Source organism: Aedes aegypti, chromosome 3 (genome assembly GCF_002204515.2).
Source record: "Aedes aegypti strain LVP_AGWG chromosome 3, AaegL5.0 Primary Assembly, whole genome shotgun sequence".
Taxonomy (NCBI): Eukaryota; Metazoa; Arthropoda; class Insecta; order Diptera; family Culicidae; genus Aedes; species Aedes aegypti.
The window spans coordinates 89,324,644-89,583,023 of NC_035109.1; the positions used below are offsets into that span (position 1 = coordinate 89,324,644).

At 36.9% G+C, this 258,380-nt stretch overlaps 5 protein-coding genes, 2 long non-coding RNA genes and 1 other non-coding gene across 14 annotated transcripts; 2 read left to right on the plus strand and 6 right to left on the minus strand.

Moving 5' to 3' along the window:
- Positions 1-4,190: 4,190 nt before the first annotated feature.
- On the minus strand, positions 4,191-31,253 carry LOC5566157 (growth hormone-regulated TBC protein 1-A). Of its 7 annotated transcripts, none has more exons than XM_021855943.1 (6): positions 31,017-31,253; positions 21,655-21,763; positions 16,774-17,069; positions 16,563-16,709; positions 16,253-16,435; positions 4,191-5,648 (listed from the first exon to the last, which is right to left on the minus strand). In XM_021855943.1, the coding sequence occupies exons 2-6, from the start codon at positions 21,672-21,674 to the stop codon at positions 5,293-5,295; spliced, it is 1,002 nt and encodes a 333-aa protein (XP_021711635.1). In that variant the 5' UTR covers positions 21,675-21,763; positions 31,017-31,253; the 3' UTR covers positions 4,191-5,292. The 7 variants fall into 7 exon arrangements, with proteins under 7 accessions (XP_021711635.1, XP_021711634.1, XP_021711639.1 ...); XM_021855942.1 differs by having other exon boundaries at positions 21,655-21,799; XM_021855947.1 differs by having other exon boundaries at positions 31,136-31,250.
- Positions 31,254-36,573: 5,320 nt separating this feature from the next.
- LOC5566154 (titin) lies at positions 36,574-69,788 on the minus strand. Its single transcript, XM_021849577.1, has 5 exons — positions 69,106-69,788; positions 60,586-61,763; positions 60,392-60,524; positions 47,273-49,432; positions 36,574-38,311 (listed from the first exon to the last, which is right to left on the minus strand). Exons 1-5 carry the CDS (start codon positions 69,229-69,231, stop codon positions 36,944-36,946), a joined length of 4,965 nt encoding a protein of 1,654 aa, XP_021705269.1. The 5' UTR covers positions 69,232-69,788; the 3' UTR covers positions 36,574-36,943.
- A 6,937-nt stretch (positions 69,789-76,725) lies between these two features.
- LOC5566156 (uncharacterized serine-rich protein C215.13) lies at positions 76,726-218,051 on the minus strand. Its single transcript, XM_021852572.1, has 8 exons — positions 217,816-218,051; positions 194,443-194,622; positions 182,543-182,952; positions 100,295-100,865; positions 89,458-90,517; positions 77,975-78,164; positions 77,675-77,911; positions 76,726-77,376 (listed from the first exon to the last, which is right to left on the minus strand). The coding sequence occupies exons 3-8, from the start codon at positions 182,628-182,630 to the stop codon at positions 77,327-77,329; spliced, it is 2,196 nt and encodes a 731-aa protein (XP_021708264.1). The 5' UTR covers positions 182,631-182,952; positions 194,443-194,622; positions 217,816-218,051; the 3' UTR covers positions 76,726-77,326.
- Positions 158,339-158,411, minus strand: Trnas-aga. The gene has a single exon. It is a non-coding gene; the product is annotated as a tRNA-Ser (tRNA).
- Positions 218,052-227,045: 8,994 nt separating the features above from the next.
- On the plus strand, positions 227,046-242,179 carry LOC5571468. The gene is made up of 2 exons (XR_002502051.1): positions 227,046-227,888; positions 242,000-242,179. It is a non-coding gene; the product is annotated as an uncharacterized LOC5571468 (long non-coding RNA).
- A 3,544-nt stretch (positions 242,180-245,723) lies between these two features.
- Positions 245,724-246,964, plus strand: LOC5566153 (MRN complex-interacting protein). The gene is made up of 2 exons (XM_001650485.2): positions 245,724-245,853; positions 245,919-246,964. Exons 1-2 carry the CDS (start codon positions 245,803-245,805, stop codon positions 246,855-246,857), a joined length of 990 nt encoding a protein of 329 aa, XP_001650535.2. The 5' UTR covers positions 245,724-245,802; the 3' UTR covers positions 246,858-246,964.
- Positions 246,854-247,784, minus strand: LOC5566174 (probable Golgi SNAP receptor complex member 2). Its single transcript, XM_001650484.2, has 2 exons — positions 247,491-247,784; positions 246,854-247,431 (listed from the first exon to the last, which is right to left on the minus strand). The coding sequence occupies exons 1-2, from the start codon at positions 247,622-247,624 to the stop codon at positions 246,930-246,932; spliced, it is 636 nt and encodes a 211-aa protein (XP_001650534.2). The 5' UTR covers positions 247,625-247,784; the 3' UTR covers positions 246,854-246,929.
- A 1,647-nt stretch (positions 247,785-249,431) lies between these two features.
- On the minus strand, positions 249,432-251,496 carry LOC110678975. Its single transcript, XR_002502103.1, has 2 exons — positions 251,293-251,496; positions 249,432-251,232 (listed from the first exon to the last, which is right to left on the minus strand). It is a non-coding gene; the product is annotated as an uncharacterized LOC110678975 (long non-coding RNA).
- Between the last annotated feature and the right edge of the window lie 6,884 nt (positions 251,497-258,380).

A 258,380-nucleotide genomic window follows, 5' to 3' on the forward strand; every position in this document is an offset into this window, starting at 1 on the left:
ATTGATTGTTTTTTTAAATTTAATTATTTATCAGTGTTTTCATATTATAGAAACATCTCCTGGAAGTACAAATGAGTTGGAACACTGAAATATCGTGATTATGACATCAAACTCTGCCTGAAATGTATATATTGCGAAGAATTAAAATAATCACTGTTTCAGTACACCTTTGGGGAAACTCAATAGGCTTCATGGCAATGGGGATGAGACTTTGAAGACAATTCTAGGGAAAAAATAGAAAATTTATGTAAACTTGACGATGAATATTGTGTTTACATATTTTTTCTCATAGCTCTTCAATTTTTTGGTATAATCTTTCTTTTAAGTGGGTTTATCATACTTGTGAAACATCTTAGATATCTTTTCATCTTGTTTGCATCGTATTTCATCAATATTCTTCAACTGTGAATGGTTTTGCAACCATATTATCAAAAACAAGTTATTTCAATTACAGTGACCCAATGTCACCCCCTCTATGGGGTGAGATTGGGTCATTTTTCATTCACTTGTGGTGCCGCTGTGAATAAATATTTTTCTTTAATGTTTTGAACAGTTGTTAATGTACCATCAAAGTACATACACACCAAATTTGAAGTTTATTGAAGTTAAATTACAATAGTTATTCAATTAATAATTCGTACACATCCCTTTTTGACACATTGTCACCCCCAACGACGGTAGCACTTACTTAATGAGAGGCCACCGACTCAGCGACGCCCTCATAAGTGCTACGGAGTTAGGGGGTTGGAAGAGGTATTAGGTCATCAGGATTCGCCCGAAAAGTCGGCGATGGACCCAGAACATTTGTTGTTTAACTGGTTTTAATTTAATCTCTTGAATGCCGGCAATCAAAAGATAGAAACGTTTTATTTATATTATGACATTGTTTTTGTCGATTTCGCGTTCAGCCTTAGTGATTCACTACTTATCAAATATTAAAGAAGCAGCACCGATCCTTCCAGGGTCATCGGATAGTTCAACGAAAAAAAAAAAAAAACGCGTAAAATACTTGGCGTTGCCAACTCCGCGACATTCTATTTGAATGTGGCAAATCGTTGGCGATCAATCATTCATTAGCGACCGGATCCGAGAAAATACTGTCTGGAATATTACAGACTTTTGAGGCCCCATTTTACAAAAAATCAGGAAGACATATACAATTTGAAATGAATTTGTAAGGTTTTGTAAATAATTTGCAAGGTTCTCCATATGCGACAGAAGTAATCCAGACTTTTCCAGACAAATTTTCAAAATCTTCCAGATTTTTTAAAAATCGACTTGACGTCCCTGGCCATAGGCACGATGTGCACGAATTTGTGTAAATTCTAAAATAAGTTTTCAATAAAAACATAACTTATACAAAACATGTTAGAACGAGGCTGTATTAGGGTTCCTAGTACCGACCCCTTTTGACGAGTACCGGTTCTACGGTACTGTAACTCTCAGTACCGGTAGTACCGGTAAAATACCGGTACTGGAAGATTTTTTTTGCAATATATATAAAACATACAGTGTTCGCTTATTCTTCATTGTTATGTATTATAATACTAACAAAATATGCCGATATGGACCACTCTCATTCAAATATGTCCATTGAACATCCAAGGTTGAACGTTTTATAGGAATTTCGAAAAGGTTGCAGATGTATTGTGTAATATTGTATGTTGTGCGGAAAATCGTTCAACATCAATAACTTATGGACTATTTTCAAATTATTAGTTTGTTTTTCATTCATAAAGTAGGATTTAAAAATGTAAAGCATGTTCTATGTTCAATGTTTAGCTGCCATAATTGTGCTTATTTTTATAACAAAACTTTCAGACATTACAGGGTGCATACGGATAGAATTGATGTTGCTCGAACTGTTGACCATGCATCGCGAATGATATTTCGCTTTGAATTTGACAGACTCGTAATTCACGAATTATCCAAAACAATTACTATCAGTTTTTGTGCTATAATTGAAGGACCTTCAAAGGCTCCAATATTCTGAAACCCTTCTCTATATTTGAATCTAGCTCTCTAGAAAGCTCGATATTCATCACTTCATTTGTATTCGATAATCGGTAAATCAAAAATCCCTTTGGTAATCATAGGACATGCTGAATTGAGTAGTGTTGGATCCGTTGAATCTGTTGCACGCTCCTTGTGGGCGAGCGACGGAATCCGGATCCATTGTGTCCGGTTCGCGTTGCGCGGAAGAAAAAACGAAATGCGCCGGTGAAAACAAAAAAAAACGCGTCAGTAGAGTTTGATACGTTGAACCCGTTGTATGGTCCTGTCGAGCGAGCAACGAAATCAGTATCGTGGCTGGTTTGGATAGTGCGGTCATTCGTGTATATGCTCACGTATTCATTTCGAATTATATATTTATAGTTTACCAAAACGAATCCTTTCCCATATCCAAACTCTCAGTGTTTTCTTGTGGAAGTGCAGAGGACTCCTCGGCTTCTGTAAAGCAAGTAACACGTCCACATTTCCCTCCCATTCCCAAATTGACCTGCATTCGGACGCAGCCGGCGCCGGTATTGTTTATTATAATAATAAGAGCACCAGTTTTTACACATTGAGGATGATACTGATCCCGAGTAGCGTCTGTTGGTTCCCTGTGTAAGTACAGCTGTTCTTGCAATAACGGAGTAGCAACTGCGGGCGGTCAATCATGCTCATGCTCATGCTCAATCTCTTTGGTAATCATAGGACATGCTGAATCATTTCCGTACAACAACTTTAACCTCAGTTTTTTTTTTAATTTTCCAAAACATGTTTTCAATGGAAACAAGATGCAATCAATGAGCGTGCTGAGAGTGCTGAAAAGGTGATAGTTAGAATAAGCCTTTATGTAATACGTTTCTTGATCGACCTAAGAAGTTCACCATCAACGAACTTTACCAAACTGACGTACCATTTGTTGTGAAGAAATTTATTAAATCAAACGATTTTTTGATTTTTCATCAGTACCGAAAATACCGGTACTCAATACTTTCCAGTACCGGTATTTCGGTACCAATAATTGGTCGGTAATACCGGTGTTTTCGGTACCGGTACTCCCGGTACCAAAACCCTAGGCTGTATGGTCATAGTCGGTCAAAGCTAAAAATAGACAACCAGTACATGGCATTTTTACAGTGTCATTTCAATATCGTCACCGCACGTGATTTTTATCAAAACTAGAATTTTAAAACTACAGTCGACTCTCTATAAATCGATATTCAAGGGACCATCGACTTATAGAATAAACCGACACAAATCAAAATCAAAGGAACAAATTTCTGTGTTTGCAATACGCATATAAACATTACTGTGAAAAAGAAATATTATTTTGTTGATAGTATTTTACAAACTAATATTTGACAACGTTTTTCAAAATGCTCGAATGTTTTTTTTTGTATTCATGTTTTTAAACTTTTATTACAACTTACATGTATTTATTCACCTCCAAACAAGAATTAGACCAAGTGTGCTCAAATAAGAATGATTTTTAAATAGATATCGAGTTATGAAGAGAAATTAACCTCTCACGTAACATCGACTAGTGGAGATATCGAGTTACAGAAATATCGACTTATGGAGAGTACGATGTATGGAAATTTGAAGGCACCGAAAAATCCATCGAGTTATAGAGTATATCGAGTTATAGAATATCGAGTAGTGGAGAGTCGACTGTAATTAAAATTATTTGAGCGATAATGTTTGAAAAATGAAGCTCCTAGAACCATAATTTATTGAACTGTCAGCAAAACATACAATTTGATGATTCAAATCAGACTTTAACACGCTTTTTGTACAAAACGCTTTCATACATATTGTCTTTTTCTACATTATGTCTTGGAAACGATTTTTCAAATTAAAATAATAAGATTTAGTATGGTGGCTCATATATTAACCTTATGGAACGATTAAATTGTATTGTGTTTCAATGTTTTCAAGACGATTTGCTTAGGTGGACCATACTGCCCCTATCGACTCTATGTAATGTAGCAAAGCAAGCTCGACAGCTATCATCGTACCACTTTATGCCCAAGGAAATTTCCATTACGAAAAGATCCTGGCCGACCGGTAATCGAACCAAGACACCTTTGATTGCCTACCTGATAAATTCAAATAATAAAAAGATAATTAATAAATAATAATTTTCGGCATTTAATTACGTATTATCATTGATAATTATTTATATTATTTCATAATAATTCATCCATCAAGGAGTATATTTTATTTGAGCTATAAGTAGTTTGCTTACAATAGTTTACACAACAAAAACAAACATGAATCACATTGTAAAATTACCCAACATATGCTTCGCAATGATGTGCACCTCTATATTCAACGATAATTTTTCAAAATATATTATTGTCCTAAGTAGCTGCTTAAACATATCAATTTGCTAACACGTCTAATGACTAAGTAGTAAGTAGGGTTTTCTATTATAAGGGTCTCACTTCAGTTAATGATACAATGAACAGTTTTGCTGAAACGTTTGTACCCCAGCCTATCTTTTGTGATGTCCCAAGCTATTGTTTTAACAATGACAGTACCAGCTGCGCGATAATTCTTCTGGCGATTTGAAAATTCTACGCACAAGACACTATGGCGATTTCGTGCAATCTACAACATTACGAATGATACTGACGTTACCTAAAACTGGAAAATCCTTTTGATTATTTTGAATGGAGCAGGCCTGTACAAATATTCGATATAAATACTTCTTGGGACGTTTTCTAACGCGTTGTTCTCACCGATATATCGCTATTTGACGAGCTTTCATATTATATTTACTTTCAAACGTTTAAAACCATATGAAATGCTGTACGTACTTATCTTTGTTTTATCAACTTGATAAGAGCACCAGAAAAAAATATGGAGCAACAAAACCTGTGGTAGTGACACGTATCTGATGTCAATTAATTACGATGAAGAACCAGCTAATCACAGCCGGTGAAAGCCAGTGAGTCGTCAACGTGAGCAAAATTTGCATATTTCGCTTATCTGGAAGTGTTCCATAAACCATATTCTCTAATTTTCCGGCACTCCTGTCGAAGCGGGTGAGCTGAGCAGAAACCGAGCTCATCTGGCAGCTTTTATTATCATTGCAAATGATGCTTCCCGGAAACTGATTCTAGTGCAAACTCAATTAGCATTTGCTATGCGAACTGAATTCTCAGGAAACATCGTTTGAAATGTGGAACGTTGAATCCTTGCTTACGAAGGCCACGCACTGAATAGGGGTACCCTTTTGGTTCCCGGTTACACCAAGTTCAGCCTATATCTCTTGAGGATATAGTCCTCCAGCCCCTAGGAATCTTTTTGTTTACTGGCTATCCTTTCTTCATAGATTTGCCTTCGAAGTCGATCGATTTCAGCTCGTTTCAACGTCCCTGGCAGCTTGAAGATACTTTTCACAAACCGATGACAATCCATAAGGATGGGATTCTTCTCGAGCGCTCGAAATAGGCCTATTAGCGTAGAAATATCATCCGTTGCAAGGATTTCCTGTCGCAGTTGTATCACGATGGTAATGCCCACTCGAAGCAGAATTTTGTTGCCCTCGCGAAACACACAGTCCCATATCCGAAGGGCGGTCTCTGTCGGGACCACTTCCGCGTAAAGGCAAATAAGCCACTTGGTGGCTATCACAGGCCATGGCAGTCCTGTTGAAGATATGAGAGGATTGGATGATATGCGTTTACTACACATACAGTGCACTATGGGCCAGAAATCAAAATTTCGCGACAAAAGTCCAAAAATCTTTTTTCAAGAAAATTAATTAGGCTGATACAAATATTAATTTTCTTTTATGTCACCCCCCCCCTTCAAAATTCCGAAAATTTTGAAGGGGAGAAAAAAAAAAGATTCATCATTTTTTTGACAAAAAATAGGTTTTTTCAATTTTTAAATTAAAAAACAGGTTAAATAATGATCCAGAGGTGGATTGCAAAAAGTTCAACAACTATCTTTAAAAATGAAAACTCAAAATAAAAACTTTTTTTTTATTTTTATTTTTTTGTTCCTTATTTATTTTTATCCCCCCCCTCGTACCTTCCAAGTCGTCTCGGACATAAAAGAAAATTAATATTTGTATCAGCCTTATTGTGATGAATTTCTCATTATTGGGAACATGTGTGATTGTATACCAACTATCATATTTGATTTATTACATTATTTCATTGTACTCTCTGGAGATCAATTTTGTTTAAAATGAAAAACTTGTATTTCAGCTTATTATTGGAAAATTTGGTTTGGGGGAAAAATGGCAAGAAAAATAATTCTGTGTTCATTTTTCGAAAGCAAATTGAGTGCATTTTACATATGTGATAAAAAAATAATGTTAATTTTAAATTTGACCATTGATTTTACAATGTACCAGTAATGATTACTACATTTTTACTAGTTCGTCTTAAAAGTTTAGTTATTCCACCCTATTCGGCTTGCAACCAGTTTGAGGTGAAAGCCTAGACTCCACTCTTTCTTGTGCTACCAAAAGTTTTTGCATATATTTGCGGATGGCCGAGATACAGCGGTTCAAGTACAAGCGATAATTTAGTCAATTTTTCAACCCTATATTTTAAACTTTGCTGTTTGTAATACAATCCAGCCAATTGAATAAGTTTGATTGGTATAAAAACAACTAAAGCTGTAATAATGCACTACTTTTGAGCAAGGCTCCGTTCATGAGCTAGGTGACATTCAGAAATCTGGGTAGAGTCGGTAGAAGAATTACAAAAAAAAATATATTTTTTGCAGTTTTCTTTGAGGCCATGTTACATATGGTATGATAAGACCATAATAGAGGAATCTGATTGAGGCTCTCATTATAACGACTGAAGCGTGGTTTCTGGACAACCTCTAGGTTAAGATTAAAGACTTTTGAAGAATAATGAAACGACTGAAATTTTTGTATGTCTATGTTTTTAAACAAATCGCAATGACATCAATTTAACATAGACATTTAGTAGAATTTAGCTAAAAAGAATCTACAAACCATGCTGATTATTTTTCAACCAGGAATGAATTATTGGTATAACATTTTGCAAAAGTTATTAAAATCAAGTAGAAACATCCATAACCTGCCTGTTTTTAAATTTGATGGTTCACTAAGAGTGAATTGATATTAGGGAACAATAGATAATGAAAGAATTAGGCAACACCATGTACTATCCTCCAATTGGTGATCAAAAGTGAGGTTAGGTTGCGAAAGTTTTTCAATTTGAAATGAATATTTACGATTTCCTGTGCCTTAAATTGCAAAAATCATGTCAGGTCAATGATTGTGGTGATTTTTCTTCCAAATTTATAACTAGAAATTTTGATTACGGTGCACAAATCGCTATTCTAGAAAATCGCTATCTACGCATTTTCGCTTTCCGTTAAATAACCAATACTACGTTGGAATATCACAAAACAAGAAAAATAATAAAAAGATTAAAAGAAAACAAAACTAAAAAGGCAGCACCAAATGACCCGGTCGCAGGCCATCAATAAAGGAAAAGTTAAAAAAATCGTTTGAATGCTATTAAATTACTGCCAGATATATTGGTAACTTAAGCGTAATATTGCCGGGAGAATGTTAGTAGCTTAAGCATATGAACTATTAAACTGTGCATAAACGAATCATCTAATTTCGGTGAAAGCAAATGAAGATTAAGAATTCTGTTTGATTTATTTAAATTTAAAATCAATCATATATGAGATCTACTAGATCTATTCATGATTATCATATAACAATTTCCTGCATGTATTTATATGATGGAGTCCAAAAGATGGTTTAAACCGGATGCTCTGATGTTTGAACACATCAAATAAGGCCATTTCAGTCAAATTATTTCTGGCCATGATGTTTCGAAAGTGATTTTGATTGAAACGCTTGAAGCGTGAATGTGAAATGCTAACCTTTTAAAACAATATAGCACCTACATATATAAAAAATATATAATTCATAGTAACTTGTTCTATTTTGAACAATGCCATTAGTCATAATTTGACTATGGCATTGGTTGTATGGCTTTGTTTTAGGTTATGTACAGTGAAAACAAGGTGTGAAAAACCTATACTGTAAAAAACCAAAAAGTATATTGAATAAACAGTTGTCAATGCATTCCAAACAACCATGACTTCATGATCGCATTTTTCAAGCATTTTCAACAATTCTGAGAAATTAATAGTGTACCTTCAGAATAGTTTGAAATGTATGAATCATATCTTTGAAAATGTACAATGGATTTTGTAATACGATGTATGAGCGAATTTGAATATGTAATGCCTTAATTAACATATTTCTCTAAATATTCATAATCCTTACAAATATTCTCAATTTGATTTAAAATGCATCTTAGTCGTCCCAAACACGTCTTTTATATGTTTTCTTAAGTTTGTTTTACTTTTAGGTTGGTGTTTGTTCATTTTGAAAGTGTTTGGAATTTTGTCGCAAAGTTTTGATTTCTGGCCCATAGTGCAGTGTCGGACAAAACTTTAAGACCACTTTACTAATTCGCTGAATTTATGTATTTTTAATGTATTGTTTTTGTGATTTTGCGTCTATTATTTCAACTTTATGTTATTTATTATTTCATGCAGAATATACGTTATCTTTTTTATGTACACTGCAAATTTACTGGTAAACGGTTTGATGATGGCGTAGAGTATGGTTTATGCGTTTTCTATGTTTTTAATTAAAACTTATACAAGATTCAAAAATTGACATTCATAAAATAGCTTCTTTTTTCAATTATAATTTGTAGCATGTTTTTGGCCAAGTGAGAATCAAACGAATGGATGAAATTGTAAACAAAATTCATATCTATTGGACTGAAACCATATCCACAATAAGCGATAATCTACCTTTGACCGTAAAAACAATTTTGAATCAGTTTAATTCAGCATATTGTTGTAAATTCCATTTCAAGAGCTCTTAAAATTAGTACTGGCTCAAACTCTTGCTTTAGATGGCTTCATTGCTCAATTGTTATCAAAAGAATTCATTATATGGGATTGTTACATTCAGATACTATTATTCTTTTTAAAATGGCTATATGGAATGCTCACCCAAGCTTAAATATGTGTTGCATGTCATACAGCCTACCAATGCATATATATTCATTTATATTGGAATACTTAAAGAGAATTTAAAAAAAAAAACAAATTTTCAAATTTAAAAGAAGATTGAAGAATAGAATTATTAGTAAAGTAGTATGATAATAAATCTTCGACGTGTAAATAAAAAAAACGAATTTAGTACTATACCATTTAATTACACTAAAGTTTGTATGCTTTGACATATACGAGTATTTCGACCTCAACTTACGAGACGGCCTTACTTCAGTGTCGTGTACTAAACTTCGATGTCAATTATTAAATTTAATTTGACATTTTACTACCAAATCTTATTCTAGAGTTCGATAAAAGAAGTAGTATTTCCGTCATCGCAACATATGCCTGATTTAAAATGAAAACAGTATATATTCAAGTAAAAATTATATGAATGCGCTCTACTCATTCAAGTTATGTTACATTTTTATCATAAAATCAAAAAACTGCAAAATGGGATCATATTTTGCGAAATGAAGTGGAGATATGGACATCATGGTGAGGTAATTTGTTGTACAACGAAGTTTTTAATTTCAATTCTTTCTAGATACAGGTTTGAATTTAACCTTTTCCTTTTGTTCAGAGCAAAAATTTCCTTTACTTTGATCAAAAATAACGGTTGGGTAACAAAATGTCGAATGCCAAAACGTCGAAAAGACAACAAAACGTCGAAAGACAAAATTTCGAATGCCAAAACGTCGAAATGACAAAATGTCAGGCAAATCTTGTTGAAATTGTTTAAGTATTTTCATTAATTCTTCAGATTATAAAACAATTCTTAAAGTTTATAATCAAAGTGTTAATTTTGTAATAAAACACTATCGTACTAAATTAGGTTTCCACTTACTCATGGATTGATGCGTGAATTGTACTTTCTTTGTAATGTTTAAAGATAAAACTATATAAATTCTCTACACACAAATAGAAGTTTATCAACGTACACGGGTAGAAATCTGAATCCAAAAACAAGATTATGACTCATGATATCATGATTCCAGCGTGTTTTCGTCTTATGAAAATACACCATGATTTGGACTCATGATATCATGAGTCAGATTGCCGTAACGCAACACACGCGTTAGGTTTTTGCAGCTGATTGCTCGGAATCATGATTCAAATGCCAAAACAGCTCAGTCACGCATCCGTTTATGATCGACAAAATAAAAAAAAATAAAATAGCATTCATTGAGATTCGAGCCAAGAACCTTCCGATTGTGAGCCACGTACTCTACCACTCAACCGCTTCGTCATCTTGAATTAAGAGTGATCGATACGAATGATGTTACGCTTGTGAGGAATCATGCTTATGACTCCAGGAACCATGATTTGTGATCCTGATATTATGACCTAATCAATTTATGAATTTCATGATTTGTAAATCATGGTGTGGGGACCAGATTTTTATCCGTGTACTTTATTTAGAATGCCGAATCTCGGGTAATTTTAACCGCACAGCCGAGTAATCGGCAAACATATTTTTGCTGGGATCTTAGGAAATTAAAGCCGCGTATCAGTAAATCATGCTTCATTGCTAAGCAACTGGACAATTTGTTTGACGGGGTTGATGGTCTGACGGCTACCGCTTCTGCTTCATATGCAGAAGGTCATGGGTTCAATCCCAGGTCCGTCCTTTTCCTCGTACTTTGTAGTTGTATCTTTCACTGGCTTCTATCGTCCACTCTCAATCTATCACACTCACACCCTATTCGTTCATAGCAAACGCTAGAACCAGAGACGGGCAACAAACCTTTTCCCTACGCTTCCACTCTATCTTCATTATAGCACTCTTTTCCTTACGCCTGATACAAAGGCAGTCTGCTAACCAAAGATACCTCTCTGCCATGCCTCTCCCTTAATCCATAAACTCCTGCGTAGACGCAGTGGTATATACGGTCTACTATGGGAGCCAGTTTAATGCATCATCAATACCTCCCCCTTTCCCGCATTGGACAGCATTTTGACGTGGCAGGCGTCATTGTTGCCTAAAAATAGAAGATCAGCAGCACTTATACACTGAGGGTGTCTGTTACCTTCAAGCAGTTATTTGGTTGGTTCCTTGTGTAAGTGCAACTGTTCTGGCGATACTGGAGTAGCAACCACGGGCGGCCAATCAAGCTCAAGCTCAAGCTTCGTTGCTAAGCAACTAGACAATTTGTTAGCTGAGTCTCGATTAAAATTGGAAATACAGATTCTAAGCCGAGCTCGTGAAAAAAATCTAAGTGTGATTAGTACATATTTTCAAAATTTGCTGAATATCCTGATGAAGACTATCTGTTTCCGAAAAGCAAATCAATAAATCGATTCAATTGTACTTTTCCGGAAAGAGAATGAGTAAACTTTTTAAAGAATAAAGAATTCACTTATTGTCAAAAATCCAGTTGCACATATGACGAAATTGGTGTCACTAGTTTGTTGAAAGAATGAGTTTGATTTATAAGAATAAATAAAACAATATTTTTCAACAAATAATTTAACCTGTAGCAATTACAATTTGCCTTCAAATAAGTGCTGCGATATAATTTAACTGTAAGATATTTAATAATTTAATAGAAGCATTTGAGCTTATTGGGCAAACATATCTTGTTTTAAATGAAAAAAAAATTCTCGATGATTGAAAATAAACTGATCAAACAAAACTGATACGCTTATTGACCATCATTGAATTCTGAGATAATTGTGACTTTCAATTGTGTTGTTTTGGTTCAAAATTTATTTAATTAGAGACAAGAAAAAGTTTTTGCTTGAAATATCTTGACACAAAATTTCATTAAATTGAAATATGATCATTTTTCAAACCGACTTTAATTTTTGAAAATCTTTTTTTTTTTTCAATGAGATTGTTTTAGTATTTTTAGTCAAAAATTTAGACAATTATCTACAATCATCCATACAACACTTTTTGCCATTTTTCGATTAAATTATTTTGAAAAAAAAAATCTGGTAGAAAAATTTGGCCCTATCCTAAAAATAGCCCAGATATTTTTTGGAAAAACTTAGTATGCAAAGTGGCTTTATTGCCATTAGGCATTGAAATCTGAGCGGGTGTTGCCAACATCTGTTAGAGTTGTCACGAAATGCGTCTGTAACGATGCAAAATTCTGTATGAAGCTTACAACACTACTCAAATAAAAGGAAGAGCAACTAAATATTTCAAACCCACAGCGAAGTACGGACTTGAAAAGCAAAGCACTCAAGTAAAATATCTTCTTTTACTAAAGCAATTTTGACAGTTGATCCAGTATGATCGAAATGTCACAATGCAACAAAATACAGTTTTTAACTAAGAGGAACTTATGTCCATGTAACAACATTATCTTCGACGCTAAGTGAACTCTGCCCATAACTGCATGTTTGTCACATTCGACATTCGACATTTTAATCTTGTGATCTGTGAGATTGTTCTAAAAAATTCGAAAAAAAATACCAAGTTATTTTGTCACATTGGCAATTGTAACCGCATAACAGTCACATTGAGATTATACATGAGCCTCATATTGCAGTAGCAACGAAATTTCTGTCAGAATTATTTTCTAACTATTCACCCAATATGCGATATGAGTTATACAAAATTTCACCCTTAAAAAAGCATTTTTGAATTCTTAGTAATTTTTTGAAATTTTGGTTTCCTCCCATTCTGCAATAAAATTCAAACTTGGTAACCCATTTACTCAATGCCTACTTTTGTCGAATGTTACAAATATGCAGTTATGGGCAGTACTGGTATGTTGCCAATCATTCAAGTTTAGTCATAGTGCTAATCTCTCAAATGAATAATCCCTACCGAGTATCTCTGATGTATTACAAGATAGCACAATAGGGAATTTCCAACAAAACAGGAATGAGCTCCAACAACTATCTAATGTTCATATATATTACCAAATATTTTTGAAAGCTAGAAACACTGGTCAAGTGAAATTAAAGAGAAAAATATCACAAATCTTATTTAATTAAATATTTAGATTAGTTTGAAAAGGTATTAGGTACTACTATAAGTTACATATATCAATTCAAAATTCTTAATGTAGCTGACAACACTGCTCAAATAAAAAGAATAACTAAATATGTTATAGCTATAGCAAGGTTGGAGAGGAAAATTGAAATACAACAAAATATTATAAGCTGACAGCACTGCTAAAATAGTATCAATCAAATCTTAATATTTCGAACCAGCTGTAAGTTAAAAAATCTGAAACTTCTGCAAAGTTGATCCCCTCCCCTCTCACACCAGTGTATGAAGTTCAGGAGAAGTGTAACACTGTCCAAGGAGGTAATAGTGGAAAAGGTGTGGACAAAAGTGCGTTCTTTTTTCTCAAATACCCTTTAAATCGATCAACCTTTTGCCCCATTTTGATCCTCTTTTTACAGAAGGGGGATTCAGAGCTATCTACAGTGCTTTTCAGGAAGTGTGTAGTGGCGTAAGTGGGATTCATTTGACACTATTCTTTCTTCCAATAGCATTCAATCGTAATTTAGGAGATATCTAACAGTGTCCGAAGGGGTATTAGGGGAGCAAAATCGCATTCCAGGATTTTCCAGGAGTGGTACCAGAAACATAAACGAATGTTACTCAAGAACGCAAAGTATTTTTTTGAAAACACAAATGAACAAACATGAGAAACATCTGAAACTCTGATAAATTCACGTGGGTTATATCTACGCATTAGTTCCCTAAGGAATCGTTATTTTCTTCAAAAAGAATCAAAACATCACTATGTACCAAAAGTTACAAAAAAAAACCAATGTTATCGGACACGATTTAAAACAAGGACTCTGAAAAATAATTTAAGATCGTTGTTTAAAATTTATAATTTGAACGTTTTGTTCTTCCGACGTTTTGTCTTTCGACATTTTCTCTCTCGACATTTTGTCCTGACCTGAATTCTCTATCTAGTAACTGATTTGATACATTGCACTTATTTATAATTTATCCAGACAGTGTTGCCAACTATTATAAGAGTTTTTCATTATTTAATATGTATGGCATTAAAGTTGCATGGTATCTCATTTTGCTAAACATTCTTTCAACATTCGAGTATGACGTCTTCCAATGGCATCATATCAAACTTAAAATAACTTATACGTATGCATACTTCTATACGCACATCGTTGCCAGGTATCAATATTGTTTTTATAATTGTTACTTTGATCAGTAGGTGTTAGCTTTCGATAATAGAAAGTCGTATTAGATTGTTGAACATTCAACAATGCTATCTTGTTCTGGTTCCAACTTATTGAAATTTATTTGAGTCTAATGGAACAGTGTTGCCATCTAACGACAGAAAGACAGATTAGCTTAAGAAGGTCTTCAAGTTTGTCCACAACTTTACGGTACATCATGACCACATCTAATTTGATACCTTGTACGTAACCTAGAATATTTCTTTTTATTATTTCTGGCGTTACGTCCCAACTGAGACAGAGCCTGATTCTCAGATTAGTGTTCTTATGAGGACTTCCACAATTATTATGTGTGTATATCGTGTGACAGGTACGAAGATACTCTATGCCCTGGGATGTCGAGAGAACTTCCTTTACGAAAAGATCCTCGACCGGTGGGACTCAAAAAAAATCCACGTTCCTCAGCTTGATCTTATTGAATAGCTACGCCTTTACTGTTACGGCTATCTGGCCCCTCAATTGAATATACACCCGATTCTGTTTTTGAACGGGGGATGCGTACCGTGCAAAAAAAGTTTTCAGTTCAAAATTTCAAAAACCGTGTAAAAAAAGTAACACCATTTCTCGACGTTTCATGCAAAACTAAGGTTTTGGCGGAAAAAAATGTATGGAAACTTGTTTTGCACGGCCGTGTAAAAAAAATCCGTGCAAAAACAGAATCGGGTGTATATAGATCGTTAATTTCGACTGTAAAAAAGTGGTTGTAAAACGAACCGTCGCACAGTGCGTTGCACGTATGGAGATGCGGGACAAAAATCAAAACTGGAAGATCAAGCCGTTTGAGCACCTTGGTATGGAATGGAAAGTTGTTTCTGGTCAAAAGAGCTACAATTTGCATAAATGACATATACTGTACGCATAATCACAAAACTGTCTCAAGCGCCAATTTCATTATTTGCCAAGAAAAGTATTGCAATTTGTACTGTTATTGCTTATAATGATGTAAGAAGTTATTTGCAAATATGTCTCTTCTCACTCGTAGCTGCAAAAGTGACTTATACGTCTTTGTGCGACAAAACTACATTTTTTTCAGTTTTTAATATTAAATTTGAATACAATCTTGGAAACCACATATAAAATATATTATTTTAAACATAAACTTGATCTGGTGTAATGTCTGGTTGAGCCAAGACCACAAAGCGTTGTAAAATTTTCGGATTTTTTACCACAAACAACTCATATTCATACTTGTGCTGGTTTAATTACCGTTTAGAACCCAATCTCCCACGAGATATTACAAAAGAGTGTACCTAAAAATAGTCAAAAATCTCGTAGAGTTGCAGCTGTATCTTTCAGACCTCTTAGAGGACACTCTAAGAGACATGCCTGTGCGTGATCTAGGGTGGAACTCGGCGGATTTTTTTTTGGAATCTGTAATCAAATTCACAGTTCGAACGAAACGTGTCAATTTCTGAGACATATAATATGTGCATTGGAGCGTGGAATATCATAGATATTTACATGATATGTCATGTAAAATTCAATTTCAATAACGGATGTTATCTATAGACACTTGTGAATACACTCTTAAAAATAATGAAAATTACTGTGGACATAATTCTAGTTGTGACTGAATGGCACATGATGTAAGTGATGGAACGACACAAAAACGTGGCCTTGAAGATGTATTTAACCAAAAATGTAATTTTACATGTTGAAGGACACGAAAACGATAGAAGTGTGAGCGACATTTCCAGAATCAGACATTAACGTATTTAAAATTCGACTCAAATTTACGTCATTTGGCTCGCTTCTTTTATGTGCATCCCAAAAGACGTAAATCACATGATTTTTTGGTACTGTGTACTTACTATCGCCGGAGAAAATAACTTGAAATTTGATTTTTGTATATGGAGCAACGCAATGTGCGTCGTAAAAAAATGTTTGTAAAAAGAGGTTAATCTATATAGCAATTCAGTTATTATGAAAAAAAATGGATGGGTCTAAAAGTTTTGTCCGTCATTGTGATTTAAGCATAACGTTGCTTTCTTACCTAAATCAGCGATGTGTTTATGCACATCCGGTACTCGTAGCCTAACCAGTTCGCTGAGAACGTCGATATCCGTAATGAGGTTTTCCATCTTTTTGGTGTGGTAGAGTGGGACGATGTTCTCAACCAGCACTTTGAGCAACCAAAACGTTGATTCTTCATTCTTCGTCACAATCAGTATCAGACCTGCGGGGGGAGAAATTAAATCAACATAAGCGTATGAACCTTTCATTGTACAAAACTTTTGCATTTTGATTTTCCGTCTTCGTCTGACGTCGTTGCCCTAGCCTTATAAAAGACGTCATTTACTCACCGGCAATGTAATTCAGTCCCTGGCAGTAGCCGACCGCTACGTTGTGATGTGCATACGATATCAGCACGTTGTATAGACCGAGCTTATACTGTTCGAAGTGGATGTTGTCCGGGAAGGTACGGGGAAGATCGATTTTGATTTGGTCCGCTGGTGAACATAATTAAATATAAATGAGTTTCCTATAGACAACAAACAACCAACCTCAACTCACAAATTTCCTGATCGTACTCGTACCGCAGCAAAGTCTGATAGAGACTGGGCTCTTGCTGCTGCATTCGATAGGCACCGGACGATTTCATCCACACTTCCTCCCGCAGGGGACCAGGAATGCCCTTGCGGACGAAGCGTTTCAACTTGCGAGGGTTCGATAGAATGTCCGCATCTTTGGCGAACTTTTGCCACTTCATGCTCCGCGTCGTCAGCACCGTGTAGTATCTGGACATTATGTTCTCGTACGACTGGTAGTCGAAGTCCGGTTCCCGCTTGAAGCCATACTCGTCGACGTCACTGCAATATGACGAAGGAAATTTTATTATTATTTACACAACATATTTTATTATAATATATTATTGTGCAGCAACTCTACCAAAACGAAGTACACGATTACAAACAAAGACAGAGGTAGGTAGATTATTAAGTGTAGGGGGAGATCCCCCAGTACCGGACACCTAAGCCGCTAAATTCATTATTTAAAAACTATTGATTTTATGCGGTCTTGATGCGCATTTATGATAAATTTTATCATTTTTGAAGCGTACAAAAATAAATTTGAAAATATAAATATGAATTTTGACATTGTACTTTTAAAATGCATTTTTGTACCAAATTGACCTATCATAAAAGGTGGCTCCCAATACCGGACACGATCTGGAAATGCCTCGAATTCTGTTAATGTGTATATCATTGAATGTTTTTACTCCAGGAATAGTATTTCATTGCCAATTCAATGCATTTGCAACATTCACAAGAGTAATTTGAGTTTTACTTAGTCTGCAAGTTAGCCATAAAAAAATCTCTTCCGTATTTGATGAAAAACATCACATTTTACGTGTTGTACTGAATTTTCATTCTTCTTATTTTTATTGCATCTTTGATACAATGATTGACGAAATCTATGAAAAATGAATGTATTTTGAGAAACTGGTGCGAAAATTACAAAAGTATCATATAACAAATGAAGCTGTCCGTAAGTGGGGAACAGGAAGTTCTAGACCAAAATTGTAGTTTGACCATATCTAGTTGAAATATAGTGCAAAATACACTCATACTTTCAAATTATGATAATATTCAATCATGCTTGCGTGATCCAAATTATTTTGCCATATTCAACAAAATTACCAATTAGGCTCAAATTTACGGCGATACGTCAAATTTTAAACAATTTTCAAACATCTTTACTTTTTTAAAAAGGTATGCAAATTTCAAGGATGTGGTATTCTACGCAAACGTTAATCTCCATTATAGCTTCCTTTTCTTCTAATACACCATCTTGATCGGAGCATGATTTCTCAATGTTTCGACTTTGTCCGGTATTGGGTGCTGTCCGGTACTGGGAGATCTCCTCCTATGTGATTGAAGTTGTTGAAACGATTTGATATAACGCCCGGTAGGCTTATGAAGAAACTCTTTGGTATTCAATTATAGATCATTGGAGATGAAATAATTTCAAATATTTGTTCAGAAATTGCAAATGCATTGCATTGCATTTGTTCATTCAGTTTAACAGTAGCGATGATAGATTATGCTATTAAAAGTTAATGAAATTTAGAATTCATACATATCTTAGAAGGTACCGGAACTCGAAACATTTTATCACTGGAAAAGCTGTACGGACAGTAACACAAAATTACGGAGATGTTTTAATATGCTAATTTCATCTAATCGGATTGTATCAATAGCAATTCTCGCTGAAACCAGGCCGCCATCGGCACCCATCGTTAGAATTCCAATTTTATGTCACTGATCGCTAGTTTTCGATAAAACTTAAGGGTGGTCCTTTCTGTTTTCTCAAATTGGTGGACCCCTCGTACGCCAGCTAGCTGAACAGTTTGCGAAAAAAGCCCATTTTTTGATAAATCTTGGGTATTTCTTCACGGGATATGTCTCATATTTCGCTTGGAACACATAGCAAACTTAGTGGCATCGTATAGAGAAAGGATATAGCTTTCATTTAAACTTGAAAAAATTTTGGCGGCCATTTTTAATTTGGCCGCCATCTTGAATTTTGTTAGAAAAATCGATTTTTCACCATTAGCGCACCGCTAGTTTTGAATTCTGAGATCAATATAAGAAAGCTGAGGAAAATTTGCGTAAGATCCCGAGGAGGAACAAATAACTCCGCAATAACTTATGCATACCATTTTTTGGTATCATACCAAAATTAGGTATTGTTCAGTTGTTAATACCTCAATTTGGTATTATAATGGTATTGAAAAAAATCTTTAAAACAATTAAGAATACCTCATTGAGGTATTAAACAGCTATTGAGGTCTGCTGGAGGTATTGAACTATAATTGAAAAATTTCATTTTTATATGAAAATCCATCAAGTATTATTGAGGTATTACAATACCTGATCTAGTTATCAGTTTGGTGTTCGTAGAATATGCTTGAGATATTATTTGAGGTATTTTACCTCTTATGCAGGGCTAATTCATACCTCATTCAGGTATGCAGTATTGGAAATTGTCTGTTATGGAATACCTCAATTTGGTATTCAGTAATTATTTTCTTCTGCTCGGGATAGGTTACAAAAACTAGGTGAGCAAAGGTATTTACCCTATCAAATGAACGATTTTCTAAATCATGTTATACGATTTTGACGTATATGGCGAGTGCAATCAATGCAAACATAATTTTTTGTACAACAAAGAAACAAGTTTTCAATTGTTGGTGTATTATTTGAGACAGATGAAGAATAAGAGTATTAATTTGAATGAAAAAATCTGGCGGCCAACTTGGATTTTGACGCCATCTTTAAGTAGTAGAATGAGTTTTCACCTTGTTAGCACTCTACATATTGAATTTCATTGCTACCGTTACACTTATTCTTCTTTTTCCTCACGTTACGTCCCTACTGGAACAGAGCCAGCCCTTCAGCTTAACTAGTTTTAAAAACAAATTATCAAATAGGATTTTTTAACGCTTATTTGCTACCTGAATGATTCTTCTGCATATCTTCGAGTTGTAAAATAGCATTATTTCTTTCATTTATTTAAAACCATTGATACAAATAAACAATCAGTTGAACAGCTGAGATAAGATAAGAAAGATAGAATCTGATTGTTTTTTTTTTAACGAAGGCCTTATAATTCAACATGATGAGCACTGAGATGGTAAAAAATCATGCAACTGCTAAAAAACCAAGATGACGTCGAAAGCCAAGATGGCCGCCAGTTTTTCTAACCTCTAAATTATACACCTGCCTTTCGGCATTCCGTCCACATTAGAACCTGCTTCTCATCATTCAATTTCGCTATTTTTCACATGCATATTGGGCGGTACTAAAAACGATACTTTATGACTTAGAAAATCAAGGATGTTTTTTGCTTCAAAATTTAAAACTTTCATTATAAATTAATGCACTTTTGTCAATGTTTTACGTTAGAACTACAGATATTACCACAAGGCTTATTGATGTCCCGACACGCAATCTATAAACTTGATACAATGAACAACAATGCATATGGTAAAAAAATGTTTGTTTAATACAATCAATGTTTTTTGACGGTTTTCATTTATTGAATTTATTTTTTTATTATTACTGAATTCAAAGATATGTCGAAGAATTATTCTGTTGTCAGAAATCGCATTAAAAAAGAAAATTCCTGTTTAATAACCTGGATTTATAACTAATAAAGCTGAGTATCAGGCTCGGTTCCAGTAGAATAGAAGAATGAAGAATAATAAGAAGAAGAGTATACGTAACCTTTTTTTATTGGTAGCCTCTAAATTCGACATGCTGAACGCTATTAAGGTGAAAAATTAATTCTACTACCTAAAATCAAGATGGCGTCAAAATCCAAGATGGCCGCCAGATTTTTTCACTAAAAATAATATTCTTATTCTTTACTCGACTCGAATAAAACCCCAAAGGTTGAAAACTTGTTTCTTTGTTGTACAAAAAATGATGTTTGTATCGATTGCACTCGCCATATACGTCAAAATCGTATAACATGATTTAGAAAATCGTTCATTTGATAGGGTAAATACCATTGCTCACTTAGTTTCTGTAGCCTATCTTACGCAATTTTTCCTCAGCTTTCTGATGGTGATTTCAGAATTCAAAACTAGCGGTGCGCTAATGGTGAAAAATCGATTTTTCTAACAAAATTCAGGATGGCGGACAAATTTAAAATGACCGCCAAAATTTTTTCAAGTTTAAATACGATGCTACTAAGTTTGCTATGTGTTCCAAGCGAAATATGAGACATATCTCGTGAAGAAATACCCAAGATTTATCAAAAAATGGGCTTTTTTCGCAAACTGTTCAGCTAGCTGGCGTACGAGGGGTCCACCAATTTGAGAAAACCTAAAGGACCACCCTTAAGTTTTATCGAAAACTAGCGATCAGTGACATAAAATTGGAATTCTAACGATGGGTGCCGATGGCGGCCTGGTTTCAGCGAGAATTGCTCCATGTTATACAGCGAACCACCTTGTTTATAAGGAACATGTACCACCTGTATTTCCGTTCGACACATCCAAATTAATCATATCAATTCCCATTCCCTACACCACCAAATATTTGCACCATATGCTTATCTGAAATGCTATCGCTAATATCTTTTATGTACCCGCTCAACAGCTGCAGTTATTTAGTCAGAGATACTCTATAGCCTCTAGCAAACCTAGTATAAACAACGTATGGTCCACAACAAAATTACATAAGATTATATCCACACTTAGCATTATTCTATGTCTCCAGAAACATTTGCTATCAATATGTATCCTACCAAGTAGCCTAATCATGATTATTCAAAAGACAACCCGTGAACATTAATGTTATCCCCCAAAAAGTCCAAGCCAATTTCATAAATAATAAAATTACTGCACAACAAGGGAATTCAAATTGAAAACCGGGCGTGACTCACCTGAATTTTGAAACTGCCATGCTGCTCTCGGATGATGTCTATTTGTTTCGGTAATGACGCGACAATTCTTCCACTTGTCCGAACTATGTATGACTCTGACCTGGGTGGACTGGAGAGAAGAGCACACCAACAGTGAATGACGCCACTGCTTGTGCGCTACCGGTTGATCGCTTTTGCAACTTTCACACGATAATTCCTGACGCTTACGGCGACGACGACGCCATCGAGTAACACGCTGCACTCATATTGTCAGTCACACCGGTTGACTGCACTAACAACAGTGATGCGAGGTACCGTGAACTGAGATTACATTGAGCACTTAATGTGAGCACTTCACTCATATGAAAAGAAAAGAACAATCTATTGGCTGGACCATCACAGAACGCTCTTATTCCGACACTTACAGTGGCCAATCATTCAAAGTTTATTGTATAAAGTGAACCTTTTGCAAGTCTACACTTATAGTGTTGGACCATTTAAAGTTTTTTAATAACAAAAATAAAAGTAAAACACCCCTTGTTTTGAAAATATAATATGTAACACATAAATAATTTATGAATAAGAGTTCATGCCGACACTCACAGTGACGAACCATTCATAGTTTGTTGAAAAATGACATTTACGTGCCACCGTACTATGTTAACCCTCTAATACCCAAATTTTTATTTTCGATTAAAGTATTATTTTTCGTTATCTAAAATCGTTTTAAACACGGTTTGGGCATTTATTTATTTTTATTCGCAAATTTTTAAATTTTGGTTTTTGATTTTTATAATTTTTATTTTTGAACATCCCTAACTTTTTTCATTTTTTCTTCAACTTTTCTAGTTGTTGATTTTTGGCAATAATAAATATTTAAATTGTTACGGTATTTTTAAATATATTAAATTTTCAATTTTTTTTCGGAGCGTATTTTATTTTCCGTGTAACTAACGGAAAAAACAGGTTTGAAATGATTTTAATACTACCAGGCTCTTCTTTTGTGATAGGTTAATCGTAGAAAAATATAAAAGGTACGATTTTTTATATTACACGTTAAATGAAGCCCAGGCATTTGTAGGTTATATAAGAATGCAATTTTTCGAACAATTTCTAAAAATACAAAAAAGTTTCAAAAGTCATAACAAACTTTTCTTATATGCGTGTTATGAGTCAAGGTATAAGCCAAAAATAAAATCATTTTGATTTCCGAGCTACGAAAAAATACACAAAATTCTAAAGTGTACCCCGTCTAAAGGCGGGGTTGGGTATTAGAGGGTTAAGGAAAGGCCAAGTGGACACTAAATTTTGACACATAGTTTTTAGACATTTTTGTTTCGTCTTTGTAAAAATCAAAATTTTACTCAAAAATAAGAACTGTTTTTGTGTGTATCACAAGAATCATATGTTAAACATGATGTACATATATTTTACAGAAAGATTTTCCCGTATAAACATTTTTGCAAAATTACCATCATGGCCAACATTTTAAACGGTTTTTGCCAATTAGCGTGATCATAAGTCAATGGTCGTTTTATTTTTTCGATGGCTGTAACATCAGAAAGAAGCTGAAAGACTACTAGTTTATCAATAGACCATTGCGTCATAATGTGTCCAACGCTACCTCAGTTGACGGTACCTCTTTTGCATTGGGCGCCATCGGCAGTACAGAGAGCACTACGCTAGTCGGCGGCGTCGTCGTCGTTCTTGATTCACTTTTTGTACACCATTCTAGTTTAAATTTAAACCTGGAGAGATACTTCTCGCCTTACGCATCAACTACCTACTGACCTCTACTATCGATGATCGTTTCACCCACTTAACATGGGCCCACCGAGACCCCCGGGTGGTTTCAATTTGGGAATTTTTCTATGCCATTGCGAGCACTGCGTTTTGTTCAAACACTATTGAGAAACACCTTCCATTCGCTCACTTCGCCGCACAGTCAGCGTCAATCTAATCTACCTACCCGTTTTCCGTACGGCACATGCAAACTCGAGAAGTCTTCTTTTCTTTGTCATTCTCCCCATTTTATCACACCCATGCATATAGTAGGGTGACCCATTTATATATGAAAAAAAAACTGTTAAGACCAATGCAGCGGATCATTTTTGTCATATTTGTTACTTATTTAAATGATATACTAGAGCAAATTTGAAAGTTTTGTTGTCTACAAGTCAAAAAGGAAATCGAAAGTTCCATTCAATTGTTAAAAATATTAGTTTGTTTGGTATCAGATGATGGAGGGGATCTTAGAAAACGTGTTTTTCATGGTCACAATAACATATTCTGCCAGGGTCATGGTTTTGAATGCATTTGCGTCTTATAAGTTTGATGTGCTTTTATTTATATTTTGTAAAAGTGTAATGAAAAATACAGAGGTCTATATGAGTTTTTTGGGAAAGAAGTTTGTTTCTTTGGTGAGAGACTACTTATATCAATCCTAGTTCATAGGTTTTAGCAGCCGCTTTTCACACTTCTATGCAGGTTCAACCACGGCTCTCCAGAACCAGCCTTTTATTCTAAAATATGTTAAAGTCTCTAGGATATATCCATTCTACAATTTAAGTAGAAACCAATTTCAATTTGACATGGGAGAATGTTCAAGACAATGCTCATCGTTTTAAAAACTTGCACCACAAATATATTGAACTCGATGACTGTATGTTAAAACTTGAATATATGCTTCCAATTTCTCTCTAGTAAAGAGAAAGTAACAAATACAAATCATGTTCAAAGAATAAAACGGTGTCTTAAGAGATTAGATAATAAAAAATAATGCATACAATTTGTGTTTTCTTTTTCCATATGAAAACATCTATAAACCATGTAATGACGACTTTCGATTTTTCTATATCCCATACTGTGTATGCAAAATATACTTTCAAAGAGTTCCACAGAGCTGAAAATACGGCCGAAGTCCACAAGTATCCCTCGAAGAGTCTAAATTCAGGGTTTTAACCTGTAATCAAATAGAAACTTTGTTCTAACCTATAGGAACTGTTGATCGAAATCCGATTTTTTGAAACGGTTTCTATAGGGCCCCAGAAAAAAGTTGCAAGATTCTTCCAAGAATTCATCCAGAGATGCCTACAGGTATTCTACTGCAGATTATTCCAAGAATTCCACCTCTACGAATTTTTCCCGGAGTTCCTCCAGATATTCTTCTGAAGATCGATTTTCCGAGCTTTTCATAGAAGATTCCTTCAGAAAATCCAAAGGGTGGAGCAAGAAGAAAAGCAAAGTTTTGAACATGATGCCAACAAATGTTGACAGATTTTTCGTCCCTAGAAGGTTATTTTATTTGGTATCTAAATGTTTCTGTAGTTCTCATCATTATTAAATTTTACTATGATAACTATTAGTTTAATGAAAAAACCGAATTTAGTACTATACCATTTAATTCCACTAGAGTTTGTATCCTTAGACAGATACGCGTATTTCGACCTCAACTGTAAGGCCGTCTTCAGTGTCGTGTACTAGACTCGACTTATCTGTCAAAGGATACAAACTCTAGTGTAATTAAATGGTATAGTACTAAATTCGTTTTTTTCATCTACTTATAGGTATTCTACTAAAACTAAACTCGAAGATTTATTATTAGTTCAATCTTATTCAAGCCATTTCAACGTACCCCGTATCTTGTATCGTATTCCTTCAGAGAGATTTCTCCAGAGATGCTTTCTCCTAAGAATACTTCACGAATTCCTTCAGAGATTCTTCAAGGCATTTTTCAAGGATTTATCCGACATATTTCCCAAGGGATTCTACTAGGATTCATTCCGGGACGTTCTGCTAGTATCTTCCAGTATTTTCTCCAGAATTTAGGTATTCCTCCAAAATTTCTCACGAGTTCAAGGATTTCTCTTTGGATTCCAACTGGAATCCTTTTCGAAATACCTAAAGGAACACGTCCAAATATTCCTCCAGCAATTTCCCATTAAACCCTAACAGCGACGCCTGCATGAATAATTAAAGTTTTCTCCACAGACAAACAGACGTCACACTCTCATCGATGTCCATCGACCACCTTTTTAACGGCCGATTCAAATATATGGTAGGTGGCCAATTCACCACCCGCAGCGCTCGCATCGTTTTTGTTCGTGTTTGACGTTTACACACTACCGCCATCTGTTGGCCCATCGGCCAAACACACCGATTTTAGCATTGGGCGTACATGTCCTCGTGACTATGATTTTGATCGGGATTTGTTCTAAGTGTTACGTCTGTTTGTCTGTGTTTTCTCCTTGGTTAGTTCTCTAGAAATTATTTCAGAATTACGTTCAAAAATTCCTCCAGTGATCCCTCCACAAATGGCATCAGGTGTTCCTCCAAGGATTCTTCCAGGGGTTTCGCTAAAAATTCTTCAAGCTATTTCTTTCTCCCACAATCCTTTCCATTTTTTCTTGGATTTCCACAAAAAAACCCTGTTTTTTTCCCAAAAAACTACTGAAAAGCTCCATCAGGGATTGGTCTTGGAATTAAACTAGGGGTTCCATTGCAAACCAATTCCTGTAGTCATACTTCTAGGGATTTCTCATGGAAATCCTCTTAACATTCCACCAAGGGATGGCTCTATATGTAATCTGCCAGAGATTGATCTACAAAAACCTTCAGAACCTTCCTCAACAAATCCCTGCTAAAGCTTGCCCAGTGACTCTTTCAGACATTCTGCAGATTTTTTTTTCAAATATTGCACCTGATGTTCCTTCAAGAGTTTCTCCAAGCATTGCTCTAGAAATTTCTCCAGTCTCAAGAGATTCGTCCAGTTCAAATTTCGGTGTTTTTTCGGGAAGCTTTCCAAAAAAATCTGAGATAACCTCAATAATTTTCCTGGCATTTTATTTCACTTTGTGACTGCTCCTTGAATTCTTTAAGGGATCTCTGCAGGAAGTCCTTCAAACATTCCTTTAGGGCTTCCCCCAGAAATTTAATTCTTCCAGGAATTCCTCCTGGAATTCTCCAAAAATTCCACCTGCGATTTCTCTTGAGGGATATTTCATTGAGGGATACTATCGATAATTTCTTAAGAACATGATGGAATTTCTAGAAAGACTATTCTAGAAATTCTGTCGAGAATTCTTCTAAAAACTTCTACTGAGATTCCATCAAAAACTCTTCTAGTGGTTCTTTAAGGAATTTTTCAAGAGGTAATTTATCCAAGAAAAGCTTTAATCTCTTTAAGGTTTTGTCCTTCAAAAAAAGCTTCAAGAATTCTACTATGATTTTTGCAATGTTCTTACAGAAATTCTGCTTCAGTAACGAATACTACAGTTCTTTTCAATAGATTCCTCTTAAATTTATTTAAAGGTATCTTCGAACGATTCATTTTAAAGATTGTTGATGGATTGTTATCTAATTGTCCTGATTTGGTAGTATCAGAATCCTTTATGGCAGGGCTGTGCATTTTCGAAAGCATTTTGTGAAACACGAAGGTTTGGTTGCGTCGTCTCGATGGTGACGAACAACTACGTCGCTTCGTTCTTCTTTCACCACTCATTCGTTTCGTTACCTGATTGAAAGCAGCGAACAAGAAAGGTGAAATGAAAGAGTAAGAACTGCGTTTCAGTAGATATCATTGAAATCTATCAAAATGTTTCAAATTGGATTTTACCTATTTTTTGTAATGTATATAACTTGTTAGGCAATAAATTAAGATAGAGAAAGTATGCGGGCCACCACGTCGTTCATTTGAATTAATCTGCTCCTAAAGTTAGAGACTACCGATTGAAAGACCAGCTCGCTGCGGTGAGGCTCTGAGGCTATATGACGCGCGACGCACAGGCAGCACGAAAGAAATGAAAGACTACGCTTGCTGCGATGAAAGGAAATGTTTGTCGAATTGAAACGAAAAAGTAGAGTTTCAGTCGAAAGGGAAGTTTGAGTCAGTCAGTTCGGGACTGAAAATGCTTTAAATTAATTGAAAATGGACGGCCCTGCTTTATGGTTATTCGAATATGATCTTTTTTGTAAAATCTTTGACACGGCGTCTATTGGAATCTCAATAAAAAATTGTAAAGCGTGTGAAATTATAATTTGTTGTGTATAAGTTTCTTTCGAAAATGATTCCGCGCCAGGTATGTTGGTTTCCATTCTAGGATTATTTATCTTTCGATAAACATTCGGTTCAAAATGGATTATTGAGAGCGTTTAAAAAGCACTGGCAATGACCATTGACCTTAAATGGATAATGTATCACTTGTTTTCAATACCGCTCCCAGAGGGCGCTGAAAGATTATTTTTAAATGTTTATTTCAAAAAGTTAGGAAAAGTCAAATAAAGGCTTCTTTAACGCGACGCTTGACCAATAATAACCCCAATGTTCGAGTGTTGCAAGAGTTTCTTTTTAAGATTTCTAGCTCAATTTAAAACTAATGTAATAAACGTCATACTGGTTCTAATGACATCTAAATAAGGGACTTTCACTCATAACATTATAGAAATCGATTTAGATTTAGAAAATTGATGGCTATTTGTTGTTTTAAGATGTGAAGAACATTCTGTGGTGTATAGTATGTGCGTAATAAAAATATGAAGAACAATTCATCTGAAGAAATGTCCAATGACTGAGGTGAGAATCGAACCCACACTCCATGACACGATGCACGTACTGCCTGACGGCGACGATGCCCAGCTACCCAGTCAACATTTTGGTTGGTATAACTTTTGTTATACATCATTCTATAAGAATCAATTCAATCGTATAGAATGCACGAAAAGGCTATATACGTACCAAAGTGGAGGCTATATGCGTACTTGGCACGAATTTTTCGGACTTTCTGCGATCAGATATACGATGTCACAAAATTTGGTTGAAAATAAAAAAAGAAGTTTCCAACGAATCTCGAACGCGGGACCTCTGGATCAGAGATCAGGTACCTAACCACTGTACCACCAAGGGTTACATATCTGATGGTGATTATTTGCCAATATTAATACATGTTTCATGTACAGCGACACATACTTTGTTGTTATTTGAGGCCCATCGTCAGCAGATAGACAAAGTTTGGGTGGCAATTTTTGCTAAGTTATTGCGATTTCATACGACGCTTTCTAGATTGATATATGATCTGTCAGTTTAAACAACATAACGTGATTCTATGTTGCACTATTTACGACATGTTTTGTTGTCAACTCAGATTGTCGTTTATGAATCGTATTGGGGATTTATATACAACTTGTATTGACATTTATAACGTTTAATATGGCATCTTGTGCGGTTCTGATTTTGAACGCATGAATATGTGATTTTGGATGCACATTCTTATACGATACGTGGTTTACTGGGTATTATGTGCAGTAGTTAGACTTTGTGAAAATGCCATATATATTCTATAGAATAACTAGAAACAAATTTACCAAATACATTTTATAAAAAATAATGCTTTTAGCCACTGTATGGTACACTACCAGTACATAAAACTTAAAAAAAATTAACAAGCTGTAGAATTGAAATCATTGGATGATGTATCCATCCTAAGTTTTGACGAACCAAAAGAAGAAGTGTATGGCTTGTTAAACGATGTTAAAAGTTACAATTGGGTGTACAAATCAACAGAAAGATAATATGCTACTTCAAAGTTTAATCTACACATACTGTTTGGTTAAAAGCCGTAGAATTTTTAAGTAACTGTGATGTATAATAGTCAGCGATTTTTTTAACCTCAAATACCTATAAATTTCTCCATTTTCTTAGCCTTTATAATAGAACACTTTTTTATTGTTAGACAGAAAACCAAAAAATATGCGCATTGAGTTATTTTTAATGGAGTACTGTTTATACCTGAGCAAAACGGAGCCAGATTAAATTGATTCTTCATATTCATAAATGTTTCTTAGTAAACTATGTTAGTTTTTGGAAATGCTGAAGTGATCTTGTTTTGTCCGTAACTATATTTGGTCGATTTTCTCCATACAAACTTTAAGCTCGTTGAGCCAGTGGCGTTACCAAGGGGGGGTTTTGGGGGTCAAAACCCCTCCCAGGGCCGAAAAATTATAAGGCTTGCCAAGTATATTTTTGAAATTCAACATTACACATTATACAACTACAGAGTAGTAGCTTAGTTAGACTCGTGTTATCACTAGGAATGTCTGTGGTTTTTCAAGTTAATTCTTCTAAGTTGTGTTTTTAACTCTTATACTCTTCAGGGAGTTAGATAAATATGAAATATTACTACAACAAGCTTATAAATAATCAAAATTACTAGCCTCTAAACGTGTTGTCTCAACAGTTTGTCAAACCTTCAAATATATTCATTGGTGCACCATGTAACTGTCAGAGCATACAAATTCCTTGATTTTTTAAGATTATTTGGCTGCCTGTGGAAGTATTGCGGCCTCACTAGTAATTTCAAAAATTTTGAGATTTTGTAGGTGTGGATCATGAATTAAAATTCTGAAAAACCTTTTTTTGTGGATAATTCATAAAAACAGGGTGCTCATCTAAAAATGTTGGAAATGTTGTTGTGACTCGGATTTGTCCATTAGAAATATGAACGCATTAGCATTCCACTACAAAAGTAAAACGATAGGATTCCAAATTCATCCAAAAACAAAATTTATTGACCATTTTGGAAACTTCAAGGTGTCATCACATATTTTGTCATAAAATCTTTACAATGAAAGCAGAACTCACTTTTTAACTTTGGACTCAATTAACTAGATTGTAATATGTGACAATTACAAAGTTTTACATGAGTTTTCCAATGCTGATCTACTTTCGACCTACTGCAACAATAGTGGCAATGATTTCTATAGCAAATTGCTGCGCCTAAAGATTATTCCTGAAACCATTTTCATTGTTGAAGAACTCGAAAACATGATACAACACAGCAGAAGAACCATTCACGGCATCACGCTAATAGAATGTAATATTGCTTAATTCATTTTACTATGCAAAAAACAAAGCATATATTAATTTTGAACTAGATGTTTTTTGTATTAAAAATATCTTCTGACAAAGTATTTTGAAATTGGCAAAACCCCCCCTAGAACTAAATCCTGGTTGCGCTACTGCGTTGAGCTCCCCCTAGAGAACTTAGACAGTAGCTTCTGGGGGCCCAAATGTACAAGTTTGGGCGGTGTAACTCAAGATGTTCTGTAGTTTAATCATTATGGGCCACCCTAATATACACGCTCGAATGCTTCACTTCATTCCAATCGTTCCTCCCCGCGGTAGTGTAGAGATATAGGGACCGACGACGAAGGTGTTTATAATCACTACCACTCAGTGCACGTAACTGCTGTTTTATTCCCGAGATTATTTAGAATAGTGGAATCCCAACTGTTTGACCATTTGTGCGCGATTTGCAGCAACTGCGAACACTTTCCAGCTAGTAAACCCGTCGATGGTGGATGAGTAAGTCGAACGACGAGACGATTACCTCCTCTATTCATTTGCTTTGCACACGGTCTAGTCTGGTAGAAGTCGCACCGTCCAAGACGATTTCAATGAAACTGGGTGGGTGTATTGTTCTTCTTTCTTAACTAGTTTTTCTCTAACCACTTAGCTGGTCAAATAGACCGTAAGACCACACCGTAGCACATCGTGGTATAGTAAACACATGATCAACTACTCAATCAATGGATGGTCTAATGGCACTGCAGATAATGTTCCTCGTACCGTACTGCAGGCCTCGAAACCCTGTGTGTGGGTGAACAAGGTATGATTCTTGGTATGATTTTTGTTTTGATTTTTCAATCTATCAATGCTTTCGTCGAAGAGGGTTATAGCGCAATAAAACAGCTGAAATCGTTCGCATGTGCCAGTACTTTTGGTTGTATATGAGTTGTATATGTGTGTCTTATAGAGGATGAACGTAGATTGAACAGTCATGCGCGGAACATTTCTGAAGGGTTCATGAAAACGTGTTTCTGACTGGGGTTGAAAGGTTTTAAACTGTTTTCCTCGAAAACATGAAAATTCTAAAAAATGTTTTGGATTATTGGCATTTTGAGCTTACTTGGATGAAAATTGAGACTGCACAAGCCCTTCAAAGTTTATATGGGAATTATTACGGGAAAAGCAAGCAATTCATTCAATCCGTCATAGTGTTTGCCCTTGTTCACTTGAGGAATAGAACTACGTTGATTCTAATACCGGGTACCCCCGTTGGTTTGACCACATTTAATCTGAACACTTTTTAATTTGTACCCCGCTAATTTGCACATCGTTCAGATTAAAAATGGTTCAAACGTCATTTAGCTCATGGAACGGAGTAAAATAAAATGAAACGATGTGGAACGGAACGCAGAATCAAAACAAAACAGTGAAAGAGGTAACCAGAAACACGGTTCTAGGGTGACTAGAAGTTCAAATTAAAAATGAACCTCGATGGTTTGCATGAGGTACCGTTCAAATTAGCGGGGGTACACGGTAGATACATTCGTCAGCTACCGAATTGCGAAGACCGTTTTCAAATCGGACGGCTCAGTAATAAGTTATTGATGTATATCCAATTGGAAATTCTTAAACAGTGTTCATTTATCTTCTGAACAGGCAACATTGCTGCATCTGGTTTTCGCACCAATAGTACAATAGAAAAATTAGTAAATATTAGGTTAATGCTTCTACTGATAGCACACACAAATCATGGCTACTATATTTCACTGCATATATTCAGTGATACCTGCAGAACAGGTCAATTATTATAGCCGAAGATTTTCAACTCATACTAAAATCGAAATCTAATTACTGAGGCGTCCGATTTGCATACGGTCTTCGACAAAGTCGTAGCTGACAAATGCATCTAACAGTAACAGCGTAGCCCTTAAGAACACATAGTAATTCCCATACAAACTTTGAAGGGCTTGTGCAGTCTTAGTTTTCATCTAAATAAGCTCAAATTTTGGGAGGACACTCAGAATTTAATCTAGAATTCAATAAGCGGTGTGGAGCAAAATAGATTTTTTGAACCACTCTAATACTTATAACTACTCAACGAAAAATGTACGTTAAGCGTTCCTTTAACATTACGGTTTTCACACGGCTGACCACTGAATCGTTACCCGTTCTGTGGCGTAGTTGGTTAACGCGCCCAGTCTAGCGTATTGGGAGTCGTGGGATCAAAGCCCACCAGAGCGATTCTATTATTTTTCAAACTTTACATCTCAACTTGTCCAAATTGACTATGTATTCAGTACTATTTTTCTACTATTGTTCCCTTTAGGGTGATCAAAGTATTTTGGACAGACCGTTACGCGTATATAATTTGGCCATTTACGGCAAAATCAAATGGAGGTGGCCAAATTATATACGCGTAACGCTCTGTCCAAAATACATAAAACACCCTACTATCGCACTATGGGCGAACAGGTGGCCAATAATCGAAAAAATGACTGTTTCTGATAGGTTTTTCTTGTAATTCATTACATAGTAAACACTTCTATTAAGGTGAAAATAAATCGAAGCCAAATCTCAAATTTTCAAGAGCACAAATTTGTAGAACCAAACATTTGTTTAAGCTGAAAACTTAATCGATTGGTCACTGCTAGTGGTGACCAATCGATGAAGTTTTCAGTTCAAACGGGTGTTCGGTTCTCCGGATTTGTGCTTTAAAGTTTAGCTTCGATTCATCTTCACTTTAAGACATTCCTGGAATATACGAGCAAGATCATTTATAGTTTCCTAGTTATAGTATGTCAAAGTAAGAGTTTCTAGGAAAAATTGAAAATTCAATGCAAACACAAGGTACACTTTGGGTTGAATTTACAGCTAAACCGTAATATTTTATACAGATATTTGTACGCTGTTCCAAAGCCTATTAAAAAAGCTATCTAAGAAAAATAAAATATAAATTCGTACTCAAGTTTGGGTTAATGTGAGGACTACACTGAAAAAAATATATTCAATTTTTTATCGAAACTTTAAAAATCCCATACAGTAATGTCCCGATTTTGTCAGCCCCATGCTGCATTTAGGGTTGACAAAATCGGGAAAATTATTTTCGAAAGATGTCAAGTTTTATTTTAACTTAAGGACTTAGTTTTATGATTTTGTTAAAATAAACATTGTTTTTTACTTCCGTTTCCTATTTACCGTAATGTATGTGTGTTTATTTATTTGTGACGATAACCTATTAGTTTTAAACTTTTTACAAGGTCAAGGAAGCGAGGTAACATTGATCAGTTTCTTGGATAATTATCACAAATTTCTAATTTCAAAATTTCGGTCTTAAGATGATTGTATAGACGTGGCCAAGATCATAATTGACTTTATGCACTCAATATTACCAGTATTGACGTGTATGCTCTGATTAAAATAAATAATAATTTTAGGCAGACAAAATCGGGCAAAAAAGATGCTAAAATTGGGGTAAATAAAATCGAGGGTAGACAAAATCGGGGGCTGAAAAAATCGGGTCAATACTGTACTTTTTCGTCTCAAGTTTTCCCAGGCTCAAATTTATTTCCAAGGGAACTATGAGATGTGAACAAAAAGATAGTGAACAATTTAGCTGCAGTTTTTTTCATCTAGTGCCTTTCGATTTTTTTGTGTTCTTAACAATTTTCCTTTAACAACAGCTAATGATATTTTCAGGGTATAATTGAATATCGCAATATAATTCATATCATCATAACTATGTAAAATCTATGATTTAAAATGGTTTTCGCAACGTTAATCGCACAAATGTCTTATAAAGCTATCGCACCCTTCTCTTTCCAGCTACAAGATCAAATGGAAACAGTTTTCGTATGAAAACAATCCGTGAGCGTGCGTGTGCAGGAAAGAGATTGACTTATATGCATCATAAGTAACAAAACTCATCATTTCACTATAGGCCCTTTTCAAACGTTGTAAAGAGACTCTTTTACGGCACTGACGAAAGACCGTCTTATACTTTCAACACTAAACCTCAGGGCAAATCAGGGGAAACAGATGATAAATTGACATTTACCCGCACATACAAAGTCTCACAATTCTTGAAGGTTTCCTTCTTCAAAATCAGGAAAATCAAATCAAACTTCTACTTCACTCATTAAAGTTTATAGCATAGCATAGCATAGCATAGACTGACTGTACATGTCAATGGTTGCTACTCCGTGATTGATCGGAACTGGTAAGAATTGCACTACTATCCAAATGAATAAGGGATGGGAGTTTCCGCTTACTCTCGAAGCGCAATTTTAGCAGATCTAATATTGTTGATCAATGACGGCGCCGGCCCAGTCCTTACAGTCAGTTGGGATGGGGAAGGAATGTTAGGGTGTAATGATTGTTGCTTCTAGAGACCGAGAATACCTCTGCATCTCCACAATCACCACGGGAAGGGTGTTTACTTATTAGTGAGGAAGGAAAAGATCTGGGAGTCACCTTTGGTCGGTGATGCGATCCATGGACAAGGGGGAAATATACGACTCATATTTAAAGCTAGTTTTGTATTTTTGCCTCGAGAAGTTATTGGTAGAAGATATAAAAAATACGTCAGCATCTATAATGCCGAACAATTCAAAAGAAGTTTTTATTAATAGCGAAAACTGAAAACTACATGTATATATTTTAAATTTTATGAAACAGGAATAATGCCGACACTTGTAGTGACGAACCATACATAGTTTGTCTGAAAATTAGAAATGAGTATAACTGTGCATTTTTTTCTTGAGATGGTAGAAGTTTTTAAAAAATACATCAACATTCCCAATGTCAAACAATTCAAAAGATATTTTAATAATGTCAGAAAGAGAAAAATATATGTATATTGTAGTAGAATTTCAGACTAAATCATTGTTGTTTGTTAAGAGTGTATTCCATTCCACATTCCGATTTAAGATTAGCGTGTTTTCAGTGTATTCCGTTTTCCGTGTTTCATGTTTTTTATTAAATTCCGTTTAGAGTGTAATTTCCTTCAACCTCTGTAAGATTGATGAATAAAGAAACCATTCCAGTTTTGTCGGGCAAACCTCGTGGACGTCATCCGAAGTATAATCCGAAATATAGACTGCCCTATAATATTGAAATTGCATAATGCCGACACTTATAGTGACGAACCATACAAAGTTTGTTTTAATATTACATAAAAGTTACGCTTTCAAGAAAAAATGTGTTATCATAAGCATGAAACGAACTCACCAGTTGGTAATCCATCCTCGACTGAACACAAATATCTCTTCGTACTCACACAGTGCGAACAGCGAAGCTTCTTGGCGTCCCGAAAACAAACCGTCCTGCTTGGGCTTTCCCAAACACCTACCCAGCAAGACGCGCGAAAACAGGAAACCAAGTTCTCCGGCGACGAACATACGCGCGAAACCGAGAGCAAACCTCTCCAACGACGCAAATATCGAACCGTCCTGCTTGGGCTTCACAAAGTACTACCTGCCTGGCAAATCGCACGCAAATCGAGGGAAAAAAACGAAATACCAAGCCGATTCGTTGGCTCGGACTTTTTCGAGGCACTGCCCGGCAAATCGAAGATAAAAATGACGAAACACTAAACTGACTCATTGGCTCGGGCTCTTTCAAGACGCTGCCCAGCAATTCGCGCGAAAATCGAGGAAAAGAGATGAAACTTTAAACTGACTCGTTGGCTCGGGCTCTTTCAAGGCACTGCTCGTTTTATATTTAGGCTATGTTAGGTTAAGTTAATTAAAAGCGTTTTTTTCTCTCTCATAATCAGGTGAAATCAACTCGCCCATAAGAATTCTGAACTGCTACGACAAATGTAATGAAATATGTTGTTAACAGGGTAAATCAGGACGATAGTGTAGCCTGACGCAGAACATCTAGATATAAGAAATTAATTTAATGTTTAAAATGATACTAATAAAGAAATTTAAATGAAAAGGCATTGAAGATATGTACCTACGCGCTTTGACGTAACACTCAGCTGCTATGAAGGAGCGTGCACACTTTTGTAACAACGGTTCAACTTGGGATATAATGAAAAATATTTATCTCAAAATAGATCCCAGGGCGTTATCGGTTTAAGTAACCAAGCAAAATACAGTTTGAATAATCTTTATTAAATGCTTTTGTATGCCTATGACTAACAGTGCTTAATTTGTTGCATCCTATGGAGAAAAGAAAACGCATTCTAATTTTCTATCCAACTTATCAATAATAGTCCTAGATAGTAATGATTTTGAGCTAAAACTTAACATTAATACAGTAAACGTAACTTACAATTCAATTTATTGATTGTAAGCGCATGCATAGAATTAAATTCAATTCCTACACAATAAGGCTTAAGTCTCAGTTGAGTATTCAATTCATTAGAGAACATTATTCCAATAAAATATTGCTTCAAAGGCACTTTTATTAAAATAGATATCTATCAAATATATGTAATGTGAGCGTGTGATTTATGCTTCTCTACTTCTGGGCTGTGTCCCGTCCCTTTGCATACCGGTGCACATCGAGGCGCACGTTCGGAACGGTCAGTTTGTTCTCCCCGCCCGAAGAAGAACTCATGTGAACGGACGAAATTCGCGATTCGCCGGAGAATAGCCCATTCGTAACATTCAGGCTGCCATCATTGGCGACAGCGATTTCCCGTGGGGTCCCGCCGGAGGACGATTTCGTGGCCACCGGAGTGGACGTTCGCTGAATGTTCTTATCCGTGGTTTGCGTGAGCAATTCCGGAGTGGAGGTGTTAATGTGGCTGATGTCCAGCAATGATCGTAACAGCATACTGCACGGACTGGACGAATCCGAGAGCGAGTTCGGATCGGAATGGGTCCGTATCATCAGTTCACGGGCAACGAACTCTTTAAGGTTCAAGGGTTTACCGGAGACTGTGTTCTGCGAATCGTTTGGGTCGTCCCGAAGAGATGGCAGTGGTTTGGATTTTCTGGCCGACAGGCGGCGGATGTCTTCGGCCGGTGAGAGGGACGAGCTGCTGGAGTGCTCTTGTAGGAGGGCTTGCTGGTTTTTCTTCAGCATACTTGAGGCCCAGCGCAGGCCAAGCTGATTGAGATCCCGTTCGAGGGATGCCGTTGTCTCCGAGACGGATTGGTCGGGGGTTTTGCGGGGATCGTTTTGATTCTGGTGCGATTTTATCGGGGATTTTTCTGGAAGAGGATGAAGAGCTAGTAACGAACCAGAATCCGGTGTCGAAAGGTTGGAATCGTCAAGAGAGTTGTCGAAAGATTTATCGATAATCTTTCTGAGCTTGAGCTCGGCCACCACGTCCGGGAGTGTGGTGCTGGAACTGGAGTTGCTTTCCAATTCGGGCTTTTTGTTGTTCGCATTCGCACTCTCTTCAGTAACGTTCATCTCCGGGGCCGGTACGGGAAAGTTTTGATAGCGAAGGTGGTCACTCTTGTCGGTGACTTCCAGCAGTTCGTGAAGGCGCGAGTAGCTGGTCTTCTCCGGATCGTATCGGGTGCCTTCCAGATTCTGCTCTCGGACGTATTGCTGGTAGTTGGGAAAATCTTCGTAGCCAAGGGCACGGGCGTGGTCCAGAAGTTTGTCGCGCACTTCAATGAGCAGTTGTTCGGCAGGATCGAGCTTTTCGCTAGGTACTACCGAGATGTTGATCTTGGAGGCAAGCGGAGTTTCGACTTCGGGAATGGTGGACAGCTCATGTGCTGCGATGGGTTCTTCTAATTGGGGACTGTATCGAATGACGGCCACCGGTGGCTTGGTTCGCTTTGCTAGGGGGATATCCTTTGGTTCTTGAGTAACGATGGTAGGGACCGGCTGAGTATTCGTTTCCGCATTATGCAGCCGTGGTGAAACCTGTAGAGCAATTAAAATTTAGTTGGAGAAACCTTGGGATTGAAAAAGTTACCTGGAGCCCCGAAAACTATTTAATTGCGTGTCGACTATACCTCAGCGATAGTTCAACCGATTTTCTAAATTCTTCCACCTATTATTCTTACCCTCAAGTTGGAAAACTATTCCTGGTGTTACAAGGGGGTTTTCAACAAGACTATTTTTGTTAGATTCTACATGTCGAAATATGAAAAACCCCACAGCCTTTCGGGTGATGGACCAGTGGTGTAGCCAGGAGGGGCTCAGAAAGAGTCGATTTTGTACGAATATAATATTATTGAGTCAATTGAAAATTGGTCAATTGAGCGATTGCAACAAGTCAGCTGCTCTTTGATCGTCGTTAGATAGAAATAGTTGGTTCGGCTTACTGCTACTAATGCTTGCCAATGAGAAATATTGTCTCATTGTCTCATGTAGATTTTGAACTTCATATGCCCAAAGGTGTTCGTATCTCTAGAGCAACTCCCATAGATCGTCCATCCCAATCTAGTCTTGATCGCTGCTGGCTAATTGGCTCGCGAGACTTTATAACCTTTCCTAGGCATGTGTGAGCCAGGCCGCATTAGCAGTCGTGGGCTGACATCTTCGCACGATTCCAAGGGCAAATCTTCCAGATGACGATACTTTTGTTGCATATCGGAAACTCAAAGAGTGCATGCGACTGCGTGCACTTTTACAAGCGGGTATTTTTAGAGGGATTCATTACGCCTGAAATGTTTATATTCGCTATTTGCGAAAGACTTTCCGTTCGATTTTCATATCCAATCCATCGCAAGCATAGTGACCTTTTCGCTCCTTGAACCCCTATTTCGTCAGCCAAACTCTGCTCCATCAATGTGAGCTCCGATTCATCATCTACGAAGGCGTAGATACACAAGGATTTTGTTTGTCCATGAAGAAGCACTGGAACAACATGTTAGTGAGATAGGTCTGAAATCACTAAGACAAGGCAGGACGTCCATTTTTGGTATAGGTAGAACTAATGTAGGTGTTTGCTATGGGTAACGAGCTTCCTATCCAGATTTAGTTCAAGAGTTCAAAAAAGATGGCCAAGGACACGCTGATTTACCCTTACAATACCAATGAAAAAGAGATTGCATCTTAACGGAAGTGTTTTCCAGTTATCTTACAGAATCTATATTTACACAGATATCGAAAGAGATCACCACAGAGGTCTCCACAGATATTATCAAGGAAGACTTCACAGAGCTATATACAGGGTTTTCACAGAGGTCTCCACAGAAGTTTCTACAGAGGTATGCGAAGGGGATTCAGCAAAACCCTTCTCATCCACAGTGGTGTACATACCACAGTGAAGTGAGTTTTGAAAATAACATTTTTCAGTTATTGTTATAAAAAATATGGGCTATGAACAAACAACCCTTATTATGAATCCTACATATATTTGTCTGCGATAGGTACTTGCATTATTTTTCTATAATCTAGAATCACTTTAATCTGAGAAACTTCATATAACAATTGCCGTAGGATTATACATGACTCTCGTGTTGCAGCTTCCGATTTAAGTATTATACCGTAAGGACGCCTTTCACCGCTCATTGAGTTATTTTGAAAAATATGAACAAATCATGGTTGTAAATGGCTGGGCATGGCGTACCATTGGTACCTCGCGTACCTGAAGGAATAAAATAGACCCCTTTGTGCAGTCCTTAGCCTCTTGCCCAGCAACTCCTATCCATACCTCCTCGCGGTACTGGCCGGGGTACGAGTAACCTTAGGGAAGATCGGGTAACCAACCCCCGGTGGGAACTTTGGTCGTATGCTGACAGGGAAGGGGGGGTTTGCTTTTGCTTTTGCTTCTGCAAACCTTGAGCGTCTGTACTCCATGTTAGGAGCGGCTCACAACAGCGTCTGTTCCCCATGTCAGGGGCGGCTGATCATCGTCCGAGTGCCGGAGAAGGATTCTAAGCTAAACTGCGCACTATGGTCCTCCGAACATTTAGGGGGAATGGTCCTCCGGAAATCTAGGGGGTTGGTGTCAGGCCTTGCAAGCCAGCCGTAAAAAAACCAAGCAACGAATAATCAACGAGAGAATACGAACCGGGACAATCGGCGAAGACCACAGCGACGTAAAGGGACTAGCGATTGGAAGCTCGATACGTGGAACTGTAAATCTCTCAACTTCATCGGGAGCACACGCATACTCGCCGACGTGCTGAAGTACCGTGGATTCGGCATCATAGCGTTGCAGGAAGTGTGTTGGAAGGGATCAATGGTGCGAACGTTTAGAGGTAACCATACCATCTACCAGAGCTGCGGCAATACACATGAGCTGGGAACAGCTTTTATAGTGATGAGTGATATGCAGAGGCGCGTGATCGGGTGGTGGCCGATCAATGAGAGAATGTGCAAGTTGAGGATCAAAGGCCGGTTCTTCAACTTCAGCATAATAAACGTGCACAGCCCTCACTCCGGAAGCACTGATGATGATAAAGACGCCTCCAAGAATATGGCCATTCGTAGCACCTACTTCCAGCACAGCCTTCCGTACCGATACACCTGGAGATCACCACAGCAGACAGAATCGCAAATCGACCACGTTCTGATTGATGGTCGGCACTTCTCCGACATTATCGACGTCAGGACCTATCGTGGCGCTAACATCGACTCCAACCACTATCTGGTGATGGTCAAACTGCGCCCAAAACTCTCCGTCGTTAACAACGTACGGTACCGACGGCCGCCCCGGTATGACCTAGAGCGGCTCAAGCAATCGGATGTCGCAGCGGCATACGCGCAGCAACTCGAGGCTGCATTACCGGAAGAGGGTGAGCTGGACGAAGCCCCTCTTGAGGACTGCTGGAGAACAGTAAAAGCAGCCATCAACGATGCAGCTGAGGGCAACGTCGGGTACGTGGGACGGAGTCGACGGAACGATTGGTTCGACGAGAAGTGCCAGGAGGTTTTGAAGGAGAAGAATGCAGCGCGGGTGGTCATGCTGCAGCAAGGGACCCGGCAGAACGTGGAACGTTATAAACGGAAACGGCAACAGCAGACCCGCCTCTTTCGGGAGAAAAAACGCCGCCTGGAGGAGACGGAGTGCGAGGAGATGGAACAGCTGTACCGGTCTCAGGAAACGCGTAGGTTCTATCAGAAGCTCAACGCATCCCGCAACGGCTTCGTGCCGCGAGCCGAGATGTGCAGGGATAAGGATGGGAGCATTCTGACGGACGAGCGTGAGGTGATCGAAAGGTGGAAGCAGCACTTCGACGAGCACCTGAATGGTGCTGAGAGCACAGGCAATGAAGGACGGGACAACGAAGGAAATGCCTTCGTCAGTACTGCGGAAGATGGAAACCAACCAGCCCCCACTTTGAGGGAGGTTAAGGATGCCATCCACCAGCTCAAGAACAATAAAGCTGCTTGTAAGGATGGTATCGGAGCTGAACTCATAAAGATGGGTCCGGAAAGGCTGGCCATTTGTTTGCACCGGCTGATAGGCACGAGACTGATAAGAGCGACGATGGAAGGTGTGCAAAATTGTGTGAAGGTTTCAGGCGAACACTCCAGTTCGTTTGGATCCCACCGGGGACTACGACAAGGTGATGGACTTTCGTGCCTGTTGTTCAATATTGCGCTAGAAGGTGTTATGCGGAGGGGCTTAACAGCCGGGGTACGATTTTTACAAGATCCAGTCAATTTGTTTGCTTCGCGGATGATATGGACATCGTCGGCCGAACATTTGAAAAGGTGGCAGACCTGTACACCCGCCTGAAACGCGAGGCAGCAAAAGTTGGACTGGTGGTGAATGCGGCCAAGACAAAGTACATGCTAGCTGGTGGGGCCGAGTGCGACAGGGCTTGCCTAGGTAGCAGTGTTACGATAGACGGGGATACGTTCGAGGTGGTCGACGAGTTCGTCTACCTTGGATCCTTGATGACGGCTGACAATAACGTTAGCCGTGAAATACGGAGGCGCATCATCAGTGGAAGTCGGGCCTACTATGGCCTCCAGAAGAAGCTGCGGTCAAAAAAGATTCACGCCCGCACCGAATGTACCATGTACAAAACGCTCATAAGGCCGGTAGTCCTCTACGGGCATGAAACGTGGACGATGCTCGAGGAGGACCTGCAAGCACTTGGAGTCTTCGAACGTCGGGTGCTTAGGACGATCTTCGGCGGTGTGCAGGAGAACGGTGTGTGGCGGCGAAGGATGAACCACGAGCTCGCCCAACTCTACGGCGAACCCAGTATCCAGAAGGTGGCCAAAGCTGGAAGGATACGATGGGCAGGGCATGTTGCAAGAATGCCGGACAGCAACCCTGCAAAGATGGTATTCGCTTCGGATCCGGTTGGTACAAGAAGGCGTGAAGCGCAGCGAGCTAGGTGGGCGGATCAAGTGCGTATCGATTTGGCGAGCGTGGGGCAGAACCGAGGATGGAGAGATGCTGTCACGAACCGAGTATTGTGGCGTGAAATTGTTGATTCAGTGTTATCTGTGTAGATGTTAACTAAATAAATGAATGAATGAACAAATCATCGCTATAAAAGTTATTAGCATGTATTGGTATACCAAAAAGGGTTGTATCAGAATGAAATGTATATGATTTCCATTTATTACGTAAGACATTTTTCGAGGTTTTTCAACCCCCACCCCCTCCCCCCATGGTAAGATTTTTTGTATGAAAATTAAAAATAATTTGTATGGCACGTAAGAAATCTCAGACCCCCCTCCCCCCATAAACCCTTACGTAATTAATGGACCGCCCCTTATCTTATATTTTTTTTCTAAAAAATAATTTTAGGCTGTTTAAGGCAATATGGCAGATCAAAAAATGCTTCTGAGCTGGTAATGTTATATATGTTGTCGTACTACAGTACAAAGATAACAACCAGCTAATGAAAGTAAATTGATTCCAACTAGTGCTGTGTATAGGGCCTCATACTTAGGATGAGCGGTGAATGGCCCTCTAAACCTGTATCATTAGCATGCACTACCCACCATAAGTATGGAATCGCGTATTGCAACACTCATACTGAATATTGCAGCACCTTGAAAAGTTTAGCATCACCTAAAATGAATATTATCTCGTGAATCTGAAGTGCTAGATCAATGTATTTTTGAGGTCATCTTAAAAAATACGTCTTTGAGCCCCTACGATTTTTTATTTATGTTGAAAACATTTTTATCACTGGATTTTGTGTGATGCTAAACTTAAAAGTGCTGCAATACTCAGTATTGCAACGATTCTATGCTTATGGTGGATAGTGTACATGTCATTTGGTACCATTATACATTTTTCACATTTCAACTTTTTTCCTACTAAAACAAATGGTTTATCCTGCGTCTAGCGCAAAAAGTTATAAAAAAGATCAAACGACTGATTTTTGACAGAATTTAACATGGTGAAAAGCTGTTAAATGAGCGGTGAATGGCATCCTTACGGCAACTAATGTATATTTATTGTATTGCTTTAGAAAAAAATCGAGAACTCTCGATTAATTTTTCAAATCGACGTAAGTAACTTTCATACGGTTTTTTGAAATTTAATTAAGAAGAATCACAACCTGTTTTCTAAAACTGTTTTAAAATGAATCACCCTTTTATCATTTTTTCGCCGTGTACATCGCTTGAATTTTGCATACAATCAGGTCGCGTTCAAAAATTAGGTAGTTTCTATTATTTACCACAAAAATGATTATAACAAAATGATAAGCCATTTCATTCAATTACTTTCGACGTTTTTCTACCAGTGTAAAATCGGCTCAAGTAGTGTTTTGTTTTGATTCGTGGTTAAGTCACTTTTGCCGTTTTCGTTTTTAGGAACTGGGTCGGTGATCAACACATAAACAAACCAATGTCAAGCAAATTGTAGTTCGGTCGAACCTGAATCGGGTTGGGGTTGAAACTGTGATTTAGAACGGGTTGCGCCAGTTCCAACCTAGGTTCAAAAACGAATTCGACATTTGTCTCTCCATACAACGGAGCGGTGAAAGTAGCGGTTGGGGTGCGAAAGTTGAAATTCTTACTTACGCCGTTTTGTAATTCCGGAATTAAACGTTCTAAAAGTGAAAAATCTTGTTGGGTAAGAGCGGAACGTGTGGAATTTCGTCTCCGAAACACGTAGGATCGATAAAGTAAGTTTGTTCACTTTTCTGACTTGAGACTATTTGAATAAGTTTTCGAGAACTAGGGTAGGTGTACCAATTATGGATGCAATATGTCAACAGTAGTAATAAAAATCAAGTTGTAAATGCGTTTCTAAAACGCAAGCATGACTTTTTGGTGTCAATTACTAGTTTAAAGCCTTGCGAATCTGTTGATTTAAACAGTTTTAGTACTAAATTGACTTTAAGCTTTTAAAAATGGATTTTAAAAAGCGTTGTCTTTGTACCAATTATGGCAATAGCGTTCCTAGCATTCGACATAAAAGTGTACCAATTATGGACTATCGAATATTTGCACGAAATGAACTCAAACGCCATGAAGAGCGAATGATAATGCAACGCTAATATGTAATGAAGATATCGCTCATAAAATTTTCCAAAAATTTTGGGGTAAATAGATGTTAAATCAATTTTTTGCAATGGGTTCATGGGAGAAAATTAATTTTTGAAAAAGAAGTCAAAATGTAGTGTAAATGCAAATTATGATACAAAACAGTATTAATGATCTCACATTACCTTTCCAGTGCCAATTTTTAGCGAAAAAAGAGGGAAAATTCAAAAATCGAGTGTCGCTGAAAACCCTTCTCTATCATGAAATTAGCATCTTCCGCTCGCGAACGTTTTCGAACGTGTGATTGAAAAATCTTAGTAATTGAGTACAAAACATGAAGATAATGCCTTACCGAACCGTCCCGTCGTGGAAGTCACCCGTAAATTAGTTTTAATTCTTTTATTTTACTGATCAAAAAATGTAAACAAACCGCCTCCAGAGTATTGCCATAATTGGGCTCTCATACACTCTTTGTACCAGTTATCGACATAGTGGAAATAACACGATTTCCAACTTAAAACAGTAGAATTGATTGCATACCAGCTAAATTTATTCATTTGTTCTCACTAGGTAACATACATTCATCGGTTGAAACAGTTTATCCGGATGAAAACATACATTTCGTAACGGAGGTCCCTTAGCCAACTGCTAAGAAGGTGACATATATGTGAGGCAAAATTTTCAAATGTTCATTTTTCTAAGATTATTGCACGAATGTTCTTTTCAAGGTTTAGTTACCATCAAAAACAAATAGTTTAATCATTCCTGTGAATATAAGCCATTATAGTCTAGTGAAACAATATGAAAAATCTCTTTTTGTTCCCACTATTGCCATAATTGGTACTTCTACCCTATAGGAACTTTTTTCAGACCGCACAAACTTTAGATAAGGTACCGCGGGGCAAGTAAATGGGGTAAGTGAAAACAATTGATATATTTTACTGAATATGTGAATTAACGTTTTAAACTCATGCGTAAACCTTTGAGGTCATTGAGAACATTACGATAGGTAAGAGATTTCTGAGATTTTTCAGCCATTATTGCATAATAGAGTGAAAAGTTGTTAACCTGTCAACTGTTACTCCGTAACAAGTTGGCGGCGTACAATCTTATTTTAACACTTCAGTCGTCGCGCTGTTGTATTTTGTACAACACAAGTGAAAAAACCTCGCTTTTCATACACAGCAGCAGCGTAGTGGTTCTGACGGTGGCAAAACGCGCGACGACTGGAAGGTTAATGTTTTCAGTGGAAAAAAGTTGCGGAAAATAATTTCCTGTACCACTTCTTAGTTGTCCTCTGTGACAGTTTCACACTGCAATAAAAAAAAGTTTTAGAATTAATTCGACGTAGACCTAAAAATAACTAAATTTAAACACCGTCAATTTTCTTATCAGGTGGGGCAAGTGAAAAGTTTATCATTAGAGATTGAATTTGTGTTTTCTCTTTAAGTAGCCATAAGTAAACATGGTTCGCAATTATCATAGAAAAACATAACGTGCTGATAATTCAAGAAACACTACACTCAAGCGTTAAAAGCTATTAGAAATCATAAAAATTTTCTAAAAGATGTTGCCAAACATTACAATATCAATATGTCTACTTCGGGCAGCCAATTAAAAGGAAGACGTTGACTGAAAAGTTGCAATATTAGAGAACACACGGAAATCTTGTGGAATGTCTATGTAAAGCTAGTTCAAAACATAAAAATGGGGAATAGGTCTATCCACATAAAAAAAAAACCCTAAATACGTTATTGAAGGATTCCGTTTGATTTCTCCCGAAGAGTTATCCGACGTCATATCCGACTTTCTCAAAAACAAATAACGAGCGGTGGAAATTCTACAGAGCAGAAATGCAATTGCTGTCCTATACTGTAAGAACTAACATTGGAAATGTTGCAGTTATAATGTTGTCGAATCATTTCAACTAACATAACTAAACAGAAGAAAATTGAAGTAAAAAGAATAACATTTTCTTTGTTTACATGTTACTTATGTTATTGTTCATTGGGAAGCCTTAACAAGTGTTGAAGCTAATAGAAATCGTAAATATAACTGTTTGTTTTTGAATTTATTGTTCAAAACGGTAAACTTTTCACTTGCCCCACTTTTGGGGCAAGTGAAAAGTAAGGAGACATTTTTCAAAAACTTTTTCTGTATTTTTTCTTCAATTTTTCATAAAAATAATTTTTAGCATGCTGCTTATATATGGTGGGAGTCAAGCTAAAAAATATACACAACCTCATTTGTTTCAATTTAAAGTCTCTAGAATTGGAAGAATCTCAACTATGCGAATTCCATTACCCACTTGCCCCACGGTACCTTACATGGAAGAATTTCAAAAATCACTAAGATATAGTCGAATGAAATTTCTGGTACAATTTATGCTTGATCCCGAAGCCCGCAGTGTTAATTGACACAAACGGGTGTCACTGTCTTACATTAAGTGATCCAATCAAAACTCACCTTCGGAATATCCTTGAGCAAGGGTTCAAACGCCACCGAACCAGTGGGTGCCATCTCGCGTGAGCTCAGCTCCTCGGACGACTCGAACTGTGGTGCCCCGGCGTTGGGCGGTCTTGCGTCCGGGCTGTCACGATAGTCTGATGATGTCACCGGTCGTGACATTGCTATGCCACTATCCTTGCTGAGTCCAATCTGTCTCGACTTGGTGAAAATGTTGTTGATCTCTTCGCTGACGGGATCCTCCTTGGCCGACTGCGGACTCGTTTCGGCAGCGGGCGCTTTCTGTTGCGATCGTGGCAAATCCAGATATTTGGTGGACGATTCCGGCTGCTCGCTGGATGACAAACTGTTTTCGATGAGCTTTTTCTTCTCCTCCCGGACCTTCTGGATCATGTCCGACAATTCGGAGATTCGCTTGCTACAGTTTTCCGCCAGATGCGAGTACTTTTCCAGCACTTCTTGTTCAGCACGGTCTGTTAGGTCGATTACTTCCACGTTTCCTTGCGGGGTCATGATTGTCGCCACCTTGGCGGGTGTCTTTTTAGGTGACTTAAGAATCGACTTGAGAGAACTGTCCCTGACTGGGGGTGATTGGCCGAGGGGAGGTGCCGCAATTTGCGGTTTTTCTCGTCGAACTTCCTTCTCCTTCCGACTGAGCGTTTTCATCCAAACGTCCTCCACTCGACTGATGTTATCATCGGCCGTTCCGCTCAGCTCCTGCTCTTTGAGGGTTTCGTCGATTTCCTGGAGGAAGTTATAGTTTTCGTCGATGAATCGTCTCAGCTTGTCCATTCGCACCTGATCGCGACTGGTTTGCTCTTCGACGCTGCTGGATTGATTGGCGCTGACGTTGGTAACGGAATCGTGCGGCGTGGAAACCGTCGTTGATGAACTGACCCCGAGTTGCTCGATTGAATGCCGGGACATACCCAACAATCGAACGATGTACTGCATGAGGTTGGGATTGAAATTTTGCCCTCGCTGCTGGGCTTGAGCAATTGGTGCTGGTCGAGCAGGAGGAGGGGTGGTCTTTTTTAGTTGATGCTTGGGCGCAGATTCCCGGCGTTGGGATTTTACAGGCTTCGGTGGCGGTGCTTGTTGTTGGGCCAATTGCTTCAAGAGCTGGCCGGCGCGATTGTCGATTTTTGATGGCAGTTGTCGATAAACGGTTGAGGTCGTTGAGCTGATTGGTGACGCTTCCATCGGTTCTGGAACTGTTCTCGGTGGTTCTGAGTGAACTTTTGGAACTTCAATGGGCTTTTCGGGGATTGCTTCCACCTTCTTTGGAGACTTGCCTCTAGTTTTCTGTGATTCTATAGGTCGATCAACGACATCCTTAGCTTTCTTCCTTTTCCTAGCTTCCGGGAGTATCTTCTTCGGTGTCTTCTTGACTTTCTTTTTAGATTTATCATTCACAGTTATAACAATTTTTACCGGTATTTCTGAACCCGATTGAATGCTATCATTCGATCCAGTTGAGCTGTTATCATGAGCCATTTGGACATCTGCACTTCCGGTACCGTTCGTTTCTATGTGAATCGGAACCTTTGACTTGGACTTTTCTTTCTCCAACCGATTCAACTTCTCCTTCAACTGCTTCTCCAACTCACGAATTTCCTTTTCCTTCTCGTGCAGTTGCTTTTGCTGGGCTTCAAGTTCCTGCTGTCGTTGTTGCAACTTCTTGATTCCGTTATCCGTTTGGGTTTTCGTCGATTTGATATTCACAATAGGCACCTTCAGTTCATGTTCGATTTCCTCCTCTTTCTTAAGCTCCTCCGTTAGTAGTCGTTTCTGTTCGTTCACCTTCTGCAGCAGTTCCTTCAGCTTAGCGACTTTATCAGCTTCCGGTAGGGGAATTCCCGCGCGCACGTTACTTTGATCGTAACCCAGCATGATAGTGCTGCAACTGTCTGAGCTGTTTGTTGCTTCCCGCAGGATGGAATCATCTCCGGGCACATGGACAGCATTCCCAATCCCCGCCGCAACGTTTACCTGTGAAGGTCTATTTGACAACTGAACTCCTCGGGGTGGATCCCGAACTATGGGACAAGTGATCAGCACTCGCTTCTTCAGTAAATCTTCCACGGCTTGATTCATTCGCTTCTGGCGGGCTTCCGTTTGCTGCCGCTGGCGGGTCTCGGTCATTAGTGGTTTTCTTGTCTACGAAGATAAAATTAAATTATGAAGAAATTAGATAAGATTTTTTTTCTAAAACTGTTTACTCTTCAACATTAGCGTAGAGAGTGGATGACCATTAAGCTTTCCCAGAATCCTGCAAATCCCTTCGCAGTTTATCTTATTTATCTCAATGATAGATTATTCCTCGCATACATTTTCATGCGAAGCGCTATTATTTTTCAACAGTATTTTGTCAAGTTTATAAATTATCCATGTTTGAATATCCATGGGGTATCCATTACTTGATGATTTTCATATAAACTTCAAACGACGTGTGCACAACCAATTTTTTCCCAAATCACCTCAAATTTTGGGAGAATGTTTTTCATCATAATTCTCATCGTTTAAGCATAGGGGAGCAAAAACTTCAAAATTTGCATCAGTCTAGTTACCATCCGTCCTGATTTAGCAGGACATGTCCTGATTTTAAAATTAATTTGAGGCGTCCTGATTTATTTTTCATATTCCATGTTTTGTCCTGCTTTTCCCGCTTGCCGAACACCATGAAATGTTATAGATAATACGAATTTAGAAAAGCATTTCTAACACCATAATGTAACAAGAAGTTTTAAATGGCATCTTTCACAAAATCCATGCTGAGTTTTGTGATTCAGAAATTGCCCCAGTTGCATAGGTACTTTTTCGTATGAACAAGACTAAACAAATTTAAATAATCATTTTCAGCGGAACACCCAACAGCTAATATTTAAACTTAGCGAAGAAATAAAGATTTTCACAAATATCTGCTAGTTTTGGCTATCCGATGCATTTAAAGTCACTGTTGGCCTTGAGTGTTCGGAATATGAGTCAAAACGGTATAATGTTTGGGATGAGTTTCGTACTGCATCAGAACAGCTGCAAATTCGACGTTTCTGATAATGCCAATAGAATAGAAAGAATTGAGCTCTAACCTAAATACATTTTCTGGTGTATTTTCATAGGATTCTATCATAATTAGAATCAAAGGCATCTCTGAAACTTCGATTACTAGTTTTAGCACAGATGGTATTGATCATGGGATCGTTTAACGTTTTCCTATCATCATGTAATGTTCTAATGAACTTAAATAAATTTCCGAGAAGGTTTTGAAAGGATTTCACTAGATTTTCCGAGAAATCCGACTAATAATTGTTGAGCTGGAATTTCGTTTAATGTAACTAATATGTTTTCATTTTATTTCAAGGAAAAATGTATTTTTCATTTGTTTTCAACAACAGAACACCGTCTTTGATTTTATTTTACAAACATTTATCTTTGAACAGTGGTTTGTAAAGAAAAACAGTAAAATTTATCCACAGGATGTTCACTACTTTTACATTACATGACTAAATATAATTAGAAAATAATCGGCATTTAAGACAAAACGACACTATCAGATAAGTTATGAAAATTGACAAATGTTCTGATTTTGAATCTTCAGGATATGGTCACCCTACACTCATATCTATGCCAGTCTCCTGAAAAAAAAAACTGTTTTTCCAAGAATGAGCTCATGTATTTTTCAGTAAATATGCTTTCTCAGCCTTACATGTATAGTTTAAGACTGACCGGATATTTTATCTATTTTTTAGTGGCCCAAAAGTGAGCAATTTTGGTATTATTGAAATCGATGAACATAATACCGTCCATCTTGTTTACTTCAAACAGCTGTTGCCGTAAGAATTTAAGGCCAACAGCATAATTTGCAAAAAAAAAAACAGTCCTTCAGTTAAATGATATCCGTTAAGGTGATTATAAATCGAAGCCACACCTAAAGAGCACAAGTCTTGAGAACCAAACAGCGCTCTGCGTTTAAAATTTATCCCATTGGCAAACAATTTGATTGATTTTCAACGCGAACTGTTGTCAGATTCTCCAGTCTTGTGCACTTGAAAATTCAAATTTTAGCTTCGTTTTTTAATCACCTTAAATATAAAAAAGGTATTATTCAATCTTATATTAATATTTTAGGAAACTATAAAATTATATTAGTTACCTTTTAAGAGGTTTGGAGAAATAAATCACCCGCTCCTGAAATGCTGACCGACTATAATCCATGATTCCAAACGTGCAAAAGTTTTTGGCTTTAAGGGGTCGGAATTTTCATATTGATCATATACCCTTATTCAATTATTCCAATACTTAAAACTTCATTTTCTAATTCTGATTCAAGCAGAGACGTCGCGTCCACATGTGGAACATGTGCACTGCACAGGTGAGAGCTCGTTCATCCTACCCTCCTGCAATATGTAATATTTTTAAAGTACAATTCGATAATTTTCTTAATAAAATTAAATTTATTTCTTTACAATTATCTCTCATTGATAGCTTGCAATGGAATTTTCATCTAGCTGTTAAATTTTTGCTATGCAAATTAAAAGAAAATGCTGTTTCGTGCGACGCACGATCTGCGACATATTTTTTTCTTCGCGCTCATCGCGATGCAGGCTACGCAACACTTCGTTCCACGCTACACTTCGTTGCTGTGACGTTGAAAACTAACGCGTGCACTCTCATCGGGAAACGCGCTGCTTTGTGTCGTACACGCAGTTCTGTCTATGTGGTAAAAAGCATTTTGAACTGCATATGCGAGTGTGTAAGTAGCCAAAGCGTAAACTCTGGCCGGTGCACAGTCTTGCTACATCAACCAACTCGATCAGTGCAAGCGTGCGGATGAGAGAGATAAGAGAAAAATCAATCTACGGGAGAGATATATTTCGCTTGTTTTTTTTTTACCCTACACGGTAAAAAATCAGCACGTTCGATTGAATAGATTGATCACTTGACTCAATTCAAAACACCAATCACCATGATTTGAAGGGTTTTAACTTTGGATTTGCTCTACTGTCTCTAGAACTAGACTCTGAAGTGAAAAGTCGTTGATTTTGAACATCATGTCTTTTGTATGAAAGCAATCATTGACAGCTCGTTGTAGAAAGAGATTGAGATCAATACAACCCTTTTCAACAGATGCGAGTTGGTGTCGAGGTAAGACACTAGACTTGCACTCCGAAGATTGGTGGTTCAAATCTGGGTCAGGCGGAAAGGTTTATTTTTACTTTTTTTTAAATTTCAAATCAAAACATGCAACGTTGAATTCAAGTGCTGTTACCTTGATTTTGTCAAGATTCAACAGTAGTGCGAAACCAAGTGCAGAACTATTGATAGCATGGTGCTTATTTTTTACCGTGTAGCGCCTTCAGCATTACCACGCTTGGGGTATGAAAGCACACGGAGAAATATTTTTACCTAATTTTTGTGTTTACTTTACCCAAAATTAAGTATATCGATTATAGTTTCAACCCAAAATCTCTCGGTTTTCTCTTTCTCCCACACGAATGTTGTCAAAAATAGAGAGAGCTGCATCTACCCAATGGGGGTACTTTGGCCCAATAAGCCAAATTTGGGTAAATGCAACTTTTCTTATGTTTGGGTCGAAAGAACTCAATTTTGCGTTAAATCAACCCAAAATTGAGTATATTTTTCTAATGGAATTAAAGCCGAACTACCTAGTGGGGACCTTGGAAATTTAGCCAAAATTGAGTTATTGGGCTCAACTACGGAATTGCGTTGAAACAACCCAAAATTGAGTTGAATTCCGTCTCCGTGCAGGTCAGGTGCGATTTTTCCGATTTTTTAGGCGGCTGTCGGTAGGAAGTTTTTTCAAGCTTGGCACTCAGTACTCGCGCTGCTATTTTCTGTACAATACTGGTTAAAAACATCGCTTTTAACATACAGTATTAGCGCGGTGGTACTTGCAAGCGATAGTCAATCAGATGACAATCTGAAAATTAACTCAAGAGCGGTTGTACCATCATCGCCAGCATTTTGACGCTTGTGGTGTGTTTTAAAAGCAAGCATGTTTCACTATGCGTGCACTCATGTACACGATGCTACAGATTTTTTGATTCTATGTAAAGATATGTAAGCTATGATTACAGCAATATTGCGCATATCTTGCACCACTGGACTCTCGCAGAAGTTTTTACAAGTGCGGAAACGCTAATTAAAGTGCGCAATTGCATCTAATAGGGTAGGTGTCTTCGGGGGACTTATTCCTCGCGCATCAAAGAATAAGTGTTCTGAAGACACCAATATGATTTGATGCTATCCCGCACTTTTATTCACACTTTCGCACTTATGAGACCGCACTTTGCAGTCCAGTGGTGAAAGAAATACCCGGTTGTACGACATTTCCCAGAAACCCATTCCCCAGAATAGGACATTCCCCAGAAATTCATTCCCCGGAATAGGACATTCCCCAGAAAAAAATATAAGAGATTTTTGGACTGTTAAAATCCAGGTAAATGGGAAATGGTAAATAAGGAACACAATTAACTGGAAAGTTTGAGGAAAACCAAATTTCAGTTTTCATAGGTTTCATAGGGGATAGATGTTGCTCAACTAATTAAAGTAGTTTGCTATAAAAGGAAATTATAAAAGACAAGGGACATTTTCAAGAGTATTTCTGTTTCACTATTCTTTATAATTACGAAGACAATGAACCTAAGAAGAACAGCTAATGCTCTAAAGAGGGGAGAATATGTTATGGAAGCAAAAAAACAAAAAAACTAATTCCACCAATTTACTTTGTGAATATTAAGAATATTACAGTAATACAAATCACCTTTTGAAAATATTATTACGAAGAACAGCCAATTTTAAAACAAGGCAGAATAACTATGAATACAAAACAAACAATTTTTCGAATAGCTTCAGTCAAGTTTAATCATAAAACATAGTGTGACATATGTAAGAGCAGTTTATCTTAAACAGTTTTGCTACTTTTCCTTGAAAGTCGAATCCACGCCAGTTTTCCAAATACTCAGTTTTCCCGAATAGCCCAGTTCCCTGAAAAGTTAAGCTCTCATAATTGTCATAACTTTTTGTGTTTCAAGATAATGAACGAACCGGTCATCTGACAGGCACCCTTCTTTACTTGATTGGCTTTTTTTCGAATTTAACCGTCCTTGGCATTTTTGGCAAGATGTGTTTAGTCTAGAATGACCTTATAATCTATCGAATATCCCTCCTGTTGGAGAACATGCAACGGTAGGTAGCCCTGAGTTAGACCAGTTTGCCGAACCCCCTTGTGTCGACCAATGTGCCGATACCACTGGTGTGCGTGTTTTGACGTTTCTTTTACCGAAATATTGTCACTCGGAGAAATGGCTTTCAGGTATTTAACTTTCGGGAAACAATCATGTTAAATTGCTTTTAAACAGCATTTTCCCAATCAGATTTTGGTTGGGTCTGGCCATGAATCACGTAGTCATTTATTTTGGATTTTTAAGACCCTCTCATTCCCGCTGCGTGATCTTCTGTCCATACAAACGTGTTGAAATTTATATGGGCCGTGGTCTTTGGCCAAAACCTTCCCACCCCCCATATGTGACCAAGTGGTTTATGGGCGGTTTTTAGATGGCTTGCCAGAGACAAGGGAAGTAAACACTCCTTTTAAAAGGTTTGTTTGGACTCAACTTGTATTCGCTTGAGATCCATAATAAAGATTTTAACGAAATAATATTTTGGGTGAATTGATGTCGATGTCCGGGTTTTGAAGTGTCTGGGAATTCGAATCAATTCGGTATGTACATTTTTCAACGACAAAATACTAAATAAATCCAAATTTATTTCCTCCCGCTCTTTAAAAATATGTAAAAATGATTCTGGGGAACGTCATTCTGGGAAATGTCCTACAACCGAAATACCCAATATTAGCTAGAATCCAGTGCATTATAAATCGTCACTGATGACCCGCATACCTAAAATTATTTTCGTACTCAATTTAACAATTTTACCATAATGATGACTAATCGTTAAAATTGAAAAATTGTTTGTTGAGTTGATAAATTAAACTAAACAACTCGATTAGTCTTAAATATTTTGAATCAACTGAAAGATTAGAAGAAAATTGTATTCGAAAACGACGGTCAGTAACCACTGGTTTATTAACTTAAAATAAAATGGTTTGAACTCAAGGTACCTAATAATGACAAACATAAAATTACACTAAATTATAAGTGCACAGGCTGATAATTAGACCACGCGATGCCTCTGGATTCATGTCAAACCGAATTGGAAAGGTAAATTTGGTTGGGTAGAAAACGTCATCTTGACATTACACCGAAAAAATATATTTTTACCTTTTTTACGCCTCTCGCGCCAAGGCCTCGAATCGAATCCCATCCCCGAGATAGTCAGTTACGACCTAATAATGCTATAGTTACTTCTTCCTTTGGAAAGGAAGTAAAGCTGATGGTCTCGAGATGAACTAGCCCAGGGTTAAACATCTCGTTAATAAAGATAGAAATGAAAAAATAAAAATAAAATTGACATAGGGTATCTCAGTTCATTCACTATTGGTTTGAAGATTGTTCAATTAATAGAGAAGATACTGCACCGATAGTTTTGAAACAACCATGTTGAAGTTACGTAAAGTGTCGTAAGAGGGTCCTGAAATGTTTAATAAAATCTTGTTTTCATTGAATAACTTGAAGGAGCATGTTACTGCAATTACATTAGCCTGTTTTCCGCTCAAATAACGGCTATATTATATTTACACCTTTTTTGACAGTAGCGATAGGAGTAGTACTGGCACTTTTAATCTGCCCTAAGCTACTTCCCAGCATTTGCTTTTATAAGCCTCTATTACGTTAAGCACACAGACGTTCCTAAGCAATGTTGTTCAAATGGTCACTGTGTACCCTAGCAGCAATTAGCCCTTACCGTAGTTTTGCAGTCTAGTAGTTCAGACAACTATCAAACTACAGTTAACTCTCCCTTACTCGATATTCCGTATCACGATATCGAGTTAGAGAACCACAGTAAAAGTTGGTTTTCATGGCTAGCTCGATGGTCCCTTGGATCGCAGCTGCATTGGTTTTCTGTTTTGTAACTCGATACCTCCGTAACTCGATTGTCCCTTCAATATCGAGTAAGGGAGAGATGACTGTATGATAAAGCCATAAATGCTACTAGAGTGGTTAAAGTGAAGAACGAAATAGTTTTATTAAATGGTCCTCATTCCCCATTTCATTTCATCATTCACTATCGACATTATCACGTATACCACCGATTATCACTCTTTCGTAATACACTTCAGATATTCTTTCCATTATATCACTTTTCACTATTACAACTACAAATTTCCATCAGAATTACCTCACACCATTTTCATATAAATTCATTATTTTTTTTCTCTTTAGTGATAGGGGTAGTACCGGGGCTTTTAATGTGCCCTAAGCGCCTGCCCAACATTTGCTTTTATAAGCCTCTATTCATATACATATACATATAAATTCTGAGTGTCCTCCCAAAATTTGAGCTCATTCGGATGAAAACTGAGATTGCACAAGCCATTTTATGCTTATATGGGAATTACTATGGGAAAAGCAAGCAATTCATTCAATCGATCATAGTGTTTGCCCATGTGCTCTTGGGGACTAGAACTACGTTGATACTGTGAGATACATTCATCAGCTACAACTTTGCCGAAGACCGTTTCTAAATCGGACGCCCCAGTAATTAGTTATTGATTTTTGAATGAGTTGCAAAACTTTGGCTATAATTATTGGACTGTTCTGCAGGCATCACTGGATATATGCAGTAAAACATAGTAGCCATGATTTGTGAGTGCTATTTTTCACGCCAGATGCAGCAATGTTGCCTGTTCAGAAGTTAAATGAGCACTGCTGAAGAATTTGTGACTGGATATAAATCAATAACTAATTACTGAGACGTCCGATTTGAAAACGGTCTTCGGCAAAGTTATAGCTGATGAATGTATCTCACAGTATCACGGTAGCTAAAATCCCCAAGAGCACATGGGCAAACACTATGACCGATTGAATGAATTGCTTGCCTTTCCCATATTAAATCTCATATAAACTTTAAATGGCTTGTGCAGTCTCATTTTTCATCCGAATGAGCTCAAATTGTAGGAGGACACTCAGAATTTGATCTAGAATCGAATACATATACATATACATTCATCACACAGACGTTCCTAAGCAATGTTGCTCAAATGGTCACTGTGTACCCTAGCAGCAATCAACCCTTGCCGTAGTTTTGCAGTCTAGTATTCCAGACAAGTATAAAACCATGATAAGACTTGAAATGCTACTAAAGTGGTTGAAGTGAAGAACGAAATAGTTTTATTGAAAGGTCCTCATTCCCCATTTAATTTCATCAGTCACTGTCACATAATTACCACACTTTTGCTGTCGTCACTTTTGTTTTTAACACTATCACTAATATCACCGATTATCACTCATTAACTTTCGTAATACACATCATATATGTATACTTTCCATTATATCACTTCACTTTCACAGCTACAATTTTTTATCAAAATTACATCTACTTTCATAATAATTCATTTTTGTTACCATTTGATTTACCATCTAACCATCATAGCTAAATAATTAAAAAATAATCAAACTACGAGTAGTAACAGTAGAAAAATAAAATCACTTTGATAAATTTTACTGCACTCACTGTCATTATGAACACTCTTATCATGAATGTGTTATGAACTAGGCAATGGTTTTTATATTCGGAGAAATGATAGCAAAACGTATTATAACCATCAATAATATAGTATCACAATCACTTTCAATGCAATTTTCCAATATTTTCATCACCACACACTTCTTCAAATATCATTATTAGCTCCATCACAATCACTAATTTTAAAACGACGAATGCAACGCACAATTCCATCAAACACCTATTCTTATGTTACATTATAAAACGATTGAACACACTTTGGCTTCGAAACTTAACAACCATTACTGATTAGTACAAATAATTCTACAGCTCATGTTGCAAAGATTGCGTTATTAAGGGGGCAGGATCGGTCATTGATTTCGGAATTTTCAAAAGCAGTTTTTTGGTTCAAAATCAAGAAAATTTACAGGAAAATGTGTTCACTGTATCCTGTTCTCCAACCGAAACACAATTGAATAATTTTTAGTTTTGAACAGAAAAACTGCTTGTCAAGTTTCGATGATGACGATGATTACGATGACGGAGCGTTGATCGTTAACGTGCACTTCTGAACGAAACATAGTAGACGAGTTTAACATTTCAAGTTTGTGGAAAACGAGGCAACTGACTGTACTGCCCTTCTAAGCCTACTTGTTGCATATTCTATGTAAACCGTGTTTTATAGACCGCGGAACAAATATGCGTAGAACGGCAGTGTACATGTCAATGGTTCCTACTGATTAAAGCGAAGTAGGCCGTCATTGAAATTTGTACGCATGATTGTTGCTAATTCATGTCGCGATTTCGAATCAAAGAAAATTAGTTGGTTTTGCACTGTCATAGCTGAAAAAGTATCAGCATACTTTATGCATGTTAGCGCGTACAGTGATACTTTTTCAAGTCAATATAAGCTATCAAGACTGAGTTTAATCATTTTGAAAAGCAAGCTGAAAAGTCATAATTGTTGCCATAACGAATGACGGGCTACTTAGCCTTAATGATTAATCGAAACTAGCAAGAATTGCACATCGATTCAAATGAATAAGGGATGCGACAACTTTCCGTTTATTCTCGAGGTCCCCTTTTTTACCAGAACTCATATTATTGATCAATAACGGTGCCGGCTATGTCCATACAGTCAGTTGGGATAGGGAAGGGTTGTTGGTATGCAATGATTGTTGCTTCTGGAAACCGAAAATACCCCTGCATATTCACAATCATCACATGAAGGGTCTTTATTAGTGAGGGAGAATAAAAATCCGAAAGTCACCTTTGATCAGTGATGCGATTCATTGATAAAGAAGAAAATGCGACATGATTAATCGTGATTCTGTCACTTGCTCCACGGAAGCATGAAAAATAATCAAAAGACTAGATGAACATGCATCGGAGCCAAACCACAAATTTTCAAGAGCACAAATCTAGAGAACCTGACAAGCGTTCGCGCTGAAAATTTGATCGATTGGTCAGTGACTAGTGACCAGTGCAGTGAGTTAAATATTCAGCACTATCGGTTCCCTGGTTCTCTAGATTTGTGCTTTCGAAAATTCGAGGATTTTCTTTGAAGCATCTTCACCTTCATCTTAACCCTTTCTCGCTCATGGTGTCTATAGAGCACCAAAACTTTAAAAATAACGAACAAAATTAAATTGTTTTTACGCTACTTCATAATTACACATCTCCTCTTTCACTCCAATGCCTTATTCTAGGGATGTCTACAAATTTAACATGTTTTTTAATTGGGAGATTCACTGCTCTCAGAAAATTATCGTTAGTCCATCGCTGTCCTGTTTGGTCTTGGAGCACATACCTCGTGTTCGCCTGGAACTACTGGGTTGGCCATCGTACGTATGGACTTGATTAACAATGTATTGATGTGCTGGAGAGGAACTTTCATTGTGCACCACTGAGACGTGTTTCCTGCCCAGCGCGATGTTTAGCACCTGTGTTTCCAGGTATAGTGTTTAGTTGACATGAGCAAAATGCTGGTCCTCGCTGTTATTCAGAAAGAATATGTTGAGAATGGTAGGGTGCGAATTCCGTTCGTCGAGGATCTTTTCGGTTTGGAAATTGCAAAAATTATCTATAGACAAAGGAAGCAGTCAAATAATAATTTAGAAATGCTCATAAAAGCCCTAGGCTGAGAAAAAAGCTTTGTCCCAGTTGGAACGTAACGTCACAAAGAGGAATAGCTTAAGAAAATAACCATCATCGTTTTACAAATTTTCAAAACCAGCTTTTTGCTTGAAATTGGAACAATATTCTGAAAAATCTATCATTGCATTAAACTTGCTTACTGCAATGCAATGACAGATTTTCATGAGAATTTCTTTAAATTTGAACGAAAAAAAATGGTTTTGAATTCTTGCTGGATGCATTCTTGAGCCTTGAAATGGAGACCTTTCTGCATTACAATGCCCTCCCTAATCCTTCCTACGCCAATGTTTTCATACTAGGTACCACGAAACTTACCACATCCTGGCCCTTGGCTTGAGACTCAGCTTTGATCAATTTGTCCAGTTCTAACTGAAGGTTCTCGTAGTCCTTTCGCATCTGTAGCTTCTCCAGCGCTGTCTGCGAGCGATCCGGCCCCGCTGGAATTTGTCTAAAAATAGGAAACCCTGGATATTCAATTTTCTAAATCTTAATCAAGCAAATGAAGTTACCTTCTCGCTTTCAGCATCTCCGCCTGCAGCCGCTCCAGTCGGCTGGCCTCCTGCATGGCATTCAGCTCCCCTTCCCTTGGTTTGTCATTGCGCTGCACAAACGCACTCGGTTGGTCGTATTCCTTCCGGTACTTGGTGTTGTAGTCGTAGTACTGCACCTTGGAGGAAGTGGCTCCGGCCGAATTGGAATCCGTCGTCGATCGCTTCGACGGACTTGGTTTGCCCTTGAGAGGAATGACCTTGGGCTGTTCGACCAGCTTTCGGACCGGTTTGCGTGGCGATTCCAAGATGGATCGATCCAGGGCTGTGCTCGTGGGAAAGGATAAAGTGTTCTCACTGAGGTCATCGAATTGCACATTTTTTTGGGAGCAGTATGTGGGGATGTCCTTCGTGATGGGTTCGTGTGGGTGTGCGTGTTGGTGTAACTTCTCTTCCCTGCGTCGTTTGACGAACTCCGATACCTGCGTGAAAGGTTTTATCGGTTGCTGTCGGATTGCGGACGCTTGCTGTTGAATTGTTTCTGGTGAGGTAAATGATGTTGGATTGCAGTAAAGTGTGTCTATTCGTTTGCTGGTTGTCGAATTGATAGTTGGAATGTTCTCTTTGTTCTTATCAATACCATGGAGTAGCTCTTCATCGGACGACAGGAAATCCGGTGACAACGGTCGGTCATGCATGCGTAGATCCGGCACCGAGTTTGCCTTCGAACCTTTCTTGAACTGCTCAAATGCACTCACAGTATTGGCGTAGGTACTACTATCATCCACCTGCACGGGGGCATCCTTTTTCTGCTCCGCGGGAGCCGAAACTTGCACCGCAACCGATTTGGTCGGAACATACTCTTTCTTTTTCTTCGACTTCCTAGCTTCTCGGTCCTGAATGTCCTTCGCTAGTTTTTGCTCCGCTTGCCGTCCCCTCTGAAGAGCTGCCGCCTGTTGGGTGGCCTTTTTCTCCTGGAACCAAACTTCACACTGCTCAGCCGCTTCCGCAGCTTTATGCGCCTCACCGACATCCTCCAAACAGTGTTGATAATCGGCCTGCAGCTTCGCTATGTGCCTCTGCTTCCAGTTCTTCAATTCCGCTTCCCTCAGTTTCTCCACATTGGCCAACTCTTTCTCCTTGGCAGTTTGGAAGTTTCGACGAACTTTCGCCGCCAGTTGCTTCGACTGCTGTCGGACCTACAATCAAAATTAAGTAAAATTCAAATCTTCGGTGCATCCAAACTCTATAGCTCTCGAAAACTTGGCCACTGTTTAAATGCAAGTCTCTGATTTGAGTCTGAAGTCACTTTTATTCCTTTTTCTGCTTGCGGCGAATCCTGTTGCGGAAGAGGCTCCAGATAAATCTTTAGAGATTCTAACGGGACTACTTTAAGACTTTTTCTACTATATATCAGCGTTTATATAAGAGATTTCATATGTAATACAGTCAAGAACTTTTGCAGGGATCCCTCCTAAAATCCTTTACCAATTTTCCCAGGAATTCTCCCAAAAAAACCTTCAGGGATTTTTCAAATGCTCAGAGGAATTCATCCAGAATTGAGCATTTTTCCCTTGAGCACTCTTACGCTACTACCACAAGTAATTTCTACAAGGATTACCTTGAAAGTTTTCCTAGGGACTATCCCAGGACAACAATGTGTGGGGTTGGACCATCTCCCCCCATTGCAGTGTGACATAATTTATGTATCAGTCTTTCCACCGATTTATTTAGTTGATACTCTGGGAGAAAGATTCATAGGACATCTTCCGAGAATATCTACAAAGGATTATTCCACAGTTTTTGATGATGATAGTTTTTTAACCATTTAAGATAAGATTCCAGATTTTTTTTCGGATTTCTCTAAGCAACGGTTTCTCCCAGGAATATCTTCAAGGATTATTAGTGCACTGAGGAAACGGAACGTATGAGGTACATAAGAATTTCTTATGGAATAACGACATAAGAAGTATTTTGTTCTTCATTCGAGAATCTTATAACATTCCACAACAGACTTATGAAATAACACTCATTACATAGACAGATATAATTCCATAAGAAACTCTTTTTGGATATCAAACGCATTGATCGTTGACATTCATAAGACAATCTAATGGAGTACGATTTTCTTAACAATTTCGTACGAAAATCTTATGGATTACGTGGAGAGATGCTAATAACAAAATATTCACGATTGAGATTCATAAGCGCGCGTATGACAATGATTAATAACACTTGTGAAAAACAGTCGACTTCCTATCAAAAACCACGTAAGAATTTCATACGAAATTCTTTTGGAATAAAGACATAAGAAGCATCTAATGAGACTCATAAGAAAAACTTGTGAACTTCCATCGATCATTGCGTTCATAATACAAATAGGTATAATATCATAAGATACTCTTATGAAGGATCATAGATATCAATTATGGAATTCTTTAGGACCATTATGTATTAAGAGAATCGCTCTTTGAATTTAGGAAAATAAAGATATTCATAAGATCTCTAATGATAACGACAAGAATTTCTTGTGAATATCGGACGTTTTGTGTTTCATAAGAATCTTATGAAAGAGAGAAAACCAGTCAAGAAATCAATTCACAAGCGTTCTCTTATGAAATTCGTACGCAATTTCTGGCTCAGTGTGGAAATAAGTGGCGAACTGACCAAGGACGAAAAGCCACTTGAACAGAGATTAACAATAATAATATTCATAGCGTTTTTTTTTTTAAATTTATATGCTTTCAAATAATTATCTTGGCTAGAAAATCCTCCAAGACTTTCTCAAGAGCCCAGGAGTTTTCAGGATTTTTTGCAACACTTTCGTCATATATCACTTAATGATTTCCCTCAGAAGTACCACTTTATTTTATTAATTATTTCTGCTCTTCTTCTTCATATTGGCATTAACGTCCTCACTAGGACAGAGCCTGCATCTCAGCTTAGTGATCTGATGAGCAGTTACAGAGTTAATCACTGAGAGCTTTGTTCGCCATAGTTGCCATTTTCGCATTCGTAAATCATGTGGCAGGTACGATTATACTCTATGCCCAAGGAAGTCAAGGAAATTTCCATTACGAAAAGATCCATGGCTTTGGCAAGGCTTTGCTTTGTAGACGCGGTCTCTAACCACTCGGCTAAGGAAGGCCCATATTTCTACTCTTATTATTTATTTGAACTTTTTCGCTAATTTCACATTAATTTGTCCATATAATCCAATTGCAAAATGTTGTTGTTGTTTTTTTGTCGGTAGCGATAGGGGTAGTACTGACACTCTTAATCTGCCCTAAGCTTCTTCCCAGCATTTGCTTTTATAAGCCTCTATTGCGTTCATCACACAGACGTTCCTAAGCAATGTTGCTCAAATGGTCACTGTGTACCCTAGCAGCAATCCGCCCTTACCGTAGTTTTGCAGTCTAGTAGTTTAGACTACTATCAAACTATGATAAGGCCTGAAATGCTACTAGAGTTGTTAAAGTGAAGAACGAAATAGTTTTATTAAAAGGTCCTCATTCCCCATTTCATTTCATCACTCACTATCGTCACTTTTATTTTCGACACTGTCACGTTCATCACCGATTATCACTTATCAACTTTCGTAATACACTTCAGGTATACTTTCCATTATATGACTTTTCACATCACACCATTTTCATATGAATTCATTGTTATTACCATTTACCATCTGTTAGCATTACTAAGTAATTAAAAGATATTCAATTTAAATGTTTCATTATTTTTGTTGCTGTAGAGTTATTACTATTCAAACTACAATTTAGCACTATCAACAAAGTTACAGTAAAACAAAATCACTTCGATCCATTCTTCTGCATTCGCTGTCATTATTAACACTTTTATCATGCATGTTTGAAGAACTAGGCAATAATGTTTATATTCAGAGAAATGATTGCAAAATGTATTATGGCCTTTATTAAATTAGTAGAGTTCACATCATTATACATCATCATTATTATATTTTTAACAAAACTATCAGAATCACGTCTAATTTCATTTTCAAATTTTCATCATCATAGATTTTATTATAAAATCACTATCAGCACCCTCACAATCACTAAATTTAATAACAACGAGTGTTACGCGCAGTTCCACCAAACACCCATTCTTATGTTGCATTATAAAACGATTGATCACACGTTAGCTTCGAAACTTAACAACCATTACTGATTAGTACAAAGGATGCTACAGCTCGTGGTAAACATATATTAACAGATCCTCCGCCTGAATGCAGCCGTTTCATGATAAATCATGAACCGTTAGAGGTGTGCCGAAGTATTGGGAAGGTGATATCACAGACAAACAGACGTCACACTCTCATCATTGGCCATCGACCACCTTTTTAACGGTCGGTTCAAAAATATGGTAGGTGGCCGATTCGCCACCCGCAGCGCTCGCATCGTTTTTGTTCGTGTTTGACGTTTGTACACTACCGCCATCTGTTGGCATATCGGCCAAACACACCGATTTTAGCATTGGGCGTATATGTCCTCGTGACTATGATTTTGATCGACATTTGTTCCAAGTGTTACGTCTGTTTGTCTGTGGTGATATGTTTCACAGACGGGTATTATTATGGTACACCTTCTACTTTGGCACCATCAAACCCTGTGATCGTGGCCAGGGCATTTAATCCAATTGCAAAATGTTGTTGAATACTAATTCTCGAAAAGTGGATATCAAACATAGTAGTTCACAAAAATGCGTTCCACGGCTGTCTTGGCGCCGATTGGTATTTGGCTCTGTGGTTCTCATTCGTATGTCTTCTATAACTACTCCGGCTCGCTTGAGTTGTTGTGAACGAGGAAAAAAAGGGGAAAAAACTCAATCACACCACATTTAATCGGCTTTTGGAAAGAAGCCTATGTGTCCCCCGGAACTACCTCATGGTATTACTTCGGGAAACGGGGGCTTCAAATTTTTAACGCCTCCATACTTTAAGCTCTCCGCATCTGTTTCTTGCTTTCTTAGGCTGACTCCCTCTCGCTCTCTTTGGTCCTCCTGTCTCCCCCCGGCGACGGAGGTTGTCCACTAGTTCCGGTGGGGGAAAACTGCCGCACTGTTGGGCCCCGTCTACCGGCGGATATCGCAGGGGAAATTTCACGCACAGTCTTCGTCTCCGGGTTGCAGAGGTGGTCCGACAGTTCCGGTTTGGGGATGACGTCCGCACTGTGGGTGCCCTACATACCCGAAGCTCCTCTTCATTCTTCGTCGGCTGGCTTGTCAGGTGCCGAGGTCGGTCCGACGATTCCGGTTGGGGGATAACTTTCGGTTCATCGGCGCCCCGACGACCCAAGGCCATACCGCACTAATTTCTTCTTCTTCTTCTTCTTTCTTCGTCAGACTGGCATTCAAGTGCCGAAGTCGGTCCGACGATTCCGGTTGGAGAATAGCTTCCGGTTCGTTGGCGCTCCGACGACCCGAAGCCAAGCACTGATCTTTACGCTTCATGTCGCTGCTCTACTCTCCACTTCCACTGTAGTGCCGACATTATCTGCGTTACTATCCTGTTCACCGCATTCCATTTATCCGCGTCGTTGCACATCCGTTGGATGACATTGTCAACGTTTACATCTTCACCAAGAATGGCTTTCATCTCCTCTCGTTCCAGGCCGAACCGCGGGCATGCAAAAAATATATGTTCCGCAGTTTCCTCCGTGTTGCTGCATTCGGGACATAATGCCGAACTTGTGTGACCGAATCTGTGCAGATATTGTCTGAAACAACCATGTCCAGACAAAAACTGCGTCAGGTGAAAATTTACTTTACCATATGGTCTTCTTATCCACATCGACAGACTTGGGATAAGACGATGTGTCCATCTGCCAGTCGTAGCTTGATCCCACTGATGTTGCCATTTTCTGATGGTGTCAGCACGTTCTCTTTCTCGGACTCTTCTTGTGTGGCGGTCCGTGTAGCACTCACGATCTTCCTCGAGAAGAAGGCTGATAGGCATCATCCCTGCTATCACACAGACTGCCTCCGATGAAATGGTGCGGTACGAACTTGAAACCCGCATAGCCATCAACCTATACGTACTGCTCAGACGCGATCGATTCCTTTCGGTCTTCAGTGCAGTCACCCATGCTGGACCTGCATATCTGATGATCGAAGTTGTGACGCTCGCTAGCAGCCGCTTCTTGCTGCTTTTAATCGCAGAGTCATTTGCCATGATCCGGGATAACGCCCCTATCGCCTTCGCTGCTTTTTCACATACATAGTCGATATGTTTGTTGAAGTTAAGTCGATCATCAATCATCACCCCCAGATGCTTAACTTCTCGCTTAGAGTCGATGATGCAATCACCAACCGTGATTTTTGCCTGCTGCACAACCTTACGATTGCTTATCATAACCACTTCAGTTTTGTGGTGAGCTATCGCCAGATTTTTGTCCCGCATCCAATCTTCTACAGTCTCGATCGTCTCGGTGGCGAGTACCTCCACCTCCTCTCTTGATTCACCGACTACCAATAGCACCACGTCGTCCGCGAAGCCAACAATCTTCACGCCCCTGGGAAGATTCAATTTCAAGACACCATCGTACATAATATTCCACAGAGTCGGGCCGAGAATAGAGCCCTGAGGAACGCCCGCCGTAATTTGAATATTTTTTACTCCTTGGTCTGTTTCGTATATCAGTAACCGGTTCTGAAAATAGCTCTTCAGAATCCGGCATATGTACTCAGGTATTCTCATGCTATGCAACGAATCGGCGATTGCTTTCCAGCTAACGCAGTTGAAAGCGTTCTTCACGTCTAGTGTGATCACCGCACAATAACGGTTTCCTCTCCTTTTCTGCTTCTGAGCTGCCTCCATGGTTTCCACAACAGTTTGGATGGCGTCCACAGTAGACCTTCCTTTCCGGAAGCCGAACTGCATATTCAACAGCCAGGGAGCAGATGTTTAGATACAATTATACAAACAACTCACCTTCAAAGTGAGAACATTTGAACGCCATATTATGAAACTTTTCCCATACAAAGTAGGGTCTCTAGAATTAGAATCAGAACGGTATTTGCTAGTGTGAAACTTTAAATAAAATTTTAAAGAATCCATGAAGATTTTGCTTTAGAAATTAGGGTGTCAATGCTAGTAACATACAAAATCATACGATTTTCGCAGAAAAATATACGTTTGGAAAACTGTTGTCCGAATGCCTATTATGGACCCTCCCGGGGTCCATAATAGGATTGTTTACAAATTTGACGTTGCGTATTATGGACCCTCCATTTGATTCCTATGTAATCCGGCTCGCTGCCGACGTGCCTATTATGGACCCACCTGGAAATGCGTATTATGGACCCTCTTGTGTGGTTTCATTTACAAAACTGTTCAAATATCTGTATTTTTGCGCCTCAAACCAAATATTTTGCCTGAAACTGCTGATCAACAATGCAATCAAAGTTGCTCCGGTGGATTTTCATAGGAATAAGGTTGCTTTGAGTGCAAATTTTATGTTTTTCTGAAGGGGGTCCATAATACGCAAAGGGTCCATAACCGGCATCGACTCCCTACTCGAAATTTTTTTTGGAGGCTGAAATGTTGGAGAAATTCGTAAAAGTTAATGAGATCTTGATCTAATTTATAGAGAAATTCCTGTAAGAGTTCTTCATACATTTCGTGAAAAGGGTATTCAAGCAACTCCTAAGATAAACTGGATGACTTAATGAGGACATACATGAAAAGGATCAAAAGAATAACTGAAAAGTTGAAGGAGTTGAATTCTCGTAGTGAATAGTTTCAATAATTTCTTCAAAAATACCGGAATCAACATTTAGATAATTTTCTTGGTAGAATTCCTGTAGGAAATTTTGGAACAATTACTAGGAAGAATTGATGGAAAGATCTGTGGGCAAAATCCTAGAATAGTATCTGGAAAAAAAAGTCAAGGTAATCCCTGAGGATAACTGGAGGTAGTTACGTTGAACTTTCTAGGACAAAGAGACTGGAACATCCCATGAAAAATTAGTGGAGGAATTTCCAGACAAGTTCTTAACAGAAACAATCTACCAAATCTTTAGATGCATTTCTGGAATCTCAGGAGAAATCACTAGAAGAATTCCTGTACCTTGTCCTCGAGGAATCTGAGGATTCCTGGGAATCGGGATATAACCTCGTGGAGTATAGACATTTGGAGTATGATTCCCTGTAAAAAGAAAAAGGGACAAATTCTGGAAAAATCCTCCAAGCATTTCTTGAAAAATCGCGTTTCTGGGAGAATTTACGGAGGCATCTGCAAAGATTTCTGGAGGAGTCCCTGAATATATGTCAGAAGTAAACTCTGGAAAAATCATTAGAATTCCTAAAACTTTGCCTTGATGAATCTGAGAAGAAATTCTTGAAGAACTGATTAAACAGGATTCACTGCAAACAGAATAAGGAAAAGAGTTACTATGAAGACCATTTCAATTAGAACAGTCTTTAGAGGCCTTGCATTAAAAATAGAGCGGCTTGTTTTAAAATAGTGACCACGTCTCTAAATACCTAGAGACCTACTACCAATCATAACTAAACTAACGACTCACCTGTTCCAATCGGGCTTTCCGCAGTTTGTCATTTTCGGCCTTACGAACGCTTTCCAAGTTGGCAAACGGATTCCCACCGGAAGAAGACGGAGCCTGCGAACTGTGCACCGTAATGTTGATGGACATCCTCTCCCTCCGCCAGCTACGGTGTGATCATCATCCTCGAGTTCCGCGTCGAAAACACGCTCGTTACAAAATATAAAATCACTGAAATCTTTCGGAAATTTTGACGACCACTTTCACGCACCGATGAGGCAAACAACCAACAGGCTATTTTTTTTTTATTTTAGCAGTTTCGTAACAACATTGCGTTCCTTTTCGTGTTGACCTTCTTCACCACTTGAGATACTTTTATGCTGCTTATGCTTTTTATGCTGGTCGGCGAATCGAAACGATCGAGGATGCGGGTTTGTTTGTAACGGAATGTTTCCATGACAATTCAAAGTATTTCACTTATAAGGTATGCATGTAGGAAGTTATGTAGCGCAACATCGCTACGCAATGTGGAATGTTTAAATACGCGTAATCATAATGTTACATTTTACTGCAAAACTTTAAAAACTAAGCACAAATGTTAGGCACCACTGACTTTCAAACTTGTTTATTTACCATACGACCAAATCACATCAAAGAAAATAATTTATTTCATTTTTCTCTTCTGAAATAAACAATCAATGACTCTGCCACACCTTCTTCGTTGAACTCATTGATAATGGCGTCGTTGAGGATGTCATGTTGCATCGCGCATCATTCCTAAATGCGATTTGCCACATGGGGTGCACGTTAAAATATTTCTACTCAGATCCCGCAATAAAAGGAAACCAACTCAATAGCACCAACTTGAACATGCCTATTGCTTCATTTCCTCATCAGCTTTGGGGTTGCATGTTATTTCAGTTAAAATTTCATGAATTTATGCAGTTTTCAAGGGGTGCTCATTCCACCCCATTGGCCAAACCGCCCCGACTACCCCTAAATGATACTTTAAAAAAGTATTCGAGTAAACGAAGGTACGGTGCTGCCATCTGGAAAAAGTTTGCTCGATGCGTGAAGCGTCGAAAATGTTACCCGGCAAGGTATAGGAAGCGAAATTTCAAATGCTCATATAAAATTAACTACAATAGTTATTTAAAATCTTTTCAGTATATGTTGATATACTTTTGATGGGCTACATTATAGGCATATAATTTTGAGTTTTATATTTTTTTCTCAATATGCTGCTGATTCAATAGTTGATCAATAGTCTAACCCCGTACACTTAACAGAATTTAATTAAAAAGTGTTTTGAATTTTTTAGAAGCATTTGAAAATTGACTTCCTATGCTTTGCCATGTAAAATAATCGGAGCTTCACGCATAGGGTCAACTGTGGTAATTACCTGCGTAGACGCGAATTATTTTGAAATTAAAAATGTTGATCAAATTTGACATCATTCACGTAAGGCAGTGGCGCAACCAAGGGGGGGTTTTGGGGGTCAAAGAGAGCCGAAAAAAAATTAAGGGTTGCCAAGTATCTTTTAGAAATTCAACACAGAGCAGTAACTTAGTTTGATTCGTAGGAAAACTAGGAATGTAAATGATTTTCACATTTATTTTGATCTATTTTTAAATTCATAAACTTTTCAGGGAGTTTTATAAAAACATCTGCGAATTTTCAAGCCTCTCTTTACGAAATTTTCAAGCCTCTTTTAAAAACAAACAGAAGGCGTTGTGTCCACAGTTTGCCAAACCTTCAGAACCTTTTCATTGCTGCAGCATCCGAAATATCAAAATTCTTATAGGGTAGATGTACCAATAGTGGAGGTGCTAAGCACGATTCCAAGGAACAATTGGTAGCTTTTAAGATACTTACGTGCTTAATACAAGCTGCATATCAGCAACCATTGCTGAACAAATTTTTAGTTGAATCATTAATTGAATAAAATTAATTTCCGCTTATAAAAAAGCTGTTATTCCACTTGCAGTTTGTTTTGAATAAGAGCTGAATAAACCTCCGAAAATGCAAATATAGTAGCTTTTGTTCTACAACACATAAGAAGTTTAACAATTGGCTGATTAAAAGCTTCTATAGGTTGTAGTCATCATTTTAGTAGAATATTGAACATTTGATTAACAACAAATCGTACAAAAGTTTCAGTGTCTAATACTTAAAATGTTGACCAGCATGATTAGTAAAACTTATTAACAATGTGAATAACAGTATCTGAGTATGCTCTTATTCAAGCAAAACATATTATGTCTTTTTATGTTATTTTCAAATGTTTCAAATGTTTTTCAAATCAAATCCAAGACGTGTATGCGATGGATGGATTAACGTAATGGACGTAATGGATCAACGAGGGTAAAGTTCGAATCACGTTGGATTAAAAATATCAAAATTTAAATTTTCCAAATGTAGTGATCATCATCTGCGACGTTATTGATATCGAAAAAAGTTATTAATCATAACATTTTTAATGATAATGGAAGTATAAATAATAATTTAACAATAGTTACATGAAAGTGGTTACCCAACTTACAGTCCAGTGTCACAAATAAACATATACATAGTTAATTATTGTTGAATAATAGTGATAGCTGAAAAAATGCCCTACAAAGAGCTGAGAAGCTGGTATTTAGATCCAAATTTAAGTCAATGTTCAACATTTTTCATTGGAATGAATAATAGTAGAATCAACACTTATTAAACTTCTCCGAAGAATCTCTGCCGACTTGTCAAGATTGTTTTACTAATTAGTTGAACAAGTCGTATGCAGACGACCTGAAAATATTTTTACGGATATGCTCCGTTGCCGACTGTTTATACCTACAACAGCAACTTGATAGTTTCGCCAGTTGGTGCTCGCTGAATGGAATGGTGGTTAACCCCACCAAGTGCTCCATCATCACGTTTTCTAGGAAAAAGCAACCAATCACGTTCGATTATAGTTTGCTTGGCACGAAAATTGAACGTGTGAATCACATTAAGGATTTGGGCGTGTTCCTTGATTCACAGTTAACGTATAAACAGCATATCTCGTATACCGTCAGTAAAGCATCAACGACTTTGGGATTCATCTTTAGAATCGCCAAGAATTTCTCCGACATATACTGTCTAAAATCACTCTATTGTTCTCTCGTGCGTTCCACGTTGGAATATGGTTCCGCTGTTTGGAGTCCTATTTATAATAATGGCGCAGAAAGGATCGAATCTGTTCAACGCCGATTTCTCCGATTCGCACTCCGTAAGCTACCTTGGAGAGATCCATTCCGCTTGCCGAGCTATGAGAGTCGATGCCGATTGATAGACTTGGACCTCCTCCGGAACAGAAGGGACACATTCAGAGCTCTAACAATTGCAGACGTTTTACTGGGTCGTATTGACTGTGGGACAATCCTGGAGCGAGTCCATCTAAATGCCCGTCCACGCTCCCTCCGGAACAGCGTCATGCTGAGATTGCCTCTAACTCGAACCAACTACGGACTTCACGGAGCACTTAGTGGGTTGCAGCGAGTGTTCAATAAAGTCGCATCATTGTTCGACTTCAATACCACCCGAGAGATGCTTCGCCGAAGGTTTTTAGCATTTTTTGACGAACGAAGAGTTTAATTTAAGTTTTATCTCTTGACTGTTTAGTGCTTTTGTTAAGTTTTTGTCCTCTGATTGTTTTATATATATTTTAGACATCATTGGGGCTACAATTTGCCTGTTGATGTGTTTCGAATAAATAAATAAAATAAATTTAAGTCATTTTTCCTTCTATTAAAGAGCCAATATTCCACCAAACAAATATAATTATGTAAACAGATGTACAGTAGACGAACTAACGTTTTGGTTGCTTCGCACTTCAGCTGTTTCCATATTTAACATGAACATGATTAAAAGCTGAATAGGTATTTTATAAAATCCTAATACAACATAGATATATCATCCGAGCAAGTCATTCAAAGAAGTCCAAAATAACGATTACTAAACACATTGTTCAGCAACAAAGAAGCCTTACAAAAGAGGTCACACCATAGCCAAATTTTTGAAAAATGGACACAATATCTAAAAATTGCGTTGTATTCCTAATGTATTGCAATGTTCAACTTACTAATATTATTATTATTTATCTTTATTTAAGTGGCTTTTCGCCCTTGGCGAATTCGTCACTAACTTACTAATATATAAAAACATGTTGGATGTAATAATAACTGATGCTTTCTCAATACAATATTCAATTATGTTTAGAAAATATTTTAAATCAGGCTTCTGACATAGGATTATTGATTGAAATATATTTTATATTTGTATAATGTTTAATAGATGGAAAAGGTACGACAAATAATTAAAATATTAACCTAGTAGAAATATTATACATTCAATAAATGAATTTTAGTATAGTTAGATGAACAATTCAATTAAAGTTTCAACAAATTAAAACTTATTATGAAATTCGATTAATCAGCTAAGTTTTTACTTTGTGAATAAACTTTATTTTTGACCAGCATTGAAATAATTTTTCTCACTGTGCGCTATAAATAGCCGACTGAGTTCAGCTCTCATCAGTACTGAACAGCAGCAGAAGTAATGCGCTTATTCAGTTGTTGATCAGCATAGCACGTGTTGATTAGTTATTGTTGAACAGAAGCTCAAGCATGATCAATAATCAGCTGCAAGAGGTTTATATTGGGCACTGGAAGGTTGATATATGAATTCAAGGATGGCGCAGATGGCAAAGTATACCGCTGACGATGGGAAGGTCTCGAGTTTAAATCCAGTAATCAGGTAATTATTAAAAGTGTGGTTATTAATTTATGGTAAAGGTATACACTGCATTTGATGTATACAGTGTTAGCTATTTTTAGTCATTTATTTGTTTTCAATCATATTTGTGGCAGTTGAATAAAAGCTGAGATGAATGCTTACAAAGCGATTTTGAAGTTGTAGTATAAAGTCAATATACAACGACACGCTTTATAACTTCTCCAAATTTGTGTGAACAACGCCTGAACAAAGGCTTCACTTGGAAATAATTAAAATGTTGTTAAACATGATGCTGAATTAAACTGCAATAATGTAGTTTGTTAAACTAGCGTTGTTAAATCATCAATCCTTATTAAGCTAAGTGAAACCTGAATAAACATCATTACAATATATGATTACAGTCACTAAATGATAAGAAGCTTAATAATTTCGCCAGATTTGCTTGAACAATGTGTGCGTAGCAGCTGCAAAGTAATATAATAAAGCAACTATTCAGTATGTAGTTGTGAAAAATTGCTTAATAAATGATTATAAAATAGGCTAATGTTTCTTGGGATTGAACTTCATGTAACCGCCTAAACTCAAGAAACGCAATTAATGTACTCGTTAATGTTGTAACGGGAAGTAACGGTCATTGACTTATGCGTAGTATGCACCTGAAACGTAAAGCGCTCAAGTAAAATTTCTCTTTTTTACCAAAGTAATTTTGACAGCTGATCCAGTATGAGCAAAGTGTCACTTTTACTTGCGGAATAATTGAGCGGCACATTTTTCCGTAAGGAAAAGTGACAGCTCCATTTGATTTGTACAGTAGGCGTTACCAACGTTATGAAATCAGCTCTACTTCTCAGCAGCGTACAGCTCAAGTAATTTCGGTAGCAGGATCATTCCTTGACCGTTTCTTGTCCTATCCTTTTGCACAGTACTTATGATCAGCGTACCGGCCATTAATGAGAAAAATGATTTCATCGCAGTAATCCACGGCATGTCGATGAAAAATAATACCTCCACTATTGGTACACTGTTCCTTTAGTTGCGGTATATTTTTAATTTGTGTTCCTATAGTTGCGGTACTCGTTGTTTTCATATGGGATCCTCCACTATAGGAACACTTTACCGCAACTATTGGTACAAGTAAAAAAAGTTTTAGCAATTTTAGTGATATTTCATCAGTTTTAAAGCAATTTGAACGCTCTTTTCAACTATTCCGTGTATGAACAAGCCAATACGTCGATTGGCAGTGTCGGTTCTGTGGCTAATGTAATAAAATCAGTGAAAACGGCACTACCGCAACTATAGGAACACCCACAACTAAGGGAACACTTACCCTAGTTGCTCAAGCATTTTGCCAAATTTGGCGACCTTTAGAGTATACCAATTCTTTGATCTTTGAAGATTATTAGAGAGGAGGAAAATTTTCGAATGCTCTTGAAGTATGTAGCTGCCGGTGGAATAATTTCGGACCCATTAGGAACTTATGACAATTTTGAGATTATGTAGGTGTTGATTGAGTGTTAAGGGTGATGAGGGTGTTCATTCAAAAAATGTTAGAAAAATATTACTCGGATTTGTCTATTAGAAATATGGATGCATTGGCGTTTCACTACAATAGTAAATGAATCTCGATTTTCAAAGGCATCCAAAAATTAAGGTTTAATAGTTGTTTTAAGGTGTTATCACATGTTTGGACATAATCGCCACAATGAAAGCAGAATTAATTTTTGACCTTTGCACTCGATTATCAGGATTGCCAATCCTGTAAGATCTGACAATTAGTTTTCAATGATTTTTATTGCAAATCTCTGCGCTTGAAGATTGTTGTCGAAGCCATTCTCCTTGTTGATAAACTCGAAAATATATTTAAGGGACTACACAGAAAGCTGTAGTCCAGCTGTATAGCATCACGCTAATTTATTGTAATGTTTTCTAATTTTATTTAAGTATGCAATTTCTAAAACATACTTTAATTCTTCAAATCGATTTTTTCATGAAAAAAATCTTCTTAAATATATTTTAAAATTTACAAAACCCTCCCTAGAACCAAATCCTGGTTGCGCTACTGACGTAAGGGTTAATCATAATCATTAATCATAATCACTAATCATAGAGTTTAATCATTAATCATATTCATCAATCATATAAAATTGAAATTTAATCGTTAATCATAATCATTTATCATACTTTGGCTTAACCATCAATCACAATCATTAATCATGACTTCAAAAAATTTAATCATTAATCATAATCATTAATCATGATAAACTTGAATTTAATCATTAATCACTTAATCAATCATTGCGACCCGTTAATCATTAACGCTCTTTGCTCTGATGGGGCATTCGTCTCTGTAAAAGTAAGACAAATGTTTATAAAGAAATTGTTATACTGGTCGATCGGGTCATACCTCACGCGCATCGTTTTTGGGTCCATCACAAATTTCATAAAGCCTGCGGGGGTGTTAGTTGTCCTGTCCTTACTTCTGAGAATCTAAATATGAGTACCAGTATACTGACAAATAAATATTTGAATCCATTAAGTATTTGTTGAGCGGTGAGGGAATTCGTTTTTTTGCTTTCACTCATTCCTTTACGGGTTAACTCATTGCCTTTTGAAAGAGCCATAGAGAGATATGGACATAACTCTTTTGAATGTTTTTAGAGGGTGACCACAAACTTTTGCAGGGTAGTGTAAGATTTAATTCACGATTTATGGAAAAAAAAATCTGCCAACTGAAACGATCCTATAGTTCGTATTCGGGATGATACAGAGGTCCTTAGCTGATTCATGTTGCCCCGCTTTTCCCAACCCTTCCATTTTTACCGATTTTTTAACAATTTGTCTACAAGTAGGATTCACGAATAGGGACAGTTCGGATTACACACACAAACATTATTTAACTTCAGGATATTCAAGTTTTCCTGATATTGATGAACTACTTTTTTATTTACAATAAAATTACACTCTATTTCCGCAGTAAGAGTCGCGTTTTGATAAAAACCTGTAAATAACATTCTCATTGTTCGCACTTACATTCTACACAACTTTTTCGTTTTGTTCTATACAGTGTACAATAATTATTAAATATATAGGTATTTGTTTCCATGGTTTGATCTGATGCAGCTTGTTTTTTCCACCTTCTTTACGTAAGGTGGTTGAAATGGTTAATGAGCCTACAATTACACTTTTTTTTATAGACACAATATATGCTCCCGCCTTTATTGCGATAGGATACTAAAACAATCCTAACAAAACTGCTTATGTGAGATACAACGGCCACAACACGGAATCGCGACCACGGAAAAAGAAATGCTCCACAGACATATACAACCACGTGTCCACCAATCCGGGGCCGGAAGCAAAATGAGTGTGTCCTAAAAGTTTGAAAATCTAAATTCACAATGACTACGGCAGCGTTTACGAGCGAAAGAATGCATTGCCCTCCATGAGCTTGGGCTGGCTGGGGATGGTCATGTTTCTAGGTGATGTGCAGGTTTTAGCTTTCCCAGATTTCTTCCCGTTGTTTGGCAGCGAGCAGTTTGCGTTCTAGAAAATAAAATGAATATATTTTTTTTGGAAAATACTTCTTTATATATTAAGGTTAAAGTTATTAAAAAGTTTAAATTTTTCCTTCTATAAGCAGGTGAATTCAAATCACATGTAGAAATTATAAACTGCTACTGTAAATGAAATGCAGTATGTTGTTAGCAAAATGTTAATAATGGCTCAATTGAGTTTTACCAAATAAGAATGATAGTGTATCCTAACACAGAGCACCTAGATATAAGAAGAGAATGTAATGCTTGAAATGATACTATTAAGGAAAAAAATAAAAGCGAGTTACCCTTGGCTTCCCGAAGCACGCGCTTCTCGTTTTCGCGCTCTTCGGGGGCAGTCTTCAGTCGGACCCCGAGGGCCGTCGTTACGAGTCGTCGGGCCAGGGCAGCGCAGGTTTCCGGTCGAGGTCGGTACGGTTGCAGCGAGCTGGAACACTTTCTGGCCTTGGAGCGAGACTCTACCGTGGCCTCGGCTAGGGGTTTCAGCTTCACAAACGTGTGACCATTGGCAAGAACTTCGGCCGCTGTACGGAGAAATAGCAATGGGTCAAAAGAGAACTCATAGTTAGATGTTAGATTATTCTTACCAATCTTGGAACTACTGAAAACGGCTAGAGCGTGTGTGTCATCAACCCATTTGATGTCAAACCCTGACTCTTTGTACTGCGAGAATAGCATCATGAGATCTTGTGTTCTAAACTCCACCGGGAAATTGGACACCTCCAACACGTGTGGAAATTCTTCCTCGTTTAGAGCGGCTTGTTTCGTTTGATACAGCTGTGAGAAAAGAACAGAGGCAGAAATGTAATAAAACAATTTCTAAAGACGTGGCCGCGACGTTTTGGAAAATTTGATTAGTATACATTCCGCATAATGGACATTGGGCCTACAGTAAATTAGAATAAAAAAGGCAATTCAAAAAACATTTGGTATAACCACATTGAACACTGATTGGCATAATGACCATATGGCAATGGTCATTTGCCATATCTAAGGTTCTCCATAGTTATGATCATTCTTTTCAAATAGAGTGTTACACCCGATTCTGTTTTTGCACGGATTTTTTTCCATACATTTTTTCCGCCAAAACCTTATTTTTGCATGAAACGTCGAGAAATGGTGTTACTTTTTTTTTGCACGGTTTTTGAAATTTTGAACTGATTTTTTTTTTGCACGGTACGCATCCCCCGTGCAAAAACAGAATCGGGTGTATTCATGTTATGTCAAATGATCAATATAACATATGGTCATTATGTAAAATGGCTCATGATCATTCGATTAATTATGCCAAATTACGGTTACCATACAAACTCTTCTAAGAATACATGTACTCTGTTTCATCTTAAAATGTTAAGTTCTATTCTTTTTTACTCAAATGTCGAGCAACTAAATCACTTGTTTGACAAACCAGATAAAAATAAAATATGGGTTTGAGAGCACACAGTTAAATTATTACTCTAAACATGTTGATATCTTCTATATTTTGGGGTTGATGTATGTAAGGTGAAAATTAAGAAGCCATATCTCCAATTTTCAAGAGTATAAATCCAGAGAACATTACAGTATTCTAATCTGAAAACTTCATGGATTGGTCACCACAAGTGCGTGACCATTCGATCAAGTTTTCAGCTTAAATGGTTGGCTGATTCTTTCGAATTTTGACAATGATGAAGATTCTTTTCAGATTTGGTCGGTGTTCAGACAGACTGGACCAGATGATATTGTGGCGTTCTAAAGATACGTTAAGAACTCTATCGATTCTAAATCTTTCGATGCCATTTTGGTACAGATTTATCATCAAACAGATAAGTTCCCTTATTACAGCAAATTATGCCAATATTTTCATATTCCGAACGCCTGGGGAACGTTTTCCTGAAACCATGAAAAAGCACTTGGTCCAGTTTGTCTGAATACCGACCATTTGATCTTTCAAATTTGAATTTAGAATATGAACTTAGAAGAAACAGTTCCAATGTTTTCACTAAATAAAACGAATATTGATCTACATTCGGCAAAAAATAGCAATGCCACATGCTAAAAATTCACGTGATATGTTTTCTTTTTGGGGGACATTGAATCGTGCATATTCTCGTGGTAGTTTTGTTATTTGTTAGGTAACACCAAGATGATTCATGGTGGAATTAAATTAAAATTTCATAAAATGTCACATCAGTTGGCATCGTACCTTCGTGCTGTGCAAAGTATTGGAAGTATTTTTAAAACTACCTAAAGCAATAAAACAGTACTTTCCAGTGCTAAAAAACAGTACTTTAAGTGCTATTTTTTCTACTATTGATCCCTTTACGATCCTTTTTTGGACCGGTGCCTTCGATTTTTCGTTGGACCCGTTGGCGAAAGCTAGCGGTGGTAATCCTTCCTGGACACCGTCTTGGGAAAATACCTCTTAGGAGGTCTCGTCTTCTTTCGTTTATTCACTAAACATGGTTGCAACTACAAACAAAAGGAAGGGTGAATCTCTGAATTCACAACTTTCTTCCAAAAAAGTGGGATTCAAAACTGTCTCACTAGACGTGGTAAGAATGGAAGAAAAGACGTTTCTCCGGAATGCGAACTTTCTTCCAAGGGTGAAATGGATAATGTTGATGCTCCAGACAAATTTTCCGAACACCAAATCCAAGCAATCTCTAGCCCAGGCTCTTTGATTCAAGTGAGGAAGCAAAGAGTGCCGCCTATCGTGGTCTTCTTCTTCTTGGCATTAACGTCGAACGTGGATTCGAACCCAGACACCTTCAGCATGGCTTGCTTTGTATGCCTATCGAGGTCAGTTGTTCCGAATTTGGGGGATTTAGGCAGGAGATGTTGAACTCCATTAGGGGAATCAAGGTCTTCATCCAAATCGCGAAGAAAGGAGACTACCGTGTTTTGCCGGAAACTCTTAAAGATTATGAACTTCTTCTCAAACATCTTGAAGAGAAGAAGCACAATGTTTTTACTTATGATGACAAAACTGAACGTTTGTTCAAAGTCGTCTTGAAAGGTTTCTCAAGTGACTAAAAGTCACATGAAGAGATCAAAAATGGAATAAATGATTTACTTGGATTTTCCCCAGTTCAAGTAATCATTATGAAAAAGAGAACCCAATCTGGCATTATTCGGAAAGGGTTTTCTCAAGAATATTATTTAGTTCACTTTAACAAAAAAGATCTAAATAATATTGAAGCTTTAGAAAAAGCTAGAATTATGTTTGATGTCCGTGTGACATGGGAACATTTCCAGAAACCTGGATGAAATTACCAGAACCTCACTCAGTGCCGTCGGTGCCAAAAGTGGGGTCATGGTACAAAAAATTGCCGCATGGATGCTAAATGCATGATTTGCGGAGATTCTTCTCACGCTAAGGACGTCTGTCCAGTGAAGGAAGATACCGATAAGTTCTTATGCGCCAATTGCAAGGGCAATCATAAGTCAAATTTTTGGTCTTGCCCTTCGCGCAAGAGAGTCGTTGAGGCTCGTGCCAGGCAGATAAACAGTAGGGTCAGGCGGGGCAAGATGAGCACCTTAAGGATAAATGCGATTTAAGTCTTTTTAAACGTTCTTATTTTGGTAAAATTGGCAACCATCCTTATCTTTTACATTCTTACTTTGACCTGAATTGCTTTTTTATCATCGGTCAAAATTACTCCGGGGCAAGATGGGCACCCCCATAAAAATATGAAATTTACTGAAGAAGACTATTATTTATGAATGTTTGTAATATCCGAGGATATTATCTTTAATTTCTGATGATATTTATCTTCAACTAGCTTATTTTTTAAGCTTTTATCAAAAAATAAATAACTTTTAATAAATTGCCAAGATGTTACTTATAAAACGATTGAATTATTTGTTTGTTAATATATTTTTCTTAGAAAAATAGTTTTGACAAAGCGGATACCATAAGTCAAGCCCACAGCTAAATGTGGTTCTATAATATCACACTTTTACTTTATTTTGAACATGGTGCTCATCTTGCCCCAAGGGTGACAACTTATTATCATAATCAAAACAATTAAAATATGTTTTTAAATTTGATAAAAATCTGCTCCAGATTATCTACAGAAGATAATTCTATAACTATACGGACAAAAACGTACGAATGAATTTTTTTACGCAACAAAAATATCACTATTATATGATCAAATCTTATATGAAAGGGTAAATTTTTGGACTACTATGTATTTCTGACAATATTTACGTTGTGTTGTTGATTTTTTAGTTGAAATTTATGGTCAGCATATCAATTTAATGATATTGATCAGAACCCCTAATACTTTGTTGGAAAACTTTGTTAGAACGGCACAAACAAGGGGTGCTCATCTTGCCCCGGATGCTCATCTTACCCCGGGTGCTCATATAGCCCCACGTTCCCCTAATGTCCGTCAATGTCAGTAATGAAAAAAAAACCCTGCCGCCACAGGAAACTCCTACTCCGCCTCTTCGTCTACCGAAAATTCTAACGGAAAATCAGCAGATAATGTACCCACTTCAAGTGGGTTTATGGACAAAAGGTCGAAAGGACAGTAGGTCGAAAAAAAAGGTCGAAAGGACAAAAGGTCGAAAATGATTTGCTTGATGGGAAATTTTTACATCTTTGAAAAAAGATTTTCGACCTTTTGTCCTTTATTTTTTGTTCTTCGACCATTTGTCCATTCGACCTTTTGTCTTTCGACCTTCTGTCTTTTCGACCTTTTGTCTTTTGACCTTTTGTCATAGATTCGCTAGCACTATGACTGAAGCAGTCCAAGTTGGTGTAAAACTTATCAATCAAATTGTTATTGGACTTCATTTTTCTAATGGATCCAATAAATAATACCTAACTCAAATATTTTAAATTGGAATGTTCGTTCTTTGAATGGTAAAGAGGACGAGCTGTTTAATTTTCATACAGCTAATAACGTGCATATAGCGTATAAAACATCAACTGTTTTCGTCATTTGAAACTAAAGTTTTTGAAACTTTAGGTGTTTCTGTTGAAACACATTTTGGTAAATATACTTTCATAGCTGCCTATTTGCCTTTTGAATGCTCTGATCAGCAAGTTAATTTGCTCCAAACTGACTTGCGAAATTGATTCGCAATAAGTCAAAATTTTATTTGGTAAGTGCTCTTCAGAATATTTCTCAATTCAATACCCTGGCAGCTCTACATATTTTTCCTCTTTTAAAAACCTTTCTACGATTGATTTGGTCTTAACCGACTCTAGTCATCTTTGTAGCCAATTAATTACTCATGCTGATTTTGATTCAGATTATGTTCCAGTTACGTTTCAAATATCCCATGGAGCGATTCTCAATCCTATCAGCTCCACTTTCAATTATTTTCGAGCCGACTGGAATATGTATATATGAAACATATATTGACTCTAATCATGATGTTAACATTTCTTTACAAACAAAACTTGATATTGCCAATGCTCTTGAAACTTTAACAAATTCCATTGTTGAAGCCAGGAGCATTGTTATTCCAAAATGTGATTGTAAATGTAAAATTTGAATCCGTGATTATAGACGATGATCCTAATCTCTTGATCCGTCTTAAAAACGTGAGGAGAAGGCAATTTCAACGCACTCGCGATCCTGCTATGAAAATTATATGGCAGGATTTGCAGAAAGAAATCAAGAAACGTTTTGCACAATTAAGAAACAAACATTTTGAAAATAAAATTTCTCAATTGGACCCTGGCACAAAGCCCTTTTTAAAATTTCTAAAATTTTGAAAAAAAAAACCTCTGAAGCCAATACCGGCATTGAAAGAGGAAAACAAATTATTACTAACTAATTGCGAAAAACCTCATAAACTTGATATCCAGTTTGAAAGCGCGCACAATTTTAATTTAGGACTTACTAGTCCAATTTAAAATCAAGTTACTCAGGACTTCGAAAATATTCTCAATCAAGAGAACGTTTTCGAAAATGCCTGGGAGACTGATTTGGAAGAAGTGAGAACTTTTAATAAAAAAATCAAAAATATGAAAGCGATGATGGAATTTTCTACATCCTCATCAAGAAACTTCCAGAAAGTAGCTTATCATTCTCAGTTGATATATTCAACAAATGTTTTCAATTAGCATATTTTCCTGACAAATGGAAAAATGCTAAGGTTGTACCAATTTTAAAACCATACAAAAATCCTGCAGAAGCTTCTAGATATCGTCCAATCAGTTTGCACCCCTCCATCAGTAAACTTTTTGAAAAGCTCATTTGAAACAGAATGATGGTCCACATCAATGAAAATTCAATTTTTGCCAATGAACAGATCAGATTCCGCCATGGACATTCGACCACTCATAAACTTATACGTGAACAAATTTGATCCGTTCCAACAAATCTGAAGGCTATTCTACTGGTCTTGCTCTTCTAGACAGAAGGCTTAATCTTAAAATCAAAAAAACTTTAATTTTCCAACATACATTGTAAGAATAATTCAAAATTATCTGAAAAATCGTACACTTCAGGTTAATTATCAGAACTCCAGGTCTGAAAAACTTCCTGTAAGAGCTGATGTTCCTCAAGGCAGCATTTTGGAACCAATATTATACAATATTTTCACATCTGACTTACCTGAGTTACCTTGTTTGCGGATGACATAGGCCTCTCCGCCAAAAGACGAAGTCTGCGTGTCATCTGTAGTCGATTGCAAAAAAGTTTGGATATTTTTTCTTCATACTTGCAAAAATGGAAGATTTCTCCTAATGCTTCCAAAACTCAACTAATAATATTCCCACATAAACCAAAAGCACTTTATTTGAAACCTTCAAGTAGACATGTTGTTACGAAGAGAGAAGTTCCAATAAATTGGTCAGATGATGTTAAGTATCTAGGGCTCATGCTAGATCCCCTTATTAACAGAAAATCAAAACTTTGTCTTAAGAACAAGCTTTTGATATTCAAACAAATTTACAGGCCAGCCATGTTGTATGCTGTACCAATATGGACTATCTGTTGTAATACCAGGAAGAAAGCTCTGCAGAGAATTAAAAATAAAATTTTGAAAATGATTCTGAGGCTTCCTCCCTGGTATAGTACCAAGGAGTTACATAGAATATCCAATGTTAAAACATTGGATCAAATGTCAAATAAAATTATTAATTCAGGCAAAAATCGTTACAATCGTCTATTGCCACGGTTATTGCGTTATATATTTAGGTTAAGTTAGGTTAAGTAAATTGAAAACGTGTTTTTTTTTCTCTTATAAGCAGGTGAAATCAACTCACCTGTAAAAAATCTGCTGAACTGCTACGGTAAATGAAATGTTATATGTTGTTAACAAAATGTTAATAAAATCTTAACCCTCTAATACCCAAATTTTTATTTTTGATCTAAACATCATTTTGTGTTTTCTAAAATCGTTCTAAACACGTTTTGGACGATAATTTATTTTTATTTGCGAATTTATGAATTTTGGGTTTTATAATTTTTTTTTGAACATTTCTAATCTTTTTCACTTCAAGCCTCTTCTTGTTACTGATTTTTGGCAATAATAAAAATTCAAGTTTTTACGGTACTTTTGAAAATATATATATTTTGTTTTCAGTAATCGATTTTATTTTCCGTGTTACTAATGGAAAACAGGTTTGAAATTCTTTCGATGCCACCAGACTCTTTTGTAAAGGGTTGATCGTAGAAAAATATAAAAGGTACGATTTTTAATATTACACGTTAAATGAACTCCAAGCGTTTGTAGGTTATATAAAAATACAATTTTTCCAAAAAATAAGCTGTAAATAAATAATATACAGCATTGAATGTTTCACTTTTATCGAACACAGCATCAGTATTATGCCGAAATTTATTTTAAAGTTTTCATTCCATAGTTCAAGCCGGGTAAAAAGCATATTTAGGCCGCTCTGGTAAGCTAAGTCAGTTGTAAATATTTCTAATTATAACAGCGGTAACAATTATATACTAGTTGAGAAAAGTTTGCCCAACTTCTTTAGGATTTTTGTAAGTTTTTCAGCGCTATTGCGTAATCTTAATATGGATTATATTAAAAATTTTAGTCGAAAACTTCGAATCGAGATTTCTTGTGATTTCTTCTTGGAACACTATATCCTCTATGCTCGGACACTATGATTTTTACCATCAAAGTTTACACCAAAAAAGGTCAGAAAGGCCAAGGGGTTCGTATGTCAGCACATGCCTTGTGGGTTCAATCTTTGTACGATATACAGCGTATGAAGCATATTAGCGAGATCATAGGCCAGTTCCATAAACTGCTTGATCAGCGCCATAGATTGATTCGCCATATTAGTCTATATTGCATTAACGGTTGCTTGTATTCAGATGAAAATGTCTTCGGAAATTCAACGCGTTTATACTGCCCATATTTGTCACATTCGACATTTTTGACATAACAGTCACATTGAGATTATACATGAGCCTCGTAATGTAGTAACAATGAAATTTCTATCAGAATTATTTTTTGACTATTCACCCAGTACTCGATATGAGTTGTACAAAATTTCAGCCTCAAATAAGCTTATTTAAGATCTTGGCAATTTTTAGAAATTTTAGTTTCCTCCCATACTGCCATAAAATGCACACTTGGCATTCCATTTACTCAATGCCTACTTTTGTTGAATGTTACAAATATTCAGTATACTGCTCATAAAGGCATAACTGTCTCATATGGAAAAAGTAGGCACTGGAAAATAGCGCTCAAAGTTTGAAGTTTGTCTTCTCATACAAATGTTCATAATTTTCTAGTATATTTCTAGTTGTCATATTTATTAAACACAACCGCACAGATAATTCGTTTTGCTTCGATTGAGCAGCGAAAAAATATAAAATTAAACACAATTCATGTTTTGCAGTTGCTATTTCGATTGAAACTTTATATAGAGACTGTCATGCCTTTATTTTTCAATATGGGACTACACCAACTTCATATTTTACCACAACATTTTCAAACAAAGTGTGTTTTTTATATGCATAGTAGTATACTTATTAAAACATGGATGTTGCGATGAAAAAAGGAGTTAGTTCGAAAATCCATATGGGACAGTTATGCTTTTATGGGCAGTATAGTTCTTCACAATTTCTTTGTCAACTCGAAGGTTGAAGTGGGCTCTTAGGTACAGTCAACCTTCTATTATTCGATCTCCGTATCTCAATATCTTGTTTGAGAACCATAGAAAAATTTGGTGTTCATGGCTACCTCGATGGTCCCTTGAATCGCATATTTGCATTGGTTTAGTATTCTGTAACACGATATCACCCTAACTCGATGGTCCCTTCACTATCGAGTTATGATGACTGTACATTAGGCCGTCCCTTATTTTTCGAAAATGCGAATTTGAATCATCCTAATGAAAATAAACTTCAATGCTGATTATCAACGGGCGCAGGACAATTTGTTACTGGTGGGGACATGCTGCGTACAAAAGAGCAGCGAGCTCGATTTAGTGCAAGGGGGTCATCTACAACTAATACCCATATCTTGTTTTGTGTACCCTACATTTATGAAAAAAGTGAATTATAAATCAGATCCCAGTTATTAGGTTAACATTTTCACTAACCGGTCAAAGAGAACAAGAGTACTTGCAATGGTTTACAAAAAAGGTTGCTTTTCATTGAAATTTTACATTTTCTAATAAATTTTGCATTGTGATTGATGCAAAACTTACTGAAGTCAACGTACAGAGACAATTCAGCTTAAATTATAAGAGTAGTCGCTTGTTGTACTTTGTACAACACGCTTGGTTTTGCGAATATCCCAGGAGCCTGATTACATAGAAAGATTACTGCTGAACAAAAGTAAAAGTTCAATGCCCACTAGTGCCACCTAGCGGTCAAATTCCTAAATAAATGAGGTACCGTCGATGGGGGTGACAATGGGTCTAGGGGGTGAGATTGGGTCAAAACGGAAAAATATGATTTTTGAAATATTTCAGCTAATAATGCTGATATTACTTAAATTAATAATTCATATGTTAGAGAACATAATATTACTTATAATTCATCACAATATACATTTTTAGAAATAGTAGTTTTTGTTTAAAATATCAACAAACTTGTATGTTGAAACTAGAGAAAATATACAACATTAAATTTCTCCTGTGCAAAGTATCACGCATGTACTTTAACCTTTGATGTTATATTAGTGGAATGTTGAAAGTCGTTTCAATACACTTCACTCGTATTTTCCGGAATATATTTAATTTGTCCACAAAAATTTCATTTTTTTCGGTACGGTGTCAAAAACATTAAAAATGGGGGTGAGATTGGGTCATGCAAGAACGACTGTGAATGGAATCATAAGTTTACATTTTTGTCGTTTAACGGTGGCGTGTGTACTCTTTCATCATTAAGATGTGTTTATTCTTTCTAAATTTAGCATCCTTGAATCATCAAACAAGTCTACTTGAGGATTCCGTGCATTGAATAATAATGCAACGCATTTTGACAACTTCTCAAACCAGCAACTGTTTTTCGTGCGCAGCAACATCGTAAAATTTTATCAAATGTTTATTTTTCATATTTAATTATTTATTTGTATTTTCATATCATAGAAACATCTCACAGAAGTAGGTACAAATGAGTTTGATCGCTGAAATACCGGGATTATGACGTCAACAACTGCGTGAAATCTTTTGATTGTGAAATATCGCACCAAAATTTAACTATTTGCGAAGGTTTAAAATATCCACTGTTCCAGTACACCTTTGGGGATAATGACAATTTGAAAAAGAAAAAACAAGAAAATTTTTGTGAACTTCACGATAAATGTTGGGTTTTCATTTTTTTCGCATAGCTCTTCAATTTTTTGGTATAATCGTACTTTTAAGTGGGTTTATCATACTTGGGAAACTTCTTAGATGTCTTTTTGTCTTGTTTGCATCGTATTTCATCAATATTTTTCAGCTGTGAATGGTTTTGTAATCATATTCTCAATAACAAGTTATTACAATTACAGTGACCCAATGCCACCCCCTCTATGGGGTGAGATTGGGTCATTTTTCATTCACTTGTAGTGCCGTAGTGAATAAATACTTTTCTTTATTTTTTTGAACGGTTGTTAATGTACCATCAAAGTACATACACACCAAATTTGAGGTTTATTGGATTTAAATTGCGATAGTTATTCAATAAATAATTCGTACATATCCTTTTTTGACCCATTCTCACCCCCAACGACGGTACCATCAGATAGCGCTCCACCTCCAGAACAACTTTACTGAAGTCCCCATGTTTAAAAATTATCTGGATTTTGAGATATACTGATTTAAAATTGCGGGTAACTCATTATTATGGGATTTCTATGTATATTAATTTGTTGATTTTACCGCATTATAAAGAGCCATACTGTAAACAAAAACTGTTGAGCATTGTTCTTAAGAAGATTCTTGAGGAATAGATTTTGGTTTGGTGTCGATAGATATCTTTGTTGCAAAATGATAGCATATAAATCACAACTGTTGTACAAAGTACAACAGCGCGACAGCCCGAAGGTAACAAAAGACAACCTCAATGTATATATTGCAGTCACCGCGCATGATTCTGAGCGATTCAAGAAAGTCAAAGTTATTTGAATGTTAATGTTTTAAAAGTGAAGGTTTGAGAAACACGATTTATTGAACTGACAGCAAAACATACAATGTCATGGTTCAAACCAGACTTTAACCCAGTTTTGTATAAAACTCTCAAATACATATTATCTTCTTCTACTTTGTCTTGGAAGTCTACTACTATGGCTTTCCAATTGAAATCGTCAGCTTTAGTATGGTGGCTCATATTGCGCCACAGGGTGGACCATTTTGCCCCGTATAGAAACAAAATTACACAAAAAAAAAGTGTTTCAAAACTATTTTCAAGTAAATTCTAGGTAAACTTTTTACAAAATGCAACCATGGTATAAAAGAAGACACTTATCAGCCTTATGAGACAATTTTCATTATTGCGTTTCTATGCTTTTCAAGTGTTTTTCCTTAGATGGTGTAAATGAACAAACATTCAACAACTACATTAGTCGCAATTTCCATTTTACGAAACGTCTTTATGTCAAACGTCTTTATGCCGAGTGTCCTTATGCGGAAAGAAGCATTCCTTCTTAAACCCCAACTCAACCATACCTTATAATCCGTTCGGGGAACTTCGATAGACACCTTCCCCACCGCCGATGTCAATTCTTCCATTAGCTTCGGATTCAAACAATCTCCGTTATCATCGTACATGGACTCCCAATCGTCCTCTTCCGGGTTGACTAACCGTTCCGGATCCTGTTTCGCCTGCCCGTTAACCTTTTCCGTAGAAATGTCTTTCTCGGCAGGTTCCTGTTCGGCAATTTCCAACACATCCGAAGCGAACGATTGCTTGATAATTCGCCTATTGCTTCTGTTGATCTCCTGGGAAGCTCTTCTAAGTTCCCTCTCATCTTTGTCTATCTTATCAGCTGCATTTGTTCCGATTTTATCGTTGATGATCAATGCAGTAGCGTTACCGCTGATCTGCTTGGAACTACGACTTCTATTGGATTTGTTCATGGTTTCTATCGCTTTGTGATTTGTACTTCCGTTCAGTTCCGATAAAATGCTACCGTTCTGGCGTTCCTTTCGTTCTCTTTTCGCTTCTGCTTTGGGTGCGAAATCACAGTCTTGGTCTACGTTCTCTCGAGGTACCTCTTCCGATTTTTGCTTCTTGAGCTTCACTAGCTCTTGGTGGACTCCGTTGGCCGGGACACTTTCCTCTACACTATGACTACGGTTCTTAAAACTTACGGTACAATTACTGTCAACTGAGGCAGCCGAATCGTTCTTTCGATGATTCACTATCACAGTGTTGGCGATGTTTGGTACTTCAAGGTCCGGAACTACGGTATCCGCTGGTGGTGGTGGAGGTTTGTCCTTTGCTTTGGATTTTCGTTCCCTCTCGCCGTTGGATCGTTCTTTTTTGCTCGGTACCTTGGGTGGAGAACTGAGTGGAGTTGCAAAAGCTGAAAGACTACCGGAAGTTGACACCGGCGGTGACGGTGGCGAAGTTACGGTTGTCGATGCGCTGGTCACGCTAGTGGAAGCACTGGTGGATGATTGCTGCTGGCTGGGAGCAGTTACCGGCGGGGTAGTTAGACTCCGACGGGCCCGTGGAATGTACACGGCACGATCCGGTCGTCGTTCCCGGTGCGGACGGGCGGGTCTGAAATTGTGGCGAAAGTGATATTGAGTAAGGATGAAAATTAATCGAATATTTAATAACTATCGGATACCATTGTTGCAGAACTTCAGAATCTAGTTAATGCTGAAAGAAAGAAATGCTTATGGGAAAAATAACAAAATAAGGGTTATGATTTTGATACAATGAATAAAATGTTACACAAGACTAGTCAAATTATAAAATGTTCTGCTACAATTAGTTTCATGGGTGAATTGAGCAAGTAACGTGTTTTGGATAAGCTATGAATATACCTGAAAAAAGAAGATTGATTCCAAAGAATTTGAAACTATTGACGAATAAAAGTTGGGTTATGTTTCTGAAAATTTGGAAATTGAATAGGCTAATTCTGACTTGCTGTCGCCTAACGATGTAAAATTCGCCAATATTTTAACAAAAAACATTTTTCCTACATTTTCATTACGATTTTTGTTGTCTGGCAAAAGCCAACATTAAGCTTCGAAAATAGATTTTACAAAAATTAACCAAACCTCAAATTGAATCAGAGTTACAGGTCCAAAAGGACCTTCCATTAATTACGTAAGAAATATTTGTCGAACCCCCCTTCCCCCATGCAATAATAATTTGTATGAAAAATTAAAAATAATAGATTTGGCGCGTAAGCAATCTCCAATCTCCCTTTGCTCTCCCCCCATAACCCCTTATGTAATTAATAGACGACCCCAAATTCCTGATCAACGTGTATAACGTGGATCCAGCAGTTCTTTAGCGTAAGGAAAATTTCATTTTTGCGTGTCTCAAGGATCAAATTATGTATTAAAATAAAATAAATTTGGGGTTGCTGAATCTTATGCCGTTATCAGAATTTTTCCAACACGTCACAATTTAGATCTGCAGGTCGCCAAACACTGATTTCATTAATGTTTACATAAAATTTAAGGTATGATTTATAAAACTTTTTAATTATCTAATCCACCAAACATGCTAAATAGGACTTCAAGTTTCATTTAAGATATAATTTATTTTAAATTTCACGATAGAATTAAGATTGATTCGACTTTTTCAATATGCTTGAAGTCTCCATACAAAACTCTTCGTTTCTCTTATATGGCAAAATACAATACTTTTCCAAACCATCAAAAACAACTTTTGAGCATCGAAAGTATTATGAACAGTACTGTTAAATGTCATGAATTTTACGCGACTTTGACAATTGAATATTGCTAATATCATCGGTCCCCGAGGAAAAAGTCATCGGAAAAGCATTTTTTCGGTGACATTTTTCAAACTACTATCGGTTGGCATTATGTGCTGATGTGCTATTTTGCAAAGGAGGGTGCTATGAGCATTCCAATTTTTTCAAAATTTTGACATTTAACAGCACTGATTATGAACTTTGTTGATAAGTATTGTTTAATATATGAAGTTTAAATTTTGTGGCAAATTAAGCAAATAAATTACCGTACAAGCTGACAAACTAGTATGCAAGTCAATGAAATCGTCAAATTCTGCATTTTTCACAACAAATTTCTCAAAAACTATATGTGCTATGATATTTTTGGAAACGGCAAACTAAAATTAAGTTAATAGCGGTATTTTGTCGCTTGAGACAAAAAAAAAAATGGTTCCGCAGTATAATCCTTCAGATATACCTACTGAAGTTTCTCCAGAGAGTTCTCTACAGGAATTTCGGCAGAGATTTCTCCAGATTTATCATCATGAATTTCTCAAAGGATTGCTCAAGAAAAAAAAAATATTTTTTTCCTCTACCAATTTTTCCTCGGATAAGCTGGTGGAGAATCGACTGCATATGCTTTCCGTCTATGCAGTCTTTATTATAAAAAAGCCATTTAAAAATAAAGAGTGCCTAGCAGATAAGCATACTTGATGTTCCAGGGATTTCTTCATGAATTCCAGGGGAATACCTCCATGTGCTCCAGCAAGAATTTCTCCAGGATTTTTTTCCAGGAACTTAACCGGGGATTCCTTTACGGATTACACTGTTTTTTTTTTTCTAGAGGTTCCTCCAGGGATTTCTAAAAATAACTTTTTCAGAAAAGAAGTTTATGTAGTAATCTCTAAATCGCGGAAGAAACCCTGGAGGAATTTATATTTTTTATTTTTGTATGAAATTCTTTTAGAAATTCCTCTGTAGGGATTTCTAGAGGTATTCTTGGAGGAATCCCCGCAAGATTTTTAGGAGGCCCAGAACGAATCATTGGAGAAATTCAAAAGGAATCCTTGGAAGATTCTCTGGAAAAAAATCCTTAGAATATTTCATGTAGTGATTTACCTGGAGACATCCCTGGGAGAATTGTTAAAGGAAATTCTCAAGGAGTCCCTATAGAAATTCATGAAGGTATTTCTTGTAGAATTCCTAGATGGATTTCTGGTGGGATCTCCGGAAGAATTTCTTATATAATTCGTGGAGCGATCTCTGGCAGAAATCTCAGAAATAATTCCTAGAGGAATCTTGAGAGGACTACCTGAGGAATTCATGGAGTGATTGCTGAGTAATATCAGAAGTAATTCTCGAAGAAATTGTTGTGATGTAGCCTTCTCTGCAAAAATCCCTGAACAGATTTTTCTCGAGGAATCCTTAGAGGAGTCTCTGGAAGAATTTTTGAAGGACTATCAGGAGAAATAAGTAATCTCTGCATACTTCCTGGGATAGTTCACTGAGGAATCCTTGGATAAATTTCTGGAGAAAATCCAGTAAAGATTTCACTATGGAGGCATCACTTGAGGCATTCCGGTAGAAACTTCTTCAAAAATTTCTGGCGAAATCGCTAAAGAAATCCCTGTAGAAGTATTTTTGGATTGGAAATGTTTTCGACTTCCCAGAGCATAGAGTATTTTCGTATCTGCCACATCATACATATACTCATGTCAACATGGTCAATCAGCAAAGGAAGCTCTCAGTAAATAACTGTAGAAGTTCTTTTAACAACACTAAGCTGAGAAGCAGGCTCTATCCCGGTTGGGACACAACGCCAGAAACTAAAAGAAATGTTTTATGTTTGACATCGTGTCTATCTAGATTAAAAATCATGGCTTTTGAGCTGTCGCTTGATGAAACTATATTATTTTCATGATCTTTTGGCTCCAATTTCCACAATTTTCAGCCGATTTCAACACAATTTTGACACAACACTATTCAAGTTTCGTGTACTGGTAACCTCCGTCATTTGGTCGGTCCCGGATTTATACAGATGTTTCATGGGGTCTGTCCGAAGGTCGTTGAGGCATTTCCGTAATTATTTTGCACGGATCAAATAAAATTACAGTGTTTGTATTTGAATCCTAAATCAATAGTATATTCGAACTCTTTCAACTCATTTGGAACCACTCTAACCAGTTCCGGATTCTCTGGAACCGGTTCCTGGGGCATCAGTTGAGGACCAAAATTTGATCAGCACAAACCATATCATGCGACACATCAATCTTCAAGATTTAAAAAAAGAATTGTAATACAATGCATAATGCGTAATTCTATGCGACATAGGGTCATCTACATCATCTATTTCCGGAATATCTTAGAACCGATTCTGGAACCCTGGAAAAGGACACCAATCTTATATTTGCAAACATCTTGCAACAAAGGCTCATATACAAGTACTTAAAGGACCCGATTCAGGGGCCCTCGAAAAGGATATCAATCCGATGATTGTAAACCCTATCATGTGACACATCAATCTTCAAGATTTTTCACTGGGAGTATGATATGATGCAAATTGAGTAATTTCTTGCAACATATGATTCTTTATAAGTACTGCCGGGATGTTCTAGACCCGATTCAGGGGCCCTCGAAAAAGACATCAATCCGACGATTGCTATCCATACCATGCGAGTCATCAATGTTCAAGTTTTTTCACTGAGAAAATAATATGAATCAAATTGAGTAATTTCTTATAACCCTATGTTGTATAAAATTACTCAATCAGCATCATATTTTACTCCCAGTGAAAAAAATGAAGATTGATGTGCCACATGATATGGATTACAATAACCAGATTGATGTCCTTCTACAGGGTCCCGGAGTCGGCTCCAGAACAACGCGGAAAGTACTTGTTATTGATTCTATCTTACTTAGCTTAGCTTAGCTTAGACTGACTACACATATCAATGGTTGCTATTCCGTGATTGACCGAAGTCAGTGAAAATGCACAAAGAATCAACTAGAAGTTCAGCTGGGATTGGCCATAATCTTCTTCAGTGTGCATAATTCAGTGCCTCTATTTATACAAGGTCAATAACGGCGCCGGCCACGTCCTTGCAGTCAGGTGGGATTGAGGGAAGGGATGTTAGTGTGTAACCTTTGCTATTTGGAGACCGTGTTTGCCTCTGCATCTCCACAAAGGTTACTGGGAGGGATGTTTGTTAATGGGGAGGATCGTTGGGTCAAAGGATTCACTTTGATAAGCGATTAGACCATGATAAACAATGATTTGTGAGATATATACATGCTTATACGTAAATATAATTGTTCATATAATTTCTATGTAGAGGAAAATTATGCCGACACTTGAGGTGACGAACCATTCAAAGTTTGTTGAACAAATACCTAAATGTAACATTCCTACAGCTGTCAGTACGAAAGCATGTGTTATTATATTTTACTCATTTGAAAAGAAACAAAAGACTCAATTGGTTGGGACATCATAGAACACTCTTATTCTTATGCCGACACTTACAGTGGCGAACCATCCAAAGTGTGTTGAATAAAGTGAACCTTTCGCAAGTCTACACTTGTAGTGTCGAACCATTCAAAGTTTTTTTAATTACAAAAATAAAGGTATATAAGGGGTGTTCTGAAAAAAAAGTTAAACATAAATAAATCATGAATCAGAGTTTGTGTCGACACTCACAGTGACGAACCATCCATAGTTTGTTGAAACATCATATTTACATACCACCATTGTAACGATTAAATGTACAGTCATACATATTTTATAGATTAGAAATAGTAGCATGAAACGAGCTCACCAATTGATCCGTTATCCTTGACTGAGCAGCCATAATCCACTTTCAGCTTCACTCGTTTGCTCGGCTAGCACTTAAGAAAAAAAAAAAAAAAAAAAAATAGGCGCGTGACCCGAAAAAAAAAACACGAACGACAGCTCGGGCTTTCTTGACGCACTGCCCAGGAGCAAGCGTCAAGGTCGTCGAAAGATCAAAAAGAACGAACCGATCGCGGCACTTTTTAACTTGCTCCAACCGAACTCCCTGATCACGCCACTTTTTCACTTACGAGATCGACGCGCGACATGTTTGATCCTGCCCTCGTCGCTCGCTCCGGCAAAAACAAGCGTCAAGGTCGAAAGATCAAACAGAACTCCACACTTTGTTTCGTTTTTTTCTTCCGAAAAAACGCGAACCGGACACAATTGATCCGGATCCCGTCGCTCGCCCTCAAAGGAGCATGCAACAGATTCAACGGATCAAACACTACTGACGCGTCGATACTTTTTTTCACCCGCACTTTGTTTTCGTTTTTTCTTTCGAAATACGCGATCCGGACACAATTGATCCGGATTCCTTCGCTCGCTCTCAAAGGAGCATGCAACAGATTCAACGGATCAAACATTATTGACGCGTCGATACTTATTTTCACCCGCACACTTTGTTTTCGTTTTTTCTTCCGAAAAACGCAATCCGGACACAATTGATCCGGATTCCGTCGCTCGCCCTCAAAGGAACATGCAACAGATTCAACGGATCAAACACTACTGCCGCGTCGATTCTTTTTTTTCACCCGCACTTTGTTTTCGTTTTTTCTTCCGAAAAACGCGATCCGGACACAATTGATCCGGATTCCGTCGCTCGCCCTCAAAGGAACATGCAACAGATTCAACGGATCAAACACTACTGACGCGTCGATTCTTTTTTTTTTCACCCGCACTTTGTTTTCGTTTTTTCTCCCTAATACGCGATCCGGACACAATTGATCCGGATTCCGTCGCTCGCCCTCAAAGGAGCATGCAACAGATTCAACGGATCAAACACTATTGACGCGTCGATACTTATTTTCACCCGCACACTTTGTTTCGTTTTTTTCTTCCGAAAAACGCGAACCGGACACAATTGATCCGGATTCCGTCACTCGCCCTCAAAGGAGCATGCAACAGATTCAACGGATCAAACACTATTCTGTTATTGATTCTATCTTACGATGAATTTCTCAGCTTGCAGCGTATTATACATCCAGCGAAAAAAATATGAAGATTGATGCGTCGCATTATAGAGTTTTTAATCATCGGATTGGCTTCTTTTTCCAGGGTCCCGAAAACGGCTCCAGATTATTCCGGAGGATTTGTAAATTATCCTATGTTGCAAGAAATTACTCAATTTGCATCATATCATACTCCCATTGGCGTAGCTAGGATTTTTTTTCGGGAGGGGGCCTAGGGGGGCCTAGCAAAAACTTGGTCTACAGAAGTAATGTTGGTCGCAATAATCACCATTTTCACAAATTTCGTAGTTTTAACTGATTTCTATTGGTTTTATTTATTTATTATTTTATCTCAATTCACGGCACCTCAGTGATATTTGAAAATTTCAATTTTCACTACGGAAAAGATACATTCTTTTTACAATGCAGTCAAAAATCCTTCAATAATTCTAACAAAATAACTCACTAGGAATGTCCTTCGAAATTCTTCGAGAAAAGAATCTGAGAATCCCTATGGGTTTTTTCTTCATGGATTATTTTCGTTCTTTTCAGTGCTTTCTCCAAGTACTCCTTAACCAGTTTTGACTGATTTTTCACTTAGGATTCCCACGGAAAATCATTTCCAGACTTTCTGATTTCCAAGAAAATTTTCTCGATGAATCTTTAACGAATTGCTTAAAAAATCTCATGAAGAATTTCACCAGAGAATGCATTAGAAATTCTTTTATAACTTATCCAGGAAGGTCAATATTTCTTTACGATTTTGATTATACTGAAATTCTAAAAAGAATATTGTGAGGTTTTCGAAAAATTTTGTTTTAAATTTGTTGTATAGTTCAAGCAATAAATTTATCAATGTGAAACTATGGCCACTCTATGGTCGATTTTGTTACATTTTTTAACACCAGGTTAAATTTCTGCCATTCATCTGAAGAAAACTTGGCCATGCCGAAATTTCTTGAAAATTAATGCTTATTTTTTGACAAAAAATTTCGCTATGAATTGTCTGAGGAATCACTTTAGTTATTCTGTCTATTTTTCAATTCTTTTTTTCGGACATTATACAAATTGGAGTTATTGTATGGATTTATTTAGTAAATTCTAATAATAAGCGATCATATCATCACCGGAAACCTCGAGCAGGGTATCTTAAAAAACATGAAAAATCAGAATGCAGTGAATATGGTGCTTTATGCTAAAACAGCATTATTTGAATTATTTAGAAAAAAAAATGAATTTTAGGAATCAAATTTTCAGGATATTGACGCTTTTTTGTACCACGGTATTTTTTGCAACAAAGGCGCCGAAAAATTGAGCTTATCGCATACAACAAAAAGCAATTTCTAACAGTAACTATTCAAAAGACAGTCGGACGGTTAAGCTTTCGGTTTTCGCGCGATTCACCGAAGTCACCCTACGCTGATGCTGTGCGACACAAGCGAGGTTTTCTCACTATAGTTGTACAACATAAAATAACGTAACTACTGAAGAGATTTTTGTCAATAACAAGAGTCATTTACATTGATTCAGAAGATTTTGCTTCATGTTAATTTTTTTTTATTATCAACAAAATTTCTGGCTGAATGATTCTGGAGGGGGCCAGGCTTACTTCAACTAAGAATTGCTCCAAGGATACCTTTGGAATGATATTGCTCCAGAAACTCCAGCAATTTTTTTTTCAGAGATATTTCCTAAGGGAGCTCCCAAATAATTTATCCAGAATTTCAGACATTTCTATCTGATAAACTCTAGCAAGAATTTTTGAAAGATTTCCAAATTTCTAAGAAAGTCTAGGAAGATTTTCAAGATGGATTACTAAGATAATTATTGCAAAATTAATCAATTTGATTCCCGAAAAACACTGCAGAATCTCTGGACAAAATTGTGTAGAAATGGTCGGAATAATTGCTACTACTATTTATTGATGCGAAACCACAAATTAAATTTTGAGGGTTCTATGGATTCCATTCGAAAAATTACTCGAGAATTGTTTGGAAGAACTGCAAGTGTATTTAGTAGATGAAATGTTGAAGAAATTTTTTGATACTTTTTGGAGGAACTTAAAGATGAACTCTCTGGTTGAATAGGGTGCAGATCTACTTGGGCACTTCCGAGATTCACTTTGGCATTTTTATCAACCGCACTGTCTGAAACTTTATAATAAGAAGCACTTTAGTATGACGCATATTGTGGCCCAACATGAGCTCAGTAGATTAAAAAAAAACACCGCCTAAGTGAATCAAAAGTGCCAAGAATAGGATCCGCCTACATTGAGAAATTCCTGGAAGTGTTTTAATAGATTTCTTGAAAAAATCGTTTGTTGAAAGTTTGAGCAATTATTGTGATAAACTGAATTTACGAAGGCGTTAATATGAAAATCGGCAGAGAAATAACTGAAAAAAATCGGCATAGAAACTCCTTCAGGAACTCTTGCAGAGGTTCCTGGAAAGTCCCTCAACGAATTTCTTCAAAAACTCTGAAATAATCCGTCGGGTATTTTCTTGGAAGAACTCCTGTACTGCCTATAAACGCATAAATGTCCCATGTGAGGAAATCCAGCAAACATGGGGCTGACATGCGTATATGGGCAGTGTAGAAATCTTTAGAAGATCTGGTTTAGAGTAACTACTGAAAAAATGTCGGAAAACTGGAATTGGTGAAGAAAAGAGAGGAAATTTTGATTAGTATATTAAAATATTTTCAGGATTCCCTGTGAAAATTCCTCTTTTAGTATTTCAAAACATAATTTAGTGAAATAAATTTTCAGAGACCATTTTGGTTAAAACAAAGACTTTAGAAACCTTCCATTGGAAATAGAAACTTCCTAGAGATTGCATTAATATACAGCAGTAGGCGAATTCCAGCGCGTATTTTCCTCAAGGAAAATACAATTTTCTGGCTGGTTAGTAATGGAAGAAAATTTCTTCTCTTGGAAGAAATTTATTCGCCGGAATTCACCTACAGGTCTTTAAAAACAGACTTGCTACCAGCCAAACATTTTGGAGAGATTCATCCCCCCCTTTAAGGATGATCTATTTTTTTTCGGTCGAAAAACACTATCCTAGAGTAACAACTGGATAAATTGGTGGAAGAATTAGTAAAAGAATCTGGGATAGTCTATGGAAAATACTTTACAGGGTAATCCCTGTGAAATGTACTGGAGTTAGTACCACTGGAGTGCTCAAGGATTACCTGAGGCAAATTTTGGAGAAATTCCTTCTCTGCATCCTTTAAAAAAACGCTAAACCAATTTCTGGACGAATTTGTAGGAGAAATGATGAAGGAAGTTCTCCCAAATATTCTAGCTGCTCAAAATTCAATCAAGCTGAGACAGCGAAAACTAAATTATACAATCCCTAATGCAACTAATCTACCGGTCACTATACTTCCGTCGTCGCAACCATACTGGTGCAGACTTCCCTTAGGGCCCATTTCCCACGCTTCATATTGTTTTAACACCCACCGATGCGTCCATTCACACCTCTTCAAGCGTGTCCATTTATCTACCTTCTCCGTAAACCATTAACCTTATTTCAAAGTGCCGTGGCGTAATACGGCCATACCCGCAATTGCTATTAACCAACCAGTTTTGTTTTATTTACCGCTCATTGCATCTTCATCTCACTCACCTAGTGGTGGTAGTACTACTACTTGAGGTTTGATTTCCTTGACTAGTTACTGCCGCAGCAACAAGTGGTTGTTCGGCGCTGTTGCCGGTATTATTATTATTACTATCAGCTGCTGCTATAACTACAGCGTTTGCTACATCTGCTACCGTCAATTTACTTTTGCCAGTAGTTATCGCTTTTGTTGGCGGTGTACTACTATCGGTTTTAGTAGCACTGCTATCATCACCTGTCGCTTCTTGCTTTGGTGCCCTACTAACACTGCCGGTAGCAGTAGCCTTGCAAGGTGATTTCGATGCAACGACAGAAGATGGGGGCGGTATCGGGGGTGGGTCCTCTAAATTTTCTTCGGATGCAGTTTTTGCTGCGCTCACATGCTGTGCCTGTGTAGCCGAAGGAATTGGCGGTGGAGGGTGGTAGTGACCGTACTCGTTGGGATTATCGCCGGCTGCTGGCGGGGCGAGTTGGATAGCGCTTTCGGAAAATTTTAACGCCTTCCGAGCTGCCGGTGGCCGGTAGATCCCTACGGCGGAAAACTTGACGGCTGACGGGGGTGATGACGCCAAAGGCGAACCTATGGATTAGAAAGAAGAGAAAGAATGGAGGATTACTATCATTCACATTGAGTATAATAATGAGGTGATAGAGACCTGGAAGTAGCACTACAATGAACATGTTAGACCCGGATAAGTTGAGATCTGTTGAGTACGTCGGGAGTTGATCATCACTATTAACATCCTTGTCAAACAAAACTTGATATTGACAATGCTCTTGAAACTTTAACAAATTCCATTGTTGAAACCAGTGGCATTGCAATAACAAAATGTGAGGTAAAATTCGAATCCGTGATTGTAGACGACGATTTTAACACTTCAGTCGTCGCGCTGTTGTATTTTGGACAACACCGCTGAAAAAACCTCGGTTTTCGTTCACAACAGCAGCGCGGTGATTCCGACGGTGGCAAATCGCGCGACGACTGGAAGGCTAAACTCTTGATCCGTCTTAAAAACGTGAGGAGAAGGCAATTTCAAGGCACTCGCGATCCTGCTATGAAAATTATATTGCAGAATCTTCAGAAAGGAATTAAAAAAAAAAACGATTTTCACAATTGAGAAACAAAAATTTGTCATTTGGAGCTTGGCTCTTAGTTCTTTTGGAAATTATCTAAAATTTTGAAAAAAAAACCTCAGAAGCCAATACCGGCATTGAAAGAGGAAAACAAATTGTTACTAACTAGTTGCGAAAAAGTTCAAAGACTTGCTATGCAGTTGGCATATTGTCCTGTCAAATGGAAAAATGATAAGGATGTGCCAATTTTAAAACCAGACTAAAATCCTGCAGAAGCTACTAGCTATCGTCCAATCAGTTTGCTTTCCTCCATCAGTAAACTTTTTGAAAAGGTCATATTGAACAGAATGATGGTCAACATCAATGAAAATTCAATTTTTGCAAAAGAACACCATTACGGACATTCGATCATTCATCAACTTTTACGTGTAACAAATTTGATTCGTTCCAACAAATATGAAGGCTATTCTACTTGTCTTGCCTCTTGACATAGAAAAAGCATTGGACAGTGTTTGGCATGAAGGCTTGATTATAAAACTAAAAAAAATTACCAACATAGGGGGAGATCCCCCAGTACCGGACACTTAAGCCACTAAATTCATAATTCGTAAAATATTGGTTTTATGTGCTCGTGTTACTCGTTAATGATAACTATTATCATTTTTATAGTGTACAAAAATAAATTTGAAAAAATAAATATGAATTTTGACATTGCATTTTGATTATGTATTTTAGTACCAAATTGATCGATCTTGAAAGGTGGCACCCAATACCGGACACGATCTGGAAATGCCTCGAATTCTGTAAATTTGAATATCATTGAATGTGTTTACTATAGGAATAGTATATAATTGCCAATTCAATGCATTTGCAACATTTACAAGAACAATTTGAGTATTTCTTAGTTAGCAAGATGTACATAAAAAAACCTCTTTCATTATATGATGAAAAATAGCACATTTTACGATGTTGTTCTGAATGTTCATTTTCCTTATTTTTATTGCATCTTTGATACCATGATCGACGGAATCCATGAAAAATGAATGTATTTTGAAACACTGGTGTAATAATTACAAAGATATCATATAACAAATCAGGCTGTCCGAAACTGGGGGACAGGAGGTGCTTAACCAAAATTGTAATTTGTCCATATTTAGTCCAATTATGGTACGAAATACATTCATACTATCAAAATAGGATTATGTTCGAATATGCTTGCGTGATCCAAAGTATTTTTTCATATTCAAAATAATTACTAAATAGGCTCAAAATTAAGGCCAACACGTAATTTTTTTTTTTAAATTTTCAAGCTTTTGTACTTTTTTAAGAAGGCATGCATATTTCAAGGATGTATTAATCTACGCAAACATTAGTCTCCATAATAGCTTCCTTTACTACTAATACACCATCTTGATTGGATCATGATTTCTCAATGTTTCGACTTTGTCCGGTATTGGGTGCTGTCCGGTACTGGGGGATCTCCCCCTACATTGTTAGAATAATCTAAAGTTATCTGTCAAATTGAACACTTCAGGTTACTTATCAGAACTCCAGATCTGAAAGACTTCCTGTAAGAGCTGATGTTCCCCAAGGCAGCATTTTTGGAATCAATATTATACAATATTTTTACTTCTGACTTACCTGAGTTACCTCCTCAGGGGTGTCAAAAATCTTTTTTGGGGATGACACAAAGGACGAAGCCTGCGTGTCACATGTAGCAGAATGCAAAAGAGTTTGGATATTTTTTCTTCATACTTGCAAAAATGAAAGATTTCTCCTAATGCTTCCAAAACTCAATTAATAATATTCCCACATAAACCAAATGCTTTTTATTTGAAAACTTCAAGTAGACATGGGGCCTTCTTTAGCCGAGTGGTTAGCGTCCGCGGCTACAAAGCAAAGCCATGCTGAAGGTGTCTGGGTTCGATTCCCGGTCGGTCCAGGATCTTTTCGTAATGGAAATTTCCTTGACTTCCCTGGGCATAGAGTATCATCGTACCTGCCACACGATATACGAATGCGAAAAAGGGAATTTAGGCAAAGAAAGCTCTCAGCTAATAACTGTGGAAGTGCTCTTAGAACACTACGCTAAGTAGACGGCTCTGTCCCAGTGGGGACGTTAATGCCAAGAAGAAGTAGACATGTTGTCACGATGTGAGGGGTTTCAATAAATTGGTCAGATAGTGTAAGCAGGTGAAATAAACTCATCTGTAAAAATTCTGAACTGCTACGGAAAATGATATGTAATTTTGTTGACCAAATGTTAATAAAAGCTTAATTTTCTTCTTCTTCTTTTCTGGCGTTACGTCCCCACTGGGACAGAGCCTGCTTCTCAGCTTAGTGTTCTTATGAGCACTTCCACAGTTATTAACTGAGAGCTTACTATGCCAATGACCATTTTTGCATGCGTATATCGTGTGGCAGGTACGAAGATACTCTATGCCCTGGAAAGTGGAGAAAATTTCCAACCCGAAAAGATCCTCGACCGGTGGGATTCGAACCCACGACCCTCAGCTTGGTCTTGCTGAATAGCTGCGCGTTTACCGCTACGGATATTTGGGCCCTAGCTTAATTTTGTTTTATACAAATTAGGATGATAGTGTAAATTTTGCACATATTTTTGGTATGGTAGAATAAGTGTTTTCCATAGAAAAATTGATCATTTTGATTAAAGTGTAACTTTTGAAAATGGTCTATAAATTGCATGTAACTTATTTGAAAAATTCTAACTTCGAAACTGTTGATTTTAGAAAAAAATGTTCTATGAAGAAGTTGTAGTGAACAGTTTGGACTATAAGAAAAAAATATACACTGAAAAAATATTGTATTTAATTTCAAAGAAAAATCAAAAATAAAAAAAAGGTAAAAAGATGTTTGGGACAAAGTTTCATGATGGAGAAATTTTTAATAAAAAAGTTTTTCTAAGAACAACTTTTGGTCGATTTTCAATACAGGTCGGACTCGATTATCCGGAGACTCGATTATCCGGGAACTCGATTATCCGGGATTCGATTATCCGGAATTTTAGACAAGATTATCCGGAATTTGTTTTCTGATGGTCTTGTTTTTCAATTTTTATGCATAAATCTGAGATAATTTGGTGTTGCAATATACAATATGAATGATTTTGCAGTTTAGAACGTATTTAAGAAAAGTAGGGGTTTGAAAAAGTGTTTTTTTTTATGTATGCTGGTCAAAATATTTTTTTTTTCTTATAAAGACCCCTACTATTCCAAGAAAAAAAATCTTGCTACGCCATCGCATCATATAAATAAAATAACGAAAAAAGATAATATTTAAGCTCTTTTGTCAAAGATTTCATTTTTTTTCTATGTGATTCGACTATCCGGGAAATTCGATTATCCGGAGTGAAAAAAAAATCGACACTCCGGATAATCGAGTCCGACCTGTATTTTGATTTTTTGTCAAAATAAATACGTTCTGATGATACAGTAAGCATCTTGAAATGATTCTAGGCCATAATGATTATATGAATAATTTCTCTAGAAGTAGCCATTTTCGAATTATATCGAGTTTAATGCAAACAATATTGTTTAAATTGCGTTTCTCCATTAATAATAATACGTTTTCGAGAGTGAAGACCATACATCTTTCCACTTACTTATTTTCCTTGATGGAGAATCACGAATAACTAATAAAAATGTCCTATTTTATTATTTAAACAATATTTTTTGCATTAAACTCGATATAATTCGAAATTGGCTACTTCTAGGGAAAATATTCATATAATCATTATGGCTTAGAATCATTGTAAGATGCTTACTGTATCATCAGAACGTATTTATTTTGACAAAAAAAAATCAAAAACCAAAAGTTGTTCTTTGAAAAACTTTTTCATTAAAAAATTTCTCCATCATGAAACTTTGTCCCAAACATCTCTATACTACCAAGATTCTATGGTGAAAATTTAAAAATATTAAAAATGGGATATTTCTGTAATTTAAATTTGAAGTTTTATTTTTGAATTTTCTATGAAAATAAATAAAATATTTTTTCAGTGTATATTTTTTTTCTTATAGTCCAAACGGTTCACTACAACTTCTTCATAGAACATTTTTCTCTAATATCAACAGTTTCGGAGTTAGAATTTTTCAAATAAGTTGCATGTAAAAAATTATAGACCATTTTCAAAAGTTACACTTGAGTCAAAAAGATATTTTTTTCTATGGAAAACCCTTATTCTACCATACCAAAAACATGTGCAAAATTTAATCCAAATTGATACGCGTGTTTGGTTGCGTGGATGGGAGTAAACGACACCGAAGATGACAACAAGTGGTAGTCAAAATACGAGTATCTGTCAAAAGATAACCAACTGGGACGAAATCAAAAGGTACCATACTAAAGTCTTCTGATTCTTTTCATTGAGATTCTGCTCAGCACAGTACGTAAAAGATTATGCTCTTGTAAATATTGTAATTAATGTTTGTTTTTTAAATATTACAAAAAATCAAGGATTTTCAGAGGAATCAAAAACATAAATAATATGAATAATCAATATGGTATACTAGTCCAATTGGGAATTGTTAAAATTTCCCATTACATTAAGGATTTTTTTTTTATTGACTTAAGAGCCGCCTTTTTGGATGAATTTCGATTGAGATTATGCTGTTTAAAAACGCTAGTTTTAGCTCGAATGGAATCGTATAAATGACTAATTTGTTGAGGACAATTAGATTTTTTTTGAAATTCATGGTTTCCAAAAGCTGTTAGTGGGAAAAGTAGTTTTTAGCTTATAATAATGTTTCTTTTCTTACAAAAATGCATTACAGATCCCTGCAGCTTGATGATGGCCTCAACAAGAATATGTTTAGCTCTGTGCTAGATTATCTTGGTCAACAAGAATATTGTCGATTATTCGCCGATGCTATCTCGCCCTATAAGCTATAGTTCTATATCGAACAACGACTCTGTCAGTCCTCGAATTGGGTAGCTTTTGCTTTTAATCCGCCGCGAAAACACACATCCTTAAGCCCTTACGTAATTAATGAACGGCCCCTAAGCTGGGGCGTTTCAGGTATCACTGTCTTCGGATCACGCTAGGTTGCATGTCCTCAACTCATACGATGAGTTTAGAGGTTTTAGCAGGAGTAGGTACTGCCGTTATCAGATTGTTTCGCGGAATTGTCGGTACGATTTCTCATCCGCAGTGCACAGGTAGAAATCAGAATAATAAATCATGATTATGCACCAGTGTGTTTTCATCTTATGAAAATACACCATGATTTGGACTCATGATATCATGAGTCAGATTGTCGTAACGCGACACAAGTTGCAGCTGAGTGCTCGAAATCATGCATCGTATGCTCGAAAATTATGACTCGCGCATCCGTTTCGGATCTATTTATAATTCTATCAGTCAACCCGATAAAATGAAAACAAAAACAAAATTGCTAGAGCAAGATTCAAACCAAGAACCATCAGATTGAGAGCCACGTACTTTACCACAGTACCAATCTATCGTGATGAATGATGGGTGATCGATGCGAATGACTTGAAGCAAAGTGCACCGCTTTGTGTTGTCGCTCTGGATGTAACCATGATTTGTCGTCCTGATATCACGACCTAATCATTTTATGATTTTCATGACTTGTAAATCATGGAGTGGGAATCAGATTTGTATCCGTGTGAGGTGTTGAATCCATTGGTGATTGAATATTTTGAAAAGCTAATTGGTTGAAATCCTCAAACAAAGTTTATGACACTGTACTTCTGATACAAGGATCTGGAGTTTAATCCTTCAACGAATGCTCCCAATCGTAGTTGCTTCCAAGACTTCTCCAGTTCCACGGTAGGTTTTGATCTGGTCATGAAGCATGAAGTACATGGAATTCCAGATCCGCTCCGTTAGGTGTATATGTATACCAATGTGATGGATTTTACTATGGAGTACAATCCATCACATTGTATGTATACCACTAATTTTTGCAAACAAGTACGGTCATATCAGCAGCGACAGAATGTTTTACATTGATGGGTCAAAAACAAATGTTTTGTTGCATTAGCGAATTTCATAGTGCCGCCCATAAACTTCAAAACTCTTGTCCAGTATACGTCGCAGAATTAGCGGCTATACGCTGTGCATTAGAGCGAATTGCCTCTTTTCCCTCTGATCGATATTGCATTTTTACGGATAGCCACAGCTCCATTGAGGCTATTCGTTCAATGAGGCCGGTAAAGCACTCCTCCTATTTCCTCTGCAAAATACGATCTTCATTGAGTGCTTTACTGAATCACACCATCACTATCCCTTCACACTGTTTAATGCCAGGCAATGAGAAAGCGGACTCACTGGCCAAGGTGGGCGTTATAGAAGGCGATATTTGTGACCGTCAAATCGCCTTCAATGATTTTTTTCTCAATTGCACGTCCGCAAACCTTGCTCTGCTGGCAACAAAAATGGGACAATGGCGACTTGGGTAGGTGGTTGCATTCCATTCTGGGTGTCCAAGAAGCCGTGGTATAAAGGGTTGGACATGAGTCGAGACTTCGTCAATGTAATGTGTCGCCAGTTGTCCAACCACTACTCTTTGGGATCGCACCTCTATCGAATAGGGCTGTTAGACAGTAATCGTTGCTATTGTGGTGTAGGACATAGATTCCCAAACTGTGGGTCGCGACCCCCAGGGGGGTCGTGAGCTCATCTCTGGTGGGTCGCGAGAAAATTTTGGTGTTCATTGATTATCCTCATTATTCGATATCTTTTAGATTTGTGCCGATTGGATTGAAACTATGATTCATTCGTATGTAAAAATCAGGCATTAGTTCATTTGATACTGTTTGCTGATCAAAGTTTTTGAATTGATAATTTTACTCGCTGGAACATCTGAATTTCGAGTATCCAACTGTCAACAATAGAAGAACACATCAACATTTCATGTTCGACAAGTTCTGCAAAAAATAACTGAATTATCTCGAAACACAGCTAAGTTTTTTCTTGAAAATTTTAAAGAATAATTTAATTAACTATCAAAAAAGTTGAAATTTAAGCAGATTATAACATTGTCTGTTTTGTATGTGTTCATATTTTCACGCAGCAAAATCTCTTAATATAAAACTGAGAACTAACGAAAAATAACAAGAGTTATAAAGTAACGTTCTGAACAAAGTTAATTGTATCTAAAAATAACCGTTTTAACTTTTATACTTTCTTAAACTAAAAAAGCTGAAAATGCTGAAACGAGTTTTGTAATAATTATACGCAAGCAAAAATTTTGTAGCCTTTTTTTTTGCTAATGATTATAATTATTATAATTATTTATAACATGATGTTAATTATGATAATTTTTCTTCATAGCAAATTTATTTTTTTCTACAAAAATACCAACTTGATGATGAAAAATGATATCATCTTATGAAATTGATTACTTTTTTGTTGAAAACAGCATAAACTCTGTAATTTTGAGGTTTTAAAAACAATTTTTTTATTCACATGTTTTCTGGTGGGTCGCGAAAAACATGTCTAATCGCTAGGTGGGTCGTATACTCGAAAAGTTTGGGAACCTATGGTGTAGGATATAGAGACTTCAATCATGTGGTGTGATACTGTTTCCAATACGGCATTACCAGATCCGATTTATGTGTATCCCTCAGGACCGAGATAAACCAGATAAGAAAGACATTAGAGATGACCTGGATAGGCTGGATATCGAATATATGATGCTAATTTACAAACTATTGAAGCAAATTGATGTCATTGTTTGATTCTCCACGTTTTGATTGTCCACTTCGTACCCTTTTTGACTTCGTTTCTCCACCTTTTCCCCTCGGAGCAGAGTTGCTCGCTGTCACTATCAACGCTTAAAATGTGCTGATTTGTACAGGCCGACTGCGATACAATTCGGATCAATCCTTATCACATCAACATCATGCTGTCTACTCCATCACAAGTGCATTGATGGCGATAGACTATGGATATCACTGATGGGTTAAGTTTAGCCTTAAATTAAGCAGTTGAAATGGAAATTTATCTGTACGACATTTTTGACACTATTACAGATAGAATGAAACTATTTGTTGGTCACTGAAAAACAATAATAGCATGGATAATTACCACGTGATCACTCATTCCGCAGTGATTATGATCTAGAGTGCGATGTCGCATCACTGCTGTTGGTTTTCAAATCAAAGTGATATTGATAGCTCGCAAGTGATAGTGATAGTTTAAGACCATCAGCCATCAGCTGATATGATTGATATTAAACAACTCTGCCTCGGAGTAGGGGAAGATCCCCCAGTGCCGGACAGCACCCAATACCGGACAAAGTCGAAACATTGAGAAATCATGGTCCAATCAAGATGGTGTATTAGTAGAAAAGAAAGCTATTATGTAGACTAATATTTGCGTAGAATAACACATCCTTGAAATATGCATGCCTTTTTAAAAAAGTAGAAAAGTTTGAAAATCTTTAAAAAATTGACGTATCCTCTTAATTTTGAGCCTATTTTGTAATTATTTTGAATATGAAAAAAAAACTTTGGATCCCGCAAGCATGATCGAACATAATCCTAATTTGATAGTATGAATGTATTTTGTACTATAATTGAACTAAATATGGACAAATTACAATTTTGGTTAAGCACCTCCAGTCCCTCAGTTTCGGACAGCTTGATTTGTTATATGATATCTTTGTAATGATTGCATCAGTGTCTCAAAATACTTTCATTTTTCATGGGTTCCGTCGATCATGGTATCAAACATGCAATAAAACTAAGAAGAATGAAAATTCAGCACAACATCGTAAAATGTGCTATTTTTCATCATATATGAAAGAGGTTTCTGATAGGCATCTTGCAAACTAAGAAAAACTCAAATTATTCTTGTAAATGTTGCAAATGCATTGAATTGGTAATTATAAACTATTCCTATAGTGTACACATTCAATGATGTTCAAATTTACAGAATTCAAGGCATTTCCAGATTGTGTCCGGCATTGGGTGCCACCTTTCAAGATCGATCATTTTGGTACTAAAATACATCATCAAAATGCAATGTCAAAATTCATATTTATATTTTCAAATTTATTTTTGTACACTATAAAAATAATAATATTTATCATAAATGGGTAACACGAGCCCATAAAATCAATATTTTTCGAATTATGAATATAGTGGCTTAAGTGTCCGGTACTGGGGGATCTCCCCCTACGTTTACAGGTAGTCGTCATGTCCACTCTACGCTAGACCTGCAGCACTACTATGCTGAACGTCCCATACTGCCATAAAACGCACACTTTGTATTCAATTTACTCAATGCCTACTTTTGTCGAATGTTACAAATATGCAGTTATGAGCAGATAAAGTATCGCCATAGCCTCCGCAGAAAAAATTGAGTATATCTGAGGAAGTTGTCTGCTGACCTCGGTGTCCGAGTAGATTCCAAAGCCAACTGCTTGGTCAGATACTGACCCATCGGTGAAAATTCGTTTGTAGTTTTGATACTTATTAGCGCAGTTGTCGGGCTTTAGAAGGTGGGTCCCCAACTTTATACTTCGACTTTATTTTCCAGTCTATCTTTGGAGAAAATGCATTCCTTGGTCGCTCCCCGATTCTAACCAGTGAGGCAATTTGTGGAAGTAGTTCACCTATCAGGTTTTGATATTCCCAGGGCTGGTAGCAAAAATTGGTACCGAAAAAAGTTATTTTAGTGACCAGATTTGAGAAAAAAAAGTGACTAAAAAGTGACTTTCGATTCGAAAAAGTGACTAGAAGTGACTTGAAAATCCAACCGAAATCAGTTTTATTTCAATTCTAATATACTGTTTATGGGGCTACTGTTTTATGGGGCCCAGATAGCCGTAGCGGTAAACGCGCAGCTATTCAGCATGACCAAGCTGAGGGTCGTGGGTTCGAATCCCACCGGTCGAGGATCTTTTCGGGATGAAAATTTTCTCGACTTCCCAGGGCATAGAGTATCTTCGTACCTGCCACACGATATACACATGCAAAAATGGTCATTGGCATAGTAAGCTCTCAGTGAATAACTGTGGAAGTGCTCATAAGAACACTAAGCTGAGAAGCAGGCTCTGTCCCAGTGGGGACGTAACGCCAGAAAGAAGAAGAAGAATATACTGTTTTACGATCAATATCCAATAGATTGGGAACATTCAATATGATCTTCTGCAGGTAGTAAGTCTAGTTGAGTACCATATTTGGAAATTTTTATTGTACTTCCAAAATTTAAGATATTCCCAGAAAAATTTCAAACAGAAAAGTTAACTTTTACATAAATATTCCTTTTTTGGCAAATTTTCAATCTTTTCAAAATGTTGTGTTGTGTGTGTGATACTTACCAAAGTATTTTATTTTGTAAATTTCAATACGATTTGGAACATTCGAAAAATTTTTTTTTGTCGTTTCACATTTCCATCCAAACTCTCCTACCTAATAAGGTTAATATTTTATGTAACCAGATCAAGATTACGGAAAATGTTATACTTGGGCATTAATCAATGTTTCAAATTAAAAATGATGATAGAAGATCGAATATGATTGAAATACTTCTTAAAACCGCGTCCTTCAAACGCCGACTCAAAAAGAACAAATGGTTGATATAAGTGACATTGGAATTTTCCATCAGTAAGTTTACTGCCCATAACTGCATATTTGTAACGTTCGACGAAAGTAGGCATTGAATAAATGGAACATTTAGTGTGTATTTTATGGCACTATGGGAGGAAACTGAAATTTCTAAAAATTACCAGGAACTCAAAAGTGGTTGATATTTTGTACAACTCATATCGCATACTAGGTGAATAGTCAGAAAATAATTCTGATAGAAATTTCATTGCTATTACATTACGAAGCTCATTTATAATCTGAGTGTGACTGTTATGCGGTTATAATTAACAATGTGACAAAACAGCTTGGTAGTTTTTAGAATTTTCTAGAACAATCTCACAGATTTCAGTAAGTTGATCGAAAATATTTATCATTTGATGACTCTCCATGGTATTACAGTGATACCTCCATGAGTCGATGTTCCATGACTCGATATCGACTCATGGAACCATACTAAAAACATAATTTTATGGTTACTATGATGGTCCCTAGAAGCAGCTTTCCAAAGAATTGCTGTTCCATGACTCGATATATCCATGAGTCGATGGTCCCTTCAATATCGACTCATGGAGGTTTCACTGTAACTCCAATTTGCCAAAAATGTCGAATGTGACTGTTATGCAGTTATGGGCAATTTAATGGGAGGTACGTTTGGCTGAATGGACATTTAGCATAAAGACGATAGATTTAACAAGCTGTTCTTTTGAGTTATTCTTTTAAAGTAGTCAATAGCACTAATCTTCTAATATTTCAATCAAAATTACTTGGACAATTTCATGATTTACTTGACATTGGGGGTTACAGTTGGTCGAATTGGAATAAAAAATAATTCAATACCGCGCATATTATTGTCAAATATAAACTCTGTGGCTTTCAAAAACCTCCTGCCGAAGTGAATCAAAAAATCCAAGAAGAGGACGCCCCACATTTCTTTGAAGAATGCATGCAATATTTCATGAACAATTCAAAACGATAAATTGACGATAAATTAATAGTCGAAAAACACGAGTCTTTTTTACGTCGTTTTTAAGAACACGTTTTTTTACGCGGGACGTCGACCGACGTAAAAAAAACCTTAGGGTATGCTCTAGCTTAGATCTATCCGAACATTTTTAAAGGTTTGGTTTACAAATAAAGTCTGTCCTAGGAAGCATGATCAATTTTTACTCTCAAATAGAACATTAAATAATTATTCTTTGTAATTAATATCTGCGATAAAATAACTTAAATATAAGGTACAGTGGGGGAAGTGTATCAGTGGGGTAAGTGGATCATTTGTCAATATTTAGCATAAATACTTGAATATGTTGAAAGTTTTCGCACTATTGCTTCTTTTTAGGTTATATTCTTACGCCCACATTGATACTATTGCAAAACTGGTACTACACGTACACTAACACAAGCAAACTTATTAGCTGCAAAAAGTAATTAATTTGAAAATTGTTTTCCATCAATCAAAAATCCATTGTATCTCTGTCTAAAATTGAATTCTATTATTTTTTTTCGACACATGGTAAGCATTTCAGTCATAATTGAATGATTCACAATGAAAAATATGTAATTTATGTAAATAAATACAAATATATTGGACATGGTACACTTACCCCTACTTTTTAATGGGGTGGGGTAAGTGGATCAAGTATAATTATCATCTATTGGCAGACTGCTTACGTGAGTTTTAATAAACTTTAATATCCGACAATGTTGTTTTCCTTTATTTTGTTCCGTTCGCAGCTTGAATTTGTCAAATTGACCATAGAAAATTTGAATTAATCCACCTAAAAGCTTTTTTAATCTTTCTGGTATAAAAAAAAATATAAAAAGAATAATAATTTCAAAATTTACACGAAAATTTTCGTGGTTTATCTGAGGTTAGTTGTAAAAGAGCAAAATATACTAATTTTCCAATCGAAAGCATAGTACCTTATTTGACCATATAAATTGTTCTAGACAGATGATACACATATTTTCATAAATAAAATAGAAGGATTTCAGTTTGGTATTCAAAAGTAAATGTAACTAATATTTTAAACCAAGAGTATTTTTTGAAAATATCGTTAGGAATAATCCTACAATACTTCTGTATAACTTATGCGTATAAATGGATGAATTTTCTCCAAATTTTTCTAGTTACAATGTTTTTTTTTGTTCAAATTAGTATGAACTAATACATACATACTTTTTTATATCTTGAATAAATAAAGTTACTTTTTAATTTTAAAGTATTAAAATGTAACATTACTAGCACTAATAACAAGAACGAGGGTAATATCATTCTTATTAAACATAATCACACTACATTTGTTTCGAGAACAGATTTTTTTTAATGGTGATCCACTTACCCCACCATGGTGGGGCAAGTGGATCATTTGGGGCAAATTTTTAAGTCTCCCATACTCAATACATAACAATCAGAAAAATCGAAATAAATGACGATTTGAAGTATAATAGTCCCTTATTTGTTATCCACAGAAAAAAAGTTTGAGTTACATTATTCACGTTAGCTGTACATAACAATGAAGTTAACTATTGATTTTTCTGTATCCACTTACCCCACGGTACCTTAATCATTTTTATTTTATTTATATGATGCAATGGCGTAGCCAGAAATTATTTGTAGGAATATTAGGAGTCTTGAGAAGAAAATAACTAAAAATAACCTTCTTAAAACCTATTTTTTACCTACGTTCAAAACAGCTAAACTATTCATATTGTTTATTGCAATACTAAGTTATCTCAAATGCATATGCATAAAAACTAAACACCAAGAATATAAAAAACATACTCCGGATAATCGAGTCTAAAATTCCGGATAATCGAGTCACCGAATAATCGAGTCCCCGAATATTCGAATCCGACCTGCATTAGAAGTTACGTAAAACTCAATGAAAGATTAACTTTTTTTGCTTAAAGCCACGTCATAATTCATATGGCATAGACGCACTAATATCTCGAATGTGTTCCAACGGACATTCTGCGTCATTGATAGAATTGATGCCCATTTCAAATAATTAATCTATTCGAAGTGGACATTAATACTATTGGTGACGATCAGTTTGCCTTTTGCTAACCAGAATTATGCGTAGCCACTCTTACTATTAGCTAGCTAGACACATCGTTATCATATACGACGTAAGGAATATTACTCTGAGGAAAATGACTAGCAGATTCACTGAGTAGAAATAAGTGGCGACAATCTTATTTCAATATGGTTTTTACATTGCCATAATAAAAAATACCTCTTTTGTAACAACAAACGGTATAAATAATCTAATTCCAGCTTCATTTTCGCAAAATTTACTAGCAGAAAGTAGGCGTTGTGAAGCATTGCCACCGAAAAGTGAATCTTGTAGGAGACTGTAATAGAAGCCTAAGGTAATTTTACCCTTAAATATTCACTATTAAATTGACTATGGAAAGTAAGACGCTGAGATCGATCATTAGGGTACACTTGCTAGTTTCGAGAAATTGAACAGACAAGGAAAGTGACTTTTTTCTTAAAGGATATATGAACGTAATAACCAATAAATTCTTTTAACAACAAACATGAAATTAACTTGAACTACTACTAAACAGCCTAATTTTGTTAAGACTTGACGACAATTAACATTTAAGACCTTAATCTTACGTAAAAGACAGGAGTAATCAGAATAGCACTTAAATGACAAATTATTCAAAGCCATTTCGACTTGACAGTATAAGTAATGACACTACTGCACTACTATTTCAAAGAAATTCTGATGGAGCTGCTGATTTTCACAATGCTTCCTTTTCTCAGAAGCAAGGGAATACGGGTATTTTTCAAAAACTACCACGTCACAATACGAATAAAAAACAGTGTTCATGTGGGCACCATAGCCTAGTCCGTCTGAGTATTGGTCCTGGTAGAGGGGAAACTTGGCAAGGGTTCAGCCTTGACAAGTTAAGCTGTCAGGCAGCTCCAACTGAATACCATACAAAAAAAAATCTTCGGTTGCATCAGAGGTTCAGAACGATGACACAAACCGACAGACAGAAAATAGTTGGTAACCATGCTTATCAATTTCTACTTATCGTGCCTTGTTGTTTGATATAGTAAAATCCTTGTTTTTTTCATAAAGTTACCGCTAATGAAAGTATTGATCTTAGTTGATCTGCTTAAATGAAACATTTATCCAAGCCTCAAGGGTCTGGCGATTTGAACCAAGAAGTTCCATATATGATCGTAGAAATTTATTGGCGTGGATGTCAACCGTTCCCTGGCTGCCTGCTTTGTGCCATTATTTGAACCCAAGTTTGAACCGAAGTACACATGTAGGGTAACAGGCAGTGGCAAATCCATTACTTATACAGTTTTTGGTGTCAAAGTGTTATTTACTTAATTAATTATGCTCTGCATGCAACTTTCTCTTGCCACGTAGCTTCTAAAGCGAGTACAAGACGTTTTCTGCAAACGGTCCAAATCTTGACGTTTCAAAACAAACCGGGCAATATGCCCCTCTAGTAGAAAAAGTTCCGCAGCGTTGCAGAAATGCTTCCAAGGAAAATTCCACCACTTGCTAAGCTTAAAAGGGTCCATTAGCAGTCTTCTTCCGGTAAAAGTTTTTCTTATAAGTACAATAGTAAAGGATGGGCTTCATTTACAACGAGGCTTGCCCATCGGACCCAAAATTTTACGCCAAAAAGATGATTTTTGATATTTTTGGTATTTCAATTGATTGTTTATACTTCCCAAAGATCTTATATGCGCAACATCATTTTTTTGCGGATATTTAAGATATGTTATCATATTTACGTGTTAAAGAAGCCGATGCGTCGTTTGCGGTTCAACACAAGTTGCAAGGTTCAAACCAAAATTGCACATCGGTTCTGTTCCTGGGAAGTCCATTTCGAGAGGGGGTAAAAGCTACTGAGCTCATATTTGGCCACGATATGCGTCGCATTGAAATGCTTTTTATTGCAAATTGAGGGAATCGTCCCCAAAATTTTGACCCGAACCCTTTAAGAATGGCTTTGAGTTGTATGCGCAGATATTGCCACAAGGCTAAGGCAGATCTGAATCTACCACTGACATATTAAAATTGCTATAACGAGCTTTCTGTTAACTCCAGTAGCAACCATTATACATGCTCACCTGCAGAGTATCCAAAACCATGATTTGAATACCCGCATGGGGCTACATTATCTCCAGCTGCATCAATCATCCATTCATCAATCGTGAATCCGATCACGTCCGCACGGATCACGTGCCTAACGACCAACGTGCGCTGAACTCCCGACCAACCACCACTTGCCGAACCGAGCATGTAGAGTACAGCAGCAACGACGTCACATCAAGGCCGTTGCGCGAAGGCTCGATGACTTGCCGACGCTGATCGGATCAACCACGGGAACCTCCGCTCGGATGTCGAAACGAACCACGCTTTTTCGGTTTGCTTTCAGTTCATTGTATTCTCACTGAACACCGGCCAATGGTTGCCACAGTTGCCGGGGGGTTGCGAAAGCCTTGAGAAACTCGCACACCACATCCATGAGTTATGAGAAGCTGTGGAAGAAACTCGTATTGCATCCATCCACCGAAACAATTCCCACTCTCCAGGGCTTCACAGCAACAGTCACTCTGTGTGTGTCTCTGATCGCTTGTCTTCGAACCTTGGATATGGACACAGCATCGCGGTTGGGTTCAAAAGAAGCCAAAGGAAAACGAATGAAAGTGGTTTAAGGTCACCACTATTTAAATGTCACGGTGTTCATCAGATCGTTGTTAAGATTTAAAAAAAATCGTAACCATTTTTGAAGTTAGTGGGTTTGCATAAGCATTCTTTTCTCACAGTTTGGAAAGTTTTTGAAATGACACAGTGCAACAAAAATAACATTTTTGCGTGGGGGCCCAGATAGCCGTAGCGGTAAACGCGCAGCTATTCAGCATGACCATGCTGAGGGTCGTGGGTTCGAATCCCACTGGTCAAGGATCTTTTCGTAAAGGAAATTTTCTCAATTCCCAGGGCATAGAAGTATCTTCGTACCTGCCACACGATATACACATGCAAAAATGGTCAATCGGCAAAGAAAGCTCTCAGTTAATAACTGTGGAAGTGCTCATAAGAACACTAATCTGAGAAGCAGGCTCTGTCCCAGTTTGGACGTAAAGCCAGAAAGAAGAAGAAGCGTGACTCAAGGATCAAATTATGTGTCTCTAGTAAATTTGAGTAGCTTAAATAATCTGATGTCGATCTCAGAGTTCCAGAACATCACAATTTTTAGCTACATATCGCCAAAGTTATATGAAACACTGGTTTTATTGATGTTTGAAGTATGATTTATCTTTTTTCTTCCAATCCATCAAGCATGCAATACTGATAGTAGGATAGAATTTGGTTTAAATAACACGATCAAATTTAGATTGAATTGACTTTTTCAACAACATACAATAACATAGTCTCCATAGAAAATTATTCGTTGGTTTTGTATGGCAAAATACACAACTTTCAAAAATAAAAAAAATCTGTAGAGGAAAATATATAGTATATATTTGAAAAATCCACCCTGAGATTATGAATACCAATATAAACTCATTTCGAAACATATAAACTATGATCGTGTATTCCGTGTTATAATAACGGTTGTTTCCCTTAGAATTTATGGGTTAAAATTTTAATTCTTTCTTTAGATTTGAAGTTTAATTTTTTCTTCAGATTTGATCGGGATTTTTTTTCTGATAATAACGGTCTGACGAGCACCGTGAATGGCATACCGCCAACCGGTCATCGGACTCTCTAGGCGTCCGTAGGAGGACTTCGCACCGATCAAACGCTGGCTCATTTGTTGATTAGCGTGACAGTGAAAAAAATGGATAAACCGTGAATGTCGGTTGCAGTTTTGTTTTGGTTTCTATATTCGGCGGTGATTTGTTTCTTATGGGTTTGACATTCGCTTAGGTAACATCAAGTTCAACCGGGGTAAGCATTTGCATAGTGATTCGATCGAATAGCTGGAGGTGAATATTAACAACGATCTCACCGTACGTCCACCACCGGTTCGTTCGTAAAATATGAAACCGTTTAAACTGGTGTGGATGTGGATCAAGTTCAGATTTAATGATGATGGATGGTAGGAATTTTGCTGGAGGTATGTGTAGCTACAAACGAATGCAGTGGAATTTCGTGACCTTTGCGGTAAAACACAGCAGCTCACGAGCATATACTTGTTTCATTTAAAATTGGTTAGTGACGTTAGCAGATATACTGTAGTGAATTGGATTCTCAGGAATGCCTATAGGTATTCCTGAAGATATAAAAATAGTTGTATTTGTGCATGGATTGATAGACAGGATTTTCTTCAGATATTCTCCATTCTTCCAAGTATCCATAAATCCAGAAATAACTAAAGGAAGCGGTACCTTACAGTGAATTCCCGATTGATTCCCTTTAGAGCAATTCCACCGAACATGACGATTTTTTTTAAATTTAATGTTTGTATTTTTTGAATCGCCTGAAAATTTGCATACAGATTCTTTATGACCAAAAATGCCATTTTGCACCTTCAGACCGCCATTTTGAACCTCGCCTTATTTTTGAGAAGGGCGTATCGGAAAATGCATAGCAAATCTTTAAAAAACTGTAACTCGAAAACGGTTTGTCCGATCGATTTGAGATCTTCTACAAAGTTGTAGGTATTGCTTAGGACTATATGGAGAAAAATATGCACGGTAAAAAAAAGATACAGATTATTTTTTATTTCAAAAACAAAATTTTAAAATCGATTTTCTCCAGAAACGCAGTTTTGATTTTTTTTTTTTTATTTTTGGATACGTTTTAGGGGACAACTTATGTGATTTATTGCACAATGTTTCAAAATGGAAGAATTATGGACAAAAAAGTTATGATTTTTTAAAAAATTACAGATTTTGAAAACAAATCGAAATAGAGGAAAACAATAATTTTTTATGTGATTATTTGAAAGTACAGAAAAATTGCAATCGAAAAGTACTTAAGTAATTTTTTCAAGGTTGCATCAATTTCGAGATATACTCATATTTATATAAAATTTTCAAATAAAAAAAGTAAAATAGGCCCTTTTCAAACATATTTCGTGTTTCTCCATTCCAAAAATATTTTATTTTGATTGAGTGAATCGTAGCTGATTACACTGTGATTACACGTCCAATTGAAGCTCTCTAAGTCGCATTCGAAAGGCAAAGAGTTATTCTTACTTCGTATGTATTTTTCCAAAAACAATCTTTGAACGTATACAAACTTTTGCACGATTTGCATCATACTGAGGGGTGAACCCAAACTTTTGCACGATGACTTGACTGACTGTTTCATTGATTTTGAATACTTTCCAGATTTTTCCGCCAAAATTTCGTGGGGTCTCTTCAAAGAATATAAGATTACGATTCTAATGACACTTTGATTTAAAATTTTGGTCGACCCAATGCTGAGGAAATTAAATATGATTTTCAGTGTGTTTTTTGAAAAATTTCACAACTTTAAGTAAAAAATTAGTATACCAAATTCAAAAACCATTTTTGTAAAAATACATACGAAGTAAGAATAACTCTTTGCCTTTCGAATGCGGCTTAAAGAGTTTCAATTGGACGTGTAATCACAGAGATATGGACAGAACACTTTTGTATGTTTTTGAGGGGGTGAACCCAAACTTTTGCACGAGAGTGTATATACTAAAGTATTTAAAAAAGTATGCACGGTAAAAAATTTTACTTAAGTACTCTTCCAATGCAATTTTTGTACTATCAAATAAACATATAAAAAAATATTGTTTTCCTTTATTTCGATTTTTTTCAAAATTTGTAATATTTTATAAAATTATAACTTTTTTGTCCATAATTCTTCCATTATGAAACATTGTGCAATAAATCACATAAGTTGTCCCTTAAAACATGTCCAAAAATAATAAAAATCACAGATGCATTTTCATAGAAAATCGATTTTAATTTTTTTAATTAAAAAAATCTGTCATTATTTTTTACCGTGCATATTTTTTTCCAAATAGTCCTAAACAATACCTACAACAACCGCAAAATATATCCAAGAATTAAAAACATCAATGTTGCGGTTTTTAAGAATTTTCATTTGAAAATATCGTTTATATTTTTTACCGTGCACTCTTTTTTTCAATACTTAAGCATAAATGTTTTGATCAAACGATAAACGATTTAGCTACGATTCGCTCAATCAAAATAATTTTTTTGTGGAATGGAGAAACACTCAATATGCTTGAAAAGGGCCTATTTTTCTTTTTTTATTTGAAATTTATATAAATATGAGTATATCTCGAAATTGATGCAACCTAGAAAAAATTTACTTAAGTACTTTTTGATTGAAATTTTTCTGTACTTTCAAATAATCACCTAAAAAAATATTGTTTTCCTCTATTTCGATTTTTTTTCAAAATCTGTAATTTTAAAAAAAAATCATAACTTTTTTGTCCATAATTCTTCCATTTTGAAACATTGAGCAATAAATCACATAAGTTGTCCCCTAAAACATATCCAAAAATAAAAAAAAATCGAAACTGCGTTTCTGGAGAAAATCGATTTTAAAATTTTGTTTTTGAAATAAAAAATAATCTGTATCTTTTTTTTACCGTGCATATTTTTCTCCATATAGTCCTAAGCAATACCTACAACTTTGTAGAAGATCTCAAATCGATCGGACAAACCGTTTTCGAGTTACAGTTTTTTAAAGATTTGCCATGCATTTTCCGATACGCCCTTCTCAAAAATAAGGCGAGGTTCAAAATGCCGGTCTGAAAGTGCATAATGGCATTTTTGGTCATAAAGAATCTGTATGCAAATTTTCAGGCGATTCAAAATATACAAAAATAATCGGGTTTGCGAAACGGCGTGGAACCGCTCTTTAACTGCAGGTTGTTTTCTAGTGATTCTTTCCGTAACTCGCCAATGTTTTTATCCATTTCCATTCCCTGTTATACTCCAATACTTTTTCAAGAGAAACTTTCGCTAGTTTTTTGGTAGATCTTTGCATATAGGTATTCTTTCGAGGAGTTTTCTCCATTGATGATTCAGAAAATCCTCCCGGGGGTTCTTTTCGAATTGCACTATGAGATCCTTCGGCATTTATTCCAGGGTGGCCACTAAAAATCCATTTTGAAATTCCCGCATTTTTTCCAGGTTTTCCCGTAGTAATTTTTAAAATTTTCCCGATTTCTAATTGAGCGGCCCAAACGCAAAAGATTGACATTTTGATCCATTTTTTTTTTGTTGAATGTACTAGAAAAACTAGTGTTTTCAAGTTTTACAACGGTATTTTGAGGTGATTTTTCCGTTCAATAGGAAAAATAATATAATTTGTACTGTTGTTCTACGCCTACTAATCCCAGGTTTTATGTAAACCATATGGACAGTGGTACATGGACGTAGAACGGCAGCGTAGAAGAATGAAAAAATGACGAAAAAACATAAAAGTCGATATTCTAAAACTAATTTTTTGTCACTTACACCCTTTTGTTCCTAACCTTTTCAATTATGCTAATAGGGCGGTTTCTATTCTTGGCACTTTCGATTCACTTCGACAAGGGTATATTAATCACCAATATGCCCCTTTTGTGTACCCCAATTGTAATAATTCCTAATCTTTCGCAAACAAGTTTATGATAAGAACGAAACAAAGCCACATATGTACATATGTATCTCACTTTACTTATTTTATCGAATAATCGACATAGAAATAGATAACTGAAGACACATTAGAAACTTTTATAAACAATTTATTTTTCGGTAGCTAAAGACAATATTAAATCCAACATGTATCAAAGCTTGATCTTTTTGCTAGAAGTTTTGAACCTCTGATTCGAAACTTAGAGCCAAATAAGTTAGAGAAAAGTTCAAGCCCTGATAGTAATTGAAAAAAAAAAAACATATATTATTTCCAAACATTGCTAACCAATACGGAAAGTTTCTGAGAAGTATAATGTATCATCATATTAATAAAATGATGTTTGAAAGTTATTAGTCCAACATTACAAATGCTTAATGTCAATATCATCAGCCATAACAACTTTCTACAACTTATGTTTGGTAGTTTGTAGATTTAGAGCTTGAAGATGTTTGTTCAACATTATCCCGGTGACCATCTCAAATTTCCGGTTTCCCGTTTTTTCCCGATGGATTCAAATTCCGTCTTTTTCCCGCTTTTCCCGTTTTTTCAGGTTCGGTGGCTACCCTGTTATTCAGGAATTGCTCTAGGAATTTATTAAGAAATTTCTTAAGGATTTAGATCCTGAGATCCTCTCACAAATTTTATCAGAAATTCATGCAGGAAACCTTTTAGGAAACCATAATGAATTCGGGCAATAATTATATCAAGCTTTTTAAAGGAAATCTTTCAAGAGTTCCTACGTTGCTATAATTATTCAGATTTATCATGTAAATTGTACAGGACTCCTTCAAAAATTGTAGGAGCGATTCTTCCAGGAAATCTTTCAGATATTCTTTCCATAATTACTCCAATAAATCATTCCATGGCTCGTTCTAAGTATTTTTCCAGTAACTTTCCAACAATTATTTCAAAAATTCCTAACAGGAATTGTACTATCAATTTTACTAGTAATAGGTCCAGTAATTAATCATTTCTGCAGTCAAAGTCATCGTTTTTCGAGAACCTTATGAAATTTGTATAAGAATTTATTGAATCTTTTTAATAATACTCAAAAAAATCTTTGCTTAAACATTTGGATCAATTTCTAGTTCCAGAATTCCTGATCAAATTTTGAAGTGGAAGCTCCAAAGAGCAGTTTCTAGTTTTTATGGTTTTTGATGGAGATGAACCACTGCGACCAGGTTTCTTTGATCTTTTGTGAAATACCCGTGTCTTTTGTTTAAACCATGTCATTCTACTCCATTACTATTGAGGAATAATGAAGTAGTCGATTTTTATGCAATTATCATAATTTACCATTTTGTATAAAAGTTTCTTTAGAAAACTATACCGCTATTTATACGTATTGAAGAAAATGATACTGATTTTGATTATGCATCGGTACTCTAGCTTATCAAACTATTGCTTCAACTTACACCGCAGTCTGTTTTAAACTGTGAATATGTTTCATCGCCTTCCTTAGCCGAGTGGTTAGAGTCCGCGGCTACTAAGCAAAGCCATGCTGAAGGTGTCTGGGTTCGATTCCCGGTTGGTCCAGGATCTTTACGTAATGGAAATTTCCTTGACTTCCCTGGGCACAGAGTATCATCGTACCTGCCGCACGATATACGAATGCAAAAACGGCAGCTTTGGCAAAGAAAGCTCTCAATTAATAACTGTGGAAGTGCTCATAAGAACACTAAGCTGAGAAGCAGGCTCTGTCCCAGTGAGAACGTTACCCAGACAACCAAAATGTACGTATAACGAAGTCACCTGGAGGCTTTGTATGTGCAACATTTCACTTATAAGATGTTGCGAAAAGGCCTTCTACGTACAAAAGTGGAGGCGATATGCGTGCATATATTATGTGATGAATAGTAACATACAATGCGATTGTATAAATATTCCACCGAACTAACCTGTGATCTTATGCGACTTAACTTATGATAACAAATGTCGATTTGACAGCTGCTACGGATTGATTCGACTTACTTTGTACGAGTGTACGGGAAGAAATAAAATGTACAAATGAGCTCAGAAAAGAAGTGTTTTATGCGAGGAAGCTCATCGATTTGACGAGTTTATCAACGGCGTTTTGCGAGTTTGATGTAATTAGTATGAATAAACGAGTTGTAACATGAACTTTCATGCGATTTCTGGTTGTCTGGGTAATGCCAAGAAGAAGAATGTTTCATCGCATCATACATTTTGGATCTTTACCTTATTTTAGAAACAAGAAACTTATTTTAGAAGGTCTTCTAGAGGTCTGTTAGTTGACAGAACTAGTCTCATCAATTGAAACCATCAATCGGATCTAAATCAATTGAAACCCCAAATCCTGATTGAGTCATTTTTCTACTTCGTCCTCCTCGTCATCTAAAGCAAGCAGGTTGGTCTTGGTGGCTTGTTACTTTCTTATACTCTTCCGACCATAACTTATAAGTATTAACAAGAACAAGAGTACAGTATAGTAGATCTTACCCCGTAGCGCACCTCGAAAAGGCGTTACGGGTTGAATTTCTAGTAAGATATGCAGATAGTTCCTAGTTTCCTAGTAGTTCCAAAAAAAATTGCTTGAACACATCATTAAGAAAGAAATAGATGGAATTTTCAATACATTTCTGAAAGCTCAAGTATCAATATAGAATTTAACTTGCTGACGGATAAAACAATGGTGACCTCCAGGATAGAAGAGTACTTTGAGAAATTGTAGAATGAAGAAAACGGAAAAGGGTATGTAAGAAGAATTAGAATTGGTGAAGCTATGAAACCTGTGAGCAGCTGAACAACTGCTAGTTGGTTAGATGGTCTCATTTACCCGTTTTACAAGAAAGAGGATGGTTGGATAGTGGATCTACAAGAAAGGGCACAGACTAGAATGTGTCAATTACCCTGCTGAATTTGGCGTCCAAAACACAGTCGCGCATCCTGTTTAACAGACTGAAGCCGCTCGAAGAGTCGAAGTACATCGGAAAATACCAAGCTGGTTTTCGTGAGGGCCGCTCGCCGCTGACCAGATGTTTCCCTTGCGAATGATCCTAGATAAGTTCCGGGAGTATAACTTGCAGACTCTGTTATTGATTTTATTGATTCAAGGCGGAGTACGACTCAGTGAAAAGAAATGAGCTGTGGCAGATAATGTCTGAACATGGTTATCCGACGAAACTAATTAGGCTGATACGAACTACCCAGACAACCAAAATGTACGTATAACAAAGTCACCTGGAGGCTTTGTATGTGCAAAATTTCACTTATAAGATGTTGTGAAAAGGCCTTCTGCGTACAAAAGTGGAGGCGATATGCGTGCATATATTATGTGATGAATAATAACATACAATGCGAGTGTATAAATATTCTTCCGAACTAACCTGTGATCTCATGCGACTTAACTTATGATAACAAATGTTGATTTAACAGCTGCTACGGATTGATTCGACTTACTTTGTACGAGTGTACGGGACGAAACAAAATGTACAAACGAACTCAGAAAAGAAGTGTTTTATGCGAGGAAACTCATCAATCTGACTGTGTTTTGCGGGTTTGATGTAATTAGTATGAATAAACGAGTTATAACGTGAGCTTTCATGCGATTTCTGGTTGTCTGGGTGCGCTGGATTACGGTTACCAGACGTACTCTTTTTAGAGTACATGTACTCTTTTTTACCATAAAAATTTGTGTACTATCTTTTTTTGCTAAAGGGCTCAAACAAAGACAGATTAAAGAACTCTATGTCCCTTGCAGTAACCCAAAATTTTATGGCTCATAAGGTAATCTAGAATGCCGTGCAAGGTGTACTGCGATCTGTCAAACTTGGGTACCTTTTACACTACCAAGGGACCAAATGCAGTACTAGAAGTGGTACCAAATCTGAGCCCGAGTGGGACGGACCTGGCTCAAATGTACTATTTTTTAAAATATACCTGATGATGGCCGAGCAAATCAAATAACCTGTTGAAGCAAACATATTAAACTTTTTCCCAGGATAACACAAGTAATATACCGATTTTCGACATTCGATTTGGCTGAATCTAATTTCCACGATTAGCACAGTTATCTCACTCAATTCAATAAATGGTTAAACTATTGATATGCAATCAACTATCAACCTTTTTAATGATCAGTTAAAATTCAAAATCATTTTATTTTGAATAATTTAACCTATTTGAAATAATTTTTGCTCAAACATTTTTTATATGAAACGTCGTTTTGGCGATGCAATTTTTGAACAAAGCTGTGGGGTTCAACATGAAAATCAAGTATCGGAAACACATAAGTCAATTATTATTAAAATCAATCAAGTTTCTTACTTTCATAACGTTCCAATAAATCCTTATTAAAACTTTAATCAGAGACAATGGTTATGGTTTTTTTTTTAGATCCATGTTTCACTTTTCTCAGTTCTTATAGTTTCTTTCCAAACACATATTGTTCTAAATTTTCGTAATAATATTCTTGCTAAATACTATATGAAGGTTTTCTTCAAACAAACCTTATGTGAAAGACAGCATGATTTAAAAATAGACGAACTGCTTTCTGTATAGTAAACGTAATTTTAATAAACATTGATTTAATGCATCGATTTGTCCGATATATTTGGTGATATCCTATATACAGTCGACTCTTCACATCTCGATGTTCTATATCTCGATATCTCTCCCTATGTCGATGATTTCTTGGGTCCCTTCATTCTACATACAATTTCTCTCTCCACATCTCGATATCCTCCTTATCTCGATATCTCCATATCTCGATGTGTTCCTGTTGATTTTTCGTTCCCAGTTTTCTCTCTGTATGTCGATATGACCAAAATCAAAGGTTGCTAGACGAAATTTTTGGGGTTCGAAGCAAATAAGGAACGAGCAATGACGTCTGATTGTTTATTATTTTCTTGGTAACGGAGTGTTTTCAACCTAGTATTCAATAAAAATTTGTTCTTTGTCTCGATCTCTCTCTATCTCGATGGTCCCTTCGATATCGAGATGTGGAGAGGCGACTGTAGTAAGCAAGCATATTTCAGAATTGGCGAAACAAGTTAGGATTAAATTTCGTGAAATCTGTCATGAAAAGTTGAGTATAGTGTCTCCCTGATAAAATGAATTATAATTGACATGTAGGTAAAGTAGTTGGCTGACAATTCTATACATTATTTAAACAAGAAAAAGTCGTACTCATTTATTAGAAATACATTTTAAACTTATCAGGATAAGTTAAGCGTACTCTTTAGTACTCTTTTACAGAGTTCACAATATGTACTCTTTCCGGTGAGAGCAAATATGGTAACCATACGCTGGATAGTTCGAAATCAATTCTCGAAAACTTATTCAAACAGACTTAAGTCAGAAAAGACAACAAACTTACTTTATCAATACTTGTTTTTAATTATGAATCGTGGTTTACGGCTAACCAGCCGAGTGGAAGTTTAACAACTACCGAAAAGCTAAACCATACATATAATTTGCAATTGGATTAGATGGACAAATTGATATGAAGATTTGCGAAAAAGTTACACGTCTTCTCAGTGAGAATCGAACTCACGACTCCCCGATCTCTAGTTGGGGCGCGTTACCACTACGCCATGAGAGGACTCATGAACGCAGAAGTTAACCTGAATTCGATTTCAGCTCAATAATCACGTGTTCCTTTTTCGCAAAGTGCACCTCTTTCGGAGGTTCGCAGACGAAATTCTACACATTCCGCTCTAAACCAACTCGATTTTTCACTTTTAGAACGCTTAATTTCAACCTTATTGGAATCGATGCAGATCGGCCGATGAAAGCTTCTAGCCTCTGAAGAGGGACACAGCGAGGATAGGCATGATCATTATTTCTACTAAAACGAAGTACATGGTTACAGACAGAGACAGAGGAAGACTTGGTGGAAGTCGCTGAAAAATTTGTTTATCTTGGAACCTTGTGACATGTGACAACGACGTTTCCCGCGAAGTGAGAAGACGTGTTGCGGCTGCGAACAGGGCCATTTACGGATTACGTAACCAGCTTAAGTCCCGCAACTTGCAAACGGAAATACAATTCATTGATTCTTCCGGTGGCTTTCCATATCAGGCTTGGGAACTGTGACCACTATTCACCACAGTTCATCGATTCTGCCAGTCAATCAAAACACAAAGCAGCAGCAGCATCAATGCCATCAGGCCTTGCACTGCTAACGGTTCACACACTGCTTGAATGTTTTTGTCTCTCCACTATGATCGTTTTCGGGCAGCGATCTCGAGGTGAATGATTGAATTCAATCGCTAATATTCCCCTTGTTTTTTAAACTAATTGAAATCTATTAGCGCTAATAGCAAGGGCACAATCATACCATTGCGATACATATAAACAAGTTAAATTTCATGCTGTCTTTATCGAGCAAAAATGCAAAACCCCGAAAACAGGAAAAATCGTGTCACCACTGTGCTCGAGTCATTTCGCATTCGGGTTTGAAAAAACGTTGCGAAGAAGAAGATTACAGTTTTGAAGAGTCGTGACATTTTTTTGTTTTTAACGGTCATGATTTGCTTTGGATTTTGATGGTCGCGTAGAAAAATGTGAATGTCGAGGTGGTAAATGTTTGCTACAGTACATTTCCTATCCCTGTTCTATGTGCACAAAGCGTGGACGTTGAAATATGGAGACCGGATAATACTCGGTGGGTCACTCGAAAATGGTGTGTGACGCAGACGCATGAATCACGATTTGTATCGAGTGTACAAAGGTGCAAATATTATCAAGCGTGTGAAATACGGCAGACTTCAGTGGGCTGATCACTTAGTGCGAATGTCAGAAGAAAGAATTGCGAAACTAATATACGTGAAAGACCACGAATACGATGGTTGTAGGCAGTGGAAGAGGACCTAGCGCTCTACAATACGCCCGGCATTGGCGGGACGCTACGCTGCACAGTGCGTTGCTCCATAGACAAAAATCAAATTTCAAGTTATTTTTTTTGGCGATAATAAGTGTCCACAAGTGTTGATAGATAACATCGGCTATTGAAACGTGTATTTATAAGATTTATAAAGCACAAAAACGACTACATCAAGCGTCGAAAGTTACAGTTGTCGGAGTAGCAAAAAAAAACTTAATTTTGTTGCATGTTTTCAACATTACTTTCAACTAGTACGGAGGGTGTTGAAACCAATCCATTCAATCAAAATTTGAAAGAGAACATGTTTGAAGGATGGTAAAGTATATTCGACGGGATAAGCACACCAATTTTAACTTTGAATATGAGAAATCGACACGACGAGTAGGCTATGAAATCAAACTTATGAAATACTAACATGTAACTTTGGTTATCGATTCAAAAAAAGTTCCACCGAGTTCCACCCTGAATCACTCACAGACATGTTTCTCAGAGTGTCCTCTAAGAGGTCTGAAAGATACAGCTGCAACTCCCTGCAACTCTTCGAGATTTTCAACTAATTTTTGGTATACTCCTTAACCAGCACAAGTATGAAAATGAGTTGTTTGTGATAAAAAATCCGAAAATCTCGCAACGCTATGTGGTCAAAGCTGAACCAGACATTACACCAGAGCAAGTTTATGTTTAAAATGATACATATTAAATGACGTTTCTACGATTTTATTCAAATATTTTGTTAAAAAATAGAAAATTTAAAAAATATGCGCATTTTTTTTGCATAAAGGCATTTAAGTCACTTTTGCAGCTACGAGTATGAAGAGACATATTTGCAAATAACTTCTTACTTCATTATAGGCAATAATAGTACAAATTACAAGGTTTTTCTTGGAAAATAATGGAATTGGCGCTTAGGACAGTTTTGCGATTATGCGTATACTATATGTCATTTATGCAAATTGCAGCTCTTTTCAGCAGAAAAAACTTTTCCTTTCATATCAAGGTGCTTGAATGGCTTGATCTTCCAGTTTTGATTTTTGTCCCGCATCTCCATACATTCAACGCACTGTGCGCTGTAGCTATCAAGGTAGATATCCTGAATTTGGCGTAAAAAATCATGTCTATTGTTTGATTTATAGTTCATCGTCGGTGAGTACCATGCTGGTTTACGAGAGGACAATCAACGTCGGATCAAATTGTTAACTTTCGGTTGGTTGGTTCGGCAAACTTACGTGTCTGCTGAAAGTCATATCAGCAGTAGTTTCAGGAGAAATCCACGAAGTAATCTTGACAGTAATGTTTGAACTATTTGAGAAAATCTCAAGTAGAATTGTAGATGGTTTCCTTGAGAAACATTAGAAGGAGTAACTTCTACAATCAGTCTTTGAGTATTGCTGAAAAGTTTATTTCTGGAGAAATATATAGAATCTCTAGAGGAATTCATATAGTTATGTCTGATGTAGTTCTTGTATGTATCATAGAATGATTGTTGAATAGAACATTCGTAGAAATTCGGATTTACTGTTGCTTACAAGATCATTCCCAGAAACTTAAGGCAATTATGACGGAATGGCGGTTTTCTTGCAAGATCTTTGACGTTATCCGGTTAAAGCTTAGGAATGATTTCTGTTGAGATTTTTGGCGAATGCCGTAGAAAATCTTTGAAATTTTTAAACATAAACTATTGTTCGTAACAAAGCAGTTCATTGTAAAAAAAAACGTCCCAGCAGTTCATTATTAGCATACGATCATGAGAATGGATTTATAGGTTACGAAGGAAAATCGCGTGGGCTATTGGAATACGAATTCGGAACATCTGAGTTGAGTGATTTTTTCATAATTCGCTCATAATTAGGCCCTCTTTAGATACGGGCAATGAAGTAATTTATTTTATTATTCATATAAAAATAGACCTCAGGCCACATAATGGAACAAGTGAAGAAAATATGTTAATAAATCAAGGTCTGCGATAAGCCGTTAAAAATACGTCACCATCGCTGAAGTTTTCATTACTCAATTTCCCATGAGCGAAGATGCCAAAAAGATAAACTTCACTCATACCATACACCTACCACTACCGGTCACGATCGTAAATTACTGCGCTGGGAATTTCACACTCCGAGTGACAGGCTGCCCCCGATTACAATTAATTCATATCAAGGTGCCACAATACAAGCAAAATGAAAGTAAAAGTCGGTTATTGGTAGATACAAAGTTGCAAGGCCGATCCATTTAACGCTACTAGAGACTGAGCCCTCCATATCCAACCGACTGGAAGTCATCGATGGTATGGGGTATGTTTTTACCTTACAGCTCACGGGAAGCAAAAGCCATTTGTGTATAGGTGCACCTCAATATTATATGCCTAGCACTTGGAGCGCAGACAAAATTATTAAATAAACTGTCAAGGGCAGCAAGCTGCTGGTACCGGAGTAGCACTAGCATGTGAATCCACAATACGTGAGGTATAAGCATCAACCAACGGCAGTTACTACCGTACCGTCAAACGGGGTAACTTGCAACCCTTTTCAACTTCATGGCTGTATAGACGACAGTTCAAAATATTTGAATAAATCTCGCATAACTTCTGATCTCGCCCTAAAAGCCATTGGTAACAATGTGTGTAGCCTGTTGTTTCTGAGAATTTCAAAGGATTTTCATGTTATTTAACAACGCTATGGGGAAGAAAGGATCAATATCTACCTGCCCGTGATGTTGGTTTGTATGCTATATTTTTCATTTGCTCAGAAACAAAGAGCTACGCAAGTGGTTACCAATGGCTTTTAGGGCGTTATCTCAGAGTATGCGAGAAATTAAAGGCAATTGGATATCCTAATCATTACGCGTACGTCGTGTGTTGACGATGTGTGGCAAATTACCCCGTTTGACGGTACAAAACCATTGGGTCGAACACATGAGATGTTGCTAGCGGCAAGCCGCTGTGCTGTTGGGTTGAGAGACCAGAGGAAGCATCGTATCGAAATGGTAATGCACTTATTGTGACCTAATTCACGTTCATTGGTCACTTGTCTGCATTGGTCTGACATCTGTGTGATAGGTGAACGGTATTTTTGAAGGCCAACAAGGTTACCTGTATATATGTGTTTGCTTTTATGGTCTCAGACATTGTGATGAATGGCGTCTCAATGGAACACGTTCCTACGAAACATGTGTTGTCAATGAAGGATGATTTGACAAATCGAACATACCTGTAAGTAGAGAAGAAAACAAAAGTTCATCAATATGATTGCGGAATGGGTCAACATTGTGGGCAAGGTTGCGGATTGCAAACTGAGGATTTCTCAAGTCATTTTTTATTCTGTAGGTGCAAGATTGGATATAGCAATAGGCTTAGGGCATTTATTTATCTAATTGTAGATCTAATAGAAGACACACAAGCAAAGGTATGAAATTTTAATGAAAAAATGGCATGACATGATGTATTATATGATACCGGTATCGCCACTCAATGGAATATGGAATTATCGTGTATTTCCCAGTTTCCAACTATATTTTTCATTGAAATGCATTAAAAATAATGACAATTGTTGTTTTTTTTTGTTCATATTTTTCTTGTCGTTTGCTAGCTATCAACAAAACTCATAAAACCTTTTTTTTATACAGCCATTCCATGAAAAACCGATCTAGTGGGCCACCGAATTCAGTGAAAATTTGCTATTTTGTTCCTAATCCGAAATTGACGGGGTTGGTGGTCTTATGGCTACCACTTCTGCTTCATAAGCAGAAGTTCATGGGTTCAATCCCAGCCCCGTCCCTTTCCTCGTACTTTGTAGTTGTATCTTTCACTTGCTTCTATCTACCACTCTTACTACCCGAGACGGACAGAAATAAACCGGTACCCTACGCTTCCATTCAATCATCATTATAGCATGCCTTCGTTTACGCCTGATACATAGGCAATCTGCTAACCAAACCAGCAAGCCATTAAAATTACCCCATCCTTTCACCCTTCCTGCATGAACTAACGTTGACGCAGTGGTATATACGGTCAACCGTGGGAGCCAGTTGAATGCATCATCAATTCCTTCCCCTTCCCCTCATTGGTTTGCATTCTGAAGTGGCAGCCACCATTGTTGCCTAAAAACACCATCAAAATAAATGAAAAATTCTAAAAAAAAACTAAATTTTTGAATATTTTTTCATGTAAATTTTTTTTTCAGATTTTTCAATTTTGTCTGAAAAGTTGAAATCTTAAACTTTCACTCCATAAAAAAAGATTGGAAATCGGTTGAGCTGTTCGAAAGTTATGATTTTTTTTTCATAAAAAATCTAATGCACTGAGGCCTACAGTGTGTGCTGATGAAAAATGACTGATTTTTTATTTTCAAAAATATATATCTCAAAAATCAAAAAACATACATCGCTGAAAATTTGACAGTAAACGTAGAATTCTCTGAATTTTCAAAAAAAAAAACAGCAATAGCCCCTTTGGTCCCGAGGCCTTCAAAACACGAAAAAACGGAAATTATTGATTTTTTTTCATGTAAAAAAACATTTTTGTGAAATTTTATATTTTATCGAGAAGTCAAAGTCTTTAGCTTTCATTTCGTCCAAAAAGATTGAAAATCGGTCGAACGGTTCAAAAGTTATAATTTTTTTTTAAATAAAAAAAAAAAATGCAAAGTCGCGTTTTTTCTGGTCACTTTAATCAAAAAAATCCAAAAACACGTGTATCCTTATTTCGGATTAGGCACAAAATACCAAATTTTCACGGAATTCAGTGGTCCACTAGATCGGGTTTTCATGGAATGGCTGTATAATTGACCATTCTTCCCATGAAAATTGTCGTGTTTAATTAAATTGTATGCCAAGAAAAAGAAAAAAAAATTACACAACAACTGAGTAATGCATATGCGAGATAATAAAACCCTCTACATTTGTTAGTTTGAAATATCATCCAGTTATTCTCTAATAATGTGTTTAGGATTTGATGGCATAATGGCATAATGGATTTCTCCAAAAAAATAGTACAACCAATTATAAGAGTCTCATCAAAATTTTCTTCAAGACTTCCAAGCAAGGATGCTTTCAAATTCTTTTTTCCTAAGGTTTCTTGTCAAATCTTCAAGAAAATCTCTCGGAACTTCTTTTAGGATTGCCTTAAAAATTCGCAGCATAAACATTAAATGATTCTTCCAGGTTTTATTCTAAAGATTCCTTCTAATATTCCACAGGATTTTCATTAGAAATTGAACAGGATTCAATTGGGAAAATGTTCTTAGAGATTTCTCAGAGAAGTTATCCGCAGATATATCTATTTTTTCATGGAAAATTCTCTAAGTGTTTCTCTAAAATGATGTTGCTCCCTGCATTCCTTAAAAACTCTCCCCTTTTTTCAATTCTCAAAAAATGTCTACCCATGAAAATTTTGAAAAATTCTAACCTTCCTATAAAGGTTCTAACGGAAAATTTTCAACTGTTTTTTTTTTTTAAACTCTTCCTCGAAATAAACTCAAACATTTCCCGAGCAATTCGTGTAGGGAATTTTTCAGAGAATTATCTTATTGTTTCCCCAGGTCCCAGAATTTTTGGGATTTCTTCACAAATTACTCAACAAGTCACTGCATATCCATATCTAATTTATATCAGATTTTTAGAATAAAACATGTAAAAAGATATTTTTGGAAAAACTCCTTAAGAATTTTGTAGATTATTTCAGCTTTAATTTAATTCAGAAAAAATAAAAGAATTTAAGTCAGAAAATTAAAGAATTGACCGAAGAGTTTTTGAAACATCTTGACCAAATTCCTTACGATATACCTGACAGAAAAGTGGTTTTCATAAGATTTACCACAAAAATTGTTTTTTCGTCTTCTGTAATGGACAATGATGGCATTAAAAAAGATGGGATTTTTACTGTTGATATTTGTGTCTAACATCATAGAAAATGTGAAGTATGAGCTACGAAGTTTCATGAAACTATGGCCAAACAGGTTGATGTGGAAACCAATTATATTATACATTTTTGGAGAGACTATTTTCAATTATTGTGGAAGGAACTATAGAAGTTGAACGCGATAAAAATGGCGGTATTTTTTTGAGAACATTAGCTCATTGTTCAGGGCCTTCCTTAGCCGAGTGGCCGAGTCCGCGACTACAAAGCAAAGCCATGCTGAAGGTGGCGAACCCATTACCGGTCGGTCAAGGATCTTTTCGTAATTGAAATTACCTTTCCCCTTCCATCCCAGGGCTCTCAGTTAATATCTGTGGAAGTGCTCATTGAACACTAAGCTGAGAAGCAGGCTTTGTCCCAGTGAGGACGTAATGCCAAGAATAACAAGAAGCTTATTGTTCAAAATGCATAACTTTGAAAATTTGTTGAGGAACGAAAGATAAGTTATACATAATCAATTCTCTAGAGGTGAATGTTAGTAGAATAATTTCTTTAATTCATAAAAAAAACAAATTTCTCAAGAATTCCCATCACAATCTTTTTTAAAAAAATTTCCTAGAAATCTAGTAGAATTCCTTCCTTGACTTCTGGACTTCCTAGAACTCTTCCAAAAGCCTCTAGGAACATCGCCCTGGTATTTAATAAGAATTAAATCCAATAATATAGATTCTGCTATAAATTAATAAAACCATTTCTAACGAAATGTTATAAGAAACATCCTTACAAATTTATTTATATCAAGAAATCTCTTCTCAGATATTTTTCAAAATATTTCTCTACAGATTCCTTTACCGCTATGTTAATTTCGAAAGTAAAAAATGTTCCTGGGAGTTATTCACCAAATTTTCTCTTAAGATTCGAAGACAGGAGATAGATAGATTTGATAGATACGCGTATTTCGACCTCAACTGTAAGGCCGTCTTCAGTGTCGTATACTAGACTCGACTTGAAGAAAACCATCGTATGCACACGTTATATATTTAAACTAGGTATTCCCTACCAATTTTTTTTATAAACTTAAAATTTAAGAGCTATTAGGTAGGCTATTTGAAGTAATTTACAGATGAATTTCTAGTAGTGTAAAATATAGTCTTCGCCCCCAAGAAATTTGCACTAATCTTCGCCCCTTTATACAAAAAAGTTTAAAGCAGGGCGAAGACTAATACATCTACCCTATGATTTTCAACAAAAAAAGAATAATAAAGGTAGATTTAAGTACCTTATACCTTTCGGTACTCAAATTTACTTTTTTGATTCTCTATTGAGATTCTGCTCAGAGGGTTTCAAATACATTAAAACGAGTAATTTAAAAACAATATATCTCAATGCAGATTTGACAGAATCAAAATTTTTTTCGAGGAGATGCTAAGGAAAACTTTAAACTTTTGAAAGGTTAGGTTTTTTTTAGTTGAACTGGGAGTAACTTTTTAGGTTGTCCTCCTAAGGGAATTCACGTTAAAAGCATGAACAAATCTCGCAATATTATTTGACTAATTTTCAAAAGATTTGTAGCAAAACTTCCAAAGCCACACTTTGATGTTCATCGAGGAATAGGATTATACCATATTTCTTCAAGGAATATCCCAGAATGGCTTAAAATCTGTTGGAAATTAGACGAATATTTTTTTAAATTTCTTAAAAAAAAAAACAATAAATTTTCTTGAAAAAAATATAGTTTAGTTTAAGCTATAAGTTTATTGATGAGAAAATTCTTTTAAAATAGAAGCAAAATCAAAAAAGGAATTTATTGCTAGAATAAAAAAAACTGAGGTTGATTTTGTTGTACTTTTTCACACCAGGTGAAACTTCTGCTTTCTAGAGAAAAATTGACCAGGTTGAAATTCCTTGTTATGAGTTAAGCCTTATTTTTCGCATGAAACTTCTGCTATCGTTTGTATAAGTAACTCCTATGATAATGTTTGCTTATACTGCGGAACACGTTTTTGTCTCAAGCACCAAAATACCACTATTACCTTAATTAAGGGTTGCTGAATTAATTGCTGTTTTCAGAAATATCATAGCACGTCTAATTTTTGAGATATTGGCTGTTTAAAATACAAAATTTGACTATTTCAGTCAACTTGCATGCAAGTTTGCCAGCTTGTATAACAATTTATATGCTTAACAGAATTTAAACTTCATGTGTATAACAATACTTATAACCAAAGTTCAAAATAATTTCGATGCGCAAACGTTAATTTTTGGTGTTTTACAAAAATGTTGTATTTTTTCATACTAGGAAACGAAGAGTTTTGTATGGAGACTGTAATCATGTTGAAAAAATCGATTTAATCAAAATTTAATCAAGGAATTTCAACCAAATTCTATCTGAAATGAAAATTAAAGTCCAATTCTACATGCTTGGTGTACTAGGTAACAAAAAAGTGTGATAAATCATACATTAAATTTCATGTAATCATCGCTGAAAACAGTATTTTATACAACTTTAGCGACCTCGAAACCTTGAAAAGCTCATTTAGTGTTTTCGTTCTAGATTCATTCAGAATGAATACCGTACACGGAAAAAAATCCTTGTAAATTTCAGCGTAAAACCATGCACATGAAGGGAATGCCAGATTTGTCGCAAATTTACACGTCACATCATGTAAAACTACAATAACATCATGTAAGTTTCCGCTATACATCGTGTAATCTAGAAAGGACTCTAACCGATTACGCGACAATTCGCATAAATTTACATGAATTTTTCTTTCTGTGTAAACTATTACAGCAATCTTGATAGTTCTCCTAGATCAACAAAACACCTTCAAAGATTCTCTCAAGATTCTCAGGAAAACTTTTGAAACTCTTCAAAAATACTACACGCTAAGCCTGCTCAACGCAGCACATGTGTTAAAACTACACAGAATGAGGCAACCAATGCAGGACTCTCTGGCTGAGTGAAAATTCTGTGTAAGTCGCACTCATGCTATGTGTAACCGATGTGTTGGCCATTAGCTGTGCGCGGAGCGATGGAAATGGAACTGTCAGTCATCTCCCGCGCGGCAGCAAACAGTTGGCCGTTGGGATTTTTTCCAGCGAAAAGGCTGAAGATGGTCGCAAATGTGGAAGTTTTTTCCCCATTTCTTCCGCTTCGGCTATTCGAATGAAAAAATCTCTGAAAACTTTAAAATTTGAATGTATTTTCAATGTTTTCAGAAGCAAAAACAAAAATGGAAGCGTATTCCGCATTCCAAGCGTTCCTCCTCTGTGCGCATTTCACTCATTCGGTTTGTTTACCACCGTTTGCACAAAACTGTGTACAGCCCGCTTTGCACAGAATCTGTGCTGCATGAAGAGAGGCCGATTTTGTGTACTTGGCCCTCATTTTTGAGCGTATGAAGTTTAGCGTGTAACAGAAATTTCCTCAACCTTCTCTTGTGTTTTTAAAAGTTTACTTCCAAGATATTCATCACAAGTCCATTCAGACGATTTGACATGAATTTTTACAAGAACTTTCCAATTGATTTGTAAAGAGTTTCTGCTCTAGATTTATTCCTTATGTATTCATAGAAAAATCTTAAATGAATTCTATGTAGGATCCTATTTCCTATGAAAATCTGTCGAAAAATCAGGAAATGGCAAGGGGGAGGTCACTCTACGCACCTCATTCGGCACAGCTGTTATTGTTTTTCATGGGGCGCTAGTTTTGCGAGATACATTTTACTTACATTAGGGATCGTCCATAAATTACATAGCATGTTAGGGGGGAGGGGGAATTTGTGGGGAAAATACGATTTTGTGACGAACCATGGTATCCAGCTTTTTACGCTAGCGATAAAACTGATGGGGGTGATTGGATTTTGACGTTTCTTACGTACATATTTTATAGCATGATCCAAGTATGCTGTATTTTGAAATTGTTGATTGGAATGTAAATTTTTTTCACTGTTTGTTTTGCAGCTAAACATCGTTGTATTAGAAAATCTATTCCTTGATATTTATCGCTTTTTCTAAGTTATCCCATTTTTTACACTTTTTTAGGTATCTGAAAACGTGGAATTAATCGCGCTTCAAGAAAGAACCATTTAACATTAATTCTGTTCGTTGATGTTACCTAATGGCTTATTTCAGCTCAGGATGTCTCTCAATAATAAGAGCAGCATACGGAGCAAGACTTTGATAAGGCTGGATAGATTAAAGTTTTATAGCATTTTTAAATTACATAAGTCAATGGAATGAAAGCGACATAAAAATATCCAGCTTTTAACGCTCGCCATAAAAACAATAGTCAGCTTCTGTCAAAGATTTTATAGCATGGCTAGCGTAAAAAGCTGGTATCCAATAAAGCGATAAGTTTCAACTAGCCTGTTAATTTTTTGTTCTGGGTTCGACACTTTTTCCATCTTTCGGAATGTTGAAGTGTATAGGTAAATGTTGTGTATGAAAATATGAAATAAGAGGTGGGTGAGTGGCGGGAGTGTGATGCGGAAAGCGCAGATTGAGTTCATATTGGAAGCCATACCGGCATAAAAACACAAATTAACATTTTTAATTCATGATCAAAATGAAACAGTAAGGAACTGTAATGGACGCGATCAGGACAAAGCTTTGCTCTGGATTAGTAGATCCTTTATTTTTTTAATCATAAAGTTCCGTGATTCTTACAAACATGTCAGTGGACGCACACGTTTTGGTATTTGATCATGCCAGCTGTTGTTGATTGCTCTCTTAATCTTGAATATAAAAATGTTGAGATAAAATAGATAACTAAGAAACATTTTTGATCACCATATCCTAGTAACAATGAAATTTTTTGAGGTTCCATATCAACAAAACACATTTTCTATACTCAAAGCCCACTCTGATTCTAGCTATAAAAAATATAGTGTATGTAAGAAATGTCAAGGAGGGGTGACTCAAGAATTATGGCATGCTAGAGTAAAAAGCTGGATAGGAATTAGGGGCTACGATGGGGGAGGGGGTGTCAAAAATCTGCCAAAAAATACCAAGCCATTTATGGACGTTCCCTTATCGCATGGGAAATAAACGAGAAAGCCAAGACAAGTATATGTAAGACTTCAATGGGAAGGTTTAGAAAAAAGCACCATATGAATTCCAAAACAACATGGAAACTGTGACACGGAGCATCAACGGTTATGTACGGAATCGTGGCGCAAAAGAAGAGGGATGCGAAGAGTTGGGAGAACATTACGGTGAAATCATCACGATGCAGTAAGACGTATGTCATGTGTGGATTACTGTAATCCTTTGAACACACGGCGATGATGATATATCCGAAGATCCCCAACATGTTTTACCCTCTTGGGAAATGGTCTTTGAAAGAGAACCCGAAGCCAACGCGAAAGTTTTATGAAATACGTGTTTGACAAATAACAAACAACTCAGAAAACTCAATGGTTGCTGGGACGAAAAAATCAGTTTACTGTGAATTTTATAGCAAACCACTTTGATAAGGTGTGCCACTGACCAGTCAGTGCGCCGAAATGTGCCATAGCTGCGCGAGGCACAGTGCGTAGAGTGACCACCCCCTTGGGAAATGGTTAACATTTAACGCTCCGTCATCGTAATCATCGTCATCATCGAAACTTCAAAAGCAGTTTTTCTGCTCAAATCTAAAAATTGTTCAATGAAAATGTGTTCACTGTGTTTCGGTTGGAGAATAGAATATAGTGAACACATTTTCCTGTAAATTTTCTTAGTTTTGAACGAAAAAACTGCTTTTGAAAATTTTGAAATTAATGACGGATTATGCCCCCTTAATAAGGAGTGCACCTTCGTTGAAATAATCCTCTGTAAAGCGAAGTATGCACTTCAAAAGAAAAGTAAACGCCTATCTCGATGCGTGGAAAATTTCTTGCAAGAAAAGCTCAAGAAGAGATTTTTTCTTTGATCGCAGTACGCAGTTGAAAAGAAATGTCAGTTTAAATGGAGCTCACTGTACAAAATTCCTTGACCATTTCTTCCGCAGAAATTTTTACTTTTCTTGAGCGGAACAGCATACCTAGCTTAAGGGTCTAAATAGCGAAACCTTCTTAACTCAATTATTTTTTTGTATGTTTCTGAGGAAATAAAACAAGAACTATATCGAAATCTATACTTCATTGCCTTTCAATAGCAATTGAGTTATTCGATATACACTACACTAAGGATACGGATGATGTCAGAATAGATATAACATTGCAACCAGAATGGCGGATCCGAAGAGGAATAAGAAAGATGTAAATTCTGGATCATTTCATGAAGAAATTTCTGCAATTTGAAGTGTTTGGAAAATGTTGGTATGATTGATAAATTTCTAAACCACTGTAGGAATTGATAGATATAATTCTAGGAAGAATACAAAAAGGTATAACTGGGAAAAACGTTAAAATGCACCCATTCAGAAATTCTTATCATCTTTATTAACATGGCCCATGTTAAAATAAAATGAATATGAAAAAAACCTGCACAGTAAAAAATAATGAAGATTACACGTCATGTAAACTTCATTTATGCGATGTAAACATGACGTCATGTAAATTTAAATCTGAAATCATGTAAAAATGTGTTATATGTCATGTAATCACTGAGGATCCTGCTGGATTACATGACATATAATTGAAGTTTACATGACATATCATGTAAATATCCATGATACTCCGCGCTCCAATTATGTGCATTATATGTCTCAGAAATTTACATGTTTCGTTCGAACTGTGTGGTGTTTATGAGGGAAAATGTAGAAAAGAATTAAAAACCTTAACTTGTTTGCTCCATTGCACCGGTAATAGTGGCACAATCCTATAATAGTGAGTCTTATTGGAAATCAATGTATACACCACTATTATAGAAACACAAGTTAGCAAATGGCATTATTACAGGAACAAATTCCAACAATGGAGATAGTACTTTTTTGAAAGATCCAATGATTTTATCATTCTAAGATTAAGCTTCCGTTATTTTTGGACACGTTTCTACTAACTCTATTATCGGCACAGGCACCCTAGAGTTTTCTGCATGAAAAATGTTCCGGACACTTAGGTTTGAATTCCGGACAGCTCAAAAAATAATAAATCAAAAAAATCAAATGATCAATTGAACACTAAAGAGTCGTCTGAAGCAGTTAAGCATTATAAATTTCCATAGATATTTATGGAAAATGTTTATTTAAACAAACTCCGAAAGTGGGAACTTTTGAACGGCAAAATAAAATAATGTAAACTACTGAGAAATGCCGAATTTGAAGCGTAATATGAATCAAAACGGCACATCTACCTATACTGTTAAAAGTATCGTAAAGGTACCTAAGTCGGTCAAACATTCTCCTGCCCTTTTTACACCAAACTTCCATCCGGTCAAACTCACATATGTCAATCGTCTATATGCCAAACTGGGTATGATCGATTAATAATATTTCACTCTGTCTCATACACGATTATTAAACAAAAAAAGTTATGTCCGTTTGAATGTGAGAAATCAAGTGTCATGTTATTAATCCATTCATGAGCACCATCGACACAAATGCATTTAAAAGTAAGGGACAACAATGAACATTATGCATTGGTTAAACGGTTGTGACTAAGACGAAAAAAAAGTTCGACAGAAAGAAAAAGAGTAGATACACATTTAGTAACAAAAATAAGATCGTCATACTTGGCGAAGCATACTAAATGGGGGCAATAAATCGGCAACATTCGCCATCAGTGTACTATGCACGTTTGGTGAAGACATAGGTTTGAATGTTTTATTACTGAACATTGCAGAAACCACAACCACACTAATTGAAAAATATCACGTGAAGATTCCTGTCGACGGATTCAATTTGAAATGGTCATGTCACGGAGCTGAACATGTTTCGTTATGAAACAAAATACATTTGAGTAAAACAAACACTTCGGATAATTTTTTGACATTTAGAAGGTGCATCGGAGGCGCTAATGAGGTACCGGCTATCAGTTGAACGAAGCTTGAAATTGGATCATTTACTCTTATTTTTTCGAAAGGTTACATAATAGTGCATAGTAAATAATTATTAGTAAAGTACTTCCGACAGTCTCCATCCAAGCTAAAAATCGAACTATTGTTCGGTTCATTACTTGCTGCTACCGGTTTACACAAAAAAACACTGAACTCAAGCAAAACGTCTTGAAGGTCAACGTCCAATGATGATGACTCGACGTGCCTGCAGTAAGCTGACGGCCACTCGTGCCATCCATCGCTCATTATAATGGCCGGCAACGGGAGCGTCGGACTTCAAGGTGGTCATTTCGGACAATTGCAAAATAATGATCGCACTGCAGCAAACAAAACAAAAAAGAAAAAGACGATAGAGTAAGGTGAGGCAAAAGTTCGAGCTAAGTGGAGTAAAAAATATTTCCAGAAGAACTAACATAAAAGAAATAAAAACAGCACAATTTGTTGAAAAAGAAATAAAAATCAAATTTTTGTTCCTTTTTTTGTAAAAACAAATGCACAATCAAAGCGTCCTTACGATAGGCCTTACCGTCTAAGACAAATAAAAAGAAATAATTTTTAAAATATTTGCAGTGAAAGTTTTTCATATGAACAGAATTCAAATAAACCATGACATTTAAAACATTAGTTTTGAATTGAATAATAAGAATATTTTCCCCACTCGATCTTTTGCCCCACTTTACTCTACAGCCGACGAATGCTCTGTTGAGTATGGCTGTATAGGCTTAAAGTGGGCATCTTCCGAAATTCGCCGAGAAAACTGTGGAAAATAATTTGCAAACATTCGAGCAATTGCCAGTGGGCTTCAACAGTAAATGATTGATAATGACGTTTTGACGTAGGAGTGTTGAACCTGATGAAGGAGTAGATCATCATGATTCGGTGGTGGCTATTGGCAAGTGAAGAAAATCATCCATTACAGTTGTAGAGCGATGAACATTAAACAAAAGGGTTCGAAAGTTGAAGGATCATTAATGCATCACGAGGACTTAAGTGTTCCAATTGCAGAAAAACGGCAATTAAATAATGTTGCTTGCTTGAAATGTAAATTCCTTACAAATTTATCTACATTTTACAATAAAATCACGCAAGATGTACTACCCAGTATAACCTTTCAGATATTTAAATGTGTTGTCATTAAAGAAATATGATGAATATGGAAACCAGTAAATCACATTGTCATTAAAACAGATAAAGCAAACAATAAAGCGAGCTTGTTCACAGTCGTTTGTCCCATTTTTTGTAGATTGGGATACAATCAAAAGCGAAATTGTCATGACAATCACAGGGCGCAACATTGTTGCAACCTTTTCAACACACGATTAATCAGTTATTTTAAACACAAAACTAAATTTGTTTTATATGTTTACCAAGACGGAGAAAGTTCTCGAAAACTACAACGCAAAGCCCAGTAAATCGCTGCGCACGTGGTGATCGATCATTGTCATATTCTGTTCAAGTGGTGATAAACTGTTGTTGCGGAATAAAATTGTTGCAACAAGAATAGGAAATGACAATGTCTTTGTTGCTGCGGGTTGGCGGACAATTGATTCACTGTATGGAACCGATTAAACGTGCTTAAATTGAAGGGTGCTGCATTCTGCTGAGCTAAGAAAAAACTAAACAATTTCGATTAGCGATCAAGGAGGACTACACTTTTCTAATATATATGGAAGGATTATTAGAGTATTCTTATTAAAAACACTATTTTTTTTAGCAATAGTGAAGTGAAGTATTAACTTCACTATTGCTAAAAAAATATAAAAAATCACTAGTAAGGCGAGCAACTACCTTCAGTAGCCTTACTAGTTATTTTTAGTATTTTCATTTTTCTTTTGCAAAAATGAAGTGACATGTAAAAGTTTGATCACTGGTTTTTCTTTGATCAAGAAGGATTTACTGAAACGACATACATTTCATAGTAACTCCTCAGTGTTCTGCCAGGTAAATAGGTAACTATATTACAGAGAACCACCTAGAAGAGCTAATCCGTTGTACATGTACATGCTGAGTTCAGTGTTGCGACGGGTTCAACAGTGTTTAATATATATATATATATATATATATATATATATATATATATATATATATATATATATATATATATATATATATATATATATATATATATATATATATATATATATATATATTATAATAAATTAACTTTTTCATTTGTTGTCATACTGTCTAAGAAAACATTGGAGATCGTCAATTTATGTCCAAGACGGAAAAGTTCTATCTCTGATGCTGACGAAGTTATTTCTACATTTTTTCAAATTAAGCGCGAGAGCGCTCATTTTGAAGATTTACGAACGTTTTTCAAATTTTTTGACATCAAATTCTTGCAGAGTTGCGAGAAATAGCAGCTAATTTCAGTATTATGATAATTCATAACCCTCATACTTATAGTATGAGCACAACTAATACTAGATAACACTTATATTTTTTCTGGCTCTGGGAAGGGTGGGGGCTGCTATATCTAATGACCCTTAAAACCCCCCTCCTGGTTGCGCCACTGACTCCGACTTATTGATTTGTTATTCGAAAACAAAATTGATCTTAGATGTTATTTATGGAGGTTTTATTAGAGATGTATTTATTCCTAACAGATTTAATAAAGCATTGCAAAGTGCTAAACGTTCTTTTTGGTAAAACCCACTTTAAAATGCTTTGTAGATATCTATAAGAGCTCCCGTTAAAACCTATTTGCTGGCCACATTTGTTGATAATAAATTGTATTTTGAAGGAGCTGTGTAGTGTCTATTAAAACCTATACTTAAAACCTCATCTTGCTTGTCTTATCAAGGCATAGGTAAAACTTCTAAGACTGCACTAAGTCATGTTAAAGCCCTCTTAAATCTCAACTGTTGCATGTTATTGGAATGCAGTCTGCGTGGTGTTACCAATATCATTATGTTGATAATGATGATAAATGTAGTGAATGGTGAGTTTATCAGAACGCAAACAAAGAAATGACAAATATTCCTCTCGTAGAGTTATCAGACTATCGTATAAAGTATATTTTTCCCATGCTTGCTTGAACTTCCCGTTCTAGTGGGGCAACTATGCTGCACACAATAGCTGAGCTACACGAAAAAAGCTTTCATTTTTCAGGCACTTATCACTTACCGTTTTCTTCATCGGTACAACCGATCAAGCACGACGGGCTTTACTATAACAATTTATTCCAATAAAAACAGTTAGATACATAACGACACGAATGTAATAAAATGAATTATATCACAAAATTGATTCTTCCGATTTGTTTACCTTTTTGACAACACAAGCTTTCCTGAGTGCATTAAGTTTAAATCAAGGCTCCCAAAAAACCTATTTGTCTTAGGGCAGAACAAATATTCTGATTTAGGAATTTTTAAGCCAGTGAAGGATTTTGCGCACGGGTTCTTGAGATCAAAAGCGTTTATGAATGATTATATTGTTCGGAATAATCACCAATTGATCTTAAACCATCCCAGACAAGACCAGCAATATTTAACTGGATGGAATCCATTTTTATTGTCGCCGTTTCGGATTGATAATTACAATATGCGTGAGAAATTTCAATTTATGATTGATATGAGCATGAAATCATTCTGAAAATGGAATGGAGTAAAATATTAGATAGCCAATTATGGTGTCGTAATTGTGGCGCGTTGCTGTAAATCGTAAAATTTTATGTCATTCCACCAGTAAATTTTTATTGGCAGGAATTTCACGCGATCGTAAGGAAATTTTCTGCCACGCAAAAAATGATTATTTGAATTTAATATTATGAGTCGGCAGACATCATGATGGCTTCAATATTAAAAAAGGTTGTGGTTTATAAGCAACTTTTTGGTTGATGTTTGTTCAATCATAAGCTCTTAATAATGGTTTTATTCCGTGTATTAGGATATCGTAAAAGATCTAATACCGCTAGTTGAGCTTAATAAGGCAATAGAATAGCTCTTATGAATATTTTCTAGTATACTACAAGGGTAGATGAATACCGTATGAATAGGTACAAAACGAAGAAGTTTAGAAACGGTTTTAAGGTATAGTTTACCAACCTCCTGTAGTGTGGGCCTTTTCGGTCTTAACGGCGTTTTATCAAAGGTTTATTAAGGTTATTAAGACTAATAAGTTTTAAAATGAGTTTTAACGATATGGTGGTAACAACAGCTTGTTGTAAATGAAAAAACTAAAAATGTTACTTGGGCTTCCATAACAATCGGAATATTGACAAAATGATACAAAATTAGAAGTATTCCACGAGTTTCAATTAAAATAATGAATGTATGCGAAAGTGTTGAACTTGAAATACAGACATATTAAAAAAGGTTTAAAAATATTTTGCTACACAAACTCGTTCAGTTGTTCACACTTTCAACGAAAGTCGGAAAATTCCCCTACCAAAGCAGATTACACGCCACGAGTTTCTTGAATATTTGACGAAAAATTAAATATACATAGTTTCATATAAATGCCTGATCGTCACAGTTTAAACTTGAAACAAAAACAAATTGCCCAATCAAATGAAACACATCTTTTTGGATTTGGATTATAGTTTAAAAATAAAATCATAATGATGAGAGATTGACCAACATAAATCGTACTTCACGTTTTTCGTAGGAATTTTGCACACAAAACCAATTCCGTTAACCAAATTGGTGAAAACTGGCAAAACATTGCTGAAATCCAGATAATTGATACTGACAATAAGCATCAATATTCAGCAAGGCAAAAATCCAGATTTCAAACGGGGTGATGACCAAGAGCAGGTGCTTCGCGCAGCAATTTTATTTCAAAAAGTGCTCCGCGAGCCAAAAAGGCTGAAAACCCCTGCGCTAAACATAAAAAAAATCCAAAAGGTTTCTTTTTGATATTCTACAAAATTGTCACTCAAATCGTAAAAGTTATACCGTCAAACGGGGTAACTTGCAACACTTTTCAACTTCAAATCTATTTGGACGAAAATTGTAAGGACTTAGATGAACCAAATACAATCTGGTATCCTAATCGCTACGTAAAGAATGCCATGTGGTATTTATTTTATTGAAATTTGTTTTCCTGGGATCAGGTAATTCAAATTAATTAACTCATTACGCGTGGTCAGGCATTGCAGAATTCGCTCTCATTTGAGTATGAAGCAAGATCAAAGCAAACATTCCATCTGTTGCGGTCCACGATCGTCAATGTATCGCAAGTTGTAACAAGTCTGATAAGTGGAAGCAGCGAACGAGAGCTCTAAAGAGAGAGCGATGATAAAATCCATTTTTCTCGCTTGTTTACCGTTGGGGGTAGGTGTTTTACTTTACTGGCACGATAAACAATCCACGAGCTTCCAATAGCAATAGTGTCCTCCAGGTTTGGAACATGTTTAAAGGGATTTTATCATGCACTACTATCCCCCCAATCATCAAAGTTGTTGCAGTATACAATAAACAGTCTCTCATAATGTGCAGCATATTATGACAGTTACAGAGAGTGATACGTGGGAGATTCTCTCAATTTTCTCAGGATTCAATCCCTGCGCGTGGTAAAGATGGACAAATGAAAGAAATCCACGTGCCCGGCTGGGATTTGAACCCAGGACTCTTGTATGCTAGACGAGCGCTTTACCAACTAAGCTACCGAGCCACTTGGTGACCCAATAACTGAGTTGGTTACAAGTTTAGAAAACAAATCCCCACAGACCACGCAGATCCCTTTCATAACCCATATCCATCCATCTCATTTTTTGGCAGGAAAACTCGACAATCTATATTTTTTATTTTCAAAAACGCTTGTTCTTCCAAAGCATCATCAATCAGAAGTCTGCTGCAAAATATCATGTTATTTTTGGAGTAACAGTTTTCCAGATATCATAATTTCATTTTTCTCTGATATTTTTAGAAAATAATATTTTAAATTTAGATGGAACTGATATGAGTAGAATTTTTAGATTTAAAGTACGTCCAGGCGGAAGTACTAATATAGTATTGATGTGGAAAATAATCTACGCCGTCATAGAGTTGCTAATTTAACCCCCACGTCACATTGAAAGAAGAATAGAAAAACAAACGCTTTACTTCCAGAAGACCTCCCAAAGCACAATGACAATCATCAAAGTTGGGAACACTGCTGTAATTAAATCGGATTTATTTTCCACGTGTTGTTTTCATAATGTGTTATTCTGAGATTACCCTTTAAAATATTTAGAGAATTACGCTTACAATTTGCAGTAGATCGATAAGTATGCGTACAAGATTTTAAAAGTATGAGATTTTTTTAATAAAACGACCATAAAGAGCAAAAAATATACCGTTTTGTCTCAAATTCCGAACAGACTCATATTCCAAACACTCGGATTTTGTATGGCGATTTGGTTGAAATGTTTCGCTGAAATATGTCACCAAATAACAAGGAAATGGCAGTCAATTGCAATTCAATTTTAACGTCTCTAATATAATTTATACCGCAGGAGCAGGCATTGCAGAATTCGCTCTCATTTGAGTATGAAGCACGATCAAAGCAAGCAAAGAAAAACATCCCACCTGTTGCGGTCCACGATCGTCGATGCATCGCAAGTTGTAACAAGTCTGATGAATGGAAGCAGCGAGCGAGAGCCCCAAAGAGAGAGCGATGATAAAATCCATTTTTCTCGCTTGTTTGCCATTGGGGATAGGTGTTTTTCTTTACTGGCACGATAAACAATCCACGAACTTCCAATAGCAACAGTGTCCCCCAGGCTTGGAGCATGTCTAGAGGGGTTTTATCATGCACTACTATCCCCCCAATCTGATCAAAGTTGTAGCAGTATACGATAAACAGTCTCTCATAATGTGCAGCATGTTATGATAGTTACAGAGAGCGATACGTGAGATATTCTCTCAATTTTCTCTGGATTCAATCCCTGCGCAGGAGTAGTGGTGATTCTTTGGTTCGAGACCAGTAGAACAAGCTCAGATAAATTTATTTGTGAAATTATTCATTTGAATCAATTTATTCGTGCCGTTCGGAATTTGAATCAAGGTGTTCGGAATATGAGACAGAACAAACACATTGTTCGGCATTTGAATCAAATTGTTGTTCCATACTTTTACATTAAAACAATACTAAAACTAATTAAATCAACATTATTATTGGTACACCCAACAGCTAACAGTTAGACTTCGCGAAGAATTTCAAATTTACACAAATATCAGCCAATTTAAGCCAATTAGATGCATTTGAAGTCACTGCTGGCCTTAAGTGTTCGGAATATGAGTCAAAACGGTACCTAAAAATGACTTGCGTTTTAAAGGCGTACTATAAAGTAAAGACGTAGAACTAGTTACTGGGTTGCACAAAACGAATATTCGTCTTAGATGTCATTGCAGTAAAGCGTCGAGAATAAATTTTAGATGCTAAGGGGTCCATTGGGGCCTTCCCTAGCCGAGTGGTTAGAATCCGTGGCTACAAAGCAAAACCATGCTGAAAGTGTCTGGGTTCGATTACCGGTTCATCCAGGATCTTTTCTTAATGGAAATTTCCTTGACTTCCCTGGACATAGAGCATCATATATAGTACTTGGCACATGATATACAAAAGCAAAAATGGTAACTTTGGCAAAGAAAGCTCTCAGTTAATAAAAGTGGAAGTGCTCATTATAACACTATGCTAAGAAGTGGGCTCTTGTCCCATAGAGGACGCAATGGTAAGAAGAAGAAGAAATAGATGAAAAAGAACTGTGCTTCGTACAAAAAGTTAATGAATCCATGATTTAATGTAAGTTATGATGAACCAGGCATAAATCCTGGATTGCATTACCTCACTAACCTAATATTCTTTCCATGACAACAATGGAGATGCAGTTCGGTCTCTAGTAACAACGGTTGCCCAGCTAATATTCCTTCCCTTTCCTGACGTAACGGCGTGTCCGGCACCTTTTTTTGAGCTCTCGATTTGTGTAAATCCTCCAGAATAATAAGCTAATCCCAAGCCATATTGTCCTGGTTTACCACGGAGTAGCAACTACGTATTGTACGGTAATCTAAACTCATGCTCAGTAAGTGGTTTTTCAGTTTTATCATCACTCACTTTAACCACTACTCGTCAATTTGGTTTAAACATGGGTTTCATTTTGATTATACCACGTTTTTTAATGGGGTGATTCAAGTATAAATTGATCTAAGAATGTTATTAATTATTTTTATTTGTCCGCATCACAATTCATAGCGAAATTGCCTTTCAAAAGAGAAAAATGCGGTTTATTGGCTTCACTGAATACGGTTATGCAGTGTTCCAAACCGTGGTTTACTTTTAGCATATACAGTAGGTTTTATTTGTCGAAAGTTGTTAAACTCAAAAATTCGTGTGCTCATCTAAAATAAATCACTTGAAAAGAAAAGTCTCAAAGTTTGAGTCAAAATGAGTAATATTTAAACGTGGCGCAAGCGACTTGAAGGTGAATTTTCAAGTAAAAAAATATGACGTTCAGTGAAGTCTTTATAACTTTGCTATTTACTAACAAACTTTGTAGCTCTTGAAAAGTTTGTTCAACACCAAATTTGTCTAAAATCAAAACTAGTCTTAGTTAAAAGTAGTATTCTTTTTTTTCCTCTGTTTACTAAAAAAATCATCTTTGTCTTTGAAATGTTTTCAAAATGTATATACAATACATTAAATTAAAATACTTAGTTATAGAACAAAACTGCCTAAAAATATGATTTTTCAATAAAAAAATACCATTTTTTAAATTGTTTTACAGTTAAACGTTAATACACAAGCTGAAAACCTTCTATTAGGTCAGAAAGGTCTTTGCAAAGACATTTTTTTTAGAAAATATATGCATTATTCTACTTGTAATTATAAGAAGATGCCTTTTAAGCTTCAGCTATATAGTAAAAAAATGATTTCCAGCTACAACATTTTAACAATCCAAAAAAAGATTTTTTTTTCATTAAAAATCATGTGTTTGAATACTTGTTTTTTTGAATAACTACCTCAAAACAATTTTTTAATTAAATTTGTTGTATACGCAGTTTGAAAAAAAAAACTTCTGAAGCTAATAAAGCATATACAATGATTTGGAATGTGTTGAGTATTCATGAAGTTTTGGTCAAACAAAGATGATGTTTTTATGAAAAAAGAAAGAAAAAAAAAATGGAAAAAACTATTTTTAACTAAGACTATTGATTTTCTATTCTTCGCTAAGACAATGATTTTCAAAAAATTTCATCAGTTTGACAAACTTTTAATCAATTCAATTTTGAGAAGAATGATGCTAAGTTATTTAGAAAATAACAAAGTTATGAAGTTATATTTTATAATTTGAAAATTCACCTTCAAGTCGCTTGCGCCACCTCTTTACCTTAATATCGTTGGCTCAAATTTCGAGATGACAGTTTCTGAGTACATTTGCGTAGGAAATTGAAATAGATGGCATCGAGTTAGGAAACATCGAGTCAGAGTGGTATTGATTTACAGAGGGATCTAAGCATGTTAGATTGAAGGGACCGTGCATTTCATTTAGGGGAAATATCAAGTAAGGGAGAGTTGACTGTAAGTTCATCTTAGTGTTGAAATTCAAAACATTAGGATTGACAAACTTCCACATGACAAAGAAAACATAACTGCTGGAAACATGTAAGTTCCTAGCTGGCCTAATAAAAAATAACAGACCTTTTTCTAGATTTATTGTTCATTTTGAAGAAAATCACGTAATGGTTTCCTGAAAATCACGTTCACATGGTTTCTAAACTACCGAAAAAGCCAGTAAAATGAAAATGATCGCGACGCGTAATAGAATGGCAAATATCATCATATTGAGTGTGTATTCTTGAATGTGCCTTTATTGAAGGTTGTGTCTTAGTCTTGTAATCCGGTTAGCTCAGAAATAAATTTATTCAAGTTCTATTTTTTTAGGTTTTAACTTTGCTGAACTAAAAGGGAAGTTCTTGGAATTTTTTAATTTTTTGTAATTGTTTGATATTTTAAATGCTATCTATGTTGTTTTATTCAGAATATTCTTCAAGTAAGATCCCTGAGGCAAGGTTCGCGACTGTGCTAATAGAAAAGAGGAATTCTTGGTATTCGTAAAAAATAATTGCAGGGCTAATAGTGTCTGAGTGTGTTACGAACTTCAGAGACCTGAGGAAAAGAGACTAAACTGGATCAAAAATCAGAAAAATAGAACAGACAAAATGAAAAACAAACATGAATCAGAAGATAAGAGTTTTGTTTAAGATTGCTTAGAAAATCCGACCAGATATTTCTCTAAGGATATTTCTAAGAGCTTTTTTTTTGGAATTCTTGTGACATTACGACTTGCTGTCGTTATTGCACGTAATATTCTGAAGGGTTTTCAGAAGGAATTCATTCAAAACATCAGACGGAATCTTTAAAGGAATTTGTGTAAGAATGATCGGATGATTTATTTCAATGATTGCGATAGTATTTGCTGGTGAAAATTGACTGTTGAAGAATACATGGAGATTTTACTTGAAAACATGCTTGAAAGAACTACAAAAGTAATTCATGCATGAAATGCTGGGAAAATTTCTGGAAAAACTGAAGAAATGAGTGGAAAATTCTTTGGATGAAAGACTTGGAGACTCTGGGAAAAATCTTCCAATTATCCTTTGGAAAATTGCTTGATAAATTTCTGTACGAATTTGTGCGAGAATTGGTGGAGGATCCCTCAAAATATTTTAGCAGAAATATCTGAAGACATCACAAGAATTTCAAGTCATTTTATCGAGCATTTGAGATTTTCTCTGGAGCCAATGAAAATTGGCACAAAGATTCACAGCAAGCAAAAAATAAAAAAGTGACTAGAGACCATTTTGGGAGCTTCCATTGAGAATTGAGACTTTTTAGAGACTTGCAGTAAAATAGTGACGCAGTCTCCGAAAAGAGACCTGCTAGACCAGCTCAGTAAGAAGTTACATATTTTGTTGCCCAAGCCATGTTTTAAAAAGCATTGAGGTAGACGACTGTTCTAGAGCCAAATACAGTTTGTTTAGATAACACTACTAGTTTACCTTAGCCACACTCGGGGCTTCCTCTTCACGTCTGCTACCGCGATTACAGCACCCGTCGACAGGAGCTACCGCAACTAAACGCCTTCGCTGAAAGAGCAACAAATTATGCCGATGTGCACTTCGTGGGTACCACGGCATAAAAAATTAACAAGGCAGGCTCTTCACTGATGTAAACATCAAGTTTGGTTGAAAACATGTGACGTCACTCCTATCGTACCATATACCATCCGGACCACTAGATCAATTTTTTTGAAAATTTGTTCGAGGTGGATAGGAATGACGTCGTCAAGTAGCTGTCAGTTTTCGGAATATATCACCTTCTTAAATATAGTACACCGTGGTGGGTACTGTGTATTTAAGTATGTATGTATTCCGGTCCGGTCCGGTGTGCGTTGCCTCAGAAAATGGTTTTGCACCTTATTTTCCCGTTCCTCAAATTCTTCTCTTCACATTTGAAAACAATCACGACGCACCAACAAAACCAAACCAAACAACAATAGCCGACGCCGCCACTCACAATATGTATTAATTTGCCGGTGGTTTGTTTTGAATTGGTTTCCCTTTCATGAAAGGGAAAAGCCTCTGCGAAGCGATTATCTCTTTCTTAAGCACTGACTGGTGGTTCTTCCGCTGCCGGTGTTTTATTTATTCAATTTAAACTAAGCACTGGAAACTTTTTTAGCATAAGATTTTTGTCAATGAAGATTAGGAACACAAGTAATGTAGAAGCTTTCATTGATCACTACGCAATCTATCAGATGATTGAACCTGAAACTTATACAGCTGAAACAAGATTCTACCACAAGTGAAGTAATAATCTAAAAATACAACGCCACTTGGATGTACACAAATCTAACGCGCAAAAGCGAATGTTCTTTTCACTAACACAAGGATTGCACGATGGACCTTTTTTCTCCTTTGTACGTATATTCAACCTCATTGCTTTATCTACCTTTAAGAATATACTTTTCACCAATTTCCGGACAATCACGTCACGACCGCTGTGAATCACGACTTTGCACGTGCAGCTAGAACAAAGATCAATGTGGAACACAAAACGATTGGATTAGAACAGAATCACTCGACAAAATAAATCGACAATTCGAAAAAAACACACTCGGTCGCTCGCGAGCAGAACACTTCAAAGGACAGAACCGATCTGATTCACGAATTCATTACTTCGACGAGTGTAGTTCAGTTCAGAGTGCTACTCAAAAGAACGATACACTACTACAACGGTAGAATACTCTACCAGCAAAACTCCTCGATACCCACAATGAACAACTTCGCGAACACAGAAATCTATATACGCTTGAACAGAACCCTTTTTTGGAACCGAACCGACAGACAAGCACTTGCTAACTAACGCAACCTAAGTGGCTAGAAGCAATCCACAAAAAACGACAACAACAATTCGCCGCCGATCGAATCCAACCCCCGCCACCCTACAATGAATGCATCGGGGTTCAGCTCCGTCGTGGTCGCGTAAATATATTCTGACGGACGGCTACTGCTAGCTGCTCTACGCTGGTACTAGACTCTCGATGGGCGCGAACACGGGGCTCATCGCCGTCGTAGTTTCGTTGGTGCTCTTGGTGCTGCTGCACACTATGGGCCAGAATTCGAAATTTCACGAAAACAATCTAGGTACTGAACACGAATCAACCTTAAACTAATGCAAACTCAAATACAGTCAGCTCTCTCTTACTCGATATTCAGTATCTCGATATCAAGTTGGAGAACCATAGTAAAAGTTGGTTGTTATGGCTACCTCAATGGTACCTTGGATCACATCTGTACTGGTTTTGTGTTCCATTACTTGATACCTCCCTAACTCTTTGGTCCCCTCAATTTCGAGTTATGAAGAGTTGACTGCATACATAAAAATAGTGTTTTTAGGATGTATTTTGAATTTATTTAAGAATATTTTTTGGAGTTTTGAACTTTAGAAAAGTAATATTAAGTGTAGCTTTTTTAACAACAACAATAAATATTATTTAATAAGGAAAAAATGTAAAAACTAGCTAGACAGTCTGAGGGATCATCCAAAAATGACGTCCATCATTGAGGGGAGGGGGGGTATATGAAAGTGTGACAGTGCATGTGTTAGGTATTAGAAAAACCGTGACAAAGAGGGGTTGGGGGGGGGGGGTCTAAAAATACCGAAAGACGATGGACGCCATATTTGAATCTTCCCTGAAAGCGTCGAAGTCGAAACGGCGGAACTCCCGGTAACACTCCAGACGCTCATCGAAGAGTTTCAAGAAGACGGAATCGAAACTTGTACACTCTATTGGCAATACGGATAAATGCATTTTGTTCATGACTGTCCGTTTTCTACATACAATCGAAGTGGACATAAAAAGGGGTACTGCGGCTGTATTGAGAAACCTTCAGACATCAAGACAAAAGTTACAAGGGAAAGAAGAAGAAGAACAGATCAGCCACACAAATTGGAGACGTAGTCATTGTGAATAAAATCACGAATCAAAGCATGAAGAGGAAATCTTGTGACGGCATCAATCAACGGAGTTGCAGTTCCACTTCAGTTGGATTCCGCTAGTGACATCACAGTGGTTTCCTAATCAACATGGAAATTGCTGAAAAATCCAGAAGAAAAGCTACCCTCAATAGAAGCTGTCAATATGTCCGGCGAGCCATTAGGTCTGATGGGAGAATTCCAAGGAAGCCAATCACTATCTTCTGCCAACGCCGGAGGAAATTTGTTCAGCATCATCGACTTGTCGAATGCCTATCTGCCCTATCTACAACTCGATGTATACGATGACTCCAAGAAGCTCCTCACTATCACTATTCGTTCATCAATGATTTAATCGTTTTCGAAAAAAAAAACTAAAATCACAAAACGCTTGACTTAACAAGCTACTCAGTCGTTTGCAAGAAAACGGATTCCACATCACGCTGGAGAAGTGAGTATTCTACCAAGAAGAGGACTATGTATTTGCTGCAGTTACTCTCGAAGAAGACATGACACGCATTCTGACGGAGACTGTGGACAATGTACCAGAAAGCTATCAGGTCAAGCGAAACGTAGCAGTTGATTACGAAGTACATACGCGAAAGATTGTCAAACAATCAACCTTCAATCGCCGACCCAGAAGCCCTTCCCAGGCGTGAATCGCTTTGTCTAGTCAATGACTGCCAGATGTTCTACGACAGAGTGGTTCGTTGGTAGCCGACAAGTTTCGACGGCAGACGTGAAGCAGAGTCACCGTGGTCATCCAGGTATAGTCCGATTGAAGGCAATCGCTCGTAGTTTCATATATTGGCCAGGAATCAAAAGCAGAAGAATATACATAGAAGATTTTGTCAAGCAATGTTCACCCTGTTCTACCGCAAGAAAAAGTCCAACCAAAACGACACTCGAATCGTGGCCAGTTCCATGGTCACGCATTCATCTGGATTATGCGGGCCCTGTTAACGGTATATGTTTTCTCGTGGTTGTCGATCTGTATACAAAATGGCCAAAACGACAATGATGTTTTCTAAATTCGGTGTTCTGGAAACTCTCGTATCCGACTACGGAACTCAATTTACCAGCCATTAATTTCGGACACTCTGTCAGAACCTCGGCATCAACCACATTCGTACAGCTCCTTACCATCCTCAATCAAATGGACTGGCAGAGTAATTTGTGGATACCCTAAAGCGAAGCTTACGAAAAAATCGTTAGGGATGAGAGACTTTGGGAGAAGCATTGCAAGTTTTTCTCCAAGTATATCGCACCACTTTATCAAGTGATTTAGGTGGAAAAGCTCCTGCCGAAATGATAATTCAGAGGCTAATTCGAACTGTTTTCTGAAACTGTTTGCTGAAACCGCCAATAGAAGCTCCATCAACATCCTTTGATAAAGCAAAAAAGCAAAATGCAGCTTTCAATAAGAACCATGGAGCTGCAAAACGGCAGTTTGCAGCAGGAGATACGGAATAATCGCAAGTACAACACGTGGAACTGGGAGGAGGCTAACCAAACGTAGAGTGGATTGGAACGTGTTCCTGCAAATATTCCACATCCAGATCAATCACCTCTATCAGTATTTTTCGACGGATTTGAACTCTCTAGTTCTGAATATCCATGGCGTTACACGTTACACGTCTTCTCAGTGAGAATCGAACTCACGACTCCCCGATCTCTAGTTGGGGCGCGTTACCACTACGCCATGAGAAGACTCATGAACGCAGAAGTTAACCTGAATTCGTATACCTAAAAAACAATGCGCTCTCGGGCTAGGCATTGGATATATATAGAAAGCGTTGTGTTTGGATGGGCATCTAATTCAGATTAACTTCTGCGTTCATGAGTCCTCTCATGGCGTAGTGGTAACGCGCCCCAACTAGAGATCGGGGAGTCGTGAGTTCGATTCTCACTGAGAAGACGTGTAACTTTTTCGCAAATCTTCACATCAATTTGTCCATCTAATCCAATTGCAAATTATATGTAATGTTTAGCTTTTCGTAGTTGTTAAACTTCCGCTCGGCTGGTTGGCCGTAAACCACGATTCATAATTAAAAACAAGTAATAGAACATTTTTCTACAGTAATTTTGGGTTGTCCTTAGCAACGGGTATTTTGCTATTTTCAAGACTTTTTGCTTACAGCAGCGATGAGCATGAGTTTCACTGGCTTCGCTGATTGTGATTTGCTTTGCTTGGCTACTGTAAAGTAAATTTAAAGATTTTTCCCAACCCTGCTCAGTCCCTCTTATTTCTAATCACGCACTTAAACTGAATAAACGAATTGATTATTGACTCTCAAGTTCTTGTTCCCTCACTCAGGCTTGGGAACTGTGACCACTATTCACCACAGTTCATCGATTCTGATAGTCAACCAAAACACAAAGCAGCAGCAGCATCAATACCATCATGCGTTGGGCTGCCAACAGCTCACACACTGCTTGACTGTTTTTGTCTCTCCATTGTGATCGTTTTCGGGCAGCCATCTCGAGGTGAATGATTGAAAAAAATGTTAAATCATTCAATCGCTAATATTTCGCTTGTGTTTTCAACTAATTGAAATCTATTAGCGCTAATAGCAAGAGCACAATCATTCCGTTGCGATACATATAAACAAGTTCAATTTCACGCTGCCTTCATCGAGCAAAAATGCAAAACCCCGAAAACCGGGAAAATCGTGTCACCACTGTGGTCGAGTCATTTCGCATTCGGGTTAGAAAAAACGTTGGGAAGAAGAAGATTACAGTTTTCAAGAGCCGTGACATTTTTTTGTTTTGAACGGTCATGGTTTGCTTTGGATTTTGATGGTCGTGTAGAAAAATGTGAATGTCGAGGTGGTAAATGTTTGCTACAGTACATTTCCCATCCCTGCCCTCACTTCATATTGTGTCACCACAGTTGTGGAACATATCAAAAAACAATTCTTGTGCATCGAAAGTATTGTGAACTTTGTTGATAAGTATTCGTGAACACATTAAAGCTTAAGTTCTGTGGTAAATATAGTAAATAAAGCCGCTTATATGGCTGTTAAGCTTGCATAAAAGTTGACTGAAATCGTCAAATAACACGACAGAACACGTTTTTGTCTCAAGCACAAAAATACCGCTATTTACTGAATTAAGGGTTGCTGAATCCATTGTCGTTTTCAAAAATGTCATAGCACGTCTAGTTTTCGAGATATTGACTGTTAAGAATGCAAAATTCGACTGTTTCATTAAACTTGCATGCAAGTTTACTAGCTTATATGGCAATTCATTTGCAATCGTACATAAGGTAAATGAGGATATTTTAGGGCTTGAGGCAAAAAAAAAATGATCCGTAGTGTAATGCGAAATTCGTCATCGTATAATTAATTTTACAAAAAAGAAGTTTACGCTCATTCGTTGCGAATTTTTATTTCTGGCCCACAGCGTGCTGGTTGGTGTGGTAGAAGCATATTGAGTTTGTGTTGTTAGGTATACCTTCGGCTACAGCTATCTATATGCGACAACAACGTGGTGTAGCTCACAAGAGAGCATCGATATGGGCACGCCACGGAGTTCAAGCAAAGCGCCGCTTTAGGTTACCCCGAAGCACCGCTTCAAAACGGTTCTCTCTCATTCTCGCCTCGGCTGGACTGATGGGGTGTTTGGTGGTGTGCTTTTAAGCTTCTATACCCTAGTAGCACATTTGACCGAGCGACCACCAGCAAAAGCAGCAGCAGCAGCTGAGCACAGAGAGCACATGATGCTGATTGGAATCACCTTCGTCGTGTTTTGGTCGCACACGTTTGTATTGCTGCTTTTTGCGGGACAAGGTTGTTGAATGAATGAAACCCATACCTTGATGCAGCAAGCTGCAGGATTGAGCAATGCACTCCGCATGTGGTTGCTCGGTTGGCGCTCGCTTAGCAGTAGCTACTGCGGGCACGACTGTTCTTACAAATAATCAAGATATTGAAAGTGGCTATAGGAGCTGGGTGCTTTCGAAATTATTCTAGTTTGATTGATTAATGAGCAAGGTTTAGAAATCGTTGTATAACACCTGGATAAATTCAAACTCTCAAAACAGGGGCGAAAATAGTTAAGAATTAACGTGGTTCAAGAGAGTCTTTTAGATTGTAAACTATGATGGCGATAGCAAGGACTATTTCTAGACTAACGCGTTAAACAGGCGCTAAAATTATTTTGAACCCCCAGACATAATTCGACTTATTGCTGTAAATTCACCGCACAGACATATAGAACGGTGTTAGCTCTAGCTATTTAGTGGTAAAGTTTTTGAGACACGTTAGTCTAGATTTTATCATTTTATTGTTCTTTTAAAACGTGAGTAGACGCTCACCACTTCTTAAATATATCTCAATTAATAAACCGACTCAGTGGTATTTGACTGATTTCAGCAGCTTGTAGCTAGTCAACTCATTGCAGTTATGAAATAACATCAGAAGTGCCATTGAACGCAGGCACATTATACAGGCATCACAGATTAAGAAAACTTGAACAGAAAACCATGCTCAAAGGTGCAAGACTATCTCCCGACACCGACCACGATATCGATGTTCATTCTATTGCAACATAACTTGCCTCTTGCTGCTCGATGTGTGCGACACCGTTTATCATAATAAGACAGCCGACAGGTGAGATTCAAGTCAAACAACTTAATCATGGGAGCATGATCTCACTTCACTTGCTCAGGTGTTTCGCTTCATATTTCCATTGGCACACTGAGATGGTCATATGCATACGCAGCATATGGAGGCAATTATCCAACAATGATTGTGCCTTGGCTTTTAAACGGTTCCCCAATTCATTAGGATCAATTTTCTCCACTCGCACTCAATTGTATTTTTTCAAGTTGGGAACCATGTAAATTAGCAATTCACATGACGAAACAAGCTACCATTTGTTTGGATGCTTAGCCTAAACTCACAGTTGTTCAACCTGAATTGGTCACAGTGGACTAATGTGCAAAATATATGCATAATAATTATGGACATGGAGAGCAGAAGTCGAAATGCCAACACCCTGCAGCTAGCTATTCGGACACCAGTCAGTGACGGGGCTGCGTGACCTATCCAATCTTCTCGTTGGCATGCCATTTAAACTCAAGTGGTGCAAGAGATGCAACTACTAGAAACCGCGACGTACACTCCCGTGCAAAAGTTTGGGGTTTCCCCCTGAAAAACATACCAAAGTGTTTTGGTCATATCTCTGCGATAACATGTGCAATTGACACTCATTCGAAAGGCAATGTGTTAATATTACTTCGTAGGCATTTTAACAAACATATTTTTTTAAATTTTAATTAGTTGACTTTTATTGAAGGTTGCGATTTTTTTGACAATTATAAGAGAAGACGGAGTGAGCGACTAAAAAAAAATATTCATGTGTCAAAATCAAGAACACATACATCCTTTTTCAACGCAGCATGCCGTTGTTGAAGCTTTTGACATGATAAAAAATTGTCCCAGTTGTTGTATTTATAAAAAAGCAAAAAATATTTATTTTTTGAGACTTGAAAAAGTGAATAAAATAACGATTGTGTTTGGCGACGGGTTAAAAGCGAACATCACGATTTTCAAACACAATTTTGCGAAAAATAAATTAATTCACTATGATTTGAAAAAGTCCATGAATTCTATGTTGTGTAACCTTGGTGTTGAATCATGTTTTCGATTTCCTTACGGAATCCTTATCAAATTCAATATCGTTGAGCAAAAACTCTTTTTTTGATATTTGTTATGAAAAATTTGATGTAAATATTACCCATAATACTTCGGAATGACTAAAACCTGGTGTTCAAGTAAGATTCTTTGTGAACTTTCAAGAAAACGGCATTTTCATGTCTAACTAGAGGTGGTCTGTCTTACCGTGGCGGGCGCTCTTACCCCATCTTCCCGTACTGATAAACATGACTAATTTTCTCATCAGTAGATTGACCAAATTTTAAATCAATGCGGCATTAGAACCGTAATCCAATATTCTTTGAAAAGCATCTACAAAATTAGAAAAATCTGAAAACTATTGAAAAGCTCAATTAAAACAGTCATTCAAGCTATCGTGCAAAAGTTTGGGGTCACCAACGATGCATGTTAATCATTTTTATTAATATATCTTCCTCTTTTCGACTAATTTCGATCGTCTATGGCTTACTTTAAACATTTTTACAGCAGATTTTTTGTGTTTTAAGTTACAGAGTGTCGACTCAATTTGAACAACGAATTTCTTTGACTTCCCCTAGTTTTCTAATCTTTTTCGAAAAAACTACAGCTCATTGAATTTGTTGGTTTGAACCGAATGCAATGTGATTTTTCTATGAACATATATAACTGACTATTTGCATTATGTTCCTTTTAAGTAATCGTTGAAAAACAATCTATATGTTTGCAAATGGTATAAATTAACAAATGAATAGAATTGAATACACTTAACAAATAAAGAAGACAAAACATCTCTAAACAGGAAATAGTTTACGGTTAATCCGATTTTTTACGGTAAATATAATATTTACCAGTACGAGAAGATATGCGAAAAAAACGTACAGTTTAGTGTCTTAACATAAGTTTGTTGTATGTTGTAATCGTAGGAGGAAGCGGCGTACGGAAATGATGACTTTTGTTACATGGAGTGTTTTCAAATGTTGGTGTATAAATGTGATGATACTATTTCTCTGACTATACAACAGACAAAATCGAAACCTCTTTAACCTTCCTAATGTATCAAGAAAAAGTTACAATTATGCATGAAGGGTAAAAAATGTCCCCTGACTTTAAAACGCTCTCTTAAATCCTTTTTTAACCAATTTTCGTTCGTTTAGCTTCATATTAAAAATATGGAACCGTAAAATGGAACGCTGAACATTTTGACGAATAAGAACTTTTGACCGCAAACGTAATGTTGGGACCAGTTCAAATATGGCTCCAGGAGATCCCCCAGAAGTTTATTCAGGAAAATCTGCAATGATTGCTCCAATTATTTTTCCCGAACTATCTTCAGAAATTTCTCCAGAGACTCTTACTTAGATTGTTCCAAGAATTTATTCGAAGATTTCTTACGGAATTTTACTAGAAATTCCTCCGAGATAATCTGCAGTAATCTCTACAGCGATTTCTGCGGGGATTCTATTAGGGATATGCCCAGTGGATCCTCCCGGAAGAATCAAAACTTTTGTTCTCTATGATTTTTGGGACCAGTTCTGATAGAGCTTCAGGAATACCCTCAAACATTCCTCCAGGAATTTCTGCAGGGATTCCCCAAGGATTGTTGCAATAATTTCTGCAGGAAAATCTCTACAGCGACTTTTCTTGAAATTAGGCAAGAGTTTAAGCAGGAACGCCAGTGAATCCTCCATAGATTCCTCAAGTAAAATTTTTACTAGGATTTCTCCAGAATTCTTCCAGATGTTCCAGAAATTCTTCAAGCTATATCCTGAAATTCTTTCAGAGATCCCTTTCGAGACTCCTTCAAGGATTCATCCAGGAAAAACTCTAAAGGGATCCATGCAGAGATGTCTGTAAGTCTTTCTCCAGGGGTTACACTAGAACAAACTCTTCAAGGATTACTCCAGATATTTAATCAGAAATTCCTCCATGGATTTATCCAAGGATACATGCAGGGATATCCCTATGGATGGCTCCATAGGCTCCATGGATTCCTCCAAGGATCGCTCTAGGGTAAATTCTTCAACCATCCTACAGGAATTTTATCAGAAAATATTATAAGAAGTTCTCCTAGGATAACATTAGGAAAAATTCTACCTAGAATCTAGGAAAATCCTTTCATTAATTTCTCCAGATAATTACCAAGCGATATCTTAAGGAATTTCTCTATGGATTCCTCCAGAAATTATCCAGGGATTTCTCCAGAAATATCTCTGCAGGTATTTCGCCAGGGATTGCTTCCGTATAATTTTCAATTTACTCTGACCCTTTAAAGATCTCTTCATCAATTAACACATCATTGATTCATTCAGCAATTTACCCAGGTAATCTTGAGGGCCTTCCTTAGCCGAGTTGTTAATGTCCGCGGTGGCACAAATCTCCCAACTGGTGGGGAACGTGCCTTTGGAGCCGGCCTTCTGATACCTGATACCTGATAATGTCCGCGGCTACAAAGCAAAGTCATGCTCAAAGTGTCTGGGTTCGATTCCCAGTCGGTCCAGGATCTTTTCGTAATGGAAATTTCCTTGACTTCCCTGGGCATAGAGTATCATCGTACCTGCCACACGAATGCGAAATTGGCAACTTTGGCAAAGAAAGCTCTCAGTTAATAACTGCGGAAGTGCTCATAAGAACACTAAGCTGAGAAGCAGGCTCTGTCCCAGTGGGGACTCAATGCCAAGAAGAATCTAGGTAACCCTTTTGAAATTTCTACAGGAATTTCTTCAGAGACTCCTCAAAGAAAATCTCTACAGGGATTCCTGCAGAGATTCTAGCAATTCCTCCATGTTCCAAGAATTATTCCAGAAGAATCTCTACACGGGTTCCTCTAAAAATTGTTCCAGAGATTTCTTCAGGAATTTCTCCAGATATTTCCTCGGGTATCCATCCAAGAGTTTTTTCTAATGATTCTCCAAGGAATCTTCCAGTAATTAGGCAAGGATTCCTTAAGGGATTCTTCCAGAGTTTCTTCTAGAGATTGCTCTAAGGATTCCTTCATGTAATACTACAGAGATTTCTCCATATTTTTTCTAGAGGGGTTTATACAGGGATATCTAGAGGCTTTTTAGAAGTTCCTCCAGGGACGGCTCAAAAGAATGGCTCCAGCGATTTCTCCTGGAATTTATCTAGGGTTATTTGAACTTCTTCAGTAAAGCAGTTCTTCGAGCAATTCCTGGAAGCATTTCCTGGTGGCACTCTTTGCGTAATTTTTAATTATATCCTTGGACGAATATATGAGGGAAACATTAGAGGAATTTGTACAGGAATTTTCGGAGGCCAATAATTAATCTCTGGAAAAAAATCTTGGGGAATTCCTGGAGGATTACTTGGAAATATCTATGGCGTGATTCATTTCTTGGATATCATTCCTGGGAGAATTCTTGAAGTTATTTCTTATAGGATCCTTAGAGGAACCCTCGTCGGAGCCTCTGTAGATATTTCTGGTGGAATCGCCCTGAAGATCCGAAATAATTCCTTTAGGCATCTCGAGAGGTCTACCTGGGGAAATTTTTGCAAGTATGCTTGAAGGAATTTATACAGAAATCATGTATTCCTGGATAAAGCCAATATTTTTTTTTTATATTTTTCTGATGAAAGAGATTTCTGGAGGAAGCTCTATACTGCCCATAACTTCAAAACAGTCACATTCGACATTTTTGACAAAATGGAGTTAATACCATGGAGAGGTATCAAATGATAAATACTTTCGATCAACTTACTGAAATCTGTGAGATTGTTCTAGAAAATTCGAAGAAAAACCAAGTTGTTTTGTCACATTGGTAATTATGACCGCATAACAATCACATTGTGATTATAAGTGGACCTCGTAATGTGATAGCAATGAAATTTCTATCAGAATTATTTTCTGACAATTCACCCAGTATACGATATGAGCTGTACAAAATATCAGCCCAAATAAGCAATTTTGAGTTTCTGGTAATTTTTAGAAATTTTAGTTTCCTCCCATACTGCCATAAAATGTACACTTGGTGTTCCATTTACTCAATGCCTACTTTTGTCAAATGTTACAAATCTGCAGTTATGGGCAGTATAGAAATATCAAGAGAAAATGTTTGCGAAAACTCTGTAGGAATTCCTGGAGCAATCCCTGGAAGGAGAAATTCCTGAAGGAATCCCAGTAAAGATTATACTGGAGGAACCAATGGACGAATTTCTGGAGAAACTCTTGTAAAATCTCTAAGAGAATCCATGTAAATATTTTCCAGCAGAAATACCTGGAATAATCTTTGGAGGAATCCCTAGTGTAACACCTGACCACAGATCAGAACAGGTCTAAAGAATCTAGTAATAATCAAAAGTTTTCCATGGAGGAATTCCTTGAGGAATCGTCGGAGGAATCTATGTCGAAATCCCTAGTGGAATTCCGGGAAAAAACGCTGTAGGGATTACGATACAAATTATCTTGGAGGAATTTCTAGTACAATCTCTGAATTAATCTTCGAAGGAATTGCAGAAGAAATTTCTGGAATTTGCTGTAAATATGCAAAAGTCCATACTAAATCTCATCAGAATCCTTATAACTAGTTTGTCATAGATCAAGGACCAGTCAAACTAGTTCAGACTAGGCTTCACCCAGAAGCAGTGACATCATCCCAGAAATCCACGAACGGAATACTTCATGAATCCGTCCAGTACTATAAAGAGAAGATCTAAAAACACTTGGTGTTCCATTTACTCAATGCCTACTTTTGTCGAATGTTACAAATCTGCAGTTAGGGGCAGTATAGAAATATCAAGAGAAAATGTTTGCACAAACTCTGAAGGAATTCCTGGAGCAATCCCTGGAATAATTGCTTGAAAAGTTACCGAAGAAATTTTTGGAGAAATTCCTGAAGGAATCCCAGTAAAGATTATACTGGAGGATCCAATGGACGAATTTCTGGAGAAACTCTTGTAAAATTTCTAGGAGAATCCATGTAAATATTTTCCAGCAGAAATACCTCTAAGAATCTACTAGGTAATTTCTAGCAAAATCAGACAAAGAACTTTTCTATAATCAACTAAAAGCCTTATTAATTATATACTTATACACTATTCAGTATTTCATCAAAAAGAACTTTCAACTGGTCAATTGTCGGCTGGATTCCAGCAAAAATTTAATAAAAAATTTGCCATGAATCTAACAAACATTTCACCAAGAACCCTGCCTGAAATTCCTAAGCCTCTTTTTAAAAACGTTTCAAGGATATTAATCGTTAACTATCACTTTACTAATCAGCCAAAAGTTAGTCATGGTGAGAAGTACGATTTGACGACAGCCTGTGTACCTCCTACAAAAAAAATCTAGTTTTACCCAAAATGCTTGGAATTGAAACAGATCGGTATTCTTATGTTTGCAATACATATATTCTTGGTCATTTGTATTTCCCGGGGTTTTTCCGCTTTTCCCGGATTGATGGACACCCATAAGAAACCATGATTACTTTTTCAAATCTACGTAAGTAATTTTAATACGATTTGGAGACAAATTTTTGAAAGCAAATCAAAGCTGATTTTCGAATCTGTTTTAAACATTATCTACATTTTGACATTTTTTTCTTCACGTGTAGCCTCAAAACGTTATATTGTTTATGTATTTTCTGTTAGATGACCCCAAACTTTCGCCCGAGACTGTAGATGTTTCAATTCAAGAAATATCAATTGAACGAAACATTTCCCAAGTTTTGCAGCATCAACATCACCCAATCTGAGTTAACAAATGCCGAGACGTGTCTCAAACTTATCATTTTTTTTTTTTTGACAGAGTATTTCATAAATTGTACTGAAACGCGGTTCTTCGCCAGCGCCCACGTTCTTTGGTCAAGAAGGCGAATGCACAGAAAACCGCTGGGTGGCGCAAAGCACGTAAACGAGCTTCCATCCAGCAGCAGCAGCAGCAACTCGCCTCGAACGACCTCGGATGACTCCTCAAAGCGGCGCGAAACCTGAACCAAAACAAAAATTACGAAATCTTTGCGCGTTGGTGTGTTTGCGGTGTTCGCGATCGCGACAGCAAAAGCAGCATGTGCGGAGGAATAGCGGTATGCTGTATAGTGGTTTGAAGGCGACTAAAACCTTAAAACATCAAAGTAATTTTCTCTTAAAAGTAATATTTCATCTCGACTTCTTTAACAATTTTGTGGTTTGAAGCAGATTCATTGGATTTTAAATTTATACAATTATTTGAGCGGACAAGAGGCATATTCAACACCATTTTTTTTAAATAGCATGACGTACTACATGGAATTTGAAAAAGTCCATAATGATTGAATATGTCAAATGTATAAGTCAATCAAAAATACAATCATTTAAATAAGATTTTGAGATTTTAGCCGATATTTGCTCTAGATCGAACCACTGTGCGCTGCTGTAGCCTTGCTCAAAGTATGTAATAATCGAGCTTTCGGACCGGCTCGTGCTCGCGCTGACACCACACGCTCTCTCGTCGAGGTCCGGACGATGGTTGCTTGCTGCTAAAAACGCCATCGAATATTTCGCAAACCCTACAACACTATTAGGTGAAAGATTGAGTGCCCGGTCGTATAAGTTATAGGCCCCCCGGTCCCGGTCTGATAAATGTGCATATAAGCCGCAACCGAGGGCTCAGATCCGTCGTAGATCGTAATGCTATTGACCGGTTGAATTGATTGGTGGTGTTGCACGTATACTTATCGTCGTTTATATGGCTCAGTTTTGGAAAAGTAGTCCAAGCTGAAGATAATATCTGGGACCCTACAGAATGTTATTGTCGTGAATCGCAAGAGCTCTCTATGGGAAAGACATGTATCGGTCCATGATCGGAAATGTATCGCAAGTTGCAACAAGCTTGATAAATAAAAGTAGCGAACGAGAGCCCCAAAGAGAGAGCGATGACAAAACATGTTTTTCTCTCTCGTTTACCATGGAAGTAGGTGTTTTATTCTACTGGCATGATAAGCAATTCCCGAACATCCTATAGCAATACTGCCCCTAAGGATTGGAGCTTGTTTGAATGGATTTTATTATTCCCTGTATCCCCCGATCTAATCAGAGCTGTAGCAGAAAATGATAAACAGTCTCTCTTTATGTGTGGCGGATCATAATTGATACAAAGCGATAAGTGAGAGATATTCACAATTCTCTCCGAATTTAATCCCTGATCAAGCAGGACAAAGAGCGACTGAGAGTCTAAAAAATAAGCCACATTCCTAAAATAAGCAAAACAACCATATCTCAGAGGACACATAAGATAAATTGCCAATTGGGTCCTAAAATTTGTAATGAAATCTTGTTTTTATTTAATAACACGAAAAAGCATGTTACTGTAATTACTTTAGCAATTTTTCCCGCTCAAATAATGGCTATATCATGTTTAAACTTTAATTTAAAAATTTGGTCCATAAATGAACCTTGACACTTTTGATCATGTTTGACGTTCGCTTAGTCGACAAAAACACCACAAGGGTTTTAGTTCGACCACTGGGGTTGTTCCTATCTGACATTTCGTAAGGGACACGGAAAACAAAATACACCCAAAATTTGAGTTTAAGCCAAAGGATGTGACAAAATCTAATAAAAATTTTTTTTTTGGCTTAAACCAACGGAAAACATTAGAAAATTGAGTAAACATGTGTTTTTGGCCTAAACTTATGCGTTTGGCACTAAAATTGGGACAGGGCTTTAGGACCCAATTATTGTACGGTTAAGGAAGCAGCGTCAGTAATTTGGCTGTCAAATATGTCAGAATCCATTGAACTTAAACTGAGTTTCGCTCAAAACCAGCAAATATATTCGGCAATCAGATTTCCCATAGATTTTTGTGCTTTTTAATTGATTTGCCTGACTTTTTTCCACATTCATGATCCCTTGCTAAAATCCAATTGTTGCACACTTTGAGTCCAATTATTGCACACATCTTTAGTTTTGCTTTTTGTGTGGAGTTGACTCGCTAATGTAATTGAAAACGATGTGATACAACATTCTAAACAATAAATTTAACGAATTACGAAAAGTTTGCACGACAATTCGATGAAATAATGACTTTATCAGGAGTGCAAAACTGCATTTTGTTCTGTCAGTTTTGTTTATATTCTGTAACAATGGCCATTGCATGTCTCGCGGCGCTTACTCCATAGCCAATAAATTAGGCTACAGCTACAGACGGTGCGCCAATTATAGAACGCTTTAATATTTACAATGAAGAACCATGTTTTTCTATTAAGTTCTCCTCGCACTATGAAACCACAACATAAATCTCCATTTTTGTAGAAAAAATTTGAAATCCATTTAGATTTGACTTCGGTAGGAGCTATTTCATTGCGGGAAATATTTGAATCATGACGTAACAATTTGGGTGCTACTTGACTAGCGTTGCACACGATAGTTTATTTTCGCTTTAATTGCATGATTTTGAGCTTTTGAAAGAGAAATAAACTGCTGGTAGCTGGAATTAAATATTCATTAGTGTTTTGCATCAATATTAGGGTTTCAATTCATTGCCATCAGTGTAATATTCCCCGAATATTGGCAAGTGTGTAACAATTGGGTGGTGTGCAATAATTGACAATCTACCCTACATATAAGAATTTCGTTGAGGATTTTTCGTGACATGTCGTCAGACTCCGAGCATTTTGTCAAGAAATTTCATCAGAAATTGATTCAACGAAAATTTTTATTATCAAATTTTCAGCACATACTCGGAGATTCCTTTTTATCCATTTTTAATTTCACGGATTTTCTTAGAAATTCCTCTAACGTTTTCGTACGTTCAAAATCATCACCAGGAATATTTCTAAAGATGTCTTCAGTAATTACTCCAAGATTATTCCTGTAAATTTAAAAGGAAATTATTAGATTATCATGAATATATCCAATGATTCTTTTATGGAGTTTTCTAGGATTCTAGCGAGAATCCCTTTAAGAATGTCTCTAGGAATTAGTCGGAAGATTCCGTTCGAGGTTTTTTGAATTACTCAATGCAATGCCTAATGAACTTCCTCATTAATTCAAATAGTAATTTTCCACAGATATTCCTAGGATTTCCTTCAAAATTTTCGTATCGAGCTTTTTTATGCATTTGAACAACAATTTCAATAGGAATATCTCCAGACTCCTTAGTGTAATCGCTCCAGATTCTAACAGAATATTCTAAAAATTAGCCCTGGAAGTGCTGCTGAAATTTATCATGGAATTAGATAGTATTTACGAAAGTTTACCAAGAAGACGAGAGTTGGTATCCGTAGTTTATGCACTATCCGGGAAACATTTGTTGCTGACAATTACTGCAAAGCGTTTAAGTGACTCGATCATTTAACCACCTATACTGTTATTATTGGCTTAATTATACCGTTACGATTGAATTTGCAAAACAATCACCATCAAGCAGACAAACAAACGAAAAAACAACCCTACACTCATCAAACACATAGCGTCCAACAAAAATAACTAAACAACATTGTTCAAGTGGCAATCGGAGCAAATTGGTTTAAAAGGGTGCAATTGGATTCCCCTGTTTACCAAACTCTATCCATCGAACCCAAACCATTGATCGCGCGTTCGTTGTGCTGTTTGTTACCTTGGGTTCCATAATCCAATCAAAGGAGCTCTCGATCACTTTTCGTTCCTCTCGACATAAAGGCAACAATATTGCTCGCAAATTGGCAACCCTACACAATGTACCATTTCGCCTAACGAATGCGCGAATTGATCCGCGCATTGCGGCGAATTGTTTGACTGAGTTCTTACTGCACTAAAAAAAACCCGAACGCAGGGATGGTAGCGACTGAGTATTCCTATTATGGGAGCTTCAGAGACCTCATGTCGGAACAAAAGAAAGCTAACATTAAATTTGAAGAGCCCAAAAAGAGAACAAACAAGAACCAAAAATTCAAAAAAGAAACAGAAAAGAAGAGATATGAGTTTTTGTATTGATTTTCAATGAATGCAGTTATATATTCCTTTGAAGATATGTTTATGTTTTTTTGGTGATTCCGAAAAGTATTACTCGTGATATTCCGACAAGTATTACTGTATGTATGTTTTCATTAATTTCCTTAGAAATTTCCTCAGAAACTATACCAGGTATTTGCCCATAGTTTATGTCAGAAATTCATTTAGTGATTATTTTACGAACTTCATGAAGAATTCTTGAAAAAGTTGATTAAAGACATTTTTGAGATTTCTACCTGGAATATTTCTAACGATAACCCCACGGGGAACGGATCAGGTGTAGTGGATAGAACACACGCCTTTCACGCCGAGGATCTGGGATCGAATCCCATCCCCGAGATAGTCACTTATTATGTAAAATTTATAGTGACGACTTCCTTCTAAGGGAAGTAAAGCCGATGATCCCAAGATGAAATAGCCCTGGGCTGAAAACCTAGTTAGTTTTTAACTCCATAAATTATTCCATCAAGAATTCCTCTAGAGACATTTTCAAACAAAAAATTTCGAAAAAAAAAAATCTAAAGTGAACGCAATGATTTTTCGTTCAGGACGCTTTAAAGAATTCAAGCAATAGTTTGTCCAGAGATGCCTTCCCTGATTTCTTTAAGACTTGAACTAGGAATTTCCCTAAGAATACCATCAAGAATGACCCTGAATTCATTCAGAGGATCCTTCCGCAATTCTATGACAAAATTTCCAAGGAAATCTTTAAAGAATCAATCCATCCAGGTTTTTTTCTAAAGAAAAATAGCAATAGTAATTCAATTTCCTAGAAATTATTGGAGAAATTCCTGAAAACAATAAAGAGATATTTCTAAAAGAAATCCTAAAAAAATTTTTCTTTGTTTAAACTTCTGTTAAAGTATTCCTGATTAACTGTTGCCATAATGCCTGAAATAACTTTTAGACTCTCTGGGAAATCTTCTAGATAAATTGCTAAGATAATTATAAAAAAATATATTCAATTCCTTGCAGATCCAGCAGAATTCCTTGAAAAACGTTGAACGGAATTCCCGAAGAAACCTCTGTAGGAATGATTTGAGCAATAACTGGAGTAATTGTTGAAGTATTGCGGGTCTGAAACATTAAATGAAATTATGATGAAATCATAGAGATTTCATGTGAAATTTGCTGGGAATAACTACTGGAATCTGTATGACATGTTGGCAAATTCCTAGAGAAACTTTATGAGGAATCTCTTATCGAATTTATTGATGAATTCCTGGAAGAGCTCCCAACAGATGGCCTAGAATAATCCCCTGAGGAGTTTTCAAAGCTGGTAGAAAACGTGGATGAGTTCTTCAAGAAACCCACGTCCCACATGAAAATGTCTGGAGGAATTCGTTCTAATTTGATTTTGAAACACGATCGAAGCAAGCGAAGAAAAACGTCCTATCTGTTGCGGTCCATGATCGGCAATGTATCGCAAGTTATAACCAGTTTGATAAAGCAGAGCAATGAACGAGAGCCCCAAAGAGAGAGCGTTGGTAAAACCCGTTTTTCTCGCTCATTTACCATTGGGATAGATGTTTTATTTAACTGGCATGATAAACAATCCCCGAACATCCTATAACAATGACCCTCAGGTTTGGAGCTTGTTTAGACGGGTTTTATCAATGTCATGCACTGGTATCCCTCGATTAAATGAGATCTGTAGCAGAAGATGATAAACAGGCGCTCATGGTGTAATGCGGATCATGATTGTTACAGAGAGCGATAAGTGAAAGATATTCTGAATATTCTCAGAACCACTGATTACGACAAATATTACTGCCCGTATTTCTTTACGTTTTTATTTTCATTATTTTCTTTAGGAATTTACCCAGAGCTTCCTTCACATATTACGCCAAAGATTTCTTGAGGATTTCATTTAGTGAGTTTTACTAACATTACATAAGATACCGCGGGGCTAGTGGGTAAATGGGGTAAGTGAAAATAATTGATATATGCATAAACCTTTGAGGCCATTGAGAACATTACGATAGGTAAGAGATTTCTGAGATTTTTCAGCCATTATTGCATAATAGAGCGAAATGTTGATAACCTGTTAACTATCACTCCGTACACACTTAAATTATTTTACGGATTCCTGTAAAAATCTCAACAGCTGAACAGTTCGGTGAAATAAATTAACGGAGTACGGTAAATTTTTACAGTATTCGGTGAAAAATCACCGGAATCCGTAAAATTTCGACGGAATTACGGTGTTTTATTTCACCGAACTGTTCAGCTGTTGAGATTACGGTGAAATTCACCGTAAGAGCTTAGTGTGTAACAAGTAGGCGGCGTGAAATCTTGATTTAATATTTTCAGTAGAAAAAAGTTGCGGAAAAAAATATTATGTACCACTTCTAAGTTGTCCCCTCTGACAATTTTAAACTACAATAAAAAAAGTTTTAGAATTAATTCGACATAGACTTAAAAATAACTAAATTGAAACACCGTCAATTGCCAAAATGAATTAAAGAACAATGAATTGGATCCGGCTGTACCTCACTAATCTTTTCAGCAATTTTCCTCTTCTAGTGCATCCAGGACCTCAAATAATACGTTAAATTTTACCAAAACTATGTTTCTTCCGATATAACTAACTTCTGCACCATGAATCACCAAATTTGAACATGATAGCAAATCACCTAAACAATGTGCTATAGCTTATCAGGATCGGGAGCCGTGATATAAAACTGATCGATCCGACAATAAACGGAACGAACACATCGTTTTGTCAGGGATTTCCTCCCAGATACTAGTTTAAATCATTTTCTAAAATTTAACAATTATTCTACCGAAAAGCTAAACATTACATATAATTTGCAATTGGATTAGATGGACAAATTGATGTGAAGATTTGCGAAAAAGTTACACGTCTTCTCAGTGAGAATCGAACTCGCGACTCCCCACGACAATTTGTCCATCTAATCCAATTGCAAATTATATGTATATATCATACATGTATATATATTATATGTTATTATATGTTTCGGTAGTTGTTAAACTTCCACTCGGCTGGTTAGCCGTAAACCACAATTCATAATTAAAAACAAGTAACTATTCTACGATTTTTTTTGTATTTACCGAAAAATTCTCTTACAAGATTTTGAGATTTCAATCAGAAACATCTCTATGAATATTTTTAGGAAGTGCTCTAGGGATTCCTGCTAAGACTCCTTCAGAAATTCTTTGAATAATTTTCAAGGATGTTTTCAAATATGTTTTCCAGTCATTTTTCCAGGGATGTCTTCGGGAAAATGACAAGAATTGCTAAAGAAATTATTGGTTAATTTTTAAAATTCGAGACGGAAAACCCACCAAAAGCAACATCTGATGAAACTTGATTAAGTTCTTAAAGGATTTCTTAGACAAATAGCTATTATTTGAAAAAAAAAAATCAAATCTCTGGACAATTCCAGCATTTTTTTTTATTATCGGACAAAATCCTTGAATAAATTTATGTAGAAATGATCGGAGGTATAGTTATTGCAGTTTTCGTTGGTTAGAAACCTTGAATGGACTTTTGAAGAATCCATGATGATTTTATTTGAAAAATAACTTGAGTAATTGCAGGAAAAAAACTGCAGGAGTAATCCTTGAATGAAATTCTGGAGAAATTCCTAGACAAATTTCTGGATGAACATGTTTCTTGAAGAGTATTTAACATATTTTCTCGAAAAGTCACTGGAGTATTGTTTTTAGCCATTCCTGAGAGTAAATTTGCGTAAACTAGCGTAGGAATTCATGCGAAAATGTCTGGAAGGATAACTGAAGAACGGTCGAAAAATTAGTCAAAAAAATATCTGAGGTAGTCTCTAAGAAATTACTGGAGGTAGAAGCGTTAGAGTGCACAAGTATTTCCTGCAATAAATTCTGGAGAAACTCCTCTATGACTCTCTTGAAACACCGCTAGAAGAATTTATGGCATAATTGGTAGATGAATCACTTGAAAAATTTATGGAGAAATCTTCGAAGAAGTCCCTGGAAGACTAGTCTCTAAATAAAATACCCAGAGGCTAAATCCTTTAAAAAATATACCTGCTATTAATTTATATGGAAATTTATGTTTCATTGTGTTTTCATTATTATTCATTATTTGTATTGATTAATCTGTTAAGACTTTATTTTTCGCTTTGAGCACGAATTTTATCTGTTAATTTCTCCTTACTAGAGATAAATTGGAAGCATACCTTAAATTTTTATCATGCAGTCATCGAGTTCAATATCTTTGTGAAAGAAGACTTTAAAACAGGCGAGCCCAACGTACGGGCTGCGGGCTGCATCCGGCCCGCCGCTTCATTTTGTGCGGCCCGCGAAGAGCTTGCAGACCCTTCTCATACCTGGCCCTTTCACAGTTCTAGAAACTTGATGTTTGAACATTTCAAAGATGATTATTAAAAATTAAGATTCTTCAAATTTTTGGTTTTTTATTTTGAATATTTTTCATACTTTTTGGATCTGTCTAAATACGCTTGATTTCTAAATTGAACGATCCATTTGTAAAAAAAGCTATATTTTATGAGGATCTAACAAAAAAAAAATTCTGTTATAAAGACAACATTTATATAAAGTTCGACAAGGACAATGCGTTAATATCAAGATCGAATAAATGTTGTCTACAAAAAGTTTAAGGCATAACACAATATCGCTGAATCATCTTGCAAGAATCATATTTCTGAGCATGAATTTTATGCACAAGATTGGGCAGATTACACAAATTTCATGAATAACTAAGGCAGGATTCACACAAAATGTTGAACAAGATTGTTATAGAATCATATTAGGAATTCACAAAATGCTAGACATGGTTATTGATGATAGATTGGCTTTTCAGTCTTGACAAAATAAAATAACAGTTTTTTGATTTTGTCAAGACTGAAAAGTCAATCTATCATCAACAAGGAACTACAGTCGAACTACCAACAAGACATGGTTATCACCGAATGCAGGATACTATTCTGGGAAAGATTATCTATTGTGATAAGATAATACAATAAATTTCTAATAAATTTCATGCTGAATTCTGAGTAGGACAGACTTTTCCAGATTCTAGAACAGGATTTTTGGATAAGATTGGGGTTTGACGAAATCCTGAGGACAATTTTCACAGAATAACGCAAAATCTGGAACATCAATCTTAGAAAACTCTGAACAGGATTTTCAAATAATACTACATGAAATTTGACCAGAGTTTAACAAAATGATATGATAAAACCCCGGATATTTTAAATAAAATCTTGGGCAATATTCTCATAGGGTTCAGGGCGGAGTTTCCAAAAGCTTGGGTTTAATTTAAGCGAAATAATGAGCACAATTCTCACATAATCTTCGGAAAGATTACCACAGAAGTAAATGTATTTTAAAGCTCTTCAAAATAAAGTTTTATAACTTCTAAATCGTTGAGTCAAAAAAAAAATGCTGGATTCAGAAAAGTTTGGCCTGCCGCACAATGTTATTTCTGAGATTTGGACCGCGATTCAAAAAGGCTGGCCAGGCTTGCTTTAAAACGTTAAAGATGGGGTGAGATTCTCCACAGGACTTATCTCGAACATTCGCCCATATCAAATGATAGAATGGATTCATACCTGGGGTGCTGGAGATATTTTAGAATGAACGGCTAGCTCATTTTGAAGAGCCGTGGTTGAACTTTTTATAAATGTTGTTCAAAACCTTTGACATAGTATCGATCTGAGTTGTGTCTAACCGAAGGTACAAACCTCTTCCTCAAAGAACTCCTATAGAACCACTGCATTTAATTTTTATTAAACTTCAACAACAAAAATAAAGGCACATCAAAGCCGTATGTCGCAAAGCCATGAAAAACATGTTCTCTAAGACCACCTCCATCTTAACGAATTGATATTTTCAACGCTTTTTCTTACTTTTAGCGAACAAAACCTTCAAACTTTTTTGCTTTAATGCATTTTTTGGGTTAGTAAGAAAAAGAAATATGACAAAAATCGTCCAGATAGCGAAGTTATGTCAGGGTATTCTACAGTAATCATGAATTTAATTCACTCACGAAAACAATAAGAATCGCTTGTGGTTGCTGAATTCTCGTTCTAACAATTTTCGCATTTTTTTTATTGGGCCGTACTGTAATCCATCCAATATTTCAGTGGAAGAACTCCTTTGAAACTTTTGAAAGAAATCCCTGTGGAAATTGCTTAAGGTAGCTGCAGTTGATTTCCTTGACCAAACTTTGGATAAATTTTTCAAAGCATCCCTTGAAAAATCACTGGAGGAATTTTGAACGAATTCCTGGGAGATTTGTTAGGGAATTTAAATATATTTTTTTAAACGATATCTGTAGGAGCCTCTAAAAATACTTCAGAATGAAATCTCTGGAGAAATTACACCAACAATTCCTGAAGCTTGTCCTCGAGAAGAAATTCCTGAAGAACCTGTGGAATAACCGCGAAAATGTCTCTGAAAAAACTGACTTAAGGACCATTTTGACCAAGTTACCTTAAACGAAACCTGCTACTGGCCCTGCAAACGCATCGACGAATCGATATGCCCGTGGGCGAGTATTGTTTAGATTGCCCAATTATTATTAACCAACACTCAATCGTCAGACAGGCAGGCGAGGCACCAATAACTAGCACCTTCAACCAACAAGCTTGCGGGTACAAACCAATTGACGCAAAAAACAATCGAATCAATATCGACAATCCTAGTTGTTGGAAGAAGGCCCCATGCAGCTTCTTGTTTGGTTCGAGTGAAGATATTCGCAAAAAAAATGGATCAATATGAAACGTAAACACTGATAAAAAAAAAACTGATCCAATGATATCGACTAATAAGTGACATAATGAGAGATCAGATTCGCAGCAGCAGCAGCAGCAGAAAAAAATCCTTCGATATGGATATACAGCTGCTGCAAAGGTTTACCCACTGAAACGCAAACGGTCTGAATCGGGGCCAGTAGTACCAATCCGACGACGACTACCACGTCCCAAATGTGAATGGAAAAACAAAAAGAGGCAAATGAGAAAGATATGCCATGCCTTAACCGTGTGCTTCGCCAGGGACCCTCCGATCGTTGTTAGCCCAGTAGCAGGGGGCCAAACTAGAAACTGCATCGGTGGACCCCCGGATGATTAGTATCTCCGGCAAAATATTTTGCTCTTTAGACAGGCGTTCGTCGCAATTGCATCATTAATTGTGTACCAACTGGCTCTGGGATGCAATACCTTTGCTGTTTGCTGCTTGCTTGTTTTCTCTCTCTATCTTTGGTTTTTTCTTACTTCGAGTCGCGCAATTTAATCTTGGGTAGCCGGTTTTTCCATCTGTTGGACATCAACGAGTGCAGTCGAGCTCTTCTTCATGGTGAATCGCGAAAGTTGGTTGTGTGGGATTTTTGAATTAATATCGAACTGCATAGCTTATAGCGACGGCATTGAAAAGGAGACCTTCTCATACTTCTCAAGTATTAAAGTATTCAACCAGAAATTATTCTAACGGTACCTCCATGAATTACCATAGAGATTCCTCTACGGTTTCTCAAAAGATTCTTCCATGAATTTATCAACGAGATTCTCTCATTGAGCAGCATTTCATGTTGGAAATTAGATATAAACTTCTGAAGAATACATGGAGAATATTTGTGAAACTACTAGAGAAATTTGGAAGTAACTGCAGGAATGCCTGAAGTTCTGCCAAAAAATACCTGGAATAATCAGTTGAATAATCGGTAAACAAAATCTGGGAGATTTCCCAGAAACAACCTGAAGAATTACTGTAAGAACTCTTGGAAAATGAAAATGGAAAATGGAAGATTCTGATTCCTCTTTTAAGATACTAGAAACGTCTCTTTTAAGATACTAGAAACGTCTCTAGGGGCCTTCCTTAGCCGAGTGGTTAGAGTCTGCGGCTACAAAGCAAAGCCATGCTGAAGGTGTCTGCGTTCGATTCCCGGTCGGTCCAGGATCTTTTCGGAATGGAAATTTCCTTGACTTCCCTGGGCATAGAGTATAATCGTACCTGCCACACGATATACGAATGCGTAAATGGCAAATTTGGCAAAGAAAGCTCTCAGTTAATAACTGTGGAAGTGCTCTTAGAAATACTACACTGAGTAGCCGGCTCTGTCCCAGTGGGGACGTTAATGCCAAGAAGAAGTAAAAATTAGACAAAAAAATCTTAAAAAACATATTTTTTTATAAAAGTACCCTAAGACATTAGTAGCCCACGAATGCCCGCGATGAGAATAAGTTCATTCTAATTTTAGCAAGAGCTTCAAAGCCGGATACAAATTATTTTGGAAAAAATTGCGATAGACTACTTTCAACTCGTTTGAAATAGTTTTTAGATAAATATCAATAATCCTGTGATACGCCAGTATGTGCATTGCAATCGTAGTAGCCATGAACAGGGTTGCCACATTTATATCTGTATTTTTACTTTGAATTATCTGTATTTCTGTATCCTGAGTCAAAATATCTGTATTTTAAATCTGTATAAAATCCCTGAAGAGTTACCGTAAGATTTCCTGGTAAAAATCCTAAATGAATTCAGTTAATCGCATTAGTGAGGTTTTCTGTAAGAGTTCATGTGGAAATCTGTGGGAAATCTACTGGATCTATAAAAATTGATGGAAGTGGAAGAAATGCTGGAATAATCTGTAGGGGAAATCCAAGAAGCTATCACGGAAGAGCGCATGGAAGAATTTTTGGAACAAACCCTGTGGAGATTACTGGAAACATTAGCTTTGGAACGCTGAATAAACTCTAAACTAAACGAACCCATCCGTTGAACAACTACTGGAAGAATTTCTGGACGAATCATTGGGCTAATTGCTAGAGGAATCTGTAGAAACGAATTGTTGATGCGAACTATGGGACAGTCCATGGACGTATTCCAGAAGGAATATCTTGATAAATCTTTAGTAGAATTATAGGAGCCCTTACTTTTCCATTCTTTTTCCATCTGTGAAGAAATTTTCGAAAAGCTTTTCTTGGCACAAAGATTACTCAAGGAATTGTCATGGTAAATATGGTCAAGGCCTGCTCCAAGATTTTCGTAGCAATTTATTATTTTTCGAAAAATTTCCTTAACCTTCCAGTCGTCGTGCGGTTTGTCACTGTCAAAAACAACCGCGCTGCTGTTGTGAACGAATTGCGAGGTTTTTTCAGGAGCGTTGTACAAAATACAACAGCCCGACAAATGAACTGTTAAAATGTTTTGATTAAAACATTAGAAGATTAAAAACATGAAATAGTACGAAAAATTCTGAGGTTACTTCTGAATCGTAGATGAATAATGTTCTATGAAACGTCGTTTCAAGTTTTCGATACTCTTCCTCATAACATAAACCTAGATAAATATAATCATTTAGAAATTCTGTGTTTGAAACAATCAGAGCTGACACGCAACACCAGAAACTGGTGCAACATAGTTTGCAAACTTGTTCCCAACGTCGATCGGTTGATTTGATGGATTCGTGTTTCAGACTGATCAGCCCTGTGCCTCACTCCGCCAGTAGCTGGCGTGTGCGCCATCTAGATTAAACCCATCCAAAAGTTGCAGTTACTAAGACAAATCGTCACTTTTACTCTCGGCCTAGTCGAACCGTGCTGAATAGATGATTTCAAATGATGTAATTGACGGCCGGTTGGATAGCTGCTAGACGTGTGCCAAACACTTTCCTCGAATGCAATATCGTTTTACGACCTGCGCGTGGCTAGGAGCGGCGATAAGTTTTGCGCAGTTATCGAAATAAAATTATGAATTTCAAACGATTTTGAGCAATAAGGAGTGTACCAAAAAGTAGTCGAACATTTATAACAATCTTAGAAATATTGAGTTGTACCCACACGCAATTTAATTATTGGAAACTCAAAAAAAAAGGAAAAGGTGGATTTCTAAGAATCTTGTTATTGATGGTCGGTTTATACACGATAATGGAAATATCAACCGATTGAAACAAAACCAAACAAAAATTTTTTGATTGGAATAGTTTCTATACATAATTATGAAGTAACGTGAGCAGAGTAGCATTTGAAACATTGCTTATAAAAAAGTTATATTTTAAAACAGACTATTCCAATAAAACTTGTAAAGGAGGTATTTTGGAGCAATGTTTTTTGATCGCTTTAAATGGTGTATGAAGTAGCATTTTTGCGGACAGAATTAACATTACATTTTTTTTTGATCAAATATCAGCTATGCTCTGAGATATACCAGTTTGCAAGTGCTTTTCGATTCACCTTTTCACCGAAAAAAGCCGATGAAATTATTTACAAAACTCCTTATATTACCAACTTAAAAAGAGTACCAACTCACCTTTGAGTGATCCGCAATCATTGGCACCGCCGAAATAGTGTCCATGATGGTGATTATGATGATTAACAGCAGCCGCTTCTACGCCCATTTTGCTGTTGCTGTCGCCACTACTAGCACTACTGCTACCACCACCTCCTCCAGCATTGACCGTTAAGGTCGACGTGAGGTCACGTTTAGCACGCTTCTTGCCACTTGCACCTGTGTTCACACTTGCACTACCGCTCGCAACAGTCCCACTATTACTACCACTACCAACACTACTATTGTTCGACGGTGCACTACAATTGCTGTGATTCCCCCCTGCACTAACACTACTGCTGCTGGAAGCACTGGTCGATGTCCCCACGAGAGCCGGCCCAACGGTTGTACTTCGCCAGCTTACGGGAGCACTTTCGGTTGATTCTTCAAAGCTGCAAAAAAAGGAGACAAAATGGTAAAACACTATTAGTGCTGCTATAATGCTAAAAATACTCGAATAGGTACATGGTTCAAGCTAGGTATTTGCCAATCGAAAATTGATCGTCAGCCTTCTCAAGGACAATCCCCGTATCGATGCGTGCCGGGAATTCGACCGTCTCATGAATGACTAATGGCAAAGTTTCGCGCCTTCAGACGTCGCATTGCATGCCAAGAGGACGCGTGCCAGATTGCTTCGGGGGATGACGACGCTAGTCGTTGACGGTGGTTGAGTACTGGTAGTCGGTCGCATATTTCGGCAGTTTGAGATACTACTTAGTTGTGCGCACGCATCTATAGAGAGTGCGCCCAAATCTCAGTACAAGTGAGAGAGTAGACTGGTTCAAATAATGAATAAAATTGTTGCGAATCGGATCTCTACGATTACATTACAATGTATGTAATATGACTAGACCCAATCAAGGCCTCAGGCGTTCCGGAAAAAAGTTGAGGATTCTATATGAATCTAGAGTCATTCTTGACTTCAGAAGTAGGCTGTCGACTCCTCAGATCTTTTCTTTTCTCGATTAGTGTAATTGTTTCTATTTAATTAAAAACATAATGTTTACCATTATTCTTTTTTTATCGTTCGTACTCTACAGTAGTGTCTGGAGAAATACTTCTACGGCTTCCTTCTGATTTTTTTCAAGCATTCCTCTGCAAGTTATCTATTGACTTACTTCTCCATTTAAAACATTAGAATTTCTTCTAAAATACTGAGTGGAAATTGTGCAAAAACTTCTTACTACAAAGCCCAATTTTGGTTGCATTGTTCTCACTTCGCCCTTTTGCCACCACACAAGACATCCATATGACAATATTGGTCAAATAACTGTTGTGTAAATCCATTTGATATACTTGGGTTTGAGGCCCCAAATTTTATCGCCGGCACTGACCGAATGTGCGGTATCCAGAAAAGTGTGGGATCTAGAATGACTCCGACATACTTGATCAGTCACATTGAACCCAGTGCCAAAAAGACGTAAAGGTCGAATCTCATCGACTTTCGTCTTTCCTTAAAAAGTACAATAGATGTGTTATTCGGAATAACTGAAAGGTCATATTGGCGAAATCAACGACAGCACTTTGCATCAGGTCAAACAGAGTGCTTTCGCACATACCAACTATCAAAGCTAGTTAGTCGCCGGCAAATCCATAAATGGACTCGCCTCAATAGTGTATCTGCTACAAGATTCCACAGAAGTGGCGGTTAGACTCCCCCTTGGGGGCATCCGTAAACACTGAATTTCCGAATCGCAGCTTAACGTAAGTCGAGAAGAGATATCGGTTTTCGAGCATTTGGTAAATCCATTAATAATCAGAGTGGGTAGCTCATAGTTTCGTGCAGCTTCCAATATGGCATCGCAAGACACGTTATCAAAGGCACCCTCAATATCCAAGAAGACACCCAAGCAGGATTGCTTCTAAGTGAATGCTTTCTCGATATCGTATACAACTTTGTGTAAAAGAGTAACTGTGGACTTTCCAGATTGGTAAGCATGTTGATTCACATGAGGAAGCATGTTTCCCAAATAGATATCACGGATGTGATGATTGATAATGCGTTACAAACATTTCAGAAGATAAGAGGTAAGACTGTTTGGTCTAAAACTCTTCGATTCTTTACACAACGCACGTCTTCCTTTCGGAATAAACTTCACAGTAATATCACACCAGGATCTGGGCATACATTCGGTAGCAAAACTGCTTACAAGTAGCTTTTTTCAAAACATGTTTGATAAACTCAAATCACTTTTAGAACAGAACAGAATAAATCCCATCTGCTCCTGGAGATTAGAAAGGAGCAAAACTATTAAGTGCCCATTGAATCGATTCAGTAGTCACGATACTGCGAGCCGAAGCCAGCCATTTGGTACACTTGGACATTTGGTTCATCCATAGATGCTATGACTACACATACGAGGAAATGTGTATTGAATAAACATTATAAAACTTCTTCATCAGAAGAAGTGAAGCCACCATGAGGTGAGCGAATTTCGTTTACTTGGAAATCCTTAGATTTTATTCAGCCGACTGACTTTACTCAAACTGCAAACATTTGTACAGAGGTTTTTCCAGCCTTATCGTTAAGCAGAACGAAGAGCCTTCTTGTAAGCATTGCAATTCTGATCCAGCTGAACGGTGGCTGTACCAACTCCTTCTACATTGTTTCCTGAGCCTAGTCAGTCCGCAGTGGACTTGCTTCTTCAAAAGTTTCTATAATGTAGGATGACGTAGTACCAACGGCATCATCCAAATCACTTGAGTTTTCAATGGATTATATTACATAGAACAGTAGTTCCCAACCTTTTTGGATTTACGACCCCCTTTGAGTTTCTACAAGCCTCTCACAGCCCCCTGAAAATATTTCTTTGAAAATTTACGAAACACAATGTAATGTTTATGAAGACCTAGGATTTGTTACAATTCAAATCTGACCCAAATCAAATACCCAAAATCTGACTGCATCGTGTATTTAGTACACGTATCTTGAGAAAAGCTCATTTTTTTATACACGTAGTGAAGTGATGATTATGGGCGCGACTGTGTTGGAGTTAATTCGGGCAAACCCAACTAAGAAATAAATTTATAAAACTCGATACCAGGAGTCTTCGGACGAAGTTGTCATTGGAGCAGCCATTGCAATTACTTCGTAAAATTTAAGCAATAATTTAACAAAGATTTGTCCTGGTACTTGTCAAGTATATTACCAGTAATCCTTCAAGATATTGGCAGGAACCTTTATATTAACATGCCTCAATTCCGACAAGGGCAACGTTTATAATCTGCCAATAATAATACATAATGAATGCATCTCAGGCACTGAAAGCCGTGAATATATCCTATAATCCACCGAACATTTTGTCAAGAATAAATTGAGAACCACCCCAGGAATCTTCCAGAGATAACTACAGATATCAGCCAAAGATAATGCTGAGGACATCCCAAGAAATTTTTCTAATATCCCATCGGTATTCCGGCAGGTATTTTGCCGCAAATCTTGAAAAGCGCGGAACTTATTAACGATTCGCAATAATAAAAACCAAAATTTCACTAAGGATTCAGCCATATATTTTCAAAAACCGTCAAACTGTTTCCCGAGCAGAAGAAAATAACTACTGAATACCAAATTGAGGTATTCCATACCAGATAATTTGCAATACTTACAACCTGAATGAGGTATGAATGAGCCCTGCATAAGAGGTAAAATACCTCAAATAATACCTTCTGCATATTCTACAAATACCAAGCTGATAATTAGATCAGGTATTGTAATACCTAAATAATACGTGATGGACTTTCATATAAAAGTGATTTCTTTCAATAATAGTTCAATACCTCCAGCAGTCCTCAATACCTATCGAATACCAAAATGAAGTATTTTTAATTGTTTTAAACATTTTTTTAAATACCATTATAATACCAAAATGAGGTATTGACAACTGAACAATAAGCTACAGTGGGGGAAGTGTATCAGTGGGGTAAGTGGATCATTCGTCAATATTAAGCCTAAATACTTGAATATGTTGATTATTTTCGCACCATTGCTTCGTTTTAGGTTATATTTTTACGCCCACACTGATACTATTGCAAAACTGGTACTACACGTACACTAACACAAGCAAACTTGTTAGCTGCAGAAATTAATTAATTTGAAAATTGTTTTCCATCAAACAAAAATCCAATGTACCTCTATCTAAAATCGAATTCGACTCATGTTGAGCATTTCAGTTCTAATTGAATGAATCACAATGAAAAATATGTGATTTTTATAAACAAATACAAATATATTGGACATGGTACACTTACCCCTACTTTTTAATGGGGTGGGGTAAGTGGATCAAGTATTATTATCATTTATTGGCAGACCGCTTACCAGAATTTGAATAAGCTTTCATATCCGCAAATGTTGTTTTCCTTTATTTTCTTCCATTCCCAGCTTGAATTTGTCAAATTGACCATAGAAAATTTGAATCAATCCACCTAAAAGTTTTTTTTACCTTTTTGGTATACAATTTATTCAAAAAAAAATTTTTTTTTAATTCACGCGAAATTTTTCGTGGTTTATCTAAGCTGAGTTGCAAAAGAGCAAAATATACTAATTTACAATTGAAAACATAGTATCGTACCTTATTTGACCGTATAAATTGTTCTAGACAGATGATACATATATAATCATAAATATAATGGAAGGATTTCAGTTTGTTATTCAAAAGTAAATGCAACTAATATTTTTAAACTACGATTGTTTTTTGAAAACATCGTTAGGAATAATCCTACAATACTTCTGTAAAACTTTTTTGTAGAATTGGATAAATTTTCTCCAAGTTATTGTAGTTACAATGTTTTTTTTTTGTTCGAATTAGCGTGAACTAATATATAAATATATTTTATTATATTTTGATTAAATAAAGGTCATTTTCAATTTTACAGTATTAAAATGTAACATTACTAGCACTTATGAACAAGAACGAGAGTAATATCATTCTAATCATACATAATTACACCACATTTGTTTCGAGAACAGATTTTTTTTATGGTGATCCACTTACCCCACCATGGTGGGGCAAGTGGATCATTTGGCCCAAATTTTTAAGTCCCTCATACTCAACACATAACAATCAGAAAAATAGAAATAAATGACGACTTGAAGTACTATAGTCCCTCATTTGTTATCCACAGAAAAAAGTTTGAATTACATTATTCACGTTAACTGTACATAACAATGAAGTTAACTATTGATTTTTCTGTATCCACTTACCCCACGGTACCTTACCTAATTATGGTATGATACCAAAATAGGGTATGTATAAGTTGTAGCGAGCTATTTTTTTCTCCTCGGGTTCCGATACACTACTAAGAAGAAATCTCACTAAAATTGAATTATCAATCAAGATAATCATATAATGAATCCTCATCTGATACATGACAAATCGTCAACTCAACAGTGTACAACTCGTTTAAAATCTTCCACTGGGGATCGGTTTTTTGGAAATTTTCAAAATATATAAATGCTACGGGTTTTTTTTTTCAGTTATTCCTTTGAGGATATTATTCTGCAAATCATATATAATATTGATCCTTTCAGGAATTTTTCCATTTCTCCAAAATATCCTTCCCAAAATGTTTTCATGAAGCTCCAAGGAATTTCCAGGAATTCTTAGAGATATTTTCACAAAGATTTATATTGGTATCCCTTTAGAAATTCACGCAAAGATGGCGTTCGTTAGCGTAGATACGGTATGCTTTGTAGATTGAATACTAGTTAAATTCATGTTTTTCTTTGACAGTCTCATCTAGACTGCTTTCACAAACAAGGATTGGAAGTTAGCCTTGATCCAATCTGAAAAATTAAATCTAGAACCATGAATATCGCTATTCCCGGCCACGCTCATCTTTACCGTAACTTGGGATTGGGGAAGGTAATGTTGATGTAGCACTTACTTACTTAACGAGAGAGACAACCCAGACAACCAGAATGTACGTATAACGAAATCACCTTTTGCGATATACGATGCTTATATATGCAAAGTTTCACGTATAAGATGTCGCGAAAAAGCTTGTTACGTACAAAAGTGGAGGCGATATACGTGCATATTTTATATGATGAAACATAACATGCAATGCGAGTGTAGATTTTCTTGCGAATTAGTCTGTACTCTTATGCGACTTAATTTATGATAACAAAATTTATTTGACAGCTGCTACGGATTGATCCGACTTACTTTGTACAAGTATACGAGACGGAATGGAATGTACATATGAACCCAAAAAATAGCGTTTTATGCGAGGAAACTCATCGATCAAACGATTCCATCCACCATGTAGTGCGGAAATGATGCAGTTTGTATAAATAAGCGACTTTGTTCGTATACTGCTATGCGACTTCTGGTTGTCTGGGAAAGATGACTCAAAAAATAATGTAGAAAGACTATTCTAAGCTCCATATTATTTTTTTACTAGAAATTCTTTCAGGAATTCCTCTATTACGCCAAGGATTCCTTGATTATTTTGATTCTTTCAAGTACAGCCAAACCTCTTCTTACGCCCCTAACTGGGGGAGCGCAAAAAGAATCGGAGCGTAAAAGGAGGGAGCGTAAGTTGGAATTCGGACCGTAAAAAGAGGGAGCGTAAGTTCGAATTTTGAACGTAAAAAGAATTAGAGGCGTAATAAAGCTTTTCGTTTTTTCTCGAGAAGTTTTGCGAAGAGGTGGGGTTTATCCGTGGTACTTCTCAAGGGTATCAATAGGTATGACGTAAACCATAGTCTGACGCTATTTTGAAATCCAAGATGGCGACTTCCGGTTTGTAAAAATCACTTGAAACCCACTAAATATGGGTATTTTTGGAACGGGACCGATGGGTAGATGACGGAAATCGATGTCCGACGCCATTTTGAATCCAAGATGGTGACTTCCGGTTTGTGAAAATCACTTCAAACCCACTAAATATGGGTATTTTTGAAACGGGTTGCAAGTGATTTTCACAAACCGGAAGTCGCCATTTTGGATTCAAAATGGCGTCAAACATCGAGTTACATCGACCCACTTGTGGACTTCGTGGCCGTTTACCGATCTTACGTGTTTCACAGACAAAATACTTCACGGTTCACCTTGAACCATCTCGATGTTCTCTTTCATAACGTTTAATTTTCGGAATTGCAAAACGACATAAGTAAGGTTTTCGACTTTCGCAACCTATACACTACTTTCACCGATCTGTTCTATGGAGAGACAAAGTGGCTTAACCACAAATCAAAACAGAACCTTGAGTCATTCTTACACTGCGTTAGCGTTAGCGTAGTTACGGTATGCCTCGTAGATTGGATACTAGCAACATTCATGTTTCTTTTTAATAATCTCATTCTGACTACTTTCAGGAACAAGGCAGGGGAGTATACCTTGTTCAAATCATAAACAAGAATACTAAAAGCATGAATATCACTATTCCCGGCCACGCCCATCTTTACCATAACTTGGGATAGGGGAAGGAAATGTTGATGTAGCACTTACTTAATGAGAGGCCACCGACTCAGCGACACCCTCATAAGTGCTACGGAGTTGGAGGTTGAAGAAGGTATATTGTCAGGATTCGCCTAGAAAGCTGGCGATAGACCATAAACATTTGTTGTTTAAGTGTTTTCAATTTAATCTTTTGAATGCCGGCAATCAAAAGAGAAAACAATAGTTTATTTTTAGTATAAATAGTATTTCGCGAAATGCTTGTCGATTGTGCAGTAATATTTTTGCTCAATAGTTACTGGGTAGCAAAAGCGATCCCTCCAGAGTGACGACGCAAAATCGAACTGTCTTGCTTGGGCTTCACGAAGCACTACCCCGAACCTTGAGTCATTCTTACACTGGTACAAAAACATCGCAAGTAATTGTCTTCTAATTTTGTTTTGTGGGAAAATGATAGAAAATCAGATTTTTTGGACGCGTGCTGTTTGCATGTAAAGTTCTGAGGATACACATGAAGAAAAAAAAAAAAATGCAAAAATGAAGATTTATTTTAAAATAGATTTAGAAATGTTTCAATTTTATCGTAAAACAGTGTGAAAGTTACTTACGTCGATTTGAAATGTGTGTATTCTACCACAAAAAAATCCTTCAGAGTCATTTATCGTATGCTTTCTTCGGTATTTGATGGGACTACAGTTAACACTTTGAAAAACGAATCAAAAGTTGGAATAGTTTGCTTTGGTATTTATGTTCTAAGTTCAAGTTTATAGAACAGTTAACGGTCCAAATTTGAGAAAAATTTTCAAACTCTTCGCGGGCCGCACACACCAATTGTGTCTAGAGTGTCCATTTCCCGGCCATTTTGCTCGTCCCGGGATTCGGGACAAAACTCTATGCTTGTCCCGGGAAATCTCGGGATCCCGAGATTTAGCAAATTTTCAATAAAACTAGCATTTCGGTTGAAATGGAAGTACAAATCTAACACTATCATTTTTTTTTTCAATGAAATAAACAGATAATGTAAATTTTCAAAATAATATGTTAATTATAGCATATCACATTTCAGATAAGACTATCTTATTTTGATGAAGTAACCCAACAAAAATCAAAACTTAGCTTGACTAATAACGGGTTTGCTATTGATTTATTGTTTTTTTTTTTTCAAATTCTCTATAACTTTTATGAATGGAAGTATGGTGAAAACTTAAGTCATAATTTTAAAGCAATTTGCTTCATTTGAAAAGTCATAAAATCTTTAGAATATAAGAAATGGTTGAAGATCATTGAAGGTATTGTAGATCATGCTAAAAGTCATTTACTGAAAATTATTGACTGGAGTTTACTACCGTGAATCGCAAGTCAGTCCCATCTGTATTTTGGTGAAAATTGAGTTATATCAGTTTTTATTATATCTTCTAATGATGTTTTGGCTGCACTAATGAGAAATCATATTTTGTTCAGTAAAATTAGGAAAAAACACCAAGTCGAATTGTCCCATAATAAAAAATAAACGCATGTCAGTCCCACTGCAGATTTTCGCATCGTGTAACACAAAAATAAATCGTTATTTGGTCATCTTTATATTTTTCTTGGAAAGGTAACGGGGGAAAAGCAAATTATGTAAATTTCATTGAGATCGAAACATGTTCCAATCTCCTGGAATTTTTTTAATCTTTGTATGGAAAACGAGATTAAAAACTTCTCAGTCAATTTTCTCAATGCTTACCTTTTACAGATGGTTCTGACTTGCGAGTTGCGGCAGTTGAGGTGTACTTTCAAATTTGTTATCTCAGCATAGGCTGATAATAACGGCTAATGTTGAAAATAAAAGCATTAAAACTTCGCAACTAGATAAATAAAAAATTGTGTTTCGTTGATTCGTAAATTGCTTTTTTTATGAAAATTATTACACGTTCATTCTCTTTTTGATTATGCTCTTCTACTTTATCAAATAAGTGATAGTGAGAAAAAATGTCATTGTTTTTCATTTAAATTTAGTGGTTTTCATCAAATTCTGCGTACATTTCGGGAATCCCGGGATTCCCGTGATGTCAGAAATAAAATCCCGGGAAACGGGAAATCCCGAAATTTGCCAAATCCCGGGATTTTTTGTCCCGGGATGTCCCGGGATGGACACTCTAATTGTGTCGAAACTGCTCGATATGCAGTAATTTTGGATACGATACAAAGTTATGTTCTAAATTAAATTCCATACTAATTTAAATTCTGGACTCCCGACTTCGAGCATTCATTCGTTTATAAGTATTTCTTATAATAGCTATAGAAAAGCGTTGGTGGTCTTTGATTTAGAATACATGAGTATACTTCGCTCCTTTTCGAAGTATATTGATATCCATGTTTGATTGTCGTACGGTTAAACTTTTTCTCCAGTCAAGTTGTGTCGTCGCGTCGTTGTTTTCAAATAAATCTTTTATGATAAATTCCTTTATAGACATCCTGAAAATGATATACTATCAAGATCCATCACTAATGATAATTGTACAACAGAAAACCAATCTTTTCCTTTTCTCCTGTATAATTAGTAGTCGCTATCTGCGATCCAACCCCGAGTATATGACATCCCCAATCTAAAAAAGTTTAAAGGAAAAGTCGCGGGGCCGAGTTTTAAAGTTGGAAATTTTTCAGACTCTGCAAGGTATAGTGTATCTAGCTTGCCAAACGGTACACAAATACAAACATTATCGGCTGGCGAAGTAAGCTCTCAGTTAATAATTGTGGAAATGGTAAGAACATCAAGCAGAGAGGAAGACTCTGGTTTAGTTGAGACGTAACGCCAGAAAAAAATAATATAAAAGAGAGTAAAATAAATTGCATTCTGTTCCGTTATAGCTCCCTAGCCCGCAAAAATAGTAAAACGTCCAAAAAGCTTACAAAATAATTCGAGAAACATTTTGGGCAACTTAGTCATTTGACATTTAATTCACCTCAGCAGTGCTGGGAATGGTAATAGTAGTAAGCTTGAATTTCGAGAAACTCACGTGTCTCTTCCCAGTATAGTAGTTCAAAAACTTAAATCTCATCAAGTAGCATATGTTTTTTTTTTAAATCATTAGTGTCATTGAAGGCTCTAAATGCGGAAAATAGAACATTTTCCTACAGTAATTTTGGGTTGTCATTAACAGCGGGTGTTTTGCCTTTTTCAAGGCTTTTTGCCTTCAGCAGCGATGGACGTGAGTTTCACTGTCATCACTGACAGTGATTTGCTTAGCTTGGCTACTGTAGAGTGAATTTCAAGATTTTTCTCAACCCTGCACCTAAGACCATGATCGGCATATACCGTACAGCTCATGAACCAGTCTAGACTACGAGTCAACACTTTTCACGGAGACACTATGGGACGCACAAAAGCGCGCACAGAATGAGCAAAATCGAGCCGCAGCGCACAGGTTGCCGTTTATTGATGTTACTACCATACCTAGGTCGACATCAGAAGCGGCAAAGCTCGGTGCTCGTGTGGAGCTGTAGCGACATCGCGCTTGTCGGTAGGACAAAGAAATAACACTAAAACGAAATGAAGGCCGCGCCACGGTGTAGAGAAAAAAAATACAAAAATGCTGACCCAGATCAAAGGATTAGTGATTACTAATAGCCACTTTGGTTCTCCAACGAATGGTGTAAAAAAGTGAATAATCACGATATGAATAATTGAGACATAAAATTGATTTCCAAATATTTCGGTGAATATTCTTGCCAACGAAATCGAGCCAAACGTGCAAACGGACAGGGTCATTGAAATGTTACCCGCGCGTATGCTTTTTAATGGCGTTGGGTTATTTTTAGTGGTGCTACGAGAGTGGAACGGCTAATTTGTGCTTCTGAGTGGGAGATAGCATTGTATTGTTCGGTATTTATAGGTGTTAAAGGATGCACGAGAAATTTTTATGGGATAAAATTCGCAAACTGACAAAAGGTAATGACTCAAAGCGGGGGATGTTGCTAGGGTAGAAGCGCCGGTTTCAGTCATAGCGCTAATGATAGCTATAATAGGTTACACACTGTTTGACAAATCTAATAAACGTGAATGATTTTCTGTTTAGCTAATTCAGATTCACATAATAGAGCTACATTCTTTTATTCGTCCGATTTTGTAAACTTTATTTTTTCTTGAATTTTTTCACTGCTGCACCCCTAATTTGACTATGCTGTTCGTAATTTCGCCAGGGTATTCCTAATTTGGCCGTTCTCATAAGAAAACAATATGAATGCCAATTTTAGAAACCAAAGTTAAAGATGTGGCCGAAACTGGTTCTGGTGGCCTTAATTGACAATCGTAATTTTCAATGCAAAAAAAAAAGATTTCTGCTCAGTTTAGATATTTTTCATACATAATTTGGATTGAAGGCTTTCATTTGAAGTACTGGTGATACAAATAGAGGCCATATAAATCTTCCTCTGAGGCCAAAACCGGTGCTTCTACTCTACTCTAGCCGTATTTCAACATCTTTCGGGAATCTGACTCACCTTTTGGTCGAAGTCGCCTTGACGTCTCGCAGCAGCTGATGACGATAGCAGACCACTGTGCGCCGCTCGCTGCCGACACCGATCGAGAACGTTACCAACTCATGGTCCGCGGTGACACTTTCGCACACCTTGTGGATCAGGAAGCGCCGATAGTTGTTTACCGGTGGGAAGATTAGAACGCTGAAAATGAGAGAAGAGAAAAAATAAGATTCAAAAGTTTGATCATTGGATACGGAATGCAAATAACACATATCAGTCTTAGAAAATGAGCATTGCAATATTCTTATTCTGTTTGCACTGGACCTTTGCTAGCTATTTCAACATAGTGTTGGAATATGAGACCATGGGTGTAGTCAAAAGAAAAAGCAGATGGAAACAAATCTTAATAACAGGGCTGGTAGTGGTCAGACAGCAAATAATAGTGATTTTAGTGACCAAAATGATCGAAACAGTTCCCTAAAGGTGACTTCAAAACTACAAGTATTAGTCATAAAAATGACTGGAAATGAAAATATGTTATATGTGGAGATAATTCAACCTACATATTGAGTGAATTTAGAATGTAGGAAAATGCAGTAATTTGAAATATTTATTAACAGTTATCTGTCTGGGATAAGACTTGATTTTTAAATTTCTGATTTCAGTCGGAAAAAAACTCGTAGCTTACCAAATACATAAACTCCGAAAAACAAATTCGTGATAGATTGTTTAGAGAAATTCATTGAAGATTTTAAATACAGTTACGAAACGAATTAAATGAAGCATTTTTTTACAAATCTGCGGAATGAATCGAGGAAAATTTTTCGAATTTCGATTACAGACAAATAGTAGCAAAAGTAGTGAGTGAATTTCAGAATATTCAACAAGAATCCTGGCAGAATCTAGAATTCAAAAGCAAGCAAGTCTTAAAAACTCAGACCAAACTTGTGACAGAATTTGTGTAGAATACTGTAGAAACCCCTTTCTTCAATATAAACAACTCCAGAACACAATTGATTTTTTTACGAACTCCACGACTACAAAGGAAAGCAATGCTGAAGGTGTCTAGGTTCGATGTCTGTCCAGGATTTTTTCACAACGCAAATGTCCTTGACTTCCCTGGGCCTAGAGTATCATCGTACCAGCCACATGATATACGTATGCGAAAATGACAACTTTGGCAAAAAAGTTCTCTATTAATAGCTGTGGAAGTGCTCATTGAACACTAACCACTAAGCTGAGAAGCAGGCTCACGGTGCCCCGACAGACCGTTATTATGCAAAAAAAATGTCCATCAAATCTGAGCACAGGGCTCGATTCCTGAGGTCATTCTGCACCTCTGGCCCAATTAAAAAAAATTGACTAAAAATTTTAATATAATCCATATTGAAATTTTGCAAAAGCACTGAAAAAATCTACAAAAATGCTCTAAGAGTTGGCCAGACTGTTCTCTATTAGTATAAAATTCTTACCGTTGTTCCAATTTGAAAATTACAACTGAAATAACTTACCGGAGTATGGGGGGTCTGTAGCCTTGAGGTTACGCTTTCGCTTCATAAGCGGAAGGTCATGGGTTCGATTCCCAGCCCCTTCACAAAAAAAAACCCGTCCAGCCATCAGAAGACGCCTCACGGAGGACCGTGCTTCGGGGAGCACATCATTCTCCGTCAGTATCAGATGGTGACTGAGACAAACTGACCCTCTTCGCAGGCAGCTAGCCTCACTAACAACAGAGCTCTCTCCTACCTGCTTGGTGTGGGAGTAAAAGAGTAGGAGAGAGTGAAAATAAGATGCAAATATAGATAAGTTGAAAATAGATCTGTATCGGTAAAGAAGAAGCTACAGATCAACTGATTCCGGCACAGTAGTGGCCACGAGCACAAAGTGCCATAAAAACAAAAAACAAAAAAACTTACCGGAGTGACTAAAGTATGTTTTTTTCATAGTTCACTGGTTTTAATTTAATTTATTGTTGTTTTCTATATTGAACCGATTGAAAGATTAATCAAATAAATTAACAGTTAACAATGTGGTTATTCCGAAAAATAGGATCTGAGAATAAATGTAGCACAATAATAATTAGAAGATAAGCCATGTGAATTCTTTTAAAGTCGATTAGAGCTAGTATCTCAACTGTTTGCGTTAAGCGTTTCATAAAGGGCAAATTTACAATGATGTTTCATTTAGGTATGCTTGCATTCATTGTTGCTCTCTTTGAATTATTATTGAAAAATGATCCAGTTTTCGAAACTCTTTTCACTGTTGTACGATAAAGGATCGCGAGGTGTTTTGGCGAAGATGTTAACGAAATAACCCAGGTAACATTGGTAGCTGAACTACAGCTTATTAAGAGTATGTATGAAGTCAGATAAGCCTTTTTCAAGCAATAGTGTGGAAATGTCGTTTCCCTTTGCAAGTTGCGGGTCTAACTAGTAACGTAATCCAAAAAAGGAGATACTCACAACCAGTACACGTGTTTTTACTACACGGGAAACATTATTATCATACGTCACAAGTGTTATATGGCTCTTCAACAAAATCATCTACATCTCCATCTAGCACTACTTGAGCACCAACACATCTGAACTTGCTTCTTTCTCTACATGCAACCATATACGTTTGGGTAGAGTAAATGGCATTACAAGCTTATCCTAGTTGTCCATCTGTAAAACAGTGAAGACCTGCTTTACTGCACTGCGATTGACTCCAATGAAGTCATCGTCTGCAAAATCAAGGAGTACTGAGGATTATATGTTGAACAGTAAGTTCGGAAACTCATCGCTTTCCATTTTATGTAATCTTACAAAAAATAGGCTCCTCGTCAACAATTCTTACACTTGATTGTATTTACCAGCTTAATCAGCTTTAAGTCTTATTTTTACGCCTTTGATATTACCTGCAACAGCTAGATTTTCGTTACTGAGTTGAACGCGACCTGTAAATCAATAAACGGAGTGACGATGAATCCCGAAAAAATAAAACGAAGTAAATGGTTGCAGGTTTATAGAGTGAAAGTGTCTTTGTTGAAAGTCCTAGTGATATTTATACTAAAGAAGTACTTATTGGGGATTTGTTTGAAGTTGATAAAAACTTTGATAATCTTCGAACACTTGTGACATATGACAATCCTATTTCCCGTATAATTATCATACTGTTGTGGCAAAGAATGTTAAACAGGGTAGTGCCAGATATACAAAGAAGCAAAGCTTATTAGGCAAAATAAATACGGCAGACTTTGGTGGCTGGTCACTTAGTGTGAAAGTCGAAAAGAAACTATAAATTAAAAATATTTACCATTGAATGTTTCACGTTTATCGAACGTACCATCAATTGTATATTGGAATTTATTTCTTAGATTTCATTACTTTAAACTAAGCTTACTGGTTTAAGCCATGTTAAAACATATTTAAGCCACTCTGGTATGCTAAGTCAGTTGTAAGTATTTCTATAAAAATTATAACTATAACAACGGTAATCGTTATATACTAGTTGAGAACAGTTTTACCAACTTTTTGAGTGTTTTTATAGGTTTTTTTTTCAGTGCTATTACAAAATTTCAATATGGATCATATTGAATTTTTAGGCCAAAAACTTCAAATCAAGATTTCTCGAGATTCCTCCTAGGGATTTTTTGACCTCAGGAATTTTTGAGAATGACCTCAGGAATCGAGCCCTGTGCTCAGATTTGATGGACATTTTTTTTTGCATAATAACGGTCTGTCGGGGCACCGTGAGGCTCTGACCTAGTGAGGATGTAATGCCAAGAAGAAGAAGTAATCGTTTCTCTGAACCAGTCTTGGGAACTGTGACCACAATTCACCACAGTTCATCGATTCTGCCATTCAACCAAAACACAAAGCAGCAGCAGCATCAATACCATCAGACGTTGCGCTGCCAACGGTTCACACACTGCTTGACTGTTTTTGTCTCTCCACTATGACCGTTTTCGGGCAGCTATTCCAAGGTGAATGATTGAAAAAAGTGTTAAATCATTCAATCGCTAATATTTCGCTAGTGTTTTCATCTAATTGAAATTTATTAGCTCTAACAGAAAGAGCACAATCATTCCGTTGCGATACATATAAACAAGTTCAATTTCATGCTACCTTTATCGAGCAAAAATGCAAAACCCCGAAAACCGCAAAAATCGTGTCACCACAGTGCTCGAGTCATTTCGCATTCAGGGTTGAAAAACGTTAGGAAGAAGAAGATTACAGTTTTGAAGAGCCGTGACATTTTTTGGTTTTGAACGGTCATAGTTTGCTTTGGATTTTGATGGTCGTGTAGAAAGATGTAAATGTAGAGGCGGTAAATGTTTGCTCCAGTACTTTTCTCATCACTGCTCTGAACACTACAAACTCTCTCCAAGAATGTGACTAAGCAATCGTATTAGAATGTGCATTACCGGCCACAAAAATCAGTTAGTCCGGCAAATTTAACGGGATCATTTACTGCGCTGTTCACCCCCGCGCTTGATGAAGAGATCGCAAACCAAACCCACATTGACTCACGTACGCAACGACTGAAACAAAACAGCTGCGAAACTCATTTCTTTTTGAGTAAGATTGAAATAAGTGCTTTCCAAACCGCGGTTGATGAATTTCCCATCTGATAATTAGAAAACTCCGAATCTCGTCCATTGCGTGGAGTTATGTAATGTTTTGATGGAGACATAAGACTAGGGTACAACGCACGCTATCAGCGCAAGATCGTGACCAAGTCACGAAATTCGACGATCATCCAGCTGCCGCATGCTGACGGTAAAGTCTCACTTTGGCTGCTCGAATTTTTTGTTTGTTTTAGCAGCACCCCATTCGAGCGAACGCATATCCCGAGCAAAGTTAGGTAACGAAAAGATAACACGTTCAGTTCCGATAACAAGCACTTAATGACCAGGCATTGCAGAATTCGTTCTCATTTGATTTCGAACCACGATCAAATCAAGCGAAAAAAAAAACATCCCATCTGTATCGGTCCATGATCGGCAATGTTTTGCAAATTGATTCCCAGCCCCCCCAACACAACTTTTCGTCAAGCTGCATGGAAGCGGCTTGGCACCTTGCCCCTCTTCTAGAGTATCTGCTCTTAATGATCCTGATAACCGGCAACCCGACCAATGGCAATGATAATGGACAACTTCTCATCGTTCCCTTCTGATGGACTGACAGCAACATCGCAAACAACATCTACGTGATCTTCACTCTACCTGCGTGCAGAGGTAAAGAAGCATCATCGTCCTGGTCAGATCCAAAAATAGACCATCATTAGTAGTAGTAGTGTGTATTCAGATACTGTTCAAGTGTTCAGATATCAAACTGCACTCGACTGGCGTGATGCCTAATGGCGAATTCAGCTTAATAAAATAAATAAATAAATAAGGCTGATACAAATATTTATTTTCTTTTATGTCAGCCCCCCCCCCTTCAAAAATACGAAAATTTTTAAGGGGAGATAAAAAAAGATTCATCATTTTTTTGACATCAGTCATTTTTTTGACATTAGTTTAATTTTTAGAGTAAAAATCAGGTAAAATAATGATCCAGATGACGATTGAAAAAAGTTTAACAACTATCGTTAAAAATAAAAATTCGAAAACATAACTTTTTTTTAATGTTTGGTTCCTTATTTATTTTTATTCCCCCCCCCCCCCCTCGTACCTTCCAAGTGGTCTCGGACATAAAAGAAAATTAATATTTGTATCAGCCTAAGAAGGAAAAAAAAAACGTCAGTTCATTCGGGAAGGGTGAAAGGGTGGGGTAATTTTTATGGCAGAGAGGCTTGCTGTTTGGTTAGCAGATTGCCTATGTATCAGGCGTAAGGAAAAGCGTGCAAGAATAATGAAAGAATAAAAGCGTTGGGAAACGGATTATTTATGTCTGTCTCGGGTTGTAGCAAATGCTATGAACTGTGATTGATCAACTGTGATATATTAAGAGTGGTAGATAGATGCAAGTGAAAAATACAACTACAAAGTACGAGGAAAGGGACGGGCATGGGATTGAACCTATGACTTTCTGCTTATGAAGCAGAAGCGGTATTCAGGTTAACTTCTGCGTTCATGAGTCCTCTCATGGCGTAGGGGTAACGCGCCCTAACTAGAGATCAGGGAGTCGTGAGTTCGATTCACACTGAGAAGACGTGTAACTTTTTCGCAAAACTTCACATCAATTTGTCCATTTAATCCAATTGCAAAGTATATGTAATGTTTATCTTTTCGGTAGTTGTTGAACTTCCACTCGGCTGGTTAGCCACGATTCATAATTAAAAACAAGTATGTATTTTGATGCAAGAAACAAAACAAAAAAAATACAAGCTGAATTCGTGATTATAAAACTGTCTATGTCTTGCGATTGGTATTCGACTTTGCTCGGGATAAGAAACAAGTCCGTGCTCTCGTTTTGGCACATCCCTGGCTGTGTGTCGATTTCAGCGGCGGTGGAGGACAAACATTCCGACGATTGATTTGTAGAGTTGACCGAGTTGTGCTGTTCGCTTAACCTTTTTAGGGTAAAAAGCGGAATATTTCGAATGACATTTTTGGTCCCATATAGAGCTGTTCTGTTGCAAAACCATTGACATTGATTTGGAGTGTCAATTTTGGTTTGTGTAATTGAATACTTGTGCACTTTTCCATGGAACTTTGCCAAGAAGGCCAATCACTATTCAGCTTACTTAAAAAGATTATCGGATACATTTTACACTATTGACACAATTACAACATTTTTAAAACTATCTCTTGTTTTGTTCACTGTTATTTGAGACATTTTTATTGTGCAGGTTTGACGGATCGTTTAAATGTGTGATAAAACTGTGTGCAAAAAAGAGATTACCATGAGCATGGATAACCACTTCGTTATCCGTTATCGTTGCGTGATTGACCAGAACAATCGAAGTTCCTCAGAGATTGAATGAATGGGGCTTGGCATTATTAAGTGCACAAATATGGCCACGCCCAATATGGTCATCGGTGAAGGGAAGGAATGTTAGTTAGACAACCATGGTTACTAGAGACCAGTTTATAATCCAAAATACCAGGCATTGCAGAATACATTCTCAATTTTCGTAGCACGATCAAAGCAAACGAAGAAAAACATCGCATCTGTATCGGTTCATGACTAGCAATGTTACGCAAGTTGTAGCAAGCTTGATAAATAGCAGTAGCGAAAGAGAGCTCTTTCGCTTTTTACCATTGGGGGTAGATGTTTTACTTTACCCTGCTCGAGGGGTGGTAACATCATCATTACCCTTATGGGAATTCACTAAATCCATACATTAACTTTAATTCGTATGATGTCCAAAAAAAAAATGATTGAAAAAATAGACAATATTACTTAAGGAATTTCTCAGACAATATACAGCGAGAATTTTTGTCAAAAAATAAGGCATAACATTCAAGGAATTTCGGCATGGCCAAGTTTCCTTCAGATGAATGACTTAAAGCTGGTGTGAAAGAATGCTACAAAATCGACTATAGTGTTCTAATTCAGCTATCTTTGATTTTGATTCAATCTATCTATATAAATAAAAATGGAATGGTGTTTGTATGTCACGAAATGGCTTGAAAACGGGCTATCAGATTTTGAAAATTCTTCCATAGTTATGTTTCTGAGGTGTTCCGACGTGTTTGTAGATATAAAAAGTAAAGGATATTTAACGGGAAAGTTGAAAAAACTAGAGTGAACGGAACTTCCATTTTGCACGGCACGTTTCATGGCGTTTTTCAACAGCCTACTTGATGGCAAGACGAAGTTTGCCGGGACCACTAGTTTTGAATAATTTTCAACAGATTTGAGCAAAATGTTTCATAAAACTTATTGATATTCTTTATAGTATTTTGATTTAATCAAATTCTTCAAGGAGTATTAAAGGGTGGCTTTAGAAATTTTGCAAATCTTTTCGAAATTAGTCAAATGTTCCCGGATTTATCTGAAAATGTTACTTAATTTTTCAAAAGTTAAGTTTCCCTCGCAATTCCTCAAAAAAATCATAAATTCTATCAAACCTAATGCAGAGATATTTCGCAGATAGATTTTCATTAAAAATTCTTCTGTGAATTAATCAAAATTCCTTGAGAAATATTTCCAAAATACTTCACAAATTGCGTCAAAAAATCTTCTGTTTTTTTTTTAATTTTGCTTCATGTGCCGAAATCGACACACAGCCAGATTATTCGAGGATTGGAAAGAAAATTGTTTTTAAAATGTCTCTTGTCTTCGAATTTCCAGAGGAATTTTGTTGAAAAACCCCAGGAAAACTTTCTTCCGAAATTAGCATAACGATAAAGCAATTCGTAGAGAAACATGTAGCAAAATAACTGGGAAGGGGAAAAGATGTATTAAGATAAATTTGTATTGATCTTCCTTAAAACACTTCTTCAGAAATAATTTCACCAATTATTGGCAGAATCCATATTCTTGGTTTGAATTTTTGTGCGATACGAGGGCAGAATTTCTAGGGGCTTTCTGTCAGAATTCTATAAAACCAGAAGTCAAGGAAGGATAGATTTCAGGGATAATTTATAAAGAAGATTCTGATGGACCTTCTTGAGATTTTTTTTATTTGTTATTTCATTAGAGAAGTTTTAGCTATCCTGTAATTTACCTTTAGAGAAAAGATTATAAATTATCTTTCATTGTACCATTGCCCATCTATTGTTCTACATGTTTCAACATTTTGTTGTTGCTCCTTCCTTTGCATGACGCTTTGAGGAACTTCGTACAAAAATCTTTAAAGCAACATTTTAAATAATCTAAAAAAGGTAAATTAAAGGAGATTTGAAAAATTGCAGAATTCTTATACGTATGGTTCCTGATTCATTAAAGTCCATCAGGAATTCCTCAACAAATTTTCAAAGTAATGCAAAAGTTTCCACTAAGATTTAAAATCATTACAATCTTTGAACTTCTACAGTACTACAAAATAGTCGTAAATTGACCCTTAAAAAAAAGTTTCTTTGGAATTTCTAGAGGCAGGAAAAAAGGGATTCTTCATTAATATGTTCACCATAGTATCATGAAACTTCGGAGTTCATACAATATATTATCTAAGATTTTGGTTACAAATACTTTCAGTCAAAATTCCATTTGTTTAACACCAATATTTTTTATTATAAAACGCGTAGGAATTCTGCGGTTTAATTATTTAATTTTACGACAGGAATTTAGTATTTTTCCGAATTATATTTAAGCTGCAATTATTCAAAAAATTACCGAAAATGTTCTTTCCATCCTTTCTTTGTATGTGTTTCTTTAGAAATCTGATATGGAGTGATTCGTAGTGGAATTTGTAAAGCAATTCCTAAACAAATTGAGATATTCCTGAAGTTGTTTTTGAACCAAAAAATGGAGAGTGGATAAATTTTTAAATGCAATTTATGAAAAAATCCAGAGGCTATCATTCGCAAAAAAAGGAGCTATTCCTTAAGTATACTTGATGGAACTTCTGCAGATTTTTTTTTTTTTTTTTTGAGAAGTTCAAGAAAAAATCTTAGTAAATCTGGTTCTTCAAAAAAGTCCCAAAGGAATCGTTAGTGCAGTTCTCTGGAAAATGCTTAGATAATTCTCTGGCTAATTTTTCGGAAGAATCTTAGGGAAACAATAACATGAGAAATCCCTGAACATAATACTCAGAAAATCTTTGACGATTTTCGCAGAAGAGTTCTTGAAAAAACAGTTAAACGTATTCCGCTAGGAAATTCTTTAAAAAAAACTTTTAGGCATTTTTGAAAAAATAAAAACATATATTTTCGAGAGAGTTTTGAGGGAATGCGAGATGTTGCTCCTCCCAAGTAGCACGCGAAACATTTTCTAAAGAGATGCTTTTCAAAAATGGTTTCAATCCCGTATCAATAAAAGCATCTGTAACTTACCTTGTTATAATTCGGTTGGATATCAATATTAAGGCTTATAAAGTTTCATTGCCGTTGAAATGAACATGCATTTCACTCCTTGTTTGACGTTCAACGACAATATAAGGTTTGCTGCAAATGTCCTTTCTAAATAGCAATGAAGTCAATTTTATCAACCTTATGTTTTCAGGAACTTTTAAAACAAACTCTTGAAACTTCTCCCAAAATGCCGGTTCTAATGTTACTTTTAAAGCAACCGCAACTTGCATAAACTTTTGTTCCAATCCCCCAAAACTCAAGGAGTTTCATCCCAGTTGCGAGAAAATTGCACTAAACTACGTGTACGACAGCTAGAAGTTTGTTTGTTTCAATCCAGTTGCAATATGGTTGAGTTGCACTTTACGCATCATCTGACAACGAAAACATGGTCTAGCAACAGTTTGTTTGTTTAAAAGGTGTTTCTCATGTGTTGCGCGGAAGTTTTTGCGAAAATTTTAGATTATTTTAGGCGTGGCCTAATTTCGCCAGTGAAGAACTTGTATTCCGAAGGATGCAGTAAAGTTATAAGCAACAAGCTTTAATTAATGGGCCAAATGTTCGCTTCTACAGTGCATTGGCGAAGCAATTGAGGAGTAGTGAGTAGAGGAGGAGATTAGCGATCTTGAGATCGGAAGTCCGATTCTCGTTCATATTCATCTTTTTTTCTTTTAAGTATTTTGCAACAAATAAGCAATTTTGATATAACTTAAATATGTTGCAAACAGACTCCGCCTCTTGCGCTTTTTGCGTTGCAATTCAGTGCAATTATAAGTCATATTTTCAAGAATTGACGACCCTGATTGGTTTCAAGATATAATTTTATTCTTGAGTTGAAACAAACTGTGCTTGATTTTAGATAAATCTGTGAAAAAATACAGATAGATTTGCGGAGAACTGCTCTGAGAAATCATGAATAATATTTGCAAAATGGAATTCTTTTTTATTGCTCATAAAATTCTTGTTGAATAAATCAAGGAATCCTTAAAGTAACACCTGGAAGAGTAATTATTTTTTTGCAAGATGTCTGGATATTTTTTGTTGCATTTTTTTCAAACAATCCTGTAGAGAAACTTTAGAAAGAACTTCAAAAGCAAAGTTAGAAAAACTGTTGGCGAAGAATTCGAGGAATGAATCCTTGCTTGGTGATTTAGAAGACATTTTTGGCGACTCCTTTTTTTTTGAGAAATCCTTAAAAAATCCTGAAAATTCTAAACATAATTAACACAGGAGTATGCTTTCAACTAACAATTAGAATTAATATGGAATAAGTACCTAGAGGACCTTCCAGGAGAAATGATTAAAAGAATTTCTAATGCATTCTCTGGCGGAATTCTTCATGATATTTTTTAAACAATTCGTATTCGATAGAGATTCCCAGGACGAACTCAGTGAAAACTGGTAAAATAATTCTTGGATGAAGCACTGAAAAGTACGAACATAATTCATGAAGAAATTCCTGTCGGACTTTTCAAAAGAATTACTTCAAAGAACATGGTTGAATACCTGAAAAGATCAAGGAAGAAACACAGAGGACATTTCTTGTGAGTTTTTTATGCTACAATTCTTGAAACATTTTTGATTGGATTACAAAAAGAATGAATCTATTTACAAATAAATGAAATTTACAAATATCACTGATGTGTTGCGAAATGGGACAAAATAACAAATAATTTAAATCAATACAAATCTGTAAAAACTACGAAATTTGTGAAAATCGTGATATTGCGGACGTCATTACTGCCGTGAATCACAAGTCAGTCCCATCTGCATTTTCGTCAAAATTGAGTTGATTTCATTTTTCATATCTTCCAATGTTCTTTCAGGTAAACTAATGAGATAATATGATTGTGAAATAACAATAACAAATTGTTAAAGTTACAATAAAATTTGAACATGTTCCAATCCTCTGGATTTTGTTTTAATATGCGCATGGAAAACGAGTTTGGAAACTTCACCACAGCCCTACTTTTTACAGCTAGGTTGGACTGACTTTCGATTAACGGCAGATTACTCCTGTAAAAAAATGGCTATGCCCCCTTTAGGAACAAATCCTAGCTACGCCAATAGACTGTAGACAGACTCACACTAAAATCTCAATCAATGAGTTCTTCCGCGAGAGCAAACTCATCAGAGATCTGCTCCGAAAATCTCATGCTTGATCATCACTCAATCGCACTCAAGCCGTCATAAATGATTTGGTCATAAAGTCTGTCAAAAACTCGTGAAAACCGAAATTATGTTGTTAACGTTAGAAAGGATTACTATAATTCTACCAGACTAACAAACAATTATTGGTTTGTATGAGTAAACTGTGGAAATATGAGACGATTAGTCAAACAGATAATCCAACTCATGTCATCCATGATTTTTTGACTGTTCAGTTGCGAGACTGACAACTCACGCATGAAAAATTTTAATCGTGAGTTATGAAAGTTGAAGTGTCCAACAACACTGTTAAATAACATATAAATCTATTCGTTTGTTCAGTATCGCCAAGCTACATACTAGATTACCAATGGCTTTTAGGGCGAGATCATAAATTGAGAGAGATTAGTGGTTTTCTCTTCACTGATTATCGGTCTTGCAGACCGATTATAGATATAATGATATTGGAAAACATCAGGCCGAAAGGTATTGGATATCGTATTGATAAAATTGATTCAATAATATCGATATTATCAACAATATATTTATATTTGCACAGCCTTAAATCAAACCACAATTCAAAACGAGTAATTTATACCGTAAAACTCATAAAACTTTCCACGTCTTCAAACGATTTCCAAACAAATCTTTACGAATTTGACCACTAGACCATAGAGCTAGATAAGCTCGCTACATCAACTGATGATAAAAATATGAGATGATGCCGATTGAATGATAGAAGAAAGTTCCGATAGTAAGTAGCTGGCTGATCCGACGAGTGCAATCAAAAATGAAACGAAATTCGAGGGTCTAATTATACCGATACCGCCACGCACTTCGATAATAATGGTATATCTTCAATCGGTCGCGGTTTTCACCGCCACTTCCACCCAACTTGAACTCCGTTGACCGTATCCAAAAAAAACTGGAAAACGTTCAGCAACAGCTTTAATTTTATTCGTTAGATAATCCCGATTTCAAAAGGAACTACTGACAGTTTAGTGTTTCGGCTTGCCAATTGCATTCCTCGCCAAGATTGCGCCCACTCAATAAAACAAAGATGATGACTAATAATTCACACATATGTTGGTACACAACAATGCAAATCAAATGTGCACTCACGAAGAGTTTTTTTTTCTATAATTACGAATTGCCGCCAAGTCCGACACGTGGTAGAGGTGCTGCTTGCTGACTGATTATAACATCGTTAGAAATGCTTGGCTGGGTCTTCCTTGTTTTTGCAATGACGACGACTAAAGTTACACTCACCCCACAGTTAAGGCTCAATTTATTTATTTATTTATTTATTACACCTGCCCCACGACATACGAATGCAAAAATGGCAACTTTGGCAAAGAAAGCTCTCAGTTAATAACTGTGGAAGTGCTTATTGAACATGCTGAGAAGCAGGCTTTGTCCCAATGAGGACGTACTACCAAGAAGAAGAAGAAGTGTTAAATCTAACCTTATAAATTCTATAAAACAATATGGAAAAACATTATAATTTTATTATAAAAGCATGAATCGTGTCGTTTCGACTCAGAACTTCGAATAAACTATTTTGTGAGTAATTTTCACTCAGGATTGCACAACAATTAAAAATTCCATCAATTGCTGAAAACACTATTATGGATCACTTTTCACATTTTGTATTGGGGTGATTTGGCGGTAGTCGACGCGTGTCAACATTCTAAACGGCTACATATCTGAGATCGCTGCAAAATTTATGATTTATAAAAATGTCATCGTGTCATACGACATTCGACTTGCGTTTCTCGATGTTCATTCTACCGCTGTATGTGAGAGGTGACGATAGCGAATGAGTATAGGGAAATCTATTGACTGCTGACCTTGGAAGCAAAAAGGAACGTCACAAGATAGTTGCCAACTCAATATTTGTCAAAAAATCATTATTTTGCGGTTGAATGTTACGCTTAACATAATAAATGATAGAAGACAATTAGGCAAAAATAAGTCTTACGTCAACGTGTTTTTTGAGCGAGTTATTCGTCTCTAAACGCTTAAGTGATCCATAACCGTGTATGATCCGTAACTGTGTGAACATGGTATTGATTTGAGGCGCCTGCTAGTCTAGAGCAATTTGACTGCAGAGAGACCCAAGTAAGTAGCTACTATTATAACCAACCAAACCAATCTGAGGTGGTGCTGCTAGTTATAGGTATTTTTCCAATTCAAATGAGAGGAATCTCATAACAACATTTGCTGTGTGACTGAGCACTAATTCGAAGGCGGTGTCGGTTGTGGCCCGGGGGTTTGGTTCGTGCCGCTAATAGTATGTGTTAACAATGCACATTGAATTAGGCTAAAATTTGGGGAAAAATAATAACGCTTAAGTTTATGAGTTTTTTTTTTGTCCTGATGAATTTGCATTACAAAACTATAAACCGTATCCACTTCCATTGTCGCTAGTTTGTACGAAATTCCCGCTTTTATGTAGCTGCATAGTAGAGGACGAAAGTTCAATGTTCAATGACCATTAGGCTGAATTTAACAAGACTCGATCTCAGCGATTTGTAAGTACCGTTTTGACTCATATTCCGTACACTTAAGGCCAACAGTGACTTCAAATGTATCCGGTGGCCATTAATTAGCTCATATTTGTAAAAATTTTAATTTCTCCACAAAGTCCAACTGCTAGGTGTTGGTTGAGCCGATAATAATGTTTATTTAAACTTGTTTAGTATTGATTTTACGTGAAAGTCAAGAACAACATTTTGATTCAAATGCCGAACACGGTGTTCATTCTGTCTCATATTCCGAACACCTTGATTCAAATCTGAGCTAGTTTTAGTGGCCTCGAACTAAAGAATCATCACTACTCCTGAGGTATGAAGTAGATTTGAAGATGATTAAATTGAATTGCAATTGACTTCCATTTCCTAGTAATTTATTGACATATTTCAGCGAAACATTTCAACCACATCGCCATACAAAACCCGAGTGTTCGGAATTTGAGACAAAACGGTAGTTATCCAAGCAATCAATAGTTTGGATTGTACTTGAGCAGTGAACTTCAAAGAGACAGAGTAACTCGTGAACTTGTCAACAACTAGAAAATTCAGGAAAAGTTTGAACTGAATTTCTTTCTTACTCGAAGGTAAATACCATTCTATATGAGCAACATGAACAAACTTTACGTAAACTAGGTATGAACACAGACAAAATAAATTAATTACTTTACTAATTGATTGATTACTTATCAATAGTCAGCTGATTAAGCCAAAGCATGCCCTTTTATTCGAACTTTAGGTTGCTTGGGTAGCCTCAATTTAGCCTCTACCGTTACGTCACGCTAACATACCGATTTTGTACGAAATAAAATCTTTTGATCCGTAACGCTTTAGTATACCTCCTCTTCCTTGCAATGTTCCGTAATTTGTGGACGATGCCTAATTCGCTGACAAATTTAACGCACAGAGAAATAGGTGAAATAAAACTGCAGTGATTGATGCTGACAAATCGATAATCTATTCTAATGAAACATTTGAAAAAGGCCAAGCTGCAAAATGTAAACACATCGATTGTTCACTATTCTTATCAATATTAACGTAAATTATCTCTGCATATTGTCACGAACGCGCAGAACGCATTTTTATGACTGATTTCGAGTAAATTTTAAAAATACCTATCTGTTCGTTTACCGATACCTGAAAGGGCCTAACTGGTCATAAAAGGACCTAACTGTAAATTACCATCAAAACCAGATTGGATTTTTTATACATTTTTTATTTTTTCTCATCTTTCTCTTTTTTCGTTATTTTGAGTTTTTCTCACATGATCGTTTAATTTTATTCGAGAATTGTGCAAATCAACTTTGACTAATAATTGGCTAATCGCCAAAGGATCTTACTGGAACCAAGTTGATTCTTAGGGCCCAACCGCAGGATCCTAACTGTTTTGGAGGGTCAATCTTCAGATGATGATTTCATCCAATACAATCATTTTACCAAGTTGTGTTATTTGAGATTCAAAATGTCATGGGCCACGTATTAGACTGTAATGAGTGTCGAACACAAGTATGAAGCTAGTAAAGAAGGAAATGGGTTTAGAATAAGTTTAATCCCTCTACCAACAGCTTCATTTTTAATCCCAAGAAAAAAAATCAAATCGCGATAACTTTTTTTGTTTCTCGGTATTTTTGCAGCTATTCTTCACAAGTTCTCAAAAAACTCTTCTAGTTTTAGAATCTGTGTCAACATTGATCATTGGTCATCTGGACCCAGAGATATTCCGACCGACGCGTAGCCATAACCCACGTTAATTTGTCAGGCTATAGATTTTTATCGTATTCGGATATTCACCCTTCGGAACAATACATTAATGAGAGCAGGGACGGAAATACTCAATCTACCCTGACGCTTGCTGGGTAGAATCTTCGTTGATTTTTATTTGTTTTAATCCTCACCTTGACAACACAACAAAGATTGGCATAGCGCTTGCTGCAAGATTGTCAGTTTCCCTTTAATTTGATGATACTCAACCGCTTTGTGATAATCGGAAACAAAAAATGATTTTAATCTGAACCAGCTTGACTTTTTTACATTCCGCTTCGCGAAGTTGTAATTTTTGCACGAAGCTCACTAATAACGCGTCAATATCATTGATTCCGTGCATCTGATCGTTCATTACCCGTATAGCAGCATATTTTTTAATTAATATGAACCTAATTGAAAATCAATTTTTTTAAACTGACACTCTCCTAGTTCTGGTAGTCAAAAACACCAACGAAATACGTGCATCGTTGTTTGTTTTCTTCATCTATTTTTGTGCCATCTTCATTTGAACAATCATATTGGTGGTGGTGCGGTTACTTTGATGGTGGCGTAAATGTCAGCGAATTGAGTATAGTGAGCATGATTTTTTTCGTGCCTGAATAAGAGTATGTTGTGAAAAAATGAAGCAAAAAAATAAAATGTGGGCTCTACAATGCCATGTATTATGGCATTGTAGAGCCCACATTTTATTTTATTTTTTTTCGATAAATTGACGTAAAACAAAATGGCAGACTAAGAAATTCTATATTGTCTGAATGTCGGTCCCTAAGAACACTAAACTAGAAGAGTTTTTTGAGAACTTGTGAAAAAGAAGTGCAACATATTGAGAAACAAAAAAAAATATGGCGATTTGATTTTTTTTCTTGCGTTAAAAAATGAAGCTGCCGGTATATGAGTTAATCAATATGGTACTAAATCTTCGATCGACAATTTCTGAATGTTTACGTTTTGTAGATAGGCCCTTTTCAAACTTGTTTCTAGTATTGACATTTACTCAATTTCTTAAGAAATTCACGGTTTTCTAACTTCTATAGAATTGTCAAGCATTCACACTAGCAAAGCAAATTATCTAATTCCGCTGAAAATTAGTTGGGTGGCATCAAAATGAAGCGTTAGTTAAAATAAATCAAATTTTTTTTTTCAATAACCCAACTTTTCAAGAAGTTTACGGGTCTTTAAACTTCAATAGGATTTTCAAGAATGAATTCCGCTAACGTATGGCGGGCTTTACAAATTGAAAATCCTTTAATTTTTAAGAATTTTACGGGTTTTTAATTTTTATAGCGTTCTTCTGGATTTGAGCATTTTTAAGTTTTTGCAAAATAAATTGACAAATTCCACTCACACAAAATTTGATGTCAATTGCTGCTACGGAACCAAAAATCCATTTATATTTACTCTGCTATTTTAGAAACTTTCAAATTTATACATCTTTCAAGGATATTAAAGCATGGACTCAGCTTGGAGCCTTAGGTTTTGGTAGATGAGAAATATTTGCGACTCAAAGAAATTATTGATAGTAAGAATTTAAAATTCCATCGATATTTATTCAAATTTTAAGAAAAGTTATAAAGTTATAGTTTAGTTTAAGTTATAAATTATAAGCGGCTCCTGGTCCGGACGGAATCCCAAATACGCCACTCAAAATAGTGCTCCTTGCATATCCAGATATGTAAAAGGAAGGTGATACAGAAATGAGCCATATGGAAGATACAGAAACCAAGAACACCACCCGTGAATCCAGGATAATTCAGGCATATAAGCTTCCTGGATACCAACGCCAAACTTTTAGTTAACCTCAACAATTTAGAGGTGAGGCAAAGTCGCATTTTTTAGTAAAATGGGGAAAGATTTGGAGAAAAATATTTTAAGCTAAGACTGATTTTGATAAATTCGATGTTCTACAAACTTTGCAACCTAATTTTGAAGTGAATGATGCTTAAAGTTTCAAAATTTTTTGAGAAATAATAACGTTATGTAGACTCCAGTAAATTCTATATTTTATAACATGAAAATTCACCTTCAAGTCGCTTGTCCCACCTCTGAATCTTGACATTTTCGGCTCAAACTTTTGCTCTTTTCATGTGATTTGAATTCAAACGAGCACAGAAAGCGAGTTTCTGAAGAAATCACAGAAGGAATTTGTATAGCTAATCTTAAAACAAAATTTAAAGAAATCTGAGATCACAGAGAAATTCCTGAATAAATGTAGGAATTTAGAGAAAAATATCTGGGAGAAATCTAGAAGAAATAGTGAAGGGTGAAACCTTCCGAAATATTCTTTCAGGAAGCAGTACAAAAGAAATAAAATAATATAAACTGTACAAAACAAATTGAAGAAATCATTATCGAAATTCTTACAGAAAATCGTTGAACAATTCTTGAAATCCTTGGACTTCTAGATGGAATCTCTGAAGAAATTCTAAGAACGAATCAGGAATATTTGTAGCTGTAGTATTTGAAGTAATTCTCATACGTGTCCAGTGAAGTCGTGGAGAAATTTTTAAATGAACACTTGAAAATATTTTTTGGAGGAATCTTCAGACGTTAATTTGGAAGAATTCCTTAAACAAATCTTGGTAGAGTTGGGTTGAATTCCTGAAGAAACCTCTAATGGAATTCCTGGAAAAAATGTATAAATGAGATGAAATCTTTAGGTGAAATCATTTCCAGAACAATTACAGAGAAAATCTTTACCGGGATCCCTGAACAAAACATTTTCTGTAAGAACTACCGGAGAAAGTTCTAGATGGAATCCTGGAGTAATTCCTTCAGGAGTCCCTGCAACAATTCAAAGAAGTTTTAGGGGTATTTCTGAAACAGTTCATGCAGGAACTTCAGAAGAAATTCTTTGAAAGGATTTTTGAAGAAATATCCGAAGAATTTCTTGAAAGTTACTGTAAAGCTATGGTGATTTTTCTTTGCAAAAGTAAGTTTTCCCATAGTAAATCCCATACAAACTTTGAACGGCTGCCGCTAAAATATAGTTTCACCGATCGAGCTGAAATTTTGCACAGTTGTTATAGGACCCAAATGCAATCCAAAAAGTGGACTGGAGCGAGAATTCAAATTTTTCATATAAGCGTGTCCCAGGCTACTGTGCATACGAAGAATAACCAGGAAAAAATTCTTATGAGCAATATCTGAAGGGGTTCTCGCAGGAAACCCACAACTACACATCCTGGAGGAGCTCTCGAAAGAATCATTCAATAAATCTTCATCGAAATTCTTACAGGAATTCGTTGAGCAATCCTTGGAATTCTAGATGAAATTCCTGAAGAAATCCGAAGGAGGAACCTGGAATAATTCTAGCAGTAACATTTAAAGTAATTCCCAAAGAAGTCTCTATCGAAGTCAAGGAGAAATTTTCGAATGAACACTTGGAGATATATTTTTGGAGTAATCTTTGGTACAGTTTGGTTGATTTCCTGAAAAAACCCTAATGGAATTCCTGTAAAAATACATGAATGAATATTTCATGGAATCTTTACTGCCGTAAATCGCAAGTCAGTCCCATCTGCATTTTCGTCAAAATAGAGTTGAGTTTAATTTTCAACATATCTTCCAATGCTCTTTCAGCTGTACTAATAAGATAACAAGATATGTTCGGAAAAAAATAGGAAAAAACAGCAAGTCAAATTGTCCCATAATGAAAAGTAACCGCATATCAGTCCCACTACAGATTTCCGCACACAAAATGTGTTTACGGTGTTTTGATAATATTTGTATTTTTATCGGAAAGATATCATAGTGGAAAGCAAATTGTGAAAGTTTTATTATGATCTATGATATTTATGTTCCAATCCTCTGGAATTTTTTGAATATTCGTATGTAAAACAAGTTTGAAAACTTCACAGCACATTTTCTCAATGTCTACTTTTCACAGATGGGACTGACTTGCGATTCACGGCAGCTTAGGTGAAATAACTTTCAGAACCATTCCAGATAAAAACCCTGGGCAAATATCTGGAAAAGTTCCTATTAAAAATGTCAGGAGCAGTTCCAGAAGAAATCTCTGCAATTGCTTTCTGTAAAAACTACCAGAAGAAGTTTTATAAAAAATTCTGGACTAAAAGTAACTCCTTTAAGAATCCCTGAAATAATTCAAATTAGTTCTATAATGGATTTCTGAAATAGTTCATACAGGAACTTCAGAAGAAGTTCATATGCCATTTATTGGAGGATTGTGCGGATAATGTTTTGGAAGATTCTCCTGGTGAAGTTCAAGAATTTATTGGAGAGATACGATAAAATATTATCAGCGAAATCTTTGAAAGAGTCTGATGGAATAATCCCTGGATGAAGTGCTGCAGTAATCTTTGGAGGAAGTTCCGAGAGATACTTCTTGAAGAATCCCCAAACGAATGAATTAGAAATTCTAGTTGCATTTCCGTATGAGTCCCTGAAAGATCTTCTGAAGGAATCCCCGGAGTGATTACTTGGGAAATCAGAGAGAAAGAATAATCCCTGGATGAATTTCAATGAGCGATTCCTGGAAGAATCTGTAGTGTAATTTTTGAAGGAAAATCTATCTATCTATATACAGGGGATAGGCAAAATGATTGCGATAGGCAAAATTTTGCCCAAATTCAAATGCTTATAACTTTAAGAAAAATGGATGAAATTTGATGCATCTGGAAGCAGTCGACGGCAAAATTGGTACAGTTTTAGGAACCTCCTTGGCCATGCATATTGGCCAATGGACACCGGAGATGTTCCGGATTTTCTGAGGTCATGTCCAAATGTCATTTTTTCTGTCGCTTGTATTTTTGTGCGGTGTAAAGTTCGATAGATGTTTGCAATTTTCCTAGAAACTAGAACTAATAGGAAGTTGAATGCCACCGGAAGCATTAAGATTGGTTGGAAATCTTCAGAAATATGACCATTTCCGTAAAACTGGTTCCGGAAAGCATGGTCAGTCATGTTTGTATTTCCAATCATGTAAATATTATCCGGAGCTATATCCAAGTGGACATCAACCTTAAAAATGATGTTTCCTGCAGCGTATTCAGAACCATTAGATGCACAGACCACTCTATAGAAGGTTCCAGGTGCCCTGGGGGAAGTGGTCAATTAGGAACATATATTAGGATAATATTTACATGATTGGAAATACCAACATGACTGACCATGCTTTCCGGAACCAGTTTTACGGAAATGGTCATATTTCTGAAGATTTCCAACCAATCTTAATGCGTCCGGTGGCATTCAACTTCCTATTAGTTCTAGTTTCTAGGAAAATTGCAAACATCTATCGAACTTTACACCGCACAAAAATACAAGCGACAAAAAAAATGACATTTGGACATGACCTCAGAAAATCCGGAACATCTCCGGTGTCCATTGGCCAAGATGCATGGCCAAGGAAGTTCTTAAAACTGGACCAAATTTGCCGTCGACTGCTTTCAGATGCATCAAATTTCATCCATTTTTCATAAAGTTATAAGCGTTTGAATTTGGGCAAAATTTTGCCTATCTCAATCATTTTGCCTGGATGGAGTGGTGTTTGTATTGCCTGGAAATATTGGACGAATGGAATACTGCAAGAAGGAATCCCTTGCCGAAATTCTTAAGGTGAAACATCTCGTAATCTAAAAATGGGCGTCACATTTGTCTACTTTTTGCCCTATTTACGTTTTAAAGGCATTCAACTGTAGAAACAATAAGCGACCTAACTTGAAATTTTTATTTTCAACTTTCACCTAGTGCACAAAGCAAAAATAAGAATTGCAATGTAGTTTGTACAATACTTAGTTCAGATATCGAGATGATTCCATGAACGAATAACTGGAAGAAAACGTGAAGGAATTTTCAATGCAATAAGTTTCAAGAGGATGAATTCCATAGTTTGGGGAAACGCCTTTAGAATTGAAGGCTTCTATGTATGGAATAATTCTTGAAAGTATTTATGAGTTATATGATAAGTGGAGACAACTAATTAACTTGGTGCAACTCTGCCTGTTTTATCAGTCGATGTTCGTATGTTCGTATAGGGTAGGTGTACCAGTTATGGACATAGTAATTCCCTATTTTGCCATACGTGATTACTTGAATAACTTCTAATTTTGAAAATTTGTGTGTGTGTTAGATTTAAGATATATCTTGATGTTAAAACATTCAACAAGATTTAAAATATGAAAGTTATCAAAATTTCACATATGTCTAAATAGGGAACCACTATGGCCATAACTAACACTTACCCTAGTTATCTTCGGACAAGACAAGGATCTCTGGAGAAAATCATGCAGGAATCTCGGAGAGTAGTATTACTAAGAATTTATGTAAGAAAACTCTAGAAATAATTCTTAAAATTAAATATTGTTCATTTTTTTTTAGAAAAATCCCTAAAGATATTACTAAAGGAATGCCCCGTGAAATTCCTGCATCATTTTTTCAATAATCTTCGGAGGAATCGGCAGAGATTATACTGGAAAATCTATATGAAAGTTCTTGGAGAAATCCAGAATTTCCTGGAAAACTTGTTATGCATATAGGGTGCAAGGCTACTTTGGCACTTCCATGTATCATTTTGGCATGGGGGGTTTTCCTCGGCCGAATTGTCTGAAACTTTGCAATAAGAAGCGCTTTAGTATGACACATAGCAATGCCGAAGTGAATCAGAAGTGCCAAGAATAGGATCCGGCTCCCTATGTAGAGCAATTTAAGAAGGAATTTTTAAACGAGTTCCTGATGAAAACTCCTTGTATACTTGGATTTCTTTAGCAACGCATGATAGAACACAATAAACAATATTCTAGAAACAATCGTCTTGAATTATTTGAAGAAGCCTTTCAGAGTTTCCTTTTCAAATTTCTGGAATAAATTCTAGCATTAGAGTGTTTTAGACGAATTTAGAGTATTTTAAACGAATTTCTAAAATCATTTGAGAACAAATATTTTCTCGAAATATCTGCAATTGCTCATGAATAAAATCTTGGTAAACTTCCTAATTAATTTCTTAGAAGGAGAATTTCTATAGAATATTGCTTAGTGACCACGGTTCATATAAACCTCTGGAACAGACCATCCAACCCAACCCATCCCCTCCATAGGAACATAAAAACTTACCTTTTCTGGTTAGCCTTCGCGATGAACTCCCGGATGTCCTGATCTACCGCCCAGACGAACTCGTCATCAGCCACGCTAAGGTACCGGTTTACGATTGAGTTATCCAGCTTGCCGTCCGTTTGGTGGGGTCCGCTCTCCGCTCCGCAAAGGTATCGTTTACCCCACGGAAAAGCTGCCCGGTCGTAAAATTCTCGCCCTATGACGAGACGACTAATACCACTACTACTGGAGGTCGATTTTCACCGAATATTCTTCTTTCGCCACACACTCACTGTAATTCCTTCGCGCTTAGATCACCGTCACTGATTTTCGTTTTGTTCGCCGCTTTCCGTGGCTACTAGCGAACCGCGAATCGAAAATTTCCACCACCAAATAAAGCAGCGACTTTTTCCGCGGAAGCACCCTTCTGCGGCGAGTTACGGCTTCTTCACTCTCTTTCGCTTTGCTACTGTGGCACACTTCGTCAGAGGCGGATTAGGGGGAACTCTGTGAAGAAGGGGCGTTTAGAACAGTCTTTCATAGTTACAGGGCTGGTAGCGACGAAGATTTATCAGAGAATCCGATCATCCGAGAATCCGAGAATCATCCGAGAATTTTTCTTATTCCAAATATTACTACTCAGATTACTGTGTATATTTTATCATGATTCAAGAATGAAACCCTAACTTTGCGCAAAATTTAGTGAAGCTTTCTGTGGTTTTAACGAACTTTCTGTGAAATTACTCCAAGAATATCATTCAAGAATTCAAGATGAAAGGATAATTCCAGAAATTATTTCAAAGACTCCACCAGGAATTCCTCCAAAGATATTTACAGAAATTTCCCAAGTAAGTTCTAACTCCTGCAAATATTCATCCAGTGAATATCTACAACTTGATTTTCGAAGAAGTCTTGGATGATTTTCAAAATAAATAAGATAATGTATGAAAATAAATAAAAATTATTAGAAAAATAAAAAAAAATTGAGTACGAATGGTAGAAAAAATAACTGCAGCAATTGCTGAAGTGAAACTGTAAGTGAGCTTTTGAAGAATCCATGGAGATATTATTTAATAAATAACTCGAAAAATGTTTGAACGAACTGCAGAAGTAATTTTTGAATGAAATACTGGAACAATACCAGGAGAGGGGACTATCTGGTCGATTTTTTTTAACAATTCATAGAAGAGCTCTTTGTAAATTCCCTGGAATAATATATGGTAAAATTTTTGGACTACGGTAAAAACTACGGATGAAATCTTGGCAGAAACCATATGAAAATGCATAACTGGAAATTTTGCGTTGGAACTTAATTTCTGGGAAAATTAAGTAAATGGAGGTAATAGCGTCTCGGAGAATTGTACAAGTGATTTCAACTCTCAAGAAGATTTTATGGAGTGATAGCTTGAGAAGTTCTTGAAAGTATTCCCCAAGAAGTATCTTCAAATTCCAAAAGAAAGGATCTACTGCTACATTGGAAAAAGTAAAAAAGATACTTAGAGACCATTTTTCTTGAAAAGAGAATTACGATACCATTCGTAAGCGTGGCTAAAGGGATGCAGGTTGAGCAAATAAAAAGAAAAAAAACAACCTAGTTATAAAGATTATTATATTGTTTCAAATTATAATATGAAGATTTTTGTCTTCAGCGTTTGAGTTTATTAAAAATTGTGTCATGATAAATTACTTCGAGTAGGTCTACAAATCGTGCTTCTGCCAAAGAACACAACAAGATTTCGTCATGAATTCGCTAAAATAATTGTTATGAAATTCACAAGAATTCTGCTAAAGATCTCGCCTGTCGCTAATTGTGTTAAAATAAATTCATTTACTGAATCAGCAAGAACGGATGACAGATTCGTCAAGCAATCTTTCAAGTTTTTTTTATCATACCTCCAACTGTTTTATCAAGTTCCTTCCACGCATTTCTCTTAGCAATACTCCAGCTTTTCATTTTATGAGTTTTAAGGACTTACAGTCAACTCTCCCTCAGTCGACATTTCGTATCTCGATACAAGTTAGAGAACCATAGTAAAAGTTGGTTTTCATGGCCAACTTAATGGTTCATTAGCATCAAGCTCAAGCTCTCGCTTTGCTCCTCCTGATTCTGTTTTTTTTTTAAATCACGGACATGTCCCTTATTAAGCATTTTTCGTGAGAATAAACATCTACGATATGATAATTTCTCAGTGGAAGTAATCGAGAAATGCGTGACAAAATCATTATGATTATGTTGGTTTGCATACAAGAGGCAAACTCAATGATGTAGATGAATTTACCTCTTGTATGGAAACCAACTGAATTTACCAATGTAAGCAGTTAAAATCGTGCTGAGCCTTTGTGGTTGCTTAAAATAGTTTAGTTTGTCACTAAATTTCGACTACCACGAGAAAGCGCAAAGTAGGTACAGGAAAAGTTTGGTTACCGCAGACGTGTCTCCTGGCGCCGGATGGTTCTACAGCAGAATATTCTCATTTGTCACTTTCCCGCTTGTGCATCAGTTTGTTTTGATTTGATTTTGACGACAAGTCAGTAAAACTTTGGAGGTGAACCAGCCTGTGGCTGAAAGCCTCACTAATAAAGAAGTTAAAAAAAAATCAGTAAAAAACATCAGCTACTGAAAAGTCGGTAATTGTTTTTTTTTTTTTTTGCAATTTCTCATTGTAATAGGCTGTTTTTTATCACGCCAATATGTCATGAAACGGCCTGTTTTCCTGCACTGAAGTATGCAGAGCGGGAAAAGTCATTACGCATTTGAAACCAGTGCTGTAATGATTTATTCGGCAAGCCTCGTAGGACAAATTTACGACTCGTGCTGTAAAAATCATCATTCTGCCACTTGTTCCGTAAACTACTTTTACTGACTTTTCGGCCTGTTCGGTAATGTTGCAAAATTGGGTCTGACAGCTACCGTAGTTCAGTAAAAAGTAAAAATTATTACTGAACCTCAGAAGTTTTCAATCAAAAAGCTGAAATTTCGATTTTTTATAATTTACAATTCGTACCCAGTATAAAAAATTATCGAACAAGCAAATCGTGATTGAGTGTGTAAATTAAGATTCTGAAATTAGCATTCGCAAGAGCACTATCTCAATAACAGCAAATTTACCCCGCAAATTAAGGGGTCTATTTTGTAAATCGAGCGGTTCCATGTGACTCATCTGTAGTCATTGTCGATCAAAGTAACCATGCATATTTCAGATGTCACCAGTCGACTCCCATACTAATCTAGTCACATAGAGTGACAACTGTCGATAAACTCGAGTGACAGAGCCGAGTCGAGCGAAATTTTTGGTCGACAGTGACTCCAGTCGAATTGTTTTTGATCGACTCGACTTATAAAATAAGGCTCTAAGATCGATTAAATCTTTCGATATTAGTTCAAAGAAGCTTGTCTGTTTTACTCTGTAATAACAAACATAGTAAGATCAGCTTTTTTTATCATTTCATAATCCATTATTTCTTACATTTAACTATAAATTCATGAATGTTCATATAGTTTTTTAAGACTGTTAACTTTGCATAAGGCAAATAAAAGGTGCATTTCAGAGATAATTTCACAACGCTTTAAATTAGAAGTCGTCACGTGTATCTATATGGCTATTGTCTCTTCTGCATTGTCTCATTCTGATGAATGTTGTCTTTGATAGATACAGTGGGGCCGAAAACCGTACAGGCTCAAAATACGTACACTTCATACTGTTCACGCACAACGCGAACAGTGTGCAACATTTCAACCCTGATCAGTTCAGTCGTCGTTTTCACCCTGTTGTTGATCCTGTCTATGTAATCTATTCCCCCCTATTCCCAGTCATGTAAAACAACCACATAACTAACCTTGAGTCGCCGCGAGTATTTCGGCTACCACCACTAACAAACACCCTTTCCTACCTGAACCACACACACTACTTCACGCAACCCGATCGACTAGCTTGAGCTCTCCATCATCACACCACCCGGACCACCGATTGCAGCATCCAGTACATAAGACAGTGGAAATTTCCATCGCAACCCCACCGCTGCGCATGCAATGTTCTTGGCTACCTGCAACCTATATAAGGAGATTGCATGTGCAAGAAATTCATTCAGTATTCAGTCTTTAGCCGTTGTATGGCACGCGTAATAAACCGTCGTAGTTCGAAAACCGATATCAAAAGTGTTTCACTCATCGAAAGCAGCCCAACCTAGTAGTCCTTTTCAGGACTGTTGTTAAGAAATCATATTCACAGTCTGAGCTATCGACACCCCAGGCATTCCTTCAGGAGAAGGAATTGGCCGATCATCCCTGGCATTCCGAAGAGGAATTGGCCGCCGAAGCAGGGATCCTTCAACCGAAAGGATTGCCTTCGTCAACTACTGTCCGTGATCGGACATTTTGGTCCTTCGAGCCGGATCTGAGTGATCCGCATCCAGCGTGTTGCACCCGCAACCGTGGCTTGGCAATCAACCGATTGCCCATCGTTCCCGTTGTTCCCGTCGATGCTCAGCAGAGTTGTTAAGAAAAATATTCCTCGCTGCTTCGATGAGGGAAATTGCCTTCCGTAAGTGCGAAAGTAAGTCGCGAGTGAAAAACGTAAGTGCAAAAGTAAGACGTGAGTGAGAAACATTTCGCGAAACGTGAGTGCGAAAGAGAAGTGGAAAAACTGTTCCGAGAGTGCGTGAATTGTCGCCGCGGAAAGAGTAACCGAAGTGTTAATCGATCAACCAGTGAGAAAAATTGCCACGTGTGCAATTTGTTGAACGTGTCGAAACACGTTCGTACCTGTCGTCGCCGTGCGGAAGCGAAACGCACCATCGCCGTGTTCGATGCCGATCGAGCACACACCAACGAAAACCGACCAGAAGGAGAGGATGGCGGAGCTGAAATCGCTTGTTCACCTACGCGGACAGGTGAAAGCGAAAGTGACGCGCATCCGCAATTCCGCCGAAGAAGCATCCGGAGCTGGAGCAGAGCAGTTAGATTTGATCCAGCTGAAGCTCTACCAGCGAAATTTGGAAACCCACTACAAGGAGTATTGTGAGTTGCATCGCCAAATTGTGACTCTGACGCCCGCCGAGAAGCTGATCGAACAGGATGAAGCGTACATCGTGTTCGAAGCCCAGCACTACGAAACCTGCCTGCTAGTCGAAACGCTAATCCAGTCCATGACCGACACCACCGACATGAGACTGCAACGAAGAAGCCAGCAAGAAGAAGCACCCCGCATCATCGTCCAGCAGCAACCGCTGAAAGCACCCATCCCCACGTTTGATGGGAAACCAGAGAACTGGCCACGCTTCAAGGCCATGTTTCTCGACGTGATGAGGACCTCCACCGATTCCGACGCCATCAAGCTCTACCACCTTGATCGAGCTTTGATCGGCAGTGCAGCGGGAATCATCGATGGTTGCACCATGCAATCCAACAATTACGCCCACGCATGGAAGCTGCTGGAAGAACGATTCGAAGACAAGCGCCTCATCGTAGATACTCACATCTTGGGTATGCTACACCTGAAGAAGATGTCCCGACCCAGTGCCAAGGAGCTCTGTGAACTGATCGACGATGTAACCCGGCACATCGACGGTCTGACCCTGATGGAGGAGCAAATGCTTGGAATGTCCGAGCGTTTCGTCGTGAACCTGGTTGCGACAGCGTTGGACAACCGAACCCGGATGGAGTGGGAATCCACGGTGCCCCACAAGCAAATACCCACCTACAACGAGACCATGGACTTCCTGAAGAAGCGTTGCGCAATCCTCGAGCGATGTGAAGACGCATTCAAGAAGCCCACCGTGAAGCCGATTCCAGCGAAGAATTCCAGCCAAATGAAGACTTTTGCTGTCACCGAGCAAGCAGAACCGACCTGCCAAGTGTGTGGCAACGGAAGTCATCCAATCTTCAAGTGCGACGCCCTCCGCAAGATGTCCGTTCCGGAACGAGAAGCCAAGGTAAGAGAGCTCAAGTCTTGCTTTAATTGTTTGCGAACGGGTCATAGGAGTAGTGCGTGTAAATCCCTCTTTAACTGTTGGAAATGTGAAGGTCGACACCACACCCTTCTCCACCCTAATGAATCTGATGTGTCTCCGCCCAAATCCAGATCCGATGATTCGGATTCAGAAACAAAATCCCATCTAATACAGTCCACTTCTGCCGTCTATCCCACCAAGAAATTCCACCATATGTGCAACAGTCTCTTGATGACCGCAATGGTTCAAGTGTTCGATGCCAATGGTGAACTTCAGCCTTGTCGAGTCTTCCTCGACAGTGGTTCCCAAGCAAACATTGTTTCACGAAAACTTGTTCAAACCCTGAAACTCCCTCGACTCGCAACAAAGGTTGATATTGTTGGAGTCAATAATCAAAAGTCATCCCTGTCAGAAGTAGCGAAGCTCAGAATTCGATCTCGTTATTCCGACTACAGTGCGCAGTTAGAGTGTCTTGTTGCTGATCAAGTCACTGGCCCAATACCGTCAGCTTCCATCGATATCAAATCATGGGACATTCCGCCCGGATTTGCCCTTGCCGATCCAAATTTCCACATTCCCAGTGAAATCGATCTCCTCATTGGCATTCAGCACTTCTTCAAGCTGATGATGCCAGGACAAATCAAACTCTCCGACGATCTTCCTATCCTCCAAGAAACCCGTCTGGGATGGGTGGTCGCTGGAGCTGTTAACTCTGCTCGTGCTAAGCCAGACAAGTACACAGTTGGTGTACAGTCGTTAACCGGTCATGTAAATCCCTCCTGTCGAAATTGTCCGCCCCGTCGTACAGTGTATAGTCCCACAGATGATCTCTCCCTCGATCCACCTGATATTCCGTCTTTCCCAAAACGATCGATCTCTCGAAAACAAAGTCCTGTATACCCGTTTGTTTCCCAAAACCTCGAAAATACCCAAAAACACAAAGTTGTCAGTTACCAATCCAAGTGAATGAGCCCCTGAAATCCAAACAGTCACAAAATCCTCCAACCACAACTGCTGAAAACCCGCTTTACGATCTTCTGCTAGAATCCCGACAGTCTTTAGTGAATTCTCGTTCTTCCCCCAATAACTCAAACCGTACGTCTAGTTCGTCCACACTACTTTTTAACCAGAATCAAACCGTTACAACCAAACCCACCGTAATCAACCCAGGTCAACAACGTCCGCTTTCCGTTAATACCGTTAATGTAAGTGATTCCGCTAATCTGTCAGATACCCAGCCCGTAATGAATCCAAAAATCACTGTAGCACCACTGCCCTCAAATCCACCGGTTTCACACTTTTCGCTGGCGGGAGAATGTTCACGCACAACGCGAACAGTGTGCAACATTTCAACCCTGATCAGTTCAGTCGTCGTTTTCACCCTGTTGTTGATCCTGTCTATGTAATCTATTCCCCCCTATTCCCAGTCATGTAAAACAACCACATAACTAACCTTGAGTCGCCGCGAGTATTTCGGCTACCACCACTAACAAACACCCTTTCTTACCTGAACCACACACACTACTTCACGCAACCCGATCGACTAGCTTGAGCTCTCCATCATCACACCACCCGGACCACCGATTGCAGCATCCAGTACATAAGACAGTGGAAATTTCCATCGCAACCCCACCGCTGCGCATGCAATGTTCTTGGCTACCTGCAACCTATATAAGGAGATTGCATGTGCAAGAAATTCATTCAGTATTCAGTCTTTAGCCGTTGTATGGCACGCGTAATAAACCGTCGTAGTTCGAAAACCGATATCAAAAGTGTTTCACTCATCGAAAGCAGCCCAACCTAGTAGTCCTTTTCAGGACTGTTGTTAAGAAATCATATTCACAGTCTGAGCTATCGACACCCCAGGCATTCCTTCAGGAGAAGGAATTGGCCGATCATCCCTGGCATTCCGAAGAGGAATTGGCCGCCGAAGCAGGGATCCTTCAACCGAAAGGATTGCCTTCGTCAACTACTGTCCGTGATCGGACACATACAAATAGTAGGCGTTGTGTATGAAGACATGAAAACCATTGTATTTATTCAAATTTGAAGAGGATTTTTTTTTATTTTCAGGAATTATTTGGGGACCTATTTTATGTACTTATTTGGTTATTCCACCATAGATTTTTCAGACATTCTACCGTAGAATTCTCCTAAGATTCCACACTTTTCCAGAGATTCTTCCAGTGAAGAAGATATCGATTTTTCTTGGAATTTGTTCGAAAATGATTCCAGGAAATTCTGCATGCTATCATCTATGAATTCCAACAGAAATTCTACCACAGTTTTTTCAGCATCCCTTCCATTAAATTCTCATGGTAATTTTCTAGGTTTTCAAACTGGATTTTCTTTGGGAATATTTCAAGGAATTTTACTACAAATTCTCAAAATAGATTTCCCAAGGATTTTTTAGGAATTATCCCTTTATATTTTCAAGAAACTTAATTATGAAACGATTTTGTTAGACACTCCTTGGAGATTTTTCAAGCAATTTACTCGAAAAATGTCCTGCAACATTTTTTTTCGAAAATTTCCCTAAACATTTTATGCTAAATTTTATAAACATCCTTTTCAAATTATCTCAGAATTCTTCCAGAGTTTCAATAAGACTTTTTTGGAAGATTCTTACAGGATGTTTTTAAAAATGTCTACAGGAATGTTTACAGAATATAGTGAAACCTCCATGAGTCGATATTGAAGGGACCATCGACTCATGGAAATATCGAGTCATGGAACAGCAATCCCCTAGATAGCCGTAGCGGTAAACGCGCAGCTATTCAGCATGACCATGCTGAGGGTCGTGGGTTCGAATCCCGCTGGTCGAGGAACTTTTCGTAAAGGAAATTTTCTCGATTCCCAGGGCATAGAGTATCATCGTACCTGCCACACGATATACACATGCAAAAATGGTCAATCGGCAAAGAAAGCTCTCAGTTAATAACTGTGGAAGTGCTCATAAGAACACTAATCTGAGAAGCAGGCTTTGTCCCAGTTGGGACGTAATGCCAGAAAGAAGAAGAAGGAACAGCAATCCTTTGGAAAGCTGTTTGAAGGGACCATCATAGTAACCATGAAATTTTGTTTCCAGTATGGTTCCATGAGTCGATATCGAGTCGTACCTTGAAGGAAAACTTTAAAAAATCTAAAATTTGTTTAAAAATCGGTTTGGAGAAATCATTGTTATTTATCAAAAGTTTCAAAGAATAGTTGTGTAATAGAATGTAGAGAGTTTACGTATAAATAACCACGTAGAAAGCATGCGAAGATTGTCATTTTGTACAAACTTGGAAAATAATGTCTTTGATGTCGTTCGCTCCCGTTCGATGATAAGGTCATCTATTAGAGTTTTATTAAAGTACACAGCAAAAAATAATGTAATATGCATCGACGTAACTCATGCCGATGTATTGAAAATCCGATGTAATCAACAATTTCAGGTGTATAATAACATATTTTCAATGCTATATTACATCGCCCCAAAATTACACGGAAACATCATTACCAATTCTCAACACGTTGCTGTTGTGTAATATTCACATCTGAAAATGTTGAATATTACACAGAAACAGCTGCAACCAACTCGTTCCAACTTACGTTAGTGATATTACACTAATTCGATGTCATTTCACATTCGGCATCTATGCTATAATACATCTCGCAACACTGCTCAGACTTTGTTTTGGTCGGCGGTTGTTGGCCGCCATTAGTGCGCGATCGCGTTTTATTTTGTGGATTTCCGGAGTTTCCGACGCAAAAAACTCCTGAAAATAGTGAATTTAGAAACATCGGCCAGGAAGGCAATCAACGAAGCAGGAAATTAAGACGTCTCTGGAGAAAATGTGCTCCCTTGTGATCCTTCCGGCATAACTGTCTCAACCGGTAAACCAGTCGGGAGAATTCAACTTTTGTCGACGTTTGTTGTCCAGCAAAAGCCATGAAACCGGCCATACCAAAGGAAGTCTGGTGGCTCATTTCAATAATCTGCCCATGGATAGACTTGGGAATAAGTGGAGACGCTCGTAAACGGGATCCGGCGTCCCGTTTATCTGCCATTCCAATCGATCTTCAGCAACTGGCGCGCTGCAATGATGTGAGCTTCTAATGATGAACCTAAATGGAGCTTCGGAACAACTACGGTAAAAAAGGTAACTGTACGTCAATGGGCGAAATTAACTACTTTTTGATTGAGAATTTTGAAAATTGTTTTTAGTGGTTTTTGAGTTGATTAGGGTCTCGGAGAATGATTGAGAATTTTTGTTTAATATCTAGCAATTCACACAATTTTGTAGGTTTCGTGGCCGAGCAGTTTAGTGTCGTTCGGCAGTAATTTGCATCGTGTCATGGGGTGTGGCCATTGAAACTTTTCATAAGGAATGTTTGTCGGCTGTGTCTGGAGCATGTATGTCCGTTGTCAGCTGTGCAGTGTCTGTGCAGCTAGATGGTGTCCGTGTCTACACTTTTTCCTAATAAAGATTTCGACGATACAACAATTTAACACATAGTTTATTTGATCTTACTATTTTTCTGCTAAATTTAAAAAGAAGTAAAACCCTTTTTATTTTATTGTTTTGAATTTTGAACTATTTGAAATATTTAATTTATTTAACAAAATGTGATTTGGTTTTCTATCAACACATTTACATTTTGCAGCGTTAATTGCATTACTGTGCCAAGTCTACACCAATTCCCTATAAGGGGAGATCCCCCAGTGCCGGACAGCACCCAATACCGGACAAAGTCGAAACATTGAGAAATCATGGTCCAATCAAGATGGTGTATTAGTAGAAAAGAAAGCTATTATGTAGACTAATGTTTGCGTAGAATAACACATCCTTGAAATATGCATGCCTTTTTAAAAAAGTAGAAAAATTTGAAAATCTTTAAAAAAATGACGTATCTTTTTAATTTTGAGCCTGTTTAATAATTATTTTGAACATAAAAAAATACTTTGGATCCCACAAGCATGATCGAACAACCCTGGCCACGATCACAGGGTTTGACGGTGCCAAAGTAGAAGGTGCACCATAATAATACCCGTCTGTGAAACATATCACCTTCCCAATACTTTGGCACACCTCTAACGGTTCATGATTTATCAGGTCCTCTTCGAACGGAGGGACCGCCAGGGCTCATTAGTTACTTATAAACCAGTGCTGGTTGTTGATGGTTCAGTTCGTTTACCACGAGCTGTAGCATCCTTTGTACTAATCAGTAATGGTTGTTAAGTTTCGAAGCTAACGTGTGATCAATCGTTTTATAATGCAACATAAGAATGGGTGTTTGTTGGAACTGCGCGTAACACTTGTTGTTATTAAATTTAGTGATTGTGTTGGTGCTAATAGTGTGTTTATAATAAAATCTATGGTGATAAAAATTTGAAATTGAAATTGGAAGTGATTCTGATAGTTTTGTTAGAAATATAATAATGATGATGTATAATGATGTGAATTCTACTAATTTAATAAAGGCCATAATGCCTTTTGCAATCATTTCTCTGAATATAAACATTATTGCCTAGTTCTTCGAACATGCATGATAACAGTGTTAATAATTACAGCGAGTGCCGAAAAACGGATCGAAGTGATTTTGTTCTACTGTAACTTTGTTGATAGTACTAAATTGTAGTTTGAATAGTAATGACTCTACAGCAACAAAAATAATTGAATATCTTTTAATTAGTTAGTAATGCTAATAGATGGTAAATGCTAATAACAATGAATTTATATGAAAATGGTGTGATGTGAAAAGTGATATAATGGAAAGTATATCTGAAGTGTATTACGAAAGTTGATGAGTGATAATTGGTGATAAACGTGATAGTGTCGAAAATAAAAGTGACGATAGTGAGTGATGAAATGAAATGGGGAATGAGGACCTTTTAATAAAACTATTTCGTTCTTCACTTTAACCACTCTAGTAGCATTTCAGGCCTTATCATAGTTTGATAGTAGTCTAAAGTACTAGACTGCAAAACTACGGTAAGGGCTGATTGCTGCTAGGGTACACAGTGACCATTTGAGCAACATTGCTTAGGAACGTCTGTGTGATGAACGCAATAGAGGCTTATAAAAGCAAATGCTGGGAAGGAGCTTAGGGCAGATTAAGAGTGCCAGTACTACCCCTATCGCTACCGACAAAAAAAAAAAAAAAAAAAAAAAAAAACTTTGGATCCCACAGGCATGATCGAACATAATCCTAATTTGATAGCATGAATGTATTTTGTACCATAATTGAACTAAATATGGACAAATTACAATTTTGGTTAAGCACCTCCTGTCCCTTAGTTTCGGACAGCTTGATTTGTTATATGATATCTTTGTAATTTTTGCATCAGTGTCTCAAAATTCTTTCATTTTTCATGGGTTCCGTCGATCGTGGTATCAAACATGCAATAAAATTAAGAAGAATGAAAATTCAGAACAACATCGTAAAATGTGCTTTTTTTCATCATATATGATAGAGGTTTTTGATAGGCATCTTGCAAACTAAGAAAAACTCAGATTACCCTTGTAAATGTTGCAAATGCATTGAATTGGAATTATAAACTATTCCTGTAGTGTACACATTCTATGATGTTTAAATTTGCAGAATTCGAGGCATTCCCAGATCGTGTCCGGTATTGGGTGCCTTTCAAGATCGATCAATGTGGTACTAAAATACAACATCAAAATGCAATGTCAAAATTCATATTTATATTTTCAAATTTATTTTTGTACACTATAAAAATGATAATATTTATCTTAAATGGGTAACACGAGCCCATAAAATCAATATTTTTCGAATTATGAATTAAGTGGCTTAAGTGTCCGGTACTGGGGGATCTCCCCCTACCCTATCACAACCCTCTCTATGCTTTCCGATGGTGTTCATGTAATCTGCATTCTGCATAGACCAGTGTTGTGAAAAACTCAATTTCTCACAACTCACGCTTGAGATTTTTCATGCGTGAGCTGTCAATCACGCAACTCAGCAGTCAAAAAATCATGGATGAGTTGGCTCACCTTTTTAACTCATTGTCTCGTATTTCCACAGTTTACTCACACACGGCAATAATTTCTTGTTAGTCTGGTAAAATTATAGTAATCCTTTCTAACGTAAACAACAACATTCGGGTTTCACGAGTTTTTGCCGGGTTTTGCGACTGAATCATTTTTTACGGTTTGAGTTGATTGAGTAAGCGTGAGAATTGCGAAGCAGATCTTTAATGAGTTTGCTCTCACGGGAGAGCGTATTTATTGAGATTTGAGTGTGAGTCTATCAACACTGGCATAGACTATTACGTCTCCTTCATGATCCTGGATCTGGACTGACTTGAACCCCTGTTATGTACAATTAGTAATTAGATCTTAGGTAATTAGTCCGGTATAACAAAAAACTTTTCAGTAGGGGGAGATCCCCCGGTACTGGACAGCACACAATAGCAAAGTCGAAAAATTGAGAAATCATGGTCCAATCAAGATGGTGTAGGGTCGGTGTTCCCTTAGTGGACAGTCCCCTATAGTCGCACTAGTGGCTTTTTACGGCCGTTTTGCTATAAACCTTTTCAAAACATTTTTTGACATGAAGGTCAGGAGCTATTTATCTAAGTACCATTGATACACAGCTTGATTTTGTTCAAAAAATGATCTAAACAATAAGTTTTGCTTAAAATTTGAGCTCCCTTGAGCCTATAGTAAACCTATTGATCCTATAGTAGCACTACTGAGAGAAATTATTTTTTATTTTACAAAATAATTGATGAATTAAAAACTTTTTTTACATCAAACGAAAGCTTTTGATCCACACTTTGTAGGAAAAATATAAAAGTTTTGTAAACATACGGTTTTGATAAGTATTTTGCCAACGCCGGGATGCTAGTGCTACTATAGGAACAGAAATTAGAAATAGTGCTACTATAGGCACATGTATTCCTATAGTGGCACACGCGATAATAAATGCAAACATTTGAGTTTTCGTAGTTTTCATATTTTTCCCACAAAACCAATATAAAAAGCTTTCAGATGATGAAAAAATAATTACGATAACGTTATTTTTCGATTTTTTACGAATTTTTGTTCTTAGCTATGCGGCTATTGGTACATCGACCCTATTCGGAGTAAAGAAAGCTTTAACGGAGAGTAATATTTGCGTAGAATAATACATCCTTTAAATATGCAAGTCTTTTTAAACAAGTAGAGATGTTTGAGAATCGTTAAAAAGTTGTCGTTAAGGTGATAGGTACTCATATTTTTGTATATATTATCGCTTGTGCCACTATAGGAACATATGTGCCTATAAGGGGTCATGCACAAATGACGTCACGCTTCGAGGGGGAGCGGGTCAAGCCAATCGTGACAAGCCTTACAAAAATTTAGGAGGACTCTAACAAAAAACGTGACAAACGGGTCAAAAAAGTTGAAATTTAGCGTGACATTATTTGTGTACCTTCCCTAAAAGCACACCCAACTAACATTCACTCATTTAACAAACACCATTATGGCAGTTTTATCCAGCATCATGTTTAAAAACATTTTAATAATTTCCATGGCCAACCTTTGTAAAAGCATTGTTCACACAAATTTGGAGAAACTTTAAAGCATGTCGTTGAATACCAACTTTATTTTTCAGCTTTAAAAACGTTTTACAAGCATTTAGTTCAGCTTTTATACGGCTGGTCTAAAAATAATTAAAGACTAATAAAAACAAAAAACTATTTTTCTAGGCACTTTATAAATGTAGTGTGCACTATTATTATGATAGTATAACAATCTTATTTAAAATCGCCTGTATACTGGATTCGAACTCGAGACCTTCCAATCGTCAGCGGTATGCCTTGCCATATGCGCCATCCTAAAATTGATGATTGTACCGTCCAGTGCAAAATATAAACTTCTCATAGCTGAATATTGACCATGTTCGAGCTTCTATTCGACAACGTCTAATCAACACATGGTACGCTAATCTACAACTGAACAAGCATATTATTCAGCTGCTGTTTAGTGCTGATCCAAGCTGAGTTCAGTCGGCTATTTTTAGCGCACAGTGAGAAAATTCATGTCGATGTTGGTCAAAATAATGTTAATTTACACAAAGTAAAAACAGTCTGAAATGATTAATCTAATTTCATAATAAGTTTTAGTTTGTTCAAAACTGATTAATTAACTTAAATAATTTTATAAATTATAGTTTGATTATTTTTTTATTTGTATTTTTCATAAACCTATTACATATGCATTGAAGTAAAAGTTCCCTGTATGAATATATTTGAATCATTTGAAGGGTTAGTCCTCAGAACCCACCTGAATAGAAAAATATTCGAATATCTTGATGCGATTTTATTTTCAGAAATGGCCAAGTAAATAATTTTTCTTAGAACGCAGTATTTATTCAGTTGTGAAGAAATGTCATTTCAAATGTAGCTGGCTATAGAAATTTATTTAATCAATTCTGTCAAAGAAATTTCCATTTTTCTTGTACGGAAAAACATCCCGAGCAGGCGAAAAAAGCTTAGCAATAGAAAATATAATATGGATAGCTAAAAGTGATATTAATTTGATAGATATATGATATAAAATATCTGGAAATGATATCTAAAATAAACTACTAGAACAAAATTGGCATGTCATATTTAGATTCTGCAAGATTTTACCAATAGCTGCGAGCTATTCATTAGATCTGCGTACATCAAATTTTTCATAGGTTTAGAAGTTCCAGGAACAAAATTTTGATATTGGCTTCAGATATTTTATCTCTTATGTCAATCAAGTCAATATCACGCTTTGTTTGTCAGTACTTTGCTCCTACTCGGAATACTTAGCTTAAATTTTTGTTTTTGACAATAATTCTGCATTTCTGGAGACTGACCATGTTTATTATCTGAACAGCTATTTCAAAAGTTTCAAGAAAGCATAATATATGAGCTTTGAAATTCGGAACTCAACACGAATTTCAGATATTTTGTCCATTTTATGAAATTTAGCTATAGTATGATCGCTTTTACAAGGCTTATTTGTTGCTGAACAATGTGTTTGTTAATCGTCATTTTGGCCTCTATTGGATCAACTGTTCTTATAATATACTGAAGCTGAATTAGGATTTTATAAAATACTTATTCAGCTCTTTTTCATGCTTATGTTAAACATGTGGGAATAGCTGAAGTGCGACGCAAGTAAAACGTTAGTTCGTCTTCTGAATATACTTTTATACATATACATTTGTTTAGTGGAATATTGGCTTTTTAATTGGGGGAAACATGTCTTGTTCAGCTCATTTGTAGAACAATCTTGACTAGTCGAATGAGAATCTTTGGAAACGTTTAATAAGTGGCGATTCAACTTTTGTTCATTCTAATGCATAACGTTGAACATTGATCTAAGTTTGTGTTAATAAAGCACCTTCTCAGCTCTTTATAGAGCAAATTTTTTATTCAGCTGCCATTACCATTATTGAACAATAATTAAACATGCATGCTTGTTTGTGGCTCTGAATTGTTAGTTGGGCAATTTCTAATTTATGTTCCTATAATAGTACTAGCTTCACGGCGATGGCAAAACAAATCAAAATCGTATTTTACATAACTTCTATAATTTTCCTTAACAGATTTTTTTTCAGGGGAGCACGAATGCTTTACAATTTGCATCATGACTGACAATATGATTTTGTAATAGTTGACAGAGTTGGTTCTTTTTTCGAAATACTGTAAAATAAACATTGGATTTTAGGAAATACCTGAGGCAGATTTTGCTCACATTTGAAACCGATTTTTGTGAGATCTTTCGTGAATTTCTGCCTGAAAATATTGAGCAGATTCAACTGAAATTTTATGTAATATGATTGGATCCTTGGAAAATTTCCAGTAAAGTACTTATGGATTCCTGGCAAGGATGCTTGAAAGATTTCCATTAAGGTTCGTGACAAATTCTTGACAATATCTTTGCAAGAATCCTAACGGGAATCGAGGCGATAATAATTATTGACCAGATACTTGAAAATTCTTTGGAACATAACTGAAAAAGTAATTGGCGGATTCCATAAGAGATTTTTAGTGAATTCTTCAAAAGATCTTATTTTCATGCAACTCATATGCTATGAATCTTAGCAGTTGATTTTTTTTTTAATAAATTTCTTAGAAGAGTGGTTTCCTACTAAAATCCTGGATAGTTTCATTAAGGAGCCTGATTGGTGGATTCCTACAGCGGCTAATAGGTTTTTTTTGTTGGTGTGAAGCCTTGTTTGGATTACTAGCTTAACTAGTCCATAGTCTTAATGACTTGACGTGATTTTGTATGGCTTTCCGAATTCTTATGCGAATTTCTAGTGAGATCCGCAATTCATTAATGGCGAGATCATTAATGGATTAATAAATGGCGAGGACACTTAGCTAGTATTGGGCAGATTTTTGTTTAGTTCTCAACGACACAAGCCATCAAATATGTTTGGCGAGATATTGTTTTTGAGTTTGACCAGGACTCAGGAACCAGCCACAGGTCATGTCAAACTTTGCTGTTTTGTAGAACAAATTGACCAGATGGTTTTCATATTATTTCAAAATATCCCAGAAACTTTTATGATTTCTAATTCATGCACGGCATCCTTCACTCTTTCGAATGAATGTACTGTACGTATTGAAATGAAAGGTTATTTTTTCTGTGCCAAATATTTGCTTTAAAGGTTTCAAAATATACATGTGATTTTTCGATAAGAAAGTTGAATTGATATTTCCTAAAAATCGAAGACCTGGTCCAAAGGTAACTTCAGCAAACTTTCAGTGTAAAGTTTGATAAAAAATTTAGTTGATCTATCAGATTTTCAATAAACTGATTATATCTCTTCGTAACTTTTTGCTTCTTCAGATACTTGTTTTTATTTTCCATTATTGGACAATCTACATACTAACCAATGCAATGGTGTTCTACGGGAATTTGAAAACTTATTTTGAATAGACACCCTGCGATTGGTTTTTAAGATCGAAGCCACGCTGCAAATTTTTAAGGGAATAAATCTATAGAATCAGGCAGCCATTTAATAGGAAAACTTGATTGATTAGTCTCTTCCTGATGATGATCAATCGATCAAGTTTCCAGCTTGAACCACTTGTTGGTTCTTTTGATTAGTGCTCTTGATGTTTTGAAGTATTGCTTTGATTTATCTTCGTCTTAATTATGTCATTATACAACCCATCAAATTCAATGGTCTAGATTTTTTTTTTCTAAAATCGACTGGAAGGTCAGGAAAAATCAGGGAATTTATTCATCAAAATTTGGTTGATACCCTGCTTAGACTATAAAACAGACTTACCCAACCTTTTTAAACCGCGGGTCAATTCGCTGAAACAATTTTTTGTGGGGGGCCATTTTTTACAATGTATAAATATTCGCATGAAATTTGACAAAAGTCAGTAAGCCAATTTCTTTTGAACACATCGAACAATAGGTGATTGCTGCTAAACATCCAAACATCCTACTGTAGATTGTGAGATTCCCTTACGAATTCGTGCAATAATCTTTTTCAAGCTATTTTGAAACTCTGCCCTCTTCCTTCAAAATTTCTTCCAATTTTCATTTCGCAATTCTGAATTAAAATCATTTTAAATACTTTCCAATAGTTCAACTCATAGTTCAACACAGACAAGCAGACGTCACACTGACGCAACTTCCATCCAACAGTATTTCGTGCAACATGCTCACCAGATGATGATGGTGTAAACGATGGATTTTAATGAAATTTGTTCTAAGTGTTACGTCTTTTTGTCTGGGGTTCTATTATAAATTAATTTGAGAATCATTTTAATCCCTACCTAAGGCTGCATTTTAATCTTTTCCATTATTTTCGAAAATTGGAATTGAATACGTTAAAAATCCTGACCAGAAGTCTATGGAATCTTGTTGAAGATTTTATGAGAATCCTGCTCATGTTATCTCTGAAACTCGTGTCCAGAATTCTTTGAGAATCCTGTCCAAGATTTTGTGCAAACCTTGTCTTTTTTATAATCACACGTATAGGTATCACTCCTAGGAGTTGGTAGAATTAATTTTAAGGTCCTGTGTAAATATTCTAATGTAATTAAGTAAAATCATGTTTGAAAGTTGGACCTTGATGCAATGACTTTTGTTTAACGAAAATTGAAGGAGGTTATTGCACAAAAATGTGTTGTTATAAACCTAGCAAGATTCTCATAAATTTGTGGTTTTTAGAAGTAACCTCAGTTTGGTCTTTTCAAGTTAAATTTCTTTGTGGAATGTTTTGGCTGTGAAACTAAAATCGACAGGGCTTACAATCTTACTGCAAAATATCCCGAATTTTTTTTTAAAATATTTGAAATAAAAACTATTAATAATTCATAAAAGCAAAAATGTTTTCAATATAAAAAAACAAGCTCAAATGTTAACTAAACTAAATTTAAACCAACCACGGTATCTCAACTTCACGTTGTAGAATACTCAACGAGCCAAATATGAAAAAAATCTTCGAAACCTCCGTAGGCCGCACAAAATTTATAGAGCTGATGATTTTTGTAAATATTTGACTATTCTTGGTGTTTATCAAAGCTGTTTTGTTTTGAAAAAGCTAGGGTAAAAACACTTGAATAATCTGGAAATAAAATATATTATTTCTGAAATTACTGTAGGGTTGATAGCGAGTAACTTGTTAAACCCTTGGTCACTTTCTTGAAGCCGGTCACTAAAAAGTTACTGTTTTAAGGCCAGTGGTGGAAAAGTTCGCATCACGATGCAGCCCACGAGTTTATACCAACGCATAACAAACATCACTGACTCGCGAACTGGTTAGATGTGAGTAAGTCCGCACCCGTCTGCTCGGGAGAACATGTCAAAAGAAGTAGCAACAAGCTCGGGAACGTCTACTCGCGAGTAACAGAGCAAAGTGTGATTTATTATGGTTTTGACAGACAAATTAATTGGAAACCCATCAAATCGACAGTAAACTACTAGTTTGTAGTCAAAAACCCTTGGAAATCATAAATCTCGGAAAGGAAGCAGTTTTTATCCTAAAAGCACAATATGACTCTGAACTGCTCTGAACACGCTCGCGAATCACTTTTAGCTTCGGTTACTCGGGAGCACGACGGATGCGAGTAAACCAGCGCTCTGACGCTCGGGAGCGTTTGGTTTTGTTTTTGTTCCAGCTGCTAGATACCTTACCTTGATACCTTGATGGCTACAGCGTAGCATCACGCCATTGCCGGGCGTATTGTAGAGCTCCATCTTCTTCGGTCTTGGGCGAAACTTCTCCAGTTGCCCCGAACGTTTAGGGTCGCCAGGTCCTCTTCCACTGCGTACAGCCAGCGTATTCGTGGTCTTCCCCGAAGCCGCCGGCCTCTACCTGGTTCCCTGCTGAATAATATTTTCGCAATTCTTTCTTCCGACATTCGCACTAAGTGACCAGCCCACTGAAGTCTGCCGTATTTTACACGATTGATAATATTCGCATCTTTGTACACTTGATACAACTCGTGATTCATGCGTCTGCGCCACACACCATTTTCGAGTTTCCCACCGAGTATTGTCCGCAGCACTTTACGCTCGAAAACACCGAGAGCTTTCCGGTCTGACTCTTTCAACGTCCACGCTTCGTGCCCGTAGAGAGCCACCGGAAGAATCAATGTTTTATACAGGGCGAATTTTGTTTCGGTTTGCAAGCTGCGGGACCTAAGCTGGTTACGTAGTCCGTAAAAGGCCCTATTCGCAGCCGCAACACGTCTTTTCACTTCGCGGGAAACGTCGTTGTCACATGTCACAAGTGTTCCAAGGTAAACAAATTCTTCAACAACTTCAAACACATCCCCATCAAACACTACCTCAGTACTTACACCACCATGCCTGACTCTATCTCTACCTGCAACCATGTACTTCGTCTTGGTAGAATTGATGGTCAGGCCTATCCTCGCTGTCTCCCTCTTCAGAGGCACGAAGGGCTCTTCCACTGACCTGCGATCGATTCCAATCAGGTCCATATCGTCCGCAAAGCCAAGGAGCATGTGCGACCTTGTGATAATAGTGCCATTTCTTTGCACGCCAGATCTCCTAATAGCACCCTCAAGTGCAATGTTGAACAGTAAATTCGAATGTGCGTCTCCCTGCTTCAATCCGTCTAACGTCACGAACGAGGTTGACACCTCGTCTGCGATCCGAACACTTGATTTCGAACCATCCAGCGTAGCACGTATCAGCCTAATTAGTTTCGCCGGAAAACCATTTTCAGACATTATCTACCAAAGCTCATTTCTTTTCACTGAGTCGTACGCCGCCTTGAAATCAATAAACAGATGGTGAGTCTGCAAGTTATACTCCCGGAATTTGTCTAGGATCATTCGCAAGCTAAACATCTGGTCCGTTGTCGAACGGCCCTCACGAAAACCAGCTTGGTATTCGCCGACGAAGGACTCCTCGAGCGGTCTCAGTCTGTTAAACAGGATGCGCGACAGAATTTTGTACGCCGAATTCAGCAGGGTAATTCCTCTGTAATTGGCACACTCCAGTCTGTGCCCTTTCTTGTAGATAGGGCGGATGAGGCCATCCAACCAGCCGGTGGGCAATTCTTCGTCCTCCCATACCTTCAGAAGTACTCGGTGGATCGACTGGTAAAGCTGCTCGCTTCCGTGCTTGAGAAGCTCGACCGGGATCTCGTCCTTCCCAGCAGCCTTACAGTTCTTCAGCTCGCTGATAGCCTTTTTAACCTCTCCTATGGTCGGTGGGTCTACAGCTTGATCGTCATCATCTATGTTCATCCTGTTCCTCGCTACATTTCCATTCTCACCGTTCAACAATTGCTGGAAGTGCTCCTTCCACCTGGCAGCCACCGCCGTTTTATCGGTCAGCAAATTCCCTTCTCGGTCATTGCACATGGCGGGCACTGGTACGGTATTGTGCCGCGCACCATTGACCGTTGCATAAAATCTCCGCATATCATTTCGGTTCATGCTTTCTTGTGCATCAGCTACCACACTTTCTTCGTGCTGCCTTTTCTTTCTGCGGTGGATTCGCTTTTCTTCGGCTCTCGCTGCCCTGTACCGCTCTCTGTTCTGTCGGGTACCGGCCACAAGCATACGGCTTCTGGCAACATTCTTCATGTCTGTCACCCTCTGGCACTCTTCATCGAACCAGTCGTTCCGTCTTCGTCGTTGACCAGTGCCGATCACTTCCCGCGCCGTTGTTGTCACAGCTTCGTGGATAGGGTCCCACAGGCTGTCGACGTCTCCAGCAACGTTGACTCTTCCCAACTTCTCGTCTAGTTGCTGACGGTACTGCGCAGCTACCCCATCAGTCGACAAGCGTTGTATATTGAAGCGCAGCGTTCTGTGTGTTGCGTAACTCGTGACGCTGGATAACCGCGCCCGAATTTTAGCTACAACGAGATAATGATCCGAGTCGATATTAGGGCCTCGGAAGGTCCTGACATCAATGACATCTGAGAAATGTCGCCCATCAACCAGCACGTGGTCTATTTGGGAGCAGGCATCGCCACTCGGGTGTCGCCAGGTGTGTTTGCGGATATTCTTTCGTGCGAAGTAGGTACTGCTGATTGCCATCCCTCTAGCAGCAGCGAAGGTTACTAGCCGCAGGCCATTATCATTGGTAACGGAATGAAGGCTTTCCGTTCCAATAACGGGTCGGAAGAAATCTTCTTTCCCGATCTGCGCATTTGCGTCGCCAATGACTATCTTGACGTCTTGTTTTGGGCACTCTCCGTAGGCCTTATCCAGGCTCTCATAGAACTCATCCTTCATGTCATCGGGCTTATCGTTCGTTGGCGCATATATGCTGATCAGGCTGTAGTTGAAGAACTTGCCCCTCATTCTCAACACACAGATTCGGTCGCTTACCGGTTTCCACCGAATAATTCGCTTCATCTGCTTCCCAATCACTATGAAGCCAACTCCACGTTCTGCTCTGTCGCCACCGCTGTAGTAGATGTGGTACTTGAGTGAAGTGTTGGCGATGGGGTCCACCGCTCGGAATTCGCGTTCTCCGGTTCTCGGCCAGCGTATTTCCTGGATAGCTGCCACGTTCACGCCGACATTCCGCAGTTCACGAGCCAGGAGCCCAACACGCGCGGGTTCATTCAAAGTTCTCACGTTCCAAGATCCAACTTTCCAATCGTTGTCCTTTATTCGTTGCCGGGTCTGTTGCCGTAAAATCAATCCGTTTGCTCTACTTTTGCCTTTCTTGGTTGGTGAAGAGTCTTCGATAGGCCACCTAACCAGGGTTGCGCTACCTACATCGTGCTAGAGGGGCTGCCTCCTCGATGCTGACACGATACAGCATCGTCCGCTTGTTCTTTACATGATGACCACGGTCATAGCCATCACAACCATCCACCTTTATCAGGGCTTTGGACCTGTAGCTCTGGTTCTCCATAGTTTCAAGTTCTTTCGGACATGCTACTATGGTGAGCCGTCATGCGCCAGCTGCTAGAAAAGAACTTAAATATTATCTTTTTTCGTTGTTTCATTTATATGGTGTAGTGGCGTAGCCAGAAATTAATTCTAGGAACATAAGGGGTCTTGAGAAGAAAACAATTTTTTGACCAGCATACACAAACAAACCATTTTCAAAAACCCTCCTTTTCCTACCTAAGTCCAAAACTGCTAAACCATTCATATTGTATATTGCAATACTAAATTATTTTAATTTTATGCATAAAAACCAAAAAACAAGAATATCAAAAATCATACTCCGAATAATCGAGTCTAAAATTCCGAATAATCGAGTCTCCGGATAATCTAATCCGACCTGTATACCAGAAAAATAAATGTTCATTACTCAAAAAAGTGATACCAATATGATTCGTTTTCTCAGTCTCTCATCCTATTCTAGTTTTGAACAACAAATAATCGAAATGATAAATAATCTGTAGGCTGAAATGTTTAAGATTAAACATCTCTGAATCCAAACATGGCCGTTACAATGGCCGACATGTAGCCCTATTCACGTTTTCAGAAGCACTCAGCTGATGAAATCGTCAGCTAATGGACTAGATCTTCTCATTTTAAGCTCTTTGCTAGTACACTGTTGTTTGATGCTTTATTCGTCAGATTTGTGCCTTTGAAGTTTTGGTATAAGATTGAACTAGAATCTCAAACTGTTTCATCTTAATTACATTATGGATATGCGTCGGGCTCCCAAGAAATCGAAAATTTTGATCATTATGTTTGTAGGGTGATGAACAATGTATAATATTTATTTTTAAATATCACATTTTACACTTAAAAAATACCAAACAGTACATTTTACTCACATTTTATTTTTTTTTTGTATAGGCTCAACAGAGTACGAACTTTCCACAATGGTTCACAGTCTAATCAGGAAGTCAGCACACAAGATCGAGCGTCTTCTGGTATTCATCACTCTGGGTTTCATTGCGAAGGCCTATTACTGTTAAAAATAATAATATGTAATAAAAAAATAAATAAAATTTAATACTGTCTGTTTAACCATTCTTTATTTTTATCGTCAAATTCTTTTCAATGGCTGATCAAATTGCTTTTTATCCATTTTTAATATGCAAAAAAAAAACACTAATATGTAACTCTTGTTCCCGAGTAAAACGCGGTTTATATCATAAACGAGATTCAGCTGCAAAAAAGGATAAAAAGGCAATTTGATCAACCATTGGACGGAATTTGCAAACGTTTTGTTGCTAAAATCGTTCTGATTACATAGTTTTCATATTACATCGCATCAATTACATCGTATTGTGTACATGGAATATATTACATCGCAAAAATTACATCGGTCGCATTTTTTACACCAATTGCCCTCGAGTACGTCGGGCTGTGTAATATTCCACAACCGAGGGAACGACTTGGTTGCAGCAGTTTCGATGTAATATTCAACAACTTTTTTTGCTGTGTACACGCAGCGAACTGGACTAACGAAACTCAATGGTCCAGTCGTAAAAATAGAAGCCTGCTACCATCCCTGTAATGAACAATCCGATACAGATTCTAAACGAAATGAAGAGTATACTGGAAAGTGGCGCCAATAGCGAAGGAACATGCGACCCCCCAGATACACTCATGTGCTACCGTATATTACGGTATTTCTCTTCCACCTTTGCTCTCGATTTTTCTGCTTTTCTTCCACCGCTTTGGCCACTGCTCGTTACCTACTGGCACTACTTAGGTGTGCTCCACCAACCAGCAGCACTAAATTTATATGGATTTCGTTCACTATCGCCGACTCTTCCGCCTTCCATGGGCAGCGTGCTTCCAATCGAGCCCCCTTGCGTACACCACCACTAAAAGCGGGGAAACTTCCAAAAACGTTCTCTGTAGGGTGGCTTTTCCACAGCACAGGAAAACTCGCCTCGCACACCGGAAATGCTCACAACGATCCGAACACAAGTCCCGACCAAGAATCACTTCACTGAACTGCCAAAAGTACCTACTGCTCCCCCAGAACAAAAACCTGTTTCCAAAACGGGTTGAAAAGTAGGTCTCTCAGCGGAAAGAACCCCGTTAGATTTTGGCCTTCGTTTCGTTCCCTTCGTTCACACTTTGAAACTTTACCTCCAAGGCAACTCGAGGGCCGTTCAACTTTTCACCACTTTTGCAGCCTCTCCTTTCGGGAACCACACGCGAAATTTCAGCATCCGATTAGAAAACACATCCGATCAGCGAAAACAAAATTACTGCAAATTTTTCACTTCCCGAACAACTTTGCGGGTCATCACACACAACACTCGACTCGACTCGATGAGAGTTTCCTTCTTTTCCTGGGGGCGAACGATTTTGCGTGCTCTTCTGCTTTGACAGCGCTCTGCTTTCTTCGTGTGTTGCGCGATTGTGTGAGTGCGGACGGAACACGGAAACAAACCAACGATGAACGGAAAATGCGAAGAGAGGAGGCAAAACAAAGACGTGTAAAAAAGGGAATAACTTTATGTTCATGCGAGGGGTAGGACAGTGAAGCCTAATAGACCGATCCATTATCGGAAAGAATCTCTACTCGAGTTAAATATTAAATAAAATCTAGAATGATTCGCGAATCAGGCAAAACTGACAAAATGTACACAATTTAAGAAAGTATAGCGTTGAAATTGTAGCTCGATTGTCTGTTCACTGCACTTGAACTTTTCCCCTATCGATAATTTAACTATTCAAAAAAACGCAAATTTGTAGAAGACGAAACTTCACCTCATGCCAAACCACACACTTTATTCATTACGCCTGTGTTTTTGTTTATCAAAGTGATGGGCGCATCTGAAATCGAAATCAAAACACGGTGAGAGTAAACGGCGACACTGCAAACAAAAAATAAACGAGGCGTACACACGCAGAAGAATTTCTGTATGTTAAGATTACAATCCTGTCAAGTAATCTTTAACTTACGCACAAATAGTTGTTTCGAAATAAATTTAACTTACGTCAACACAAAATTATCGTCAAATCAAATACACACACTTCTTTGATTGAGCTATCCACTTGTAGTTATAACAATCCAGCTTTTTAAAAGCGCTAATGGCTGCCGCAAACAGGCTCGCTTTCGGGTAGGGATCAGTCAATTTGACGTTTGGCTTGGGTCGTTTTATATTGAGCGGACCCAAGCCAAACGTCAAATCGACCGATCCCTACCAGAAAGCGAGCCTATTGGCGGCAGCCATTAGCGCTCGTAAAAAGCTGGATTATAATTTTGATAATTATCACTATTCGGAAACATTCACCACCCTAGACTTCAAGTCATGCTCACAAATCTACTTACTTCTAACTTGCAAGGAATAGTGTAGGTGCTAAGATGACCACCTCTCACGCAGGAGACCACATATCAAGTTTGTCGACTTGCCCTTTGTTTTCAGTTTTGCAATGTTTTTTTTTTAGATCGATAAAGCAGCACCGAATCTTTTCAGATATGTTGATACAGCAGAACAAAATGCTGAGTAAACATTGCAAAATATTGTAAAATCAATAAAATTCACTTTGAGTCAACTAAAATATAGTTAAATTTTGACGTTTGACATTTGTAAATTCAATCAAAAATATAGTTGTCAACAACTATATGGTATAGTTATGTTTAACAATATACCGTCAATTCAACTATATTGTTAGTTATCTCCAAATTAACCTTAAAATATAGTTAAATTGACCGGAAAAATGATTACGAACACTATATTTTGTTCTCCGTGCATGGCGGGCTTAGCTGAAACCAGAATGTAAACACGGCGCAAAAGTAATAGGCGACACTGAAAATAATATCGATTACAGGCTCATAACATTGGGCGATACTGGCATCCTCAGGGGGGTGGCAAGAGCTAATAATTACCAACCCAACATCAATTCAACATGGCGTTCAGTGTCCTTATTTTGATTATTTTGGGATGGACAAAACAAAGTTTTTATGGGTAGGAGACATCAATGATACCTCGCTGATACGTAAAACAATAAACAAAATGATGAACAAATTGAAAGCGTATTAATATACGACGATTTAATGCGATATGTTTAATTGCCAGAATCTAGCACTAGCAGCGTATGAGCCGTATACTCGAAAATCAGGAGTAAGGTTAGGGCAAACCGACCAGAAAGTGGGTACCAAAACGCGAAGTACCAAAACGATGTGAGGAAGAGCCGAAATGTATGCAGGATGACATTCGTGTCAGTCCCCTGGGCATCCTTGAGTGCGTTTAAGGCGAAACCTTATAATATTTTTTAAGTACGAAATAGCAAGGGAAATTGTAGGAGATGTGTGTGGTATTGATGAGGATTTTAAAACAAGGTTTATGAAATGTGTATTAAAGTGGAAAGGTTAAAGTTTGAGTATATTATTGGGATTAAAAATTACACATGAGCATTTCATTGGTTATTTTCTCATTGTTATTGTTTTGTCAGATAGGCCCTTATCGCGAATCCCTCTCGAAATCAAGTTTTTATTAAACATTTTAGAACCCTATTCTCTGGCCTAATGGTTGACTTTACTATGTATTTTTTTTTCAGTGTATAATCGTCAGTTTCATACGTCTCAGTTTCATACCCCTCACGAAAAAAGAGAAATTAAAGTTTCAAGAGCGCAAAATTTGTAAACATCGTGATTGAAAATTTGAACTGAAACCGCGAAAAATCTAAAAATGCCGCAGGAATTGCGTGTGGTATGCTGTTTTCAATGCCGAAAATTCCAGGTAATGTGAATAATTACTAGTAAAAGCTTTCGTAACTAAACCGTCCAACATTATGTCCGTCGCAGTCGGACATCGTGAAGAAGTCGAAAAAATGGACCTGCAAAATGTGCGGCGCCAAGCAATCTCTTGTGAAGGAATTCGCCCGCGGTTCCGGCCGGGAGTGTCGACTGTTGGTCCAGCAGTTGAGCGAAAGCTCCCAGCAGGCAGACCGGTTCGAAAGGGATGTCGCCGAACAGGTGCTGGCCGGTAAAATTGAAATGCCAGAGATTGGAAACGCGATTCAGGACGAATCGGGACGACTGGTGGCAAATCACAGTCTTGGGACGAGCAGGAAGTTGGAAGATGGTAACAGCAAATGGGTAAGTTTCTGTTCCAAGGATGATGAGGAGGAAAGTGAAGATTTATGGCAGGAAAAGGCTCACAGTAGTTTGAGGGAAAATAAGGCTAAAATGGGCAATATGCATTCTGTAAGGGGGGCAGATCTTAAACCAGGAAATTTGGTCAAACCTATATCAACAAGAACAAGTGAACAGCCAAATTCCACAACGAAGTTAGTTCCCCTAGCAGATTTCCATCAAATGGACAAGCAGGACAAAAAGCAATTTAAATGGCAATCGAAAGTAGAAATGAGCCAAATTTTTTCTTCCGCCAACAAAAGCTCAAGTACCCTAACTGGTAAACCGTTGTTTAGCTTTAAGCCGAAATCATCCAACTTTTCGAGAAAAGAATTGTCAGAAGAGCCTAAAGGTAAAGAAACTATTAGTAACATTACTCAAAAGCGACTTTCCAGCGATAATGAGCTCAATAACCGAGAAGCACCAATGATGAATTTTACCAAGAAGTCAAAATGGAGCAATTTTAAATCGGAAGAAACAGAAATCAGTTCAATTGCCGCTTCCTCGAATGATAATGAAACTTCACAACAATATCCAAGCCCCGTATCGACCTCTAAATGGAACAAATTTATCCCTCCAGCCACGCAAGAAGATGATGAAATCGCTTGATATAAAGATGCATCAGCAAATCTCACAGAATGTGTTTATTATAGGCATTTCGCGCGTGAATAGTTTAACCATTTAAAATACAAAGAAGTAAATAACCAATACGATAATTAACAGCGTCACGATCATTCCTCCGACCATCACGTACTTGTCTTCGGCCAGCCGCCTCTCAATCATCTTCATCGTCTGATTCGAAAGCCCCAGCGTATTGCCCACATCCAGAATTCGCTTTTTTGCGCCCTTCAGCGTTTCCCTCTGGTTTCGCAGTCCGTCGAGAATGTTGGACCCCGTCCAGAGCATTTCGTCCACCCCTCGGTGCGCATTTTGCATCGAGTTGTGATGCTGCAGCGAGTAGTCGATGTCGATCGACGTTTCCGAATTGGCCGTGAAGCGTTTGTTCAGCAGGCTTTCCCGCTCTGCTAGTTCCATTTCCTTGCGGGCCTTTTTGTCCTGGTACAGCTTGAGGGCTGCCTGGAGATGCCGCACGTCGTACTTGAGCTGATCGATCCGCATCTTCGCATTCTGGCGCTGCGCAACCGGGACTTTGTACAGCAGGACGTCCAACCGATCGCAGTTACTAAGAAATAATTGATAATCAGACAATTTCGTATTGTAGCACTGTAGTGTATAGCTTACGCGTTAACCGTGGCCAGTTTGGTTTGGATGTCCGCTTCTACGGCGACGGAATCGACACGTACGCTGCTGAGCTGTTGGAAACATTGCTGCGTTTCCTGGATCAGGCTGTTGGTTTGGAAATACAGGACCTCCATGGTTTGGTCTTCCGTTCACTATGGTTTCCAGATTTAAAACCACATTTAAATCAAAGATTCATATTGAGTTTAAAAACTTTTTCCTTCGCAAAATAAAAATTCAAACTACATCTAGCTGTTGCTTTGCTGGACACATCACAACTGATTTGACGTTTCTCTTGAAACATAACAAAAACAGACGAGGCAGTCGTGCAACATTTTGATCCCACGCGGCAAAGTTTAGGACATACACTCTAAACGATTTTTAATCACACACGGAGAAACATTTTTACCTAATTTTTGAGTTTACTTTACCCAAAATTAAGTATATCGATTATAGTTTCAACCCAAAATCTTTCGGTTTTCTCTTTCTCCCACACGAATGTTGTCAAAAATAGAGAGAACTGCATCTATCCTGCAATACTTTGGCCCAATAAGCCAAATTTGGGTAAATGCAACTTTTCTTATGTTTGGGTGGAAAGAACTCAATTTTGCGTTAAATTAACCCAAAATTGAGTATATTTTTCTAATGGAATTAAAGCCAAACTACCCAAAATTGAGTTGAATTCCGGCTCCGTGCAGGTAAATTATTTATTTTGGTTGGGGACCGTTCAAATATTACGTAACGCAACAGGGGGAGGGAGGGGGTCTTACATAGGGTCTGTCTCAATTGGTGAATTAAATTAAAATCGAACTTAAAAATGACAGTTCGAAAATCATTTCCCCTCCAACTGATTATTCAAATGTCAAATTTAATTTTTATCTGGTCCAATTCATTTTCGTTCCTCCACATAGAGGGGTATTGTCGCACCGCCACCAAATCGGACAGTGCACAACTCACTTGCAACGCGCTTCAACTCGGCGCGTTTTGAAACTGGATTTTAGCGTAGCGCAAATCCTTAATATTACCTAGTTTGTATGTTCATGTTTGTTTTCTTTGTGTTTTCGTGCCGGAAAAAAAATACAGAGTAAAGGGTACGAGAAGCTTAACAAATCTAATTTTATACTGGATGAAGTTAACAATTCTACTGAGAATTTAGTTTCATATCCTCCATACATGGCAAACCTTTTGTTACGACATGTCTTGCTGCGTTATCTAGATGTGTTAGGTATTATGGGGAAGAACATGTTGGATTTAAATGGCAAGATCGATTCAAAGAAGCTATAGCTATTGCGATTCAAAGAAGCTATAGATATTGAGTAATTTGTTCGTGATTTAATCCAAGAATGAAACATAAGCAAATGAATCAATGACAAACTGGGGAAAGTGGGGGAGAACCATGCTAACCAACGTTGATAAGGTGAGGAATATATAAAATAAAATAAAACCGAGAATAAAATATCACCTGGTCATTTATTTAATGCAGGGCTGTCAAACGTCCGGGAAGCGGTGGTTTTGAAGATTCTTCTCAAACGTATTTGGCCAGTAGACCACTACCACTTACTTCGAGTAAGAACATACCAATTGTTTTAGATTTCAGTTTAGGTAATATTTTAGCTCGGTAATTATTTAAACTATTTTTACGAATCTACTTAAAAACATAAATTATTCAAAGTTCTACACCTAAAAAAATCCGCACGTAATATCATTGGTAAAAATCCATATGTTTTTTGTAGATAACTTCTAACACTCCTCATAGAAGATTGCATGTAAAATCTACCAGTTAGGTAGAAAATATGTGCAGTAGCACATATATTATATTAGTAACAATCGAAAGGAATTGCGGAACTGTTAAAATGCAAATGCACAGCTTGATTGCAAAAATATATGTTTGCGGCACATAGAAACTAGCTGTGGATTATTCTCAGTGTAGTTTCAAATTAATATTTTTTTTCACAGCTAAATTTAAATTATTGTCCATTAGTATTTTAATGTCTCCAGCTGTTCTACTCTTAAATCTGACTTAGGTTTTTAAAAAATAATCTGGGCAAGATTATCGCATAATTTCAAAAAAGACTATCACAATATCTAGCATGATGCTGAGCAGCAATTGTATGTTTTCATTTTTTTCTTAAATTATTTCCTTCATTTTCTGATTTTTGCGAGATTTCATACGAATATTTGTATATCAAATAGTATGGTCCGCCACACACAAAAATGGTTCAGAAATTTCACCTGCGGTTGAAAGAGGTCAGGCCTGATTTGATGGTATTCGTACAATATAAGAGATACGTATGAAAATTTGATTGGGTCAATGAAAAAGTGGTGCTAGTGTATCAAAAAACAAAAAAGTCATCGCGATTTAAATATTTTTATTGTAGAAAAAAATATGCTGCTAGTAAAGGGATTAATAAGGACTTCACATCTTTTTATTATGATTTACTAGCAGAGTTCTTAATAGGTTTACTGAAATGATTTATGGAGGAACTTTTGGGCCGATTCTAGGGAGAATAACTGCCAAAATCGGGGTAGTAACTCCTGGAAGAATTGTTGAATTTCTTTGGAAAATTGCTTAATCAAATTTCTAATGGAAACATATCTAGGAGAAATCGAGTGTGCTGGAGACAATTGGGAAATACCGGGAAATTTTTCAGAATGGCCCCTGTGGAAATTACTGGAGAACACTTTCTCTAAGCATACTTTGAAAACAAAAAAAAAAAACTCTGGCCAAATTCCTGGGAAAATTGATGAGGAATCTAGAGTAGTGTTTCGAGGGATGCACTAAAAAGTTTACGAAATGATTTCAGAAGAAATCATTGGAGAAATCACAAGAATAGTTCCCAAAGCTTTTTCTTGACAAACCTGATAATGAATTCCTGGTGAAACTGTGGTACAGGCACGTAAGAGCTTCTGAAGGATTCTGGAGTCTCTTGAATCATGCACCAAGATTGAATGCAAGGGGAAAGAAGAAGCATATGACTTTAGAGACTATTTTGACTGCAAAGAAATTTTGAAGATCTACGATTGATAATAGAAACTTTATGGAAACTCGTATTAAAATATTCAATCTCTTAAAAGAGACTTGCTACCAGTCCTGTGATTGGCATTCGACATATGATACAATGATCAATTGGCAAATACAGTTCTTAGTTAATAGTTGTAGATGTTTCCAGAGAATAATGAGTTGAGAAACAAGCTATGTCACCGTTAAACCGTAACGCCAGAACCCACTGCTTTCGTTTTGAGTTTCAACGTTGGTAAATTTGGTTTTACGAATGGAAACGATTTCCCTATTGATCATTCTTTTCTGTTCCTTTTCTTTTAAAAAGAAAACAGGCTTCTTTATAGCGAGAAGAGCTTTCGATGACCCCCTACATATTTTCCTGAACGGTGGAATTCGCACTATCTGTGGAATATCTGCCTCAAACAAAGTAGATCCACCCACAACGTGCTGAGCATGGTTTATGCGCAATTGTTTGCTCCTGACTCGGCCGAAACTGCTTTTTTCTTCGTTTGGTGGTGTGGTAATAGTGCTTTTCGAGATTTCTGTTTGAAGCAACTCCTCGGGAAACTCAGCCTTATGCAGTTTCCTCTTTTAACCACTCTCGTCAGCAACCATCGCTCACTCGAAAAGTTAAAAAATGCTCTGCGGGATCATCTCGGCCGATAACGTGAGGTTTGAGCGACAGATTTCATAATGAAGTCCGAGCAAATGCCGCTTGCTAAACCTATCGTCTGCACTGCAATGCTGCAAGTAAACTTGGCATAAATGAAGATGTTTTGTGAAAGATATGGATTTGTAACTTACCTTTTCGGCTCATTTTCTTATTTTGTGGTTCCATTTTAAATAGAAAAATTCAGTCCTCAAAACGTAATGCCCGTATGTAATGCCAATCAGATTAACTTGATGATAACAATCTAGCGATGTTCCACTGGATGCGAATGATTCACGATCTGTCAAAAATAAGTCTCCTCTGGAGTAGACTTATTTTTGACAGATCGAAATCGGAGGGGAAACAATTTTCGAACTGTCAATTTTAAGTTCGATTTCAATTTAATTCGCCAATTGGGACAGACCCATAGTGTTACAATCCATACAAAAATTTAAAATTTTCCATTCACAAGCTGTTACGTGGGGTGGGAGGGGGTCTAAAATTGACAAATTTCGCGTTACGTAATATTTGAATAAACCCTTGGGACCTGCATCACCGACAAACCGACGTGCCTTCAGATGTGCTTGAGTGCAGAGGAGCGATTGAAGAAAACTACACTCAAGTTCCCTTTTGATTAATGTGCCAACCTACATGAATTTTTGCAATGGGTGTTTGCACATGGATCTTCTTCTTCTTGTCATTAACGTCCGCACTGGGACAGAGCCGGCTTCTCAGCTTAGTGTCCTTATGAGCACTTCCGCTCAGGGAAGTCAAGGAAATTTTCATTACTAAAAGATCCTGGACCGACCGGAAATCGAACCCAGACACCTTCAGCTTGGCTTTGCTTTGCAGCCGCGGGCTCTAACCACTCAGCTAACTAAGGCCCTTTGGATAGTATGTGCAAAATCAATACACTATTGCCAATCTCTGTTTGCATTTAAAGCATGGTTATCTCAAATGTAATCAATGAACCTGACATACACATCTCAAGTGTCACTTCCATGGAATGTATTTATGATACACATCACTTGACGGAGTGATTTGCTGCATAGATCAGAGATATTCTGAATAAAGTCACAACTAATTTCCATTTTTTTTAACAATCTAAGGTTGGAAGTTGTTAGTATCTCCGATAAAATAATATATTGAGTATCCAGCTTTTTACGCTGGCTTGCTATGAATCATCCCTACTGACATTTCTTGCCACCACTTTATTTTTATGGTTGGATCTATGTAAGCGTGAAAATGTTTAATGTTAATAAAGTAATGTCAAAAAATAGGGTCCTAAAGCCCTGTCCCGATTTTAGTGCCAAACGCTTAAATTTAGGCCAAAAACACATGCTTACTCAAATTTCCAATGTTTTCCGTTGGTTTAAGTCCGAAAAACATTTTTTTATGTTATTTTAGATTTTGTCACACCCCTTGGCTTAAACTCGAATTTTAGGTGAATTTTGTTTTCCGTGTCCCTTCCGAAATGTCAGATAGGAACAAGGGTTTATTCACAAATTTCATAACGCCAAAAATGGCCATTTTTGACACCCACCCACCCCCTCGTAACGCTTTTTATATGAACGTTCTCCAAATTTTGTATGAGCTGTAACAACCGAAGAATACCCACCCACCCCCTTAAGCGTTATGAAATTTGTGAATGAGCCCCAACCCCAGTGTTAAAACTAAAACCACTGTGGTATTTTTGTCAACTAAGCGAACGTCAAACATGATCTCAAGTGTCAAGGTTCATTTATGGACACAATTTTCAAATTAATGTTTAAACATGATATAGCCGTTATTTGAGCAGGAAAAATTGCTAAAGTAGTTGAAGTAACATGCTCTTTCGTGTTGTTGAATAAAAACAAGATTTTATCAAACATTTTAGGACCCAATTGCAGTCTTGTCTTAGGAAATGGGTAACGATTAACTTTAAATTTCCTAGTTGATTCAAATGTCGCTTCATCTGGGATAACGCCCTAAAAGCCATTGGTAACCATGTGTGTAGCTCGTTGTTTCTGAGCAAACGAATGAATAAGCATTCAAATCAACACCATTAACAGGTACAGAATAATTCTTTCTGCACCATAGCGTTGCCAAATAACGTTGGTTGGTTGGTTTGACTTTATTAACGAGATTTTTAGCCCTAGGCTAGTTCATCTCGGGACCAACGGCTTTACTTCCCTTCCGAAGGAAGTCGTCACTATAACTTTTTACGTCATAAGTGACTATGTCGGGGATGGGATTCGATCCCAGGTCCTCGGCGTGAGAGGCGAGTGTTCTAACCACTACACCAGGTCCGTCCCCGCCAAATAACGTGTAAATCCATTCAAATCCTCAGAAATAACGAGCTACACACATGGTTGCCAATGGCTTTTAGGGCGTTATCCCAGATGAAGCGACATTTGAATCAACTAGGAAATTTAAAGTTAATCGAGTGAGATCACAAGTTATGCGAGAAATGTTCTGATAATTTTAGGTTGGCAAACATGAGTTAATGGGCCGTATGAATAAAATGTAGTAAAGTTGAGATTACTACATTATCGATAGTAAACGCTATATGTGGAGCACGAGTGGAACATGTTTGTGTCATTTTTCTTTCTACACCTTTCGAACATACTACAAACAACGCGTTGCTATGAATAAAGGTAGCATTTACTACAAAGCAACTGGTAGTTAGCTTCAGAGGTTGCTACTTATGCTTTGCGATTGTTGAAATGAATGGAATAATTAAAATTTGAGTAAATATCATGGGAAAACGATGTCAACTTTGATATTTCGAAAGGTATTTCCGTAGAAATTTTGATATTTCGAAAAAAAATTTGAGATTCCGGTAAGGAATTTTGAATTTATTTGAGATTTGGTATTCTTTCTGGCGTTACGTTTCAACTAGAACAAAGCCTAATTCTCAGCTTAGTGTTCTTATGAGTACTTACACAGTTATTAACTGAGAGCTTTCAATGTCAATTGACTATTTTGCCTGTGAATATCGTGTGGCAGGTACGAAGAAACTCATTACGATAATTATGTTGTTTCTTAGGAATTCTCGGATGTCGGATGGATTTCTGCTAATTATAAAGTAATTCTTAATTTCATGTAAGAATGACTGACTGGCTGACATCCCAAATTCTCTGATTTCCTTTGAAATTCTGGAATCCCTATTGTAATTCTGCGTTTCCGATAGGCATTCTAGATTTGTTATAACAATTCTGGGATTCTTTTGGGAATATTGTAAATCCGGTGTTTGATCTAGCATTAATATTATTAATCTTTTGAAATTATTCGGGTATCTTCAAGACGGTATTTCTGTAAGAATCTCTGAGATTTCAGTGAGATTCCTGCAAACTCTGTTCCGAATCTGTGGAATTCTTATAAACTTTAGATCCCTTTAATTGGGTCCTAAAATGTTTGATAAAATCTTGTTTTTATTCAACAACACGAAAGAGCATGTTACTTCAACTACTTTAGCAATTTTTCCTGCTCAAATAACGGCTATATCATGTTTAAACATTAATTTGAAAATTGTGTCCATAAATGAACCTTGACACTTGAGATCATGTTTGACGTTCGCTTAGTTGACAAAAATACCACAGGGGTTTTAGTTTTAACACTGGGGTTGGGGCTCATTCACAAATTTCATAACGCTTAAGGGGGTGGGTGGGTATTCTTCGGTTGTTACAGCTCATACAAAATTTGGAGAACGTTCATATAAAAAGCGTTACGAGGGGGTGGGTGGGTGTCAAAAATGGCCATTTTTGGCGTTATGAAATTTGTGAATAAACCCTTGTTCCTATCTGACATTTCGGAAGGGACACGGAAAACAAAATTCACCTAAAATTCGAGTTTAAGCCAAGGGGTGTGACAAAATCTAAAATAACATAAAAAAATGTTTTTCGGACTTAAACCAACGGAAAACATTAGAAATTTGAGTAAGCATGTGTTTTTGGCCTAAACTTAAGCGTTTGGCACTAAAATCGGGACAGGGCTTTAGGACCCTATTTCCAATTCCGTTGGGATTTCAGAGGAAATCTTCAATTATAGTATAAACCTTTGAATGTCTGAATGTAAAAAAGTAAAAGAAAATCCTTAATTCAACCACTATTGTGAGAATTTATTTTTATTTCTATGAATTCTAGGGATACTACCAGAAAACCTACCGAAATAACGAGAATACCACAGAAATACTAAGAATTCCATATCCATCATCGGAGTTCAACATACTGTTTTTTTTAATTCACAGAGGAAGCTCAAAATTCTACCGCTATTTCATCAAATTCTCAGTACTGGAATCTTGAAAATGTTAGGAACTTTATAATTCCACAATTGCTGTAATCTCAAGATCTCTTTATACACGGGAAAAAAAACGTATGGTAAATTCATATAGAAAGCTGTGTTCAAATCAACTATATGACCATTTCTTTATAATAACAGTAAATTTGGTAACAATAATGGCATATTCGTTAAAAATACTGTGGGTTCTTTGGAAATGTATTAGTAGCACTGACTACTATATGTTGTTAAAAGAACTGCCATGCATACAGTGAAAATATTTTACGGTTCAATAAACAATTTGAAATCATTGCCTACTATGATCATAAAATCTGTGGGCTAGAAATGTCAAAATTGAATCACCCCTTGCAGTTTTTAAGCTAGCGTAAAAAGCTGGATTGTGGGTAAAAAAACAATAACTCCGCCGTCGAGAAAAAGAAACTAGCTTAATACTGAGGCTTAACGAAGTACTCAAAAACGTAAACGCAGCGACGCTATGACATCAAAATCATTCTAATATTGTAGTGCTTTTAGTTGGATTTTTTCCCATCCAGCAGAACCCCTGTCATCAAATCGTTCCATGGCTTCAATGAGCAAATTCCCAAATTCTTCAAAATAGCAGTGTCCGTTCGATTTAGGCAACATGCTAAAGACTTTCATGTTTTCTAAATTAAACTGTGCCAAAATTTAACGGTTGTTTTTATTAAAATTTTTATCTGTGATTGACTACGAATTAAATTTACCAATGTTGAAGACGGTAAGCCTCAAAAAGCCCACATCAACTTTGATATTGGGACGATTGGTGACTGACCCATAATCCATTTTTTGTATATACAACGCCATCAAAACGTTTCTTGCGATGTTCAGAACTTTAATTGTTTAATCATTTATATTTATTTAGAATAAAACATGGTAATTCAATGAAGCAGAACTTAAGATTGCCAAACTGGTAAAGACAAGTACAGTTCCCAGGTCCAGTTAGTTATCGTTTATAAGCATATGAAACATGGTTGAGATCAATCCATTTTTTTTATAAGTTGTTTTAAGCCTATTTTACAAAAAATAATGAACTTTGTAGGAGAAGAGCAAACATCATAACAGGTACGCAAAATAGTTCATTTCTCAGGTATGCAAGTCATTTTTAGAGCCTTAGTCACAATTTTAGCAAGTCTCTATTTTTATTGAAAGGTCTTTACCCCTCTGTCGGCATCATCATTTTTTCACCACAAAAATATATTCAATCAGCCATAACTTTTATGGTTTAAGTTATTTTTTCACTCTTCTATTTTGAGAATCTGTGTGTGTCAATATTGATCATTCATCATATGGTTTTGAAGATATTCAGATGTTATATAAAAATTCTTTATCCGCCATTTTGTTTTTATTCGAACTATCATAAAACTAAAATGTGGACTATGCAATGTCAAGTTATAAGGAGCTTCTCTGAAAAAATCATGGATATCGGTTGCGTTGCTTTCAAGAAATCTGAAAATTACAGAATATATTTTTTTTTAAGTTTTCAAGATCGTCATACGGCCAGATTGGTACCAGAAACAAAAAGTGTTCATTATTCCAAAACGGTTGCACCAATAGGGTCCTAAAATGTTTAACGAAATCTTGTTTTAATTTAATAACACGAAAGAGCATGTTACTGTAACTACTTTAGCATTTTTTCCCGCTCAAATAACGGATATATCATATTAAAACTTTAATTTAAAAATTGGATCCATAAATGAACCTTGACACTTGAGATCATGTTTGACGTTCGCTTAGTCGACAAAAATACCACAGGGGTTCAACTTTTTAACACCGGGGTTGTTCCTTTCTGACATTTCGGAAGGGACACGGAAAACAAAATACACCCAAAATTTGAGTTTAAACCAAGGGGTGTGACAAAATTCAAAAAAAAAAAATTAAAAAATGTTTTTGGACTGAAACCATCGGAAAACATTAGAAAATTGAGTAAACATATGTTTTCGACCTAAACTTAAGCGTTTGGCACGAAAATGGGGACAGGGCTTTAGGACCCTATTTGCATATTTTTTCAGACTCTCACTGAAGTATTGTTTTGAACAGTGAATAGGGTCCTAAAATGTTTAACGAAATCTTGTTTTCATTTAATAACACGAAAGAGCATGTTACTGTAACTACTTTAGCAGTTTTTCCCGCTCAAATAACGGATATATCATATTAAAACTTTAATTTAAAAATTGGATCCATAAATGAACCTTGACACTTGAGATCATGTTTGACGTTCGCTTAGTCGACAAAAATACCACAGGGGTTCAACTTTTTAACACCGGGGTTGTTCCTTTCTGACATTTCGGAAGGGACACGGAAAACAAAATACACCCAAAATTTGAGTTTAAACCAAGGGGTGTGACAAAATTCAAAAAAAAAAAAAATTAAAAAAATGTTTTTGGACTTAAGCCATCGGAAAACATTAGAAAATTGAGTAAACATATGTTTTTGACCTAAACTTAAGCGTTTGGCACTAAAATGGGGACAGGGCTTTAGGACCCTATTATCGAACATGAGAGAAATTCTTTAGCCTAAGATATCATCGTAAGTTGTGGGCATAACGTCGGTTCTTCAAGGAATTATGAAATATCTCCGGATCCAGATGACCAATAATCAATATCGACACAGGTTCCTAAAATAGAAGAGTTTTTTTAGGGCTTGTGAAAAAATGGTGCAGAAACTTCGAAAAACAAAAAAGCAGCTGATAGAGGGATTAATATCTCTATTTTAATAGGAATGGTCTCTAAAGCCACTTTTTGCCTTGATCTGCTTACAGTGAATCCTGAAGCTAAATTCTAGAGGCTCCAGATAATCGTTTAGAAACTATTACGCGATTTTTCCATTTCCGAGACATGCTTCGGGATTTCAAGTGGTTTCTCCAAAGATTCCTTCTGGAATACGAACCGGATTTTTTCCAAGAAATGCTTCAATAAATCATCTAAAAATAATCTTAGGAATTTGAATA

Bases quoted from the DNA above. Each gene is read 5' to 3' on its own strand.
- LOC5566157 (XM_021855943.1), bottom strand. From the start codon at position 21,674: ATGGCAGTTTCAAAATTCAG. The intron at 17,070-21,654 runs GTGAGTCACGCC...GTCATATTGCAG, and splicing joins ATGGCAGTTTCAAAATTCAG to TGACGTCGACGAGTATGGCT. The intron at 5,649-16,252 runs GTAAGAAAGCAA...TATCTTCAACAG, and splicing joins TAAACACATCGCTGATTTAG to GACTGCCATGGCCTGTGATA.
- LOC5566154 (XM_021849577.1), bottom strand. From the start codon at position 69,231: ATGTCCATCAACATTACGGTGCACAGTTCGCAGGCTCCGTCTTCTTCC. The intron at 61,764-69,105 runs GTGAGTCGTTAG...TTTTGATTGTAG, and splicing joins GGAAAGCCCGATTGGAACAG to GTCCGACAGCAGTCGAAGCA. The intron at 38,312-47,272 runs GTGAGTTTTGAT...ATTGCTCTACAG, and splicing joins TGCTCAAGGATATTCCGAAG to GTTTCACCACGGCTGCATAA.
- LOC5566156 (XM_021852572.1), bottom strand. From the start codon at position 182,630: ATGGGCGTAGAAGCGGCTGCTGTTAATCATCATAATCACCATCATGGA. The intron at 100,866-182,542 runs GTGAGTTGGTAC...TCTAATCCATAG, and splicing joins TGATTGCGGATCACTCAAAG to GTTCGCCTTTGGCGTCATCA. The intron at 90,518-100,294 runs GTGAGTGAGATG...CCACAATTTCAG, and splicing joins AGTAGTACTACCACCACTAG to ACCCGCCCGTCCGCACCGGG.
- LOC5566153 (XM_001650485.2), top strand. From the start codon at position 245,803: ATGCCGCAGGAATTGCGTGTGGTATGCTGTTTTCAATGCCGAAAATTC. The intron at 245,854-245,918 runs GTAATGTGAATA...TGTCCGTCGCAG, and splicing joins TTCAATGCCGAAAATTCCAG to TCGGACATCGTGAAGAAGTC.
- LOC5566174 (XM_001650484.2), bottom strand. From the start codon at position 247,624: ATGGAGGTCCTGTATTTCCAAACCAACAGCCTGATCCAGGAAACGCAG. The intron at 247,432-247,490 runs GTAAGCTATACA...ATTATTTCTTAG, and splicing joins AAACTGGCCACGGTTAACGC to TAACTGCGATCGGTTGGACG.